The following is a 258,446-nucleotide window of genomic DNA, read 5'->3' as shown; positions in this document are numbered from 1 at the left end:
AATGAATGCAGCAAAACACAATATGACAAAAATACAAGACAAAAGCGAGGCAAAAAGGAAACGCAAAACGACAAAAACATGAGATACGTCAGACAAGAACAAGACAAAAGCGAGAAACAAAAATTAGACAAAAGGTTTCAAAACGACAAAAAATGGACAAATGACACAAACAAGACAAAAATTACCAAAGTGTGAAACAAAACGACAAAAACATGACAAAAAATAGACAAAAAACAACAAAAATACGACAAAATATTACAAAAATGAGACACAAAACGACAAAAGAACAATCCAGCATTTTACTTTATGATCCAAACAACTTGTCATGGTCTAGAAATGATTTTAAATTTATAGTTTTACTAATTTATAATCTGCAGTTAATGTCTTCTCTGTAATTTTTACACTCTGAGGGCCGGATTGGACCCTCTGGAGGACCACTTTTGGACCACGGGCCTCATGTTGGACACCTCTGGTCTGCAGTGTTCAGAAGCAGAAAAGTAGACACTCAGATTATTAAAGTTAACATTAAAATGATCAGTCTGACAAAGTTAGATTTAAGCATCTGTCTGCAGTCCTGATGGACTAATTAACGGTAGATAAATACTGTTCTGCTTTTAAATAAAGCTAATTGCTCAATTCTGAATCAGCAAACACGGTGAGAAAGGCTTAAAGTGCATTTTCCTCCTTTTATTCGCCTTTACTGGCTGAATTTTCTGTGCACCAAATTCACAGTAGAGTTTAGTCTGGATCAAGAATCAAAAAAAGAAATTCCTTTGAGATTATTCAGATTTTTATAAAAGCTTTTTTTTTTTAACATTATCTTTTCTTATAAAGTTGATTCAACTCTTCACTCAAGCCATGTAATATCAACAATCCAGGAATCAAATGTTGGTGACCTCTCCATCACTGGAGGTAATACTGATCTATTCTGCATCATGTGATGAAAATTTCCCTCCAAATTAGACTGATTTGGAGTCTGCTGATCTCCTCTACAATTTAAATGACAGTCTGAAGGTTGCAAAACATGGATTTGTCCTGAAGCTTCTGCCCTTGTAAAAATGAAAATATTTTTCAAAAACAGCCACAGATTAAAGCAGGTGTTACAGAAACGGTACACTTTTGTTTCTAACAGTAGAATAGAAAACACAGTGAGACAATCAGACATATTTAAAAGTACAACGAGAAATGTGCAAATATAAAATATAACATCCAGTAGAAAAAAAAACTCTGTGCAATCTATGAAAACAGTGGAATGAGTTATTTGTTTTAAGAAAGTTTGTTAGGTGCATCTGGAAACATAAAAACTGATGCTGCACTTCAAATATCTGAACTGGAATCAGAAAACAAATCCAGTGATGCTGCCAGTTTGGTTTGAAAAAATGATAGTTTTAGGGGTAACTAACCTGTAAATGATTCTTTACTAGAATCTACAGTGACATCTAGTGAACAAACACACTAAACACATTTATGTAAGAAGATCTGAAACGACCTCCATTCACTCACCCTTTAACCACCGCTAGTTATGTCCAGACTCATCCCCTTTATTCTGCTCTTTTCTTGTTCAAACTCTTCAAATGACCCCACAAATGATGTTCAGATCATAGCAGATAAAATTCTCCACAGACTAATGGGGTAGTTTGAACAGCAGTTAGGCTGTCTTCCAGTAAACTCAGCATCACTTCCTCAGTAGAACTCTGTGTGCCTCCTGAAGGACTGGACCACCCGGTTACTACAGCAGTGACCGATGGATGGCACAGCTCCTGGTTCAGAACGTCTGATCAGCATACACTGATGCTTTTCAAGGATTATGTCCAGAATTCAGCACAGCCAATGATGAGAAAACCTGATGACAGTCACACCTGAACACAAGTCTTATTAACCACGCCTGACGTATGTCAGCGGGGTTACCGCATTCGCTTCGGTATCTGGCTGGCTGGGTAAGTATGTTTGTATGTGTGTATGTCCGTTCCAATATTTCTGCAAGTGCTGAAGTCAGGATGATCAAACTTGGCACTGAAGATCAGTCTAAGGTCCTCTGCTCCGGTGTGGAGTTACAAGTCAGCAGATCAAGTAGGGAGGGATATACGTAGGATGATCCACATTGATACAGAGTCATATGCAAGTATTTAATGCCATCTACTGAAACTCGCCAGTAGATGGCGTGGTTCTGCCATCTACTGAGGGCTCGTCTAGTTTTTTAGTGTGTTTTTGACATTTCACCTGAAATGAGACAATAAGTGATCTCTGAAGGGCCTAAAAATGATACGGGGAAACTTCTTTAGCATGCATGCTAACAGAAAACCTGATTTAAGATAATATAGCATAGCATAGCATACAATAAGACAATCATAGCATAACATAAGAATAGCATAACATAGCATAATATGTGCATAGCATAAAATAAGAATAACATAACATACCATCACATAACATAGCATAAGCTAGCATAGCATACAATAAGATAACTATAGGAGAAGATAAGTATAGTATATGGCATGATATGAATAATATAACATAGAATAGCTTAGCATAGCATAAGATGACAATGACATGACATAGCGTAGCATAGCATAACAACACAACATAAATTCCATTTTATTAATCCCGAAGAAAATTCTTGTGCCATTTCTCAGAACAATAAATAAGTCAAATGACATTAAAAAACGAATGAACATGAGAAATTAATGTTCAAAGCGAGTCTGAGCTGTAAATATTTCTGAAATCTTGAGAAAATAGTGCATTACTGACGTCTGAATAACTATTGAACATTTCGATAATCCTAAAAGTTTCTTTTGATACATTTTTCTGTGACTTTAAAGATTTAAACTTCATTAAAATCTAGTTATTCTGACAGTAAATAAGTTGAAAAGTCTCACTGTGAGAATGCCCCCGACCAGCCAGGTTTATTTAACCGACTAAACAAACAGTAAATGGAAGCAACCATGAAAACTCCACTTTACCAGGAAATAAAAAGTAGATGAAACCTTTAAAGACATGCTTCATTACGTTTCAGTCTGCTGCCCTCATCCCAACCCTCCACCAGACTGAGATTTAAAAATATCCTCCATCAGAGCACCATTAGTGGAATGGAGATTATATCTGCAGAGGATGACTCAAGTTTCAGGTTTGTTGGAAGAAGACAGATTTAGAAAAGAGCAGACTGTTGAACGTCTGCTGCTGTTTGTTCTTATCGTCACAATCCAGTCTCAGCATCCTCTTCACAGCAGACATGTTGGCTTGGAAAAGCACGAGTGATGGCATTAAAATGATTCTTAATTTGAAAGTGCTACTTTCAGGATCCTGATGTTCTGTTTTCTGGCTCACTGGAACAATTAGTAGAGCTCAGACTGTTATAAATGCCAATAATGACGATTATTTTGCTACTTTATAACAGTTTACCTGAACAGATGCACTCTTTACAGATTTTTTTTTTGTTTAAGTCCGTTGAAGATTTGTTTAATTTATTCCTAAAAGGGTTACTTCGCCAATGCCTTTGGTAAGAAGCTCTAATACATCATAGTTTAGTCAAACCCTTGTTATTCATAGGACAAAATCTTTAGAATTAAAATTTACCCAAAAAGTTTAAATATTAAGAGCTCAGAAATTTACCCAACTAATATAAACACTGAGGTTCAGAAACAATATTATACACATAAATACTAATTTAGGTCATTAAATTCAATATTAAGGTTAAGAGCTCAGACATTTAGCAACTAATACAAATGTTGAGATTCAGAACCACCAATATTATATGAATAAATACAAATTCAGCTCAATAAAATAAATATTAAGGCTCAAACCGAACCTGACTACACATTTAAACCCCAACAAATCTAAATACTGCTGCATGTTACTGTATTTAAATCCTTAAATACTGAAGTATTTAAGGATTTTATTTCACTTAAAAGCAATACCAGGATTTTTTTTTATTCAGTTTCACTTGCTCACAAAGTACATTTAGGGTAGTAAAGCACATTTACTACAATTTGTAGGTACTCATACTTAAATATTTAGATTTTTTGCATTTTTTTAAAAGTTATTTTGTCGTGCATTTGAGGAAAAACGTCAACTTTCACTCTGAAACATTCATTTAATTGCAGCAATGCATGACAAATTGCAGTGCATTTCAAATTTTTAAAGGATTTAAAAAAAAATTAATTTAAAGCATCAAAAATTTGGCCACAGAAATGCATCAGATTTTGTAGATTTTAACCACTTTTTGAGAAAAATAACAGTTTGGTTGTATTTTTAGAGCAATTTACAGATTTGTACAGACAAAAGATGTCTATTAGATCAGAAAGTATGATTCTTTGTTGTAGGTTATTTAAACGAGGTGAACAGAGATCTGTTTTTGCTAGCTGAATCATTAACATACAGTTTATGTATTCATGCATCGGGAATGACCTTCACATATTATAATACATTCAGGACTCAGTCTGGACCACCATGAGGAGTTCTGATACTCTGTTTTTCTGACAATATTTAACACTTTTATTTGTAGTTTGGAAGCCAGCCACTGTTAACGTTTCTTTAACTCCTTCCACGATTAATACAGACTAATTTTCTCATAAAAGTGCCACAGAAACAGGTTTATTCTAATTATTAGCTCATGCAGCACCTGTCTTGGTTGGACCATGAGCCTTCTGGAGATCTCAGGAACCTCAGAGGGCTGTAACTCTCTGCCTGGAGACAGTTTTAGCTGCAGAGTGATGGGGGCAGGTCGGAGCAGATGGCCAGACAAGCAGCAGCTCCATCCATCCCTCCAGGGAGCCGTATCGTCTGTCCAGGAATGCTCTTCAGGCCACCTCCGACCTCCGAGGTGTGAGGCAGAATGCCGACAGTAACTCGGTAGTAACGGTCTGCACATTACACGCAGTAAAATCATCATCGCTGGAGGTTTTCCAAGAACACATTACCTCAGCGGTGCATTAAATGCGTCCATGTCTGCTGAGTGCATTACAGTTAATCCATTTATGAAGTGAGAGGTGCAAGACAAATATTTCTTACTGTCTGAAGGGGATTTTGGGGAACGAATATGCAGAGAAAATATAATTACACAAGGCGTACATCTTATGGAAATACTCTGCACTGAAGCAATAAAGACAGTTTTGCCTGAAATGTTATGTAAATGTGTTATGTAAATCAATTTGAGTATAATATTGCTGTCAAATTCCACGACTGAAGTGAAGCATTATGTAACAAGAAAAGCACTCAGAGAGCTCAGTCCTCCTCCAAGGCTGCTCAGTCTTTGGATCATTTCCAACGGATGAAATCTTTAATAAAAAAATGACCTTGCACTGAACACAGGCGTGTGATATGCATGTGTACGTTATGTACGGATACCAAGTCACGTGACCTAAATATGTGGCGGGCAGCAGGAATTGATGGGACTCTGAAACATCCATCCATCCATCCATCCAACCATCCATCCATCCATCCATCCATCATCTTCTTATCCGAGGTCGAGTCGTGGAGACAGCAGATGAAGCAGGTCATTCCAGACGTTCCTTCTCCCAGCAACACTTTCCAGCTCTTCCTGGAGGATCTGAACTAGATGTCCAAACCACCTCCACTGGTTCCTTCAGAGGTGAAGGATCAGCAGCTCTACTCTGAGCTCCCTCCAGATGTCTGATCTTCTCCTCCTATCTCTAAGGCTGAGCCCAGACACCCTACAGAGGAAGCTCATTTCAGACGCTTGTATCCATGATCTCATTCTTTGGGTCACTACCCAGAGCTCATGACCATAGCTGAGGGCTGGAACGTAGATGGATGGTAAACTGAGATCTTCTCCTTGAGGCTCAGCTCCCTCTTGACTCCCACATTACTGCTGATGCTTCACCAATCCTCCTGTCCATCTCTAGCTCCATTTTCCCATCACTGGTGAACATGATCGAGAGATACTTGAAGTCTTTCAGTTGGGGAAGCAACTCCCCCAACCCAGAGGGATCAGTCCACCAGTTTCCATCAGAGAACCACAACCTCAGACTTGGAGGTTCTGATCCACATCCCCACCGCTTCACACTCGGCTGCAAACCGCTCCAGTGCTGCTGAAGATCTGAGGAACCAACAGAATCACATCATCTGCAAACAGCAGAGATCCCGAGGTCCCCAAACCGGACACCCTCCTCATGCCACCTGATCCTTCAGATCCTGTCCATGAAGACCACAAACAGGATCGGAGACAAGAGGCAGCTCTGGAGGAGTCCAACACCCACTGGGTTAATAAAAAAATGACCTGTCGCTGAGCTCAGGCGTGTGTTCTGCATGTGTACGTTATGTACAGATACCAGATCACGTGACCTAAAAATGTAGCAGGCGGCGGAAATTGAAGAGACTCAGAAACAGCCCCACAGTTTAATCAGCTGTTCCTTGGATCATTTCTGATGGATAAGTCCTGATAAGTCCTCAGAGGTGGATTTGTAGTAGGATCACAATCAGCTGATGTAGTGTTCACTTGTCGTCATGGTTACAGTGACGTCGTGCTGCTTTCTCACCATGATACAGAAATCTTTAACCAATCCATGGATCCAGACTATAAGCTGCATCACTGCCAGAATCTGCCCAAAACTGCACTTCTATTGACTGTGAGATCAAAAATCAGTGCTATCTCTGTGGAAAAAAAACTCATACTAGAGGTGTATGATCATATTTCCATTGAGAAGGTATGACGTCATCCTGGACTACAGTTTAGAACATGCTGGGCTACTCCAGCGTTTCGATGGTGAAACGCTGATTAAACCATTCATTTATCTCCTGCCAGGCGACCTCAAAGGACCAGAATGCAACGCGGCCACAAGCTAAACTGTGTTTTGATTATCAGAGGTTAGCCGTGACCACAGACACGCCTCACATCACAGACAGTCTGACGGATATTTATACGTCTGTGTGCCTGGCGTTGACTGAGATCCTCCAGAGAGTCTGTACATAACGTAGTTTTTAATCTATGACAACATTTCAGCACAAAATAACTCCTGGAATGTGCAGAACATCAAACTGGAGGAATGTGACCTTAAAGGAATGGAACAGAATCTCTTGATGCTTTTCATTGTTTCACGTGTTGAACTGCTGCCTGAAAAACAACCGCGAAATTCTGAATGTTCTGAATGAATCTTCTCGGTCGTCTGCGTGAAAACTACCATGGGATTAGATGTAGCGTGTCCTTTCATTTTCCTCTTCGCTCTCATCTTTCCGTCTCTGTGTTAGCATCTGTGCCTCATCAGATCTCTGGATTCTTTCCTTTTCCTTGCAGCTAAAGCTAATTCAACCCAGCGAGTTCCTCTGAATGCAGGCTCTGTGAAGTTTCCAGAGACTTTGGTTACAAGTGTCTGCATGCTGTGTTTACCAAGAAAAGTCTGTGTTCATATTCACACGTTTTAGTTAGAGCCAGATAAAGACAGAATGACTTGTTGCCTCCAGTTTGTCAGAGTTCAGAGAGTTTGTTGGAAATGTGCAGGTTTTGTTTCTTGCAGAGACTCAGATGAAAAGATTGATACCAGTCTGCTGTTTGGAAAGTGAATGTAAAATAGGGTGACCGTATTTTAATTACTGAAAACCAGGACAGTTGGCCCGGCAATTAGATCCTCAAATGGTACTGAAGTTTAGTCAAAGATGCCTACTAATTTCAGTACATTTAAAATATGGGTCATTCCAGGTGAAATGACCAGATATTCCTTGGAGGTGTTGCTGCACCATTTTCAAATTAGTCCTAAATTTGCATGTCATTAGAGAGTCACAAAAGTACTTTCTATGCAAAATTGTAGGCCTGTAGCTCAAATAGTTTCTGAGTTGTGGGGGTCTGAAATTCTCAGAATTTGGGCTATAAAAAGCCTCGCCAGCGTTTTTTGCATCTTTAAGTGGTTATTTCTCAGCCTCTAGACATACCAGAGAGCTGTGAGTTGGTAAACAAGGCCTCTGCATGTAGCTAGTGCCCCACAAACATCCCCAGGTGTTTCCCTACACTCTGCAGGCCGTGGGGGCTTGCTAAAAATGCTAAAAATTAAGAGATACCTACTCACGAGTGGAGTTTGGGACCTTGAAAGTACTAGAAATACTGCACAGAAGTGTTCTAACACCCCTGGGTTCCATTCTACACAAACTTGTGTGATAACTTAGCAAACTGGAGCTTTCTAGGTACCTCAGTTTGGAAAATATGAGCTCCCAAAGTTGGACGAGATTTTAAATTGGCTATTTTTGGTGGCAAAAATCTCAGTGTGGGACAGGTACCAGAGACCCCAAATTTTTCTACAAGACAGTTCCATCTGTCTTCTATCACTGTACAAAAAAGCAGCAGGGTTATATTTGTAGTTACTGAGATATTCTTACTCAAAATAGCATGGGGAATGTCAAAATGGTTTTTTGCTTTTCAGTACTTTAAATTGGGATACAAGTATTAGTAGTCATTCCAATGGTAGTATTATGTATGTTTGGTTCTTTTTGCTATGGATGGATGGTAGGTTACTGGTTGATTCTAAATTTATTCTGTAAGCCTGAGTGGTTGATTTTTTTTGTTCCCGTTTGCCCTGGAATGGATTAGCTGGATGGGCGTATTCTACCTCATAAACCCAGGTTTCATTGGAATATTTGGTTGATTATACTAAGTGAGGTACTCCTACCTGAGGAAATATTGAGTGTCAAAGACCTCACATCCTGCATTGGTAGGCATCACGGAACAATTTAAAAAAAATAATGGAATAAATATGAGTGTAAGCATGTTTTCAACACTAGCACATACTTCATCTTTTGGGAGTAGAAAATACCGAGTGGTGAGGAAAAAAGACCTGCCTCTGTCTGAGGCAGTTCCCTCATCTATTCATGACAGAATTGCATCCTTTCAAAATAAAAGTCTTGTTCTTTCATGTTTATTATATCTACTAGGGGCGGACAAACAAAGAAAACTTTATTTTTATTTACACATTCCAGTAGCTAGATTCAAATGAGGCCTGGAAGAAGAAAGAAGAAATACAATAGTACAACTTGGCTAAAAAATAAAGATATAATAAACACCTTTCACATGTACAGATGATGATGTATGATGATTATACATATGAACAGGTACAGGTAGGACATGATAGATAAAATAACCAACTGAAGAGCACACAGTGTGTAGAATTATACTTGATTTACTCAGTGTAGTCGTGCTGCATTTCTGTTAATGCACTCATAAAGCTATGTAGGGGGGAAAAAATGATTTATTGCAGTTGTTGTAAATACTGGGGAGGCACATATCCTGTATCTAAAGGCTCCATCCTTCACCCAATTGGCTTCACACCACCTCTAAAGACTCACTACAGCCAAGATAAAGACACAACTCAGCTGCACCAAATCCACTAATCACTGCACACATTAGCACCATGTGCTAACTGTGGCTAAAGAACCACATTTACCAAGACAATTATCCAGTACAAAGCCCTAAAACACACCAAGAAACACATTAAAGAGGATTTTACTGCTGGAAGCTACAAGCCAACGCCTAAAGAACAAACTAAAGCAACAGAGCCAAACCCGGTTCAGTGAAGAGAAGCAGAGGAAATGTTTGACTGCAGACATAAAGCAGGAAGACACTGAGCTGCTCAGGTGTTCCTGATGACACCAAGCAGCCACCTGGACAGCCAATAGGAACACAGCTTACTGGAAGTCCAGAGGGCTGGCTTAGTGAAGGAAATTTAGTTTAAAGTTGAAGCAGAAAGTTAACAAAGAAAGTTGAAAACCACCTTCTGATCCCTGAAATCTCTGAGTTTTCACACAAAGAACACCTGAACATGTCAAACTGGTTCCATAGTAGAACCTTCACTGTAAAAACTTGTAGTATGATGTGTTGCTCAAAAAACATTACAACAGGCTGTCTTGGGTTGCCGACACAAAAACAGGACAAATGCTGGTTTCCAGGGGTTGAAAGAGTAAATTTACAACAACACAACGTGTGAGCAGAAAAATCACAAAGTCTGTCTTTAGTTCAGCTGAAAATATTAGTTTTTCTCTTTTTTATTGACCAAACTTTTCAGGAAGTAGATGAAGAATAACTAAAGCGCTCCTGTAGAAGTCCAACTTCTTTTGGATCCTTGTGGAGAGTTTAGTCTTAGAGTTTGTAAAGCTGTTGAGTTTTTAGAGTCACATGGATTGTTTTGACATTTAATAGAGAGTTTAGTGTCTGATTGTAATCCTGTTCAGTGAATGGATCATTTAAGTTATGAAGTCATGTTTTGTTTTTGCTTCAGCACTTTTTATTGTTTAGTTGCTGATGTGGTCAACTTGAAGCTGTTGAGTGCATTAAAATCCTCCAAGACAAATGTTACAAAGTGGTTGCTGGAGTTATTTCAGTTATGCAGATATTTATGGAAAATACTGAAATGTGTTGTGCTCATCCAGCCACAGAACTTTCATCCATATTTTACATGAAGAACCATTTTCAATACTGCCTGCACTTGCTCTGTTTTTTTTTCAGATTTTTTTAAGCTCGAGGGTTTTTTTAAATTATCCCTCAATGCTATCTCTATAATAAGATTTTAACAGGCAAAATGCTCTTAAATTACACCTGAATGCAGGAAATAGGATAAATAATTTTTAAAATTAGACCCCCTGTCAGCATCCCGCACAAACCAAATCTCACTCTAAGATCTGGTCACAAGTTGGCAGCCCTGTACAATTACCGACCTACATCTCAGCCACCATCTGATCCAGGAAACTGAGATGGTTGAGCTCGGCTGGAGCAGTTTAACACAATGCTGAGTCTTATCTCTGGGGAATCACACTGCAGCTTCGGTGGAGCTTCTAATCCTTTCATTTCTGATGCTGGGTTGTGATAGGGACGTGACCTACTTAGACCTCCTGAATGAGACGTGTTTCCATGCAGAGCACACCTGGATGTACCTCTGCTGCTTCAGGCCTGCCTGTAGGACGTTTAAATCAGACCTTGTTCTCACGCATGCTGCCGTTCATGGAGCTAAAATGATTCCAAGTTGCTGCAGATGTGTTGTGACAGGAAGTGATGTAATGAACATGAAGCAACACTCCAGGAACAGATTTTACTTGAAGAGGTCAGAGATAATTCAGAGCTGGCGTTATGGAGCTGCACGTGAGCAGATGAGGAAATAAGACGCAGCTGGAGATCCTGCACGAAACCTGAGCTGCAGCTGGAACGGTGCTGGTGGTGAGTTCACTGATAGAGCTCTGCATTTATTCATGTAAAGAAGGCTGTTCATAAATTAAAACCTTTTTTTTTAAAAAAAAAAAATAGCATTTCTTTAACCAGGTTAGTCCTTTGAGGTTGAAGATTCCCTTTACAGGGAGACCTGGTCGAGAGGGCAGCATCAATCAATCCAGGTCGATGCCATCCGGTGTCTGCGATCATTTCTCTCCATCTAATCCGATCTTTTTCTTTCTGTTTGTGGCTGTTGATGGTTCCATGTGTCTTTATGATGTCAGTCCGTCTATCATTATCAGAGACAAAAAAAATCTGGGATTTTACCAGATATGTAATTCAACAAACCTGTGAAATAACTGTTAAAGAAACGATTTATCATTTTGAATTTGTTAATATATACAGATTTGGCAAAAAAAAAATTCTTCTAAATATTTAAAAAAATGAGTAAAAATCTTCCTAAAAAATCTTTAAACTATTTAAAATGATTCCATATATATCAGTAAAACTTTTAATATTTTCTTTAGGGTCAAATTGAGCCATTTTAAAGTTTGAAAATGTGGAAAAAACTATTCACAGTGAAACTTCTGATGTCCACATTTTCAACATTTTTGGAAAATCTTTCAACATTTTTTTGGTGGAAAGTAATGTTAAAAATGTTTCTGAAGAACATTCACAAAAAAAAAAAAATCAACCCAAAACCAGCAAATTTCACTTTTTATGAATGTTCTTAAGAAAATAATATGTTAATATTAGTTTTACTGATGGAATCACTTTATATAGTCTTAGGATTTTTTGGGAAGATTTTTACTCATTTGTTGAAAATATTTACAAGAATTTTCTTGACAAATTTGGGGATTTTTTTAAAATAAAACTTTTCAGGGAAACTTTTAAGGAATTATTGGAATTTTCTTCTTGAAGGTTTTGTACATTTTCAGAAATTGGGGACATTTTTTGGCTGAATTTTTGGATTTTTTTAAGATGAGAAAACAATATTTTTGAGGTGCCCATAAATGAGGGACAACAGGAGGGTTAAAAAGTGACTCAAGAATTTTAAAATCAGTCTGAAAACTAACCCGAGTAAATCTGTAGTGCAACATGTGCTTTCTTTTTAATCCGTGCAACAGAATTTAGCATTATTTTATCTGATTTATTGTATTGAACATGGTGGGTTGCAGAGGTGGAGACTCAAACCTGCAGGTGAAGAATGACCTATTTTCTAATGAGGACACAGATTATCAATCAAGCCATTGAGGATTTACAGCAGAGCAGAACCACAAACACTAAGAAGCTTTGTTTTTTACCACAGAAAGAAAGCTGTGCATGATTTGCCAAAAAGAGCGTGGTACGGGATTTTACAGGATTTAAAGTTGATCCATCTCAGTTTAGGTTCCTGAGGACATAATGAGCTCCTATTGCTGCAGATTATGACACAAACAGTCGGTGTGCTGCTGCAGGTTGACGGATGACGGCACAGAAAGCTGAGCTCTGTTTCCCTGAACGGCAGCCTGGCTGGTAAACCGACCATTTAGAAGCAAATCTGTCTAAATGAATGCGCCTTTGCTTGGGCACTTTGTCTGGCTAATGCAGCGAGCTGCCAGGGTGGGGAATGCCCCGGCTTTGTGGCATTTTATGAGGACAATAGTGAACCCTGAAGGCTCGTCTGACTGGTTCCTCCGGGTGAAATATGCCCGAGGGATGCAGACGAGTGCAGGATGCCAGCGGAAGAAGCAGAACGTGGAAAGAGTCCAGACCGTGAGAATTTAAGAGAGAGCAGGGCAAGAAGCCAGAGCAGGAGAAGACGACTTTTATTCAGCAACAGTCACTGAGAATTTAAAAAATTTAAATGGGCTTGTTTGATCTGCAAGGTGCTACATGGACTCACCCCGCCCCCCATGTCTGACTTTCTTAGAAGGACTCAGGGCTCCTTCAGACCGGACTGTGAGGTCCCACACAGAAAAACAGCCTTCAGACAAAATGTTCCTGCTGTGGAGGCCAGTAAGATCTGGAACATTCTTGCACAAGGGAGTGCCCTATCCGTCCATCCATCCATCCATCCATCCATCCATCCATCTTCTTCTTATCCGAGGTCAGGTCGTGGAGGCAGCAGATGAAGCAGGTCATTGCAGACGTTCCTCCTCCCAGAGACGCCTTCCAGCTCTTCCTGGGGGATCCTGAGGCGTTCCCAGTCCAGATGAGATATATGGTAAATGGTAAATGGTCTGTATTTATATAGCGCTTTACTATACCTGCAAGGTACCCAAAGCGCTTTACATGATATGTCACATTCACCCATTCACACACACATTCACACACTGATGGCGGAAGCTGCCATGCAAGGCGCTAACCACGACCCCATCAGGAGCAATTCGGGGTTAGGTGTCTTGCTCAGGGACACCTCGAACACGACAGGGCGAGGATCGAACCGGCAACCCTTCGGTTGCAAGACGGCCACTCTACCCACTGAGCCATGCCGCCCCCATATATAATCATTCCAGAGGGTTCTGGGTCTCCTCCCAGGAGGACGTGTTCAGAAAACCTCCAAAGGAAGTCTCCCTGGAGGATCCGAATCAGATGTCCAAACCACCTCCACTGGTTCCTTCAGAGGTGAAGGATCAGCAGCTCTACTCTGAGCTCCCTCCAGATGTCTGATCTTCTCCTCCTATCTCTAAGGCTGAGCCCAGACACCCTACAGAGGAAGCTCATTTCAGACGCTTGTATCCATGATCTCATTCTTTGGGTCACTACCCAGAGCTCATGACCATAGGTGAGGGTTGGAACGTAGATGAATGGTAAAGTGAGATCTTCTCCTTGAGGCTCAGCTCTTTACTCCCACATTACTGCTGATTACTGCTGTTGATCCACATTGGAAACATGATATTTAAATATTAATTCAGGACCTTTTGACATTTATTATCTTCCAGATTGTGATTATTTTTACATTTTCGCTTGCTTTTGCTTCATGCATAATAATAGACAGCACAAAGCTCTTTTGTTCCCTCGTGCTAGATTTTTGTACAGCATATTTATTCTTCCCACCACATCTCTGCTACTTAAACCCTAAATCCTGCTCTGACTCATGCACAAAACTCCCCCATAAATATGTTGTCGAAGGCCCCAGTTGGACTGAACAGTGAGGCTGTAAATAAAGAATAGCTTTTCCTTCCTGCGTCCTTTCTTAAAGTAGAACGCTGGAAGACATTTTGTGCTGCGACCCTTCCATTCTACTGGAAACATTATTGTTGGATATTTTTGATGCTTTAGTAAGAATGAACGTTTGATAAACCCATGTAGAATTATTTACAACTTGTGACAGAATGTGTTTCAGTTGTTTGACTTTGAAAAGTAGTGAATGATTTGTTCCTAACTGTTGATTCAGAGACATCCTCTGTTCTGTTGTTTCTGGATCTAAGTTCTACTGTTGATACGGTATATCACTGGATTTTACTGGACAGACTGGAGAATTATTTTGCCTCCAGTGATTGAGGTCTCATCTGTCAGAGATCTCAAAGTGTTTCCTTTAACAACGTGTTCTCTGAGCCCTGTGCTGTTAGGCATGAGGTACCACAGGGCTTTGTACTGGGTCCTCTGTTGTTTTCTCTCAGGTCAAATTTTGCATTCTATTGGGATCTCTGTTTATTGTTCTGCAGACGATCTACAGTTTTACATGCCGTTGGTCCTTCAGAGTGGATCTGACACTGATAAACGCCAGGCCTGTCCCTCAGCTGTTAGGAGCTGGTTATCAACACATTTCCTGCTTCTGAACTCCTAATCTTAATCCTCTGTTTGACAGTTTTCCTTTTCCTTGGGTGACTGTTATTCATTGTAAAGACAGAGTCCAGAATCTTGGTGTGCTCTTGGATAAAACTCTTTGGTTGGAGTTCCATAATAAAGAGACCGGAGTGGCCTTTTTCCACCTCAGAAACTGATTCTGTCATTTCAGGATGCTGAGGTCCTAATTCATGCTTTTGTTCTGTCACGGTTAGATTACTGTAAGGTGCTTTAATCACCAAAGAAGAGCCTTGGTGGTCTGCAGATGGTCCAGAACCAGCACCTCTAGTAGATGTGAGCCTCTCTGCTCCCTGTTCAGGTTAGAGCAGACTTTAAGGTGCTGCTGCTAACGTAGAAAACTGGAAATGGAATTACCCCCTCGTACCTGTCCAATCTGGTGACCCTGTATGTTTCTGAATGTCCCAAATGTCTGTAGAAAGACGGTTTAGGAACGGGCTTTTTCTTTCTAGAACAGTCTAGCTGCTGAAATCAAAGCTGAAGGCCCACTGGTTTACTGCTATAGATGAGTCTGAACCTGTCCTTTTTAGTGTTTCAGTATGTTTGGATTTGTTTTTATCTCTATGTACAGCACTTTGACTGAAATGCTTTATAAATACATGTGTGATTATTATTTTTTTTCTTGCAGTTTGAACATGAGGTTTACATTTTGCTACTTTTGAGTTTCAGCTTTATCTGACCCTCTGATCCTGTGAGTAAAAACTGTTATTTTTTCTCAGTAGACTCAATTTTCATCAATTTCCAACCAATTTTCAGATAATTGCAAGAAAAATAAAAAACATTTGTACTCAGAAGCTCACTTAGGTGGTTTGTTAGATGTTAACACTCATTTTTAACACATTTAGCCAGATTTAGGTCAGAATTTTTTTCCTTTCTAAAAATATTTTAGGCAGTTTTGGAAACCCACTTGTACAGACAGAGATTTGAATAATATTTGTAGTATTTTATAATATTTTATTATTGGCCTTTTCAATTTTCTACAATTCTACAGTTTCATTTAGCAGACGCTTTTGTCCAAAGCGACGTACAACACAAGCAAGAATTCAGACATAAGGAAAAACCTGTAGTAAGTGCAAAAAGTGCAAAAAGTGCGATTGGTCAAAGGTGTTGCCATCAAGTTGCAGAAGAAGTGCCACCACCACCACCCCTCTCCCTTTTTTTAAACTTTGTCAGTCCTAAATAAGTGCTGGGTTTTGGACCACCTGACTTATTCTACCCCTAAGGTGGAGTCAGATTAAGTGCCTCGGTGTTCTCTGAACAATTGAGTCTTCAGTTGTCTCTTCAAAGTAGAAAGGGACTCGGCAGAACGTACAGTTTGGTAGTTTGTTCACCATTTGGGAACAACAGAGGAGAATTTTAAAATTGTCTTTACTAATTCTTTGTCAATTTTTAATGTTTAATTTTGCCTTTTACACATTTTATTGTTATGTTTACCTCTGGTTTAAATAGAAATAACAACGTAGACGTTAAAAACATGTCATGTATCCAAAAACTATTTAAAATAGCATCATACCGGGCTTTGCAAAAGTTCTGTTACACTTGCAAAATGAACACAAAGATTTTTTTGGTGCAATAATTTTTTATTTTCCAAAATATTTAAATATATGTCTTAATGATAATATTAATCAGAAATGTGGCCACCCAAAAGTTTTATCTTATCGCACCCAAAAATCTTTGTGTTCATTTTCATGAATGTCTCAACAAGTGTAACAGAACTTTTGCAAAGCCCGGTATTTTGGGATTAGATTTTATTATAATATTTAAAAATTACAAATGTGTCACTGTGGCAGTGGCTCTGATTGTTCCAGTCTAAAAGTGACAGTTTGTTTTAGGAGCTGACAGATATTTGTGTCTTCTCTCCTGCAAATGTTAACACAGAAGTTAAAAGAAAAAATCTGGAATAAATGTGCTCAGACTAGAATTCCTTCAGTGCTTTTAAGATAACACATAATTAACTTTTCATGATGAAAAGTGAACATATTTACCTGATTAAGACTCAGCTGGAAATTCAAATAAAACCCACAGACTATTGCCAACAAAACATTTATTAAACCAACAGACGATGAGTTTGATGCTTTTCATGAGAACATACATTCCACCGCTCAGTGTTGCTCACAGTTCAGCCTCAGACAGCCGGATTCTTTTGCTTCACAACCGACAGTAGTTCTGGACGCGACGCCGTTCAAACCGAGAAACAAAACGAATATGAGACATGAAGCAGGAGCCAGAGTTAATTCTGCACATTCTTATTGTCAATTCAGTTCATTTAAAATGACCCTGAGCAATAATCTGTGTAAACATTTCTACATTCGCTCCAAACTAATAAAATGGAGAAAAGAAAAGTCGCCTCTTCCACATGACGTTTCTCCATCCGGGCTGAATATTTACAGAGGAGCTTCTAGGCATGCTGGTGTTCTGGTTACATACGGTACATAGCTGTGCATATAATGACAGAAACATGACACCAACTGTTCTCTGAACCTGTACACATCCTGCTTTATGTTTTAACTCTATTCTGGAGTCTGTCAGGCTGTAATAGAAATATATTTCATATATTGTTATATAGTGTATTCAAGGAGTGCATTCAGGTTCTCCAGCAGTAGATATGTGGGCTGACGGCGTTCTGCATAAATGGAGCTAAGGGAAGGACAGCGAGCAGCAGAGGTCGTTCTGAGCTAAACTCTGGATCAGTCTGCACCACTCGGCCCTCTTCTGGGTGATGTAAGCCGGGGTGATGATTTGGACGGGAAGGCGAGGCGATCCCTCCACCCTGGCCTTCTCACACAGGGCCTCGGCGATGCAGATGACGTACATACCACAGTCATAGCTGTTCTGCTGGGCCGGGCAGGGCTCCTCCACGAACAGCGCTTTCCTCCCGGCGCCCAGGAACGGCTCCAGCTTGCTGGCGATGCGCCGGGCGTGCAGCGAGTTGCTGCCGTTCTGAGAGTCATAGTGAGCGAAGTGGTTGGAGGTGTGGTGGTACAGCAGCAGGCTCCAGTGGGATCCTCCGGCCGACTGGTTGGAGTTGTCGTTGACGGCAAGGAAGACCCAGCGGCGGGAAGCCAGATCCAGCGGCTCCAGGAACAGAGCCAGCTCGTCCTGACAGGAAGCACACTTGATGAACTGGGTGACCTCGGGGCTGATGAAGATCATGGCCTCTCCCAGGACTCTGAAGCGCTCAGCAGCAAAGTACTCGAAGGCGAAACCGATGACCTGGTCGTTGAGCCAGTAAGGTCCTTCCAGCAGGGAAACATCGGAGCGCCGCAGCAGGCTGTCCTGGTAGCTCAGAACCACAGGATCCATCCTCCAGAACAATCAGAGAACGTCAGGCTGGGAAACACAAGAACGTTTCAGTGTTTGAGTGATTCAGCATTTAATCAACAACTATCAGCATAAAAAACTAAACATTCTGTCCATCCTCTCAGCTTTGTGATCTGTGAATAGAAACTGGTTTTTGGGGGGAATTTCTGACGGTTGGTTTGTAGAAAATAGAGCTGCAGTGATTGTTTGATGAGCTGAAAACTAGGAACCTAATTGTCAACTAATTTGATTACCAATTATTTGATTTTATTAATTTTTTAAAGATAAAAAAAATTCTCTGCTTCCATCTTAACTTTGAAAATTTGCTGGTTTCTTTACTCCTGGAAAATCCCTAAAGTATCTATCTATCTATCCATCCAGTTATCTGCAGATTAAAGAAATGATTGCTGATCAACAGATCACCAGAAATCTTCTGGTAGAACACAGGCAGCACTATTCATTATTTTTAAGTTACTTCATACATTAAAGCTCAGTATCTCAGACACGGATTAAATCTAATCCTGGACTAAAAAACTGTTTTCAGTGGAGATCTTTACTCACTTCTTGTTTTAGTCTACTACTACATAAGTCCACGTCTGGAAAAACATTTAAACACAACAAAAATATGATCCCTGCATGCAAATGGTCTCGTTTTATGACTTCAAAATCTCATTTCGGAAAAAAGGGTTAAATTGAACCAGCTGTTCAACTGAGGACACATTCTAAACCATTAAATGAATCCACACCCTCATCAGGTGTGGCTTCAGAGGACAATGATTAGACGGTGTGACCACAGACACTCCTTTGAACGGTGATGATAAAATGCAGCTTCATTCAAATGACTCGATGCCACAGATGACAGGAAACAGACGAGAACTGACTGGTTGGATGCTGCATGTCTGGAATCAGGCACTGGAATGTCCACAACTCCAATATTTGTCATTTCAGAAATAGTTTCAGCCTGATCCCGTCCCCAAAATATCCACCAAGTTAGCTAAACCCTTTAGGAAGAGTCGGAGACAACGATCCACAACACCATCAACAACCTCATTAACTTCAGCTCATGCAGATGTTTGACTTCCTACTGACTGTGATTTCTGGTCTCTCTACGTGTCCGTTATCATATCCAGTGTCGTGAACACTTGTTTGTTTCATATGATCCATTTTTTTTGTAAATATGCCACTTATTCCCCTGATTATTCCACTGGCTGACCACCATCCGCTAAAACACCAACAGCTCCACAGTAGAAAGTCTACAGGACTAAATTCCTGGGGGTGAACATCACAGACAACCTCAGCTGGTCTCTCCACGGTGAAGAAAGCCCAACGACGCCTTCACGTCCTGAGGAGAGAGAAGAGAGCCAGCCTTCCGACTCCATCCTGACCACCTTCTCCAGGGCCACCGTGGAGAGCGTCCTGATTGGCTGTTTCACCACATGGTTTTGGAAACGAATCACAGATCTCTGCAACGTGTGGTCAAGACAGTGGAGAAGATTCTCAGTGCCTCCCTCCCAGCTCTCCAGGACATCTACAAGGAATGCTGAGGACCTCCTCCATCATTAGGACCCCTCCCACCCCTCACATGGACTGTTTGCTGCCCTCCCAACAAGAAAGACTGAGCAGCATCTGAGCCACATCAGTGTGAATGTTCTTAAAGAAAATATTGGAAGTGTTAGTCACTTTAGATATTTCTGGAAGATTTTTACTAATTAAAAAAAATATTTACAAGAACTTTCTCTCCAAATTTGGGGGGATTTTTGAAAATAAAATTTTTAAGGGAAACTTTTAAGGAATTATTGGAATTTTCTTCTTGAAGATTTTGCAGATTTTCAGAAATTTGGGGAATATTTTTGCTCAATTTTTTTTTCAGACAAGGAAACAATATTTTTTGGTGCCCGTAAATGAAGACAACAGGAGAATTAAACTGCACATAGATGTTTTAAGACTGCACACAGGGGGATTAAACTGCACATAGATTTGTTAAAACTGCATATAGATTGATTAAACTGTGTTCAAGTTTACCTGACTATCAAACTTTGCAGAAGCCAACACAGACTGATCGGTTTGGGGTCGACGTTGATTTGATTCGTCGTTACTTCATGAAACCTGTACCTGGATCTGTCCTACAACACTAACAGAGTTACGTACAGATGTGTCCAGTGGCTATAAATCCACTGCGGAGCATCACATCACTGCAATGCGATGAGTTCATCGTTTTTTCGTTAGCATGAGCTAGCTAGCCGCCACTTTGACCAGCACACGCAGCCAAAACAACTCAGCTAAACAGCGACAGCAGCCTGTATAACACGCACCACGGGCCGCTAAATGAAAATACATGCGTTTGACTTGATGTCCATACCTGTAAAAGACACATTCAGATAAAAAGTAACAGGTAAACTGCAGTGTTGTCCCTCATTGCAGTGACTAACGTAAAGCGCTTCGGGAACGCCGATAAACATTTCGCGACAGTTGGGTGGAGACGAGCTCGCTTCTGATTGGCTGCTTACATCCGGGTACTTGCGCAGCAGCTAAATTGGAAGGCTAACGGTTTGTTTCATAGCGAACAAGCACTGAAAAGTAGTCGGTGTTTATATTTTATGGCCAAAGAAGAGCAACGACAAACACATATGTTGAAATAAACTTAACTGCCAATCATTTCTATACTTAAAATAAAACCGAAGTTCGGTTTAAGACTCATATAAGAGAGGACGGTGTAGCGTTGTTACTTTGAAGTCGTGCTATTTGCTTCCCACTTCCGCCCGTTTCTCTCCGCCCTCCCCTCCGGATTCCTCTCTCCGCCCCTCCGAGCGGCGGCGTGAACGCGCAGCGTAGTGGCCGCACTGATTAGCAAAAGCAAAGAGGAGTTTTGAGCGAGGAGCTGCCTTTTAATTACATCCGAACTGCGAAGACGCTGGGATTAAAAAAAGAGAGAAAAATAATGTCTTCTGTGCCGCGGACTTGAATCTCGGAGGACTTAGTTCGGGAGTCGAGCGTCCGGAGAGAGAAGAAAAACAAATTAATTCAGTGGGAATGCAGGGAATTAAATAGAGACTTAGGCTTTTTTTGGTGCGTGACTACAAGTGTGCGCGGCTCTGCAGAAAGAAGCCTGACAGGAGACGAAGGAAACTTGAGTGAAACGTTGAGTTCAGCTCCAGTCTGGAGGTAAGAGGAGGGATGTTGGGCTGCAGGATCCATGAATCACTGGAGCTGTTTTGTAAGAAACTTGTTCCTCTGAGCTGCTGCTCATCTGCAACGTTGTTTTCAGTTGCTTTTAAGGTGTGTGTTCGTGTGTGTCGGTGCTTTTGTTAGTCATTGAGGTGTGTGTGTGTGATGTGTTAGCTTGTGAAAAGTTGCGGCTGTCTCGTATGTCAGTTCAGATTGCAGCTACAGAAACCCAAAGGTGCCAAAAATCCCACTATAAACTGATAAACAATCCCAATAGCAGCCTTTTGATACATGCAGGTTCCTTTCTGCACATATTCACACACATTAATTTGCATAAATGTTGTAGATTTTGGACAAAAAACGCGCAAAAAGCAGGATGATGCAGCATAAATGAAAGAAGACCTGCAGTACAGCTTCTAGAAACCAGGTGTTTATGTTTAGTCTCATTTAGAAATAAGATGGTTTGAGTGTGTGCTTTTCTTAGTCACTGAGGTGTGTGTTTGTGAGCTTGTGAAAAGTTGTGTTGCTTCATATGCTAGTTCAGATTGCAACTACAAAAACCCAAAGGTGCCAAAAATCCCATCATAAACTGATGAATAATCGCAACAGCAACCTCTTGATACATGCAGGTTACTTTCTGCACTTATTTACTCATAAAAAACATTAATTTGCATTGCTGTCATGTAATGTTGTAGATTTGGACAAAAAGCAGGATGATGCAGCATAAATGAGAGGAAACCTGCAGCACAGTGTTTATGAATGAGGTGTTTTGTCTTTAGTTTCATTTAGAAATGAGATGATGTGAGTGTGTGCGTGCGCGGCAGGGTGGGGTAAATGTTTACATGTATTATTTAGTGGAGGTCAGACGGTGCAGCTCGCCGTGCACTGAGGACCAATACGGCATGCACAGCAGCTGTAATTGCACAGGGAGGTCTAATGGGGTGAGGAAGCTGCTGAATCATGGGTCTGTTCATGGACACACTCAGACGTTTACTCCTTGGCAGTGTGAGTGCACCTGAATGGCTTTTATTTTTATCTTGAGCCATTTCAGTGTTCAGTCGGAGGCTGTGGCCTACATTATGCATGAGGGAGGTTATAGTTAGAGTGGGACATTTCTGCAGAAGTGAGGACGGTTCATTGAAAGCTCCTGTGTGCTCCTGACCATCTTTTATTTACGGGACTATTATATAACACCCACATTAGATTTTAGATCAGGATTACTGCGATTATCACGGCGGAACATGCTCAGTTTTTTGTGCAGCGTTTGAAACTGTCGTCTCCTTACATAACTGCACTAAAAGCAGAGGAGAAGGGCTTGAATTGAGGCTGGGAGCAGCACAGGTGATGAGAGCAAAGTGGGCCTGTCCTGCAGGAATGTGAGCTCTGAGGAGACGCAGCTGCTGCAGCGTTAGAGGAGGCGTCCTGGACCGAGTCTCCGGCAACTGGTCCCTGTTGACATCTGACACCTCACAGAGCCTCTGTCTGCTGTTTCTGAAGGACCGGCCTCAGTTTTGTATCACACCGGGCTGCGCTGAGCGATATCGCAGACGCCACCTGAACAATCGAAGCTCAGATTTGAGTATTTGCAGCGACTAATCCGCTCGGTTTCAGTCTGCTTCTCTGTTTCTACAACTTTAAGAAGGTGGCCGTGTTCTAAAATCACAACAGCAACGCAAAGTTTCAGCTGCTTCTCTTCTCACTGCTACATAATCTTCGACTTTTTGCAAAATTTGTGCAGTTTTAAAAAAAAATTGCACTAGTTTAAGGCTGAATAATAGAAGCGACTGACTTTTGAGGAGCTTTGATTGCTTTCCATCGACTCCAAACATGGTAAGAAGTTCTAAAATCTCCAGATATCCTGTGCTACATCTGCCCACTGTGCTAATTAGGAATAATGTCAGCCTCAGAGCGCATCCAAACCCTAACCCTGTAGTCTGAATTAACTTCATGTACCGTCTGTCTAATGTCCAATGCTGGGAAGAGGAGCAACAAAAACATTGCTGTGGACGCCTGATTATTTTACTGTTTTCCCGCTGCAGTAATCTGAATTGTTGTACTTTGATAATCGGTTAAAAATAACAAAAAACCTTACTAATAATTGGACAAATGCAAAATCTCAGACATTTTTCCAGTCGTGTGAGTTTAGTGTTCATTTTGGCAGAAACTATTTAGAAATGAAGCTCAATTTAAAAGAAAAAACCTAGAAAGAGGGGAAAGAACATCGTTTTGCAAAAAATTTGCATTTTTTTTGAGTTTTGGATTAATTTAAGGCTCAAAAATAGAAGTGATTTGCAGTAGTTGCTGCTCATGTCTTAGTCAGTTGATGACTTGATTTTTTGTCGGCTCTTACATCACGTCCTGCCGCCCAGTCACACCTGATCTGTGGCCTCACTGAGTCAAACGAGCTCCTGATGTGTTTGAAATGTAAACTTTTGCCACTGATTGAACAAAGTTTGAACATTTAATGAGTTTGTATCGATTGTTTTAGTTAATTTGTCCTCGTGCATCTTGAAGAGTAACAGCAGCTTCTGTTTATATCAGCAGAAAGCGATGAAACTAAGCTTATAAAATGCCATAAAGTGATGGAAAATGTCGAATGGTGCTTCTCAAAGTCCAAGATGACATCCTCAAATGTCTTGTTTTGTCCACAACCCACAGATATTCAGTTTACTGTCACAGAGGAAGAAAGAAACCAGAATATATTTACATTTAAGAAGCTTGAATCAGAGGATTTTGGTGTTTTTTTCTTCTTAAAATGTTACTCAAACCAATTAATTATACAGATCGTTTCTGAATAACTTAATAGTTGACAAATCGACTACTCAATTAATCGACTGCTAATTCTGCTCTTTCAAATGACAAGAACCTCCAGTGAAAGCTTCATTTAATTACAGATTTCTAACTGAACTGGAGGATAAAGGAAGAGATTCAAGGATTCAGAGGTTTTATAACAAGTCATCAGTGCAGTGAAGTTCTCTGTTCTCTGCGTCTGTACCTTTTTATGGAACACATTTAATCACAAACGCACATATAAATATAGCAGAACAGTGTGAGAAGTTCTGCACTGAAGTAAAAGGTGTAAAAAAAAAACACGTTCAGTATTTATGGTGCAGATAAAATGAAGATCTGCTCTCATAAATACAAAAATACAGGGTAAAATGTGATGTTTTTTTCTATATATGAGACGAAAATGCGCATAAATTATATATCTAGGGGCTGTAACTGTGTCCTTACCCCTAAAGCTCATGAAGGCGGTTTCTGTTGTTTGTTTCTCTTTGTTATTGTGGGATAAAACTCAGTGATGTTCCTAAGACTTTGCACATCTACTGCAGCCTCAAACACAGTAAAGCATGTGGACTAAGCCCAGGATCCGGGCCTGAAGGTGTTCCTGAACACATCCCGTGATGTGGGGATGTCCTGCACGGTGTTGTGTGATGGGGCTGTGCGGTGTGAGTGATTGGCATGCACATGAAGTCATTAAAGAGGAACCTGCTTGTGTTGCAGCAAACAAAGCCCCCCTTTCTTTAGAGGACCATTATACGAGGCGGGCTTCGGCCTCACGGGCTCAGCTTCCCCACGCTTTGCATTTCCCCTCATTAACTCAGTGCTGCTAACGGCAGCTGGAGCGAGGTGTGCAGAGGAAAGTGCATGTGTTGTTCTTTGCATTTCTGTTTATGTGAAGTGTGCCTAACTCGTCCTCTTTAATTAATCCCTCACAATGGAGGAAAGGCGGCGAAAAAACGACATGGATTTGGTTGGAAGCTCGCTTTCAGTCCCTTTAAATTAAAGTCTGTCCGTGTTGTTTTTCCTTCCCAAGTGTTTCAAACCTTTTTGTTGCTCTTGTGGACGCTCACTTGCAGCCTGATTTGTTATTCGGAGGCTTGGATGGACGTGTAGAAGCCGCTCCATGAATATATATGAAGATAACACGAGTCTCAAACTCCAGGTTTGGTTAAAATACTTGCTGAGTACATCTATTCTTTTCTAAAGTACAGATATATATGCCTCTTCAATGTGCCTCGTTCTTCTTGCTTGGTTTTTATTAATTTTCTCCGTTTCTTTTCTTCCAGCACATGCTAATTATGTCCATTTGTGGCTCTGAGTTGCATTTTTAGCTCATTTTTAAACTGACAATGTGCAGGAGGATTGCGTTTGGTTTTTAGCTATGAGTGGTAATACCTGCTAGGGATCGATGGATGTGGGTTTGTCAGTGATGATGCTGATTATTGGTCATCAAGAAAGGCCAGGAACCAATATTTGGAACATTAAATTAAAAGTTTTAACAACATTTGAGAACAGAACGAGGACTGTCATCACTGAAGATGTAAAATAGAAACGCAGTGATTAAATCAGGACGCTGTTTATGTGACTGTTTTTCTCCTACACTTCCGTCTGCTGTTCTTCTATGTTTACTTAATATTTCACTATTCTATCACTTAAAGTTCCCACTGCGGTCCACATCTTACAGCTTTATTAATACTTTTTCTGACTCTGTTTCAGACCTGAAGTAGGGCATTTAATTTAGCAATAACTGATCCATAAAAATACAAATAATTGAAAAAATGCCAAATACCGGCCGCAATAATCGGATATCTAATACCCGCAGTGTAAAAGTAAAGTAAAATAGAACAGCTTTATTGTCATCATACATGTGGGAATGACAGAAATATAAGTAGCTGACACAGGACGGTGCATTGAAACCAGCTAAATTAACAATAAATAGTAAAATCAAATGTCCATAAAAAACAAAACTATATTAAGAATTCCAACACATGCAAAAAGGTGAGATATCTCCAGTACTGTGAGGAGGTAATGAGATCAAACAATAACCAGTAAAGTAGAATAAATATGGGCAGGAGATTGCAGCATTTTCTCATTTTAACGTGATATTTTAGTTAAGGATCACCAGTAAATCCATGCATGATGCCATCCAGGATGAATATCAGACATCAGCGTCTGTGTTGCCCACTAGAAGCTAAAGTTGTGATTTATTGTGAGTATTTAGTGTGTTGTGACCCCGCTGACAAAAGTGTTCAAAGGTTCAGACAGAGCAGGGCCCACGGTTAATCCCCAGGCATGTGCTGTTGTGTAACGGTCCCGCGGTACGGTCCGCGGTACGGTCCACGGTACGGTCCACGGTACGCTCCACGGTACGCTCCACGGTACGGTCTACGGTACGCTCCACGGTACGGTCTACGGTACGGTCCACGGTCCGGTCTACGGTCTGGTCCACGGTACGGTCCACGGTACGGTCCGCGGTACGGTCCGCGGTCCGGTCCGGTCTGCGGTACGGTCCGCGGTCCGGTCCGGTCTGCGGTACGGTCCGCGGTCCGGTACGGTCCGCGGTACGGTCCGCGGTACGGTCCGCGGTACGGTCTGCGGTACGGTCCACGGTCCGGTCCACGGTCCGGTCCGCGGTACGGTCCGCGGTACGGTCCACGGTCCGGTACGGTCCGCGGTACGGTCCACGGTACGGTCCGCGGTACGGTCCGCGGTACGGTCCACGGTCCGGTACGGTCCGCGGTACGGTCCGCGGTACGGTCCACGGTACGGTCCACGGTACGGTCCGCGGTACGGTCCGCGGTACGGTCTACGGTACGGTCCACGGTACGGTCCACGGTCCGGTCCACGGTCCGGTCCGCATGCAGAGCAGATCGGCCCTGAAACTACTTGAACCAGGGGAGTCAAACTCATCTCAGTGCAGGTTCCACATTCAGTCCAGTTTAATATCCAGTGGACCAGACCAGTAAAATCACAACACAATAACCTATAAATAACCACAACTCCTGATGGTTCCTTTGGTTTAGTACAAAAATGAACTAAAAATGTGCACATTTAACTAATTATCTTTTTACAAAACATAATGAACAACCTGACATTTATTAAGAAAAATGAATTCAATTTCAACAACATTCAGCCTCAGTTCCTCATTTACATAAAATATATCACAAAAACGAGGCACAAAATGATGAAAAAAATGAGAAAAACGACCTTAAACAAAACGGACAAAAAATTAGACAAAAAAAAGTAGACGAACGACAAAAACGATATGCAATACAAGAAATAAAGCAAAACACAAAACGACAAAAACGTGACAAACAATAAAAGTCAGACAAAAAACAACCAAAACACAAAAAAATTTTACAAAAGTAAGACACAAAATGACAAAAGAAGAATGAACAATCTAGTATTTTACTTTCTGATCCAAACAACTTGTCATGGTCTAGAAATGATTTTAAATTTATAGTTTTACTAATTTACAATCTGCAGTTAATGTCTTCTCTGTAATTTTTCCACTTTGAGGACCGGATTGGACCCTCTGGAGGACCACTTTTGGACCACGGGCCTCATGTTGGACACCCCTGGTTTAAACTACCAGGCAAATAACCAGGAAACAGTCCAACATTCACTTTGGTTCAACAAATGTAGAAGTAAAGCGTGCAGGAGGTGATGCGATGTATCGTTTTTTTTATTTCTGGTTCAGGAAGACAGAAGAAGTTCAGAGCTTCATCTCTGCTGCTCTTATCTGAGGAACTCTGACGGTTTACAGTAGTCTGGTCTCTGTCAGGATGAGGCAACAGGGGAGGAAGAGTGGAGATAGCTGTGGCTAACTGACAACAAACAGGCCGTGATAAGACCGATTCACAGACGTGTTCTCTAATAGCCCACATTCTTCCCTCCCGGCTGATCTGAACTGCAGTTATCAGTAAATGAGCAGATGATGAAGCTGTGGAGTTACGGTTTACAAGAGGAGCGTCGTGTTTGTTTCTCATTCCAAATTATGACAGAAGGAGAAATTCATTAAAATTAATATGAGGATACCACCGTCAGGACCGAATATTCGGGTCCAGCCCTACAATTCTACAATTCTATAATTTCATGTAGCAGACGCTTTGGTCCAAAGCGACGTACAACACAAGCAAGAATTCAGACATAAGGAAAAACCTGTAGTAAGTGCAAAAAGTGCTTCAAGTCCGATTGGTCAAAGGTGTTGCCATCAAGTTGCAGAAGAATTGCCAACAGCCCCCCCCCCCCCCCTTTTTTTTTTTTGTCCAACTTTGTCAGCGCTCAATAAGTGCTGGGTTTTGGACCACCTGACTTATTCTACCCCTAAGGTGGAGTCAGATTAAGTGCCTTGGTGTTCTCTGAACAAGTGAGTCTTCAATTGTCTCTTAAAAGTAGAAAGGGACTCAGTAGAACGCACAGAGTTTGGTAGATTGTTCCACCATTTGGGAACAACAGAGGAGAAGAGTCTGGCTGGAGATATGGAGCCGTGCTGGGCTGGAAGCACCAGGCGTCTCTCACATGCAGAGCGAAGTGGGCGTGAAGGGGAGTAGACCTGGATCAGGGAATCCAGGTAGGCTGGGGCCGTTCTTGTAAATGTTTTGTAAGCCAGGAGGACAGTTTTGAATTTGATTCTGGCTGCAACTGGAAGTCAGCAAAGGGAGATGAACAGGGGAGTGACATGAGCTCTTTTGGGCTGGTTGAAGACCAGACGTGCTGCTGCATTCTGGATCATCTGCAGAGGTTTGACTGTACATGCAGGGAGACCTGCCAGCCCGAGAAAGAACGACACCTGCTCCTTCCTCTGGGTCTTGTCGTGCCTCAGAGCTCCGTTTATCCTGCCTGCCCGGTGCTTTGGCAGCGACCTGCATTCATCCTGATTAACCTCTGATGCCTTTCATTCACTGCCTCAGACACCTGGAGTCCATCAGAGGCTCCTTATCGTCCCACAAAGAGCCCCACTCACCGCTGAAGTCCTCTCAGCTCAGCTAAGATTTTCCCTCTGTTTGTCTCAACAGGTGAAGTATAGAAGTAGAATGAAACACCGGCTGCCCCAGTTCTGGAGCTGGAGAGCCAGAATGAGCTTACCGAGGTTCACATGGACCTTCTCAGCTCAGACAATCCGGTATTGTTCAGGCTGGATTAAGGAGTGTGTTCCTGATGCTAATGGTCTGTTTTGGTAGAATGAGTGCCTGAAAGTTCACAATGCAGCTTATTTATAGTGCAAAGTTCTTCAGAGTACTGTGGTACTACCGTATCACACAAACAACAGAGCTGCTTTACTGCATGATTCAAACCCTCTGCAGAACTTTACATTTTCAGAGTGGTAGCTACCAGTCTGGAGGTTGGTGTCGTTTAATGAATGTAGACAGCCGAAGGAGAAAAGATATCCACCTGAAATGAGCAGCAGCTGGAAGACTTATACCTTCATCCTTCATCTGTAGAGTCAGCCCTGTTCTAACCCAACAGAAATACAGACATTTATTCATGATATTACAAAGAAGCAAAGTCTGTAAACACACGATGATTCAGTAAACCGTTCAGTTGAAGGTCTGATTCCACATCTTCATGTAGTTTACAGATACTTTCCTTTTTATGCCTTCCTCTTGTCGTCCTCACAGCACTTCTTTGACCTTCGGCTCCCACCAGAACAAGTTATATTAACTGATATACTTAAAATTGATTGCCAGAAAAGCATTTATAAACTACCTTTTCTTCTAAAATACGTAAATGTGCTGTTGCCTTTTGTCGGCTGAATCCAGGTTTTTGGAGCATTAATTGGACAGGGGCTGCTGCTAATGGTCAGTTTGAATGTTGATTAGTCTGTTGGTTGTTTTCTTGTTTAACCAGTTAATTGTTTGGTCGATAAAATGGTGAATATTCTCAATCAGTGTTTCTCGATGGTATCTGGACACAAAGATGTTCAGTTTTCTGACACAGAGGAGGAAAGAAACCGGGAAATCCAGACTGAAGAATAGAATTTTGATGATTTTTATTAGAGGAGGTTAGGGGTACTCAAAGCAATTCATTAACATGGTAGATTGCAATCAATGTATTATTTGCCAACTAACCTGTGAAGCGTTGCAGCTCCTGTCCCAAATCCCCAGCTGGTTTCCTCAGATGATATTCAGTCTGCTGACACAGAGGAAAACAAACAAAAATGTAAGACTGGAAAGTTGGAATCATTCTTAAAAAAACTGCTCATATTTATTAATTGATTACAGAAACACCTGTGATTATTAATAGTATTTTCTGCAAAACAAGAATTTTGAAAGTTTTGCCTTGCAGCAAGTGGCACTGATGGATTTTGGATGAATTTTTAATTATTTTTGAATCAGTTAATAAGTAAAATGTAGTGAATTTGAAACACCGATGAAGCTGATGTCTTGTTGAGATACGTACAGTAGAGTTTGGACATTTTATTCAACCTTTAGAAAATGTTGAATATCAGCTTTTGTTGTTGCGGCGGAAGAATCTTTTCAGACTTATCCAGATGTTTGGTGATCATCATGAAAGACGCTTCTCGAGAAAATGAAGAAATGTTCTGGCTTCTTGTTTTCCCAGTCGGCCGACATAAACATAAAGTATTCTGCATTTTGGTTCAGACACTCCGTAGTTTTCCTTTGTTGCCCAGGAAACTTTCTTGGTCGTTTTTTATTGTTGTTTTACACCCTGGTGGAATAAACGAGACCATGCGTGTTTGTGGTGCTGCTGGGCTGCATTCTGGGAAATGAAGGAATTGTCAAACTGAAGATTAACAAAAGAATAGTTCTTTCAGTGCATGAAAATGTAATTTTAATAATGAGAAACAGCAAAAGGGCGTCTGAAGGTGGGATTTTCCTCAAACCTTGTTCAACTACAGTTTAGTAAATGGTCTGAAGCCATGAGGCCGTAGCGTTAAATGCTGCCTCTCCACCAACATCTTCCGTCATCTGCTGGAAGCTGGCGGCTAAACTCTGTGTTATCATCCGGTTGCAGCTCTTCTGTCTCTCCGTCAGCGGCGGCTCCGGCTCAGATTTCAAACGTTCTGCGGTCAGCTGCAGCAGAGAGACAGAAAGCAGTCGTCCCCCATCCTCCCAGCAGACAGACAGCCTCTGTAACACTGCCCTGTAATTACAGGTCATGTTTTTTCCTAATACGCTAAACAGATGTGCTTAGAATTGTGCTTAACATTCAGACCCACAGTTGGACTTGATGACCTATCATTACTATCAGCTGGAGAACGCTGTTTTCTGTTGAATCACTGGTTTGGATTAGAGATCCTCAAACTTGGATTGTTTCTGCGGGTTACTTTAATTCTCTGAGTGAGAGAAGATTTGCAGCTTTAACTGATTTAATGTGCAGGAAGAAAAGTCACGAATTGAGCTGTAGATTTAACAACTCAACATAAAATGAGATCTTCCAGACATAAAAATGACCATTAAAAAAGTTAAAAATCTAAATTTCTTTGAATTTAAAAATGCAAACGTTAACATTTGTTCCAACTTTTCAACAGTGCAATCTTTCAGGTGAGTTTAAATGACATGTTATCTTTAAAATATTGCCAAAATTCAAACATTTATCAGAGCCAGAAATGTTAAAAACGGGAAGAATTGGAAGATTGTCAACTTTTGGACAGTCCTTGAACAAATCGTGTGTATTTCATTTCACTTAACCAGACCTCCGCTTAAGATCCCCTTTATTGTAAGTCCCATTGGAGAAAAACCATCAAAAATAAATCATTTACACACATCAGATTCTGTTAAAAAAAAAACATGAGTAACTCGGCTCTAACAACCGGTCACATGACAAAAATTTAAGGAATTTTAGCTGAGCTGGGCTGAACTGCAGGCAGTGTTCACACAGAGGAGATAAAATCTAAGTAGAGAAATATCTCTAGTATGCAGACTTACTGCCTTATCACTATTGACTACATATTTCCGTCCCTCCAGGATTTTGTTTTTTTCCCCAGATTTTTGTCTCTAAAATGAATTCGCGGTGACTTTTCTAAAAAATTGCCATGTGAGTTGTGATTTTTTTTTTTAACGTATTTGCTGCGATGAAATTGCAGGAGACAGTGACAGTTGTTAACAAGTTTTTGAAACATGTTTCAACATTTTAATGGGCAATATTTCTTTCTAAACTAATTCTTTAATGCTCCAACTCATTTCCACAAACTGGAACACCACGGTGGGAAACTAGCAGCCAGATCCTGGTTTAACATGAAGTGGTTGGTAGATTTTAGGCACTAAATGATCATTTATGTTGAATGAATCATGTTTGGACATTTCTGTCTGATCTGGATCCACAGCTTCCATCACGGTGATCTGTCTGCTCTGTTTCCGCTCCTTTCAGACGTTCTCCTGACATGTTTGGAGGTAGAAAAGTGTTTGTCAGTCGATGGTTTTCGTTTGTATTCCACCACAATACTTCACAGATGGTGAAGGGTAGTCTTTCAGTAGATACCATTAGCCTTAGCCCCACCTTCACCTCCAGTGGTTAAATACCTGGGACTCTCCAAACTAGTTTTTAGAACTGAAGAAGCTGCTCGGATCAGAGGCGAAACGTCTTCAAGATCACAAGAATAAGTCCAGTTGCCTGAACTAAACCCTTCAGCTTAAGATGACCTGGACGACTGAGAACCTTCACAGACATTTCACGGGTGTAAAACAGTTTAGCTCCGCTTTGGTGAAGAACATCAGGGAATAGTTTTTCATGTCTTTAGCAGTAATTTTTGTTGGTAAATGAGAGACATTAGAATGTGACATGTCTGCATCTTCAGACCACTAACAGGAAGTGAATTCGGTGGCGTACGTGTGTTATGTTTGGGACTGCTGTGATTGGTGGAACTCATGGGAGGCGGGACAAAATTGCGTAAAAGTTGCAGTGATTGGACAAAACTTCAAGGTCTTGCAGAATTCATGGAGATTGGCTGAATTTACGTTAACTGGTTGTGAATCATGAATTCCTGGAGGGACTGGTATGTGGATGCATGAAAATATGTTGTACATGTTGATGTCAGGCATTTTCAAATTTAACTAATCAAAGAAATCCAGCTTTTGTGGCATTTTAACTGGGGCTGCAACTATCGATGAATCGTCTAAGCGCGTTACGTCATCAAAAGCAGAAGTGAGCGTGCTATGCAACAGAAATGAGCATCCAGGTGGAACATGGACGGACATCCCTGTTTACGATACAGCGCGGATGTCGGTCCGTGTTCAGAGCTCTGTTATTTCTGTTGACTTTTGATGCCGTAACGTGCTTAGATGATTAATCGATTAATCAATAGTTGCAGCCCTAATTCTAACTGCGTCTCCCTGCACAGAAGACATTTCTGAGTTCTCTGTACTTCTCGTCATGGTTGTGCTGCTTCCACAGAGGTGAAGGACTTTATATTGCAGGAAAAAATGAGCCCTAACCCTAAAAATGTGACAAGTAAACACTGCATAAGATTCAGAATGTTAAACGTGTGTTGAATCAGAATTTCCATCTGAAAGGACTGCTGATCTGTTGACTGCTTACACTGAGGGGATCTCATGAGGACATCAGGATGGACTGAGTTTGGAGTGGTGGGTTTAGGCTGCTCTGAGTATGACAGCTTATAGTTCACATGCCTACATGAGTCCACATGGACTTACATGCCCAGGAGTGTAGTTTTACATCTTTCTCTGTTTGATCGGCGGTGCCCACTCACGCATGCGGTGATTCACAGTGATGCCTTTGAAACGGCGCTCCATGTAGGTGTTGAACGCCCTGAAGGAAGAATCCTCCATCTGTATCATTATGCAACGCTTCACAAAAGAAACCTTTGGCAGCTGATTTGAGTTAATTGAGCATGAAGATGACGCATTCATGTCCTCAGGTTGGAAGCGAACCCTTTTTAGAATCTTCTAATGTCTTTTGTCTGCATGCTTGACTCGGTTTCAGGTATCCAGAATTGGAAACAGTGTTGATCTCTTGGTGTTCATCCCTGTGAGGTTTGGGGAGTCTTGGCAGCTCCAGTCGTTATTGCTCATCTCCGCTCAGCTGTGAAAGACGAGATGAGTCCTTTTGGCATCAGCAGCCTCTGGTTTGTGTTTGCAGACGGGATCCTGATCCTGCTGCCATGCGTTGGTGCTCTTCCTGTTGATGTTTAGGTTCTACATCTTCCAACAGCCTCCCTGCTGTTCGGTTTGTTGGCGTTCACATGCTGAACACTTCTGGAAGAAACGTGGCTGCTCCTTGGCGCTATCTTCCCCTGAGGCCTGGAGAGGCTCAGTGGGTCGGTTTGGTCCGACAGACTCTCTTTCTGAGGGGGAAATGGAGTGAATATAATCCAGCTCAGTGATACCTCCTGGTCCTGTTCTGTCTGATCACAGCTCGCCATCCACTGGACTACATTCTGACCAGCTTAGTTCATTGTTTCTTCACTTTTTAGAGATGTTTGTGGATGATACCAACATATTTATTAATGATACATCTCCCAATATTCATTTTCTGATGATAAAATTTTCATAATTTATTACATTTGTTTCAAACATTGCAGCCAAGAAATGTACTCTAGACATTTTACGAGTTCACACCTCCTTGGTAGACTAATGACACTGGTGAGCTAATATAGATGTCAGTGTGTTATGAGGTTTTTTCATTCAGGATGTACATGAAGCAGACAAAAGTCTCGGTCTTCGTATCTCTGTAAACATGACAAATGAAGCCCGAGCAAATCTGGATTTTGTGGAGTAAGAAAATCTGCTGTCTATATACTGGCTGATCATTTCTATTTGTACATATACAGTGTGTATTATATAGTTATTTTGGTGGTGTCTTTGTTTATTAACTTTCCAGCTGTGCATTTCAGAGACTAGTTTGTGTTTTACCAGCATGGTCTGCTCAGTGGTGATACATACTCTGCTACATGCGCTGCAGGAAACTGCTCAGCTGGACAAACGATGTGAAGACTCGGTTTCTAAATTAGCCCAAGCATCATTTTCTGTATTTAGCTCTGTTAGAGAAAGTTTTTAGATTGGGTTTAGATATGTCAGACTACATGTAAACCGATACCAATGATAAATACAGGAAGTCCTCAGTTTAACGTACGGCGTTTCATCGTTACGTCTGAACTGGTTACATGGAACTAGTTGATGAGTGGAGCAGATGAATACGTCGTCACGTGGCGCTATCAGATGGCTTTTTTTCCATTCTCCGGTTGTACTCCACCTTGGATTGTGCTACATTCATTAACTTTTTGCCCAAACACAAAAATAGGCAACTCCAGAAAACCCTTCATAGTCTTCGTAGACGGAGTCATTTACAGACGTTCTCCAGTTTCTAGAGACCAGTTGTGAGTCTCTTTTTCCCTTTAATGTTCGTGTCAGACTCACATGTGCCCCGTTGCCTCTTACATACATGTGTCATGCAGTTGTTTCAGTTGGCATTTCAGTGTGATCCTTTTTATAGCAGCCGCTCTGGGTGCCGATACGTTTGAATCTCAGTTCAGATCCGCTGAGGTTCTCTGAGGCCTCCCTACTCCTCACTCTGCTGTAAAAACCACCCAGACTGCTTTAATTAATTTCTGTGTTGTGTTTTAGAAGGTCAACATCTCTGGGTTTGATTTCCAGGCAACCTAAAAACTTTAAAACAACAGCTGTTGTTGATGTGCCTTTCGTTTGCTGGCCTGTTTTATTGCGGGGCGGTGTACTTTTCCTACTCTGGCGGCCAAATTGGACCGTGCAGCGTCATATCGATGTTTCCACAGCGAGAATGGAGTCTGAGAGGAAAAACATTTTCCACTGTGTCAAACAATAATACATGAACGTGAGGTCAAACCGAGAGCAAAGACTCCAAACTTCAGCCCGGTAGTCGACGTATAACGGACCAAATCTTCACCTTCAGCAGCTTAATCTGACCGTAATACAGAGCATTTAGTGAAGGTCAGAAAGTTCAGACAGAACTGGGCTCGTTGAGGAAAGGAAGTGCAGGAAACTGTGAATGGGTTTTTCTGTCAGTGGAAAGTTACTGCGTTTAATAGTGCGGTGGTTTTGTTAGGCACTGAGGCGTTTCATTGAAGCCGTTTCCTTGAAGAATCCTCCTGATAACAGAACCAACAAAGCATTACTCACACTTATTTACTTTTATGGCTTTGACTAACTCTGAGCTGCTCTCTGGTCCACTCTGATACCATCAGGCAGCACTTATCTGCATTTAAATTCCTTTCTTTGTTAATAAAACCAGAAAATTCACATGAATTACTAAACACAATACTCTTATCTGTGATATTTGGGCCACCATGGACAGGAGGAACTGAGAAATCATTGACGTGTATAAAAAGTATTCACGCGTCTTTCAATTTGAATCTTTTATTGCTTTTCAACACTGGATCATGGTCTGTTTCAATGTTTCCCCTGGGTTGAAATGGCTGTGAGGTGGTGGGGTCACTTTCAGCTGAAAGTTGTTGACGGGGGGAGAGGAAGGAATTATATATACTATCGGGCCGTCTCGACCGTCTCCGCTGCAGCCGCGGACGGTCTCGTTGGTCCGGCGGGTTTTGCACTGCACTTTTTTTTTTTTTTTTTTTTTTTTTTTTTTGCGCGGACCAGTGAGGCGGCAATGTTGGCAGAATTTTAATGAGGCGATGGCCTATACCAGCGAGGCGGCCCGCCTCGTCGGTTATATGGGAGGGGAAACACTGTGTTTAATTTGGCTTTTTACAGCTAAAATTTACAACAAAAGACTCTCTCATGTCAAAGTGAAAACATATTTCAATAAAATAATTCATTTAATTACAGATATGAAATGTAAAATAAGTTTAAGTCAGTATTTAGTACTTTTCTTGCACAGTCACTCAGTGTTTTAAGGACAACCTGCTCTAGGTTTGTTATTTATGCATGTACAATAATCTCCTGTTTCTTAATGATGGATTTAACTCTGAGAAACTTTGTAGGAAACTGTTTTCACTTTGGCATGAAAGAGTCTTTTCCCCCATAAATTCTTGTCAAAAAACAAATAAAGTTGCCTGTGATTCATGCTTTAATAGCAATAAAAAGGAGGGTGAACACTTTTTATGTTAACCGTGTAATCTAGAGCAGAAGTGTCAAATTCATCTTAGTTCAGGACGGGACCAGTAAAACTACAGCGTAGTAACCTATACATAACCACAACTCAACGTGTTTCCTTTGTTTTAGTGCAAAAATGTGCATTCTCACAAGAACCTGAAATTTATTAAGAAAAATAAATCCAGTTTCAGCAACATTCATCCTCAGTTTATCATTTCCACATTACAACTTCCAGATCACAGAGTGTCTACAAAGGAACACAACATTTAGTCACCTGGAACTGAACCACAGAGGATTTACTGGAGGATCAATATGACAAAAGTCAGACAAAAAAACAACAAAATACAAGACAAAATATTTCAAAAATGGGACACAGAACAACAAAAAATGAAACAAATGACAGGAAACAAAACAAAAAACGAAAAAAAGAGACAAAAGTTGCAAAGCTACAAAAAACGGACAGACGACACAAGCAAGACAAAAGAGGAAACTTGAAACGACAAAAACATGAATTGAGCGACAAGTGAGACAAAAAAACAACAAAAACAAGACAAAATATTACAAAAATGAGATGCAAAAGAACAAAGAACAATCTAGTGTTTTACTTTCTGATCCAAACAACTTGTCATGGTCTAGAAATGATTTTAAATTTATAGTTTTACTAATTTACAATCTACAGTTAATGTCTTCTCTGTAATTTTTACACTTTGAGGGCCGGATTGGACCCTCTGGAGGACCACTTTTGGACCACGGGCCTCATGTTGGACACCTCTGAGTTAGAGTGAAGACTGGTTAAATGGGAAGCAGCAGAAATGTTGAACTGAGACTCTGAGACCAGCGACAGGTTTAGAAGTTTCAGGATCAGCTGACCGTCTGGAATCGTGGAAACAGGAAAAAGTTGAAGCTCCAGCTGATGAATCCTCCTGGAGGCCAACAGCTGAAAGTGTTTTCATCTCCGGATTAGATTATTCCAACATTAGTGGTAAAAACAAGGTGTTGTGTTCCCTCTGGAGGTCTGCGGTCGTCTAAATCCTCACATGACCGGTGGAGCTCCATCTTTTAATGTGTGTTTTCTTGCTCTGCGTAATATAAAAACTGGCTGTGAGACTCTTCCCCCCCACCGCTGGTGTGAAGTGAACGTAAACAAGGCTGAAATAGAAGACGTAACCCGTTTGGAAGTGGCGCCACTGTCAGCTGTGGCTTCATTGTTTCCCTCAAAGTTGGTTGAATGCAAAAAATCTGAATGCCACTTTTTTCCATAGCTCCTTTGTGGTGGTTTGTGTATCAGATTTAGACTTTGTAAATCACACTACTGGTGTTTTTTTTTTTTTTGAGGAGGTGGAGAACAAACTTTTAGAAGCACGTTAGAGGCTCATATTTGCAGGAGGTGAAGTAGAAATGTCTAAACCAGTGGTTTTAGTTCCACTTTCAGCCCAATTCGATCTCAAGTGGACCTAAAAAGAAAATCACAGCAAAATAACCTATGAATAATGACAACTCCAAATTTTTCCCTTTGTTTTAGTACAAAAACATTTTTGTCAGAAAAAAAACAAAAAGAAGACAAAATATTACAAAAACGAGACGCAAAACGACAAATGAACAATCTAGTATTTTACTTTCTGATCCAAACAACTTGAAATGATTTTAAATAAACAAAACAGAAAAAGAAACAAAATTTGACAAAAAAAGTTGCAAAGTGACAAAAAACAGACAGACGACACAAGCAAGACAAGAGGAAACTTGAAAAGACAAAAGCATGAAATGAGCAACAAGTGAGACAAAAAACAACAAAAACAAGACAAAATATTACAAAAATGAGATGCAAAATGACAGAAGAACAATCTAGTATTTTAGTTTCTGATCCAAACAACTAGAAATGATTTTAAATGTATAGTGTTACTGATTTACAATCTGCAGTTAATGTCTTCTCTGTAATTTTTCCACTTTGATTGGACCCTCTGGAGGACCACTTTTGGACCACGGGCCTCATGTTGGACACCCCTGGTCTAAACAATGGTGTGATGGTGTTGTTCTGCTGAAGCCTCCATGTGCTGAACTTCCGGTTTCACCCAGAGCTGCTGTGGTTGTGCAGGGAGTGGACACAGGAAGACAACAGAGGAGTGGTGCTGTTTACTCTGCAGCCCCCAGCAGCAGTTCTTTAGCAGAAAAACTCCACAGCAGAGCTCAGTTTGATGGTTTCAGGGAATAACTGACATCTATTCACCCTCTGACTCATGAGGGAACCATCCAGCAGAGTGGAGCTGAGGTTTACTAGAAATGTAAAAGACCAGTTTGACCTGTGTGGAGGTGAACCGGGTTCCTGCTTCTTCAGCCTCTCTCTGCTTTTATGAGGGTCCATTAAAATAAATCCAGCCGTCATTTACAAGCTTTTGGCTTAACCTTGCACTTTGGAACTGTAGGTTTGTGTTTGAACCTGAAGTCGCTGTGAGGCTTTAGCTCCTCGGATTTAACAGTGTTTGCTCTGATGTTGAGTTTTTGTGAAGGTTTCTAAATGCAGAGTCAGTGAGTTTATGTTAACCCTTCTGTTGTCTTCAATTACAGCCATCAAAAAATATTGTTTCCTTATCTGAAAAAATCCAAACATTCAGCAAAGAAAATCCCACAAATTTCTGAAAATTTGCAAAAAAAAATTCAGGAGAAAACTCCAATAATTCCTTAAAAGTTTCTCTGAAAAAAATTATTTAAAAAAATCCCCCAAATTTGGCAAGAAAATTCTTCAAAAAATGAGTAAAAATCTTCCCAAAAAATCCTAAAAACATCTAAAGTGATTCCATATATATCAGTAAAATTTCTAATATTTTCTTTAAGGACATTCACATAAAAATCATAAACAAATTTTGGCAAGAAAATTCTTGTAAATATTTTCAAAAAATGAGTAAAAATCTTCTAAAAAAAATCCTAAAAATATCTAAAGTGACTAAAACTTCCAATATTTTCTTTAAGAACATTAAAAAAAATCAACCAAAATCCAGTGAAATTTGCTGGGTTTTGGTTGATTTTTTTTTTTGTGTGTGTGAATGTTCTTAAGAAACGTTTTTAACATTTCTTTTTTTCCACCAAAAAGTGTCCTGAAAATGTTGAAAATATGGACATCAGAAGTTTTACTGTGGAAACATTTTTTCTCCACATTTTCAGACTTTTAAACAGTACAGTTTGACCTGCAGGATGACATGAGGGTTAAAAACAGAAGGGAATGAGTTATCTGTAGATATCAGAGCCCTACAGAGCAGCCTGCAGTGTTTTTATTCTCTTTTTTGCTGTGTTGTCCTTGGGACTCCTGCTGCACTCTGGATTAATTTCCTTCCTCTGGTTTCTCCCCTTCAGTCAACAACAATAATAGGACCTGCTCAGCACGGCCAGGCTCTTAATTTAGTAAACACACATGCCACTTCCTCCAGTGTCATATTTTCGTGTCACCTGTTGGTCCTCGGCTGCAGGAATGTGGAGGGAGTTGGTGTTTCATTCAGACCGGCCGTCCACAGCGATCCTCTGCTGTGAGCTCAGACGGGCCTAAGAAGCCTTCAGTCATGTTTAATTACGGCGTGGACGGTGACTCCATCATGGACGTGTTCCAGCCCGTCTCAGGCCTCAGCGACACAGCTCAGAACCCAGAATACCTGCAGCATGTTGTAGCTTATTAATCGATTGGTTGTTGGTTCTCCAGTGTCCAGATAGTAACTGAGGTTCTTTTCTCTTCCGTATATCATGAGTAGATTCTTAAAACACGGGTAAAGAGGTTAATCACTTCAAGTATTGCATCTGTGTTGTATTTGACAGAGCATTATGAGACAATATAAGGCAGAAATTTAACTTATTGATCCAGTGTGTGCTTTATTCTTACGCCAAAAACAGAGTTATGTGGTGATCAGCGTACCTTCGTCCGTCTGTCTGTCAGCAACATTACTGCTAAACAGACAAACGGATTTGGATGAAATTTTCAGGGAAGGTCAAAAATGACACAAGGACCAAGTGATTATATTTTACCAGTGATGCGGCTAATAGTCTGGATCCACGGATTTGACTAAAAAGTGGTTCACAGTTACTTAAAATTGGTCCAAAATGGTTTGAAATTTGTCCAAAATGACTAAGAATTGGTTCAGAATTACTCAAAATTTGTCCAAAATAACAAAACCTGTCCAAATTGACTCAAAAATTACTTGAAACCTGTCCAGAATGACTTCAGAAATGGTTAAAAATGACTCAGAATTGGTGGGAAATGACTTAGTGGTACAGAAACGGTTCAGTCAGGCTAGACTTAGAACCATTAAGAACCTGCCTCTGTGTGTTTGTCTGCTCGTTTCTTCATTCTTTCACAGTAAATTGAATCTCTTTGTGTTAGGGAGAAAACCAGATATTTAAAGACGTTAACTTTGGGAAACACCGACCAACATTGTTCACCGTCTTTTTATAGAGCAAACAGCTAATCCATTTATAACGAAACTAATCAACAGGTCAGTCGACAGTTAACATATTTGTTAGTTGCAGTTTAAGTGCTGAGAGATTACCATGATGTGAAACAGGTTTGGAAGGAAATTTACATCCACCAGTTAGAAATAGAGCAGCATCGTCTGCAAAATGTGTTACTGCAGCATTATACTGTTACTGCACAAATAACTGAATATTCATCGCCTTCAAACTATTAAATTTACATGACTGACTGCAGTATTGATGTGTAAAATGCTCCGTTCAAAGAAAACAGGCAATGGAGGCAGAATTACATGGCTGACATTAAAACGTCTTATTTCTCCCTTTTCCGTCATTTTTCTGGTCACAGGCCTGCTTTAGATACTGAGTGGAGACTAGAGGCTTCTCTGTGCTGCTACGTTAGCTTCTACTGTAGCCTGGATGTGAGGCGTTTAAGGAGCGTTGGTAAATTTAGCGTCTATTGATGAGCAGATGTTCAGCTAGTGGGACATTTTGGAGGTAGTTTGTTTGTACTTTCCCTCTAAGAAGATGCTTGGAATCCAAAAGAAGTAGAACCTTAGTTTAAGTCGTATTTTGATTCCGAGATGATCGGAAATGGAGCACAGCATGGAAGTGAAGCATTGAAATAGTTGTCATTTTGGTTTTATCCTTGCAGATCGACCTGAATGTTGTGACTTTCCTTCGGTCTTTAAGCTCTGGAGAAGTCACATCTGTGCTAAAATGTGCTGCTTTGAGTTTTTGTTTGTTGGCTGCCTTCAGCTGCAGAGAAATGAAACTTTTAAGAAGGTATTCAGTGAAATCTATTGAGTCTGACCTGCAGTCTGATCAGAATGAAACGTCTGCTCTGTGTTTTTTTTTTATACTAGTGCGATTAAACTCTCAGTTTTTTGCTTCAGAGGTGGAGTAAATGGTTGAACTAAATACTGAGTACCTGCAGAGAAGCCGGGCCGGCTGTTGGTGTTTCTGTCTTTGGTTTCTCCCTCTCACTTTCCCACAGCTCAGGTTTCAGGAAACTGACGTCCTCTTCTGTCTGTCTGTGTCTCCTTCATGTTCTCAGTTCAGTCTCTGCCTCCTGTTTCCTCTCTTCGTGCTGCTTTTCTCCTCGATTCTCTGAATATTTGGTCCGAGCTCCTGTTCCACCTCTTTCTGGTCTTTAGTGAACTAACACGCTTTAGTAAAATCAGTCCCTCCAGGATTTCTTGGGCTTTTTTCACGGCGGCTTTTCTAAAAAATTGTGATGTTTTAAGTGTATTTGTTGCGATGAAATTGCAGGAGACAGTTGCTAATAAGTTTTTTTTTTTTTAGCTTTTAGAACACGTTTCAACATTTTAACGGACGATATTTCTTCCTCCAACCAGAGCTGATATGAGAACGTTCTTCCTACACCACCTTTTAGTTGTAGCAGCTTCAGGAGAATCCAGCCACACTTCAATTACAGCCATCAAAAAATGTTGTTTCCTTATCTGAAAAAATCCAAAAATTCAGCAAAGAAAATCCCACAAATTTCTGAAAATTTGCAAAAAATTCTGGAGAAAATTCCAATAATTCCTTAAAAGTTTCTCTGAAAAATTTTATTTAAAAAAAATCCCCCAAATTTGGCAAGAAAATTCTTCAAAAAATGAGTAAAAATCTTCCCAAAAATCCTAAAAATATCTAAAGTAATTCCGTATATATCAGTAAAATTTCTAATATTTTCTTTAAGAACATTCACTTAAAAATCATAAAAAGATTTTGGCAAGAAAATTTTTGTAAATATTTTCAAAAAATGAGTAAAAATCTTCTAAAAAAATCCTAAAAATATCTGCCGGACTTCTCTCGTAGATTTCTTAAAGGTCTTCTGGTTTATCTTTGACTGGACAGAACTGGTTCAGTTCTACTGAATGTGTCGTATCTCAGACTTTTCCTTCATCAGTCCACAGGTTCTTCATGGTTCTAAGTCCAGCCTGATTGAGCCATTTCTTTACCACTAACAGTAATTCCCAACCAATTTTGAGTCATTTTTAAATCAATTTTAACAGATTTCAAGCCACTTTGAGGAATCATTTGCATGAATTAACTGCAAGTTTAACAAAACCCCAAAACCAGAACGTTCCAGACGCTGACGGCAGAGTTTGCGTCCCGGGTTCCTTGTTTTCCATTTACTCACATTAGTGCCAAACGTGGCCGTTGTCCAGCCAGTTAAATACAGGGGGAGCTACAGCAGGCCGCGCTGCCATATCCTCATGTTACACTCCATTTACCCACAGTCTGCAAAATCCTAACCTCTGTCCACCGTTCACTCCTTCCAGCCTCACTGCTGTGGCCCACAGGCGGTCGGTACGCTTCTCTGAAGGAAATCATGTAAAACGACACATTGTCAGATATAAAGCTGCACTTTTATGTAATCTTTAACTGCAGTCAGAGATACAGAAAATAGCTCTACCTTACTGTCCTGCTGTTCTGATGCTCTGGAGCTTCATGTTTTCATTCATCCACAGCGACAGCCACAGATTCTGTCTTTAAACCGCCCAACTAACATAAACTCAACATACCTAGATATACACGGTTATAAAACCAGTCTGGTCTCAGCAGAAAGTTGAGATGAATCTGCTGAATCTGTTTCTAGAGGTTTGGAACTGAAGGATTTCTTCTCCTGTTAAAGAGTCACAATGGCTCACAGAGCTTCTTTCATTTTCCTCTGTGCTGTAATATTTATCCTCCCTGGATATTTAGTCAGGATGGCACATCATTTCATTCAGTAAAAAGTGTTAATGAAAAGGGAATAAAGCTCTGAAGCAGCCAGTTTGCTGTCAGCTGACTTAATAGATTGTATGCAAGTTTATTTTTGTAGATGATTAACATGCAGAGGACAACAGAAGGTACAGAAAAAAGCTGCAGTGCAAAATGCACTTTATTTCACCATCTTTACTCTCTTTCTATGTTTCTATTTCTTGTTTTTCTTTTGCTTGCATCCCGTTCATCTGTATATTTTCTTTCCTTTAACGACATTTTGGTGCTTTCATTATTCTGTTGGTATCAGTTGGTGTTTGTTGTTTGGATTCATTTCTATTGAAGTTCTTTACTTCTTTACAGCCACGCCGTAAAGCACACACTGCTTCATCTCCTATTTTACTCTAAACAGGACCAGACTTTACAAAATACACATCAGACTGGGCTGAAGGAGGCTTCAAATTAGGAACTGAGACCATAAACTCATTAGTAAAGTGTTTACTGAGGCAGTAATTCAAGTGAGAAGTCGGGTCGTTTATGCAGTTTATAGTTGGATTCTGAGTTACTGTCATTTGGCAAACCTACTCATTGATTCAGTTCAACTAATAAAGAATTTTTTACAACTTTTCACTCCAAGGAGCTGCAGTCTACACATAGTTGAACTTCAATCATGATTAGTTTTCTGTCAGTTAACCGATGAACCGTGCATTACGACCAGACTGCAGCTTTCTGTCTCTGCTGCTGTTTGTTCCTACCAGCTCCAGCAGTTGTAGCTCTTTCCCTGACAAGGTCGGATCGTCCCTCTGAAGCTAAGCTGTGGCCTCCAGGCTGAAGGTGAACTATTTCTGTTGAGTCCTGCTGCACATCGATGCGTTTGGGTACCAGGAATGGTGACCTGTAATTACCAGTTTGTTGAGCGTGTTGATACCCGTGTGGTGCGTTCACTGACACATCGGCCGTTCCTTTCAGCTACAGCTCCTGCAGATGTTCTGATGTTTGTGAGCATGCATTGGAGATCACCTGCAGAACAAGCTGCTTTCAAACAAGACTTTCAGGCAGCTTTAATAACTTCTCTGCAATAAATGCAATGAGGAAATCCATATTTCCTTTTTGAAATTGAGCATTTAAGCCAACAGCATTGAGGAACAGGAAAAACAGGCCTTTACTTTTATTTATAATCTCTGTTCACATTCTCAGCATCCTTCAGCATTGTAGAACACAGAAGTCGTTTCTCTCACTGGAATGCTTTTTAAAACTCGTTTTGATGTGAATCTCCACCAGGCTCAGACTGAAATCCTCACAGAACATGAAAACTGACCAGTTTGATCTCTATTCACATTAATTTATTAGAGAGCATTTAACTCTGTAGAACCCACTGCTGCAGAAATACATCAGTTTTTTATCTTTATTATTTATTTATATTTATATTTATATATGTAATTTTGCACATTTTTCCTATATTTGGGTTATACATTATTATTATGAAATTATATCTATCTGTCTGTCTAATTTTGCTAATTTTCTACTATTTTTCTGTAATTAGATTATAGAAATAGATTTTTTGCTATTCTTTTTCTATATTTGGCTCTTACAGGGTTAAATGAAACTTAGATTTTTTTCTTTGAACATCTTTTTTCCCCCTCGCAGCCACAAAACAACAGGAAACTTTAAACACAATGTTGTCAAAATTCCTGCCAAAAAATCTGAAACTCCAAATTTATCCGGTTTAGTGTGTAGTTTGAGCAGAAAAGCTTCTAAAAGGTTCACATTTTAACTCACTGCTGCACCGAAAGTCAGTCAGGTTCAGGTTAAGAACAGGTTTGTCTGAACTTTCCAGGGTTCAGACGGTTTACCAGATCAGACTTTTTCTTTTTTGCAAAGCCAGTGCTCTTAAGTCTTCAGTTCTATATAAACTTTGTGAGTTTTAGCTTCTGTCTGAACCACATAGACACTGTTTTTTTCCCTTATCTATAGTTTTGACTCTGAGCAGCTTGAACCTTTTATGGATCGATTATTCATCTCCAATTTGTTGCTCAAACTAAAAGTTGATCCTGAACCCCTGTGCTGTTTTTCAGTAACAGTTCTGATAAAGTTTATTCAAACCAGCAGACCAAGTTTGTAACAGAAGACGACAATTTTAACCACAAAAAAAGAAAAAATCACTACTCATTCAACCTGTTTATTTCAGCTGGGAATACTTTAAGATATGGAGGTTTAAATTATACAGAAGTATAAATAGAATGTATAATAGATCATTTGACAGCAGCAATGAGAGAAATCGGACTGTTCAGCTGCCAAAAACATTTAAATAACCAACTTATCAATCAACAATCAATGGACCCATATTTGATCAGACTCCTCATCAACAACCAGTTCTGACCATGAATCAGGCTTGATTTGTCCACTTTGTTGAGCTTTAAACCCATTCTCTCCTGGAAAAGCTGAAGGCATCATTTCTTCAGCGTTATTTTTCTCTTCCAGTATCTCTCGGCCGTCCTCTTTTCCTTACAGTTGCTTTTATGGCTGCTTCTACTGTTTGTGTTTTATGTGCAATTTCCTCTGGCGGTAGCCGTGAGGGGGCAGGGCCTGTGTTCTGAACGCTGTCTGTCCCTATTAAAAGCAGAGATATTAGTTTGTGGTATGTCTGCCTGGCTGGCTGTTATCTGCTCCTATCTGTGCTGTAAGGCGACGCTACACCTGTAATTAGCAGCTTCTGTGATGCAGGTAGACGCTAATAAACCCAGAGCTGTCTCATGTCAGCATGTCTAACTGTTACACAGCATTAAAATATGCTTTCCACATAAAACAGGCATTCGAAGAACTACAGACTCACTCTGCAATGAAAACTGAAGCTGTAAATTCCAGAACTAATGATTATTGTCGTGTCAAAACTGATGTGCAAATTATTTTCACACTTCATCTTTTACTGTCCAGATTTAACATCCACAGTTTTTACCATAACCTATAACATCTCCAGTTCATACCGCTGCATTAAAGTGTTGTCTGGGTAATAAAACCAGCATAAAGCCTGATTTTGAACCTTCACAGGAAGGACTGGGGCTGTAATTTGTGAGTTTTACATCTAAATGAAGCTGCGTAAAGGAAGAAGAAGATGCTTCACCCTGGTGTCGTCCTGATATCATCAAAATTGACCCGTTTTAGTCTGAACAGGTGCACAGCACAGCAGCCTGAGCTGCCATTGGCAGGGCGGCTCAAATGTAATTTCGTTGTATACGAAAGTGTGCAATGACAATAAAGTTGAAAAGTTGAAAATGTGCACAACAGCTAAATGTGGCTTCGTGAAGCTGTCAGATTCACAAATGAAGCCTCAGAAAACTTGCAGACGAAACGCGAGAGTTCACGTTGTGCTGCCGGCTCACACACCTCACTGTCACTGAAGCTGCAATAAAGAACCTGAAAACACGAGCTTAGCGTTGATGACAGCGACGCACGCACGCACACTTCTTAGAAAGATGACTTCACGTCGTAGAAAGCTGACCAAACTTGATCTTTGAGCAACAATAGCAGCCATTGAGGAGTGTGACTCATGTGGTTGGACTTCTCCTTGGTTTCCTGTCTGAGGGAACCTCCAGCTGAGCTTCTGCCGGACAGCGTTCAGATTACACCAAGAGTGGAATTCTCCTCGAATATCAATATCTGAGAGAGATCTGCGTGTTTGGAAGCATCCAGGGACCCTCAGATCTTCAGTAAATCAAACTTTTGGATGTTTAAAATCAGCAAACTTGGAGTTGATGTTGGTTAAATGACAGAACTCCTCCCAGATATGAGGAGTAAACACTCCACTAGAGGCTGTGATGTGAAGTCCTTCAGATTTCAGAAGCCAAGGCTATAAAACCAGCTGTTGTTTCTGTTTCCTCCTCATGCTGCACGTTGTATTAAAGCAGGAGAGTCAAATTCATTTTAGTTCAGGTTCTACTTTCAGCCCAGTTTTATCTCCAGTGGACCAGTTTTTACTTTATGATCGAAACGACAAAAGTCAGATTTAAAAAAGACTAAAAAAAAACAACCAAAACAAGACAAAGTATTACAAAAATTAGACAAAATGTAGCAAAAAAATGACATAAACGGCACAAATCAAACCAAAAGAACCAAAAAGTTACAAAGCGACAGAAAAATGGACAAACGACAAAAACGAGACAAAATACCCACAAAACAACAAAAACATGAGACAAAAGTCAAAAAGACAAAAAAAACAACAAAAATTCTACAAAAGTTGCAGTGACAAAAAGCAAGCCAAAAAAACAGAAAACGACAAGTAAAGCAAAATGAGCAAAATAACACAAAAACCACAAAGAAACAAAATGACAAAAACATGAGATGAAAGTCAGACAAAACAACAAAAACAAGACAAAATATTACAAAAATGAGACAAAATGACAGAAGAACAATAAACAATCTAATATTTACTGTCTGATTCAAACAACTTGTCATTGTTTAGAAATGATTTTAAATTTATACTTTTACTAATTTACAATCTGCAGTTAATGTCTTCTCTGTAATTTTAACACTCTGAGGACCGGATTGGACCCTCTGGAGGACCACTTTTGGACCACGGGCCTCATGTTGGACACCTCTGTATTAAAACCACTCATCCAAGTGAAAATAAATTCCAATGCTGCTCCCAGCTCTGGTAAACTCTGATAACCTCTGACCCGAGTTTAACTTCACTAAAACTCAAAGTGAGACCTCGACGTTGTTTCATTCCAGCTGTACGGCTTTTCACATCTGGGTTCAGATCAGATCTGCTCTGCTGCTCTTCAGTGATTTCAGCTCTGATTATTTGGCCGTCATTCTTGATCCTGCCTGTTCAGGTGACTCAGCCAGATGTGTTTCTGGTTCTGAGAGGCTTCATCCAGCTGTGCTCCAGCTGCTCGATCACTTCCTTCAGGGCACAGACCTCAGACTTGTCTCCATCAGACCTCTTTAAGTCAGACTGCAGAGGCTCAGGTGGACCGACGTCATGCCTCAAGCATTTCTTCTTCTTTCTTCTTTCCTTGGTTTGCTACTTTGAGTTGAATCTTGGCGACCAGAGGGAGTGATGGCGTCATGAAAGTTCATCTGAGCTGGAATCAGAGGAGTTTTAGCTGGAAAAAGTGCAACAATGGTGACTTTGTTCACTCTTTGAAAGTTTCCAGTTCCACAGATGACCTTTAACAAGCAGAGTTTTTAGTTTGTTGCCATCCAGAGCACAGTGTTGTCCTGCTCCTATCCATGAGGAGGAAATGTAGAAGTAGCTCTGCTGGCGTCATACAGGGTGATGTATAAAGGAAAGTAAAGACACTCCTCTCCTGTCAGTTAATGCAGCGACGCCATCGTGGTTCCATTCATGGCTCCTCGTCTCCAAAAGTCATCACAGCGTACTTAACCCTTGTGTCAAAATTGACCAATTTTAAAGCTTGAAAATATGGAAAAAATATATTTCCACAGTGAAACTTGTGATGTCCACATTTTTAACATTTTTGGGAGACCTTTGAATATTTTTGTTTGGAAAAAAACATAAAAAAATCAACCAAAATCCAGCGAATTTCTCTGGATTTTGGTTGATTTTTATGTGAATGTTCTTAAGAAACATTTTTAGCATTTCTTTTTTCCACCAAAAATTGTTCAGACATTTCCCAAAAATGTTGAAAATGTGGACATCAGAAGTTTCACTGCAAAACTATATATATTTTTCCTTTAAAACGGGTCAATTTGACCCGCAGGACAACACCAGGTTTAAACTTATTTTTAGTTTTCTTGTAAAATTCAACTCAAAACAAGATATTAAAGATTGCTTGACTTAACAAGATATTTAAGATTAATTGTCTTAAACCAAGTCTCTCCATCTGCTGAAATGCCACTTGTTAAGTGAATTCATCTTAAATTGAGCGGGATGAGACATTTTGACTAAAAATGAGACAAATAGACTTGGTAAGATTTTGAATTTTTGAAACGGAGCGGCAGAGAGCCACGGAGCTGTGCTGCCCAGAACGGCCACAACCCTAAATCCCTCCTCCCTATCCTTTAAGCAGCGAGCCGACCATCTGTTCGAGACGCCGGGACACAAACACACAAACAAACACACACGTGGTTCAGCCGCACAAACCGAGAAACACACCAACATTCCTGGCAGTCAGTGGATCCCTGTACCTGTGTGTGAATGCTGTGTTTGTTTTTCTGTGTTTATGGGCTGGTTTGGCACACGGTTTGTTAGAGTATCTGAGGTGACACATGGCAGGCTGGATGTGGGGCAGCAGGAAGTGACCAGACGTGGTGCAGCGTCCAGTCAGTTCCCTGCTGGAGTCCTGTGTGCAGCGGCTATGTGTGTCCCTGTTCCATTTCCTGTTTTTAATAAATCTCTGCTGTTTTCAACCTGCTGCTCAGGCAGAATGATGGTTGGTGAAGAGCTTCTTCCTCTTGTGTTCTGATGCTGGAGATGCATTTAAATTACAGCTCTGAGTCATTCAGTAAATACGTATGGCTGGACTAGCACTGTCAGTTTGCCAAGTAAAATACTGAAAAATGAAGGTTTAGATGTGCTCTCCTCACCTCATCCTCATCTGTGGTGCAGAAGAAGTTACACTGCTTTACACATTTATCTTCTATTCAATGACAGGACTGACCAGCTGCCTGTGTTTCATTTACAGAAAGAGATAAAGCAGAACAGACGGTTAAAACAAGTCTTTTACGGACAGGTGATGTCCATAGAAAACATCCTGTCATTTCTACTATTATTTTCATTAGAGCTGCAATAAGTCGTTGATATATCAATCAATTCATCAACGAAATGGATCACTAATCATCTGGATTATCATTTAGTCATTTTAAGCACAAACATCAGGCATTAGCTTGTTAAATGTCAGCATTTGATCCCCTTTTTTTGCCACATGTGATAGTAAACTGAACAGAACTGAGCTGTAGGAACAAGAAAAAAATCCTTTATGAGATAAAAAATATACAATAAGTTGAATTAATAATAAAAATACTCAATATGTTCAACCTTAATGTTGATTTTAGTCTGTTTTTCAGGTAGAATGATCAATTATAACCCCAGAAAAATGCTTCTTTAGCTGTATTCTATTTCTTCAGAGACCAGATCGACTGTCGGCCTCAACATGTTTGACTCACTAAAGGAAACTCTAAACACTAAAGGAATCCTTCTTCTCTCTACCTGCATGGAAAAACTACAACTGATAGCAACAAGTTGATTCTCATTCCTCTGTGCTTTGAAAGTCTGCATGTGAAGCGTGAGATGAACGCTGCAGGTAGAACGTAAGGACAGATTACAGCACATCCAGTAGAAACTCCTGGAAGGTTCTGAACGTTTTAGACGGTTTCAGTGCAGCCTTTATGTAAAATGCATGTAGAAAAGCAGAAAGGTGCCGTTTATATTTCATTGATCAGCGTTTGCAGCATCAGATGAAGCTTCATTCACTGGAATGAATCCTCTGCATCCACCAACTGACCCGCTGAAGGTTTTTATGCGCATCGTGGATCCAAACCATGTGGAGAAACTCTTATACTGACTATTGAGAAACACTTTGGATTTATTCAGAAAGCAAGCTTGTGTTACAGATTTGCCCAAAACCTGAAGATAGCCTCATACCTGACGTATTATTTTTTAAGTATGAATATTGATTGAGTCGACCATGAGCACCATCCGGGCTCACAGGGAACATCAGTTTGTGAGTTACTATTCTTATAGAAGGTGGGGTCATGTCAAATTCTGCATCGTTTTCTTCCCACCAATCAATGTCCAAGTGCCATAACTTAACAAATAATGCTGCTACAGTCTGTTCTGATATTCCACCGACTATGAAACCTGTTTTTCTCCCGAAGAGGCAGATCTTTTTCCCTCTGACCGGCACCATTGGTGCCGGTCAGAGGCATATTTAATATATCATTGTACATATTTAATTCAATTCAATCCAGTTTTATCTATATAGTGCCAATTACAGTCAAATTGTCTCTAGATGTCTTACAGAACTCATATGCCTGAACCCTAATTTCGCTGGATTTTGATTGATTTTTTTTGTCAATGTTCTTAAGAACATATTAGAAGTTTTAATGATATATGTGGAATCACTTTAGATATTTTTACTCATTTTTGGAAGATTTTTACAAATTTTTTGAGAATATTTACAAGAATTTTCTTCCAAAATTTGAGTGATTTTTTTTTAAATAAAACTTTTAAGGGAAACTTTTAAGGAATTATCAGAATTTTCTTCCTGAAGATTTTTACAATTTTTTTGAAAATATTTACAAGTATTTTCTTACAAAATTTGGAAGATTTTTAAAAATATAACTTTTAAGAGAAACTTTTAAGGAATTATTGGAATTTTCTTCCTGAAGGTTTTGCAAATTTTCAGAAATTTGCGGATTTTTTTTCTGAATTTTTAGATTTCAAACAGTATTTTTGGTGCCTGTAAATGAGGACAACAGCAGGGTTAATTAATATGACAAATATGAGATAGTGAGGCGTGAACTTATTATTATTTTTTATCAGTTTGGTAAATTGAGTGACCCAGTAAATAGAGCCCAGCAGCAGAGCTTTTCTGAGCAGCTCGTTTAATTCAGTTCCTCTGCTGTGTATTAAACAGAGAACTTGTGAATGGTGTGATTGTGTTTGAGGACGGCAGCTGCTGGACTCGGCGCTGGCCGGAGCTTCTGCGTGCGCTCGGCGGCGTGCACGTGTGTTAATGGTAATCCTGCAGATCCAGATGACTTATCCTTCAGCCTGCATGAGTGTGCATGTCGACCTCCAGCAAAATAATTTGGCCCCGCGGCCGATTACGTAACAGCACATGAGGTCCGTGTGTCACAATCTGACAGATTTCCTAATCTGGTGGGTTGACAGACAGCTGAGCTGAAACGCTGCTCTCACATCAGATTAGTGGCCGGTACGAGTTCTGTTTGCTCCTGACAGTTTCTGGTTAAAAATATTAATGATGAAATAATTAAATTATCCGTTTGTCAATGAGCTGGAAATTAGTCTACACCTGTTTATGCAATAGAATAGAATTTTAAATCAAATAAACATGAACTTATGTGACAATAAATCAAAGGTTTTTTTTTCAAGTTTTGGATTGTTTTTCTTTGGGTTTCTCTTAGTTCTTCATTTTGTCGACCACATCATTGATTTTAATAATCAATCATGAAAATTTCTGCACCACTAATAGGTATATAGTTTATTTCATTTTAATATCCTTTAATTAAATTAAATAACGTTTTAGTTAAATAATCAGTCAATGAACAGAAAATTAATCTGCAACTGTTTTGATGGTAGAATACCAATTTAAGTCCATTTTTAGCAAATATACATTGATTTATATGATAGTAAATAAAAAAAACATTTTTGGCTGTTGGTGGACAAAACAAGCGACGTGGAAACATTTTTTTTGCAAATCTTAACCATTTTTCTCTGCTTTGACATTTTCTAGACCACATCTTTAATTTATAAAACAGATTCATTGTTAACCACAAACAGGTTCATAGTTTATAGGGTTAAATGCAATTAAATAGCAATTAAACAATCAATTAGACAATGAGCAGAAGTTTAATCTGCAACTGGTTTGATGACAGAATCCTCATTTAGGAAAGTTTTCAAGCAAAAATGCTTTAACTTCTGTGATAGTAAATGAAAGCAGTTTATTTGTTTTTGGTTGTTTTTGGACACAACAAGCTGTGTGGAAACGTTATTTATGGTTTTAATCATTTGTTACTTTCTAGCATTTTATTGACCAAAAAATGATTTTGAAAAAGCAACATGTAGTTTACTTCCTGCTTTGATTTCTAAAAACGTCTTTAATGCTAGAGTTGCATGTTTCCGCTTGTACTTTATCTGAACCAAGTCATGTTTTAAGTTTTATTTTGAATGAATCCTTTTTATTTTTCTTCCTTGTTTCAGCGGTAATGTCTTGATGGTGGCCCCTCCAGCCCAGTAAAGGAGTGCCAGTGCCGGGCCGCTGCTAATGGGAACTCCTGCTCCGCCATGAGCTCTCGAGATGGCGTTGGCGGTGTCCGTGGAATGGGCACGCTGGGCCGACGGCAGCGCTTCGAGAACTCTGAGTTCACCGTGCGCATCTACCCCGGCGCCCTGGCCGAGGGCACCATCTACTGCCCCATCAGCGCCCGCAAGACCACCACGGCCGCCGAGGCCATCGAACGCGTCATCGAGCGGCTGCAGCTGGACCGCACCAGGTGCTACGTTCTGGCCGAGGTGAAGGAGTTCGGCGGCGAGGAATGGATCCTGAACCCCTGCGACTGTCCCGTGCAGAGGATGATGCTCTGGCCTCGAGTGGCGCTGGAGCACCGGCCGCTTTCCGGCGGCGAGGATTACCGCTTCCTCCTCAGGCAGAAGAACCTGGACGGCTCCATCCACTACGGCGGCAGCCTCCAGATGTGGCTGCAGGTGACGGAGGAGCGCCGGCGGATGGTGGAGCGTGGACTACTGCCTCAGCCGGAATCTCAGGGCGACCACGCCGACCTGTGCTGCCTGCCGGAGCTCAACGAGCGCTCGCTGCTGGACAACCTGCGCTCGCGTTTCCGCCAGGAGAAGATCTACACTTACGTGGGAAGCATCCTCATCGTCATTAACCCCTTCAAGTTCCTGCCCATCTACAACCCCAAGTATGTGAAGATGTATGATAATCATACGCTGGGAGATCTGGAGCCTCATATTTACGCCGTGGCGGACGTGGCCTACCACGCCATGCTGCAGAGACAGAGGAACCAGTGCATCGTGATATCTGGAGAGAGCGGCTCTGGGAAGACGCAGAGCACCAACTTCCTCATTCATCATCTGACCGCTCTCAGCCAGAAGGGCTTCGCCAGCGGAGTGGAGCAGATAATCCTGGGGGCTGGGCCAGTATTAGAGGTAAGAAAAGCCACAATCGCTCTGGTTTTAATTGGAAATGATGTCGTTATTTGTGAATGTGAGGCGAGGCTTTGAGTGAGATGGAAGTTATTAAAGCTACAACTTTAGACTCGACTCCTAGAAGACTTAAGACTTGGAAGCAAGAACACAAGTTCTGATTCTGTGAGTCTAGGAACAATAAAACAACTAGAAAAGCACTCAGAGAGCGCCATACTCTGCCAAGACTGTTCATTCCCTGACCTAGACCGAGTACAGGTGTGTGTTCTGCACGTCTACGTTATGTACGGATACCGAATCATGTGACCTAAATATGTAGCAGGAGGCAGGAATTGATGGGACTCAGAAACACCTCCACAATTTAATCAGTTGTTCCTTGGATCATTTCCGATAAGTTGATAGTGGTGGATTTGTAATAACGTCGCAATCATGTGATCGTCAGGAGACGGCTGATGTCATGTTGACTTGTTGTCATGGTTACAGTGACACCATGCCGGCCGCTATATTTCACAATGGAAAATCCGTAGCACATCCGTGGATCCAGACTATAAGCCGCATTACTGCCAAAATCTAATCACTTGGTCCTTGTGTCATTTCTGAGCTTCACTGGAAATTTCATGTAAATCCGTTTGAATAATGTTGCTAACGGACAGATGGACAGACAAACGTACACTGATTATCACATAACTCCACAATGTTCCTTTTACGGAGTTAAAATATGAATTTTAGAGGAGAGAAAACTCAAGGTTCTGTAAAGAAACAACAAGATTGTTCAACTGGACTTCTCTTGAAGGTTCTTGAAGTTGAATGAAATTTTCAAGGAAGGTCAGAAACGACACAAGGACCAGAAGAACGTCTTCATCCAAATCTGTTGGTCTGTTTTTGAGTAATGTTGCTGACAGACGGACGGACAAACGTACGCTTATCGTCACATAACCCCTCCGTTCCTTGGTGGAGTAAAAAAGGAACAACACCATGACTGGAAGGTCTTTTAGAACTCACATGTTCAGAGTTAGACTCGTCCTTTAGGACTCGATCTGGATTAATGAAATCTGGAGCACATGGTTGTTATTGATTTGATCAAAAGACGAGCTTTATTTTGAAATGCTAGCTGCTGTACCTTATTAAAGTGCTCCGATTGGATGAAAAACATCTGCTCCGGACCTCATCGCTCCAGTTGGCTTTGAGCTTTGAATGCACAGCGATCAACTTGCTCTGTTGCTTCTGATGGCGCCTGGTTTGCAGCTGCAGTTGTCCTGGTTGCACTCAGATATTTAATGTGGATCTGTTCATTCTGCCGTCCTAGTTTCTGTACTCGCCTGTATACTTGTTTTGATTCCTGCTACTCCACTGTACATGACTTTGTGACTTTCTGTGTGGCTCCAAACATCAGTTACACAACACCGCTTAGCCTCGACTGTCTCTGGTCAGCCTCGAGTTCTATCAGCGGTTCATAGCACTTCTAGTCCAGCTGTGTGGGGATTATCTGGTGCACAGAGGAGCTCTATCTGCCAGCAGCCAGCAGCCTATCAGTGGCACAGTGGTAGATTTCTGTGATTTTTTTTTTTCTTCTTTTTTCCTCCACAGTGGAAAGACTGTGTGAAGGTAGACGTTGTAGAGGCCCGGTGGAGGATTGTGAGGGTTGTTTTCATATTCCTCTCGTATTCCTTTTCCTTCTTCAGGGAGCTGTCGCTTTAATACACACCAGTCAGAAGTGTTTGACGAGCTCACAGCCGCACATTGTTTTCTCATTTGTCAACATCAAGTGAATTCCTGAAACTTGCGCAACAGCCTTCATGCACAATGCTGCGTACAGTCGTAGAGGCAGACACAGGTCGGATATGATCAGAGAGCTGCTGCTGCATTTTAATAACACTGTCACTTCACCTGACCACAGAAAGACACACAAGTCCTCTGGTTTTTACAGCAACAAGCCAGCAGGAAGGAACTCAAGACTGTACGAATGTGTTAAACCAGAGGTGTCCAACATGAGGCCCGTGGTCCAAAAGTGGTCCTCCAGAGGGTCCAATCCGGCCCTCAAAGTGTAAAAATTACAGAGAAGACATTAACTGCAGATTGTAAATTAGTAAAAGTATAAATTTTAAATCATTTCTAGACCATGACATGTTGTTTGGATCAGAAAGTAAAATACGAGATTGTTCTTTGTTCTTTTGTCGTTTTGTGTCTCATTTTTGTAATATTTTGTCTGTTTTTGTTGTTTTTTGTCTGACTTTGTCGTTTGTCTATTATTTTAGTCGTTTTGTGTTTCCTCTTTGTCTTGCTTGTGAGTTATTTGTCTACTTTTTGTCATTTTGTTTCTCATTGCTGTCATTTTTTTGTCTCATTTGTCCATTTTTTTTTGTAGTTTTCTGAATTTTTTTTGTCAAACTTTGTCTTTTTTTTGCTGTTTTGTGTATCTTATCTAATTTTTTTTGTTTTTCATTTTCTGTCTCGTGTTTGTAATATTTTTTTTTACTTTGTCTGACTGTGATCATTTTGAAAGTAAAACCCTCCATGGTTCAGCTCCAGGTGACTAAATGTTGTGTTCCTTTGTAGACACTCTGTGATCTGGAAGTTGTAATGTGGAAATGATAAACTGAGGAGGAATGTTGGTGAAACTGAACTGATTTTTCTTCAGAAATGTCAGGTTGTTCATGATGTTTTGTAGAAACATAATTCCTTAAATGTGAACATTTTTGACTAAAAAGAGGGAACCATTAGGAGTGGTGGTTATTTCTAGGTTATTCTGCTGTGGTTTTACTGATCCAGTCCAGAATGTGGAACCTGAATTAGAATCAGTTTGACTCCCCTGAGTTAAATCAAGCCAAAGAATTTAAAATATCTGGAGTTTACGACCACCCTGTAGGCAGCGGTGGTTTAAATGTCCCTCTCCTCATGCTAATTTCTTCCTCTCAGCTCCGTCCACGTAGGAAAATATGAAAGTTTTCTCTGCATCAGTGTCAAGTTGAAAATGGCTCCAAGTTCAAAGGTAGCACCAAGTAGCTCCACACTGCGCTTTATTGTCCTCGGTTTAGCAAACACGCTGTCAGGAATGCCATTCATGTGGGTGTCTCCGGGGTTAATGTGTGCCAACATCGAGTTAATCCTCCACACGGCAACACGAGTGAGTAGTTGTGAGTGCAGGGGAGCAGCCTTTAATTGTTTGCACAGTAAGATTGCATATCTGCCCGCCGCTGATTGATGCCAAAAGTGGAGCTGGTGGAGCTACTGCAGAGAGATAGAAGGGAGGAGGAGGAACAGCAGCCAGAATTACCTCACAGGACTCATCTGTCTTCATTTCTGCAAGGAGTTTCATTCAGTAAAAGTCAAGGAGAGAAAATCAGCAGTTTATTATGATGGGTGGATGTTTTTGTGTGCTCCTTTCGAGGATTTCATAAGAAGTGTGGTATCCATGTTCCAGTAAAGACCTCTGTTCCAGTTAATGTTCTACCAACTTAACGTAAAGAGCTTTGAGTTTAAACCTGACCTCTAACTGAAAACGGACCATTGATTTTAAGATCTTTAGAGTTCAAGGGTCTTTGTGAGTACGACTGCATCCAGTCTCCAGCTTCACAAAAACCGTGAATTTCTAAGAGTATCGGCAGCCGAGTTGCATTGTGGGTAGTTTTGGTACTACTGTTAGCGCAGGAGCAGAAATGTATTGAAGCTGATGTTTCAACAATTAGGGCACTATGGTTTAAGTAATTTACACTGATTAGGAGGATTAAAAGCAGTTTGTCTATATTAGTGGTGGGATGCCATTAAAATAATTTATGCAATTAATTACAGGTTTAGTAATTAATTGTAATTAATCACATTTTTGTCAAACAGCAATATTTGACACAAGAAGTAATTATTTTCAATTCAAATAAATTTTGGTTGAAAGTTGAATCTATGAATGGAAATGTCCATTTTTATAATTTTAAATTCATAAAATTAATACATTGTAAAATGGGGCATATAGAAAAAAAGTGACTTGGATGATTCAAAGCCTGGATTTAGTTTGTTTTTTGTTCATCGGTGCTACCGGTGTGCCGCAAATTAGGGAACTGAGGAAGGTGCGATTAAAAGCGTTAATTTATTTAACGCCTTATTTATTCTGAAATTAATTAATCGAAATTAACCCGTTAAAATCCCAGCCCTCGTATGTATCGATCTACTGGGATATAGATATATATGGATCCAGGATCACCTCACGTCTTTGGCTAATCAGAGTTTAGGGTCAAAATTTAAGAAGGAAAAAACATCAAGCAAGCACAGGAAACCTTTAGTTTTTTGATGGATTTTAATGAAATAACAAATCCAAAGATAACCAAAAGCTTCAAATGCTAACACTGGATAATTCAGCACAGGGTTGTGGTTTTTAGCGTTACATTTTCAGACTTTAGTGCTGGTTTTTCTAGACACCATGAGATAAAGCAAATGATTTAACCTGAACACCACGTGGCACTCAGTGGAAATCCATTAAGAATCCAGTATTTACATTCAGTCATACACAGTGAGAAAAGAACATCTTGTGTTTTCCACAGAGTGCCTTCTTCAGTGACACTGAGTTTATTTTACTTCAAGAGAGATAAAATAGATTCACTTTCCTTCTGCCTTCAATAGTTTCTGAGTCGGGTTGGTATCAACGAGCCGGGCAGCGTTGAAGCTTTGCCCTCCATACTTCAGTTCTGCAGCAAAGCAAACAGACATTTTCTACCGACTGTCAGTCGAAGGGCAAACACACCCCGAGGCCTCGAGTGCACAGAGACATTTTTTTAAGCTCACGATCCAGGATATCACTTACAAAGAGGGTTTGGTCTGGAAACCAGCCAACAGCTGCAGCTATGTGTTAAGATCCTGACAAGGCTCATCGCTCAAGTGTTTCAATTAATAAACCTCAGGAGGAGATGAAAACGTGTTAAAGCGTGTCCGACCGGTTAGATAAAGGTCCCAGCTCTTTGCTTGAACGTAGTTATGATTAAAATGAAGTAAATTAGAGATGTGAAAGGCTTCAGTTTGAACAGACTGATTTTACTTCATTTGGACTTGAGTTGACCCTGAAGATGAATACAAGCAAGCTTCACCTAGAGCTGCTTATCTGCCGTCTGTCATTCCTCACCGTGTTTACCTTCTTGTGCCAGATATGATTGAATTGACTGAAATTCCCGTGACCATGTGCTCACAGTGGAATTTACTGTGTGAAGTTATCTTCATCCTCTTCTGGCTCCATGCTGGTGCTATTTATGGTATGTAGGACGTTTTGACTCATTGTCACTACTGTGGTGACTTTAACCCTCCTGTTGTCCTCATTTACGGGCACCAAAAAAATATAGTTTCCTTGTCTGAAAAAAATTCAAAAATTCAGCAAAAAAATTCCCCAAAATTTCTGGAAATTTGCAAAATCTTCAGGAAGAAAATTTCAATGATTCCTTAAAAGTTTTTTTTATAAAAATCCCCCAAATTTGGCAAGAAAACGCTTGTAAATAATTTCAAAAAATGAGTAAAAATCTTCCAAAACATACTAAAAATATCTAAAGTGATTACATATATATCAGTAAAACTTGTAATATTTTCTTTAAGAACATTCACAAAAAAATCAACCTAAAAGATTTTGGTTGATTTTTTTTTTTTGTGAATGTTAACATTTTTAACATTTCTTTTTTCTACCAAAAAATCATGAAAGATTTCCCAAAATTGTTGAAAATGTGGGACATCAGAAGTTTCACTGTGAAAATATAGATAGTTTTCCACATTTTCAAACTTTAAAATGAGTCAATTTGAGCCGCAGGACGACACCAGGATTAAGGCCGTGTACATAGATCAGCCAGAACATTAAAACCACCTGCTCCGTGTTGCTTTGGTCCCATTCTTAGGCTTCATGTGGATTTTAATTGCTCTGATACTCGAACATATTGAGATTTGTGGATTTTGGATGTAGGGTGAGAAGCTCGGAGTCGAGCTGCTGATGTTGTTCACTTCTCCTGTCAGCACCTCAGATATTGTGGCTGATTTGTATTTAAAATGAGGCTTATTTCCACTTTACACTGCCACTTCTTCACAATCCAGTACATGTTCTGGTCACGTTTTAAGCATGTGAATGTATAAACGACAGATAACAGACGGCTCTGATTGAAAGCTCTGAGTGCAGCGCTGCTTTTAAACCACTTAGTGCTGCTTCTCTGCTCCATGTCCATTTGCTCTAAAGTGCTCATTAGTAATGATATGTTGGTGCAGACAACAGGGAGGTCACCAAGCGCTGCATAAACTGCATAATGGTTCACTTTCCTCTCTTCTCAGCTCTGTGGGTCTCTTCAAGACCGAACAACATTTGGGTTATATATTGGTAGCTTAAACATATTTCCTACACAGTTGGAAGATGGATCCTTGGTGCACTTGGTTGAAGTTTTCTTGTCATCGTTGAATGTTTAACCAGAAACCAGGCTGTAAAACCAGATGCCATCTTGTCAAGTCTTCAGGTTTTCAGGTGACTTCCTGACATTTAGGATTATTTTTGACTAATTTCTTGACAAAACTTAGAAAATAAAGATGAAATATCACAGTTTTAGGCATAGATTTGGTTGAGTGTTGATGGAAGGGTAAATCGGAGACGGCTGCTCCGAGGAGTGTTGGAAAAGTTGATAACCCAGCAAGTGTTTTTGCAGGGTCATGGTCTAATTTTGGTAAAAGATAACTTTTCTGTCAAAGCAACAGGTGAGTTTTTGGGTTCAGAGCATAAAAGGAAAGTCTACAGCAGATGGATTTAACCCTTCTGTTGTCTTCGTTTACGGCACCAAAAAATATTGTTTCTGTCTGAAAAATATCCCAAAAATTCTGAAAATTTGCAAAACCTTCAGGAAAAAAATTCCAATAATTCCTTAAAAGTTTCCCTTAAATGTTTTATTTTAAAAAAAAAATCCCCCAAATTTGGCAGGAAAATTCTTGTAAACATTTTCAAAAAACTTGTAAAAATCTTCAAAAAAATCCTAAAAATATATGAAATGATTACATATACATCAGTAAAACTTCTAATATTTTCTTTAACAACATTCTCAAAAAAAAGTATATTTTTTAGTGACTGTTCATAAGAAGCATTTTTATCATTTCTTTTTTAAACAAAAAAAAATGTTCAGAAAAGTCAGTTTGACCTGCAGTTTGACTGTTTCATGACACTGATGGACGGCATCGAAGCCGTTTCAGGACGCGACTCGTCTGGTCCGGATGAAAACAAAGACTTCTCACAGGAAGCACAGTCATTTGTTTTTCCATGTGAGCGAAGTGACAGCTTAATATGAGCTCAGCTGTCCTCTGTTCTCCCTCTGGGTCAGGAGTTAAAGTATGAAGTTACCTCGAGCTGCTCTTTTTGACAGAACATCATCAGGATTTGCTTTCCCAGACCAGGGAGGTGTCTCAGGGCATTAGTCGGAGCTCGGCTAACGGCGCGTACGTTTCTCTGTTGCTGTTTCTGCTGGACCTCGTCGGCCCGGCGAGCGGTGGAGTTCCCGTTGTGCTCTTCCATGTTCCCGGCCAACAGAAATACCCCCGTTGTGAGTCATCTCAGGTCAGAAGTTTCCCCGCTCAGCATCTCCTCTGCTGCTACCTCAACACACTCCCACATTTAATACAACCTCCCCAGAGCAGCCTCTAATACCGAGCAGATTAGTGTGCATTACAGGTTCTCCCCCGGCTGGGCGGGGTCAGGCCAGCTTTACTGGGCTCTCAGAGGGTTGTTTTCCCCAGACCGGGATGAGAGAGATGGGGAATGATTGAGCACCGTTCATGTGTCGTGTCCTTCAGTAGGGTGTAAAGTTACAGCGCTGTGTTTTATTGAGGTTAAAGGCGAGTAAAGAGTGGAATACTGGGGTCAGTGTATAATGAGGGGCTTCTGAAGTCCATGGGATAAATCTGCAGACATTTTTATTAAAAGTAGAAAAACTAATGTTTTTATGTTCATTATGATCAGGTCTTTATTTATCATGGAAACAATCACTTATTGATAAAAAATGACTGGATATCACTAAAATGTCCACTATGATAGAAAAAGTTAAAGCAATTCTACATTGACCCGTCCAGAATGACTTGAAAATGATCCATAATTACAGAAAATTGGTTCAGAATGACATGAAATTTGTCCTAAATACTCAAATTATCCCAAAGACACAAAAATGATCCAAAATGACAAGAAATGATCCAAGCTGACATAAAACTTGTTGAAAATGACAAGAAAATTGTCCAAAATGACTCAAACCTTTCACAGGTTAATATATCACTGAGGGACTTCTGAAGTCCATGGGATAGATCTGCATACATTTTTATTAAGTAAAAAACAAACAAATGTTTTTATGTTCATTATGACCATGGCTTCATAAATTCCATCATTATTATTTATTATGGAAACAGTCATTTATTAATAAAAATGATTGGATATCACTAAAATATCAACTAAATAAACTTCCCAATTTAATACCAACCACCTTCTAATGAGCTAAACAATAATAAAATGAGCTGATTCACAAATAGTTCTAAGCTCCCCGTTCCAAAAACGCCTCTCCAGGAAGTGTGTTAATTCCAGATCACATGACCTGCTCCACATGATGTCATTTCCTCCTGAAGAAAAGACTGGAAGACTCCAAGGCTTTCTGACTTATTTCACATAAAGTAGTCAACAGGTTTACTATGATATCTTTAGAAATAACTTTAATTTTTGCCCAATTGTATATATTATATTTAGAAGACTCTTTCTCTAAAATGCCATGTGGTGTTTGGTTGTAGGCGGCCATGTTGGTTTTAGGCCTGAAAACAGCAAAAATGATACAAAAAGTCAAGCAATTATATACTGACCCTCTGGTTGAAAGGTGCAGGTCTAAGGTGCTATCTTACCTGCATTCTGGTTCTTATAAACAGCCTCAGAAGGGAGTCAAAGTGGAAGATTTACCTCAAAGAAATGTAGATTTATTGGGAATACGGCCAACTGGGATAACAGGGTGATGAAATCTGCAGAGTTTGCTGTGAAATCACTGCTCTGATGTGATATGTGAGCTGTGGGGATGTTCAGTGTGCTGAATCAAAGTAAAAAGATGTCAGTGAGCATTTTATTGCCCTGAAGGAACAAATGATCAGCTGATGAGTCTCCACAGTCAGACGGTTTCTATGTGAGAGGCGACGCAACAGAAGGAATCAAAGTTATTGAATTAAAGTACAGCAACATGAGTTAACCCTCATGTTAAACTGGCCCGGTTTAAAGTTTGAAAATGTGGAAAAACAAAATATATTTTCACAGTGAAACTTCTGATGTCCACATTTGCAACATTTTTGAACATTTTTTGGTTTAAAAAAATGTTAAAAATGTTTCTTATGAACATTCACTAAAAAATCTACTTTTTTTGAGAATGTTGTTAAAGAAAATAGAAGCTTTACTGATATATATGTAATCACTTTAGATATTTTTAGGATTTTTTAAAAAGATTTTTATTCGTTTTTTGAAAACATTTACAAGAATTTTCTTGCCAAATTTGGGGGATTTTTTTCAAAAAAAATTTAAGGAAAACTTTTAAGGAATTATTGGAATTTTCTTCCTGAAGGTTTTTGAGAAATTTGTGGATTTTATTTGCAGAATTTTTAGATTTTGTTTTCAGACAAGGAACCAATATTTTTGGTGCCCGTAAATGAGGACAACAGGAGGGTTAAACAGCAGAAATTTCAGGTTTGAAGACCGCTTTTGGCCTGCGGGCCGCATGTTGGACACCCCTGGCTAAAAGGATCTGACGTCTTCAGATCTCTGTGGAATCAGCTGGCTTCAGTGTTGTGACTAATCAGTCTGTACTGTGTTGAAATATGATTACAGAAACGTTTCCTGTTGTCCGTTTGGACAAATAGTGTTTTTCCTTCTGCTGAGATCATCCATCTGAGTTCACTGACTCTGAAGTATGAGCGTATAAAATAATGAACGGTAGACGGATTACCTGAAGTCCTCCTTATCTCATCCTCATCACATCCTTCCTCATGATCAGCATTAGTCAGAGTTATGAGAACACTGAGTGGAAATGAGTCGGCTTCCTCAGTGGAAGTACAAACTAGAACAAACTTTAGGTAATCTGGGGGCTTTTTTTAAGATAAAATGTTTGATACTGACAGAAAATCTGCATTTTTACACTTTATTTTAAAGATATATGGTTATGTGATCTGAAATGAGAGGTTACAGAATCAAAAGTAAAAAAAAGAAGTAAAACTGTTTTCTGTCCTCAAATCACACAGATATCTGATCATCAAGGAAAACAAATTACCAATAAATGTGATTTATTAAGAGACGGATGCAATGAATCAGCTTCACACATTTCCAGCTGTTTTTTCACACGTTCACACAGGAAATATTAACCCTCTGTGATCAGTGGGAAAATTAGATTTTAATGATTTTTAACGGCACTAAAATGCTGCTTGAAATGACAAATTGGTATACCATGTGTGTTTTTATTGCATATTATGTTAAATTAACCCGTTAAACTGCGAAAAAAATGCTTTTAACAATGTCCTACAGCCCATTACGATGTGGTTTAAAATCTGCTTTTTTTGTTTTTACTTTTTATTGCTATAATGTAAGACTAAAAATGCAGCAAATTTCCACATTTGAGAACTTGAAGCATCAAAATTTGGTATTTTTGGTTGAAGAATGATCAAATAACGATGAATTGTTGATCAAAATTGCTGCCGTTGGACTTTCTAATGTTCAGATAATTGATTTAAGGACTAACTGTACAAGAATGCATCTTCTTTAATGGAACAAAAAATGTAAGTTCCATTTTATTTCAGAATCCATCTAAGCTCCAACAGCTTTGAATAATTATGTCAATGTTCTTTCTCGTCTTTCAGTCTGTTGTAGAAAAATGTTCCTTCAGCTGGTTTTATCCAGTAAAATTCTAACATCTGAGCTCAGGAGCAGAACCTGCAGACTTTAGCGGCGACAGTTTTCCAAACAGAACAAAGAACACCAACAGCTACTTTTGTCTCTGTGTTTATCTCCCCTCGCTGGTGCCAAGTTCGTATTTTCCTTGAAACTGTATACATGAGGAGGACTGGCAGCGAGGAGGACTCACTGTTCCTGCTCCGTCAACTCATCCAGACAAAAAGAAACAGATTCTGTCTGTGAGGTTACAGAGAGGTTTGGAGACGCCGCTTCAGGCGGTTCGTTTGGTTTCTGGAAAAAAACGCGACTTCAGTTAACTTTCAATTTTCATCCATTTACATCTTAGTAAAAATGTTGCATATTCAGAGCTCCTGAACTGCATGATTTACTTTGAAGCATTTCTGTCATTTTGTTGAGTAAAGAAAAGACAAATAAACGTTCAGTCATCACAGCTCCGGTGCAGCCCATACGTCTTAATTAGACAAATAACAAACTCATTTAATCACTTTCCAGTGACAAATTGTGAAAAAAAATGCCAGAAATAGTGGCTCCAGCCTCTCACATAAGATTTCCTGCTTAATACTGAAGATCTAATCTTTACCTCTGGGGAGTTTTAATTGATCATTTTCTACATTTTCCTCACTTTGTTTGGAATTCTCAAACACAAACAGTGAATCATTCATGGAAAAACCAATCTGCGGCTCAATCAGCGATGAAAGGAGTCACTCAGCGCTACGCCTTTAATCATCAAATTATTTTTCCGGCCTCAAATTGTGACAAAAATGCCAGAAAAATGTGGATCCATCTTCGTATGTGAGAAGATTCTTCCTATTAAAAGATCTTTATCTCTGGCAATCTGTCATCCAACTTTTTTAATTTTTTAATGTTTCCTCTGAAAAACAATGAATCTTTTACTCCAACAAACAATCTGAAGCCCAGTTAATGATGAAAACAGTCGCTCAGTGCAGCATTTTTTTTTCTCGGTCACAAATTGTGGAGAAAAAAAAATGTCTCCAGTTTCTCACATGAGAAGATTTTCTGCTATTTTTCACATTAAACATGTCATTTTTACCTCTAGGAAGTTGAAATTAAACATTTTTCACATTTTTTTGACTGTTCAAGTACAAAAAACAGTGAATTGATTAATTTAAAAAAATAATCTGAAGCCCAATGAAAACTGAAAACTGAGATTTTGGGCAGATTTGCTTTTTGTTTCCAGTCACAAATTGTGAAAAAATGCTAAAAGAATTGGGATTTTAGATTCTCGGATTAAAAGATGTTCCTGTTAAACATGCAGTCTTTATCTCTAGCAAGTTGTCATTTGTAATTAAAATTTCTGAACTACAAAACCAAGAATAGATTAATTGAAAAGCCTAATCGATAATAAAAACCATCGCTCAGCCTTACATGTGAGCGGATATATTTCATCAGCAGATTATTTTTCCAGTTGGAACTTGTCAAATTTTTTGAAACTGTTTTCTGATGTTTTCAGATTAAAAATATGACTCAATTAATTAGCCCTCTGTTGTCGTCATTTACCGGCACCAAAAATATAGTTTCCTTGTCTGAAAAAAATAAAAAAATTCAGAAAAAAAAACTTCAGGAAGAAAATTCCAATAATTCCTTAAAAATTTTCCTTAAAAATTTTAGTTTAGAAAAATCCCCCAAATTTGACAAGAAAATTCTTGTAAATATTTTCAAAAAATGAGTAAAAATCTTCCAAAAAAAAATCCTAAAAATATCTAAAGTGATTACATATATAACAGTAATATTTCTAATATTTTCTTTAACAACATTCACATAAAAATCGACGATTTTTATTTCAATGTTCTTGAGAAACATTTTTTTAACGTTTCTTTTTTTTCCACCAAAAAATGTTCAAAGATTTCACAAAAATGTTGAAAAAGTGGACATCAGAAGTTTCACTGTGAAAATATGTTTTTTTTCCCACATTTTCAAACTTTAAAACGGGTCAGTGTGACCTGCAGGACGACATGAAGGTTCAAAAATGATTCTGCAGCCTAATCAATACAGAAACCAATCGCTCAGCACCACGTGTGTCCTTGTATCCTTCATCATTTTACTGGTGATAGAGCAGCGTTTCTCAGAGGATGTGTGGTCTGCTGTGTCTTCTGCCTCTCGCCTCTAACAGCTGTCAGCAGCAGCAGCTCCACAAAGCGTCCGTTTGTCCCTCAGCCTCTTTATTTCTGCTGCCGGTTGCCAGAGTTTGCAGGTGCTTGGTCAGCATCAGTCGGTCCAGTCAGTCAGCACCTGTCAGCCTCAGCAGCTGTCCGGCTAACTCCGCCTGCAGCAGCGACTCAGAACAACCTTTATTCTGTGTGACGTAGAAAACACGCTGCCCAACACGATCACACCCTTTAATCTGTGTTTTTACTAAATTACCCACTGTTACGTCTGTGCTGTGAATGCCTCTAAATGCTGTGTTCAGTTTGTGCTTTCACATGAAAACTCACTGTTTTTATAGAGTTCTGCAGAGCTGAAGCAGATGATCAGATGCTCTACAGCAGGGGTGTCCAACATGAGGCCCGTGGGCCAAAAGAGGCCCGCGACAGGGTCCAATCTGGCCCTCAAAGTGGAAAAATTACAGAGAAGACATTAACTGCAGATTGTAAATTTGTGAAACTGCACATTTAAAGTAAGTTCTAGATCCCTTGATCCCTGGTTCTGACATGTCTAATATTTGCTCATTTCTGACAGTAAACTGCCTTCTTAATGGGTTTTAGACGGCTGTTTGGACAGATGAAGCTCATTTGTCACCATTTCTCCCATTTAGTCCATCAGATGATTGATCACGTCTCTGTTTGGTGTCTGCAGGTTCACACAGACATCAGACAGACTTCATATGTATCAGAGGTGTCAGACTCATTTTAGTTCAGGTTTAGTTCCACATTCAGCCTGATCTGATCTCCAGTTAAACCACAGATTATCAACAGAGGTACAAACTTTGTCACAGCTATCAGGAACTGAATGTAGTATTTTACTTTGAAAAGAGCAAGCGCTAGACAAAATGTTACAAAAATGAGACATAAAACGACAAAAGCAAGAAACAAAATGACAAAAAATGAGACGAATGACAAAACAAAACAAGGAGACAGAAAATTAGATGTAATGGTTTTAAATCGACAAAAAAAAACACAAAATGACAAAAGGATACACAAAACAAAGGCCTAAGCAAAACACAAAACAACAAATGATACAAAAATCACAAACAAGACAAATAAGAAACACAAAATGACAAAAACAAGAAAAAACACAACAAAAATGTGAGACAAACAATAAAAATCAGACAAAAAACATAAACAACCAAAACAGGACAAAATATTACAAAAATGAGACACAAAATGACAACAGAACAATCCAGTATTTTACTTTCTGATCCAAACAACTTGTCATGGTCTAGAAATTATTCTTAATTTATTGTTTTACTAATTTACAATCTGCAGTTAATGTCTTCTCTGTAATTTTTCCACTCTGAGGGCCGGATTGGACCCTCTGGAGGACCACTTTTGGACCACGGGCCTCATGTTGGACACCCCTGCTGAGCGGGCTGCATGATGTTTCTCCACCTCCTTAGATATAAATATTCAGGACTTGTTATGGATCCCTTTGTGATGCTCAGTCATGTCCTCCTTCCTCCCTTCAGGACAGGCAGGAACAGAAACAGTCCAGAGTCTTATTTTTATTAGGGATATTTTACGTCAACCGTCTTTCATTCAGAGACAATACAGGCGTTAAAGTCTTCCAGAGCAGCCTGTGGATTGGATCTACGAGGTGTTTGGTTGTTCTGCCTCCCTCTGAATGCTCAGTCCTCTTCTCCATCCTCATGGTTAGTCTGTTACGTAAAGCTGAACTCACAGCCTCCGCTTACATAAACCCTCACAGGTGACCTCTCTCCGGTCCTCCTGTGGTCTGTCTGTGTGTGGTTTGTGGTCATTTCCCACATTGTCCAGATGTGGTGTAATAAAACTTTACACATCTGGAACGGAGCAGGAAACATGAGGGACGTCACCTCCCAGCGTCCGGGCCGCATGCTGCACTGGATGTTTCCGGTAGTTTATCTTGGATTGGAGGCTGAGGAAAGCTGGATTTCACTTTTTAAATCATCTCTGATGTCTCGTACAGGAATGGACACGAAGCAGAGATGAGATTCTGCTTTTATACTCCGGGATAAGTTAACATTGGAGGAAATGCAGAGTAATTATGGAGCTTCTTTATCATCTCAGTTGCTCCTTGCATCTCCTCCGGCCCATCCCAGCTGACAGATATGTGTCAGGGCTATTCTAAGAACATATTGTTGTGCTCTGGGAAAGCTGCCTGTGGTTTAGTGAATGACTCATTAACCGTCCCAAACAATGGCTGTGAAGAGTGCTTATGATATGTTTAGTCATGAGGAGATAAGGTTTCCCTCCATCATAAAGCCTTTAAACAGAGACGACGGTTTCTGCTCAACAAACACCGAGCTCAGGTTTAAATCAGCACATCAGTTTAAACCGTTAAATCAGGTTTCTGTACGACTAAAGTGCATTCACAGCTACGCTCTGAGGGGAATGTGATGTCGTTTGGAAATAAATGTAATCTGTGAGCTGGAATGTGGTGGGGAAGGCGCCCAGATTGGACTCAGAAATTTAGAGGTGTGTCTGAAATCCCTCGCTGTACCTTCTACAGCAGTGTCCAACATGCGGCCCGCGGGCCTAAAGCGGTCCTCCAGAGGGTCCAATCCAGCAGAAAAGTGTTTGTCAGTCGATGGTTTTCGTTTGTTTTCCACCACAGTATTTCACGGGTGTAAAACAGTTTAGCTCTGCTTTGGTGAAGAACATCAGGAATTGTTTTTCACGTCTTCAGCAGTAATTTTTGTTGGTAAATGAGAGACATCAGAATGGGACATGTCTGCATCTTCAGACCACTAACAGGAAGTGAATCCGGTGACGTACGTGCGTTATGTTTGGGACTGCTGTGATTGGTGGAACTCATGGGAGGCGGAAAAGTTGTGGTGATTGGATAAAACGACATGGTAGCACAGGATTCATGGAGATTGGTTGAATTTGCGTTCACTGTTTTCTAAAGGGGCTGATTATGGTCACATTTACAGTAAAAGAGATCAATCAATCAATCAATCAATCAATCAAACTTTATTTATATAGCACTTTTCATACAAACAGAGTTGCAACACAAAGTGCTTCACAGATTAAAAACAAGCCCGCTCCACCCACTCCACCCGCTAACCCGTCTTCCCCAAACCCAAAGATATAACACAAAAACACAGTCACACTATAACCAGACCCATCCCACCCAACCATACACTAATGCAATGAATATTAAAATATAATACAAGGCTGGGCACAGAGACGAGAAAGCTGGTCTGAATGAGGGCACTAGGTCACTGCTATCTGGGTGTAATGTCAGCCAAATTTTATTCTGAACTTGATGCATCATTAACATTAGATTGACTTTTCTGTACAGTTTATAGATGATCAAAACATTTGCCATTTGGTAGTTATTTCTACAAAATGTTTAACTGATTGCAGGTTGTTGGCAGTAATGCACCAGCAAATGGAAAGACAGAAGAAACCAATGTAAACCAAGACTAAATATTCATGAAATGGGCTTTGGAACATTTTTATAAGTAAGGGAATACATCCAGACACCGTTCTGATGAATCCCGTGCAGTCCTCTGCTCACAGCTCAGCGGCACACTGAAGTGCACCGAGGGCAAACAACGAGGCAGTCCAGCTTTCTGGATTAGATTGTTAAACACTTAATTCCACCTAAAGTATGGCATCGCTTCTCTCTGTTTGTCTTGTTTTTATGACTGTGTGAAGACTAATTTTGATTTGTTTATGAGCAGTTTAACACATCTGTGGGTAATGGAAGGCAGAAGAGCTGAACATGATGTTTGTGTCTCGGATCTGACTAATTGGATTGACCTCCTTTCTGCTCGGCTTTAGCGTAGTGATTGTGCTAAGTCACTCCCCTCACCTGGCTGCACTGTGTGGCCGTTAGCGTAGCTCGCTGTTAGCCTGACATTTGGGCGTGTTGCCGATGAGACCACCTGTTCCGACTTTGCTCCGACGTGGCCGGAGCTTTGCTGCCGTGACCTGGGTGTTGGCTAATGACTGAGAGGTCACAGGAGACGTGCTGGAGGCCACAACGCCCAGCCGGAGAGATTCATCTGTCAGCTGAAGTTACAGATTAGCTGCAGCTTATATACCTCAGTGCTATCGCCAGAAGATACGAGCTATTACAGCAGCAGCAGTTCTAGTGGAAGTGTAGCTTAAAGATGTCTATTATACTTATGCATACTATAGGGATGATAGAAAATGTGCATGTTAAGACGGTTAAAATAACTCATTAAACCTTAGGTGTCCAACATGAGGCCCGTGGTCCAAAAGCGGTCCTCCAGAGGGTCCAATCCGGCCCTCAAAGTGGAAAAATTACAGAGAAGACATTAACTGCAGATTGTAAATTAGTAAAACTATAAATTTAAAATCATTTCTAGACCATGACAAGTTGTTTGGATCAGAAAGTAAAATACTAGATTGTTCTGTTGTCATTTTGTTTCATTTTTGTAATATTTTGTCTGTTTTTGTTGTTTTTTGTGTTTTTCTGTCTGACTTTTTTCATTTGTTGCATGTTTGTGTCATTTTTTTGTCAAATTTTTTGTTGTTTCATCCATAATTTTTACTTTCTAACTTTTAAAAACAATTTTTCTCTCTTTTTTTGTTTTGTTTTGCTCTTAAAAAACTGCTGTACACTTTACTTTTGCACTGAATGGCTGATAGAAAATGGAGCTTTTAGCAGCTGAAGAACCAAAAACAGCTGAAAGAGAACAAGATGCTAAAAACACAACTTCATGTAAACGACAGAGTAACTTTACGTTTAAATAACAAAAATGATGCTTCCTCCATCCTCAGATTCCCCCAAAGTTACCTTACTGAGGATTATTTTGACGTCTTCAGAGAACAAATTGACCTAGCATGAGTATATTTTATTCTGCGGTCAGATCACATAGAAGATAACGGATCTGGAATGCTGCAGGACCTGATTCTTTCATCTGTCAGGTCTGCTCTTGATTCCTAACTCGATAACCCGCCGTAACGTTTCACTTCTGTGAAACACCCAGATACTTTTCACATAAACTACTGACTCATTTAAATGTTCACAAGTTTTACTTTTGTCTCTAACTTCTCACCAGACTTCAGCGGAACCAGTTCTGCTGCGATAATCGATCCTCCTCGTCTTTCACTCGATGTGTTAACTTGAGAAACTGGGAAAGCTGAAGCCCAGCCCCGACTGATCTGAAATAACAATTAGCAGCAGCTTTGCACTGTTAGTGTAAAGAGACTGCTGAGATTATAAATAGTGGAGGAGAGGTTTATATTCCTGTGGCTGAGTAATCCTCTGTTCTGCTCTGTGATGCATGCTGACGGTTTTCCCACTGAGTTCATGTGAAGAGCTGAGAATTCAGCGTTCCTGATCCTGAAAAGCTTCTTTACCACATTATTTTCTACATTTTATCATTTGTCTTAGTGCTGAATGTCTGGTTTCTGCATTCTAAGGGACACGATGATTATTTTACAACCAGAATATATTCTATACAGGGGGTCCTCGACTTATGTCAGAGTTGCGTTCTGACGGCGTGACAGAAGTCGATTTTCGCTGTAAGTCGAAACTCCAGCGAAAATGTAAACAAAGCCATTATGTACATCACGATATCAATCAGTTTACATGTTTGTACAACAACATTAATGACAAACAGTCATTAGCTCACACTGAAACACAACTCGGTAGGAAAACAGAGTATAAAGCATCAGAAGAGTCTGACTGACGCTGGGAGCCTTAATGAAGAGAGAGAACGTAGAATCATCCAATGTGGCTTCAAATGTAAATAAAGCCGTCTAATAGTGCCACATGATGACTGTACAGACAGCATTCATCTGCTCCGCTCGCCAACTAGATCCACTGAACCACTTCCGACGTAACGATGTAACGCTGTAAGTCGAGGACGTCGTAAACTGAGGACCTCTTGTGTGGTAATAAGTGTGTGAATATACTGTAAAGCTACGTGTCCATTAAATCCGGCAGTTTCCTTCCAGTTGTCTGTGTGAAACGCACCGTGCTGCATGCTGGTCTGGTTCTGTTTCCAGCTGCGATCCGGTGCGTCTCCCTGCAGCTCATTTGCATAAAGTAGACTTCTACTTTATGCAAATTCAGTGCGGCGTGTGGAGATCTGACGCATCATGAAACTTTGATCAAACGTCTAAACTCGCCGTCGATGAACTGAAACAGGACAGATTCAGCTGCTGCTGCACAGATTATTTCTCTCCTCAAATGCTTTCAGAAATACTTTTAACTGAAGTGTTTTCGTAATAAAAGAGAAAGTTTGTCACCGAGCCGACATGTTGGTCCGGCTTGAAATCCAGGAGCAGACAGCTTCCGAGTCGTTTGTCCAATCAGGGACAGGATAGTTTTAGAAGAAGGAAGCAGGAGTTGAACACCGACTACAAACCTCAAGTGAACGTCCACCAAGAGGGCGATTTTCAGATGTGGCTCGTTGAAATCGGGAAAAACGCATCTGGTGGACACGTAGCTTTACATATAACGGTATATTTAACACAGTGCATCAGTGTTTGTTCTGAAGCTCGTCTGCTCTGTGGACGTTGAACAACAGTGACCTGTGACCTGCAGGTCTGCTGGAGGTGGCGGCCAAACAGGAAACACATGTCAGAATTAGTCTGTCATTGGGGCTTCAGTAGAAATGAATGCGAGATGGAGTGGATGTTTGTGGGCTGGAGAGTGAACATTAAGGCAGAGAAAGGAGTGGAGCTGGAGAATGTCTGCTATTTCTGCTGGAAATATTACAATTCATTCATGTTTATCGACTTTTTGCGAGTCTTTACAGCCTCATGTCAGAAACTGTCGCATAAATCTGTTGGGGTTGTTCTGCTGGGAGAGTTTAAAGCAGGAGAGTCAAACTGATTTTAGTCCAGGTTCCACATTTAGGCTGATCTCCAGTGGAAAAAAAACCACAGCATAATAATCTATAAATAACCACAACTCCACATGTTTCCTTTGTTTTAGTGCAAAAATGTTCAAATTTAGAGGACTATCTTTCTACAAAACATCATGAACAAGCTGACATTTCTGAAGAAACATAAATTCCATTTCAACAATTAAAATAATGAGACAAAAAAACAACAAACGCAAGAAACAAAATGACAAAAAATATGTGACAAATGACAGGAAACAAAACAAAAAAAAGACAAAAAAATTAGACAAAAGTTTCAAAGTGACAGATATATGCACAAACCAGACAAAAAATGACAAAAGCAATTCATAAAACAATGAATGAAGCGAAACAAAATGACAAAAAAAAACCACGAGCGAGACATAAAGGAAACACAAAACGACAAAAATGAGAAACAAAATGACAAAAACGTGAGACAAATGATAAAAGTCAGACAAGAATGTCAAAAAACGACAAAATATTCCAAAAATGAAACACAAAATGACAAAAGCAAGAAACAAAATGACAAATGAGACAAGTGACACAAAACAAACAAAAAAGAGACAAAAAGTTACAAAGCGACAAAAACTGGACAAATGACAAAAACGAGACGAAAAATTGCACAAGTGATACAAACAAGACCAAAAATGACAAAAGCAAGAAACAAAACAACAAAAAATTAGACATAAAACACAAATGAGACAAAAAGGAAAACAAAACAACAAAAACATGAGACAATAGATACAAAATGACAAAAGTGAGAAAAAAATGACAAAAGTAGACAAATAACACAAAACAAAACAAAACAGACAAAAAAGGGACAAAAAAGTTAACAAGCGACAAAAAATGGACAAATGACAAAAATTAGACAAAAAAAACAGCAAAAAAAGATAAAATATGACAAAAATGAGACACAAAACAACAAAAGAACAATCTAGTATTTTTGCTTTCTGATCCAAACAACTTGTCATGGTCTAGAAATGATTTTAAATTTATAGTTTTACTAATTTACAATCTGCAGTTAATGTCTTCTCTGTAATTTTTCCACTTTGAGGGCCGGATTGGACCCTCTGGAGGACCGCTTTTGGACCACGGGCCTCATGTTGGACACCCCTGGTTTAGACATTTCACTTCAGAGCTCTTTTCTAGTGGCTGTTTCCTGGTTTTTCCTGCGGCTGAACGCTGTAAAACTGGGATGTGACTCCATGTTTTCCAGGCCTCCCACTCCCCCTCACTACTGCATTCCTCTTCACTGTATGGAGTCCAGATTTGGGAAGCTTCTCTCTTCGCCTCGTGCATTTCCTCTCTTTCTGCTGATGTCTGGACTGTGAGCGTCTCTGGTCTTTTTTTCTGACCCGAGTGTTGAGAGGAAACTTTCTCTGCGGCTGTATTTAAGTTCGAGCTAAAACAGCAGCCCTGCATGTCGGAAATGATGAGAATAAATGTGGTCTTAGTGAGTGTTTTCCGTACGGTTTCAGAGGCGTCGACGCTCTCAGACTGACACTAAACGCTCCTGTTTGGCTGTGAACGCGGGTCTACCTGCACCCACACAATGTAAAGAGTTGGATTAACGTCTCTCTGCTAGCTCAGAAATCTGTCACCACCCCATAAATCCACCCTCAGCGAGAGGCGGCGAACAGAACAAAGCCGAGCAGGTTTTATATGGGAAATGCCTTCGCTCTGCAACCTGTTATCTCCTCAGCCCATCCTTTCTGATCTGAATGCCGTGCGATATTCTCTGTATGTTTCACTTTTCCTGTTTCCTGAAAAACTTCATTCAGACATAGAGCTGCACAATTGATCAAAATTAATCACGATAAATAATTAAACATGCTAAATGGAGTTATTTCTGTTTAGCATGTAGAAAACTGTAAATGAAGTCACATGGTTCCAGCTTGGCATTAGAAGTCCTTATTTCCCCCTTTGAAGAATTATTTCTGGTTCCTGTCTGCTGCAATAAGTGATCAGGGAGACTGGAGGCTTGTCTGTGATGCATTTAAGGAACATCTGTAGATTGCCCTACTTATCACGAAGCAGATTTTAAACAAGTGAGGCATTTTATGTATGATTTTATTTCTGTTTTGCTCACGAGATGCACTGAATTCAAATGAAGAAGTTTATTTTTAGTCTTATTTTGACAAAGACTCTGCATAATTACAATAAATATCAGTTTACAGGAGATTTTTTTTACAGTTTTATGGTAACTCTAGTTTAAAAGTGGTTAACATTACATATGTGACATTTTCTGATTTTTTTTCACATTTCTTTATATTGAATTACATCAATTTATGAATTAAAACAGCGCTATACTTTATGGGAGGTAATACAGGAGTCTTTTAACGTACTGTTTGCAGATTCACCAGAAAGTGATCGCTGTTTTAAATCTCAAAGGTTTCTAGCCAACAACTCTTTTAAACTTGGTCTGATAAACGACGTGTTTCTTCTTATTCCTCGTGCAGTTAATCATTTGTTTTCTTTATATTAGTGTGTTCTACAGCCCAACAAATACTTGATTTAACAGTTTGATATTAATATTGTGGAGTAAAAAAAAATCCAAAAAAGCTCAGTCAGTTGTTATTTATTTGATCCCATAAACTTTTTTTTTGCAGAGTACCCCTTAAAATCGAACACAATTTGGAGCATTTTTGTATTTTGCAGGTGAAAAATCAACTTAACCTCCACTTTTTTTTTGTATTTCCAGTCTCTACAGAATGATGTGTAGATAATCAGACAGCATCAGCCGGGATGCTGGGCTGCTTTATTTCAGTTTTGATGGCGCTGTCTGTACTTATCCACCATTTTACCGTGGTAGCTTTCGATCATAGAGGTCGTTCATGAAGCAGCAGATTCTACAACCAAACACACAAATCTATCTTCTGCTAATATCAGCTTCCATTCAGGCGTTCCAGTTGCCGGTTCAGCTGCAGTGATCGAGTTTCTCCCCATTATCACAGGTTGATTTGATGACTAGCTCCTGAACCAACTGTGAAACGCTGATAATGCCACTCTTCATTTTTTATCCAGCTGCTGATGGTGTTTTCATATTTCTATTCCACGCCTCCTTCAGTGCAGGATTCAGTGATTCTTCCTCCACTTGAGCTGCCTTTAAAAGCCTCTCTGACGGTACCAGCGCTGAGGTTTTCCTGCTATCAAAGCCGCTCTCCTGGCACTGAGAAACGGCGTATTGACTCAGGCCCGTGGAGTGAGTGGGATTAGTGTTTGCTCTAAAAGATAGGCCTGTTTTGCTAATGACTGAGCACATTTACTTAGCGCTTGTCAAACACGTCTCATACGGCCGGCAGATTGACTCAGGTCACTCAACCCTTTGTCATCATCAGAGCTGTAGACCCACAGATGTGCTTCAACACGAACAATATGAGGTTATTTTCTCCTTTTAACGAGCACTGGAGTGTTTCTGTTCTCTGAGTGTTTAATTATATCGTATTTATGGAGAGTATAGTCGGTAAATAATAGTAATAATAATAATAATGATAGAGTCAGACACTTCCTGTTTGAGATTTAAATTCTGAATAACGGCGCAACAACAGCAACAAAAAAAACTAGTTATTCCAAATCTGAATTTTTACTGTTGATATGCAGGTGTGTGTTGTAGTTTTAATTGTAAAAAGGAGCTTTTTTTTTTTTTTAATCTTCACAGAATATTTTTTAAATTGATTTAATTGCCTTTAGGGAATATTTGGACGTCTCTGTGACTAATATTTGTAAGCCAGAAAATGCTTGTTTTGCAGAAAAGCAGTCAAAAAACCCATTTGTCAGGAGATAAAATCCTCATGTGCATAATCTAGAACCAGGAAAATGCAGTGTTTGACATTTTGCATGATAAAATATTCATTTAACTCGTCTTTTTTTTAAAAATAATAAATGATTTAACTGATTATCATGATCTGTTTTGGTTGTTTCTGTCAGAATGGTGGGTTTTTTGAAGGCTGTGATCCTTTTGGAGGCTGTAGTTTATGGAGTAGGTGTACTGAAATCACATTGTAAATTCAATGTAAACTTACTTATCTTTGTCTTGGATTGATGAATAACAATAAGAAGTATCAGCAGCGTTGGACTGGAGGTGAAACATCTCATCCTGCAGCTTCTCACACTTTGAAACGCCTCCTCCAGAACCATCAGTTCCTCTGAGAACACGTCAGATCTGGGTTCTATTCCTGGATTCATCTGTAAATCAAATGTGTTGACCCATAAAAAGCTTCAGACTGAGTCACTCCTCTGCTCTGTGAAGTCAGACCTTAAAGTGAGAGAAGCTGTGACATCATGAAGGAGTGAAGCTTGTAAATGTTGGTACAAACCAATAAAACATGTTTAATAGCAGATAGACTCTTTCTGTCTCCTCCCTGCTTATTCACTGCTGCCAGTGTGAAATAATTAACCAGATTATTAGATTTTATGAGACAGCAGGGCTTTGTTTTCTTTATAGTATTAATGAATGTTCTACAGCCCAACAAATGCCTGATTTAACAGTTTTTTATCTTTTATATTTTGGAGTAAAAACATTCAAAAAGCTCAGTCAGTTGTTATTTATTTAATCCCATAAACATTTTTTTTGCCTTAAAATCAAACATAATTTGGACCATTTTTGCATTTTGCAAAATTAACTCAGCTACCACTTTTTTTTGTATTTATTTTTGTATATATTCTGTATTTCCAGCATGTGCAGAATGATGTGTTTGCAGGATGTCCAAAAAAGTCTGACATCGTTTCGCAGCCCAATAATTTTGGCAATTCTTGTTGAAATAACCTCAAATTTTCACAGAATGTACAGAAACGGATCAAGATTTCATATTCACTCCCAAAGAGAATATGGAATCTGCTCACACAGCATGCCTTCAATGCAGAATTTGGAAAAACTTCACCAACTGACAAACCAGTTTGGACCTGGTACCAAAAGTGTAGAGAGGAAGGCTGCTTGTGCAGGGCTGAAGGATCTGGTAGAGCATCATCCACATCAGTGAACGGCACGGCTCAACCAGAAAACAGAACAAAAATAAAACATTAAATATAAACTCTTGCTCCGTTTCTATACATTCTGTGAAAATTTGAGGTCTTTTCAACAAGAATTGCCAAAATTATTGGGCTGTGAAATGATGTCAGATTTCTTTTGGGAGACTGTGTTTAATAAGCTAACATCAGCCAGGATATGGAGCTGCTTTATTTCACTTTGGATCGAGCTTTCTGCACCTTCTGATGGCAGAGGTCATTCATGATGCAGCAGATTGTCCAACCGAACACACACACGTGTTTTCTGCTAATATCAGCTTTATTCAGGCGTTCTAGTTGTTCTCGTTTAGCTGCAATGACCGAGTTCCTCACATTCAGACGTATCGATGGAAAGGCCTCTGAGTGAAACCACACCCAGCTCTGCAGTGCTGCAATGTGCTGGCAGCAGTTCAGTGTGTGTGTGTGTGTGTGTGTGTGTGTGTGTGTGTGTGTGTGTGTGTGTGTGTGTGTGTGTGTGTGTGTGTGTGTGTGTGTGTGTGTGTGTGTGTGTCTGTGTCTGTGTCTGTGTCTGTGTCTGTGTCTGTGTCTGTGTCTGTGTGTGTGTGTGTGTGTGTGTGTGTGTGTGTGTGTGTGTGTGTGTGTGTGTGTGTGTGTGTGTGTGTGTGTGTGTGTGTGTGTGTGTGTGTGTGTTCTTGTACTTGCACTTGCTACATTGTGAGAACCATTTTCTGCATTTAACTATCAAAGTGAGGACATTTTTACAAAGTGAGGACATTCTGGCCGGTCCTCACTTTGAAACAGCCATGTTTGAGGGTGAAGACTTGTTTTTAGAGAACAGGTATGAATTGAGGTTTGGTTAGGGTAAGGATTAAGTTTAGGCAATCAGTTGTGATGGTTAAGGTTAGGGTAAGGCTCTAGGAAATGCATTACGCCTATGGATGTCCTCACTAAGATAGAAGTACAAACATGTGTGTGTGCGCATCGATATGATGCTGGTCCAGTTGACCCTGTCTGTCTGTTTCTGGTTGATCTGTGCAGCAGGTTCAGGTTTAGATCAGGGAAATTCCACTAAAATTCAAAGAGGTCCAGTCAGAGAAACTTTATTCAAGCAAAGCTCCAGAACATCATCATGTCTCAGTTTTGTGCACATTTTGAACTCACATTAAACTGATAAAGATAAACCTTTATTAATCATACAGTGGGGGAATTTATAGTGTGAACATGTGACCTAAAAACAAACCATCCATAAGGACTGTTGATGCTGCACTGATTCTTCCAGATGTGGAATTTCTGATATTGCACAAACTCGTAAAAAAAACCCAACGTATTGCACAAATCTGTGGAGTGAAAAACACTGAGATTGCACAGATTTCTTTGCATATATTCCCGATGATTGATCCTAAAAATTCCAATCTATTCCTCTGCTGTGTGAAACCTGCAAACATGCACACTGAGGAGCTTGCAGTTGTCATTTGGGGATTCCAGACTGATCATTTTCAGCTCTACTTGTTAGTTCTTTTCCAGATTTGTCTCCACTGAGGCTCTTTCCGTGCTTCATTACCGTGGTTTGTTCCGCTGCTCGGTCTGATGTTTGACTGAACAATCGGGTTTTGTTCGTTGATGTGATTCTGGAGCAGCTCCAGCGCTGAACTGTGGGCCGAGTGGAAGGAACGACCAAACATCAGCTCCTCCTGCTGATCCTGCAGAAGATCTGAGGATCTAACGAAGGCTGGAGGAGACGTGTTCAGATCTGAGCCGTCTGTCTGCAGCTTTTTAGCGCTCGTGTTCCTCATAACGTTGTTTTATTTTTGCAGAGAAGTTACCGTTGTCGCTTTGGTCTACCTACGTCTGCCTTCAGTATATTACACAGAAAAATCATGAGAGCTGAGTCGTGATGCAGTGCTGGTAGCCGTTAATCCATGTCTTCCTCTGTGGTATTTTCACTCGTGAGTTCATGTATTTGTGTTTATATTTTTGCGTATCGGGTTCTCTCACTTTTCCTCATTCGATCTCTCTCCTCTGTTCCTCTTCTTGTGGGAATCCCCCTTTTTCATTGATTCTGCTGCCGGCGTCATGATCGCATCCACAGATGAAAGTAGAGAGATGAAACCTGAAGCCGGTCGCTGCCTTTTCTACCATCAAACATTCACAGATAATGAAAGCAGGAAGTTCAGCTCTGGACCTCATTATGAGACAGAATCATCACAGCAGCTGTTCACCATCCATCATCTGCATCTTCTAAAAGACAAAAAACAGTTTGACAGCTTTTAATAAGATCAAGTTCAACCAATAAACTATGCAGAGGAATTAGCTTTCTCTCTGCAGTTAAAGGTGTTTTTAACCATTTAAAACTGGAAACGGAAGAAAAATTAACCTATAACTCTTAAAGTGAACCTTAAACTGAATTTCCACGATTAAACTGCTTTCATAAAGCATGAATGAATTACTTTCATCTAAATTAACAAACTTGAGTTGAGATAAGTTAAATCACTTAATGCACTTATTTTCTTCATTTGGAGCCAACATAGTTTAATAAATTGAGTTAACTTAATTTGTTCAGGTTTATTCAACTCATTTCCTAAGAGTTGATCCAATGTTTTTCAGTATAGTTGGTCCAACTTAATTCAGATTGGTCAAATAAAGTTAAATAAATCAGGTTTCATTCATTGGAACTGAAATGCGTAGAGAAAGACATTTAATTATGTGGAAATTCATCACATGATTTTTTTAAGGTTTATTCAAAGCACGTTCATTTTAAGAACAGAATTGAAGTAATGTAACCCTCAGTACCAAATAAAGCAACCAGCTTGGTATCAAGGATGGAAGAAACACAGTTCAAAAGCAAAGAGTTGACAACAAATTAAATTACCCAGAACACAGTAGGAAGCTGTTAACAACACAAAATAGTTCCAGAATAAACAATAAAAAAGCACAACAATAAAATCAATCTAAGGGCGTAGTCCTTCACTTTTTATTGTTTTCAAAGCTGTGAAATCATTTCTGTAAACTACAGGGTCTCATAGTGCTGCTTCCCAGAATATCAAACCACTTTCATTAAAATACATCCACTTGAATTTTTGTGTTGAACCGGCTAAAGCAGAAGTTTGAGTTTAAATTAAACACGTTATGTTGATACAGCATTATTATATAAAGGTACTGCATCAAACACGTATAAATCTGTAGAAATTAGATTCTCCTTCTTTCCACCGTGCGTTTAATGAGGCGATGGGAGCAGGTCTACTTCTGCTTATTGTTAAACATGTTGAAAATGAAAAAGAATGCAAGTTATCCATTTATTCACCAGCTCTGTTAAGTTAGACGTTTCTTCCTGCTGTTACTGATATTTTTTTATTCCTGTAGATAAAATCAATGCTGGGAATTATCAGTATACTTCCTTAGTTTTGCTTCTCTAACAAAGTTCTTGATTTTAAAGTAACTTTTTCTACATGAACTAAGGAAATCACCAGTTTGCCTCCTGAACATCCTGATGCAGCCACTCTGAAGGCTACAGCTGATCTTTCTTTCAGTCTTTCTGCCTCCTGCTCGGTGTTTCCTCCCTCTCAGAGCCTCTCATTTAGCTCATCTCATTACCACCACCAAACACTGCTCCATTGTTTACCCCGAGCGTCCCAGTAAAGCTGAAACTAGAATCTCTGCGGTCCCGTCTGTGGTTCAGCCGCTCTTTGTGCCCCTTTAGCTTTGAGGAAATTAGTTTCTGCTGCTCGTTGGTGCACGTTAACCCTTTTCTCACACTTAAGGAAGCCGAGCGCTCTGACATAACGCCGGGTCAAGAGTTCAGTTCAGGAAAAGTTTTTTTCTTTGAACTTGTCGCATGGCAGAAAGAACAGGGATAATGAGGCGAACGACTGGAGAACAGAGCCGACACTGTGCTCCAGTGTGAGAAATGACATTGCGTCAAAGGCATCTTGACAATGTTTGAAATAAATCCTGTAAGGCAGCTGTGCTTCACTGAAAAGGAAGGGGCCTCTGCTCCAAACAGTCACCCACACCGACCGAACAAGAATGTGGTCCGGCTTCTTTTTGGTGGAATGCAGAACGGCAGACCTGGACTCAGAACGTCCCCGTTTCAGGGTTTGACCTGAAGTAGTTGAACCATAATCTGGAGGAAGTTCTCCCAAACAGGCTGCAGAAGCTGTTTCCTCAGATCAGATTTACCTCTAAGAAACTCTTTTAGTGTTGTCTCACCTGTTTAAGTCTTCTATCAGCTGCACCAGGAGAAAACAACAGATTAAATGTAAAAGGAAATGAGACGTTAATGCTGTAATTTAAAAAAAATATGAGAAGAAACATTAGAAACCAGACAAACATGAAGCAAACATGGATGGAATTTTAAATGAAGCGGTTACCTGAGGTGTTTTAAAACTCCTTGTTTTATCACAACAGTGGATGATCTGCTGCAGGGAGAATCCTGGCCCACAGAGTTTAGATATTAAGATAAGATATGAATGAAATGCCATTAATATAGATTAAAAATGGATGATATTTAATCGAGATCATTCCACAGCAACTCTGTGATTAATCCAATTAACCATTTTAATCATTTGACAGCACTATTTTTAACTTTTGAACCAAAAATGAATCCTATCAGAGCTGCAGAATCAGTTTTTCCATCATGCATGAAGCAGCTGCTTTCTAACACGTTTTCTGCTTGATTTTAAAATGTTCTAATGTCTCCGTAGGCTGTATACCAGCACATTAACTTTTATTCCAGAGCTCGGCGTCTTGTGATCCTGAACTTGTGGGACTGTGTGTGTTGGTTTCCAGGCGTGTTGGGATGTCGCCTCCCTGCTTGTGGCCACATGTGGAGCTCAGCCCCGCCATCAGCAGCTCTAATTTTAGCCGTAAACGTGCCGTACGTGAACACGTGACGGATGCTTCTCCCTCGGTCCGCAGGAGTAGATTCGGTTTGTCTTATCAGCATCTTGTGTGGGTGTGTTTGTGTTGATGGAGCGGATGAGCAACCTTCAGTTTACCTTCAGAGCTCCCCTCTGCTCCTGCTGACTGATAAGACAGACGCTCAGGTTTTATGCTCCACAGCTAGTTTCACTTTGAGTCCGTCTTTATCTGGTCTGCATTCATGAAAGCAGTTTTTATCTTGATGGTAAAGGTGGGTCGTGCAGTTTGAGTATTTTTACATGTTCAGATAACTCGTGAAGCTTTTCTATCATCACACGGCTGTAAATCTGTAAATCTTCACCTGATGAGCAAATGATGTCAGTCTGAGCCTATAAACAGAGACTGTATGGTTCAGGTTAGCAGTAATTAGCTAAAACTGGGTATTGATGAGAAACAGCAGGTTTAAATCTCTGCTGCCTTCTATGATTGTTTTTATCACTTCAAATTACATTTTAAAGTTTTGTTGTGACTTTTTTCTTTGCCAGGATTTGCTCTTATTTATGTTTCCTCTTTCTTTGGTTCCCTTTTGAAATGTAGGAGTATCGGTGTAACTGATTTTTAGAGCACACGAGACAGAAAACGTCTTTTATTTATAGATTTATTAGAAGTATAGAAGGATCCTGTAGAGCTAAGGATCTTCTGTCAAAGTCTCTCCTGATAGATTTCCTCCAGACGTTGGAGATCTTCTCCAGTGATCCTGGATTCAGTTTACTTCCATGTTGAGGATGCTCTCCACTTCTTCTCCTCTTTAAAACCACAGTTCTCTGCCTGCTCTTCTGTTTTCTGTCTCACTGTGTTTTCTGGACCTTTTCATTCTGTTTTCCTTCCGCCTCTTCTGTTCTGTGTCTGTGTTGTCGAGTTATTCCGGTCTGAAAGTGTGTTTCTGAAGCGTGTTAACCCTCAGACTGCAGGTGAAACGGAACAGCTGATATCTGCTCGTGTTTGTTTTTTGTTCGCTGGTATCTGAGAGAAAGTGAGAGTGAAGTCAGTAGAAACACAAATACATCCAGGATCAGATGCCAGAGGGAATTAGTCGGAGGAAGCTGACCACACACGTCTTCATGGCAGATAAGGAATGACTGAACACCAGCAAACATGCTGCCGCCCACAGAAGGAGAACAAACCGGCGTTTCCTCACAGAAACCATGGATCTGGCTAGAGGATCTGGAAATGATGACCAGAGTTTAGCTTTGAAGCTGTAAAACAAATGTGTAAAATGTGGCAGAGAAGAAGCTGGATAATAGATGTTAAATACCTGAATACTGTAAAACCTGTTAAAAGTGACAATAAGGACAAAAAGGTGCAGTAAAGCAGCAATTTTATGGTCGCAAATTTCTGTTAACATTAGGTGTTTTTGTTGAATATGTTTTACACAGTTTTGTCCGGTTTACATTTAGATTTTACTTTTTTATTTTTATTTTGCAGGCACCATATAAATTCATCCGTTCTTTTCTGTTAATTTACGAGATATTATCTGTAATTTACCAAAACACATTTTTTAAATAAGGGAAATATCTGTAAAATATCGTGTAAAACGGTGTAAACCTTGATAGTCAAAACGTTGTCAAAGAATGAATTACCATTTTTAGTACAAGTGGGTTTTTTATGTCGACATAATTTTTTTTGTGTGATTTTTCTAGATATTACTTTTAATTTACCAAAAGAGAGAAATCTGTACATAACAGTTTAAAAAGATTTTCTCTTTACTTTGCGTTTTTCAATCCCTAAAATATATTAAAGCATACTTAAACATAATATCTTCTTTTTTTCTCAAATAATGCCAAATATCTGTAAAATAATATCAAATGCTGTAAAAATGTTAATCTTTTTAACATTTTCAGCACAGACCTTTAATATGGACGTTATTTATAGTTAGTTTTACACCATTTACATGTAAATTAATTCTTTTTTCTGTGATTTTATCAGTTAACAAAACACGGAAATCTGTAAATTACCACTAAATATGTTTTTGAATCCATTTTTTAGAGTGTAGTTGTTGCTCTTTAAACTTCACATTTAATAATTCAGGTTCTTGCTTTCAGATCCTCTTTGACGTTGAAGGTTCTCAGTGTTTGTTGAGAACTTTTTCCTCTCCTCAGGGTTTCTGAATATTTTGCTGAAGCTGTCGTTTAAAACGAGCAACAAAAACACAGACGGAGCTTTAATCTTTGTGGATGAACCTGATTCTCTGTGCTTCTCATCGTCACTCTGATGTTAAAGTTACAGCGAACATTAACGTCTCCTCCGTTGGTTAACATGGATCAGATCATCTAAAGGTGTTCTTTACCTTTCAGATGTTTATCAGTGAAGTCCACATATACGTGTTCTGCTGTATTTGGTTTGTTGTCTTTACTGCATCCCATAATTTCCTGGATAAAACGGTCTCCCTTTTCCGTCCAGTCAGAGCTCAGCCTGAGGACAAACCGTCTTCTTCTGGGGTTCATGTCTACAGTTCAGGGACCAGCCTGGGAATGAGTTTCTAATTTGGAGTTGTGGTGAAGTTTGTGATTTGCTTCAGTCTGAGGGGTCTTTTCTCATTTATGAACGCAGCTTTTTCCCACTCATCGTCTCTGATTTGAGGAGATTTATGTTCTATGAGATGTCTCTGATGGCCGACGAGTCCTGGAGATTATTTTTCTATTACGGCCGGCTTTCATCTCCGTCGCTGTGACTCATGTCCGCTTCCTCCTGACTAACAGGAGGCTTTCTGATCAAAAGGCCGCTGCTTTTTCTAATCGGGTTCTTCTTGCTTTCTTTCTCCATGTTCATCTCTCTCATACACATACATGTAAGGCAGCCTGCAGAGGACTGTTGGGAAGGAAGCTTTGGCCTTCTAGAGCAGAGCTGGATGCCAGATTGGTTGAATTTGTGTGAATTGTTGTGATGGCAACATGGCATATTCCTGGAGACACTGATTGATTTGATTAAACAATTTGACCAAAAGCAAAACTAAACCTCATTTCTTCTGGGTCGTTTTGTCTCATCACTTCAGTCGCTGCTAATACATTTATTATACTGTCAGCTGGTGTGTTTTTATTGTAAATTATGTCATTTTTGACATCTAATTCTAAATGCAGCTCTGATAAAAGGTTTTGTCAAGATGAGAAATGTCAGACAACCAGTGGAAACTTCACACAAACATCCAGAAGGTCTGATGGTTTTCACCTGGAGGCTGTAGTATGAGTAAAGTTAGCCCTGATTAAAAACTAGCAGCATGGGTGTATTGATTAGACCCTCCAGAAAAACGCGATTATGCGATCGCATGAATTCCCGCATTAATCACCAAAATGCCGCTGATTATGCAGGGGTCAATTATTTCCCAAAAGGCCGCATAATCCCCGCAAGAATCTCACATTTCCACGAAAAACAGAGAAATATGCGAGTCCCGCTTGATTTCACAATTTCCGCATAAAATGAGAAAACTATAACCGATATAAATGGAGTTGTGAGTTTTTATGTGACGCCCGGCCTGACGTCATCAGTTCATTCACACACACACTAGAAGCACGAGCTGATGCAGAGCGGCGCCAGTGTTGCCAACTTAGCGACTTTCTCGCGAAATCTAGCGACTTTCCAAAGCGTTCTAGCGACTTTTTTTGTCAAAAGCGACGAGCCACAACTCTAACGACTTTTTCTGCCGTTTTGGAGACTCTGATAGGAAACCTCAGATCATTCTGCAGTTACTGTCCTCAACAAGCAGCAGGTGCTGCTGTGAGCTCCTCCCAAAGCACAGGCTGTCAGTCCAGTAACCCCACAGCAGACCCAGTGTCTGATTAGAGGAAATATCCCTCCGCGGCCAGACGGCAGGTGAATCGCGCATATTTTTTCATATTTCCCAACTATTCGCATTCTTTGCAACTTTCCGCAATTTCCCCGCATAAAATGGCATAAAAACCCGCATATTTATTCACATAATCAAGGATTTGGAGGGTCTAATTGATGAGCACACAGAGGGAGTCAGGATGAACCGATATGGTGACTGCAGCTGAAATAGTTGCCAAACAAATGTGCTGAGGTTTCTGTGAGTTCCTTGAAGCCAGACTTACATCCTGACGTCTTTACAGCTGATTTCACTGGACCATCAGATCTGCTCCCAGAGGACTTTAGGGGGAGTGACGGTGGACTTGTGTGGAATCATGGAGGACAGAAGGACTGTTTACACAAAGCTTTCAACGCCTGAATCAATCAGTCACAGAACATAACACATGCATTTAATGTTCAATGTGAAATAACAGGAAGTGGGATAAAAAGGACAAAACCGTGCAGAATGTCGTGTTCGAGTTCTTCCACAATGTGTGACAGTAAAATTACCCCCTGACACAGTTTTGCTGCATCTAAACCAGTTAAGATATAGTTATTTTATAAATATTTGCTATTATTCTCAGTGTTTACAGTCAGAGTTCCGTCTATGTCAGAACTCTGGTGAAAACATAAACAAATCCGTTCCGTCCATCACGATATCCATCAGTTCTTCATAAAGTCATGAATACCAACGACTTTCACGCATGTATGAATCATTTTACTAGAAGATAACAGAATATGTCGCTCAGTTTTTACAACATGAGTGTTTTATTCTGTCTAATTTCACTTCCATGGAGACGGCTTTCCTTTTCTTAAAGCATCAGAAGAGTCTGACTTACACTGGGAGCCATAATGAAGGTAAAAAGTGAGTGAATGTAGCACAATCCAAGATGGAGAACAACCAGAGAATGGAAACAAAGACGTCTGATAGCGCCTCTATCACACTTTCACACTTTTTTTATGAGTGTAATCTATTTTTATGTATTTATCTTTGACAGTGTAGCTTAAAGGGTACACTGAAGGCAACATTTTAAAAGATTAAAAGTCACACCAGATCCATCTTTTCACTAATTTCCCCTAAAACCTTGAGAAAGTGCTGCTGATCGGGCCTCCTACACCTTCTGTTGGGAAGATTTCAGGTTTACATTTAAAGATTTTACCACTCTGATGATCCTCTGGTTTTTGAGTAAATCTATCGGATGGTTGCCATGACACAAATACGCACGACGAGGAAGAAGTTTAACAGCTGGTCAAACCTTTAACTTGTCTGCTAATTTCCTTTCTGGCTAAATATTTGCAGAGTGATCATCACTGCAGCCTCAGCTGTTGGTTTTGTTTGTTAATGTTTGCGTTCTGAGGCGGTAAGGTGATGAAAATGACGATCATTGTAGCGTTGCTGCTGTAAGCATCTAACCATGAGGAGTATGTTTGCATACAGAGCAGTTAGAGCCAGAAGGTCAAACTCATCTTAGCTCAGGTTCCACATTCAGGACCGGACCAGCATGATAACCTGTAAATAACCACAACTCCTCATGGTTCCTTTGTCTTAGTGCTGAAATGTTCACATTAAAAGAATTATCTTTTTACTGAACATCTTGAAAAATATGTTTAGTTTCATCAGCATTCATCCTCAGTTTATCATTTCCACAGTACAACTTCCAGATCACAGTGTCTACAAAGGAACACAACATTTAGTCACCTGGACCTGAACCAGAGAGGATTTTACTTTATAAAAGACAACAAAAACCAGACAAAATATGACAAAAATGAGACACAAAACAAAACAAAAAAATATACGAATGACACAAAACAAAACAAAAAACAAATAATTAGACAAAGAAGTTATAAAGCAACAAAAAAGGACAAAAGCGTACAAAAAACACACAAATGACACAAACAACACAAAAAAAGACAAAAAAGGAACAGAATGACAAAAAACAGAACACAAGCAAGTGAGGCAAAAAAGCCACAAACAATAAATAAAGAAAAACACAAAATGACAACAATAAGCCAAAAAACCCCACAAATGAGACAAAAACGACAAACAAAACAACGAACAATAAAAATAGGACAAGAAAACATCAAAAACGAGAGAAATATTGAAGAATGAGACACAAAATGACAAAAGAACAATGAATTCAGTCCAACGTTATCCAGCGAGTTTCACTGGATTTTGGTTGGGTTTTATTTCGTGAATGTTCTTAAGAAACATTTTTTAACATTTCCTTTTTTTTCCACCAAAAATGTTCAAAGATTTCACAGAAATGTTGAAAATGTGGACATCAGAAGTTTCACTGTGAAAATAAATATTTTTTCCACATTTTCAAACCTTAAATTGAGTCAGTTTTGACCAGCAGGACAACAGAAGGGTTAGAGAACCACAGCGACCACCGTCCAGTCCGACCACAGCAGCCTGAGGTGTGATTAAGGAGTCCTGGTTCTGAAGGAGCCTCTGGAGGACGTTTTCTGCCCACTCTGGACTGAACCATGACACACGCTGGTTGTTGCTGACTTCCTGTCCGAGGCTGCGGTGGATGAGTCGTCTCTGAGGAGGATATGATCCACGGACCTTCTCTGAGTCACACACAACAATTTGTCCGAGTAATTTTCTCTGTCGGAGGAGGAATGCAGAACATTCGGGGACACTTTCCTAAATCAGTTTGCCGTCAGAAGAATGCTGTTTTCTATCTCTGAAATCCACACAAAGCGTTTCTCTGTGCGGTCACATGACCTCCAAACACAACCGCGGCGTGGAAATTCATCTGCAGCCCCTGAGCGGTTGATGACTTGCTGAAAGATAATCCCTTTGTGGGTTAAATCAAGCGCTCTTTTGTCTCTGCTCTCCATCTGAGGGCCGAGCGTGACCCCTCCATTCATCTGAAGCCACACTCTGTTTTCCTGTTTTCTCTCCTCTGACATCGTCCTGGAGAGGAGCTGTTATGAAGTCACCCTCACATCATTAAAGAACGTTTGTCTCTGCGCTGCATGAGTCAGATCGTACAGAGGCTCAGAACCTGATTACTGCACCTCACATAGAAACATTTCAGCTTCTGTGCTCCAAAGTCTAAATTATTTCCTAGAAATGAGCAACTGCCAGCTTCAGTTTTTTAGTATCATTTTGTCTTTTCATTATATGCTGCTCATCTAAACCTTTATTTTTTGGTAAACTGTATTCAGCATTAATTTAATATATCAGGAGACACATTTAATTATTAAGTATCATCCATCTCAGTTTCATCAACATTCATCCTCAGTTTATCAGTTCCACATTACAACTTCTACAAAGGAACACAACATTTAGTCATCTGGAACTGAACCAGAGAGGATTTAACTTTATAAAAGACAAAAGACCTCAAAAACCAGACAAAATATTACAAAAATGATACGCAATATGACAAAAAATGAGACACACAGCGCGAAACAAAAGAAAAAGTTGGACAAAAAAGTTAGAAAACGACAAAAAATGGACAAACAAAACAAAAAATGACAAAAGCATGAAACAAAATGCCAAAAACATGAGACAGACCACAAAAGTTAGTCAAAAAACAACAAAAACAAGACAAGGTATTACAAAAAGGAGACACAAAATGATCAAAACAAGTTTCGCTGGATTTTTTGTTTTTTCTTGATTTTCTTGTGAATGTTCTTCAGAAACATTTTTTTCCAACAAAAAATGTTCAGAAGTTTCCAAAAATGTTGAAAATGTGGACATCAGACGTTTCACTGTGATAATACATTTTTTAATCACATTTTCAAACTTTAAAACGGGTCAGTTTAACACCAGGGTTCACTAAAGCGAATGTTTTACTCCTGAAAGCATCCCATCATCCTCGTGGCATCCGTCTGTCTGGACGACTTTGACCGAGTTCTTTACACCCAGAACAGCCTGGCAGCGTCTCCAGTCTGTCACTGGTTCAGCCTGTGGTCTGAAGCCAACAATAATGTAGTTAACCTCGTGGAAGGACCGGAGTGGTGAACGTCACGTCCGTACAAACACGACTAACGCTGTCCCTTTGTGAGCGTTCAGGGTAAGACATCCTCCCTCAGACACTCGTGAGCTACAGATCTGTTTATTATTCGCTTCACCCCAACCTCTGCTGCCTCAGAATAACTCCTGACAGAGAACACATTTGCATTGTTGTGGGTGGTTTGTGTCGGCGGAAGGAGCAGAAAGTGCCGTTAAATAATTTGAGAACCAGTTGAGATGATAGCTGGACTAAGAAGCGCTCTGCTTTAAACCTTCTGCAGCAGATCAGGTAGAAGTTGATGTTTTTGTGAGTTACTTCAAGTCGTTCTGTTCCTCATTAGAAAGTCTCTCAGATGATCTAAACCAGGGGTGTCAAACATGCGGCCGGTACTTTTTTCCACTAAAACAGAAACAGAAACTTCAACTCTGGGTTAACAACTGGTTTTCTGAAGGAGTTAGTTCTGTTTTCAAAACTGTTCCCTTTTTGAACAAAGAATTAACTTCTTTAGAATACCAGTTGTTAACCTGGAGTTAGAATCCATAATTTTGCACTGTGATATGTGTCAGGCAGCTGAATTAAAGACTTTAAGTAAACATTCTTGAAAACACAAACACCAAATGTGAACACATGTTCTTTATTACATGAGGCAAATCAAATATAAGTGAGGATTAATGTTGATCAGTCTCAGCTTTCCATGGGTGTATAGTGTTTCTATAATCGCGCTGGCAGTGTCGTTCTATTTTGAAAAATGCTTATGCAGATATCAAAACGGCCAGAAAGTGCAGTTAAATAATTTGAGAACCAGTTGAGATGAGAGCTGGACTAAGAAGCGCTCTGCTTTAAACCTTCTGCAGCAGATCAGGTAGAAGTTGATGTTTTTGTGAGTTACTTCAAGTCGCTCTGTTCGTCATTAGAAAGTCTCTCAGATGATCTAAACCAGGGGTGTCAAACATGCGGCCGGTACTTTTTTCCACTAAAACAGAGGAACCATGAGGACTTGTGGTTATTTATAGGTTCTTATTCTGTGGTTTTTCTGGTTCTGAATGTGGCCCCTGGTCTAAATGAGTTTGACCCCTGATCTAAGGCCGCTCTGACTCTTTATATTCCTAGAAGTGATAATCTAATCACAGCTGGCTCTAACAAGTACTCTTTTCATTTTATTTTTTTGCATTTTTTAACTTGTATTAGAAGGAATGTCGGTTGGAACTGTCGTCTTCTGTTGAGTTTTATGGCTGTTGATATGGAGTTAGCCAAGTTTAGAAAGCGCCGGCTGTAAAAACGTCCGTTTAAACGATGCATCTTCCTTACACAGACCAGGTGGACGAATGCTCGGTGCTCCGACATAAATCAGCTCTCTGTGTTTGAGTCCTTCCACATCCTGCTTCCTGCCGGCCCAACGCAAAATGTTGAATGTTAGCAAAAAGCTGACATATCTGATATCTGGCTGCTCTGACCCGGGTTCCTCTCGCTGAAGGCTGCTCGGTTTTTATTGGCCGTCCGTTCAGGAAGTTCTTACTGGTGTCGGTCCGTCCTCGTCTGACCTGCAGCTCCTGAACCTTCAGGTTAGTCGGTTCAGCGGCGGATGGAGACTTGAACAGAGAAGCAGCTCTTGTGGGAATCTCAAACACATCAGGTCTCATATTTTACATCCCACATCACCATTCCTCAGTGTGACCCGGTGTGCCCTTCCTTTGTTCGGACAGCAGCGTTGAATCGGTTTTTCCACAGTGGCTGCTGCCTATTTAATGATTTGTTCAGCTCCGTGAGTCATAAATGAAGGGTGACTTCATAGCAGTGATCCGGTGGTTTAAAGAGACCAAAGTGACTCCAGCAAGATGATTCCCAAAAACATCTCCATGGTATAAAACACTTTCACATTAACCTTCACATTAGAGCAGAAAAACGTTGGAAAAACTTTCATATTGCAACCAAAAAACACAAACTGTCACCAGATCACTTGAAAACTAAAAGACTCGATCCTGCTCGAACAATCAGAGTGATTTTTAGGGAAGAACATCTGCATCAGAAATAAAATATAGTTTCCAAACGGTCATCTTTATCATCTGGTATCCGACAGAAACAGGATTTTATTGTGGATGATGTTCTGATCTGGATTTGTGCCTCTCATTAACCCTCCTGCTGTCCTCATTTACAGCCACCAAAAATATTGTTTCCTTGTCTGAATAAAATCCCAAAATTCAGCAAAAAAATCCCCAAATTTCTGAAAATTTGCAAAACCTTCAGGAAGAAAATTACAATAATTCCTTAAATGTTTCATTTTTTAAAAAATCCCCAAAATTTGGCAAGAAAATTCTTGTAAATATTTTCAAAAAATGAGCAAAAATCTTCAAAAAATCCTGAAAATATCTAAAGTGATTACATATATCAGTTAAACTTCTATTTTCTTTAAGAACATTCACAAAAAAAATCAACCAAAATCCAGTGAATTGAACATAAAAAAAACATTAGTTTTTTTCCTTTAACAAAAATGTCTGCAGATACATCCCGTGGACTCCAGAAGTTTCTCATAGATTGACTCATTAGCTAATCACGGCCCACCCTGCAACAAATGGTGCATTTGAATTTGAATTGAATTTCTTCATCTATGGATGAACTTCTCGACTGTCCAGTTCCAAATCTGTGCTTCAGGATCAACCTGGAGCTCCACGGCAATGCGTACTGACTCGGCGTTGCGTACTGACTCGGCGTTGGGTACTGATTCGATGTTGCGTACTGACTCGGCGTTGGGTACTGACTCGATGTTGCATAGTGACTCGATGTTGCATAGTGACTCGGCGTTGGGTACTGACTCGGCGTTGGGTACTGACTCGGCGTTGGGTACTGACTCGGCGTTGCGTACTGACTCGGCGTTGCGTACTGACTCGGCGTTGCGTACTGACTCGGTGTTGCGTACTGACTCGGCATTGTGTACTGACTTGGCATTGCGTACTGACTTGGGTACTGACTCGGCGTTGCGTACTGACTCGGCGTTGCGTACTGACTCGGCGTTGGGTACTGACTCGGCGTTGGGTACTGACTCGGCGTTGGGTACTGACTCGGCGTTGCGTACTGACTTGATGTTGCGTACTGACATGGAGCGTTGCGTACTGACTCGGCGTTGGGTACTGACTCGATGTTGCGTACTGACATGGAGCGTTGCGTACTGACTCGGAGCATTGCGTACTGACTCGGCGTTGCGTTTTGACTCGGCGTTGCGTTTTGACTCGGCGTTGCGTTTTGACTCGGCGTTGCGTTTTGACTCGGCGTTGCGTACTGACTCGGCGTTGCGTACTGACTCGGCGTTGCGTACTGACTCGGCGTTGGGTACTGACTCGGCGTTGGGTACTGACTCGGCGTTGCGTACTGACTCGGCGTTGCGTACTGACTCGGCGTTGCGTACTGACTCGACGTTGCGCACTGACTCGACGTTGCGCACTGACTCGGCGTTGGGTACTGACTCGGCGTTGCGTACTGACTCGGGGCGTTGGGTACTGACTTGGCGTTGGGTACTGACTCGGCGTTGGGTACTGACTCGATGTTGCGTACTGACATGGAGCGTTGCGTACTGACTCGGCGTTGGGTACTGACTCGATGTTGCGTACTGACATGGAGCGTTGCGTACTGACTCGGAGCATTGCGTACTGACTCGGCGTTGCGTTTTGACTCGGCGTTGCGTTTTGACTCGGCGTTGCGTACTGACTCGGCGTTGCGTACTGACTCGGCGTTGCGTACTGACTCGGCGTTGCGTACTGACTCGACGTTGCGCACTGACTCGGCGTTGGGTACTGACTCGGCGTTGGGTACTGACTCGGCGTTGCGTACTGACTCGACGTTGCGCACTGACTCGACGTTGCGCACTGACTCGACGTTGCGCACTGACTCGGCGTTGGGCACTGACTCGGCGTTGCGTACTGACTCGGCGTTGCGTACTGACTTGGCGTTGCGTACTGACTTGGCGTTGCGTACTGACTTGGCGTTGCGTACTGATTTGGCGTTGGATACTGACTCGACGTTGGGTACTGAGTCGACTTGGCGTTGCGTACTGACTCGGCGTTGCGCACTGACTCGACGTTGGGTACTGACTCGACTTGGCGTTGCATACTGACTTGGCGTTGCGTACTGACTTGACTTGGCGTTGCGTACTGACTTGACTTGGCGTTGCGTACTGACTTGACTTGGCGTTGCGTACTGACTCGGCGTCGCGTACTGACTCGGCGTCGTGTACTGACTCGGCGTCGTGTACTGACTCGGTGTTGTGTACTGACTCGGTGTTGTGTACTGACTTGGCGTCGCGTACTGACTTGGCGTCGCGTACTGACTCGGCGTCGCGTACTGACTCGGCGTCGCGTACTGACTCGGCGTTGCGTACTGACTCGGCGTTGCGTACTGACTTGACTTGGCGTTGCGTACTGACTTGACTTGGCGTCGCGTACTGACTCGGCGTCGCGTACTGACTCGGCGTCGCGTACTGACTCGGCGTCGTGTACTGACTCGGTGTTGTGTACTGACTTGGCGTCGCGTACTGACTCGGCGTTGCGTACTGACTCGGCGTTGCGTACTGATTCGGCGTTGCGTACTGACTCGGCGTTGCGTACTGACTCGGCGTTGCGTACTGATTCGGCGTTGCGTACTGACTCGGCGTTGCGTACTGATTCGGCGTTGCGTACTGACTCGGCGTTGCGTACTGACTCAGCGTTGCGTACTGACTTGACTTGGCGTTGCGTACTGACTTCACTTGGCGTTGCGTACTGACTCGGCGTCGCGTACTGACTCGGCGTCGCGTACTGACTCGGCGTCGCGTACTGACTTGACTCGGCGTCGCGTACTGACTTGACTCGGCGTCGCGTACTGACTTGACTTGGCGTCGCGTACTGACTTGACTTGGCGTCGCGTACTGACTTGACTTGGCGTTGCGTACTGACTTGACTTGGCGTTGTGTACTGACTTGGCGTTGCGTACTGACTCGGTGTTGTGTACTGACTTGGCGTTGCGTACTGACTTGACTTGGCGTTGCGTACTGACTTGACTTGGCGTTGTGTACTGACTTGGCGTTGCGTACTGACTCGGTGTTGTGTACTGACTTGGCGTTGCGTACTGACTTGACTTGGCGTTGCGTACTGACTTGACTTGGCGTTGTGTACTGACTTGGCGTTGCGTACTGACTCGGTGTTGTGTACTGACTTGGCGTTGCGTACTGACTTGACTTGGCGTCGCGTACTGACTCGGCGTTGCGTACTGACTCGGCGTTGCGTACTGATTCGGCGTTGGGTACTGACTCGGCGTTGCGTACTGACTCGGCGTTGCGTACTGACTCGACGTTGCGCACTGACTCGACGTTGCGCACTGACTCGGCGTTGGGTACTGACTCGGCGTTGCGTACTGACTCGGGGCGTTGGGTACTGACTTGGCGTTGGGTACTGACTCGGCGTTGCGTACTGACTCGGCGTTGCGTACTGACTCGACGTTGCGCACTGACTCGACGTTGCGCACTGACTCGACGTTGCGCACTGACTCGGCGTTGGGTACTGACTCGGCGTTGCGTACTGACTCGGGGCGTTGGGTACTGACTTGGCGTTGGGTACTGACTCGGCGTTGGGTACTGACTCGATGTTGCGTACTGACATGGAGCGTTGCGTACTGACTCGGCGTTGGGTACTGACTCGATGTTGCGTACTGACATGGAGCGTTGCGTACTGACTCGGAGCATTGCGTACTGACTCGGCGTTGCGTTTTGACTCGGCGTTGCGTTTTGACTCGGCGTTGCGTACTGACTCGGCGTTGCGTACTGACTCGGCGTTGCGTACTGACTCGACGTTGCGCACTGACTCGGCGTTGGGTACTGACTCGGCGTTGGGTACTGACTCGGCGTTGCGTACTGACTCGACGTTGCGCACTGACTCGACGTTGCGCACTGACTCGACGTTGCGCACTGACTCGGCGTTGGGTACTGACTCGGCGTTGCGTACTGACTTGGCGTTGCGTACTGACTTGGCGTTGCGTACTGACTTGGCGTTGCGTACTGATTTGGCGTTGGATACTGACTCGACGTTGGGTACTGAGTCGACTTGGCGTTGCGTACTGACTCGGCGTTGCGCACTGACTCGACGTTGGGTACTGACTCGACTTGGCGTTGCGTACTGACTTGACTTGGCGTCGCGTACTGACTCGGCGTCGCGTACTGACTCGGCGTCGCGTACTGACTCGGCGTCGTGTACTGACTCGGTGTTGTGTACTGACTTGGCGTCGCGTACTGACTCGGCGTTGCGTACTGACTCGGCGTTGCGTACTGATTCGGCGTTGCGTACTGACTCGGCGTTGCGTACTGACTCGGCGTTGCGTACTGATTCGGCGTTGCGTACTGACTCGGCGTTGCGTACTGACTCAGCGTTGCGTACTGACTTGACTTGGCGTTGCGTACTGACTTCACTTGGCGTTGCGTACTGACTCGGCGTCGCGTACTGACTCGGCGTCGCGTACTGACTTGACTCGGCGTCGCGTACTGACTTGACTCGGCGTCGCGTACTGACTTGACTTGGCGTTGCGTACCGACTTGACTTGGCGTTGTGTACTGACTTGGCGTTGCGTACTGACTCGGTGTTGTTTACTGACTTGGCGTTGCGTACTGACTTGACTTGGCGTTGCGTACTGACTTGACTTGGCGTTGTGTACTGACTCGGCGTTGCGTACTGACTCGGTGTTGTGTACTGACTTGGTGTTGCGTACTGACTTGACTTGGCGTTGCGTACTGACTTGACTTGGCGTTGTGTACTGACTTGGCGTTGCGTACTGACTCGGTGTTGTGTACTGACTTGGCGTTGCGTACTGACTCGGTGTTGTGTACTGACTTGGCGTTGCGTACTGACTTGACTTGGCGTCGCGTACTGACTCGGCGTTGCGTACTGACTCGGCGTTGCGTACTGACTCGGCGTTGCGTACTGACTCGGCGTTGCGTACTGATTCGGCGTTGCGTACTGATTCGGCGTTGCGTACTGATTCGGCGTTGCGTACTGATTCGGCGTTGCGTACTGACTCGGCGTTGCATACTGACTCAGCGTTGCGTACTGACTTGACTTGGCGTTGCGTACTGACTTGACTTGGCGTTGCGTACTGACTCGGCGTCGCGTACTGACTCGGCGTCGCGTACTGACTCGGCGTCGCGTACTGACTTGACTCGGCGTCGCGTACTGACTTGACTTGGCGTCGCGTACTGACTTGACTTGGCGTCGCGTACTGACTTGACTTGGCGTCGCGTACTGACTTGACTTGGCGTCGCGTACTGACTTGACTTGGCATTGCGTACTGACTCGGTGTTGTGTACTGACTTGGCGTTGCGTACTGACTCGGTGTTGTGTACTGACTTGGCGTCGCGTACTGACTCGGTGTCGCGTACTGACTTGACTTGGCGTTGCGTACTGACTCGGCGTCGCGTACTGACTCGGCGTCGCGTACTGCCTCGGTGTCGCGTACTGACTCGGCGTCGCGTACTGACTCGGCGTCGCGTACTGACTCGGCGTCGCGTACTGACTCGGCGTCGCGTACTGACTTGGCGGTAGTTTGGGTGTTGGTGCAGGGCGGGTCAGGGAGGGCTGTTCCCCCGTCGCAGGACTCGGACGGCTCGGAGTGATTCACTGAGGAATTTGTTTACTTGTGGTGGAGCTACAAATAACTGCAGGGTTTATATTGGGTGAAAAACTGCTTCCCCTCCAGGCAGCCGTACAGCATAAACAGAGCAGCGAGGGGAAATACTGGAGCGTCTTATTAAAGCACAACCACTACACATGTTCCACACGGCCACATGGATCCCATTACTCACCCAGCCGGAGCTTTTTCCATCAGGCCTGCTTCATCCTCACTCTGGCAATTTGACTTTAATAGATCCTATGAACATGTTATAAATCTGTCTCAGACTGACGCTGTTTGAAACTTTGTAAGAGGAAAAGCTTTCAGGATAATGTTTGGATGGATGCCGACGTCTCCGTTTGTCTGACCCGTTGACTCGTTATCCACACCTACAGTCACTTCTAGCACTGACCTGTGTGTGTGAGATGTGCAGCATGTTTCCAGTGTGTATTTGTTCTAATCCAACCACGTCTTCCTCTTTTTCCTCTCAGGCGTTTGGGAATGCGAAGACGGCACACAACAACAACTCCAGTCGCTTTGGGAAGTTCATCCAGGTGAACTACCAGGAGAGCGGCACCGTCAGAGGGTGAGGAAGCTCAGAGACATGCTCTTTTTATTTGATTTTATTAAAAAAAGGTATTTTTGAAGTTACTCATTTGTGCTGCACTCTTTGCAGAGCTTATGTGGAGAAATACCTCCTGGAGAAGTCGAGACTCGTCTATCAAGAGCACAATGAGCGGTGAGCAGAAAATAAACAGAATGCATCCGTTAGAGAGCAGGAAACTCCTACACTGCTGGGAAATGCATTTAATGATGAACTTATGGATCAAATTAGCATGATAAATACACAGGTAGCTGTGAAAAGCAGTACAGCCAGTAACATTTAACAGATCATGTTTGGAAACCGGATGATGTTTCAGGCACCGAGTCTGCACAAAATGTCACCAAAGAGTCCATCTGTTGTTGGTACTTTTAGCTCAGTCTTCTCTGCACTTTTCTCCAAACTTTATACTTGCTGTTGAGTCACTGAATAAAATAAGTGGAGTTTGAATTTTGCCAGAATGTACATGTGTGTGGGTTGAACTGGGAGAGCTGGGTGTTTTCCAGACTGAGTCATGGAGTGGATTCGGCTCTAAGTGGGTCTGACTCTAATGTGTCGGTGTGGGAAGGGTCGACCTGGCTGTGGGGGGGCTCACGGTGGAGTGGAGCTCTTATAGAGATGGATTGCTGACTAAAGGCCAGTAGAAGCTGGTGTGTGCATTCGAAGAAGACAGCTGCTGCCCTCAGCCTTTCGCCTGCAGCTCCACGCCGTCAGAGAAACCGTGAACGACACGAACAGACGGAGACACCTGAGCTGGCACAGCTCTGTGACTGGAACAAGTAGTGGACTGTTGGTGACAGAAAGTACTGGACTTTTACACTCTGCTGATCCAGACTTCAGTCATAAACTAACAGTTAATTTAGTGCATTTCCGTTTCTCGAACACATCAGTTAACCGTCATGCTATGTGTCCACTGGATGCGTTTTTCCTGCATATAGACGCGTTGCATCTGAAAGTCTCCTGCTTGGTGGGCGTGTACTTCTTCTCCAACTATCCTGGCCCTGATTGGACAAACGCATCGATTCGGGATCTGTCTGCTCCTGGATTTCAAGCCGGACCAACATGGCGGCTCAGTCGCAAAGTTTGTCTTTTATTACGAAAACAGTTCAGCGAAAAGAAATTCTGAAAGCATTTGAGGAGAGAAATAATCTGTGCAGTATCGATCTATCTGAATCTGGATCGGTCCTGGTTTTAGTTCACCGACGGCTAGTTGAGACATTTGATGAAAGTTTCGCGATGCGTAGGACCTCCGCAGAGTCTACCTTATGCAAATGAGCTCCGGGGAGACGCACTGGATCGCAGCTGGAAACACACTGCAACCGGACCAGCATGCAACGCTGTGCGTTTCACATAGACAATGAATGGGATGCAGGAAATTTGTGGATCTAGTGGACACGTACCTTCAGAATCTGGTGGCTGGACTTTGCATTCCAAGTTTATGTTTTAGGGAGGTGTTGCACAAATCAAATGAAACTTCACGTATTAATTGTGGAATGATTTGGACTGTTTTGTTAGCGAGTGCTAGCCTAGCTGCGCTAGACCCATGCTCTGAAGACACAAGGGTCTAGGAACGCTCGACAGGGAGGGAAGCGGGCTAAAAGGTCTATGAAATCACTCTGCAGCAATTGGGTAGGTATACAACCAATCAACGCAACGAATAGGCTGACGTAGTTCCTAGAGCGCCGGCGGATTGTGGCTAAGTCCCATTAGCTTCCCAACCAGCGGAGCCAACTGGTATATTAAGGATTTGCCATATCCCGTCGGCATAAGTCCAAATACGTCTTTCTTCTCAATGAAACACTTCAGTGCCGTCCTTTGTTTATCTTTCAAGTTGAATTTTAGCTTCAAATCTTTAAGGGCTGTGGCCAAAGCCGAGTCCAAAGATAACTGTTTATTGTGCGCCGGTTGTTTCTGTCAGAATCGTCACGCCTCTGTCGTCACTTAGTTACGCCCGCCTTCTGACTCTACACTTCATGGTGATTGGTCCGGCCAGTTTTAGGAGAATCCAGCCTCGAGCCTTATGGAGGGTAACTAGACCCACCCTGGAAGAGAATTAAATTCGTTGCCGTGGGTTGTCTAGGCTAAGCGAGTGCATCTGAGTCAAAAATAAAAATGAATTTTGAAAAATTGCAGCATCTTTCATACAGTGCAACGACGACAAAGACGTCTAAAATAGTGTTCAGTTTTGTTTTGGACGTCATTTAGCTCTGACTGCATGTTGTTAAAACTCTGTGCTGCTGATTTGTGTCTGTACTGCTCTCTGCTCTTGACTTTACGTCGGCTGTGACTCCAGTTTCAGCTCTGCTTTCATCTCCACATACATTCCTCTGGTTTGAAACCGTCATGAACTCGTCGTTGCGTCGTGATGTTAAAATCTACATATGTTAGTATTTATGCAATGAAGTCACTGAATATCGCAGGAAAGAGCAGAACCAGAGCTGCTTTGTAATTCTGTTTATTGTACAGACTGAAGTGATTATGAAACTTCTTCAGAGTTTTATCTTTGCTAATTTCTAATAGTTGATACTGGTTGTTTCTGTGTTTGCTGACGAGTACCGTAGTCTGGTTGAGAAGTTGCATAAATTTATTCATTACTTGTAACATGTACTATGAGTGAAAATGTGCTAAAGTGAAAAATGCACCAAAAAGTGCTCAAATATACTGTAGTAGAAATATACAGTCGTAGATAACTGCAAAAGAAATTCTGCATAATTCTTATTAAAATGAGCAAAAAATAATCAGAATTTGCTTCTAATTCCAGCGTTTTTCCATTTCTAATCATCAGCTTTGATTGTCTGCTCGATCAAATGATTTCTTTCTTTCTTTCTTTTTCCAGAAACTACCACGTGTTTTACTACCTGCTGGCAGGAGCGAGTGAAGAAGAGAGGATCGCCTTTCACCTCAAGAAGCCTGAAGAATATCATTACCTCAGTCAGGTATCGATAAGCGTCTTATTTTAAAACAGAAATGAGATGGGCACATTATCCCGTCTGGTTTTGTCTTACACTAGCCGTGCTGTTTGTTTTCTGTGGTTTGTGGTGATTGGTAGAGCTGTGAATGTGTGTTTTGGTGTCTTCTGCGTGTCATAGTCCACAAACAGGAAGTCGGGACTCAAAGGATTCAGTGCTTTTTTATGAGACAACTGATGTGTTTTAATTTGTGTATGTTTGTTCGTTTGACTTTCCGTGGGCACAGCTGCATGTTTGTGGGTTTTCCTCACACTTTAGTCATCAGATGCTGTTTTTAGTCGTGCACTTTCTCATCCTCACCTCTAACAAACACACACAAGATGGAAAAAACGGTTCTGTGTGTGTCGGCCAAAAGGAAAACGGGCTTCACGTGAAAAAAATGTCCACAGACGTCAACAACACGACGCCTGTGGAATGTGGACGTTGTGTGAAGCTCGTCGTGTCTCCGTCTCCATGGCAACCAGCGACCCTCCTCCAAAATGCTTCCGCCTACGCAGCAGAGAGAGAGAGCAGGGAATTCCTTCCATTCCTCCCAGCCACTGATGTGCACATGCAAACACACGAGCACACATCCACATGCATTCACCCACAGCCTGCTCTTCTCTTTCTGTTCTCTGGAGTTTGAATAAATGAAAACATCGAGTCTCTCCTGCAGCAGCTGCAGCTCCTGCATGGATTTCACAACCTCAGAGTGGACTTGTTTACGAGCTCCGTAAACACGATGAACACGACTGAATTCATGTTTCACACCTTCCTCCTTAATCATTTTAGATTCTGCTTTGAGAACCACACCTGTGGTTTAGCATTTCTAACATGGCTCAGTGTTTCATTTAATTAACTGGCTGTGATTCAAAGCAAACCACAAGTTTTCAGGCTTTGCAGAGACTTAAAACTTTCTTTAGATACAGGAAAAAATGACATCCTTGACCCTCCGATTTCCAACAGTTTCTAGACGTTTTTTTGTGCCTGTGGCATTTTTATTAATCGTGGGCTCATTTTCCACACAGTATAAAGTCCTGCAGCTCTCAGCAAACAGCACAAGCAGAACTAGAAGCAGAGAGAAGTCAGGATCACACCTGATCACAAAAGAAGAAAAAGCCAAAGTTGAATTTCTTTGGTTTTTAAAATGTGAAAAATCTGGAATCAAATGACTGTCCTTTGTCCAGATACTTGGATAGATTTTTAATTTAGCTTCCATTTGTCTCCTCTCTGCTCTGTGGAAACACAGCCTGCAGTTCAACTGAAACATCTCAGTATTTCTGTCCCCTGACTGTCGGTCGAAGCTTTGTGGTTTTACCAATGAGTGCCGAGTTTTTAGTTTTTTACAGAATTCTGTTAGACCAAAGGATTTATTTTCAGCTGAGACGTGTAGAATAAAGTGATTCTAATGAAATCACATCACAGATGAGAAGTTCAATGACCGTCAAAAAACTGAGCTGAGGTGGTGCGTTTAAGGACACCTTGGCTGAGTCTAGTTTTTTGAAGAAACATCCAGCAGACACAAACATGAACAGACAGAGCATTAAAAGAATCACATGAATCTTGTACTTCATTTTTAGCTGCAGATTATGAAATCTCAGATTCTGCCTCCTGGCATTTTACAGTGGATCTTGCTAACGAACTGGAACACTATGCACTGCAGTAACTAAGTTATAAATCGTGGTTTTGGTTTTACTGTCTTTTCTGAATGGATGGAAATCAATGGTTTCCTGAGAGATGGAAAATAAATCCTAAAAATTCCTGGTTTGCTGTAATAAAAAGTAAAACTAATCCGTCATCTGTGGAGCTTTAATTTGCACGTCTGCTTCATGTCTTCAGCTTCATTCCACCTGGATGTGTTCAGTCATAACCGAGTGTCTGTGAATGCTTCATCTGTCATCAGTGTCTACGAGCTTTTAAATGCCGTCTGACTTGATATCTGTCTGCGTCTAACAGCTCGTCCTTCCATCGCTGTCCATAAATCCATGCTGATGTTTGACTGTCTAGTTTTTGGAATGCTGCTGTCTAACCCTGATCCTCGCCTCCTGTAAACTCTGCCTTAACGTTTCCAGATGACAAAGACAAGCCGCCAACAGCACTGGGACAGTTACTGTGACAGTGAACCGGTCAGTATCTGTGCTTCTGTGTGTCCGTGTCCTCCTCCACACGTCACCTGAGGTTTTCTGTGCTCGGCTGCACACTCCCTCCGCCTCCTTCCCCTCGCCGCTCGCTCTGCTGCTTTTGGGATGTTTCCTGGTTTGGTTTTTGTAGTGTTTGTTTTATCTGTGTTTGTTTTTGCTTTCCCCTGTTGTGCTGCTCCTCTGAGTTCTGGTGGTATGTCTAGTCATGTCCTGTAGCTGCTCTCATCCTTTCTGATCAGTGACCGGTGCAGCGTTTCTGCATCCTCCATCCTGAAGTCCAGAAAAACACGGGTCATTGTGTGTTAAATCCATTTATAGCATGAATTATGTTTACATTATCATCTAATAAAGACCCCCTCAGCGGATGTGATTCTGATCAGGTTCTGCAGCAGAAACTCTGGAGGAGGTCAGTGATCATAAAGGGTTCTTTTGTTGTGGTTTGTGTTGGGATTTTTTGCTGTGTGTGGTTATTATGGAACAATGCATTTTTGATTAATCTGGTAATTTCCCCCTACTCTCTAGGTAAGTATTTTTGAATAATATTACTGTAAGATGCACATTGGAGTTGAAATATGCTCCGGTTGTAGTCAACCATCAGATGGAAAAAATCAGGATTTTCTCTTCAGATTAATTCAGTTTTCTCTGCCTGCTCACCTTGTTAGCTTAAATGAATTATAAACCAACATAGCAACCTTCTGTTTGCACCACATTAGGTCATGTTAACCTTCTTATTTTATACAGACCAACCATAGACTGTATATAAAGATGGACGTAGCATCTGGCTCCAAAAATGAAGCCCACCCGGAAGTGTCAAAAACTTGCAATATCACGCCGTCCGCTAGGGTTGGCTCCAAAAAGCTTTTTCTCCATAGACCCCAATTCATTTTTGGAAAAAATAAAATTTGATAGACTGATGTTCTACAGCTCAGGATTTTTTTCCCGTTAGTTTTCATGGTCAAAATGAGAGATCAGGTGGCCGATCTTAAAATAAATCAATACTGAATTTTAAATAAATCGTTAAAGTTGGCGGAGCCAGGGGGCGTGGCTATACTTGATTGACAGCAACAGAAGCCTCTGCGGTAAAATGTGGGCGGGATAAGAGAGTCCTCAGCCAATCCTGCCCCTAGTTGCTCTCCGGTCCAGCCTGTTTGATGACGCTTTTTACGTCACTGGCTCCAAAAAATCCAAAACGGCGACCAGGAAGTATCAAAATCCGGGCTTCATTTTCTCGGCGTTGAAACCAACGGGTGACGTCACGGTTAGTTTACGCCTGAGACCAACATGTACCGACACATCTTCATATGATTTCTAAACAGTGAACTATATCAGCTGGTAATCTCAGCACCAGAGCAGGAACAGAACTAAATAAATGTTCTAGATTGAGCTGAGATGTGCTAGTTGCTGTCGCTTAAGTCTTTGGCCACAAAATGCAGCCAAACTGAAGATTTCTTTGACATTTTGTTAATTAGTTTAGATTGAATATTGAATAAATATTAAATAAGTTGGAGCCAGCAGTCAGAATGAGGATGGACCACTTCAAAACTGTCAAAAAACGGGGGTGCTCTCAGGTAGTCTGTTCCTCCTACAGCCAGAAATGACAGATTAATCCTTAATGACTGTTGATGTAGCGCATTTTTACTAATAAAAGTACCACTGAGATTATTCAAACAGTAAGAATTTGGTCAGATGAGAGCTCATCAGCCAGTCAGTGTGATGATACACCCCTAAAATGATCTGCTCAGTACAGCCCCTGTAGGAGAACCTGCTAGTTTATTATATGAATATATTATGATGATTTTTTAATGTCATTTAGTGTAATTTCTAAAACATTTGCAACATCTGGCCTCCTTTTCACTACGCTGACAGTTTTCACTAGAAAAAGGTCTGAGCTTGAATAAGCAATGCAAGTTTTTTAGAAAATAACTGCGTCTCTTCCCGCTGTGGCAGTGCGACACCAGAGTCACCAGCAGGTCAGCAAGAGTTCCTGCCATGAGAAGGAGGCACGTTGGTGGAAGTGTGAGCCTCATGTTTGGAGTGTTTGTGTTTCTGAGGCCTCGCTATGTGATAATTATGGCAGCCGTAGTGGAATGGGCCCATAAAGCCGACAGCAGAGCTCACATTACGGAGTGAAAAACTGTGGAGTTACATCAAAGCATGAGCTGCTCGTCTGGGAAAAGCGTCTCCTGTCGTAAACAACCCATCCAGATCCGGATTCATCCAGATTTTTGCTCCTTATTATTTGTGCATTTGGTTGATATGTAATATTTCTCGTATTAAATGTGCAGAATTGTAATGCTTTATTTAGTTTTTGCAGATCTGCAGCTGTTATGTGCTCAGATAACTGTAAACTCCTCCTGTGTCTCCTCTCTGCTAGCTTATCCCATCATTCATAAATCGCTGCTCTCCTCGGCTTGCCAGGTTTCTGTGGATCAGTTTGGAGTCCAGATTTTCCACTTCTGCTGCAGCAGCTACTGTTGGTTCTGCTCATCAGGCTGCAGTGTTGTTGTTTAGCTGGAGCTCCTTAATGATAGCTTATTTTGGAATGACTCATTCATTTTGTCTACTTCAGGCAACTCCGCTGTTTGTTTCAGCTGCAGAGTAAACTGAAAAACTATTTTAAGCGTTTTTGCGAGACGGTCTGTAAACATTAAGAACATGAAGGCTCTGTATATGTCAACAGTAAGTCCTTTAAAACCTCATCCTAACTTGTCATTAGCTCTTTCTGGCTTCCAGGCCGCTGTGTTGTAACGGCTGCTGCAGGCCTGATAACACCAGCGCTGCTTTTTATTCCAGGACTGCTTCACTGTGGAAGGAGAGGACCTGAAGCATGACTTTGAGAGGCTTCAGCTGGCCATGGAGATGGTGGGATTCCTCCCTGCCACACGGAAACAGTAAGTTGTAGACAAATGAGGTGAAGGAAACACTCTGAGCCCCAAAACTGGCTTTGGTGGAGAGTTTAGTTTCTTTCAACTGTAGGACCACACAATGCTAACAGAAGAAATGATCAACAGCACTCACCCCTAGAACCCACCGGCAGGTTAGAAAGACACATTATCATAAGATATACTTATGTCTATATAAAACTACATCGTCTGCAAAGAAGTTTACTTTTCAAGAGTTTTAATACTCTGCCAGACAACTTTGGATTAAAACCGATTAAACAATATATTTACACATATAAATATATAAGTTCCACCATTTGTCAGAGTTAGAATCTGTACAAACAGAAAAGATCATCAGATTTTGTCCTCTGACAGTCCTGCAGCTACCCGTTTGTTGTTTCATCAAAAAGCCAGAACCAAATGTAAGCTTAACTTCAAGCATTAAAAAATTCACCAAGAATAAACTTTGTAGTATCTAGACTATGTTAAAACAAAAAGATCTGCTTTTCTTGCTGTAACTATAAAGCTATAATCGACCACAGAAATTCAGGAACTCTTCAGGTTAAGTGGACTGATTGGCAGAAAAGTGACATGTTTGGAGGCAAATTAAAAATAGATAAGTCGTATAAAACTGTAGGATGTGGAGTGGCTATTTTTTCCCAATATTGGTACCTTCTTTAGGCACTTTATAGGTTGATTTTTAATATTTCTTTTCAATCCTTGTAACATATAATTGAAGAAACTGATGATTTGTTACATTATAACTTTGTTCTGTTGCACATGAGACATTTTTGAGTTCTCTCTACTGTGGTTGTGCTGTTTCCATAGAGGTGCAGGACTTTATATTTCACTGAAAAATTAGCAAAGAAAACACCCAGAAAGTGGTTGGTGTTCAGAGAGTAAAATCCTCCCCACTGGTGTGTTTACTTTAGAAAATAAGAAAGTGTTGCTCACAGTGCAGAGCTAGCTTCATAAATATCCATAAATACATTACGTCATTAGCTTGTGCTCATCACTGGTTCACAGAGAAAGTTCACGTCCTGTGCACGCTGACCCTGTTGGCCTCTGTAGCTTCCAGCCATCATCTCTGCCAGTCCTCTAATGTGATTATTCCAATCAAATCTTCACTAATAACATCAGAGGATTCCACTGATTGGTAGTAACTGGAGCTCAGACGGTTCAGACGGCGTCTTTCAAATGTTCCTTGAACGTTCTTTAGGATCTTCTCTCTGCTGTCGGCCATCCTCCACCTGGGCAACATCCGCTACAAGAAGAAGACATACAGGGACGACTCCATAGACATCTGTAACCCGGAGGAGCTGCCCGTCGTCTCAGAGCTACTGGAGGTAATGAAAAGTGATGCTGCTGACAGTTTATAGCCACATATCTTCTTCATTTTTGTTTCTATTGAGTCATGATCATGATCCCCCTGCTTAGTGTTCTGCTGTTCAGAATCCACCCAGAACGAAATCATTTAAAAACAGTTTAAAAACAAAGCTTCTTGTTTCTGTAGAATAAGTCTGAAATCGTGTCGTCACAGGTCAAAGAAGAGATGCTGTTTGAAGCTCTGACCACGAGGAAGACGGTTACTGTGGGAGAGAAGCTGATTGTTCCCTACAAACTGGCCGAGGTGAGACTGCAACTACATCCCAGCTTTACAAATTAAAGTACAGTCATCCCTCGCCATGTCACGGTTCACTTTTCACCGTCTCACTGTATCGCGGATCTTTTGCTATATCACAGAATTTTGCGGTATTTAGATGTTCTTATATGTTTATTACTGTGAGGAGATGCATTGAAGAACAACTGGAGAAAGGAAATCTTCCTTTTATGCACTCTGCAACTGCCAGATGCTTTTATTTTGACACACAGGGAGCAGCAGGAAGTGATGAAACGCACGTCACATCACGGTCCTGACAACAGAACACTGAACCAAACTAACCAGGCTGACTGAACCACAAAAACACAATAAAACACAAACACCACTAACACTGGAACACGAACATGAACCACAATAATGACTTTAAACCCCAACACCCCCAACTCCCATGATGCATTGCAGCACAACAGTTCAGTCACAGACCGGCTCTGACATCGCTGCATTATTTTAATTAGCTTTGTGGTAAAATTAGTATTTTCTAGCCTAAAAAAATTCACAACAATATCAAAAATATATATAAATAATAACAATTAAAGCATATTTAGAGAATATTTAAATATGTTTAAATATGTAGCATCTAGCGCTGGGCCCTGATTGGGCCTCCTCTGTCTCCTGTTCAGCAGCATTCTGCATCTGGGCTCCGTTTCACAGACGTCTGATCGCTGCATAGTGCTGCTCTGAGGTGTGAGGAGGGTTTATAAAGCCTTTAAATCTATAGAAATAATAAAATAAATATGGTCACTACTTCACGTATTTTCGTCTGGATCGTAACCCCGCCACCATAACAGCTTCATTGTGCCTTAATGTTGATCCTCTAAGCCTCTGCAGCTCTACTAGAGGGATGATCACCATTTTTCAGGATATATTCTCTCGTTTGGTGCTTTGATTTTGACGTCGGTCCAGAAACTCCTCCATGTGCTCAGTGAGGCTGAAGTCTGGTGAGTCATAGTTTTAATCACAGCTTCCAGGGACCCCTCAGGTCTTATGAAGAGACAAACTGTCATTTTTGAAGAGATCGTTCCCATGAAGATCGAAATATTGACTCAGAACAACTTTGATTCACAAACTCTTCCCTCCCACTGGATTCCCTCACTTTAGAAGTCAAGCCACTTTTTTCCTTCATTTAGTCACTCTACTGTTGCTTTAAATGCAGCAAAGCCACAAAATAGAAGTAAAGTTATCTGAATCTGAAAATACAGTTCCTATTCGAGTCCCTGAAAATCTGCTTTCTCCATTTAGTTCTTCCCGGGTCTGATACAAACAGAGATTTTTTTTTTTTAATGACAGATTTCTGTGATGATGACGTTTGTGTTTGTGCATCATTCAGGGTTAAGGAATTGTTTTAGTTTAGCAGAGTGTGTTCAAAATAAGTACACAGTGATAACTCCATGTATTTTAGTCCCTCTCTAGTTGTTGATTAAAACCCTAAAAACTCGTCTCTGTGGATCAGAATCACACATTTAGACAGGAACAGATTCCTGCCTTAGATGGTTTAGATGTGAGCTTACACTGCTGCTTTCTCTCCTCCTACCTTTCATCATTTTCAAACACTGTGATGTTGGAGTAATTCAGCCGCACATGTTCGAACCAGGGCTGCACAGTGGTCTAGTGGTTAGCACTTTGGCCTTGCAGCAAGAAGATCCCCGGTTCAAATCCCGGTCTGGGCCTGGGATCTTTCTGCATGGAGTTTGCATGTTCTCCCTGTGCATGCGTGGGTTTTCTCCGGGTACTCCGGCTTCCTCCCACAGTCCAAAAACATGCTGAGGTTAACTGGTTGCTCTAAATTGTCCGTAGGTGTGAATGTGAGTGTGATTGTGTGTCTGTATATGTAGCCCTGTGACAGACTGGTGACCTGTCCAGGGTGTCCCCTGCCTTCACCAGAGTCAGCTGGGATAGACTCCAGCACCCCCCATGACCCTAGTGAGGATGAAGCGGTGGATAGAGAATGGATGGATGGATGGATGGATGGATGTTGGAACCAGAGATGGATTCTAAATAAACATGATGATCCAGAAAGTCCTACTCTGTGAGCTGATTGGATTAGTTTGTTTAGTGTTTGTTATTTATGAAACCCTGGAAGCTTGAATCTGTGTTTTTGATATTGTTGTCGACTTCAAGGTGGAATTCCTTAACCATGGTGTTGACTACTTAGTTTGTGTCCTCTGGCATTCTAACCCACCAAATATATGCGTTAGCAAGGCAAAAAACTGGATTTTCACCCTTGATTTGTTGCAAACTCACTGCTGAACCAGGAAGCTTTGAACTTTAATCGGTGGTCCACATGTTTAGTTGTTTGGCAGACTTTCAGATGCTTGGATATGTTCATGTTTGAGACTCTCCTCATGTGAGTAAAGACACTTTGTGAGTTCGGTAATCGCACTCCAGTCGCTGCTCTTCAGTCTGTTTACGGGTCAGTTTGCAGCAGTGCCGGATCCTTTTCTCTGCAGCTTCTGGCCACACATGAACACATCTACAAACACAGCGAGTCCTCCAGCCTGTTTAGAGAGCAGCGGAGGTATTTCAGGCCCCTCTCCAGCTTTCATTGGGACCTCTGCTCTGAAAACAAACAGACGTCACGCTCTGCAGACGAGTTTTCTGAAAGACCAGAAGAAACAACACAGAAACACAGTTAAATGTCAATCTGGATCACGTTTGCGCTGCACACAGGTTTTATTAACTCTACTGTGAACTGGGTTGCATAATTTTCTTGCTTTTTACTGCACAAATGTTAGAGATGATCTGAGCAGTGCTTTACGGCGGTCCCTCCCAGTGGAAGGCGACACGTTCCACATTCCCACCACAACAGGCTCACGGTGTCCTGCTGGATATTTAGGAGTCTCTTCATATGAACAAACAGTGATTGTTTTGGGAGCACACTGGGTGGTCTCTGGGTAAATATTGGTCCAACAGTCTCAACAATCTCATTGCCTGCTAACTGAAATCATACACTCCAAAACCTCCAAGAAATCACATCATTCTCTCAGGAGTTTCCTCCAGATAGTAAAAAGCTCCCAGTATGTCCAGAATAATATCAGTTCTGATGTGTAGAAGACGCGTTCGGTCCTAAGATGCTAAAAATATCCTGTTCATTAGTTAGAAAGAAGAGAATTTTAACTTTGGCTTTGTTTTCTTTCTGAAGTCTGTCCTCACCTTTTCTGCAGCGAGGTCGGATCTTTCCAGCGGATGCAGGAATTAGAGCGTTTTTCCTTCAATAATGTGACGAGGAAGCTTTTGTCAAATCTGTGTGTTTATGAAAGAAAACACAGCACTCATCCAGGACAGAACGGAGCTCTTCTTTCTCAGATACTGTGCAATATAAAGTTTATAATCATGATTCTAATGGAGACGTATGAAGTTAGCTTCTAAAGCCTCCAAATATTTAATGCTGCATAAATATCATCTGTGTCTTCCTGGCAGCTGAGCCTCATACAGGCTGTAGGTTCTCTATATACGGTCCCAGAGCTGATGTTTTCGTTAGAACTTCTCCAGCCTCATCCATCAGAACTTAGTTGTGTTGAGTTCTTTGTGGCGACTGTCAGATAAATTTAACCACAACAGAAAATGTTTCACATTTAGTCTAAAATGTTCCAAAACAACATCACTGACGGTCTAGACAGCAGAATGTTGAATGTCTAAATGTACACCTACAGCAACATTAATAATACTTCTCAGAATGTGGTAATAATAGTCCTGGTGTTACTGTCATACACATTTAGACACATTGCAGAACATTAGTTTTTGAAACAGTTTTATGCCCGTTTCAAAAACCAGAACTCCGTTGTAACTTCTCAGAAGGTAACTGGTCTAATTTAACAATAACAAATCCAAATTGTACGTCATAGTTTTAGTTTTCACTAAACATGGATAGTTGTTATTTATGAGCATATAATGCACCACAGATACGTAGCTATGAGCCTACCAGGCCTCAAAAGGACCAAAACCTGACAAAGATGAAGAGAAACCAAGACGAGACATTGATTTCCAGTTTTCAGAGAGCACTACACAGACTACCAGAAAGTTTGCTATCATGAATGAGGATATAAAACGACCAGTCGTGGCTTTTAAACACTGGAGCTTTCCCCTAATAGAAACTGGTGCACATGGATCAGCAGCTGTCAGTCGTGTCTCAGTGTTTTAGGCTGCTAAAGAAGGAGAGAAGGGAAAGAGTTTGCTTATGGAGAAGTTTACAGACATAAAGAACTGTTTGTTCACAGAGCTGAATCTCTGATGGATTTGTGACCGAAAGCTGCTGCTGATGGTGAAACTGAAGCAGATATCGATTTCACACAGTCCAGACTTAGACGTCCCGACCAGAACTCCAGCACGACTTCTTGAATATAATCCTGTCGTCTAAAATGAACCCAGGCACCAAAGCAGACTGTGTAGTAGGAAAAGGTGTGGACCCAGAGCCCTGACAGGCCCAAATACAGTCATTCTGTAAAACACTGGAAGGTTCTCTGTCATCCAGGTCCAGATCATCTGTACAAAGCAACTGAACTAGACAAACGTAGTCTCCTGGGATGTAAAATGCAAAATAATTGATAAAAAACACAGTAAATCACAGACAGACTCACTGAAGCAGAGATGACTCCCATAATGTTCATGAAAGCATTTATAACAGCAGTGCTGGGTTTTTCCATTTAAACTTTGGCCTTTTTTTCTCATAAAACATTCATTAACTTTGCACACAGTCAAATACAAACTTGAAAACTTGGATTTACTAAAGACAGAGCGTGATTTGCAGTCATGTGGATGATGTTAACAGTCATATTGACTTTGTTTAAATGAACTACAGAGTGAAAAAGATACGATGCACAAGAACCTGTGTGTCTGTCGAAGCTTGGAGTTTAAATCTTCTGCTGTAAGTGACGTCTGAGTTCAAATCTTTAGTGCAGTCACTGCCACTAGCTTCTTCTTGGTGTTGTCTCCTTACTTTTTTGGTGTTATTTACTCTAGTGTCTCACTAATTAACATCTACAGTACTGAGCTTCATCCTTCATAATCAACCATTAATTACACTGTCATTAGCAAATGTAACACTAAAAGTCACTTTATTCTACATTTCTCATTTGAAAAATCACTAGAAATAAGCCATTTGCTGTAATGAGATTCTGTTAGAAAATAAAAATTCTGCTCTCCCAGACGCAGACGTGAAGCCATTTGTAACACAGCTACAAGCAACAGGAACAATTAAAAAATTCTACAACTTTTCAGTTAAATTGCAGAATAAAATGTTGATTTTTGTTTTGTTCAGTATTTTTTTGAAGAGAAGTAATCAAAGAAATGTAGCCTTTTTTTGTGTTATTACAGTGTTATACAGCCATAAAGAAGACATTTACTCCCTTCTCATCGTGGTTTTTGTCGTTGCCACAGGAGTACAGGCCTTTCTATTGCTGTGAATAATGAGCTGACATCACCCAGCTCATCCACAGCTACAGTACTCTGTTTTAGACCGTTAATCACTGAATCATCAGCGAAAACAACAGATGAGTTCATCCTACACCTATTTGGACGGATGACGCTGATCTGCCTCTGCATCTCATTGGCAGATCTGCTGCAGCTTCACTGCTTTTATTCCAGCTAATGGCATTGATAAAAGGACGTCCTGCTGCGACTCCCTGCAGCCTGCCAGCTCCTCTGGGATGCTGCCAAAGTTTCACTGGAGAATATCAGCGTCAGAGAGAACAACTGACTCTTTTCTCCTTCATATCTGCTTTTTACATTCTAGGATATCCTATTTTATACTTTCTGTCCAGAGTCCTGGGCTCCTGATGGGACTGTGGGGACGAGATTTACGCTCAGGTCCAAGAATTAACGGATGATTTTCAAGTAGAAATACAACTGTCTGCACATGCTGGCTGGTTTTTGAAGAATGGAGCTCAGATGGGACCGGTGTTGTCTGAGTTTCACATTCTGACCCTGATATAAATCTGTTTTATGTTCTACGTTTCAATGCGTCCATTCAGTGTTTCTCATGCTGGACGTGCACAGAAGCGCTCTGTTACAGGGGATGGCATCCGAGGCCACGCTCTGATGGGGAATACAGATGTGTGTGACGCTGAGTTTGTGGTGGTTTTCCAGGAATAACGTCTAAAGAGGTGCTGAGCATCAGCTGGCACCTGGACGGACCGAACAGACAGACATCGTAAACCGAACACAGAAAACACACCAGAAAACACAGCTAGGACTCTACAAAAACTAGGATAAAGAAGCAATGTCAAAGAGCCGATGTTATGCACATTTATATTATTATTTTTGGGTGCACTACCAGCTGCTTTGGCTTCAAATAAAAGAAAGCAAGAAGTTTTTTTTTTCTTTTTAATTGAATATGCCTTTTGTATTTTTGTGCATAATAAGTTACTCCACAGGCTTTAAACGGAGCAGGTTTAGAACAAAGGTTAGGGGCTGGATCTGGTCCAGATCTGGAATGAAGATGGGGTTGTAAACGCTCACAGGTTCTAAGGATCAGACTAATTCCTGGGGAGGTTTTCTGTGGGGCAAGAGGAAGAATCTGTGGTTCTGATGAAATCCCAGTGTGACGATAACCTCCTTAACCAGTGTTCATTTTAGACAGTTTGGTCAATATTTATAAGATGCATTTTATGTTGAATGTTTTGCATAAAGTTACGTTTTTAATGTTGAATACAATCTTCTTTTTTTTAAATTTTTCTCCTCATAATTTTAGTCTTTGCATGCCTGAATGTTCTAAAAACACCTTAGTTTTCTCCTCCTGAGTCTCTTCTCACCCTTATTGTTTGTTTGAGAGCAAAATCAGCCACTAGACGGGTTTTATGCAAATGTCTGACATGATGATGTCACAGAAGAAAAGCCTGAAGTTCAGACGAGGTGTTTTCTGTGAAAGAGAATGACTCCTTATGCTGTGGACTTTGTGAACCTTTAAATGCACAAAATAGTCGTTTAGGCACTGAAGGAAGTTGAACAATCTAAAAAGCATAATATGAGCTCTTAAAACTGTGAAGGAAGGTTTAAAAGGCAGGTTATCTTTAAAGAATTACTTATTGTGACCCAAAACAAAAAGAATCGTCCATTTCTCAGCTTTCCAACAGTCTTTGAAGTCCTTCTGTCGTTAAACCAGAAAACCTGACATAATCTAAGCTTCAATAGGTGGTATTCAATCAGAAATATTTTATTTTACATGTTTTAATTGATAATTTGCCAAAAAATAAACTGGATTCTGTTAAAAACATCAAATTCTGCACTCCTTGGCACAAACCATGAAGCCATACGGAACAAATTAAAGACCTGACCTGACCTGCAGTAAATAATAAGTAAAATAATTAGTAAATAATCAAATAAATTTAACATTTGTTTTTTCTTTTTCACGGCTTCTGACATTATTGATGTTATTCTGCACAGAGTTTCCATAGAGGTGCAGGACTTCAGACTGAAAAATGAACCCACAGTGAGGAAAAAGCACCAAAACTGTGTTAAAATAAAAAGGGTTAAATAAGGATAAAAAGGGTTAAAATAAAACTAAGAAGAATAAACAGCTTGTCAAGCAAAATGACATTACTTTTATTACACCATGCTCCATTATTAACACATTACTGCATGTGTTTTCTTTTTAAAACTTAGACTACTAGGAGAAAATCCAGTCAGTCAGTTTGTGTTCTTTAACCAAACCCCATAGCAGGTAAAACATCGATGTAATGCTGTCTAGTGTCAGTCATACGTCTCACTTCTTAAAGTTGTTAGCTGACGTATTTCTGATAATGTTCCTGTCTGTGTGAATCCAGGCTAACACGGTGAGAGACTCCATGTCCAAGTCTCTGTACTCGGCTCTGTTTGACTGGATCGTCTTCAGGATCAACCACGCTCTGCTCAACATCAAGGACCTGGAGGAGACCACCAAGGTGAGACCACTGCCCAGATATCAGACCAGAGGGGAGTCAGAAGTTATCACTTCCATCGTCGGAACTAACCAATGAAAAAGTTTTATTACGGCACACAAACGCCTACATACTGGTAACAGGGCTCTGTTGTTGATGTAATAACAGCCTGGCTGAGCTTTGGATCATCGTCACATAACTCCATTGCGTTCCTTGGCGAAGTTATGTGACGATCAGCATCCGTCCGTCTGTCCGTCCGTCCGTAACATTACTCAAAAACAGACTAATGGATTTGGATGAAACTTTCAGGGAAGGTCAGAAATGACACAAGGACCAAGTGATTAGATTCAGGCAGTGATGCAGCTTTTAGTCTAGATCCACAGATTTGACTAAAAAGTGATTCAAGATTATTTAAATTGGTCCACAATGGTTCAAATTTGTCCAAAATGACCAAACCTGTCCAAGATGACTCAACACCTGTCCAGAATTACTTTAAAAATGACTCAAAATTGATCTGAAATGACTCAGATAGTGGTAAAGAAATGGCTCCATCAGGCTGGACTTAGAACCATCAAGAACCCGTGGACTGATGAAGAAACAAGTCTGAGTGAGAGAGACGACACATTTAGTGAAACTGCACATGGATAAAAGTGAGAGATTATCTGGATGAGCCCAAACTGTTGAACGTTGGAGTAGATAAACGCATTTCAATGTACTTTTGAGTTTGTGTTGTTATAAATGTTGACACCAAGATTTCTAACTTCACTACAAATGTTTTGCATAGTGTTTTCTAAAAATCTGGTACCTGTCTTCTTGATTACTAATAATCAGTATCACAAACCATATCAGTCAACTTCTGGATTAACTTTGAAGACGTTTGGTTTCTTCTTTTTTGACTTTACTCAGACAGACAGGTTAAGTTGCAGGATGAACTTGAACTTTTTGCCTGTTTTCTGGGATGTCTTCCTCAGATCTTGTCCATCGGGGTGCTCGACATTTTTGGTTTTGAGGATTACGAGAACAACAGCTTCGAGCAGTTCTGCATCAACTTTGCCAACGAGCGTCTGCAGCACTACTTCAACCAGCACATCTTCAAACTGGAACAGGTGAGACGTTTGTTCAATCTAAGGAACCGGTTTCCTGTTCAACTGAACTGCAGCTATTATCTTACCAGACTGTAAATCTGTCAACCTACTTTCCAAGGAAGCCCCACATCCTTCCAACACCACACAGTGCAAATACATCACACCGGCTCAGAGACAACAGAGGAGTTCTTCATCTTATACGTTATGCAACATGTGGAGGAGCTGATGACTCACCTCAGCCCTCCCCGACCACCTGACTGAGGATGTATGTTCTCCTAAGTGAGCTGATTAACTTCAAAGGGCTTTTTACGGTCATGATCTGCCAGATTTGCCTCTGAGTTAAATATTGTGTTTACCTGAAGATTGGCTGCGTGTCCCGACACGTTGGAGAGGCTGCCTGAAAGCCTCCATGAGTTACACCGAGACCTGAAGCTCTGAGCCGTCACTCAGTCGTTCTTGTCGTCATAAATATCCCAGCAGTCGTCCTGCAGATGTGTCCAGAACAGAGACTTCAAAGTCCTCTGTGTTTTTGGAGGTTGGGGGTCAATTGAACGGCGGTTTGTTCCTCATATGATCTTCAAGTAATGACCCTGAGAGCTGCTGTTTCAATGACTTACAGGGCGAACATGTTATTAAACCTGGGTGTTTTAATGCCACCAATGCAGAGAAACAAGTCTTCCTCTCTTGTTTGCAGAACTTTAATTGCTGGTAACAGTCGTGCTTTAAATCACGTCTGAGATCAGCTGGAATCTTTCAGCGATGGATCCGTTAGCAGCTTTAATCTGGAGTGTCTTCACATAGATTTATTTTGCTGTTTGTTGACACACGGTTCCTCCTGTTTCTGGTTGCTGCACAGAGTCGTAACTGATTCAGCCTCCAGCCAAACAGTCGGCATTGAACGCTGCATACTGAAAATGTAGTGTTTTGTGGTGAGAGCTCGTATGTGGTTCTTCTTGTTTTGCATGGCTGTTTTTCTTTTCTGGAGCGCCCCGATTGGGTTTCCTTTGTCGTCTTGACATCATCCCGTTCCCCATTACTTCCTTTATTTAAAAGGGCAACTTAACACCCTGTTTGGCTTCAAAATGCAGCCAGCACAAATTTGAAAAATGTTCTCGAACCCAGAGGGGTAAAAGAGGATCGGTGTTTGTCAGAGGAGGATAGAATTACTGGATTTTCTTTGGAGAGAAGAAAAACTATTGAAGAGAAACTATAGAGAGAACCAGGAAAAAATCATAAGATATAATAAGATGCACCTTTTTGCTCCAAAGTCTTGGGCAGTAGTTACAGTACAGCTGCAACATGGAAAAAATATTTATCTGAAGTTTTATTATCAGCTTTTCTCACCTTTGCAGAGATGCATCCACATATAAAAACACATCAGTTTACAATATATCGACCTTTACAACACCCGGTTCCTCTGCATGTGAGATTTTCAGTAAATTATCCATTGATTTCTGATGTTTTCCACTCATCAAACTGCCAATAACAGTTTTTAAATCTGATCTTTGTCACACATCCTCCCAGCCTGGAGTTCATCAAACAATCAGTGGAATAAAATCCATACTTTTGTTCATCTTTCAACTTGTTCTGTTTGTAAAATTAACCCAGTTTGACACTAGAACTGTGCCAAACATTGGATCAGAGGAAGCTAAAGAGCTTCATGATGGGTTGGTTATAGGATAGGATGAGCTGTGAGTTCAGCCTGAAAACCTCTGAAAAGGATTCAGCCCGGATCGGCTGACCAGGAGCTGGCGTGTTTCATGTTTCTGCTGAGGTCCGCTTCACACCCTCGTACAGTTCCAGAAGGTTTCCGTTGGTCTGATGAGTCAGTCTGCTGGAGCCGATAGGGGCTGAGCGGTTCGCTTCAGGGCACGCCGATGGTCATTTCTGACGGGGAATAGTGCTTATTTCTGTCTTTTTGATCTGTTTTTCCAACTCCTTCAAACCACCGCTCTGTCAGTAGCCACGCCGACAGACATGAAGCGGAATAAAGGAAAAATAAATCATATAATACTATATAATTAAGAATCCACTCGATCAGATGAAGCTACACAGCAGCTCTCATCTGTCAGCAGCCATTACTGAACCTTTAAACCTGTTAGCCTGCTGGTGAAAGACAAAAAGGTGGAAGGAAGAAGGATGTTGACGGTGACTGATTGTCATCTGTGGCTGCAGAAGATAAACTGTGGATTCCTGGAATTTCAAAACACTACGAACATACATTTACATTAAGACAGATTAGATGACGGTCAGGTCCAGACGCTCATGGATAGTGGAAGTTTTCTGTTCGTTTTGCCTCCGTGAAAATGGGACTAAGCTGAGACAGTTCATGCAGTATTTTTCAGCTTCAACTTTCTTATTTGTCTCTTGAAGGGCGATTCGTTCTGCAGCCGCTACACAGACATTCACCATGAAACAAACAATAAAATCAATAAAACTAGGGATGTACGGTATCGATTTTTTGCCGATAACCGATATGCCGATATTATCCGACTCTCAATGCCTGATATCAACAGATGCCGATACATGTGGGCTTGGAAGTAATTCCAAACGACAGACGTGTTATTAGTCAGGCCCAGCTAGCGTGTTCCTGCAGCCACACTTGTTTACACACTTCATGACGCAGTTCGATGATGTCATCATTTGCGCGCCGGTAAATGCGGGCAAAATCCAGGCATTATTTTAGTGGTTTTCATGATTGGCAAAAAGCGATAACGATATTAACCTATATTACATTTTTATGACCGTATGGGGCCATCCCTAAATAAAACAGTAAAAAAAAAAAAAAAAAAGGAAATATTTTAAAAATGTCAAATAAATGAAAAATAAAAAATAAAACCATAAAAAAACAAAAGGAAATATTTTTTTAAAAATTAAAATAAATAATAAATAAATAAATAAAAAGGAAAAAAGGAAATATTTTAAAAACGTAAAATAAATAAATAAATAAATAAATAAAACAGTAAAAAACAAAGGAAATATTTAAATAAAATAAAGAAATAAAACCGTAAAAGACAACAAAAACCATAAAATATCCCAGAAAACATAAGATAGACGTGGATTTTAGCAGCAGTCTAGGTCATTTAGTCAGATGTAATTCAGTGCAAACAGTCGCTTATTAAGCAGCAGCAAGACAGGATAAAGTAGAAAACAGAATGAAGTAAAAACAGGATAAAATACAGCAGATAAAACACAGTTTATTACCTCCTCCTCTTGTCAGCATTTAGAGCTCAGATGGAGGCACAAAGGAGAACTTGTACCTGTTTCTTGTGGTCTGGTGTCAGAGGATAGAAACTTCTACTGATGAGCAGCATCCATTAGAACAGACTGAGCTTTCCTTTTAACTTGTGCATTACAAATGTCTTCAGGACTGTTAAAACACACCCAGCTACTTTAGAGGCTACTTTCACTGTCCTTTATACTGCATGAATGAATACATGAATATCCAGCTGTGCTTCTATACAAAGAGGACCGGAGAGAATCAGAAGTTCAGATTCATGATGAGAGACTCGATGGGTTAAAATCCATCAGTGAACAGAAACGGTCTCCTTCTTTGCTTTCAACATTTTTGCTTTGGTTTCTCTGCAGGTCTTTAAATTTGCACAGAATCAGGCGAATCATTTTCTCATTTCTGTACATCATGAATACTTGTAACGCTGCTCATTTGACTTCAACATTTATTTCCTCTTTAAATCTTTTTCTCAACATTTACTTTTATGCAGAGAATCATCCCGTATGTATTTCTGATGCTACCAGGTCCATTTATTCAGAGAAATCCCCAAAATCATCAGACAGAAGCTGTGCAGCAGCAGTAGGAGGGAAACTCTTCTCCAATCCAGTTATTGGACTAAATCAACCAAACAATGTTAAAACAAGCTGTGAAAAGTGACAGAAAACGCAGCAGAGAAGCTGATTGAGCGCATTTTAAGGACATTTTCCAGGTTACTATTGGTTCAGTGAAGACAGAAGTGAATCACAGCGTTTCTAGGAGGTGATTTGGAGGAATGAGGAGGCGGTTCCAGCATCCTGCAGTAGAATCCAGTCCACTCCCACTAACCACAGCTCAGCGTTCACCAAAGAGTCCACTCAGCTCACGTCTGACTCACTCATTCAGTATTATAAGCTTCATGTACGTTTATTCAGGGTCACACAGGTGTTCGCTTCACAGCTTCCACCCTGTTAAAGGTCTTATTAAGGCCTCAAGTGAAAACATGTCTTTAGTTTAGTCAGACGGAGGGATGCAGCTTTAAAGCCGTCATCGTCCTGTTCAGCTCTGAAAAACCCTCTTCTGCTTTAGATTTGCTAAGAGACAAGTTGAGTTGTTTGTTTTCAGAAAGCTCCATGGAAACAGACGTATTCCTGAGTTTTTAGTAGCAATAATGAAATGACACTCATTCTTTAATCAGAACATTTATCCTTTGGTTTTATTTTTCGAGGTCAAATATTCGTCGTCTTCTTCGTCTTCAGCTGGTAAACATCTGTAATTAACTGGATTCTTTTCAGCCTCCTGGGTAACGAGAGGAGATCCAGGAGAAAAAAGGAGATTCCAGTGATTTTTTTTATTAAACCTCAGCTGGATTAAGCCCTTTATTGGTTAAATCTCTTTCCCAGGATCACAGGAAAGCAACATGTATGAGGGCGAGCGCTGATAAATGCTCTGAATGCTCGTCTCATTATTGAACCGGCGACGTCTGTGGAGCACGCATGCAGACAGAATTGTTGCTTTGATTGTGAAATCTAAAACAGCCACACAGGACCGTCTGTTCCTGATGGGATGTTGATGATTAATATTCTAATGACAGCCTGGAGACGCCGGCTTTGATGTCATGAGAGCTGGACGCCTTCTGGCCTCTTTTTCTTCATGTGTCTCTGTTGTCCAGCTGCTAAAGATCATAAAAACTCAGATTCATTTTAATGTTACTCACATATTCATGTTCTAAAGTTCATATTCTGTCATAAAGTCCCGCTGACGCTGAGCTCTGTGACCCTGCAGGAGGAATATCGGGCTGAAGGCATCAGCTGGAGGAACATCGACTACATCGACAACACGGGATGCATCAACCTGATCAGTAAGAAGCCCACGGCGCTGTTCCACCTGCTGGATGAAGAGTGCAAGTGAGTCTGTGGTCTGACTGCTTCATGTGTTCACACGGTTTGTAGCAGATCATGGAGGGCAGGTTAAAGGTGTTCTGATGTATCAGTGAAGTCCCTGGTTTGGTTCCAGCTGGGGGAGTTTGTTGCATGTGGTACCTCTGGGTTTGTGTCTGTTTTTGTCCCATGAGCTGCTGGATAAAGCAGCTTAGACACTAAAATCTGAGATACAGAACATAAAACGTTTGGGACAGGACCCGCTATGCCAGATCCACCCCCGGATACACTGCAGCCTAGGCCCTTCACATGACCACCACCAGATTCTGAACCCTCTGATGTGGAAGATGATGATGATGATGATGATGATGATGATGATGACTACATGGCTGGAGCCAGGGAAGCTTCAGAAACTGAAGACCATAAGTTTGATTAGATATGGATGATTAGGATGATATTGGGGCTCTGCCTGATCAGCAGAATCTGGATGTTAAAGCTGGAAGAACAGAACAGGACATAGAGCAGGATGCAGCAGAAAGACAAATGATGGAGAAGAAAGAGAAGAAGATAATGCAGAGGATAGAGCAGGTAGAAGAAGGGTTAGACGGAGAGGAAGAGGAAGGAGAATAGACCAAGCTGGTGACCAAGAAGCAGATCAGCTTCAGCTTCAGTGTTGGGTGACAGGAATGGCATGGAACAGAAATCTACCAGCAGTCCATAGGAGAGGTCCTCAGGATGTCATCAGACACCATGCTGGTGTAGCAGCTGAAGGCAGAACCGATAACATGGAAAACGCCTGCAGAATCCACGTGCACTGCAGAAGGGTGTGAAGTCAGCATTTGTGGATCTTGGAATACTTGACATTCTCCAGCTGAGCGAGCATGAGCTCCTAAAAGCTCTGCCCAAAGGAGACCAGAAGATCCAGCAGTCCTGCACCAAAATGTCTGCTAGGACTGATTTAAACTGCTTTGGATAACCATGACCTGGATGAATGAGAACCTACACAGACATCTGCTAGGACCATTCCACCCACAGCGCTGTGTGCCATCAGTGCAGATAACTGTGCAGAGGAATCAAAGTGTCACATCCATGAAGGTCAAACGTTGTGTGTTTTTAAGTGTTTTCTGTTGGACCCATGTTTCCATCATAGACCTGCTATCATGGACCCCAGTGCCAAAGAAGTTTGAATCACAAGGACCATAGATATGCTATCCTACCACATATTTTAATTTGCTTCCATTATTTCTGCTCTGTGTAAACACTGCCTGCAGTTCAGCTGAAAACTCCATGAATTTTCATCCTGTGACCGTCGTGTCGTCTTCAAACTGCCGAGGAGTTCCAGAATTTTGAGTTTTCACAGAACCGAATTTGGGAAAATTGCTCGGTTTTGGTGAATTTTTAAACACAGCATGTAGAATCTCATTAATTTCATGAAATATTCTGATTTAGAGACATTTTCTAATGAAACATGTTACAGATGACAATACACAGGATCATTGAAAAGTTTAAATCAGATGATTCTCTCTGTGATAAATGGTGTATTTTTCATGATTTTTTTAAAGATGACACATTTTCCAACCTGCTGTGGCCTCAGAGAGTTAAAGTTGTGTTGGTGTTGTGTGAAAGAAACTAAACTCTCCAGTAGTTTTAATGAAATATCACGATTTTACTCGTAGATTTGGTTTTCTGACAGAACGGCTCGTCACGCACGATTAGTTCAAGGACCGTAGAAAATCTGACACTTCTTCTGTTTTCTTTCTGAAGATTTTTATGTCTTTCAAATCCGCTGTCAGGTTCAAAGGGTTCATACATGTGAAGTCTATGTGTTTCTTTTAAATGTGATCAGCTCACCTCCAATCTAAACCCTCTAATCTGCAGAGAAACTCTGATCCTTTCATGGCTGCACTGTGACTATTTCACCAACAATATTTCCTCCTTTAATCCCCTCTTCTCTATGTTGGACTCTGAATCAGATTCCTCCCACTCCCAGAGTGTTCAGCTGTTTTTGTAGCTCAGGTTTCATTCTGCTGAAAAACCTCCAGTGTCTCGTTCCTCCCGCTGCTCTTCCTGTAAGCTGCTGATGCTTTTTATTTCTGGCTCTCGATTTTAAAGGACTCAAAAGTAAATCGAACGGAAATGATAATCCTCAACCTGTGGCTCAACAGCGTAAAACATCAGAGCTGGTTAAAACCAGGGGTGTCCAACATGAGGCCCGTGGTCCAAAAGTGGTCCTCCAGAGGGTCCAATCCGGCCCTCAAAGTGGAAAAATTCCAGAGAAGACATTAACTGCAGATTGTAAATTAGTAAAACTATAAATTTAAAATCATTTCTAGACCATGACAAGTTGTTTGGATCAGAAAGTAAAATACTGGATTGTTCTTTGTTCTTTTGTGTCTCATTTTTGGAACATTGTTGTCTTGTTGTCTGTCTCATGTTTTTGTCATTTTGTGTTTCATTTTTGTCCCCCTTGTGTTTTTTTGACTTTGTCATTTTGTGTTTTGCTTTATTCATTATTGTTTTTGTCCTTTTTTTTTTAACTCGGTTGTGTTTTGTTGTCTTTTTTTGCCATTTTGTTTCTTATTATCATTTTTTGTACATTTTTTTGTCGCTGTGTAACTTTTTTTGTCTAATTTTTTACTCTTTTTTGTTTTGTTTCGTATTGTTACTCTCATTTTTTTTGACATTTTGTGTCTCGTTTATGAAATATTTTGTCTTGATTTTGTTGTTCTTTGCTTTTTTGTTAAGTAAAATCCTCTGGTTCAGTTCCAGGTGACTAAATGTTGTGTTCCTTTGTCGGCACTCTGATCTGGAAGTTGTAATGTGGAAATGATAAACTGAGGCTGAATGTTGATGAAACTGAACTTATTTTTCTTAATAAATTCCATTTTGTTGATGATATTTTGTAAAATGAACTTTTTGCACTAAACCAAAGGAACCATGAGGAGTTGTGGTTATTTATAGGTTATTATGCTGTGGTTTTACTGGTTTTACTGGTCTGGTCCACTGGAGATCAGACTGAATGTGGAACCTGGACTAAGATGAGTTTGACTCTCCAGGTTTAGATGATGCTGGTGTTTCACTAGAAATAGCGACTGGATTAGAAACTGGTGGAAACATGACGTCTGTGATGCGTCGTCTTGGTGCACGAACAAATCAGAAATGCGTTGACTTTAAACCGCAGCATCCATGAACAGGTGCATCATCGACACTCTGGATGTGACGTTCAGAGCAGATGTAGCAGCTCACTCTTCTCTCCTTTTCTTTATTCTCAGTTTCCCTCAAGCCACCAACCAGACTCTGCTGGATAAGTTCAAGCGGCAGCATGAAGGGAACAGCTACATCGAGTTCCCCGCCGTCATGGAGCCGGCCTTCATCATCCGACACTACGCCGGCAAGGTCAAGTACGGCGTCAAGGTCGGTGGAATCAGGAATGAGTCGGAGAGGGAGGATGGAGGGCAGCCGGGTTCACTTTGTTTGGTGCTTTTTGAGCTTTGGATGTTGGAGGGAAACGGTGTTTATTTTGTCTCGTTGTCGCTAAAGGATGCAAAACTTCTCTATTATTGATCACTTTTGTTCATCATTTCTCTGCTATCAGCTTTGGTTTAACATCTTCCAGTTCATTCAGTGGTTTTTATTCAAATATTCAGCAGAAACTGAATTATTTACATTTGAATCTCTCAACTTGAACAATTGGATTTGAGTTTTATAATCTGAAATTGTATTTGATCCTCTGAAGATCCAACCCTCTGTTTGCTTTCATATTAAGTTTTTAAAGCTGAAGTTCAGTTCCTAGAGACACATCCTTCTGCCCGTATTAAAACATCTGGATCCTCGTAAATTAAAGCTCTGAATCACAGCAGTTAAAATGAAAAATCACTTCAACTTAAACTGACCTCTAATTAAATGTACTTTTAAATAAATTACATATTAAATAACTGGTAATAGAGATTGTCATAAAATATGTCTGAATAAACGTACTGGTATTATAATAAGGTAATTGAATATCAGCTACATAAAAAAGAATGAACATCATTTATTTTCTCTGTTCCAGAATCGCTTATTTCTGCCGTTTCACCTTCAGTTAACCAGGAAAAATCCAACTCAGTCCAAGTCTTTCTGCTAAACTTAGAAGAAACACTGCTGATATTTTTTTCTTCATAATTAATAAATGATGAGTTTTAAGATGTAGAACTGAAACTATGAACAGATTTTATTCTAGTCTGCTGGTTTTGATCATAGACTGTATATAAAGATGGACGTAGCATCTGGCTCCAAAAATGAAGCCAACCCGGAAGTGTCAAAAACTTGCAATATCACGCCGTCCGCTAGGGTTGGCTCCAAAAAGCTTTTTCTCCATAGACCCCAATTCATTTATGGAAAAAATAAAATGTGATAGACTGATGTTCTACAGCTCAGGATTTTTTTCCCGTTAGTTTTCATGGTCAAAATGAGAGATCAGGTGGCCGATCTTAATATAAATCAATACTGAATTTTAAATAAATCGTTAAAGTTGGCGGAGCCAGGGGGCGTGGCTATACTTGATAGACAGCAACAGAAGCCTCTGAGGTAAAATGTGGGCGGGATAAGAGAGTCCTCAGCCAATCCTGCCCCTAGTTGCTCTCCGGTCCAGCCTGTTTGATGACGCTTTTTACATCACTGGCTCCAAAAAATCCAAAACGGCGACCAGGAAGTAGCAAAATCCGGGCTTCATTTTCTCGGCGTTGAAACCAACGGGTGACGTCACGGTTAGTTTACGCCTGGTTTTGATGAGCAAACATGTTTTTAGGTGCATCTGAATGTTTCTCAGCTCTGTTGGACTTCTCTGGTGGTAAAATAAAAATCAAGAGTGTTTTGAATCAATAAAACATTACAGATGAAGAGTACAGTCAGAGGCAATCAAGAGCATTAAAACACATAAGTCAACCACATGAACAGGATAGAAAAGGTCAAATATACTGAAAATAAAACAAAACGACAGCTGACAGTAGAAGGTTTTGTGCAGCTGAGTGAAGCTGTGATTAACCGGTCTGTCTGCTGAACACGCAGGACTTCAGGGAGAAGAACACGGACCACATGCGTCCGGACATCGTGGCGTTACTGAAGAGCAGCAAGAACGCCTTCATCTGCAGCCTGATTGGTATCGACCCGTCAGCCACGTTCCGCTGGGCGGTTCTCCGAGCCTACTTCAGGGCCCTGGTGGCCTTCAGGGAGGCCGGGAAGAGACATACGCAGAAGAAGACCGGTGAGAACACACACCGACACAAAGTCTGAAAGAATTTACAGCAGCCAGGAGGACGGAGATGGAGTTTAGAAAGTCAGACAGCTTAGGGGGCGTTCATCTCCAATCACCATTTCTGCTCCACCATGTCTGGTTTTTTTGCTCATTGGCATCAATTCAGACATTTAAATTTGAAGCAATGTTTGAATCACAGTATATCAAGAACTATTCATGCTCTGTTGGGAATAAATTCAGCCTTCAAGACCACAGAAACCAGCTGGACTCAGGTATACATGTGTTATGTAGGTCTGTTTTCAGTAACTAAGTACAATAGAAACAGCTTACCCTGTTTCTTCAGCCAACAAAGTGGGGTCCAAACATGCAAAAACATACCCGTATTTCTTAGTTTTATTTCAAAAATCACTTTGAAACTCCATAACTCTGCTGGACTGAGATCAGATCATCCAGACAGCTGATCATACCTGCACAATCAGCTGTAAAAAGTTCAATGAAAATAACTTTTCATATATATATATATTTACTTTTGTGACCAAATATTTCATTTGTAAAAGTGTTTAGCTGTTTGTTTTGTTTTGTTGTGACTTGAAGCTACGCTGGATTCAGAAAATATCACAAGCTGACTTTTACAGTCTGACTTTTTCCCGTTAATGTGTGCTCAAAGATGGGCTTTTTTCATATTTTAAATCATCCCTAATCAGAGACTATTGCATGTACTTTTCCAGTATTGTAGATTCTAAATCAGTTCTATGTTGAGTATTAGCTGTGAACATTTCAGACTTTTATCTTTAGTAGTTCTTGAGATATTGTTGCTCAAACACAACAACAAAACCCTGCTGAAAACAGGTCAAGTTTTCTCGGAAATTATTTTATAGATGAAGCTAAAATCTTACAGATACTATTTTAAATATCCGTAGTTTAATATGAAGTCAATCAGAGACAGTTTAGCTGAAGGTCCCTGATGATTTAAGGTGGAATAAAAACACAGTATGTGTCAGACTGATGTTTAGGGGCTTTTTAAGGGTTCGAGCAGCTACTGATGTTTCATTTATGTGTTTATTGTTAATTTACAGCTGAAACATTCTCAGATTACATTAAAGTCAACATTCAAAATGAGAAACTTTGTGGTTTTAGTAGTTTGGGTAAAGCTGGAGCGAATCCAGAAAGAGGAAGATGACTTTACTGAATGACATGTTAGCATAGCAGCTAAAATAGCAGGAAACTGGTAAATTTACTTTAAATCCAGAGAACACAACAGTCATTTGACTCTTCACTGTTTGTATGAAATGAACAGAAACCAAATGAGCTTCATTCTTCTTCGAAATCACACGTTTATCTTCTCAGTTTTCCTGCTATCTTCAGTCTGATTTGCTTATGAGCCACACAGTCACAGTTTAGCCGTTTTCCTCTGTTATAGCTTTACCTCCATGGTGTCGTGTGTTTCAGTAGTTGTGTAGTATTTGCGTAGTGCTGCCGTGTATTTACCGTAGCTCCTGCTCTTTGTCTCTCAGCTTCGCCCTCCTATGAATGCCTCCTTCTCCGTTAGAACTCCCTGTAGGTCCTCTTCAGTAGATTTTAGCAGCAGATGTTCTTCCAGCTGCCGACGTGTAAATCAGACCTCTGCTCTGCATCCTCTTCAAGTGTAGATGTCACGTGGAAACAGATTTTTTCTCTGCTTAGATATCTTTTAGAAATCCTCCAACTAAACTCTAAAGATATCGCAGTCACCAAAGGGAATCTCATGCATCTTCTTCTGGAACATTTCTGTGCTGAGTTTTTTCACATTAAGATATTTTTTTGTCATTTTTATAATTTATAATGAAGCAAATTCTTACCAGAAGTGCATCGGATCACAGACACGTTTGTAGAAGACGATGTATGAAGGTGCCTTTGGGCGGCGAACACCTCCACACAGAACTACAAACGACAAACCTCCTCCTGCTGCCTTCAGAGTCGGTTTGAATGTCCATCATCTTCTCTTGCACAGGTTTCTCTCCAGTAGACGACTGCATCTCTTGATCTCTTCTTCTGCGCTGTCTAATCTGTCGTTTCTCTCTCTTTTTTCCCCTTCTCCTTTGTTTTTCTTGTGTATTTTTTCTCTTTTTTCTTTTGTTTTGCTTCTCCAAGGGCATGATGACGCTGCTCCCTGTGCAGTATTGAAAAGTGTGGATAGTTTTAGCTTTCTGCAGCACCCTGTGCATCAGAGAAGCTTAGAGATCCTGCAGAGATGCAAAGAGGAGAAGTACAGTAAGGCTGCCAACACCTTCATGTTAGACCATGACGTGGTAAAGTGTAGGGCTGAGACCGACCAGCATCACCGACGCTTTTACAGCCAAAGTCAAGAAAAAGAGATCAGGAAGAATATTCCAAAGTAACCCTCTGAACCCCAAACAGTTTCTGGGTGTTTTTTACTCATTTTGGGCTCATTTTTCACAACAACATAAAATCCCTGCACCTCTGTGGAAACACCACAACCCCGGCTAGAAGTAGGGAGAGCTGGATGTGAAATGGTTTTAATGCCATAAATGACAAAAAAACAACTTGGATTTCTTTTATAACTTCTTGTGCACACATTGAAAAACCTGGACTGTATTTGAACATAATTTTCCTCAAACATGTAGTCTGTGAGGTTCTGATGTCATAAATCATTAAAACAATATAAATCGGATAGCTTTTATTTCACAAAAAGTGCTAGTGGTGCAACGGATCACTAAACTCACGGATCGAATCGGTCCTCGGATCAAGAGTCACTGATCGGATCATTTTTCGGATCAGCAAAAAGCAAAAAAACAAAAAACAAAACATAAATACATTTGTCTGTTTATTAGATGTCACTTCAAATGTGTGGATGTGTTTCCACCGTCACATGGCTTTCTGATGCCACAGTGCCCACACACCGTCGCGGTTTTGTCCACTGACCTCTTTCCTTCGTCGTCATATTTGACGGGGAAACCAAAATGTTCCCATAAAGGAGATTTAAGTGTCGCGGGGCGTTCAAGCTCCTCCTTTCTTCCGCTCGCCACAAGCTGCGTGCGGACGGAGCACAACTTTTTTTTTTTTTTCAGAAATCGATCCGCGGGTCACGTGTGTGCCGAACCGATGACGTCGATCCAAACAGATCACGGATCAGTGATGATCTGTTGCACCATTAAAAAGTGCTAAAAACTCAGAATCATCATTTTTACAAAGACCCAATTGGTGTTATGACTGGAATAAATGGTCACTCTACAACCAGACATTTTTTTTCATTCTGCTTTGTGAAAACACTGCCTGCAGTTCAACCCAGTTCAGCCAAAAGGTTCCTGACTTTTTGTGATATGACTGTTGGCCACAGCTGAGTGAACAGCGGCTTCTCCGTTGAAACCTGGATTGTTTTTCAGTTTTTACAGACTCTGGTTAGAACAAACTGTTTATTTTTTAAAATGACACACATAAGATAAAATGATTCAGGTGAAATTTGAGCTCATATCTGGTTCGTTTCTGTGACGTTTGTCTGTTTTGCAGTCTATAGATCTGATAAATGGTGTAATTTAGGCATTTTTGTAAAGACTAAAGTTGTTTTTCAGACCTGCTGGCAGGTTTTGGAGTCCAGAGGGTTAAAGACTCAGCTTCCTGCTCTGTGATTTTATTTAGGACTCTTATTTGACAGTAGATGCTCGTCGGTCTCTGCTCCTCCGTCCCTCTTCCCCCTCTCTTATGCACCTGCATGCATTCGTTCTCAGTCTTGTCTTGTTTGTCGTTCACTTGCATGCTTCGGCTTTCTGTCACTGACACGGTGCTGCTGAACGGCTTACAGAGAAATGCATGGTTGTACCGCTCTATCGGCTAACTGCGGTGTGGGGAAGCAGCGCCTCTAGGCGTCCGTTACCTTCTTGTCCTGTCAGTAACATCACGCTGCTGTGCTTCATGTCCAGTCCTGTCCACTGGGCAGTGGGTGTAGCTGCTTGTCCACCAACACGTGTCTAAAACCAGCCGACACTAATGGCACACAGACTGGTGACGGTGGTAGAAGACTGAGGGATAGCTGGGTGACTCTATCATCACTAACCTGCTCACAGACAGCTTTATATGTGGTGCAGGACATTCCTCACACAGCAGGTCACGTTCATTCCACTGAAATGTGTTTGTGTCTCTGTGTTCTGTGCCACCCTGCAGCTCCAGATGAGAGTGAAAATGTTGTGCAAAGTGATGAAACTGGAAACGGTACACTGTTCAGCCACAGATTGCTCTATGAGTAGGCTAACACACCGTAGAGTCCTCTGAGTGATTGGAAGGCTGGGGTTTGAATATTTAAATTAGAGGCTGATCGATGCTTCGACCCAGCCGTCTCACTGCAGTAATGTAGCAGAGAAACCTTACAGTAGTTCACCCCACTCCACTCAGATTTTTACTCTTCTTAGATAATTGATGATTGTTTTTTAAACAACTAATCAACTTAAATAACTGCTCACTACAGGAGGTCCTCGACTTACGTCAGAGTTCAGTTCCTACGGTGTGATGTAAGTCGATTTAAGTTGGAAATCCGGTGAAAATGCAAACAAAGAATCGTGATGACGATCAGTTTATAGATTAGTACAACTACGGTAACAAAAACAGTCATTAGCTCACACTGAAACACAACTAGGTAGGAAAATACCGCTGAAAATGTAAACCAAGCCGTTTCCGGGTTACGCCAAAGCAGTAATAATCTTTCCATCTCAATAATGAGACCACAACGCTGCTCAGTATTCAGTTACTTCATCGGTACAGATCCTTTCACACGTTCAAGGATCCGCTTTTTATGGCAGATGATCGTCCAGACAGTCATGCAGCCGTGTGTCCACTAAATGCGTTTTTCCCGGATGTAAACGTGCCATATCTGAAAATCACCTGCATGGTGGGCGGTCACTAGCGGACCGCTACGTGGTCACATGATGGCGCTAGATACGTTTCGTAATAAAACTTCCTCTTTGATTACAAAAACACTTCAGCGAAAAGTATTTCTGAAAGCATCTGAGGTGAGAAATAATCTGTGCAGCAGCTGAATCTGTCCTGGTTTTAGTTCACCGACGGCTCGTTTAGACATTTAAAGTTTCGCGATGCGTCAAACCTCCACAAGCGGCATCAAATTTGCATAAAATAGTAGTTGAGTCTATTTTTTTGCATCAGATCGCAGCTGGAAATGCTCTGGACCAGCATGCAACATGCGGTGTGTTTACATGCTGGAAAAACGCATGTAGTTTACACACAACTTTAGTCCAATCAACCGACCGACGTCCGTCTGTGTTTCGCCCTGTTCCGAGCGTTTTATTACATCCAGTTTCACTTCCATGGAGACGGCTTTCCTTTTCTTCCAAGCCTCAGAAGAGTCTGACTTATGAAGTTATAAAGCATAAACCAATATGGCAGCAAATGTAAACAAAACCGTCTCATAGCGCCGCATCACGACTGTACACACTGTATTCATCCGCTCCGCTCACCAACTAGTTCCACTGAAGCACTTCTGATGTAAAGATGAAACGCCGTAAGTCGAGGACCTCCTCATGATCTTCCATAATTTAGCACTAACAAAAAGCACCTCGCTGTTAATAACCTCACAAATCTTTGTCTCGATATTAAATCACCTGCAGTAGGTTTCATGTCCAAACAGAAGGCGCATAACACTGGAGCCTCACATGGGGACAGAAGTGTGTGTGTGTGTGTGTGTGTGGGAAGGGTTTTGTGATTGTTTGTGTGTTCAGTGTCTTGTGTGTGAGTTTGTGTTCTTTCACATGATGCCAACCCGTCTGTCCGTGATCAGGTGTGAGCAGAAAGAGTCCACGTACGCCGCTGTCAGACCTGCAGGGAAGCAACACCATCAATGAGAAATCACCGCGGTAAGTGTTTCTGTTGGTCAGTGGACTCCTCTGTAGAGATAAATCAGTTCTTTATCATCACCTGTATGTGGAAACAGACGTGCAATTAGAATCCAAGTTCTCCAAATCACTGCATCCATACGATACCACTGACATGCAGGGTCTGGGACCAACGGATGCCCTTTTTACATGTGTCACTTACACACATAATCCAGCAGCATTACACCGTCTAACACACCGTCATAACTGTAGCAGGTAGTTCCTGTTACCCCCCGTGGATGTTTTTTATTGGTTTTAAGCATTGAATTATGGTCAATTTAAAAAAAAAAAGGACAATCAGAGGGAAAACAGATTACTAAAAATCAATGTCAATCAATTAAAAGTATAGAACAGAAAATTAATGAACACAGGTGCAGTCGAAAGGTGCTAGAAGTCACACAGTTGGTGAAACGGAGGTAATCTGAGGGCAGTAAATGTGTCTCAGTGATTGGAGTATAAAGACATCTGGAAGGTGTAGTCACTGGTGGATCGATGCTCCTGGATAGAACTCCACCATGAAGACAGCAGAACGCTCCAAGAACCTTCAGGAAAAGGTTATTAGAAAGCAGCAATCAGGGGATCAAAACCTTCATTAAGATAATTACAATAATTCCTTAAAAGTTTTATGTTAAAAAGAATCCCTCAAATTTGGCAAGAAAATTCTTGTAAATATTTTGAAAAAATGAGTAAAAATCTTCAAAAAAAATCCTAAAAATATCTAAAGTGATTCCATATGTATCAGTGAAAGTTCTAATATATTTTTAAGAACATTCACGTAAAAATCAACCAAAATTCAGTGAATTTTGCTGGATTTTGTTTGATTTTTTGATGTGATTGTTCTTAAAGAAACAATAGCATTTTTTTCCAACAAAAATGTTCAAAGATTTCCCAAAAATGTTGAAAATGAAAAATCAGAAGTTTCATTGTGAAAATATACATATTTTTTTCACATTTTAAATTTTAAAGCGGGTCAGTTTTGACCCACAGGACGACAGGAGGGTTCAAACCCCTGAAGGAGTGATTCCTGTGACCCCACACATCCCCACCCAGACCTCATCCAGTTCTTCCTCTAATTAGCCGTGGCCCTCCATCACAGCTGGTAGCACCGAGGGCTTCGTACAAGACGGCTTTTGTTACACAGGAGCTCGGTCTGGAGTTGTTAAAACCCCCCTTAATGTGATTTGTAACCCGTGCCTCTCATCACACTCATCCTCCTCCTCACACTAGCAGAGCACTAAAGCCTGCAGCTGCTTCCTCTGTGATGTGAAGTCACAGCTATGCCTCAGAGAGGAGCGTCCGGGGAGCCATAAATACTCGGTCCCTGCAGGGTGCTTGTCGAGCAGACAGTGTGGTGCTTTATGGGGCTCTCAGACAGACTGCAGAGATAAACAGTCACTACAATCGGCATATTGTGCTATCACCTTTTACTGAGATCCACCATCGACTGGGGAGAGATTCTCCTTTATGTGGCGGGAAGACGCAAACAGAAGATTTGTGCTTTATGGCGTGTTGTGATGTCAGAATGTATTTTCTGATGTAAACCCTCCAAGACTGGAGGGGAAACATTATGTGAGGATGGACGACAAACAGACAGGACGTACTGTGATTTAGATGAACACACTGGAGGTTTGTGGGTCTCCTGCCGTAATTTCTACGATTGTAATGCAGTGCAGGTTGTGTCTGCACTGCTGTCCTGGGACTGGAGATGGAACCCTGAAGAGGATCCTTCAGACTTCTTCTGTGGCCTCCAGAATGAGTAAGAGTAACGGAGAGACTGCCCTTGTTTTATTCACTCGTAGTTTCAATGTGGAGCTTCTCTTCCATGATTTAGTTCAAATTTAGTTCATGGTTGACCAGAAAATCACATTATGGCAGCATTAAGTCAACGGTAAACGTCTTTTTTATTCATCAGTGTCACTATTTTCAAATCAAATCCGCTTTACTGATCAGGTGTTGAGGTAATAAAAGTCAATTTAATCAATTTATTGGACAAGACTGCAGCGCAGTGAGGTTGTTTTTGAGCTAAACGCTAACACTGACATGCTAATTCTCACAATCACTGTCATACTTTACTCCAGGAGAGTCAAGCTCATCTTAGTCCAGGTTCCACATTCAGCCCAGTCTGATCTCCAGTGGATCAGACCAGTAAAACCACAGCATAATAACCTATAAATCACCACAGCTCCTTTATTTTAGTGCAAAAAGTCCATTCTGAAAATGTTCACAGTTTAAGGGACCATCTTTTTACTAAACATCATGAACAACCTGAAATTTATAAAGAAAAATAAGTTCAGTTTCATCAACATTCATCCTCAGTTCATCATTTCCACATTACAACTTCCAGATCAGAGTGTCTACAAAGGAACACAACATTTAGTCACCTGGACCTGAACCATGGAGGATTTTACTTTACAAAAGACAAAAAGCAACAAAAACAAGACCAAAAATTACAAAATGAGACACAAAACAACAAAAGCGAGAAACAAAATGACAAAAGATTAGACAAACGACATGAAACAATAAAAAAAGAGACAAAAAAGTTACAAAACGGCAAAAAAATGGACACAAACAAAACAAAATGACAAAAGATTAGACAAACGACAATATAAATAATAAAACAATATAAAAAAAGACAATGACAAAAGCAAGAAACAAAACAAACAAAAACAATGAATAAAGAACATCAGAAGTTTCACTGGGTATTTTATTTTTTCCACATTTTCAACCTTTCAAACGGGTCAGCTTTGACCCACAGGACGACACCAGGGTTGAAGCTACAGCACCCAAACCCCCCCTCTCCTGCTGCTGTCGCGTCTGTATTGACTTTCATTTTCATCAGCCGTTACAAACTTCTCCACAAGCTCTCTAGGAATGATTCATCCTGCTGATAATAACACGGTAGGACTCAGCAAACACATCCTGCTGCTGTTGTCGGTGTGTAATAGTGTGAGGCCTGTGACTGGTGGACAGGAATTCTTGTAAAACTATAAATGATTATAGTGGAAAAACCAAACAAAGCCTGCAGTGGATGTGGAGCAAGGAGTAATGATCGCCTTTTATTTCCTGCTTTCTATGGAGGGCATTTGGTCGTTTTTTCTTCTTCTCCTCTGGGTTAAAAAAAAGAAGCCGGCTAATGGTTTAAACCGTGACCTGACCGCTGGTGTTTGTGTTCTGGGCAGGTGGTTGGTTCCACCTTGAGGCCTGAGGTTTAAATCCTCACAGCTAATTCTGTCTGACACGAAGGAGGAAACGTGGAAACATCTGCCCCTGCTGGTGGAGGTTCTCCCTGGAAAATGACTGCTTTATTAACCCTCCTGTTGTCCTCATTTAAGGCACCAAAAAATGAACTATTGTTCCCTTGTCTGAAAAAAATCCAAAAAATCTGCAAAAAAATCCCCAAATTTATAAAAATGTGCAAAATCTAAAGGAAGAAAATGCCTTAAAAGTTTCTCTTAAAAGTTTTATTTAAAAAAAGAAATTAAAAAAATGTAAATATTTTCAAAAAATGAATAAAAATCTTCCTCAAATATCCTTAAAATCTCTAAAGTGATTACATATATATCAGTAAAAGTTCTAATATTTTCTTTAAAGACATTTGGGAAAAAAATCAACCAAAATCCAGCGAATTTTTCTGAATGTTCTTCAAGAAACATTTTTTAACATTTCTTTTTTCCCGCCAAAAAATATTCAAAAATTACAGTTGAAAACTTTCATGTTTTTAAAAGCGTTTTCTTAATCTGCTGTATTTCATTGTTGATGTTTTTATCTGTAGCACTTAGAGATTTAGTTTTCAAATGTAAAGTGCCTTATAAATTAAACTTATTATTATTATTATTATTATTATTATTATTATTATTATTAAAAATGTATCAAAAATGTTGAAAATGTGAAAGTTTTTACTGTGAAAATATTTTATTTTTTTCCACATTTTCAAACTTTAAAATGGGTCAATTTGACCCGCCGGACGAAACGAGGGTAAAACAGAATACTAAACCAGCTCAAAGTTATACATAGAGCTCAGATTTATTTAAGTGTCAGAAGCTCAAAGCGCTGCTCTCACAGCTCTGTGGTCGGAGGAATTCCATGTTATGTCTGAGACTCTGCATGCAGAATAAAAGCCGACTGTCAGTTATTGTTCATACAGTGGGATCCAAAAATCTGACACGACAATGAAATTCTTTTTTTTTTAGATAAACCTGGAAATAATGAGAAAGACACAAGCAGGAATTAGTAGCATTTACTGTGAGAACTCATCTCCATCCTTCCATTAAAGAAGGATTTAATCGACTCATCAGAGGTTTGTTAAAGTAAATCAGCCACCTGTTAAAAATAGCAGCATTATGATGGTAGGAAACATGGCATCAGAACTCAGAGAAAGGGTGAGAAGCGCAAAGAGAATCTTTCTAAGCATAGAATCGTAGCTGTGTTGAAGTTTATGTAGCTCACTGCATTTGTGCACTTTACTTAAAAACAATCAAACTGATCACAAGTGAAGATATTTTCCCCAGATAGCGTGGAAGTCATGGGTTGAGTCTCTATCTGCTGTTCGTTTAGCACAGGGGTCCAACATGCAGCCTGAATTAATGAGCTTGAGATGCTCATCAGTCAGCTTGGGTTTTCATCTCTCTCTCTGTTCTGTTGTGTCCGTAGAAGTTCTCCGGGCCTCGGCTGGAACGGTCGCCTGGGTCGACAGAGCCGCTTGTCTTCCACCAGCTCCACCACAGAAGAAGATGGCATCTTCGTCAACTCCGCCAGCAGCAAACTCCTGGAGAGAGCCCACGACATCCTCATGTGAGTAAAACACCACGGATACAGCCACATGCAGAATGATTCAACCCCCTGATGTTTTAGACATTCATTTTACAAAAAAACAGGATGCAAAGTGATTCAAACCCCTATAAACAATGCTAGGTAGATACAGATAACTGCAGCACAACTCCAATGCTGGACACCTGTATGTAGACATTTGGAGGTGAATTCAGCGATGACACATGATGCAGATGTCCCTCAAGTTTAGAGAGGAGATAGTTGCTTTCCCCAAGAAAGGAAATGGGTCAAAGAAGATCTCCAAGCTCTAGAATGTTCCCAGAGACTCTGCTGGAAGCATCATTCACCGGTACTGTGGCTACACTACACTAAAAAGAAGCTGTCGGTGAGAACATCAAGATTCCTGGAGACAGATGGACCAGAACCCTCGGCTTACTGTCAAGGACCTGCAGGAAGATCTGACTGGAAGAGGAACTGATGTTTCTGTAGACACACTCCATGCTGAAGGTCTTAATGCCAGATCTTCTAGACGGACACCATTTTTGAAGACGCACCACAATAACAATGGTCTCCAGTCTGCTAGAACCAACCTGTCAGAGCCACAGAAGTTCTGGGAGACGGTTCTATGGACTGATGAGACCAAAGTAGAGCTCCTTAGTCCTGTGAATCAGAGGAACGTCTGGGAGGAAGAACGAACCTGAAGATACATCCTCATAGAGCTGAAGATACAGCCTCGTAGAGCTGAATATACGGCCTCACAGGGCTGAAGATACGGCCTCATAGAGCTGAAGATACGGCCTCGTAGAGCTGAAGATACGGCCTCATAGAGCTGAAGATACGGCCTCGTAGAGCTGAAGATACGGCCTCGTAGAGCTGAAGATACGGCCTCACAGAGCTGAAGATACGGCCTCACAGAGCTGAAGATACGGCCTCACAGAGCTGAAGATACGGCCTCATAGAGCTGAAGATACGGCCTCATAGAGCTGAAGATACGGCCTCGTAGAGCTGAAGATACGGCCTCGTAGAGCTGAAGATACGGCCTCACAGAGCTGAAGATACGGCCTCACAGAGCTGAAGATACGGCCTCACAGAGCTGAAGATACGGCCTCATAGAGCTGAAGATACATCCTCACAGAGCTGAAGATACGGCCTCACAGAGCTGAAGATACGGCCTCACAGAGCTGAAGATACGGCCTCGTAGAGCTGAAGATACGGCCTCGTAGAGCTGAAGATACGGCCTCATAGAGCTGAAGATACGGCCTCATAGAGCTAAAGATACGGCCTCGTAGAGCTGAAGATACGGCCTCATAGAGCTGAAGATACATCCTCATAGAGCTGAAGATACGGCCTCGTAGAGCTGAAGATACGGCCTCATAGAGCTGAAGATACGGCCTCATAGAGCTGAAGATACGGCCTCATAGAGCTGAAGATACGGCCTCATAGAGCTGAAGATACGGCCTCATAGAGCTGAAGATACGGCCTCATAGAGCTGAAGATACGGCCTCACAGAGCTGAAGATACGGCCTCATAGAGCTGAAGATACGGCCTCACAGAGCTGAAGATACGGCCTCATAGAGCTGAAGATACGGCCTCACAGAGCTGAAGATACGGCCTCATAGAGCTGAAGATACGGCCTCACAGAGCTGAAGATACGGCCTCATAGAGCTGAAGATACGGCCTCATAGAGCTGAAGATACGGCCTCATAGAGCTGAAGATACGGCCTCACAGAGCTGAAGATACGGCCTCATAGAGCTGAAGATACGGCCTCACAGAGCTGAAGATACGGCCTCACAGGGCTGAAGATACGGCCTCACAGGGCTGAAGATACGGCCTCATAGAGCTGAAGATACGGCCTCACAGAGCTGAAGATACGGCCTCATAGAGCTGAAGATACGGCCTCATAGAGCTGAAGATACGGCCTCACAGAGCTGAAGATACGGCCTCACAGAGCTGAAGATACGGCCTCACAGAGCTGAAGATACGGCCTCATAGAGCTGAAGATACGGCCTCATAGAGCTGAAGATACGGCCTCATAGAGCTGAAGATACGGCCTCATTGGGTGTTGAATCATTTTGCATGTAACTGTGCTTCCTAAACAGACCTTCATTCTTGGTTTTCAGATATTTTTTCTCCTTACACCAGTATTAAATGGGTTTTCCAGTGCTTTCTTTGTGGTTGTAGAGTGTTTTCAGCGTTATTTTCTCCTCCAGTTGTTTGTTGTTGTGGTCTACACATCTGTAAACCTGCTGCTTTGACCGTCACCACATTCCTCCAGCTCAGACACTCGGTTGTTCTGTGGCCGACCTCCGACTTCTGAACTCTCCACTGAGGGGAGAATTTCCTCCCCACGGGGACGAATAAAGTCCCGCTTTATTATCGGGGATGTGACCCTCTCAGGGAGAATTTCTGGAATTAACTGAATGTTGTTGTCGTTGTGCTTTACAGTGAAAAAGTTGAAGCACCGCTGGGCTAACCTTACCGTGTTTCTGTCTTTTATAAACAGGAGGAACAAAAACTACAAATCTAAGCCAGTTCTTCCAAAGGTACAGTATAGCATACCTAAAGATTATTCACATTTGTTTGGAATAGATAAGTTGTTTGGTCTATTAAAGATGTTCATCATTGTTTCCCAAAGCCCAGAAATAACATCTTCAAATGTCTTCTTCTGTCCTCAACTCATAGATATTCAGTTTACTGTCATAGAGGAGGAATTAAAGCAGTAATTATTCACTTTTAGGAAGCTGGAATCAGAGACTTTAGACTTATTTATTCTTAAAAGCATTGCTCAAACACGTTAATGATCAAAATAGTCGGCTAATTGGTTCATGTATTAACTGTTGCAGCTCTGCTTTAATTGATCTCTGACTCCACATCTGCAGCATCTGTTGAACGTGAAGTCTCTGAAGTACCTGAGCAACCTGACGCTTCACGACCGCATCACCAAGTCGCTGCTTCACCTCCACAAGAAGAAGAAACCCCCCAGCATCAGCGCACAGTTCCAGGTCAGACACGGTGACAGAGCTCAGTAAAAATGATACGATTAGCCCGAACCGGAGCAGGAATCCTCCTCCAGCTGTGAATCCAATAAAAACAAGGCGTGTCTGCCTCCACTGGCCGCTATGAGTCCAGAATGTGTGGGCCGACCGTCACCCCAAAGCCATGACATCACGTCTGGTAATAAAAGATGACATTTGATTTGATGAGAAAGGAGAAAATCAGGCTTTACTCATTCACTGGCACAGCCTCCTGAAGCTCTCTGTGATGCTGACTCAGTGATGAGATGAAGAGCCAAAGATCAGCTGATCCTTCCCATTTAACCCTCTGAACCTCAACCAGCTTCTGGATATTTTATACCGTTGTCACATTTTTCCTCACTGTGTTCTCATTTTTCACTACATTATGAAATCCTTCATCTCCATGGAAACAATAAAACCATGAATAGATATAGAGAGAACTCAGAAATGTGTTTTGTTCAGAATAGGAAAGATGTTATCCCACAAGTCAGAAAAATCAGGAAACTAAAGTTTAAGAAAGCATTTTTTCTAGCGCTGACAGGTGCTACCAGTGTTGGAGAATGTGGGCTCTGCATAGTGTACATATTTGATAGTTCCATTTTTAATCTGCTCTCTGTGAACACTGCCTGCAGTTCAGCCTAAAAGTCCTCGGATTTTTGTCACGTCCCTGTTTGTTTCCAGGTTTTACAGCCAAACATGCTTTATTGTAGATCTCTTTTTTTAAGGTAGTCACCACAGCTACAAGTGTCCTCAGTCATGTCTTTTGTGCAGTAAAAACATACAAAACAGTTAAAATGACATAATAGTTAAAAAAAATAAAAATAAGCCAAAGTTTTTCAGAGCTGCAGGACCGCTAGGAAGCCGAGTATCTGCCGGTTCTTTCTCTTTTCACAGTTTCTGGCTCTGATAAATGGTGTCATTTTGCAGAATATGGTAAAACATAACATGCTGTTGAATTCTGACAGCTGGTTTTGGGGCTCAGAGGCTCAATCAGGAGAAATGCTTTTTATTAGGAGGATTTTTCCTTCAATAGAAACCGTTTGGAACATGAGAGAAACAAACCTAACAGCTGCTACAACCAGTCAGAGCAGTTTGGCTCTCTGTAGGTCAAACATGCATGAATGAAGCTCTCAGAAGGAGAACTCTGAGCATCCAAACATGCTGTTTTATCTGGACTGTAGCTCTGAGGCCCTCTGGCAGCCGGCCCTGGCCCTGTGTGAGGATGACTTCACTTTCCACATCCTGTGCTGCTGATTGCTTTAATCTCCCGTGGAGGGGGAGGAGACTGAATTATCACACACAAAGCATGTGTTTCTGCACATGGAGACACGGCACACACATGGCCCCGCAACACGCTACATCGACATATTACCAGTAATCATGATTTACCTTTTATTCACAGCTGATAGAAGCACCTGACTGACTGTCAGACAGCTGTTAAATGTGCAGCAGCTCATTGTGTTGACTTTAACATCTTGTTTCTTGACTTCAATGTCTTCTATCTTGACTTTAACATTGTTTTTCTAGACTTTAAGTTATTTTTCTTGACTTTAACATCTTGTTTCTTGACTTTCATGTCATGTTTCTTGACTTTAACATCTTGTTTCTTGACTTTCATGTCATGTTTTTTGACTTTAACGTCTTGTTTCTAGACTTTCATGTCATGTTTCTTGACTTTAACGTCTTGTTTCTAGACTTTCATGTCATGTTTCTTGACTTTAACGTCTTGTTTCTAGACTTTCATGTCATGTTTCTTGACTTTAACGTCTTGTTTCTTGACTTTCATGTCATGTTTCTTGACTTTAACGTCTTGTTTCTAGACTTTCATGTCATGTTTCTTGACTTTAACGTCTTGTTTCTAGACTTTCATGTCATGTTTCTTGACTTTAACGTCTTGTTTCTAGACTTTCATGTCATGTTTCTTGACTTTAACGTCTTGTTTCTTGACTTTCATGTCATGTTTCTTGACTTTAACGTCTTGTTTCTTGACTTTCATGTCATGTTTTTTGACTTTAACGTCTTGTTTCTTGACTTTCATGTCATGTTTCTTGACTTTAACGTCTTGTTTCTAGACTTTCATGTCATGTTTCTTGACTTTAACGTCTTGTTTCTAGACTTTCATGTCATGTTTCTTGACTTTAACGTCTTGTTTCTAGACTTTCATGTCATGTTTCTTGACTTTAACGTCTTGTTTCTTGACTTTCATGTCATGTTTCTTGACTTTAACGTCTTGTTTCTAGACTTTCATGTCATGTTTCTTGACTTTAACGTCTTGTTTCTAGACTTTCATGTCATGTTTCTTGACTTTAACGTCTTGTTTCTAGACTTTCATGTCATGTTTCTTGACTTTAACGTCTTGTTTCTAGACTTTCATGTCATGTTTCTTGACTTTAACGTCTTGTTTCTAGACTTTCATGTCATGTTTCTTGACTTTAACGTCTTGTTTCTAGACTTTCATGTCATGTTTCTTGACTTTAACGTCTTGTTTCTAGACTTTCATGTCATGTTTCTTGACTTTAACGTCTTGTTTCTCGTGCTGCAGGCCTCCCTCAATAAGCTGATGGAGACTCTGGGTCAGTCTGAGCCTTATTTTGTCAAGTGCATCCGTTCCAATGCTGAGAAGGTACAGTTTGCTCTCTGCTTTCCCTGTTTGGTTCAGTTTTCAAAGCATTTTTCATTTCCTTTGAAGGTTTTTTTCTTTTTTTTAAGCTGTTTATCATTTCCCCCTCTTCCTCTTTCTTTAATTTTGCCTCCTCTCCTCTCAGCTGCCCCTCCGGTTTAATGATAACCTGGTGCTCAGGCAGCTGCGCTACACCGGCATGCTGGAGACGGTCCGCATCCGCCAGTCGGGTTACAACGTCAAGTACAGCTTCAAGGTAACACCCATGTCTGCACCCTGTGGAGTCCATGTTTAATTCAACCAAAATTTACTACGATCAATGAGCAAAGAAGAAGCTGTAACTGGAGATAAAGTACTCAGGCATTCAGGCAGTTCTGTCTTTTGGTTTGCATTAATAGGATAGAAGTAAACTAATGTAAACGTGGAACTTTCTGACAGTTTAGACTCTATTCCTGGTAGGTTCTCCATTTTCTGTTGCTTCTTACTTTGCAGGAACTTCTACACTTAAATCCTGTGTTTACTTGGAGTTGTAGGGCTTTTTTTGTCCCCCGCCGCGCGAACGCGGACCTCGTATTCACCTCCGTCCGTACGTACGTCCCGTATCCTTGTCTGCGCGATATCTCATGAAGGAATTGTCGGATCTTCGTCAAATTTGATGTCAACGTGTATTAGGATGATTCCCCGACGCCAGTCAATTTGGGTGACCTTCGCATAATTTTTAAGGTCACACCGAGTGTTTGTTGACTTTGACTTTGCGGCGGGGGACATAGACACGTTAGTGTCAAACACTTTTTGTTGATGGTTTGTTTTTCAGGTTGTGTTCTTACTTTTCACATCCGTTAGTCGACGAAAACTGATAAAATAGTAGATTTACTTTGTGAACAGTTCAGCATGTTGCAACTCATTCGTTTACTGAAGAGTTAAAGGGTTTGATTCTTCCAAAGGATCCTAAAGGATTCTGTCTAAATCTTTTCAATATCTGATCAGATAAATGCAAACAAACTGGACTAAAGTGTTAAAAATTGTAAATAAAACCCAACTTTGGACCCCAGCACTAATGAACCCTAACAGTACTAGTAGTGAGTGAAATAAATTAAGTTATTTTATTGTTAATTTATTTTTATTAGAATAGTGTAAACACCAAAAAGCTATTTAATCAAATGTGACAAAGTCCTCCAGAGATGCAGAAAACATGACACATCACTTTCACAGGGAGAGTCCTCTTTAATACGACTAAAAAATAATAATAATACGACTAGTAAAGTGACCTTTATGGGCAACGTTGGTGGATTTTTAAACACCCTACATTTCCTGTGAGTTCACTTCTATTTTTCCATCTTTGTCTCGATGTGCCAGAAATCCTGTTTTCCAGACAGCGAACGTTGAAGCAGCAGATCACATTAACGCTTCTCCTCTGTGTGAAATCAATCTGACAACACCAAACCTAAACAGAACTCAGGTTTCCACCAGTCCAGGTCCAGTTCTGAGTCCATCAGAGGGAACCTGTCGCTGATGTTGCTCGTCTTTAAGCCACCGGCTCCGTCCAGGATGACGTCAACCCTGAGAGAAAAGCACGGCGTCTAATAAAGCAGATCATGTTAGAAGCAGATTGGGAGTGAGCTGCTGGACTGAAAGCGTTTGGGAGCGGCTCTTCTAGCTCCAGCCTCTTACATTAGTTTCCATTTTGTGGTCTTGATTGTTCATTCGTGCCGGTCGCTTCCTGCCAAGGTCTGAGGCAGAGATTAAGTCATTTTGTTAGCTTATTAGGGAGTCGCTTAACCAGGTCACAAACTCATTTTCCCATGTAACCATTGTGGTGTCTGCTGTAGCTTTTATTTGCTGTTCAGACTCATGGGACTTCATTTAAAAGCAGCAAAAACTGTGACTCTGCTTTAACCCGTTAGAGCCCAGTGTCACGCGGTGTCACACTGCAAAAACTCTAAATCTCACCAAGCCTGGTTGTCTTATTTTTAGTCTAAATGTCTCATCCCACTTGACTTAAGATAAATTCACTTAATAGGTGACACTTCAGCAAGATGGAGGGACTTGTTTTAAGACAGTGCATCTTAAATATCTCGTTAAGTCAAACGATCTTGAAATGATCTTGTTTTAACCCTCCTGTCGTCCTGCTGGTCAGGTTGACCCATTTTAAAGTTTAAAAATGTGGGGAAAATATTTTCACAGTGAAGACTTCCACATTTTCTAAAATCTTTGGGGAAATTTTTGAACATTTTTTGGTGGAAATATAGAAATATTTTTTAAAAAATGTTTCTTTAAGAACATTCGGAAAAAAATCAACCAAAATCCAGCGAATTTCGCTGGATTTTGGTTGATTTTTCCTGAATGTTCTTAAAGAAAATATTAGAAATATTACTGATATATATGTAATCACTTTAGATACTTTTCAGGCTATTTTTTGGAAGTTTTTTGGAAATATTTACAATTTTTATGTTTTTTAAAAAAATTTTATTTCTTGTCAAATTTGGGGATTTTTAACAAAAACTTTCAGGGGAAACTTCTTACTGAAGATTTTGCAATTTTTATGAATTTGGGGGATTTTTTTTCTGAATTTTTAAAAAAATTTTCAGACAAGGAAGCAATATTTTTTGGTGCCGTAAATGAGGACAACTGGAGGGACAAGACACCTAAGCTTGACAATCCTGATAAAAATACAGCTCAAAATAAGTTTTCCCAGCGAATTTTAAGATCTCAAGATCACATCTTATTTCAAGAAATCTTACCAAACCATTTTTCACTTGTTCTATTGGCAGATTTTTTTCACTTATTTCAAGGGAAAAGTTCCTTGAATTAAGTTCTTTTTTTCTTGTTTTGAGAGGGGCATTTTGTTCATGTTTGATTAAACCAGGTCAGATAGATCCATCGTTCTTTTTGTGTGTAAAATCTGGGGGTCAGACGAACGTTTCACACATTCACCAGATCTCAGAGCTGTTTGGTTCAGTGATGGTTTGGAAAAATACACAATAAAGACGCATTACAAATTTCATCTAAAAGTGATCATCTGTGTGTTGTTTTATGTGAGGATTGACCTTTCTGAGAGGAGATTTACCAAACAGAGCACAGAAAGACACGTAACCGCAAGTATCTGGATGAGCTCACTCAGGTCATCTCAGCATCCGACGTCTTCATTTAGCAGAAATTCCTCCAAACATATTTAGCACTAATGAGAAATATCTTCAGCGTGGAATCACTTGGAAGCACTGTGCTGCTCAGAACAGAGTCTCTCCATTGTCCTCGGCTCTCCCAAACACTCCCCATGCTTGTAATTGTGTAAACACGCCGTCTGTTTCCCCGTCCACCCCCTGCGGTCCAGATTGGATTGAATTCAGACAATGAGCCTCAGTTTGAAGAGTGGGAGTTCAGCATATTTACGCCGTGATGTTTGAACCCCAGCTTGGGCTTCTACCTGAAACCACATGTTCCTTGGCAGCTTTTTTTTTTTCTTCTTCTTTCGACTGTACCAGAGACGCTACAGATGTTTGCTCCAGTTTCTGCTGCTTGTCAAAAGTTGTATTTCAAGTTAATCTCCGACCAGTTAATCCTGCACGGCTACAAAACCTGCACTGGGAAAAATACCCCTCTAAAAACAAGGAAAAAGAACTTATTTCAAAGAACTTTTCCCTTGAAATAAGTGAAACAATCTGCCAGTAGAACAAGTGAAAATGCCTTGGTGAGATTTCTTGAAATAAGATCTGAAATAAGATCCTAAAATTAGCTGGGAAAACTTATTTTAAGCTTTATTTTGCTGGGATTGTCAAGCTTAGGTGTCTTAGCCATCCTGTTATCTTCATTTAAGGCACCAAAAAATACTGTTTCCTTGTCTGACAAAAATCCAAAAATTCAGCAAAAAAATTCTCCAAATTTATTTTTAAAAAATCTACAGTAAGAAAATTCCTTAAAAGTTTTCCTTAAAATTTAATTCAAAAAGAAAATTCTCAAATTTGGCAAGAAATAACATTTTTAAAATTAATCTAAAAACTGTAAATATTTTCCAAAAATGAATAAGAGTCTTCCAGAAAAAATAAATCCTGAAACTATCTAAAATGATAACATATATGTCAGTGAAAGTTCTAATATTTTCTTTAGGAAAATTCAGAATTCGCTGGATTTTGGTTGATATTTTTTCCCAAACGTTTTTTTTTTTTACATTTCTTTTTTCCCCAAAAAAATGTTCAAAAATTTCCCAAAGAATTTTGAAAATGTGGAAGTTTTCACTGTTAAAAAAAAATAGATTTTGTCCACATTTTAAACTTTAAAATTTGACCCGCAGAACGACACGAGGGCTAAAACTAGATAATTTCCAGATTGTTTGACTTAACAAGATATTTAAGATGTATTGTCTTAAAACACGTCCCTCCATCTGCTGAAATGTCATTTGTTCAGTGAATTTATCTCAAACCAAGTGGGATGAGACATTTAGACTAAAAATAAGACAAACAGACTTGGTAAGATTTAGAGTTTTTGCAGTGTGGAGGCCTTCACACGGAAAGCTTCTGTTCGACACGTTACCGGACACAAATGTTGTGCACGTGACACAAACAGAGCTGTTAAATAAGAAGCACATCTTTTCTTGCTTTCTCCACAGGATTTTGTGCATCACTTCTGTGTGCTGCTCCCAGAAGGCACCAGGGCCACCAGAGAGGGAATCCAGCAGAGTCTGGACCAGCTGGACCTGCAGCCCGACGGCTTCCAAGTGGGGAAGACGATGGTATTTATCTCCTCTGTTCTCCTCTTATAAATCCGTTTTAGATTCAGTGAAACACGGAGTGACATCTGCTTTTAATCCGACTCTTTATCCGTGAAAATATGAGACGTGGAATCAGGAAAACGTTTCACTTCAGTAAGAAGAACATCAGAGTTCATTAACCCTCACAACCCCAAAACCTGCTGGTGGAAATGAAAGGCATGTTCTTTTTTCCACTTTTAAGCAATTTATTGTAGTAGTGAAGACTTAAGTCAATATATACTATGAAAACTTGGGATCTAAGGGTTATATTGATGTAAAGCAAATAAAATAAAAATTTAAAAATTATAAATTGTAAATATTTTCAAAAAATGAATAAAAAAGCTTCCTAAAAAACCTTAAAAATATCCAAAGTGATTCTATATATATATCAGTAAAATTTTGAATTTTTTCTTTAAGAACATTCACAAAAAATCAACCAAAATCCAGCAAAATTTGCTGTATTTTGGTTGATTTCTCTGTGAATGTTCTTAAAGAAACATTTTTTTAACATTTCTTTTTTCCTTTAAAAATTGTTGACAGATTTCCCAAAAATGTTGAAAATGTGGAAGTTTTCACTGTGAAAATATTCTTTTTCCACATTTTCAAACTTTAAAACGGCTCAATTTGACTCGCAGGACCACCCGAGGGTTCAACTTATTTTGAATTTTTTTGTAAAATTCAACTCAAAACAAGATAATTTCCAGATTGTTTGATTTAACAAGATATTTAAGACGCTTTGTCTTAAAACAAGTCCCTCCATCTGCTGAAATGTCTCTTGTTAAGTGAATTTATCTTAAATCCAGCAGGATGAGACATTTAGACTAAAAATAAGACAAACAGACTTGGTAAGATTTTGAGTTTTTACAGTGAGCAGTCAGTTAAAATAAATGAATAATTAGCTAAATTAGCACTCATAACAACAAAGGAACGAGGCAGTTTTAAAAATTAAAGAATAAGTTTGAGGGTTAAAGTTAGACTTAAAAATCAAAAAGTCAGAGAATTAAAGAATTAGAGAGATGACATCACACCACAGAACCAGGCAGCTAAAATTAAAATAAAACCAGAGAGGACGTCTAAAATAAACAGGACAGAATACAGAATAAAACACTGAAACTAAAAAAACGTAAAGCTGACATAAAAGCACGTCTGTAAAAGTGGGTTTTAAGAAGGGATTTATTCTTTTTTTTTATTATTTCTTTAAGACAAATCCAATAAATGTAACTTTAATTTTGCTTTTATTAGAACTGTTGCCATTATAACTTTGCTGTGCGGCACAAAACAGGATTTTGAATTGTCTCCACTTCCAGCCACAGTTGTTGTGTTTCTGTAGAGGTGCAGGACTTTAGATTACACAGAAAAATGAAGAAAAAAACCCACAAACGGCGTAGTGTTCAGAGAATATTAGGGACAGAAATGTAAACACAGATCTAACACAAAAGTGTAGGATGAGGGAATTCTTTCTATTAAAAAGAAAACATGGAGGCTGATTATACAGGATGCTGTTTATTGTTGATGGATCCAAAACCTCAGAGTGAGTTACTCAGAAGAATGGAGAGTTTTAAGGTGAGTTTATTAAACCGTTAAATGCCAGCAGCTATAAATAACACAGAGGAAGGATAACCTCATATTAGCTAAAGTACAAAGCGTGTAATGCAGACGCTGTCCTGTATGTCCACCGTCTGATGGAGGGTCCAGGCTGTCTGTAATTAGAACATCATACCTGACATTCCTGTGTCCACATGTCAGGCCAGAGGTTCCTGTGTTCTCCTCTGAGTCACTTCTTCTTTTTTTAACAATGTGAGCGTATGTCTCTGTAAGCGTGACTTCAGGCCGGTGCCTCCCCTCAGGTGTTTCTACGGGAGGCCGAGCGTCAGCGGCTGCAGGCGTTGCTCCACAGGGAAGTCCTCCGACTCATCGTCACGCTGCAGCGCCGCTTCAGAGCTCGACTGGAGAGGAAGCAGTTTGTGCGGATGAGGGAGGCGGCGACCTGCATCCAGGTACAGATCTGTGCTGTTTATCATCGCTGCTTTTACCTACAGCTAATTCCTTTTCCTTATGTGGGAATTTTACTTTGGAATCTTCTCTAACTTCCAGTATTCACAGTCCTGACTGCCGCGATATCACAAAATAATTTAACTTAATAATAATAATAACGCTGTCAGTCAAAGTCATGGTTGTTTATTGCATGTTTTGTCCCTTTTTATGGCAAATGAATGATAGTTACAATAAAAATCTAAGTGGAGAGAGGGTCTGTGGTTCTGGCTGTACTTTATGGTGTTCCTCTGTTGGAGTGTCAACCACATGTGTATTATTAACATGATATCAATATTTTATTTACTAAATATATTGTGGTTATTGTTGATGACATCCCTAAATAACTATATGATGATATCAGATGCTTGTTTTGCACAATTCTGTTGTTTAAATCATTGAATCCAAACAAGTTTTACTTAAGAAGAGTTCTGTGGTTTACGATTTATGATGAAACTGGTGTTATTGCATTTTATTGTCTTACATATGCGATATTACTCAGATATAGGTGATAATATTGTTTTGTTGGTTTAATGCATCCAGCCCAGTTCCAGAACAGTTTAGTTCTAAATCTGCAAAATGAAATGATTGAAATTCATCCATTTGTATCCAGAATATTTGATTCTCAGTTTTAGTTCCTAAATGTAGTTTATCCTGATTCCTCTACAGTTAAAGCCAATTTGTTGTTCACTTGGTGGACGTGCTCAGTCTAACTGGGGTTTAATTTATCTCCCATTCCCGTCTAAAAACACCGGAACTGTCCTTTGAGTTAAACTGTTCAGCAGAGTTTCTGAACATGGATAGAAGTAGTGATTTAACCGTGATGCTGTGTTCTTGTCCTCTCCACAGAAATGGTGGCGTTCCTACCAGTCCATAGAGGAGGACGATGAGGACGATGACTCCGGCGTCCAGGAGGGGGCGGCGTTGTGTCTGCAGAGCCACTGGAGGGGCTTCAGGGAGCGTCAGAGGTTCAGGCTGTGGAGGGAAGCTGCTGTGGTGCTGCAGAGGGCCTGGAGGCTGTGGATCTGCCGCCGCTGTACGGCAGCTCTGCTCATCCAGACGGCCTGGCGCTGTCACCGAGCCAGAGAGCAATACCTGCATCTGTACGGCGCCGTGGTACGACTGCAGGCCCTGAGCAGAGGCTACCTCACCAGGAGCAGGTAAAGCACACTGACACACACCTGGACACTGGAGCACACTGGAAAACATGCTCCTCTCAAAACAAAACAAAATAAACTGGTTTCAAGGAACTTTTACCTTGAAATAAGTGAAAATATCTGCCAATAGAAGAAGTGAAAAATGACTTGGTAAGATTTCTTGAAATAAGATGTGATATTTAAAATATTGAAATCTCAAAATTAGCTGGAAAACTTATTTTAAGCTTTTTTTTTTTTTACCAGGATTGTCAAGCTGAGGTGTCTTAAAATAAGCCAGACATGCTGAAAACAAAAAACTTTTCACTCAAAAATAGAGTTTTGCTTTCATGTAACCTCCTAATTTGAGATGCTTTAACCCTCCTGTTGTCCTCATTTACAAGCACCAAAAAATATTGTTTCCTTGTCTGAAAAAATCCAAAAAATCAGCAAAAAATTCCCCAAATTTCTGAAAATTTGCAAAACCTTCGAATTTTCTTGTAAATATTTTCAAAAAATCCTAAAAATATCTAACGAGATTCCACATATATCAGTCAAACTTCTGATATTTTCTTTAAGAACATTCACATAAAAAAATCAACCAAAATCCAGTGAATTTTGCTGGATTCTGGTTGATTTTTATGTGAAAGTTCTTTAAGAAATATTTTTAACATTTCTTTTTTTTCACCAAAAAATGTTCAAAGATTTTTCTCCACATTTTCAAACTTTAAAACGGGTCAGTTTGACCTGCAGGACGACACAAGGGTTCAACTTATTTTGAGTTTTCTTGTAAAATTCAACTCAAAACAAGATGATTTCAGATTGTTTGACTTAACAAGATATTTAAGATGCACTGTCCCTCCATCTGCTGAAATGTCTCTTAAGTGAATTTACCTTAAATCAAGTGGGATGAGACATTTAGACTAAACATAAAACAAATAGACTTGGTAAGATTTTGAGTTTTTGCAGTGTTTAAATGATTTTAAAAAGAAAGAACAGGTATTTGAACTTGCTTATTAGGGCTCACTGCTCTGGAAATAGCTTCTAAGGGTAGTTGACTGCACGGTTTTCCTAAAGCTGGTGAAAAACCCGATTAATCTTTGCACACAGCTCCTGCAGTGTACTCGGGCATTGTTCAGTGTGCAAACAGACTGTGGTTGGTAGGAGCATACCATTACGCAAACAATCCAACCCAAAGCAGCTCTACGATCAGCTGAGCGGCTGAGAGCAAGAGTCTGACTCTGGTGAACACTTCAGGTGGTTAAAGTTAGTCAGGAGTAACTTTTACTGAGTCGTGTGTGTAGAAGGAAGCTTCAGCTAACAATCTGTTTGATTTGCAGCTTCAAGAACCTGAGAGAACAAAGACTGAGGGAGAAACAGGAGCAGGAGGAGAAGCTGCTTCAGCTGCAGAATGGCCAGGTGAAGCTGTCCCCAGAGGAGGACTCGCCTGAGAAGATCATGGGGCTGGACCTCAGTACTTGGGAAGATCGTTCGTACGAGCAGCGAGAAAGAAACTTCCAGAACCTCAGCAGCCAGAAGGACGAAGTCAAGGAGGACGGAGAAGCAGAAGATGCCAGAACCAAAGCGCCGCCTGAAGCACAGTCAGTCCCAGCTTCCTCTGTGGTGGTCCGAGACAGATCCAGAACCGTGGACGAGCCGAGCCAGAAAACCACCCGGGCCAAGAGGGAGAGCCGGCGAATGAGAGAGCTGGAGCAGGCCAAGTTCAGCCTGGAGCTCCTCAAGGTTCGGGCCAACAGCGGCGGAGCTTCTTCCCCCTCTGAGGAACACCGGCGCTGGTCCGTTGAGCTGGTTCCCCCCGCGAGCCCACCTGTTCGTTCTCCACAAGGAACCCCCGACAGCCAGAGCTCCAAAGGCAGCTTCGAGCTTCTCATGATGGACGAGGAGCCGCCCAAGGCTACAGAGGAGGTCACAGACAGCGAGGACCCCTGCTCCCCCGTTCCCCCGGTCACTCCGGTACCTGAGCCCGGCGTGGAGGTGGTTTCAGCGAGCCCGAAGCCAGCAGAACCACAGAAGACAGAGGTTTGTGATGGTCCGAGCAGAACGGAGCCAACAGCCTCCACACATCCGCCCAAGATCGAGAACTACCTCCCAACCTTCTACGTCCCTGCTAGTGAGGGCAGCGCCGTGGTTTCCCATCCTCCTGCTGAAGCTCCACAGAACAAAGAGGCCGCCACATCTACCACCATCACCAAGCCTGTCAAAGAGAGACGGGAGTCTGCACGGCGGCCGGTGGTGGTGGTCATCAGCATGCAGAAGGAAACACCACTAAGCGAAGAGCTGAGCGGCGCCATCCGTCCCCCAGTGGAGGTTCGAGATTCTGCAGCCCAGACGGGGGATTCGACGCCTTCAAAACAAAAACCAGAAGCAGCTGCTGCTCCGGCCCCCGTCCCTCCGGGTGACCAGACCGTCATAGAGAAACTGGTCCGACTGAACGAGGAGAAGGAGGAGAGGCAGCGGAACCAGCGTCAGCAGAACGAGAAGGAGATGATGGAGCAGATCCGACAGCAGAAGGAGGTTCTGGAGCGGCAGCGGCTTTTCTTCGCTCAGTACGAGAGGGAGATGTTTGAGAAGCAGAAAGGAGAGGCGCTGCACAGGATCCAGCAGAGTCGGCAGAGCGGCCGGGACCTCGGTGGGACCTCCAGCAGACCCATCAGACCCAGCTCCCTGCTGATTGAGAGAGCAGGAGGTTTGGTTCCTCACACCAGAACCCAGTCAGAGTCGGGTTCAGACGCCCCCCGTCCCCAGCTGCCTCCTCCACCTGCTTCTGCTCCCAGAGAAAGACGTAAAGACATGAGGCCTGCTGCTGAAGGATGGGCGCCCAAACTCACCCTGGAGTCCAGAGACGGAACCAGAGCGAGAGCAGCTGCCAAGAAACCACCGAGTACCCAAGGAACCGCCGTGAGTCTGACGGACAAACCAGCAAACATCTTCTTCTCTCCAAAGGACAAAGTGACGTTTACAAAGTGAGTGTTGAATAAATATGCTGCATTTGTTTGCTTTTCCTGCATGTAGACGGTTTTCTATTGCAGGAACTTGGGGAGCGTGGAATGAAGTGGAAGGGACGTTTGCAGGAACAAGCCCCTCATTGGCCCGTTCAGCCGTTCTGTTTCCATCTAGGATCCAACATTTTCATCTGCAGTGTTACCAAGTGGGACCAAAACATTCACAAATACTAGTCAGTGGATGTGACTCCTGCTCTGTCAGCACAGAGACAGTAGAACAGTGGAGGTCCTACTCAACCAGGGCATCTACAGGGCAGAAAACATGGGGCTTGTTGTCCTCCCTGAGTTCAGCCAATCAGCATGTTCTGAGCCCCACACAGTAGCTCTGCCGCTACCTACCCTGGATTAGGTTCTGTCTTCTTCTCTGAAAACGGTCCTGAGTGAAATATTTGGGGCAGCATTGTTTCAGTCCCTCAGCTTTCTCCATCATCATCATCATCATCCTCTGCAAAGCATCAGTTTATGACCAAATCCCTGCTGATTTAATGACATTTAGAAGCACCTCCACATGCTTTTCACAGTGTTGGTCAGATGGGAACTAAACTGAGGACCTGCTGTGTTTGAATTCATTCCTTTCCATGAGCAGCAGTGGCTCCTTATGTTCATGTTTTCCTCTTTTTCTCCATCAGGTTTGACAACGAAGCGGCGCCTAAAGACAAAACCGCTGCAGCTGCTCCCAGAGAAGGACCAGCACCGGTCCACAAGCCTTCTAAAGGGCTGAAAGGACGGGATGTAAGCAATCTCTTTGTTTTTCTCTGGATTTTTTTCATTCAGCATGTGTTTGCACATTTGCAGGAGTGTTGTTTTGTGTTGTGAGTGAATTAATGAGCCCTGACAGGAGATCTCTCAGCACATCACCGACACGAGGAGCAAAATGCACTGAAGCTCTCCTGCAGGTCATTGAAGGCTCCTTTTAAACTGCTGTTATCACTTCTGGTGAACTCCAGGTTGGCAGAGTTGGCCAAAAAAAGAAAGCCAGAATGGCACGGACCCGCTCCGACTTCCTCACCCGCCCCCCCGTCCTCTCGGTGGGCGGCGATTCAGACGAGGATGACGGCGATGGCCCGGTCAGCCCCCGGCATTACACCCTGCCCCTGTCCAAGCAGAGCTCCACGGAGGCGGGCTTAAGAGAGTCCTGTTTCAGTGACTCAGACATGGTAACGGCGCCATCCAGCCCCCAGTGGCCTCTCCTTGTAGCGTCGCTTCTCTTTTCTAACCCACTGGGCAGAGCAGCGTAGGCCTGCAGCACCGCTTCAACAGACTTCTGTTTCCTCACAGAGTTCAGTAGCTTTTCCTAAAGAGCGGGAGACGTTTCAAAGGAGTTTACAGGCAGATATTTTAAAGGCATTTTGAAACAGCTGCCAGAATGTTGTTGTGTGATAATCTACAAACTGTCTGTCTGAATATGCAGCGACTTTATGAGTAAGATCAGCTTTTAACCCTCCTGTTGCCCTCATTTATGGGCACTAAAAAAATAGTTTCTTTTTCTGAAAAAAATCAAAAAATTCTGCAAAGAAATTCCTCAAATTTCTGAAAATTTACAAAACCTTCAGGAAGAGAATTCCAATAATTGCTTAAAAATTTTGTTTCTGAAAAATCCCTCAAATTTGGCAAGAAAATTCTTGTAAATATTTTCAAGAAATGAGTAAAAACTTCAAGAAAGATCCTAAAAATATCTAAAGTGATTACATACATGTCAGTACAACTTCTAATATTTTCTTTAAGAACATTCACACAAAAATCAACCAAAATCCAGCAAAGTTCACTGGATTTTGGTTGATTTTTTATGTGAATGTTCTTAAGAAACATTCTTCACATTTCTTTTCCACTGAAAAATTTCTCATAGATTGAAATGTTGAAAATGTGACATCAGAGGTTTCACTGTGAAAATGAATTTTGTTTTCTACATTTTCAAACTTTAAAACGGGTCAGTTTGGACCCACAGGACGACATGAGGGTTAAAAACAAGAATTCAAGGCTGTCACAAACACAAATCCAGGAACCAGCAGTAAAAGTAAATCTGAATTTCTACCACAGCGTGTGTGTGTTTTCCCCTGAAACGTGGAGCTTTTTAACATAGTTGCTTTTCTAACAGAATTTTTCTTCTCTTCCTCTAACAGTGATTTTTCTTCTCAGCTTGTTCCTGGTCCTTCAGTGTTTGCATGTCACTCGGTTTATTTCCTCTCTTAGCGTAGCGCTCGTCACTCATCAGAGCTTGGGAATCCTTGAAAAAGGATGATTCGCTTTTGACTTTCTTCTTCACCTAACAAACTCTCTCTGTCTTTTCCTCATTTGTGTCACATGTTGTATGCTCATTTTAAAGTATTATTTGTTGTGTTTTTGCTTTTTAATGCCACAAGTTAAGACCTTTAGTGCTGCTTGGAGGAGCTCTGGTAAATGTAGACTGTAGTGATTCAGCACCACTGATGTGATGGCGCCATCTACTGGCTTGAAGCGGTACTCAGCTCATGGAAGTAGCAGAGAGGTTTGCTGAATCTTTAACATGTTGACGGATATGATGTTGTTTCAGCCTGGAAGCTCTGAGGAGCAGAAGAAGATCCACAAAGCCATGTCTTCTGGAGATCTGGGCAAAGTGGACTCGCTGCGCAAGAACTCCCAAGATGGAAGGTTTGTCTGCAAGCATCCTTTTCTTCTTGTCTTGTTGTTTTGGCAATTTTTTTTAGAAGTTAAAGCTGTTAACATTCTGAATGCTGATCAACCAGGGTTCGTGGAAAGATGCGTTTCTGGGGAAAGACCAAGTACGGAGATAAGAAGACGTCCAGAGAGAAGCTGATCTGCGGAGCTGATTCCCTGGATGGAGACTATGGAGACACCGGGCCTCTGCTGGGAGACGGTGAGGTTCATCAGCACAAACATCATTCCCAAATACTTCTACTATCAGTCCCTCCAAAGCTTCACTGATGGGAATTCTCCTCCAGGTCAGGAAAACATGTCGCCGCCCTGCAGTCCTGATCTGACCCTGGATCGAGGGTTCAGAGACCTGAAGGAACCGTCTCCCAAAGTGAAGCGACGGCGGAGCGTTAAGATCAGCAGCGTGGCTCTGGAACCGGCTCAGTGGCAGAACGACGCTCTGCAGATCCTCACCTGCACCAACGACTACCGGAGCATGAACGACTTCCTCATGAAGAAGGTGCAGTCAGACGGGATCACATGAGTAGATCAGTTAGCCTGCAGGGAAAGTTCTGCTCAGATATTCTAAAAGCTGCATGTTGTTCACACTCATGCTGTGGTGTCATACTTCAGATCAACGACTTGGACACGGAGGACAGCAAGAAGGACACCATGGTGGACGTCGTGTTTAAAAAGGCTCTGAAAGAATTCCGTCTAAACATCTTTAACTCGTACTCCACAGCGCTTGCAGTGAGTCAATACGGATCATTCTGACATTCTGTGAAGGTCCCACATGCTGAAGATCCACATTTATGCTGTTTTGTAAAATAAAACCTGTGAAGATTCTTATGAGATGCTCCAAGCTTTACAAACCAGTAGCCATCTAGCTAAAGATTTGCCCCCCCCCCCCACTGCTTTCAATGTAGGCCATTCAGATTTAGCAGCTGGTTTTATTTACTTTCTAGAGCTGCTTCTGTAAACTCTAAACCAGGAGACTCAAACTCATCTTAGTCCAGGTTCCACTTTCAGCCCAGTCTGATCTCCAGTGAACCGGACCAGTAAAACCACAGCATGATAACCGATAAATAACCACAACTCCTAATGGTTCCTTTGTTTTATGCAAAAAAAGTTCATTCTGAAAATGTTCACATTAAAGGAATTATCTTTCGAGAAAACATCATGAACAACCTGATATTTATAAAGAAAATGAAGTTCATCAGCATTCATCCTCAGTTTATCATTTCCTCATTACAACTTCCAGATCACAGAGTGTCTACAAAGGAACACAACATTTAGTCACCTGGAACTGAACCAGAGAGGATTTTACTGCATGATCAACAAAGAAGACAAAACAACAAAAAGCAGATCAAATATTACAAAAATGAGACGCAATAACGACAAAAAATGAGACAAATGACGCAAAACAAAACAAAAAAAATTCCTTTTTAAACTATTATTTTATACATGTTTATATTTTGTTTTTGTTTTTTTGCTCGTTGTTTCTATATTTGGGGTTAACATCATCAGACATGATCGCTCAGAAAGAAGCTTTTCTCAGCTGCCATGTGGTAAATAACAGCTGCAGAGAGAGTCTTCTTCCTGAAGCAGTGGCTGCATTTAAACCTCCAGTCACTGAAACAGCGTTTAGAAGACGGCTAACTATCAGGAGTTATAGAATCATGGTGAAATGAATCTTCTCTGCACTATGTTGAGCTGAAAAAAATGAAGACACACTGTTGGGACTAATAAGGACTGAATTAATGTTCTGGAAAATGGCACAATATAGAACCTTAAAAATTAAAGCCACCGTTTATAAACGTCACTTATATTAGAACCATGAAACTGGAACCATTTTACAGGACTTTATGTACCAGCAGATGAGTTCACAGTTTCTGCGTGTCTGCTGTTCATTCAGATGGTCTCTTATGCTGAAGTATTACTCTCATGACACCGTGGTCTTCCTCCTCAGATGGACGACGGGAAGAGCATCCGCTACAAAGACCTCTACGCTCTGTTTGAACACATCCTGGAGAAAACCATGCGACAGGAGCAGAGGGACTGGAGGGAGTCTCCGGTCAAAGTGTGGGTCAACACCTTCAAAGTCTTCCTGGATGAGTTCATGACGGAGTACAAACCTCTGGACAGCGCAGTCACCAAGGTAGAGACGGGGAACAGGAGTTCTGGATGATGCTAAAGCTGCAGACAGACTTTGAATTAGTTCAGTTTTGTGGTTCCATTAAAGGAATACATGTTCATTGATGTGGATCATTTACAGAAAGTATTTACAGACTCGTCACATCAGTACGCAGGTGTTCCCGGTTGTTAGTTTTTGAAAGTTTGGAGATTTTGTCAGCATTATAATTCCTATTTATCGATAAATCTTGAAACATCTGTTGTTCTGAATTGTGTTTTTTTTCCTGCAGCCGGTACCCAAACCTGAACGCAAAAAACGAAGGAAGAAGGACACAGACATCGTGAGTTTGATTCATGATGTTGGTCATATCAGAGGAAACTCAGCCGGTCTTCTCCACCTGTTTGCTCTTTAAAATGGATAGAAATAAAAGAAAGAATAGACAGCACTGTAAAAAGGGCTTTATGCATATAAATCTGTGGTTTATTTGTTTATTCTGTGTTCCTGAATGATGGTTAATTGTGTTCATGCCGGACATGTTATTATTTGTGCATGAGAATAATGAAAGGAATGGACCAAACATGCAGATGAACTGAACTCTGCTGCCCTCTGCAGGTGGAGGAACACAACGGCCACATCTTCAAGTCCACCCAGTACAGCATCCCCACGTACTGCGAGTTCTGCTCCTCGCTCATCTGGATGATGGACCGAGCCTGCGTCTGCAAACGTACGTCAAACATCACGCCGTCACTGCAGAACGCTGAGAGAATCCTCAGATTAAATACAGCCTAAAAACTGTCTTTACATCTGCAGTTCTGAGGCCACAGATTGGACTGAAAGTTGCTTTTTTTCTCACTGAAATCAGATGCAGAAATAATTAATGGATCATTGAGCTGAGAGAAAATTAATAATTTTAATAATCAAATAATCAGTTTAAGCAAAGCAAGTTTCTTTATTATTCGTGCACTAGACAATTCAAAGTGTTTTACATAAATAACAAAGATGATTTAAAAGGTAGACATTAAAATCATAGAAATAAAACATAATTTAAGCATTAAAATCAACATGAGATTTTATGATTAGAAGAAAGAAATGAAAACTCAGATAAAAAAGAGATAAAATAAAATCACTTTAAAGGTTCCAGTGCAGAGCTGGCATTAAGAAAGCACCAGTAAATAAATGAATCTTTAACCTTGATTTAAAGGAGTTTCAGCAGACCTGCAGACCTCAATTTTTCCTTTTGTAAAGCAGAAATATTGCTGCCAGCTGTCTGGATCTGCTGCTTTTCTCTGTTAAACCGTGTGAATGGGATGTCTTTGATGGAATTTCTGCAGATATGTCTCAGACTTTCAGCCGATCAGATTACAAAACAACTGACTATATTTTACTTTTTTTGGATACTGATGTGGTGACACCAGTAATGAGTACGAACCTTTTAACTTCCTCAGAATCGCTGCTTTATTTTTATATATAACATAAATATGTTCCATGAATCTAAGCAGACACAAACAACTGCAAAGCACTCATTTTAGTGTGTCGTGTAAACTAGACTTTGGGAGATTTATCGACCAAATGAAACCGTTAAATGACAACATAATCAACAGATTAATTAATAATGACATTAATAATGCAAATGGGACGTTGGAATCTTCTCATCATCTCACATAAAGATAAAAAAGCAGTGATGGATGTTTATAGTTTAAACAGAAATATTTTCCTGCAGTCTCTCTGCTTGACATGAAGAAAAGAAACCACATTTACTCCTGAAACTTTTTCTGCACTGCAAAAAAATCTTACCAAATCTATTTGTCTCATTTTAGTCTAAATGTCTCATCCCACTTGATTTAAGATAAATTCACTTAACAGGTGACATTTCAGCAGATGGAGGGACTTGTTTTAAGACGATCTTAAATATCTTGTCAAGTCAAACAATCATGAAATTATCTTGTTTTGAGTTGAATTTTACAAGAAAACTCAAAAAGTTTAACACATCTCAAATTAGAAGGCCATATGAAAGCAAAAATCGATTTTTGAGTGAAAAACTATTATTTTTTTTAGCATGTCTGGCTTATTTTAGGACAGCTAAGCTTGACAATCCTGGTAAAATAAAGCTTAAAATAAGTTTTCCTGGCTAATTTTAAGATCTCAATATTCTAAATATCACATATTATTTCAAAAAATCTCACAAAGCCATTTTTCACTTGTTCTATTGGCAGATTTTTTTCACTTATTTCAAAGTAATAGTTCCTTGAAATAAGTTTTCCTTTCTTGTATTGAGAAGGGCGTTTTTCCAGTGTGGTGGAAGTCATTTTTAGTTCTGAAATTTGACCAAAAAATTATGGGTTACAGAAAGTCCAAATTATTGAAATTTCAGTAAACTCGTGCTGTACCAACAGTAAGTCATGTTCGCCTTAAACCGAGTGTCCAGCCTCAAACTGTGAAAGATCTTATTTGTCTGTAGAAGGACGTTGGGACACAATAAACAGATTTTCACAACATGTGAACTCAGGAGAACCCACTGCGTGCTTCAGTTCATTTACTTTTAGACAATATCTCATCAAGAAGCCAAATGTTTGCGGCCAAATGTTCACACAGAAACACTAAATCCAGTCTGAGTCCCGCCCTCGGCTCTAATCAGATTGTCTTCAACTGGACTCATGGGGTCTGCGGCTCCGTGTCTGCTCAGACTGTCCACACAGTTTGTCCTTTATTCATACAGGATGTTTTCTTCATGCCAGCCAGCAGCGCTCTGGTCTCTCCAGCAGTAACAGCTGTTTGTTTTTTTCCCCTTTGGTTGAACTTTGAGCTGAATAATGAGGAGACACTGCCTTTCTGTGGATAATGGAAATGACCTGTTTGATGTGTGTGGCTGCGTTCATCCAGTGTGCCGCTACGCCTGCCACAGAAAGTGCTGCCAGAAGACGACCACCAAATGCAGCAAGAAGGTGAGCATCCTCACAATAACATCCCGTGACAGTAATTGTGTTACGGCGGGTTTATGTACAGTAGCTGCTGCTGTTTCTGCTGCTGTGTTAGCTAGCAGCTGGAAGTGTGTTTCTGGGAGCTTTATTGTTGTTTGCATGCATTTTAAAACGTCTAATGATGTCTGTGTGTGGACAGTTTGATCCGGAGCTCTCCTCCAGGCAGTTCGGAGTGGAAGTTTCTCGTCTGACTAACGATGAGAGGACGGTGCCGCTGGTGGTGGAGAAGCTCATCAACTACATCGAGATGCACGGCCTCTACACCGAAGGAATCTACAGAAAATCCGGTTCCACCAACAAAATCAAGGAGCTGAAGCAGGGCCTGGACACAGGTGATTATGTGCAGGTCGGCCAGCAGGTGAACCACGTCTGCTGGCTTCTACAGCCCACTGATGAGGAAATGTGATGACTGAGTGGTGTGGTCTGTCTGCGTTCTCCTACAGATGTGGACAGCATGAACCTGGACGACTACAACATCCACGTCATTGCGAGTGTTTTCAAGCAGTGGCTGAGAGATCTGCCGAACCCTCTGATGACGTTTGAGCTCTACGAGGAGTTCATACGAGTCATGGGTAAGGGAGTCCAACAGTAACGATGTTCTACTGCAAACAGCAGAAGACACACCTGCACGCTGTGACAGTAAATGTCCTGTGGGTCCTCAGGTTTGCAGGATAAAAAGGAAATGATCAGAGGGGTTTATTCAATCATCGACCAGCTCAGCAGAACTCACCTGAACACTCTGGAACGCCTCGTATTTCACCTGGTCAGGTAAGGAGACAAACTGTCATTATGGATGGATGGATGGATGGATGGACAATAGATAGATTTGTTATGGTAATTGCAGTGGGAATAAAGGATTTTTTAACAGTATCAACACATGAAACTGCCCCATTTCCATCCTGATAGATGATTCTAATACTGACTTTGTGCTTTCAGGATCGCCTTGCAGGAGGAGACCAACCGTATGTCGGCTAACGCCCTGGCGATAGTCTTTGCTCCCTGCATCCTCCGCTGCCCCGACACCATCGATCCTCTGCAGAGCGTCCAGGACATCAGCAAGACGACAGCGTAAGAGTTTCGTCAACGTCTGTCAGATAAGTTCTGTGGCCTAAAAACAGTGGAAAGTGTGAGGCAGTGCTGGAACGGGGACACATGACACACAAGAGGAAAAATTAAAAGCCGGTCTTCAGTTAAATGAATCTGTTTCATGTGAAAACAATAAAGCAACTCCAGCCAGATTTATCCAGACAGAACAACAATCTAATGGAGGAAAGAAAAGGAGAAAATGTGATGCTTATTAATCCAAACTGAACCAATCTAGTCCATAACTGTCATGTTTTTGTGTCTGAAAGTGTCAGTGTGTATTATTTTACCCACTCATTCTGGATAAACGCCTTTAGAGCATGAAATGGTTTTTTTTGACCGGAACAATTTATGAATGAGGTTCCTTGTAGAAAATACAAGCCTCACTGTGTAGCGTGTAGATCAAACTGATTAGTCTGTTAAATGCAGACTGACAGCTTTCACACAAAATGAAGCTCATTAACCATTTAAACAGAACCACACAGATTAGATGTAAAATCACAAACATGCACTGTAGATGTGGAATATGTTTGTCCATTTGTGGCCTAACGGTGGTGTAAGACGTGTTGGAGTTTTCTCTACTTGTAGTCGCGGTTGTGCCGTTTCCATAGAAGTGCAGGACTTTATATTGCAGTGAAAAATGAGCCCACAGTGACACAGAAACTGCCTTATCTCCGGCCTTACCAGATACGTGTCCAGTGATTATTTTCTGACATGCATAACATGTTTAAAAAGCAAAGAATTTAAAAACGACCTCATGGTTCTGCTGTGGTGTTTCCAGTGGTTCTGACGTGGTTTCGTCTCCTCCACAGGTGTGTAGAACTGATCATCTGTGAGCAGATGAATAAGTACAGAGTGCGGCTAAAGGACATCAACACGCTGGAGTTTGCTGAGAATAAAGCGAAGTGTAAACTGACCCTCATCCGACGGTCGATGGTGAGTTAACGCCACAACCAGTCACTGCTGATCCTTAGAACTCCTCCTCTGAACAGCTCTTCTCCTCTCCAGAATCTCCTCCCTAACTTGTCTTTTCCTTCACCCAGAGACCAGTACTAATAGCTGTTAGATTTATGAGCATAGCGCACATTATGGTATGTATACACGCACCGTGGATCACATCCCGATCCGTCATCCAGTGGTGATGTCGTTGTGTTTCTGATCACTGCATCTCATCTAATATTAACTTTCATTTTCTCCATCCCCAAAGCATGAGTCATACGTTCACAAAAGGTTTTTTTTTTTTTCTGTTTCCGTCTCGTGTGGTTGAAAGGAAGCTTATTATGCAGTTACTTTTAAATAGTTATGTGAAGTTTGGAACATACAAAGTAAACATTTCCAGCATATTGTCTGACGTAATATGAAGAAAAATGTTCATATTTTAGAGAGTTTAGACCACTGCCTCCCTTATAGCGAGTGTGATTCATTGTTTTTGTTGCTTTCTCTGGATAAATTAAGAAGAAACATCATCACTGGCCTTTTACGGCTTCTCATTAATCCGCTCCTTGTACATTTCCCCAGCAACATTACACAACAGCTGCTGGAGTCACTTTTAGCTAGAAGAAGCTGTTTTAAAAATTAGTGGCTCCTGTTGGCAGATTGTTTCTGTTTATTAAAACTGACCGTTATAAATCAGGCTGTGCTGATTCTTGTATTGTTTCTCTTGTCGTTTTCGCTCAAAGCAGCCAAATGCAGCTAAAAAGGTAAAGTGTGTGTGTTGGGTTGTATCTATCTTTGGGTTTCATCAGTTGAACTGTTTTAAACTTGGCTGCTTGTTTTCTGTGGTTCGGTCTCTGCATGTGTGAGGGAGTAGCTGCTTGCTAGAAGTGGTGTTTTGGGTTTTTTTATGAAGCACAAATGTAATATTATCGAGAAGACATCGTCTGTTGTCGTTTTGCTCCTGCAGGGAAAAGGCCACGTACAGCGACTGAGCTACCACACCCCCTCACCTCCGGTCAGTCCTCGGCTGCCGTCTGTGGCCGACGCTGTTATCGAAGAAAGCGGCGGTGAAGAAGGAGCGGAATCCTTCAGCGAAATCTCCGAGCACCAACAGGCCGCCATGCAGCAGGAGGAGAGGGTGCTGACGGAACAAATAGAAAACCTACAGAAAGAGAAGTAACTAAAATATGATCAGCAAATGACTGAAAATGAAGAGCCATGCAGCAGTAACTGATTAAGTTGCGTTTTATTGATGCCAGCTGTGTATCATTTTGTTAATCTGGGTAATGTTTGCCTTTGCAGAGAGGAGCTGACCTTTGAGATGTTGACTCTGGAGCCTCGAGCGTCAGATGATGAGACCCTGGAGTCGGAGGCCTCTATCGGTACAGCTGACAGCTCTGAAAACCTCAACGTGGACTCTGAGGAAACCATTTCTGACTTCTCTGGTATGTCATTATACAGAGAGTTTTTGTGTAGTTGAGATGAAAAGCTGAGGAAAAACAGACTATTTAAAAGATAGCTGTTGTTTCCAGGTCTAAAAAGTAAAGTGGATGCAGAAATGCTTTAAACCTGCATTCTTTCTAACGGCCAGCAGAGGGCAACTCCTCCGGTCTGATTCTGTAGAAGTCGATGAGAAAATGAGCACATTTCTCACTTGTTTGTTATTTCAGTGAACGTTTTCCTAATGAATTTATGGCCGTATTGACTAGTTTCAGTTCTCCTTCAGCACAACATAGTGTTTATTTTGTAAAATATGGTCCCATTTAGAGTAGAAGAGACTATATAAAGTAGGATAAGTTTTAGGCCGGGGCTAACTTGTGACTGGCAGGTTGCAACACAAGTTATCAAGCAGATCCCCCACCCCACTATCCCGATGCTAGTTTTCTGATTTTCATGAACTATAAGACATGATCAGAAAAATTTAGTGTGCAGTAAATTTAGATTCCAGGAGTTACGAGGGTTTACGACGTCCTCGACTCGCCGTTACATCGGAACTGATTAGCGGCCGGTACTCGGTTTAATGTACACCATTTCATCGTTACGTCAGAACTGGTTAAGTGGAACTAGTTGGCGAGCGGAGCAGATGAATACTGTATGTAGTCGTCACACGGAGCTATAAGACGCTTTGTTTACATTTGCCACCACCTTGGATTATGCTACATTCACTAACTTTTTGGCCTTCATTATGGCTCCCAGCGTAAGTCAGACTTTTCTGATGCTTCGAAGAAAAGGAAAGCCATCTCCATGGAAGTGAAAAGTGATAAGCGGAACAGCTTGGTTTCCATTTCCGCTGTTATTTTCCTACTGAGTTGTGTTTCAGTGTGAACTAATGACTGTTTCAGTTACTGTCATCATACAAATATGTAAACTGATCAATATCATGATGCACATAACAGCTTTGTCCACATTTTCACCGGAGTTCAGACTTCCAGTAAAAATCCACTTCTGTCACACCGTAGGGACGGAGCTCTGACATAAGTCGAGGGCTACCTGTATTTAAAATGTTAAATAAATTACCAAATAATGAACTTTCTTCATGATATTCTAATATTTTTAAGATGCAACTGTACAGTCTATGTGGTAAAACAAGAGGAAAACACTTGGCATGTCTTGGTTTCTCGTTTCAGAGAGAGGTCCAGCATTGACGTCCCCCTGGCCTTGGAGATCTGACGGTAAAAGCCCTCGACGCCGAGCTCTCCGCCGGCAGCCCGAATCCCTGGACTCTGTCGACTCTTGCTCCAGTGTTTCCTCCTATTCTTCATCGTCACACTACCACCCTTCGTCTGCTTCCGCTTCGTCTACCGCCACTAGCCGGCGGTTTCGTTTCCACTCCAAGTCTCCCACCGTGGGCTCGGGTCCGGCCCAGGCACAGGCTCTGAATGCGTCCTATGCCTCTCGATCCGACAGCTTAGACAGCAGCCCGACGGGAGATCAGGAAGGCACATACAACGAAAGGCCTCAGTTCACCAGCAGAGGCACCTTCAATCCAGAGAAGGGTAAGCAGAAACTTAAAGGGGCCCGCCATTCAACCCTGAGGCACTCCAGAGAAGAAGGCGGCCACGGTAGGGACCCTCCAGACATCGCTCCTCATGTGGTGTTGTACGGCAGCAATGAATTCATGGTATGAAGGACACTGGGACACCAAAGCACTCCCTATCCAACCCCCTGGCAGGCGTTTATGTTCTCAACGGGAGGTTATGGCAACTGATCTCCTCTCCTCAAAGCACTCTTGCTTAGCCTTTCTTTGTTGAAATCTGCAAAGAAGCGTCCCCAAGTGCCGTGTACAGTGTTTCCACCTCCAGAGGGAGGCGGGGGGACTAGAAAGCAGTGGAAGGGCTCCTCTTCTGTGGACTGAACTGCCAGCGATGCTCTCACAGTGCCTTGGCAGCTCTTTACTCAGCGCCGACACTGAACAAGAGGACAGGGAAAAGGGAACGTTGGAATATGCGGAAGAAAACTCAGCATCAGGGAATGTTACAGAGCTGGAAAAGCTGAAGAAGAAATCAGGCTCCATCACGGATATCACAGTGAACTTGAAGCTCCGATTTATTAGCTGCTTTATGAGTTTACAGTTTAATCAGTGGAAGCAGTGGATGCTCTGTTATGATGAAATAATTTTTCCCTTATTTAATAAATTTTAATGTCACAGAAATTCTTTATAGCTTATAATATACAGGTATAAATACTGTACAAAGCCGGAACACCAGCGTCTGCTGGGTAGTTGAAGTCAAGTATTTATCTTTTTTTTTTTGAGTATCTTGGAGAGATGATTTGGGCAGTGAATGCTACATCTGTGTGTGTGCATGTTGCCGAGCACTCATGCGTGACTGTATGTATGTGTGAGAAAGAGAAAAACCACTTCATGTGTTTAAAGTTTGTGCTGCTTTTTCATTTTCCCTTCCAAAGGGGGAAAGACCGCCATCAAAGGGACCAAGTCAGCTGGTGTGTTTTCCAGCCAAGGGGATCCCAGCTCTTTAAAGAATGTCGGATGTCTCTAAAAACGCCTGCATTCACTGCTTAACAGCCATACAACAATTGTAATGTACAGTACAGTTCATATGTACAGTATAGTGGACAAATGGCATTCTATTCTTGAAATCTCTTGTTACCCACCCACTCCCAAACCCATCCCCTCCTGTCTTTAAAGTGTTTGCTCAATAGCAACCAAACAAGAACATAAAATCACCACGTCTTCTGTCGTCATTCAGCATGTTTGAGTGTATTGTTCTATGTTGTTTACTTTGAGCCATATTGGTTGTTGATTTAACCCCTAAAATCTCATCTCTTCATAGCAAAGTTACATAGTTATAAGTATTTTTTACCATGAAAATAATCCCGTCCTGCCTTGAAATGGCTAAAATGTAACTCTACACTGTTGTTTTCTTCACATGCAGATCTATAGTCAGTCCTTCTTTCCCAGCCACCCTTCCTTACTCACTGCAGCCCAGCACACCAGCTCACCTACAGCTCCATTCAAACACAAAAAACACATTCCATTGTACAGTGACGAGTTGTAAAATTGCAGTAATTCAGCCCAGAAAGCCTCAAACTGCAAGTTGACAGGATTGAGTTCTTTATATTTGTTAATTACTGTCAAAACTGCAGTTTCAAGGTAGAAATACTCACCCACGGCATTCACTGCCTATTTTCTGCTTATGTGGTTAAGCTAATTATATTATGCTCTATTAGCTTGCTGTAGCAGTATCTAACTAGCTGACTTTAAATTATCTTAATGTTATACTATATCAGCTTTCAGTAGCTCAAGCTAACTGGTTAACTTTAGAATAAGTTAGTAATGTTATGCTACATTAGCTTGCTGTAACTCAAGCTAACTAGCTGGCTTTATGTTAATCTACTCATATTGTGCTATATTAGCTTGCTGTCCCTCAATCTCATGAACTGACTTTATGTTAAGCTTGTAATGTTATGCTATATTTACTTGCTGTTGCTCAAGCTAACAAGCTGAATTTATGTTGAACTAGGAATGTTATGCTACTTTAGCTTGGTGTAGCTCAAGCTAACTAGCTGTAATGTTGTGCTATATTCAGGGCAGCCAACTCTCACGCTTTGGCTGTAAGACACACGCAACTCAGTCCCTTCACACGCTCTCATGCCACACTCCAAATATCACACGAGTAAAAAAACAAAAATAAAAATTTACTCCAGAGAACACCAGGTTTGTGAAAATACGGTCCACATTATCCGTCCTACACGCTCCCCAGTTCATTGTGCAGCTGTCAGGCTGGCTGCCTCTAAGTGACCACCTGTGTTTGAAAGCCTGTGTGTAGCGCTGCCCAAGCAGTGGCAGATCTTCCGTGGGGCCACTGCTTGCCCGTGATCTCAAAAATTTTATATTATTAATTTCCAAAATTGTCATTGGAAATTTACATTACTGATACTCAGATTTCCTGCACTCCTGAATGCAACTTCGTTGTCCGACTGCAACTGAATGCACCAATGACATAAGTTTGATATTTTCATTGTGTTTCGTTTGGATTTGAAGAAGCTTTGAAGACGTTTCCTGATGCCAGAGGAGAAGACGAGCAGCTTTGTACCTTTGAGGTAAGAAGACTATGGCCGTTTCTCAGTACGTAACTGTCTGTACCTGGTTCTCACTCCTGAAACGTCATCATGGAGACTGCATCAGACCCAGGCGTAAACTAACCGTGACGTTACCCGTTGGTTTCAACGCCGAGAAAATGAAGCCCGGATTTTGCTACTTCCTGGTCGCCATTTTGGATTTTTTGGAGCCAGTGACATAAATAGCGTCATCAAACGGACTGGACCGGAGAGCAACTAGGGGCAGGATTGGCTGAGGACTCTCTTATCCCGCCCACATTTTACCGTAGAGGCTTCTGTTGCTGTCTATCAAGTATAGCCACGCCGCCAACTTTAACGATTTATTTAAAATTCAGTATTGATTTATTTTAAGATCAGCCACCTGATCTCTCATTTTGACCATGAAAACTAACGGGAAAAAAATCCTGAGCTGTAGAACATCAGTCTATCAAATCTTATTTTTTCCAAAAATGAATTGGGGTCTATGGAGAAAAAGCTTTTTGGAGCCAACCCTAGCGGACGGCGTGATATTGCAAGTTTTTGGCACTTCCGGGTTGGCTTCAATTCTGGAGCCAGATGCTACGTCCACTATATATACATTCTATGATCAGACCAGACTAGTGAGCATAGATATGAATCAGTAGATAGGACCATATATTTGAATGAGTAGATAGGACCACAGATGTGAATCAGTAGATGAGATGGGATTTTGGTGACACAACAGTGTATCAGAGTGAAGTTATTGAATATTTGTGTCTCTCTTCGCTGATGCAGCAGTTTTGCAATTTGCAGACAGTCCCCATGCACTCAATAGACACCAATGATAGACCATAAACCATAAACCACAGATTATGTGGTTCAAAAAGCGCAGAATGATAGGATGTTGCCTAAAATTGTCACATGGTTGAAAAAATGTCATAGTGCGATATATTGTCAAAATAGTATGTTATTCAAGAAAACAGTATAATATGTGGTCTAAAAAATGCCATAGAATAATAGCTCATTGCACAAGTAAAAGTATAGTCATTTTGAAAACTGTTCAAATTCTTATATGTTGCTAAAAAACTAAAACAAAAAAGTCATACTAATATGTCAATTAAAAAAGCCTATTATACAGCCTGTCGCCCAACAAATGCCATAGTATGGCTATTTGAGAAATTTTAATTCATGATCAGAAATTGAAATGGCTTTGCAGTTCAACCCTGGGATAAAAGAGAGCAGGCCACACTGAACAAAGATATAAACACTTCATGTGCCATTTTATGAAATATTATTAAATGTGAATACAGCTGCCTTTTCAGATGACCTTTTATAGTCAATGGTCAAAGGAATGCATGTGTTGAGGTCACATGACCTGATCATTGAGTATCAAGGCCACACCTGACAAGCCTGTGGATTAACTGAACAGTCAAGAATTTGACAGTTTGCTAAATTTAGTCTTCAAACAAAAGATAAGAGATTTTAAACTTTTTCTAAGTCAGAAAAGAACACTGTTGCAAGCTGCGTTTATATTGTTGTTTGGTGCATCTTTGGACACTGCAGTCAAGAAGTAACATTATAAAAAAAGATTACATTTCAGAAAGTTAAAACAAAGCTGACTTTAAGCTAAATGTAGTTTTCATGGAGAAGATGAAAGATGAGATATTCTGAGTGATTTCTTATCCCCGAATGTAATGCCTTTTTGACTTTGTTTTCACCATTAGTCTTATGCACCATGTCTTTGTCATGATTACTAGAAGTATTAGAAGGTGGTGGCTAATAGTCACAACAATGGTTTATTTATAGACTACTTTTCCAGCAACAGGCGGTTTGAGATAAGATGATGTAATATTCTGACAGTAAAAAACCAGCCTCTGAGGTCTTGTTTGTTTTTTTAAGGATATGCATAGACAAACTTTTCCTTACCTTCAACACGAGAACCATGTGGGAGGTTATCCATTAATGTGTACAAAATCCCTTTCTGTAATATGTGCAATGTAAGAATAGAACTGATTTCTGACAAATTATGTACACAATTGTCTAATATAGTCATATAATTGCAAACCAGCAGTAAAAAGTGTGTTTTCTGTCAAAAAGGCTAACTAGCTGACTTTAGGCTAAGCTAATAATGTTATGTATATGAGCTTGCTAAATAGCTGACTTTAAGTTAAACGAGTAGTGTTGTCCTGCATTAGCTTGCTGTAGCACTAGCTAGTGGACTGAGTTTACGTTAATCTAATAATGTTATGCTATATTAGCTTGTTGGAGTTCCAGCTAACTAGCTAAGCTTAGGTTAAACTAATAACATTATGCTACATGAGTTTGCTATAGTTAGCATTACCTAGCTGACTTTAGATTGAGCTAGTCATGGTATTCTATATTAGCTTGCTGGAGCTCTGTGTAACTAGCGGACTTAAGATTGAGCTAATCATGGTATGCTATATTAGCTTGCTGGAGCTCTAGCTGCCAAGCTGACTTTATGTTAGGCTAATAATGTTGTGCTATATTAGCTTTTTGTACATTTAGCTAACTAACTGACTTTAGGTTAGCTTGCAATGTAGAGGTATATTACCTTGCTGTACCAAGCTAATATATTGGAGAAAAATAAAGGATTATCGTATATAGCTCTAGCTAACTAGCTGGCTTTATGTAAAGCTAATAATGTAACAATATATTAGTTTGTTGTAGCTGTAGCTAACTAGTGGACTTTATGTAAAGCTAATAATGTAACAGTATATTAGCTTGTTGTAGCTGTAGCTACCTACATCTTTAAGAAACAGATTTGTGTCTCAAGATTTCACATTCAGATGTATAATTATTTATTTAACCACCAGATTTGTTCACTGTGCATACTTCTAGTGCACTTATTTTATTGATAGTCAAAAAATATATGTCTGAAAAGAATAACAGACATTTCTCTTGAGGGGGCGTTTTTTTCCCCAGTTTTCCCCTGTTTTCTTGTCTAAGTCAGCTTTGCGCAGATGTTTGCAATTATTCCGACAGCACCTGAAGGCACCTTTAAGCCCTTAAAAACCAGAATAAATGCTTTAAAACGAGATCCACTTTGTGCGTTTACCGCAGCAGACTGCATCTCATTCCAGCAGACATGTGTGGGCCGAGCAGACTGTCACGAGAACCGCATGTTTGGCTCCAGTTCCCATTATTTCTAAAAATACAGTCGAACTAATTGATTAGAAATGACTCGGGACAGGCGGCCTCCCGAAACATGACGCGGCCCACCAAGGGAGCCACGCATGCGCAGAGGCCCAGCGTCGCAGAGGGAGCAGCACCATCGGCAGCAGCAGTAGCAGCTCCGGGGAGACTCAGGAGTTGGTCGGTGTGTTTGTTTCACCAGGATAAACTTCTCTACACCATGTCGGGATTTGACGCCAACCCCTTCGCCGACCCGGTGGACGTGAACCCCTTCCAGGTGAGCGAGCTGCTCGGTTTTCTGTCCGTTGGAGCATTTTTGGAGGCTGGTTTGGTGAAAGGTGAACGCTGAAAGAGATATGCTGCAACTAAAACCTGTTTGGTCGGTTGCTGGGTTTGGCCTCGGCGTTTCCTGGCTAAAAATCGTCACTGATATGAAGTAGGACATGTCTCATGTTAAATATAGTCTGGCTTTGTTTTTTATTAGTGGTACAGCGGTGTATTTAGGCTGTGAACTCACCTGCGCAGGTGAACAGAGCCAGCAACAGGTGAGTGCTGATATTTCGCTAGCACCTGGGGCTATCTCTTCTAACCCAGCACTGATACAAACAGAAACATAGATCTTCAAGTCGGGTTTTCCAGCTTTATGAGGTGTTTAGTTGGTTCTCGGTGCGGTTATCACACCTCAGGGTTTCACAGCTTCTAATGCTCATAGAGGAACGTATGTCTGTGTGGTTTGTTTACTTACAGATAAATTTGCTTGTTCACACATAAGGAGTTGTTTTTTTAACTGAAGAAAATGTGGTCCAGGGCCAGAGGTGTATTAATAGTTAATGTGGTGTGAGATCTCTTCCTGGACCGTCAGACACTATCCACACCAACAGGAGTTTCAATCAGGACCCGACCGATGTGGAGATTCCAATATTTGGCAAAAAAAAAATCCAGATAACTGATTAATCGGCGGATTAATTAAAAAAATATAATAACAGAGCTCCTTTTTGGTGCCTTAACCATTACAACAACAAAGTTATGAATTACAGGCAACACATTTGACTGTTTTACAATGCTTGACTATCGATACTGATATCCTTTAGTATTTGTTTAACTTTACAACAGAGAGGAATTTTCAAGAACAACAACATGAAACGAAGCATTAAATCTCTGGGAAATTATATAACCTTAAAGAGTCAATCTATAAATGAAAATGCATTTGGTCTGGTACTTCTTGTTGCTGCAGATTAGAGGTAGATTATATATGCTGTATATCAGCAGCATAATGAGTGAGTTCCTGTAAAACATTATTTCTGCAGCCCTCTGATGCTCTTTAACGTTAAATCACTTTTTCTGTCTCATTATTTTCTTTGCCATGAAGTCAAATAAAAACCAGAGATCCTTCCTCTGATGTAAAACACGTCATCTTTGACAGCATTTTAAATCTATAATGGTCACAGATAGTCAGACACTAATGTTCCTCCGTAACGACACAGTGAGTTTCTGTTCCAGCCTGGGTCACGTTGTAGGATTTAAGACAAAGTAGAACTAAGAGTGACATCATGACAGACAGCGATGTTCATCGTTTTACTGAGTAAACCTCCTCCTCTCTGTGTTCACATCCTCCTCCTTAAATGATCCTCAGCAGCAGCTGATGGAGTGGTATGGAGTGATGAACACTTGTCCTGGACTGTCAAACATTCAAAGAACAACCACTCAGCTGTTTGTGTTGTCGTTGATGGCTCTGTGTGTCCTCATGTGGACCTCCTGCTGTACGGTTGTCATAGCGACTGACAGCTCGTTGATCACCTCCTCCACTTAGTTTTGGTGGGCTTCAGGTGCCTCTCCAACATTGATCATGAACATGGCCATCTTGGGTGTCATGGCTGACATCTTGTTGCTGCTCTGTGGCTAACATAAACAGACAGGGAGCAGCTTAAGCTAGGTTAGCACAACTTTAGCAACATGAATGAAAAGCATGAACACATGGCAAAGAGTTAAACTGAAACGGGAGACATATTGGGTCATTGTTAATTTCACAACATGGTTTTAAACTTACCTGTTGGCTCCGCCCACTCCTGTAAATTTCCTGGCTGTAGCTTCCTCCTGGACGTTACTGAGAAGACAGCAGCAAGGACCGTATGGAGTCAGAGCTCCATGGATCGGACAAATGGCGCTAGGACATCATTCATTCATTTACTGTTTTATGAGGAATTAAGAATATATCTGCGTTTAATCGGCAAAACTCCGGCCAATGATGATTATTTTGAAAAGGGCTATAATTGGCTGATTTAATGACCGGCTGATAAATCAGTCAGGCCCTCGTTACACTGGGTTTAATCTGAGTAATGATGAGGAGGTACATGAGGCAAAGGGGTCTTGATTCTTGTCCAGCAGACGATGAGCATGAAATACTTTATTTGCTTTAATCTGGTTCATTTTAATGCACTATTTTGTCTGGTTTTTTTGTTTGTTTTAATTTATATTGAAAATGTCTTTATTTGTGTGAAGGAAACACAGAATTCAGGCACCAGGTGAGAATTTAAAATATAGCAGCATATATATGAATTTATTGCTTTTTTAATCTCCTTTTTTAAGAATAGATTCTTAAGTTCGAAGAGCAATAAGAGTTTTTGTTGTGTCTGTTATTGATGTTATATTGTTATAGCAGGTAAAAGTGTCATTTCTGTCATATTTCTATTTTTGAATACGCATATTGTAACTATTAAGGGTGTATTATGGGTAATTGGTTGCTTAAGTATTAAAATAATCATCAACTGCACCAATACATAAAAAAAATCTAAATCCAGCTGCTTAAGTTTGAACATTTTCTGGTTTTGTTTGTTTGTTTTTAACTTTAAACTGAAAATCTTTAGGTTCAGATACGTGAAGATGTCATCAGGGTTTCAGAGGATCCATTTTTCACGTGCTCATAAGTGACGAGGACGTGCAAACACAGGACATGGTAGAAAACATTCCTTTATAAATTAAAGTACAAAACTCTCAGGAGTGAAGAGATCGTGACAATAAATTGCAGGAGTTGCAGTTGTGTGTGGGAGGATATTATGTGTGAATGCATCTGTCTGCTTTGTGCTGTTTGAGATCATTTAGATCAGAGGTTTTAGCTCAGGTTCCACATTTAGTCCAGATTCATCTCAAGTAGACCACACCAGTTTTTACTAGATGATCAAAACGACAGACGTCAGATTAAAAAAAGAGAAAAAAAACAACAAAAACAAGACAAAGTATTATAAAAATGAGACACAAATGAACAATCTAGTATTTTACTTTCTGATCCAAACAACTTGTCATGGTCTACAAATGATTTTAAATTTATAGTTTTACTAATTTACAATCTGCAGTTAATGTCTTTTCTGTAATTTTTACACTTTGAGGGCCGGATTGGACCCTCTGGAGGACCACTTTTGGACCACGGGCCTCATGTTGGACACCCCTGCTGTAGATTCAGTCCTGAGATCACAGATCTGCTGTGTAACTTCCAACATGTTTGATCTCTTTTCAGGATGTGTCGGTCAAACAAGCCACCGGCAGAGTCTCTGAAAACGTCGGAGAGTTCAACCCGTTCTCTGCTCCTGACATGGTCAGCTCTGTTTGTTTGTTTTTAATCCAGCTACTGATGTGATGTGAAGATGTTCCACCACAGAGAGGTCCTTTAGCTCCACTACCAATCTAAAGTCTAAACACAAACTTTCTCTTTCATTTGCATGAGAAAGTTTTTCTGGTGATTTTCATTAGCAGCTGGATAAACCCTCTGTTGGGCACCAAAATGGTGAAATAATCTGATAATTTATGTATAAAATGGTCTTTACACTAGATTATATTACAGTTTATTTGTGTTTATGTGACTTGTCTGCAAATTACATGAGTTTACGCTGTCAAATATTATGATATTAAGAGAAAAATGTGCAGGAATTTTCCATTAAACACATATAAAGTGAAAACTATCATCATTATATTGGTGATTTTCATTTGGAACTGCATAAACCCTCTTTGTTGGGCACCAACACATCCTCTGTGCAGGAAAATGGTGAAATAATTAAAATAATCTGGTAACTTATATTGATATTTCTTATATCTGATATTTATATGTCTTTTCTTTATTCTATTTTCTTTTATACATCCAAATGTTTGACTGGTCGTGTGTTTATAAAGATTTAACACTTCAATCGTCTCTCAGGTGAATAACTCGGCCACCACCATCCCCATCTCCGCTGCCTCGTCTCAACCCGCCGTGCTGCAGACGTCTGTGGAGCAAAGCGCTCAAGTGAGTCAGAAAAAGAGAATGTAATAAACTGTTATGGATCACGTTTCCACTGTTTTCTACAGAACATCAGTTGGCTTTAATCAACCGAAGCGCATCAGGCTTTAAGAGATTTACAGAGGCTACCTAATCATTTATTTTTGAAGCTAATGTTGCTGTTTTTTTTCTTTAAATCTCCCAAAAACATATTGGTTCATGTCGTTTTCTGACACAGAAGGAACGTTTTGTTTCTATGACTTTAACCCTCCTGTTGTCTTCATTTACGGGCTCCAAAAAATATTGCTCCTTGTCTGAAAAATAAATCCAAAAATTCAGCAAAAAATCTCAAAATTTATAAAAAAAATTGCAAAATCTTCAGAAAGAAAATTCCAAAAATTCCTTAAATTTTCCCTGAAAAGTTTTATTTAATAAAAAATCCTCAAATTTGGCCAGAAATAAAAATTTAAAAAATTAATAAAAATTGTAATTATTTTCAAAAAATGAATAAAAATCTTCAAAGTTCTGCTGTTTTCTTTAAGAACATTCAGAAAAAAATTACTGAATTTGGAAAAAAAAAAAATTCTTCCTGAAGGTTTTGCAAATTCTCAGGAATTTAGAAAAATTTTTGCTGAATTTTGGATTTTTTTTCAGACAAGGAAATAATAGTTTTCGGTGCCCATAAATGAGGACAACAGGAGGGCTAAACAGCTGAATTAGCTGTGGGTGAAAGTACTGCTCTTTGTAGTCCAGTTTGTAGATTTTCCATCACAGGGAGGAAAAATGCAGCAGGAAGTTCTAGTGATTGAACAAAATGTGGATCTTTGGCTTCATTAAACGCCTCGACTCGTCCACCTGAGGGACTAACATAAGATGAGAGAAACCGAGGATGTATGAAATAAAAAGCGGCGGTGATGAGAGGACGTTTGTTTGTTCACCCTCCAGGCGACTGCAGCTGCTGGCCAGGCCAACCTGATCAAACAGCAGGAGGAGCTGGAGAGGAAAGCAGCCGAGCTGGAGAGGAAGGAGCAGGAGCTGCAGAACAGGAGCACGAGTGGAGGAACCAGCTCTGGGAGTGAGTCACTTTACGGAGGGGTCGAGTGATTATCAGAGCTCATAATCAGCTTGTTCTTCTTTTATTTATGTCCAGTTCCTAAATAAATGTGCTACTGTGAGTCTTGTTGAGCAGTGAGGAGCACTGTGTGGTTAGTTCCAGATCAGGAATAGCAGCTTCTCAACACTGAAGGAAAATTATAGAAAAGATGTCTTTTCATCAAACATAATGTAAAGCATAAATGAACAAACATCTCCACATACACCACCGTTCAGAAGTTTGGGCTCATTCAGACACTTCCATGTTCTCCATTAAACTTCCACTTTTATCCATGTGCTAACACAACTACAAGGGTTTTCTAATCATCAATGAGCCTTTCAGCACCATTAGCTAACACAATGCAGCATTAGAACACAGGAGATGTTCCTCTGTACCCCTATGGAGATATTCCATTAAAAATCAGCCGTTTACAGCTACTATAGTCATTTACCACATTAACTATGTGTATACTGGATTTATCATTCATTTAATGTGATCTTCATTGGATAAAAACTGCTTTTCTTTCAAAAATGAGGACATTTCTAAGTGACTCCAGAGTTTTGAACGGTAGTTTAGGTTTGTGTTGGAATTCATGATATTCTAAACGTTAAATAAGTACATTTTTTAGTTTTAATGCAAATTTTGCAGTAAAAATTGACTCCAAATATTGGTTATCATACTTTTTTAAGACTAATAATTGGTGAACCTCTGGTCTGAAGCAGCTGTGTGTGAGGAACATTGTGTAAATATCTGGATGATGAGGATTAAAACAGAAGTCTAAATGATGGTCTGGTTGTGAAATGTCTGTCTTCCAGCTAAAGAGAACAACTGGCCTCCTCTGCCAAAGTTCTCCCCGGTGAATCCCTGCTTCTATCAGGACTTTGAGGAGGAAATCCCAGAGGACTACCGCAGAATCTGCAAGAGGATGTACTACCTCTGGATGTGTACGTAGCCCGTCCTCACACCAAAACCTGGTTGTTAAAGAAGTTATTTATGGGTTTATTTATTAACCCTCCTAACTCAAAGCGGTTTCTGGGCCCTGTCCAGGCATAAACTAACCGTGACATCACCCGTTGGTTTCAACGCCGAGAAAATGAAGCCCGGATTTTGATACTTCCTGGTCGCCGTTTTGGATTTTTTGGAGCCAGTGACGTAAAAAGCGTCAAACAGACTGGACCGGAGAGAAACTAGGGGCAGGATTGGCTGAGAACTCTCTTATCCCACCCACATTTTACCACAGAGGTTTCTGTTGCTGTCTATCAAGTATAGCCACGCCCCCTGGCTCCGCCAACTTTAACGATTTATTTAAAATTCAGAATTGATTTATTTTAAGATCGGCCACCTGATCTCTCATTTTGACCATGAAAACTAACAGGAAAAAATCCTGAGCTGTAGAACATCAGTCTATCATATTTTATTTTTTCCAAAAATGAATTGGGGTCTATGGAGAAAAAGCTTTTTGGAGCCAACCCTAGCGGACGGCGTGATATTGCAAGTTTTTGACACTTCCGGGTTGGCTTCAATTCTGGAGCCAGATGCTACGTCCATCTTCATATACAGTCTATGGCCCTGTCACATTTTTTTTTTTTTTTTTTTACTGTAATATGAAGTCCTGCAGTAGAAATAACTCAAAAATGATCTTTTGTGCAGAATGAAACAGTTAGAATGTTATATATATAATAAAAAAGTTTAATTTATTTGATCATTCATATAGAGAAAATGAAAAGTGCCCACTGGTGCTGCCAATAGTGGAACAAAGATTGTAAATCTGACTTCTATTCTCTACTCGTCTCCTCTCTGTAGCCTGCAGTTCATCCAAACATCACAGAATTGTTTTCACCTGATTCTTGGTCATAACTGACTCTGATGGTTTCATGTTTGCACCAAGATGCACACAATGTTCAGTTTTTTACTGAGTTTGGTTTGAGCAAATGATTTATTGTTGACACATTTTTAAATGGGATTTTTGGAAGTAGAATGAAGGGATTTTGATGAAATGTGACAATTTTAAGCTTCAGTTTGGTTAAATTATTCGACTGAAAGGCAAATGGGCAGTTCAAAGACAGTAGGAAATGTGACTGTCTGATAAATGGTGTAATTTTAGCTATAAAAATGTCTTACAAATCTACTGGTGGGTTTTAGGTTTAGAGGATTACAGGAGATCCTCGGTTTACGACATCTTCGACCTACGGTGTTTCATCATTACGTCAGAACTGGTTACGGCCAGTCCTCGATTTAACGTGTTTCATTGTTGGGTTGATACGGATGAATACGTCATCACACGGTGCTATCAGACGGCTTTGTTTCCATCCTCTGTCTGTTCTCCACCTTGGATTGTGCTACATTCACTGACTTTTTACCTTCATTATGGCTCCCAGCGTAAGTCAGACTCTTCTGATGCTTTAAGAAAAGGAAAGCCGTCTCCATGGAAGTGAAATTAGACAGAATAAAACTCAGGGAGCAGAAACACCGACCAACATGGGTTAGGTTGTAAAAACAGGTCAACATGTTGTAGTGACCCTCTGTGATGAATGAGTGAGACTTTATCTGGTTCTCTGCTGGTTTACTATTGTTTGTGCTGCAGATTGATACCTTTCATCATCCAGCTCATTGGTTTGTCTCTTCAGTCCACAGCGCCACTCTGTTCCTCAACGTGTTGGCCTGTCTGGCTTACTTCACTGCAGACACCGCTGCTGGTGTGGACTTTGGTTTGTCCATCCTCTGGTTCATCCTCTTCACTCCTGTGGCCTTCATCTGCTGGTACAGACCCGTCTACAAAGCCTTCAGGTACACCGCTGTAGCAGCCCTGTGCTGCTGCTTAGATGTGTTTTGTTGTACAGTCATTATAAAAGGGTAGTGATGCAGATTAAACAGTTTTCATTCTGCTTTAACAGAACTCTTATCTTCTGATTCCCTACATTAAAGGAGAAGCAACTTTATACTCGATGTAGTATTCTTCCTCACAATTCAGTGTTTTAGTCCATTTTTTTCTGCAAAAGTTGTTCTCTCTGAGACTTAAGCAATGCCTGAAACAACATTTAATTCCTCACTGGACTCCAAAAACATGTTTACAGAATATTTAGAGGCAGTTGTTTGGTTTTCACACCGACAGACTTCCACAGTATTTGCTTTTCTTTTTCACTCCTGTATGTCAGTTTAGTAGAAGCTTCAGTGTCAATTTGTTTTTAAAATACTTCATTTTTCAGGTTCATTATAAAGCATGTAGTATAATAGCATAGTGATCTTCCCTCAGTGGCTTCTTACTTTCTATTCTATCACCTTATTTTAGCTTTTTTTAAACTTTTTTTCTACAGGGCTCTCTTGTTTCCTCGTGTTAAATTGTTTTGTTTTATAAGGAATAACCGGTAAAATAATTCTCTTTACGATACATGAAGTTTTAGATCATCTCCAGCTTTTAATTTTAGATCTTTTCCTCACTCATTTATGCTTAAATCTGTTGCCTAATATTCAGTCAAAACGTGCCTCCTAAATACAGAATGACATTAAAAACGTCCTTTGTTTTGTCTTTTTTCCTCTTCTTAGGTCCGACAGCTCCTTCAGCTTCTTTTTCTTCTTTTTCGTCTTCTTCTTCCAAGTGGCCGTGTACATTATCCAAACTGTGGGGATTCCCAGATGGGGAAACAGGTCAGTTTTAGCTCAGCAGCTACCTGGAAGTCTGGTGTGCTGCTGTAAGGGCCAGCAGCTTTCATCAGTGTGAGTCTGCATGGGCCGGTGTGTTTGAGTGTTCCTTCCTCTGCATCTTCTCTCTTGCATTTCTTTGACAGATTCCTGCTGACCTAACTTATGTGGGTTGCTGCTTTGTAAGTGTGTGGATCTTTTCTCTTTGGGTTTCTTTTCCATTTCATATAATCCATAAAGTTTGTCTTCCATCTTTCTGATGCTTTTCCATTGGTCACTAGGATGATGATTCATATCTCTCTGATCCAGTTCTTAAATCACTGGATCCTTAAATTAATTGTAAAATGACCTGTGGTTGTTCTGTTTCTGTGCCTCTGACAGCGGATGGATCGCATCGATCAGCATGATCCGCTCTAACCTGGCCGTTGCCGTGGTGATGATGGTAGTGGCCGGATTTTTCACCGTAAACGCCGCCCTGGCTGTCGTCCTGCTCAAAATCGTACGCTTCATATTAGTTTTTTTATTTAGATCCCCATCAGTTACTGTATTTCAACATCTAGTAATATAATAGCAGTACTTGAAGTTAAACCTACAACCACTGAAACCCTGTCCAATAAATAGAATAGCTCTGTATGGTAAGCTAATCTCTGAGATAACTCAGAAATCAATTAATTCTTCTGTTAAATTAAAACTGTAAGTGGGATTCTTGGCTCATTAAATCCCAGCAGCATCTTTTTGTGTAGAAAAAAAAATCCTCATAATGTTAAATGTCCAACAGTGTGCCTGTTTTCTGCAAATAATGGTTTATTTTACCGTAACTGTTTAACCTCTGCTTGTAGCTCTTTTATAAATAAGCTTTTTTAGTGTGAAGTGTAGCTTTAAATGCAGCTGAGCTTCAGGAAGAAAACTCTCTCTGACACACAGCAGCTCACACTGACAGGAAGGACTGAGACGAGGAGTTTCTGTCATTTTCTGTCTCTTTTCCTCTGATGGATGCCTTAACGTGTGAATATAATAACTCCTGTGTGGCGAGTTCATCAGATGTTACAGTAATCAGTAGTTTAAAAAGTCAAAGAACTTTTCAGAAATACTCTCATATCTTGGGATGTTGTTAGATAATTTTTTTTAAATGCACACCAGAAATAACAATTAGTTCCTTTTTGCATAACTTTCCACCAGACATTTATTTTTAACTGAACTGAAAACAAAAATCCTACAGGAACCAGTTAACACCATTTTTAGATTAGACTCAGTCTGGTCCTGCTTTGAAAAGTCTGAGAGATGTGTGCATAAAAATGAGATGGGTCAGTCTATAACTGAGGGACTTCTGAAGTCCATGGATAAATCTGCACACATTTTTATTAAAAGTAAAACAAAAAAAATCATGTTTTTATGTTCATTATGATCATGTCTTTTCAAATTCCATAATTATTTATTAATGAAACAATCACTTATTAATAAAAAAATGACTGGATATCACTAAAATATCAGCTAAATAACGTCTGAATTTAACACCAACCACCTTCTAATGAGCTAAACAATAATAAAATGAGCTGATTCACAAATAGTTTGGATTGTGTTCTTTTATTAAGCTGAGATAATCATGACAGGTATTTCTTTTTTGGCAATATATCAAATTTTACATGGAAAATGACAAATTAAATCCCTTTCCACTAAGTTCCCCGTTCCAAAAACTCCTCTCCAGGAAGTGTGTTAATTCCAGATCACATGACCTGCTCCACATGATGTCATTTCCTCCTGAAGGAAAGACTGGAAGACTCCAAGGCTTTCTGACTTATTTAATGTAAAGTAGTCAACATGTTTACCGTGATATTTTTATAAGTAACTTTCTATTTTCCAGTCCCACAGCTTACATTGATCCAGATGTGGCTAAAATCGAGGCTGCTGCATCATGTGATCAGGTGTACCATCCAGCCCTAACTGTGTCCATCTCCTCGTTGTCCCAGGTCCACTCTAAGTACAGGAGGACCGGTGCCAGCTTCTCCAAGGCCCAGCAGGAGTTCTCCCAGGGAGTTCTGACCAACCGGTCCTTCCAGAACGCTGCTTCCAGCGCCGCTACCTCCGCTGCCCAGGGAGCGTTCAGCAGAGGTCAGGGGAATTAGACGGTTTCCCACAAGGCGTGTCTCCTCTCTGATCAGCAGCCTCCAGCATTATTCAAGGGGTTTAGGAGGGTTTGATTATTTAAAGAAATAAAGACTACAAGAAACTTATGATGACGTCAGCCTAGTGAGGCGTCGCTATTCACCACTCCTGCTATGAAACCAGATGTACTCTGTGATCAGATCTGGAGGTCTTCTGGATGTAATGCACCTGGTGCATGTTAATGATCATCAGTTAACGTGTTTGAAGTCTGTTATGGGAAATGTACTGTAGAAACTGAAAACAAGTGAAGTTAAACAGGAGGCAGAGTGGCTGTAAATAAAAATAAAAAAATGATCAGAACTAACTCCTGAAATGCATTTAACACGACGTCATAGAGGCCAGCGTGAGCTTATCTGCAGGGAAAAGGTGCGTTTGATTAATTCCCATCATTCTTAATGATGAAATAACTCTGTGGGGCCTTAAGAAGTAAACAGTTTGGATTACATTAGAAGCATATCTGACATGAGAATGTTTGACCATCAGTGAATGATGGATCCATGTAATGTGTGTAGACTTATTTAATCACAGCATCAGCATGTCGAGCCTTCATTCTGACCCTCATATTGTAATAATATCTATAAAACACTTTACATTTTCTGATTGCTTTGCTCTGAGACACACTGGATGATGATCCTGTTCCACTGCTGACTCTGATGATTTCCTGACTGTGTGATGATTAATGAAGGTTGTTTTCTTTGTACTGTTTTAATCGGGTTTTTGATGAAGTGAGGCGAATGAAGCTGAGTTTTAAAGTGGGTGTTACATTCCTGTTTTCTGTCGTAGTTCTGAGCCTTACTGTGGTTAAAATGAGAGGCGGGGTTTGTTCATGTAACGTCACTGACATCGAGTTTAGATGATTTACTTTTCTAAGAAGTGCATTAATGAGCAGAAAGAACACTATTTGTCTGTCAGTTATTTATTCTTTCACCTTTGTACCAATAGTAAATACACTGCAGACTAAAGGCACATGTTTCTGACACATAGATTGTATTTTCTAACTACTTTTTAGGTATTTTCATGTCTTTACGTGTGTGTGTGTATAAACGCTGTCTGATCCCATGTTAGTGCGACGCTGAATCACTTCGTTTAGGATTAACCTCGGTGCCTTTAAACAGACGTAACCTACCAGGGGATTTAAGCACAGGGTTCTTGATTATTAGTCTGATTTTTAGGGGAGTTTGTATCACGGTGAAGTTTCCCTGTCATGATCTGAATGTGTGTTGAGACGTCGTGTACATATCGGTGACTTATTTAAGGGTGTTTGTTGAACTTTCTCGGTCTTAACATTAAATAAACTGTTAAATTGTTTCTCTGTTAAAATGTTTGGAGATTCACTGACAAACTATACAGATGTTGTAGTGACATGATGTAAAATGCATCTGGCTAGATCAGGGTGAACTGAACAAAAGTGACGCGTAGTAAAGGTCAGACTGAAGGTTTATGTGGTACATTACTGAAACATCTGGCCATCAGATCACCTCTGGAAGCTACAAACTGCAATTCTCATTCACTGTGGAAGTTTTCTTTCTGTTTTATTGGTATTTAAATGACCAAACTAGCTCTTTTTATGTCAGAAAATGGAGATTACTACCCGTAAATGGAGCTAAGTGTCTCAGTGAACACCTAATTAAAATATTACATACAGTCATGTAAAAAATGATCACACCACCCTCACCCTTGTTTTCTTTAATTTCTTGTTCATTCTAATGCCTGGTACCACTAAAGGTATTTTACCTGAAGAACACAATGAACACAACAACAAATGCAGCTGATTCCATCATAGTTTATGTCCTATCTGACCTGCTTCAGCTTCATTGTATTCCATTGTACATAAGAGGACCTTTCAAAGGTCTAGAGTGGTTTCCTGCTGACATTCAAGCTGTAGAAGAACTCAGAAGCTGTCAGCTCTCACATAATGTCTAAAACTAAAGAATTATGTGAAACCACAAAGACAGCCATCATGAGTGAGAGACAGATAGAGAAAAAACTGAAGATCTCCAAGATAGACGTTCATTACAGCAACAAAAAACAAACCCAGCATGGTTCCACCAAACTGCTGGCTGGTCAGGAAACGTCTTTCTACCACCAGATGACCGTCACTCGTCTGTTCCTGTCAGGAATTATCCTCAGACCTCCAGGGATCTTAAAAATTAGTGAACACTGTGGAGAAATAGGACTTGTTGGACAAGGACAGTTGGAAAGCAACTTGTTGAAGCTGGTCTGAAGTCCCACAGGGCAGGAAGAAGCTCTTCATCAAGGAAAGGCAAAGGAAAGCCCGGGTACTCTCTGCTGGGATCACAAGGATTGGACTGTTGATGATTGGACTAAGGTTCTCTTCAGGGATGGATCCAGTTTTCAGCTGATGTCCACTCCAGACAACTTGCAGGTTAGGAGGAAGCCTGGAGAAGCTCCAAACCAGATGTCTGCCCCTACAGTAAAACATGGGGGTGGATCAGTGACCATCTGGGGAAGTTTCAGTCTGTGTGGAACAGGGTCAATGAACCAGGTCATGTTTGGGGCTACTCTAGAAAACAGTCTTCTTCCATCAGCTGGAACACTCTTTCCTGCCTCCAATGACTGGATTTTCCAACAGGTCAGTTAAAGCCTGGATGGAGAACCAGAACATTGAACCATGCCTTGGCTGCTCAATCACCAGATCTAAATCCAACTGAAAACCTGTGGAAAATCATTAAACGCTAAATGGAGAACCACAAGCCCAGAAACAAAGTAGCTTAGTTTGAATGAGTGCAACAGGAATGAACTGCTGTGATCAGAATCCAGTGGAGAGCATGAAGAGACATCAGAAACAATGGTTCTGGATCAGTACTAACTCCTGGTGGATCATGGGACTGAAATGGACAGAAAAGAAAACATGGAATCCTAAAGCTGTTTTTGGCAGAACAATGTCATAGCTACTGATGGAAGAACTGAAGGGATTTTGGTTATTAAGAAAACCATTAAAATGTCTGATATCAGCTCTTAGATTAAATTATTCTGAGTTATTTTTGTTGTTATATTTGTCCAGACAAATGTACCTTTAGTGGTACCAGGCATTAAAATGAACAAGAAATTGAAGAAAACAAGAGTGTTTTTTTTTATCCATGACCATGTAAGTGTTGTGTTATTGATTACTGATAGTTCCCTCCCTGTATCAGAGCCGCACATATATTATATTTATCTCTATTAATTCAGTTCCGGCGGTATGTTGTGAATGAGGTCGTTGTATAACCGCCATGTGACCAAGCTGAAGTCAGGTTGTAGGTGGAGGCTCACCTTAGAAACACAACCAGCTGCACGTCCGCGTTCCTCTGACGTCTCCATGGCAACGGCTTCTAGTGTTGATCATCCCAAGATGGCGGACGAGGAGAAAAGCACGTCGGTGAGTTCAGAGCCAAAGATTCTTCTTCTTTTAGTCCAGTCAACACAAACAGGCCGCTAAATGAAGAAACAGGGTGAGACGGGGGGCGAACGTAACGTCGGGCTGGAGCTCAGTTTTTATGTGACGCTTATTGTGACCGTTAGTTAGCCGCTATGCTAACCCAGTCTAAGTCGGAGCTAAGTTGATTAAAGCTACAGCTAACTAATACGACTGCTAACTAATACTACTGCTAACTGGGACTAATCTCAGTCATTCCAAGGACAAACAGAGAGCTAACGGCTGAAGCTACAGTCAGAAATACACTGTTCTACTTCACATACCGTCAGCCCACGCTTTATTCTGTAAGGCAGACAGCGTTATTAATATTCAGCTCTGCAGGAACAAACCACAGCTGTGCTATTAGCTTTGATTATGCTAAGAAATATATGCGATATTTATAAGACGGTGTATTTAAAAAAAACGCCACGGTTTGAACTAGAGGTGATCCACAAGTGATAGAAATATGGGGAATAAACATTGGAGACGGAAGGGATTGCGCATGCGCAGGTAGCCTAATATGAAGCAGCTGCTGTAAAAACAGTAGAACATGCATGTAATCGGTGCACAATCCTGGGTTTTAATTCTCTTTCCATTCAATCTGGGCCACAGAATTAAATTCTGACACCGTTTATAAAAGTGATAATTAGGGACACATTTCATTATATTTATTTATTGCTTTCTAAGTCTTACAAAGCTACCTGACACGTTAATATTAAAGAAAACTGCCATATTGTTTATCACATACATTTACCAGACTAATTTAAATGTTAATTCTAAAGCCGTGACGTTTCAAAGCTCTGGTCAAAGATGTGTAAATCAAGATTGCAATCATTACCCATAGACTGGATTTTAATTTGTGTCTTCATCCCTGGTTGTTCAAATGTGTTTCACTTTTGTCCGCTGTGATTTTACAACATTAGTAACTTTATAATGCTATACCTTCTTGCACAGGTCTCCCTCAAACAAAGTTTTTATTCTTAAGGACCCTCCTGGTTAAATAGAAGTAATGACTAACGTAAATATTAAGGTTAAACCACTACAGTACAGCTTGGGCATAGACTTCATTTGAACTTTGGGGGTGCACATTCATCTTTGCGCATCAAACCCTAAATTTTCTGCACCAGTTTATGGTATAAATGTCTTTTTATGTATGAAGGCAAAACAGAAATTCCAGGCACCAGGTTTCAAATCAGAATATAAAGAAATATAATGAGAATAATGTAGATTATCGCTGCTGTCAGCAAACATACAGGCATGATTTACTGTTCTGTCCTCATTGTTTTGGGACGTAACCTCCTATTTAAATGGTGCCTCTTCACATAGAACAGAACAGAACAGAATATTCTTTATTGTCATTATACAGTACAGTGTATAATGACATTGCAGAGTTTCTCCTTTTCAGTGTCAGGAATCACTGATAAACTCATTTATTTTCATTAATTCATAAGCCTCTGGACTTTCATAGTTTTTATGCGTTTCTGCTCACGTTTAGTACGTTTTGCATGTTGCCAACGTAACGCACACGCCTTTGTTTAACGTGATGAGGAAATAAAGCCAGGTCAGTGAGCAAAAACTTCGTCTACATAATAGACATTTACCTGACTAATTTAAACTTTACAATGTTCATTATTGTACAAGTTTGTCTGATTGACTTAAATATTAATGTTATATACTTTACTAAATATCCTGACTAATTTAAATTCAAGTTTGGAATCTACAAAATTAAACAAACAGCCCAAAAAAATTGGAATTAAAGAATCAGAATGGCACAGTGGTTGTCTTTTTAGAGATAACCTTAATCCATCGGGGCCTGTAGTGGCTTATTAACATTTACAACCTGCTGACTTGATGGATTGTACAGCACATGATTTATTTCCACCCAGGTGAGTGAAGAGCTTCTGCTAATAGTTCATTAAAAGCACTTTTCCTTTACTGGCATTACTCCTAAATAGAAGCGCACAATCACGTTGGTGCACTTTAAAAGTAATTTGAAAAAGGCACATGATTAAAGAGAATCTTTATTACGCTGCATATCGGTTCCTTACCAACTTAAAATCGTACCATGGACACTCCCAGCTGCACATTTTTTCTGCTACCTTTAAATGAACCATTTTTAAAAAGTATTTTACCAGAAACTGTTTTTTAAAGATAAGTTTAACACTGTTGTCTTTTTTTAAAAGCAGCACTGAATACTGTGATGTTATGAGGTTTCTGATTAATTAAATTAACATATTTGTCTCACAGCTTCTAGAACTCATTAATTTCCTCAACTTTCTTGAATGTAGAAATGAATTCATCGAAATGAGCACGGAGCTGAATCACCACGTCCCTGACAGCCAACCAAAAGTCTGCATCCCCTGATCAGAATCAAAAGCTTCTGGAGTGTCGTCCTTTTCTTCATTTGATTCCCTATTCAGAGCAGATAGAAGGAGAACTGAGCCTGTCTGCTGAAGACAAGCAGAAAAACATCAGCAGCCCACTCAGCAGCTTACAGTCCTACCTCTGATGAATGCCACCTTTTAAATGGAATCTTTATCCACAGTAAAAGCATCGGCAGACGCTTCGGGTCAGAGATGTTTGGTCCTTTTTGTCAGTAAATAAATATTGCACATATTGGAGAGGGCAAATGAACGTCTTCTTATTATACGGACATCAGATCAGACGGCTCCAAGAAGTCTTTATCGAGATCAGGGGCTTCAAATTCATCTTAGTTCAGGTTCCACATTCAGCCCAGTTTGATCTCCAGTGGACCGGACCAGTTTTTACTTCATGATCAAAACGACAAAAGTCATATAAAAAAAGACAAAAAAACAAGACGAAATATTGTGAAAATGAGACACAAAGAGAAAAACAATTAGACAAAAAAAATTACAAAGCGACAAAAAAATTGACCAGACAAAAAAAACACAAAATGACAGAAACAGCACCCAAAACAACGAATAAACAAAACACAAAATGACTACAACGAGAGAAAAAGACAAAAACGAGAAAGAAAACGACAAAAACATGAGAGAAACGATGAAAATCAGACAAAAAAGGCAAAAAAAAACTAAAAAAACGAGAAAATATGACAAAAATGAGACACAAAATGAAAAAAGAACAATCTAGTATTTTACTTTCTGATCCAAACAACTTTTCATGGTCTAGAAATGATTTTAAATTTATAGTTTTACTAATTTACAATCTGCAGTTAATGTCTTCTCTGGAGTTTTTCCACTTTGAGGGCCGGATTGGACCCTCTGGAGGACCACTTTTGGACCACGGGCCTCATGTTGGACAGCCTGCTGTAGATCTTTATATTGAGCTTAATGATGCAGATAAGATAAGAACATCTGACTGCTCTGTAGAACATTCCAGTCTGTGGGGCGAGGCTGGTCTGCTCATGATTCATGGAAACACTGACCGATAGATCGGCTACGTAACAACTCCAGCGTGTCGTTAAATATTTATCTGATTGTTTCTCCTGTGTTTCAGCTTCTCACTCCTGCTGAGGCCAAGAAACGCCGTGCACCCAAAGGTACGGTCAGACCGCTGCAGAGCATGTAACAGAGTGAATGAATGAATGTTTTCCCTCAGACATGAGAAAAAAAAACAAAGTAAGATATTCAAAACAAAACACAATAAAACAATAATAGCCCAACATATCCCAGAAGGAGCAGGACATCAGTCACTCAGTACTCCCACAGTTATTTATGGACATAAACAACATAGAAATGAATGACATAAATAAACATTGAATAATCAGTGTGTGTAAACCATATCTTTGTGCTGCTGTTAAACCGTGTGGTCCTCACTCCACATATTAAAAACAAAATGGCTTTAATGTTGGACCAAATCTGCCGTGTTATAATTTTAACCTTCCAGTTGTCTTCATCTACGGGCACAAAGAAATCTGAAAAAATCCAAAAAGTCAGCAAAAAAATTCCCTAAATTTCTGAAAATTTGCAAAACCTTCAGGAAGAAAATTTCAATAATTCCTTAAAAATTTCCCTTAAAAGATTTATTTTTAAAAAATCCCCCAAATTTGGCAAGAAAATTCTTGTAAATATTTTCAAAAAATGAGTAAAAATCTTCCAAAAAATCCTAAAAATATCTAAGGTGACTCCATGTATATCCATAGAACTTCTAATATTTTCTTTAAGAACATTCACATAAAAAATACCAAAATCCAGCGGAATTCACTGGATTTTGGTTGATTTTTATTTGAATGTTCTCAAAAACATTTTTTTAACATTTGTTTCTTTTTCACCAAAAAATGTTGAAAATATGGACATCAGAAGTTTCACTGTGAAAATATATTTTTTTCCACATTTTCAAACTTTGAAATGGGTCAGTTTGACCTGCAGGACGACACGAGGGTTAAAAGTAATCACCAGTATGATTTTGACTTGTGATTTTATATGTGTGAAAGGTGCTATAGAAATAGATTTTGCTTACTAAATGCTCTTTTCTAGTTCTGATAGTGACTGCAGTGAACATTTCTGTGTGTTGCTCAGATCTGGTAAAAGCAGTGAAGAGGACAGAATCTGGAGTGGTTTGTGGTCCAGGATGTGTTTTACTTTGAGTACTGAAATGCTTCAGATATTTAGTTTTGAACGTGTTTTACTTGAGATTTCCAGTTTATTTTATCATCTATTGTAACAACAAGAAACTTACTTCCATGAACTCTGTTTCCACCCCGTCTACCTGTATCTGTGCATGCATTTCCCTTTTACCAAACAGCATGAATTTAGCTTTACTAAAGTTTAATGATCATTTATTTATGTTAAGCCACTTTTTTCACTTTGAACATTTCACAGCTGATAATTCCCAGTAGCTTCTGTAAATCAGAAAGCCTTTCATTCTGCATATTCCCTTTCCAACACCCACAGTTCTGTCATTGATTAGTCTGACTGGAGAACAATAGTTTAGAGCTAATCGGCCTGCAGAGGGCGCTCTCACTCTTCTGTCTGTCGTCTGAAAGGAAGAAGCTCACACTGAGGCGTGTTCCACATATTTCTGAGTGGAAAATGTTTGTTGCTCATTAAGGATCTTTTGTCATCATAATTGTGGCCTAATGCCCCATTAACCAGCTCATGCTGAAGCCTGTAGATTAGGCCTTTTTGCTTTCCTTTTAGTGCTTTGTAATAATCATCAGCAGGCCCTCTGGAAGCAATTAAAGACATGCTATGGTGCGGCGTGACGTCGCGTTTCCCTGCAACGATCCTTCACGTGACACCAAACCCTGACTGCGACGTTCTGAAATCAGATGAAAAGTTAGTGTTAATGTTAGAGAAGATGTCTGAGGAACGAAGCAAGACAAGCAGAAGGTCAGGATTGGATTTTAACTGCTTCATGTGGTGGAGGTGAAACACTCACAGCTCCCTAAATAAGTCACATTTCAGGAACACGTCATCCTGGCAAAAACCTGAAAAAACACTCAAGCACTGAGGGTGTATGGAAAGGTGTAGATCATAGATTTGGCCCTCCTGTTGTCTTCATTTACGGGCACCAAAAATATAGTTTCTTTGTCTGAAAAAAAAAATCCAAAAATTCAGAAAAAAATCCTCAAATTTTTGAAAATTTGCAAAACCTTCAGGAAGAAAATTCCAATAATTCCTTAGAAGTTTTATTTTTAAAAAATCCCCCAAATTTGGCAAGAAAATTCTTGTAAATATTTTTTAAAAATCCTTAAAATATCTAAAGTGATTTCAGTAAAACTTCTGATATTTTCTGAACATTCACATAAAAATCAACCAAAATCCAGCGAAATTCGCTGGATTTTGGTTGATTTTTATGTGAATGTTCTTAAGAAACATTTTAACATTTCTCTTTTTTTCCACCGAAAAGTGTTCAAAAATTTCCCAAAAATGTTGAAAATGTGACACCAGAAGTTTCACTGTAAAAATATATTTTATTTCCACATTTTCAACATTTGAAACGGGTCAATTTTGACCCACAGGACGACACCAGGGTTAAAAGACATTAACGTAAAACACACCGAGGTAAAAATAAGGTGGATGTCAGGTGCATGTGCTTCATAGATTAATCTGCAGGGAATTGTGACTTTATTGTGCCGCACACATAAAATATTCATAAAACAAGTTCTCTCAGTATAAATTATGTGGCAGTTTGTTGCTGAGGATTCAAACTGTGACTGGGTGAAGAAATGTGGTCCAAAGTCACATAAATGCTACCAGCTTGTTACTCAGAAGTCCAAACATTTGTAATATCACATAAAAAGCAGCAAACCGCAGTTTAATTGTGCCCGTAAGCTACCAAAGTCCCACTTATTCTGGAATTACCATCATGAAATGTAATTAGGGTCATTTAATGCAAACTCAGTTGTGTTATGCACAACAAGTACATTATGTTATTTATTACATTTTTCCCTCATTCTTTGTGGTTAACACCCAGAAATCTGTGCCTGTCCACTGGAAAGACCTAAAAAAGCTTTAAAGCTGCAAATCAAACTGCCATAAGGTCCTGTCACCAATTTAACACAATCAAGTGTTACTTTCTTGACACTAATGTAGAAATCTGTCTTTTTTCCAGACACTGACACTCTTTTTTTCTGGCACATTTCTAAAAAAAACAGAGTTTCAGCAGCTCCATGTGAGACTAAATGACTTGACAAGATGAAGGCTTTTTGAAGTTTTTCTTTTTCTGGTGGTAGAACTTCCAAAATAATTTTCATCATAAATTTCATTACGTTCTCCCCATGTGTCTTTTGATCTCAGCAGGCGTCTCCTCTGCTCTTATCCCCTTTTAGCAGATGGTTGAGAGGCAGGGAAGGCAAAGCTGTCTTAGCTTTAGCCAGATCAAATATAACAATGAGAATATTCCTCCATGTTTGGGATGAACTTTTCCACAGGAGCACATTTAGGAGGCCTCCCGCTGGGCTCTTCTTCTCCTTTCTAACCGTCTTTCTGCAGTAGTTGTAGGAGTAGATGTCGCATCCCACCTCTCCTCTCCAAATCTGCTCTGGCTTTTTGAATGTGGACAGTGGAGCACCACAGGACCACAGCTGAAACCCGGAGACAAGAATATTATTGCTGTCTCAGCAGGAAGAAAGCGGATTAGGTCTCTACAAATAGGACCGTTCCGAATCTCGCCGCCGCCGACGTGTGAAGCAGCTCCACGCTCTGCGATGGAGAGGATTTCTGTGAAGTATCTGGAATAGGCTCCAGTTCTAGCAGCAAATCAGCAGAGCAGCGCTTGAAGTGCTGACAGATAAAAACAGAAGGAGCTTTGGTGTAATTCACACTGTATTTTTAACAGAGGCTCTTGGTTAATGATATCCCCCTCCTCCTCCATGTCAGCGGCATTCTGAGCCCGGCGCTTTATTTCACGTCGCTTCAATCTTATTTTTAGCCTCAGAGGAAGGTAGTAGGTGCAAGATAACAGGATTACCAGAATCAAACTTGCTTGAATTGGAATTACGTTTGCCTCCTTGTGAAATGAAATGTTGTACTCCACTGGGAAGGAGACCGGGAGCATTGTGGCTCTGTTCTCCAGGTTACCTAACCCTTCCTTAAGCTGGCTCTGCATTGTGCTGCTCTTTCCTCCAGCCTCCGTCTGAGAACGTCTCTATACCCTCTCTGTCTGTCACAAGCACCTGGCTTACCAGAGACATTGTTGCCCTGGCAACCAGAAGAATATCTCAACCTCCAGAGACGTAAAAAAAAAGAGACGGAAAGAAAACGCCGTGTTTGTAACATAAAACTTGCTTACAAGGTGACATTTGGAGCGGCTGGTGAATTGATTTAGTTTAGCCTGAGATTTGTGGTTGAAGTGTTAACATCCGTGTTCACCGTCACATCAAAGGCCCGCTGGTGATGCTTTCAGGGCGTCACATTAAAAAAGCCTGCATGCATTAGAAAACAGTAGTCTGAGCCGTCTGTTCATAAATGAAAACTCACTAACAAGCTGAGATTCACAGCCTGTCTGGTGACTTAAGTTTAGCCTCTGGATCTGTGTTCGCTGTCAGATGAGAGGCTCACTAATGGCTGCAAAAGGAGGGCACATTCAGGATTAATCATTCAGCTATCAGCTAAATAAGACATCGTTTACACAGTGAAGCATAATAAGATTAAAAATGAATGTTCATTTTATTCTGTTTGTCCGTCCAGCTCCAGAGCTTCCCATTGTGGAGAGGAGAAACTGGCTCATCCACCAGCACTACATCCGCAAGGATTATGAAACCTGCAAGGTAAAGCAGCTGCGTTCTCCCTGTGGTTAGTCTGACTCACTGTGGAAATAAATAGAATTCTACAGGTTCATTTAGCAGCTTTTATCCAAAGCAATCTGATAATGAGGGTAATTAAGTTACTATTCCACTAGCAGCTACTCAACTCGGTTTGGGTGGTTTTCCATTCCAGCAGAGTACCAAAAACATTTCACAGATTTCTGAAAATTTGCAAAACCTTCAGGAAGAAAATTCCAATAATTCCTTAAAAATTCTCTTAAAAGTTTTATCTAAAAAAAAACCCTTAAATTTGGCACGAAAATTCTTGTAAATATTTTCAAAAAATGAGTAAAAATGTTCCAAAAAAATCCTAAAACTATCTAAAGTGATTTCATACATATCAGTAAAACTTCTGTTTTCTTCAAGAACATTCACATAAAAATCAACCAAATCCAGTAAAATTTGCTGGATTTTGGTTGATTTTTATATTTACTGGTAGAAGATAAATAAATCTACATTAGTAAAAGGTATTGCTTCGGTGCTGTAAATTAGAAGGTTTAATTTACGTAAGGCGATGATGAGATGCTGGTGAAGACGTAGAGAACAGACTGTACTGTTCCTCTGTAAGCTGTAAGTCTCATCCAGGACTGCAGCCTGTTGAGGAGCTCATTCACCCTGCTGGTATTCAGCAGCCTCAGAATAATAGCTTTTCATTCTCCACATGTTGGAGAAAACGTTCAGCTCAGTTGTAGAAACCGTCTTCCATTCTGTGTCCTTGTAGGTGATCATCAAAGAGCAGCTGCAGGAGACTAATGGCATGTGTGAATACGCCATATATGTTCAAGGTGAGCCTTCACTGCCTCTCCCATTGTGTTTGCTCTTAATTAACAGCTCCAGGAAGCGATGCCAAAGCCCCCCCCCCCACTACATCATGTGGTTTTCCAAAATCTGCTTCATGGACCCCACGCTGTGCCTTTGATTCTTAATGTTTTTTTTCATCTCCTCTAGTAGATGAAGATCCTTTTTTGTGTGTGTTTTTATATCTTGCCACAGCATTAATCTTGCGTCTTGAGGGTAAGATCCAGCAGTCCCTGGAGCTGTTTCAGAGCTGTGCCATCCTTAATCCCAGCAGCACCGACAACCTCAAGCAAGTGGCCCGATCCCTGTGAGTGTGCAGCCTCCTCTTTAGCAAACTGTACGGACCTGTAAGAGACCCGGTCAGAGCTTTTACTGCCGATGCTGTGTGAAAAATGAACCCCCCCCCCCCCCCAGTGAGTGGAGGTGGGAGGAAGAGTTATTCAACATGCTGTGATTAAAATGGGTCAATTTCTGACATGGATTATTTTGTTTCTTCTTTCCGTAGGTTTCTTCTGGGGAAGCACAAAGCAGCTATTGAGTTCTATCACGAAGCTGCAAGGCTCAACGAGAAAGACTGGGTAAAAGAAGAGTTTCTGCTTTGTCTTTAAGTTTCTAAGGGAAAGTGTTTAGCAGCCCTGGAATTTTTTACTCTAAAAACACAGCATGAAGTTCTCAGAACAGATTCTCCCCACATTCAGGTTGGAAAAGCCCCGACTGAACCTCTTTTTCTCACTCGTACAACAATTTATCAGAAACAGCTTCATGGTTGCACTTCCACACTGACCCAGGGCTGTTTTACTGTGGAGACTCTGAACGTTGTGTTAAACTGGTGTGGCAGGACCATTAATCACTCTCACTGCTGGAAATGTAAACCATCCTCTCAGCCAGTGATACCGCTGAATTTGTATTCCACACAACTGTTATATTTGGAAATGACTTTGAACTCAGCCTGTTCAATTAGCGAGCGACAGCCATCCATGTCAAATGTGACGTCTTCTCACCCTAGGAGATCAGTCATAATCTGGGCATGTGCTACTTCTTCATCAAAGACTTCAAGAACGTAAGCGTGTTCATTTTAAAAGCAGTATTCAGTTTAAGCCGGAGTCACACAGAGAGGATTTAATCATTCTGATCTTCTGTCTGTCAGGCTGAGGAGCACCTGAACATCGCTCTCCAGATTAATAAACACGACAAGACGTTCATGATGCTGGGGAAGGTCCACCTGCTGGCCGGAGAAACCGACAAGGCCATCGAAGTCTACAAAAGAGCAGTGGAGTGAGTGAAGTTTATGTCTGCCTGTCTGTCTGCCTTCCTTCTTTCCTTCCCTCCTTCCTTCCTTCCTTCGTTCCTTCCTTCCTTCCTTCCTTCCTTCCTTCCTGCTTTCCTTCCTTCCTTCCTTCCTTCCTTCCTTCCTTCCTCCTTCCTTCCTTCTGCCTTCCTTCCTTCCTTCCTTCCTTCCTGCCTTCCTTCATTCCTGCCTTCCTTCCTTCCTGCCTTCCTTCCTGCCTTCCTTTCTGCCTGCCTGCCTGCCTTCCTTCCTGCCTGCCTGCCTTCCTTCCTTCCTTCCTTCCTTCCTTCCTTCCTTCCTTCCTGCTTTCCTTCCTTCCTTCCTTCCTTCCTTCCTTCCTTCCTGCCTGCCTTCCTTCCTTCCTGCCTTCCTGCCTGCCTGCCTTCCTTCCTTCCTTCCTTCCTTCCTTCCTTCCTTCCTTCCTTCCTTCCTGCCTTCCTGCCTTCCTGCCTGCCTGCCTTCCTTCCTTCCTTCCTTCCTTCCTGCCTTCCTTCCTTCCTGCCTTCCTTCCTTCCTTCCTGCCTTCCTGCCTTCCTTCCTTCCTGCCTTCCTGCCTTCCTTCCTTCCTTCCTTCCTTCCTTCCTTCCTGCCTGCCTGCCTTCCTTCCTTCCTTCCTTCCTGCTTCCTTCCTTCCTTCCTTCCTTCCTTCCTGCCTTCCTGCCTTCCTTCCTTCCTTCCTTCCTTCCTTCCTTCCTTCCTTCCTGCCTGCCTGCCTTCCTTCCTTCCTTCCTGCCTTCCTGCCTTCCTTCCTTCCTTCCTTCCTTCCTGCCTTCCTTCCTTCCTGCCTTCCTTCCTTCCTGCCTTCCTGCCTTCCTGCCTGCCTGCCTTCCTTCCTTCCTTCCTGCCTTCCTGCCTTCCTTCCTTCCTTCCTTCCTGCCTTCCTGCCTTCCTTCGTTCCTTCCTGCCTTCCTTCCTTCCTTCCTTCCTTCCTTCCTTCCTTCCTTCCTGCCTGCCTTCCTTCCTTCCTGCCTTCCTGCCTTCCTTCCTTCCTGCCTTCCTGCCTTCCTTCCTTCCTTCCTTCCTTCCTGCCTTCCTTCCTTCCTGCCTTCCTTCCTTCCTGCCTTCCTGCCTTCCTGCCTGCCTGCCTTCCTTCCTGCCTTCCTGCCTTCCTTCCTTCCTTCCTTCCTGCCTTCCTGCCTTCCTTCGTTCCTTCCTGCCTTCCTTCCTTCCTTCCTTCCTTCCTTCCTTCCTTCCTTCCTTCCTGCCTGCCTTCCTTCCTTCCTGCCTTCCTGCCTTCCTTCCTTCCTTCCTTCCTTCCTTCCTTCCTGCCTTCCTGCCTTCCTGCCTTCCTTCCTTCCTTCCTGCCTTCCTGCCTTCCTTCCTTCCTTCCTTCCTTCCTTCCTTCCTTCCTTCCTGCCTGCCTTCCTTCCTTCCTGCCTTCCTGCCTTCCTTCCTTCCTGCCTTCCTGCCTTCCTTCCTTCCTTCCTTCCTTCCTTCCTTCCTGCCTTCCTTCCTTCCTGCCTTCCTTCCTTCCTGCCTTCCTGCCTTCCTGCCTGCCTGCCTTCCTTCCTGCCTTCCTGCCTTCCTTCCTTCCTTCCTTCCTGCCTTCCTGCCTTCCTTCGTTCCTTCCTGCCTTCCTTCCTTCCTTCCTTCCTTCCTGCCTTCCTGCCTTCCTTCCTTCCTTCCTTCCTTCCTTCCTGCCTTCCTTCCTTCCTGCCTTCCTGCCTTCCTGCCTGCCTGCCTTCCTTCCTTCCTTCCTGCCTTCCTGCCTTCCTTCCTTCCTTCCTTCCTTCCTGCCTTCCTGCCTTCCTTCGTTCCTTCCTGCCTTCCTTCCTTCCTTCCTTCCTTCCTTCCTTCCTTCCTTCCTTCCTTCCTGCCTTCCTGCCTTCCTTCCTTCCTGCCTTCCTGCCTTCCTTCCTTCCTTCCTTCCTTCCTGCCTTCCTTCCTTCCTGCCTTCCTTCCTTCCTGCCTTCCTGCCTTCCTGCCTGCCTGCCTTCCTTCCTGCCTTCCTGCCTTCCTTCCTTCCTTCCTTCCTGCCTTCCTGCCTTCCTTCGTTCCTTCCTGCCTTCCTTCCTTCCTTCCTTCCTTCCTTCCTTCCTTCCTTCCTGCCTGCCTTCCTTCCTTCCTGCCTTCCTTCCTTCCTTCCTTCCTTCCTTCCTTCCTGCCTTCCTGCCTTCCTGCCTTCCTTCCTTCCTTCCTGCCTTCCTGCCTTCCTTCCTTCCTTCCTTCCTTCCTTCCTTCCTTCCTTCCTTCCTTCCTGCCTGCCTTCCTTCCTTCCTGCCTTCCTGCCTTCCTTCCTTCCTGCCTTCCTGCCTCCTTCCTTCCTTCCTTCCTTCCTGCCTTCCTTCCTTCCTGCCTTCCTTCCTTCCTGCCTTCCTGCCTTCCTGCCTGCCTGCCTTCCTTCCTGCCTTCCTGCCTTCCTTCCTTCCTTCCTTCCTGCCTTCCTGCCTTCCTTCGTTCCTTCCTGCCTTCCTTCCTTCCTTCCTTCCTTCCTGCCTTCCTGCCTTCCTTCCTTCCTTCCTTCCTTCCTTCCTGCCTTCCTGCCTTCCTGCCTTCCTTCCTTCCTTCCTGCCTTCCTTCCTTCCTTCCTTCCTTCCTTCCTTCCTTCCTTCCTGCTTTCCTTCCTTCCTTCCTTCCTTCCTTCCTTCCTGCCTGCCTTCCTTCCTTCCTTCAGACTTGGTTTCATATGTAGGAATCAGTCCAGTCGGGCTGCAGGGCTGAGCTCAGTCTCTTGCTGTTCTTCTTCAGAATCGCTCTCTGGTTCTGACATTTGTGGCTGTGTCACTAAAACTTGCTGTTGTGTTGTAAGGAGTAGTTTTAGCAGAGTTGTAGGTGAGCTGGTGTTGAAGCTGTAGCAGATGTTGTGAGTGGAGAGAGGCGAGACTTCATAGAGTCATATTTTAATTAGTAGAGGCACATCGAAGGATTATTTTCATGGAAAAAAACCCCATATAATTATGCTATTTTTGTAGTGATTTTAATAGAAGGAGGTGACTTTTAGGGGTGAAATCGATGACTGGTGAGTCTGTAATCAGTACGTTGTATGACTGACTACCACTGTGGTTCTGTGTGTGTTTTTAAATATTCTCCACCTACATATGCATCAATCTGTTTTAATTAATGTGTTTCAAGCTCAGCACAACATTTTCTTCATGATAGAATTCTGTCAATACATCCAAGCCGCCCCAGACTGCCATCACACATGCTCTTTCAGAGGCGGCTGGTTGCTTTTAACTTGTTCCATCTTCATTTATCTGATGATTTTCTGTCTCTGGAGCTCACTTCACTAAGTGGTCGTCCTTCGATCCCGCTCTCAGCTCCAGCTCCGGCACATTTTAATCCTTCTCTTCACGTCTGTATGAGTTCTGCTCCTTTCCCTCTTTATTCACATGTTGAATATTTAAACATTAGGCCACGGCACAAGTAAGGAAATGACAGCAGAGTCTGTAATAGAGCTCATTATGGCTGCCTCCTGTTGGGGGTAAATGAATTAATCAAGTTCTCCTATACTGGTGTCTCTTTTAATGAGCCGTACCACTGCGAGTCTTATTTTAGTGCCGATCCGAATCTTCTCCAGCGTTTTTGTTGGAGCCTCGTCCCCCCCCACAGGTCATAATTAATACTCCACAATTATGCTGTATCAAAGCCTGATTGAATAATCAGCAGATTCCCTGAATATCAGCGATGTTTGCTCAAGAGTAAGTGCTGGAATTAAATGTAATTACAGGCAGAGATAGAGTGACATTCTTCATTCACCTCAACCCACTATCTGTTTAGATAGACAGATAATAGATAGATTATAGACAGACAGACAGACAGACAGATGATAGATAAACAAACTTCTATTTGTGTCCCAAACGGTGACAGAAATTGTCCTTTGACAGGCTCCAACAATAAAAGTACAACATAAAAACACACTTAAGACACAACTTCACAAAGTAAAAACGTTGAAGAAATGTTGTATGTAGTGTTCAGTGTCTTTTCATTTTGTTAAGGGCGGTTACTGCAGTGGGGATAAAGGATTTTTACAGATGTTTGTTTATTTTTAAAATAGGACGGTTCGTATTCGTGAACATTTGTATGTAAATACAAGAGATCGTAGCCATGAGGATAGTTTCCATCTCCAGTCCCATTAGCAGGCTAGAAATAAAAAAAAATACAAATAACATAAAACCATAATGGAAGAAAGACATTAATAAAGCAAAGACAAGCAACAAACGATAACAGATTGCACTAGGCAGACTATTCCAGGTTTGATATGCAGGAAAATAGTAAATATCCCAGAAGCTCTTTTCCGAGAAGGTTCTGTGCGGTTACCTGTAGAGATGCTCTACGGAGCTTGACCGTGAGGAATTTAGCAAACCAGAACAGAATGTGTGTATTGTAAGATGGTATCCAGGTTTAATCGCTCATATTTGTTGCTTAGATTCTCTCCAGAGAACACGGATCTCCTGACTACTCTCGGGCTGCTGTTTCTGCAGGTCGGTGTCATCTTTTATCACCTTTTCAGTGATAGCATTGAGCACTGAAACATAAGAGTGACAGCAGTGTTTAACTGTTTTTGTCAGCTCGGGAAATACCAAAAAGCATTTGAGCACCTCGGGAACGCCCTCACTTTTGACCCCAACAATTATAAGGTATGTGGGCTCTGGAACAAACATCACACTCAGGCATAAATTCAGTTTGTTATTCAGCTACTGGAGCACAGTGAGAGGGACTTTTTAAAGCAGCTCATATCGGGTTAGTCACTGTCAGATGTTGCAGTCGTACTTTCATCTTTCATCAAGGTTCCATCTTGCTTTAATACCTCTCTAATCATTGTTTTTCTTCCCAGGCCATCCTGGCTGCAGGCAGCATGATGCAGACCCACGGTGACTTTGATGTGGCCATGAACAAGTACAGAGTTGCAGCTTGTGCCGTGCCCGAGAGCCCTCCTCTCTGGAACAACATCGGCATGTGCTTCTTTGGCAAAAAGAAATACGTCGCTGTGAGTAATGCTGTTTTCCAGTTGAGGACTAGAAAACTGCTGAGACAAACGCACAAATCAGGGCAGCTCGCTATAATTTGTGCACCAACCTTGGACTGGACCTTTAATCTTTATAGAAAACACGGTTCAGGCACTTTATACTGCAGTACTATAAACAGGCCTGTGTGGTTTCAGTACAGTATTCAACAGAAAAGCTTTCCTCAGACCAGCAGATCAATTACCCCAAAGTTATTCATCAAAGAAGATATTAAAGCTACTAATCAGTGTGAGAGCAGAGATACAGCAGGTACAGTTAAAGTTATTCATATCCACGCCAAATATCGATTAAAGGTGGAAAATGGCATAAACAAGTGAGAAAGAGGGTAGGACGCTGTGTTACACCTGTTACTGAGTCATTTTTACAACTTTTCAAGGTTTTTCTTTACACAGTTACATGGCTGAAACGATTCCTCCAGTTATTCGATTACTAAAATTCTCTGAATGACACACCCAGGTCACTAACTGGCAGACGGCAGTCCAGACCCAGACTTCATCTGACTTTACATTTGATGGGACGTTCCCGTTTTAACCGGTGCAGCTTTCCTAGTGTTTACGGTGTTTAGCAGCTCAGAGGCAGTTTAGCATAACCAGACTTTCTTTGTGGAATTGGGCTCGATAAAAACTAAACCCTCAGTCAGAATTAACGGGTATGAAGGAGATTTTCAACTTTCTTTGTTAACTCAGACTTTCTGTTTCAAACTTGTCACACAAACTGGAGCATTTAACGATCATTTGACCCGTTTCCTGCGCCAAATAAACCAATCGCTAACAGGCTGTTTTAATAGAGAACAATGAGGAAAATATAAATGTGTGACAGTAAAAAACGCTGCGACTGGAAATTATGTTAGACAGGAATGCTGACCGAACATTAAAACATATTTATGGGATTTCTGAATCGCCAGCTACACACGTGGACAAAATTGTTGGTACCCCTCAGTTAAAGAAGGAAAAACCCACAATTCTCACTGAAATCACTTGAAACTCACAAAAGTAACAATAAATAAAAATTTATTGAAAATTAAATAATCAAAAACAGCCATTACTTTTGAATTGTTGATTAACATAATTATTTAAAAAACAAACTAATGAAACAGGCCTGGACAAAAATGATGGTATCTCTATAAAAGATTGAAAACTATTTGACCAGAGTGACATGATTAACTCAGGTGTGTCATTTAATTGACATCACAGGTGTTTCCAAACTCATAATCAGTCAGTCTGCCTATTTAAAGGGAGACAAGTAGTCACCCTGCTGTTTGGTGAAAAGGTGTGTACCACACTGAACATGGACAACAGAAAGCGAAGGAGAGAATTGTCCCAGGACATCCGAAAAAAAATGATAGACAAACATCTTAAAGGTAAAGGCTATAAGACCATCTCTAAACAGCTTGAAGTTCCTGTGACAACAGTGGCTCATATTATTCAGAAGTTCAAGACCCACGGGACAGTAGCCAACCTCCCTGGACGTGGCCGCAAGAGGAAAATTGATGACAAATTGAAGAGACGGATCGTTGGAATTGTATCCAAAGAGCCCAGAGCAACCTCCAAAGAAATTAAAGGTGAACTCCAAGGCCAAGGTACATCAGTGTCAGATCGCACCATTCGTCGTTGTTTGAGCCAAAGTGGACTTCATGGGAGACGACCAAGGAGGACACCACTGCTGAAAAAAACTCATAAAAAGCCAGACTGGAATTTGCTAAAATCCATGTTGACAAGCCACAAAGCTTCTGGGAGAATGTCCTTTGGACAGATGAGACCAAACTGGAGCTTTTTGGTAAGGCACATCAACTCTATGTTCATAGACTCAAAAACCAAGCATACGAAGAAAAGAACACTGTCCCTACGGTGAAACATGGAGGAGGCTCAGTAATGTTTTGGGGCTGCTTTGCTGCATCTGGCACAGGGTGTCTTGAAAGTGTGCAAGGTACGATGAAATCTGAAGACTATCAAGGCATTCTGGAGAGAAATGTGCTGCCTAGTGTCAGAAAGCTTGGTCTCAGTCGCAGGTCATGGGTCTTCCAACAGGACAACGATCCAAAACACACAGCCAAAAACACCCAAGAATGGCTGAGAGAAAAGCGTTGGACTATTCTAAAGTGGCCTTCTATGAGCCCAGATCTGAATCCCATTGAACATATGTGGAAGGAGCTGAAACATGCCATTTGGAGAAGACACCCATCGAACCTGAGACAACTGGAGCTGTTTGCTCATGAGGAGTGGGCCAAAATACCTGTTGACAGCTGCAGAACGCTCATTGACAAATACAGAAATCGTTTAATTGCAGTGATTGCCTCAAAAGGTTGTGCAACAAAATATTAAGTTATGGGTACCATCATTTTTGTCCAGCCCTATTTCATTAGTTTGTTTTTTTAAATAATTATGTTAATCAACAATTCAAAAGTAATGGCTGATTTTGATTATTTAATTTTCAATAATTTTTTATTTATTGTTACTTTTGTGAGTTTCAAGTGATTTCAGTGAGAATTGTGGGTTTTTCCTTCTTTAACTGAGGGGTACCAACAATTTTGTCCACGTGTGTAAATACGTGTGGGTTCCAGCGGTTTGGAGCTTCAGCGGAACACTAAAATACACAGCAGGGGGCCTTCCACCACAACACAGAGCACTCATTTCCACATTTCATGCTGTAATGCACGTGTCAAGCACGGAATCCGACTACTCGATTAATCACCAGAATAATCTACAGAATACTCGATTACTAAAATAGTTGATAACTGCAGCCTCACATTGTTATAAAAATAATTGATAGTATATACAGCGTTCTAATGCACGACCAACATAGAACAGCTGATGCAGTGGTTCTCTACTCAGACATGGCTGCAATCAAAGAGCTGAGTGAGCCTGATAATGGAGCCCATCAGTTGGAGAGTGTAGCTGCTCACAGGACGGGAAGGCCATGAGGACACAGCCAAGTGTTTTCAAGAGCCAGTTTCAAAAGTTCAACGAGGTCCAAACTGTGAGAAATGTCACAAGTTGTGCTAGGAAGCAAAAAGTAACTCCTCAGTTTGTAAGAATGATGATGCAAGAGGCCAAGAAGGATCAGCACCAAGACCTCCATGATGAATCTGAGACATTCTGGTTCCAACATCTCAATGAAACACTTAACATGTCTCGTCTCCATGGATGCCGGCCACAGAGGACTCCACTTCTCCAAGACAGACAGACAGAAGCTCATCTGGACAAAGAAGAAAGCTTCAGATTCAGTTCTGTGGTTGGATAACATCAATATTTAGATGTTTGGATATGTGGCTTTCATTTGGTGAAACAAACCCCAACAGCACCATGTCCATCCACAGTCAGGCACGGTGGTGGAAATGGAATATTCTGGGATGGTTCTCAGCCAATAGGCTATGCAACATTTTCAGAGTAAACAGCATCATGAGAAAAGGAAGACGACATTCAGATTCTGAAGGAAACATCAGGCAGTCTGCAGAAAAACACGGCTTTAGGCAGCATTGGACCAACATAGTGATCTGAAACATCCAGTCAAAGCGGTCTAGAAATGGTTGACAGAAGACAGTCTGAACATTCTGGAGTCTGGACCTGAATCCATGGAGGATCTGAGGAGGAACTGAGGACCAGAGAGACGGCAGAGAAACCTTCAGCCTGGAGAGCATCAGAATAAGAGTGGAACCAAATAAGACAGAAAGCATCTACCAGAAGTGTTTGGTGGAACATAGAGGTTTTACAGACAAATGGCATGAATGACTGTTTACATGACACATTTATGAAAAAGGTAAAAACACAGAAACATGAACATGTGTGGCACAATATCCAATAACTTTAGTCAGAAGAAACCTATTGATCAATTAAAAATTGTAACTTTATGACCAGTATGAATACTTTACAGCTCATATGTACAGTAAATAATAATAAGTGTATATATTTCTACTTAATGTGGTCTTTGTTTCCCTGAAGTGTTATGAATCCACTCTTTCTCAGAATCTGCTGTTCCTGAGGTTGTTTTCCTTCATACATTATGAACATATTTGTGTAGCGGTACTGAGACTTCCCTCTTCCTTTCTTCCTGCAGGCCATCAGCTGCCTGAAGCGAGCCCACTACTTGTCTCCTTTTGACTGGAAAGTGTTGTACAACCTGGGACTGGTCCACCTGACCATGCAGCAGTACGCCTCCGCCTTCCACTTCCTCAGCGCAGCCATCAATCTGAACCCACGGATGGGGGAGCTCTACATGCTGCTGGCAGGTACTGAAGAGAAAACAATGAGTCAGTCATGATGAGCAAATCTGTGGCAGCGGTTTGATTTGTACTTTATCCAAACATTCTGCTGCTGATGTCTCTTTGATTTTAGCATTTTCAAGAAGCTCAACATGTTGACGCCGTTTGCTTGTTCTACGTTTCTGGTAACTGACAGTACTTCTCTCAAATATGTGTGACTCTCAGTGGCTCTGACCAACCTGGAGGACGTGGAGAACGCCACCAGAGCGTATGAACAAGCTGTGACTCTGGACGAGTAAGCCGCCTGACGTCTTACCTCAGATATTCTATTAAACTTTAGTTGAAAAGGTATCAGTTCATTGATTTTTTTTTCTCTTTCTCTCTTCCTTGGTGATCAATTTCCTACAGATCGAACCCTCTGGTAAACCTGAACTTTGCAATCTTCCTCTATAATCACGGCGACAAGAAGGGAGCTCTGGATCAATATCAGGAGATGGAGAGGAAAGTCAACCTGCTTCGAGACGGCAGCAGCAACTTTGAATTTGATTCTGAGGTAAAATAGATCCTGTTGTTCATTTCTGTAAAGCAGGGGAGTCAAACTCATCTTAGTCCAGGTTCCACATTCAGCCCAGTCTGATCTCCAGTGGACCGGACCAGTGAAACCACCTCTAAATAACCACAACTCCTATTGGTTCCTTTGTTTTAGTGCAAAAATGTTCACATTTAAGGAATTACCTTTCTACAAAACATTATGAACAAACTGAATAAAATACATTCTATTTCAACAACATGCTTTTGGCCCGCGGGCTTCATGTTGGACACCCCTGCTATAAAGCAGAGGCTGTATATAAAACACTGTGACACCATCCAGTGGTTTGTGCACTACGGTTCTGGAGCCTCAAGTTTGGAATTTCCTTGTTGCTGTTTCCTTTTTTTTTAATACATGAGGACAGATTGCTTGCCTGTATTGTAGCAATAAAGCATACCCACCTTTATCATCTATTTTACACTCAATGGCTTCATAATTTACTGAATTAGCATCGTGTTGCTTTAAAGGAGACTTTAAACTGGTAGCAGAGACCACGACCTCATTACGAAAATGTTTAGTGAAGTAACAAATCAAAGAAGAAGTTGGGTGATTTCCTAATAGACTGAGGCTTGTTTTTTAGCCAGAGGAGGTGCCCTCTGCTGGCCATTAGCATGAATGCAGCTTTAGCACACTTTCACACTGGCTTCACTTCTTTGACTTCAAACTCCGTCCATCTTTGATCTACAGTCTCTGGAGGCAGCTGTCCTTACTTTTTTTCTTTTACCCACTACCAGCTGATGGACATGGCTCAGAAGATGGGAGCTGCCCTGCAGGTAACAGAAAGTCTGGTGTGGACCAAACCAGGCAAAGACTCTAAATCCAAACCAAGTTCAGCAGCGTCCACCAAAACCCCTGGAGCTCCTCTGGGTATGAACCAGGCCCTGGGTCAGGCCATGTCCTCAGCAGCAAGCTACAGCAAGAACATCCAGCTGCCAACAGGTAGGCTGTGGTCTGGATAAAATGTCTGATAATAATCATCAAAACCCGAGAAATCCAACCAGAAATTCAAAATGAGGATAAAAATATTCCTCCCTGAAGTCCAGTGTAGCCTCACACATTTCACAGCCTCCGCCTCCTTCCACTTTTTCATTTGAGATGAGAACATAAAAATACCTCTTCCATGTGTATTCTCAGTCCCTCAGCGCTGGAGCAGATTGAATACATGGGTTCAGGCAGAATGGAAAATGTGAAAAAGAAGCTCACCTCTCGTCTGTGTACTGTATTTTTTTGCCACAAAAGAAGCTCAATAGTGTGGAGAAATGGCACGGCGGTAAGCTTCTAAATTCATGTTACAGTGAAGTGATTGCAGCGGCTTCCAGCTCTCAGAGGTGAGTGGACACGAGGGCTTTTCTTCTCCAGAGCTTCATACGGGCTGCTATTCCACCACTTAGTGAATAACACCAGAACAATGCATCCATGCTCGGTAACAACAGTGTTTTACATAATTACACATCTCTGACAGGCTTTCTAACACTCAGCAGCAAATGTTTAACTACCAGATAGTTTGAATATAGACATGTAGAATGTAAATATTCTGGATTTACAGTCGGTTCATGTGAAGCTCTATGAAAACTCCTGTTTATGGAAACCAGATTAACGCTAAACTTGTCTTGGGTTTATACAGAAGTTAGACTACAATGTGTGTCCACAGTTAAATGCTGTTAACCCTCCTGTTGTCTTCATTTACGGGCACCAAAAAATACTTTCCTCGTCTCAAAAAAATTCAAAAATTCAGCAAAAAAAATCCACAATTTTTTGAAAATTTACAAAAAATTCAGGAAGAAAATTCCAATAATTCCTTAAAAGTTTCCCTTAAAAATTTTATTTTAAAAAATCCCCCAAATGTGGCAAGAAAATTCTTGTAAATATTTTCAAAAAATGGGTAAAAATCCTAAAAATATCTAAAGTGATTACATGTATATCAGTAAAACTTCTGATATTTTATTTAGGAACATTCACAAAAAAACTGAATGAAACATTTTTAGCATTTCTTTTTTTCCACCCAAAAATGTTCAAAGATTTCCCAAAAATGTTGAAAATGTGGACATCGGTTTGACCTACATGACGACATGAGGGTTCAGAAACCAGTTTAAATGAATGAAAACAAAGATGAGTTGTGATGGTTCTGCAGGTAATCAGCAGCTTTCTGCAGCACATCACCCAGGGAGCTGCTATAAAAGCTGAGAACAGTTTAGCCGATGGGCAGATTGAGTTGCTACAGATGTCACAGATCATCAGAATGATTCTGCTTGAAGCTCCAACAACTTTTTAATGAGATGGAATGACACTATTTAACCAGGATGGTTTAAATCACACATCTGTGGAAGTCACAGCAGGAAAATGTGAACCTGGATCTCTTACGTTGGCATTTCTGGGGCAGATTTCACCTGAAAAAGAAGCAGCGTATCTCTGGAGACTCTAATTAAATAGAGGTTAAATCCACTTTACATCCATGTATGTTAATGGCTTCAGTCTGTCATTTTATTTGTGTTGCCATCACATTATGCATGGGGCAATTTGTACGTATTAACTGATGCTATTCCAGAAAAATGTCTCCCAAAGTGTAGACACACAGAATGGTGTTTATTTGTGCGTATTTATTAGATTTAAGGCTATTTAAATATTGAACCGCTGCTGTTTGCTTTCTAAAGGTGTGGCTGCATCAGACAGACAAGAACAAATACACATTACGGTTTTTTTGTTTGTTGTTTACAAGAAAAACTAACGGAGCTAAATTCTATCAAAATGTCTTATTTTTATGGAACCAATCAGCTTTATGTTTTTAATGACTTTTTTAGGATGTGTTTAGTTTTATGGCTGTGATTGGACTCAAAGAAATTACATCTGAAGTCCTAAAAGTGATTCTAAAGGAAATATTTTACAAACGTGTGGAGCGTCCCTAAACTTTTTTCCACCGCTGGACATGTCATGACACCAAAACATATTTCTCACTTTTTGTTGGGTTTGGGGCTTTTTATTTTACATTTTTAGGTTTTTACTTCCTGGACAGCCGAGGCGCTTCGTGAGTGCTTCATAAAGTTCTCATTCTAACCTGGAAACAAGGACAGAACTCCCATTTTCTACATAGAAGGCTTTATAGGATACAGTTATGCCCCATAATGGGAGTTCTGCTTTGTTTCACACCTGACTGTAACACACTTCAGGGTCTGGCACTCTGAAGTGTGGACATCTTCCCAGTGTGTAGGAGAGCTAGCCTAGCTGCTCTAGACCCAGCTCTTAAGACACAAGGGTCTAGGAACCCTCGACAGGGAGGGAGGCGGGCTAAAAGGTTGTCTATCAAATCCTTCTGCAGCAATTGGGTAGGTATACAACCAATCAGCGCAACGAATAGGCTGACGTAGTTCCTAGAGCACCAGTGGATTGTGGCTAAGTCCCATTAGCTTCCCAACCAGCGGAGCTAACTGGTATATTAAGGATTTGCCATATCCCGTCGGCATAAGTCCAAATACGTCTTTCTTCTCAATGAAACACTTCAGTGCCGTCCTTTGTTTATCTTTCAAGTTGAATTTTAGCTTCAAATCTTTAAGGGCTGTGGCCAAAGCCGAGTCCAAAGATAACTGTTTATTGTGCGCCGGTTGTTTCTGTCAGAATCGTGGCGCCTCTGTCGTCACTTAGTTACGCCGCCTTCTGACTCTACACTTCATGGTGATTGGTCCGGCCAGTTTTAGGAGCATCCAGCCTCGAGCCTTATGGAGGGTAACTAGACCCACCCTGGCAGAGAATTAAATTCGTTGCCGTGGGTTGTCTAGCGCGGCTAGGCTATAGGAGAGCCTAATTTGGCCACTAAAATCACTAATATTGTGAAACGGTGAAAAACATTTGACTTTTTGTGGACAGATAGTATACAGTTATGCTCCATAGTGGAAATTACGCCCCTTTGTTTGAGGCCACTCTTGTATATTTAGAGTTTAATTTAGACAAACAGCTACAAGCAGTTTGCACTCAGATGTAAACTTCTTCTCTCCCATGCATCAAGGCCTGTTGTTTGTTCACTTCCTGGCTTCCTCTTGTTTAACGTCAGGATGCTTACCTGTGGATAATTCGGTCAAAGTCTGCAGAAACTCACAGAATGTCTCAGAGAGTCCTCATGTTTAAGCCTCAGCTCACTTGACTGTAACACGCTTCAAGGTCTGTAAATGTGGATGTTAGGATTTAACCTCTTTCAAGTGTGTGGGAGAACGTCAGCCGGCCACTAAACACAAACAATGAGGAAGGCCCTCTGTAGAGACATTACAGGGCAAAGCTTCAGTTTAAGGCAGCAGAAGCACAAGGAGTCTTATTTTCAGCTCATTTCACACAAAGAAAAGCAGAAATATGTGTATTCTATTTTGATGAAGCAAATATCACACACCTTCTACTACAGAGACCTTCTAGTGTCACTCCTTCATTCCATGTCCCACGGTTCTCCACAGTTCTTTAATCTTCTGTCGGACCTCCTCTTACCTTTTGTTGCCACACCTTTGCTGTTTGCATCTGTCCACCAGACCTCCTGATTCAGCCACCTTTTGTTGTATTACCCTCTGTTACTGACTGCCAACCAAACTAACCACTATCCATCCTTATATTTACATACGCCCCCCTCCCTACCGATAAAGTGTGGACTCTCTAAGTGTTCTTGGTCGGTTTCCCTTCACAGACTCACACTTTGTGCTGGTCAGCCCACCGTATGCTGGAGGACCAATAATCACCTCATCACAGCAAACTGTGAAGGGCAGAGAGCGACATTTCTGCAACAGTTTCAACCAAGAAATGCCCCAAAATTTGTCCCACTGAACCTTTAATTTAGAGTCTGATTCAGGTTCGATCCCGCTTTATATTCTATAATTTAGTTTATCAGACGCTTTTATCCAAAGTAACGTACATCTGAGAGGAGATACAACACAAACAAGGAACTAGTCAGGAGAAAACTCCCTGGATTAGAGCCATGGAACAAGTTAAAGTATAATAATAGGACCGTGGTGTCTGCATAACAGGCAGACAGAACGATAGAATGCAAAGGTGTGGATGCTCATAATTCAGTCCAGTTACAGGACAATTAAAGACCTTTTCCTTTCCGCTCTTACTGGAACAAATTATCTTCAGCTCTCCTGTTCTTTCCAGGTGTTTCCAAAAACCCCTCCACAGCCCCGGACCTGGAGCCCGATGTGGAAGACGCCCCCAGTCCACCCAGCGACCCCCCAGGATCCCCAGAACCTGTAGAACCAGACGAGTCCAAACCCAGAAGCTCCAAGAGGAGATCTAAGGTGGAGGAATGAGTTTAAAGAGCGGCTCCACGTGTTCATCTCATCACTCTCATGTTTTAGAGGGAAATCCTTTACCAAGCTGCTGTGTTTGTGCTTTTCTAGCTCATTGTAGTTTACATGAAGCTCTGGGTTGTAGAAACAGAAACTTCATCTACTTTCCACTGAAAAGGGCAAGGTTCCATCTGTCATGTTTATCTGCATCACTTCCTGTCACTTTGAACCAAACCTCTGAGGTAACAGAGGGATTTTTGTACTTGTCTGCAGATGTGGCAGGTTGGAAAAGAACGTCTCTTTTCAACAAAAACCGTAGGTGGAGTCGTTAATATCTAGATGAGCAATAAAGTTCTGGTGTTGGCATTCCTAAACGCTCCAGAAGGAAGCGCTGAGACAATCACTGCTGGAACGAGAAGCTCTGAATGTTTGTACGATAGGACCCGAGTGTAAATAGAGAAACAGGTTTTTATATGTTGATGAATGTTACGTTTATAGAGAGTTCTGTATTTAAGATTAAAAAAGAGACTTTAAATGAAAGCTGCTGTCCTGCTTCTGTTCTCTTTTGTTTCCTGCTTTGTTCTGCTTTTTCTCCTGTGGAGGTCATCGGGTTCATCAGACTCCACCAACAGGGGGCAGTGTTGCTTAACCTGGACAACTTCACTTTGATTTCTTTTATTATTGTCCACATTTTGACTGGCCGTGTATATATAATTTTTTCCTTTTTTAAGTTTTGTTTATTTTGTTATATTTTTTGGTTTTTTCTCTTTTTTCTGTATTTGGGTCTCACAGGGGTTTTTTTTCAAATAGTTTTATTGCTTTTCAACTTTTATACAAAACAAGATAAATGATAATATACATAAAGAACATAAAGAACATATATCAAGACACAGATACCCATTCAAACCTGTTAGTCCTGCACCAACTGACACCTATATGCACATACATGTGCACATACACATCCAAGTTGCATGTACTTCACAGTAATAATTATAGAAAGTAAAACAGTAATAATTTGAATGCCATGTTCCTATTTTCCAGACACTATAAAGCTCACATACGGTTCCCATAGTTGGACAAATTCTTCCAGTTTTCCTTTAGTAATGTGAGTCAGTCTTTCCAATCCAATGCATTCTGATAGTTCTTTTATCCATTGTTTTATAGAGGGAGCCTCCATCCTCTTCCACTTCAAGGCGATGGCAACAGTCCAAAGTCCAACACTTTAATTTGTTTCTTAGTGTATGCAAAATCTTTGGGATATATTCCCAGTATACAAAGTTTGGCACAATAAGGAATCTTGACTTTAAATACCTCAGACATACAGTTGATTACCTCATTCCAAAATACCGGGCTTTGCAAAAGTTCTGTTACACGATTTCATGATCTTTAGAGGAGTTTACATGTCGGAGTGAAAAATTCCATTAAATAAACTGAAAGTTCTACCTTATAGGCAGGTGTCCTTAATACAATTTTTTTCTCCGGTGAAGTTGTATCAAGATGGAAGTCAAAAGAGTTGAGATATCTGCTCTCCTTCATGCTGGCCACAACAAGTCTGACAGAGCCAAGCAGCTGAACATCAGCCGGATGACCGTCCACAGAGTCGCGGAGAAGCTGAAGAATGGTGAAGACCTGAAAGATCTTCACCATTCTTCAACCTCTCCGCGACTCTGTGGACGGTCATCCGACTGATGTTCAGCACAAAGGAGAGCAGATATCTCAACTCTTTTGACTTCCATCTTGATACAACTTCACCAGAGAAAAAAAATGTATTAAGGACACCTGCCTATAAGGTAGAACTTTCAGTTTATTTAATGGAATTTTTCACTCCGACATGTAAACGTCTCTAAAGATCATGAAACCGAGTGTAACAGAACTTTTGCAAAGCCCGGTATTTTTATCTTTGAACATTCCCATAAACAGTGAAAAAGGGTCTCACAGGGTTAACAGCTTTATCAAACACACAATCCATGATGTGAACAGGAGGAATCATTCACAGATTAATCCGTTTTCCAGCGTGTTCTGTCACAGCTGCAGTTTTTAAACATGCTATCATTATGGATTGATAATATTTGCGTGTTGCTTCCTCTCCGTGTAGATTCTGAGCTCCTTAACAAGCCAAAGATTTCCTTCAGTGGTGGTTTCTTTCTAACTTTTGAGGGCTGAGTGGGGGTGAAAACCTATGAATAAGGAATGAAACTGCTCCGGTTTAAGATGGAAGCTCATAAATTATCTGCGCTGAAGGTCGAATACAAACTGAAATTATTCATGTGTGTGAATTACAATATGCATGGGGCAATTTGTACGTATTAAGCGACGATGCTCCTGAAATATGTCGCCCTGACAAAGTGTAGACACACAGAATGGTGTTTATTAGTGCATATTTATCAGATCTGAGGCTATTTAAATATTGAACCGCTGTTTGCTTTAGTAGTTATAGATTAACAACTAAAGAAAAGTCAAAGTTCTGTCTGCGTCTTCACTCTGCTCCTACAGACTGATGTCTAAGTGTGGCCAGTATCAACTTTAATCAGCATTTAGAAGCTTTTTAAATCCCAGAATGACCTCCCTGCTCTCAATCCATGTTTCAGGACTCTGCTGGGACATGAACTAAGATCTGCAACGAGAAAATGGGAGGAAATGTGAAGGTAGTTTTGCCTACAAAAACCAAATCTTGGAGCGTTTTTTAAGCATATTTTACATGATTATTACAGTTTAGTTTCAGAAGTTTCAGTGTAAAACTCAAAGGCCAGTTTCAGTGCAAAAGTTTTTGGATAGTTTTGCTTTAAATGGTGAAAACTGTGACTGCTGCAGCGTAATATTGGATTAAAAACTGGTCACGTTGGAATATGGCGGCAAATAAGAATCAAAGACTTGTTTGTGAGTTTGGAAATAATGATGTCTGGGAGGTTTGAATACAGACGGAATCGAAGCATTTTAAGACCCTTAAAAGTGTTTTTTTCTTATTTATCACTCAACCTCACAGATGCTTCTAAGAACTGGATGTCTTGAGGACGGAGCTTTGATAGAAATCCTGACTCCTTCTTGTTCTTTTTTCAACCTTTTTTTGTGTAACTCTCTTTTCCTGCTCATGTTGGGTGTAAATTTCCTGCTCTGGCTCAGGACAGTGTCAGCTCAACATGGCTGCAGTTTGTCCTTTGTGTTTCCTCGTTGTGTTGTTTAGTCGACCTGACCCAGAGGTTGAGTGTAGAAGAGCGATGGTGTTCTTGAGCTGCAAAAAACTCTCAACAATGAATCTCATGTAGAGGAACGGGCGTTTGGTTGGAATAAAGCAGGAGTTGATTGAATATTATGCAGAGTATTCAGCCTCAGTAACCTTCAGTCATGAGCGGCTTTTCTCGTCTGCGTTTATCCTTCAGAGGAACCGGTATGAAGGTCCACTCCATGATTGAAACCTGAAGTGTCTTTTTGGCGTATTTGCGTGAACCTGTGTTGACCTGGCAGCTCTGCATGTTTCTACCTCCAAACCTTCCTCTGAATTTCAAAGTAGGAGCCCATCAGAAAGCTGAGCTATATTTAGAATTAACGTCTTTACCCTTTCATCACTATTTCTTTTTGATAAAATTTTCCCCAAAGGATGACAAAAAGAACCATAAAATTTCCACTCAGACGCTCTGATTTGACCCGATGACAGTTTGAGGACGAGGGATGTGAGACGTTTTTGATTATTTCCATAAATCTGATGCATCAGTAGACTGTCTGGAGGGCAGTAATTGTTAAATTGATGCATAAGACACATGAATGAGTCTGTTTTTGTTAGAAATTTCCCATGTGGGCCAGCAAAGATGGAACTGAACAATTCCAACATGGATTTATTTCAACTATTTATCTCCTAAAACTCAGTCTCACCTTTTAAACAAACAGAAATCCACTTTGCCAAAGACTGAAGACCCTCTGGAGATGTATGTCTGTTTGTTTTTTACCTTGGTAGCATTTCCATCCCTCCATCCATATTATGTTATTTTGTGCTTTAAGAAATCATGATAGGAATGATCAGTCATGGTTGAGGATTTTTGCCTTGAGACTAAAATAAACTGATGAAATTCCAAATAATATAGAGTCAAACTGGGGTTTTAAATGTGATAAACATCTATCCATCATCCGTCCATCCATCCATCCATCCATCTATCCATCCGTCCTCCATCCGTCTGTCCGTCCGTCTGTCCATCCATCCATCCATCCATCCATCCATCCATCCATCCATCCATCCATCTTCTTCTTATCCGGGGTCGGGTCATGGAGGCAGCAGATGCAGCAGGTCATTCTAGATGTTCCTCCTCCCAGAAACACTTTCCAGCTCTTCCTGGTGGATCCTGAGGTGTTCCCAGGCCAGATGAGATATATAATCCTTCCAGAGGGTTCTGGATCTACCCCGTGATCTCCTCCCAGGAGGACGTGTTCAGAAAACCTCCAAAGGAAGTCTCCCTGGAGGATCTGAACTAGATGTCCAAACCACCCCCACTGGTTCCTTCAGAGGTGAAGGATCAGCAGCTCTACTCTGAGCTCCCTCCAGATGTCTGATCTTCTCCTCCTATCTCTAAGGCTGAGCCCAGACACCCTACAGAGGAAGCTCATTTCAGACGCTTGTATCCATGATCTCATTCTTTGGGTCTCTACCCAGAGCTCATGACCATAGGTGAGGGTTGGAATGTAGATGGATGGTAAACTGAGATCTTCTCCTTGAGGCTCAGCTCCCTCTTGACTCCCACATTACTGCTGATGCTTCACCAATCCTCCTGTCCATCTCTAGCTCCATTTTCCCATCACTGGTGAACAAGATCCAGAGATACTTGAAGTCCTTCAGTTGGGGAAGCAACTCCCCCAACCCAGAGGGATCAGTCCACCAGTTTCCATCAGAGAACCACGGCCTCAGACTTGGAGGTTCTGATCCACATCCCCACCGCTTCACACTCGGCTGCAAACCGCTCCAGTGCTGCTGAAGATCTGAGGAACCAACAGAACCACATCATAAATGTCTCCAAACTGGACACCCTCCTCATCCCACCTGATCCTTAAGATCCATGAAGACCACAAACAGGATCGGAGACAAGAGGCAGCTCTGGAGGAGTCCAACACCCACTGGACTTGAAAAACTGAAGGAACTCCTGTCAGCTCACAGGGTTTGGCTTTCTTTATCATGTTTCTTCTCATAAGGCTGAATTACTTCAGTATCACAACTTGCAATACAAGATTAGTTTTTACTGGTTTAAACAAGCGCCAGAAGTCTTCATGTTTTACATCAAAAATTAAGAAGAGTGAAGCTGTTTTTATTTAGTTCTCCTGAAGGATGCAAACTAAATGTCCAAAAAGAGGTAGCAGAAAATGAGAAATGCTGATATTGATTTCTTTGAAGCATTTACCTCCTAAAACTGTTTTAGACTCATTATCTGCTAAAGATTAAAGTTGTTGTTTTTTTTACCTTGTTAACATGTCAATGTTGGATTTTTTATTTGCTTTCAGACATCTTGACAGAAACATAGATTCACTTTGGGATTTTCTGGATCATTACTGCTCTCTGTTGAAGCATAAATGTCTGAATTACTCCAATATTAAAACTTACAACACAGCTAGAGTAGTTTGGCAGTTTGAATCCATTTTATGGCAGAAATGGTTCATTTTCATATCAAAAAACTTTTCAAATGTGTAGTTTTGATGAGTGTTTGCTGGTTTAATCAGCCACCAGAGAGACTGGAAATTTTATCAAAACTTTCATCAAAAGTTAAAAAGAGAAAGAAAATGTCTGTTTTTCAACTTTTTAAATGTAGTTTTAATTTTTTCATGCACCTGTAAGAACAAAGAAGACTCTCTGGAATCAAAACTAATTGTTAAACTCAACGAGTCGCTTTTTCCGGGTCTGATTTTCCTTTAAAACCAAATTTCCCAGGAGAGACAGCAGAGATGGCGAAGAGGCTTTCTGCCTTCAAACTGACAACAATTCCTTAAAATATGGATCCAGACTTTTGGGGTTTTAAGCAGAACAAACACACGGAAACAACCCCATCATCTGGCTCGGTGGGATTTTCTGCATCGTTATTGTTCTAAAGAATCGTTTCCGTTTCAACATCTGGCTGAATTACTCCAATATTACAACTTAGAACTGTGAAGTGTGAACTAGTTTGGCTGTTTTTATCCATTTAAAGGCAGAAACGGTTTATTTTAAAAGAAAAAACTATTCCTAATATGTGACTTTGATACTCTGAGATGAGTTTTTGTGGTTTAATCAAACACCAGAGACGGACTGCAGGTTTTTATGCACCTGTAAACTCAGAAACGACTCTCTGGAGGACAGAACTTGGTGCTAATTGTTAAAGAGGAATAAATCAGTTTTTATGTGTCTTCTGTTTTCGCTTGAAAACCAAATTTCCCAGGAGAGACAGCAGAGATTGAAGCGAACACCTCTAAATCTCATTTATCGCTCCCATTTATCTCCCAGAACTCAACATTACAAGTTTTAGACTCAAAGAATTCCATTAATCATTTACGGAGACAAATTAAACTTCGTGGAAAATGAAAAAGTCTGAAATCAAATGAAGAAATTCTGAGAAATTACATGTTTCTTGGTCACATTTATGAATGTTTTTCATTTTGATTTGATGTTTTTGAAGCATAAAGTTCAAACTTTGACCTTCTTTTTGAAGCTCAGCTGTTGCTTTCCTCTGATCAGCTGATGTCCAAAGCTTCAGGTTAAAGCTCCTCACCTGAAATCCAACCACAGCAGCGTTTGACCCTGAAGATGTTCTCAGCAGCTCTCATTGATCTGCGTTCCTTTTCCTCGTTGTATTTTTATGATGGAGAACGTCTCCATGCTCTGCTGTTGCTGCCCACAGACTGTCGTTTTTTCATTAGCTGCTTGTTAAACTGTGCATGCTCGACTCGCCTGTGCTCGTAACTTTTACAAGCCGGCTGATGGCCTGGAAGTTAGAGCTCCTGCTGCAGTTATATTTCAGCGCCGCTGTGCGAGATTGCTTTTCCATTTCTCATCTTTCTACAATTCAAATCGCCTCTGGAAGCGTCGCAGTGCCGAGTGCAAGTTCCACACAAACCTCTGTGGCTCTGGGGGAAAGTAAAATGTGCTGGGGTTTTTTTCATTGCGGGGTTTTTGTTCAGCTCTTGCATCCTATTAAAGACATGTTAACATTCCTGAATAGGTGCAGTGTCTTCATATGGATGCTAAGCTGTGGCTGTGAGCATTCACTCACTTTATTCCCACCTGGAGTTTCTTTTTCACTGCAGCTGTTGCTGACAGACTTGTTTGCTGAGATGCTCTCAGCTGTCAGCTCGAATTTTTGTTTGTCTGTCACAGCGCAGAATACCCGGACACAGAAGACGAAGAGATGTTGGACTGCTCGTGTCCACCTGGTATTACTCATCTGAAGAGCGTTGCAGGTTGATGTTTGAGGATTCCAGCTGTCTGGACGTCAGATTAAAGCTCTACCGTTAACCTTCACCTCCTTCCTCCTCCTCGGCGGCTCTGTGAGCTCAGCCTTTAACATTAATGGTTTCTAAAACTATTATAATTCTCTCTGCAGCTCCGGCTTCTCGTCTGGCTCTTTTAAATAGATCCCCAGATCATCATCAGGTCTCCAGAATCAGTCAGAAGTGTTCAGAGGGGAGGAAAAGTGGTCCTCTTCTCTTTTCTCCTCAGTTACACATCATCTGTTGTAGGTTTAGCTCAGCGCTGTCCTGAGACACGCTGGCCCACTTCCTGGATTTATAGGACCTGCATTAAGTAGACTCGGTTAAAACAGGCCTCCCTGCGCTGGTTTCCTGTTAAATACAGAACTGCTTCTAAGTTTTGCTCTCATTTGTTTGCATGGGATGGCACCTCGGTACATTTAGCGTCCAGCATCTGTTCCTCCACAGAGACTCCAGCACACAGATTACATTTCTGCAGCAGCAGCTCCATAGCTTTGGAAACAACTCCCTCTTTTAATCAAATGTTCCTTCTCTGCTGACAGGAAGGACGATCACCAGACATACATGTTCTCAGAGACTTTTAGTCTCTGAGAACATACTTTAGCATTTTACATTTATTTAGTTTTTGATGTTGTCATCCTGCTTTGTCTTCTTTATTAGTGTTTTATTCTGTTGTACAAATTGGTTTTCTGAAGTTTTCATCCTGTTTTGTTTGCTGCTCTTTTGCACTTTGGTCGGCTGAAGCTGTTCTCTTCCTCGCTTTCCTCACTGTGAGATGAACATCGGATCTGTGTGACCTCGTGTAGTGAGACCTACCGGGGCGTTTGGGGTTCCATCATGGACCTAAAGACTGTCTGTGGTCTATATGATGGTCCTCAGAGTGGAGCAAAGAACAGACATCAGGTCATCAGCCTGAGATGATCCCAGTTCCATGATGAGGATCTACAGCTGCAGTCAGTGGAGGTTTTATCCTTCACTGCATCATGACCTCTAAAGTAAGATGGTCAGTGAAGAGCTTCACATGGTTACAGATGAAAAACATTCTACATGTTGATTCCAGTTCCTTTTTTTATGATTTATGGTGGGGCTGCACAGTGGATCAGTGATTAGCTCTGTGGCCTCACAGCGAGAAGATCCCCGGTTCGTGTCCCGGCCTTCCTGGATCTTTCTGCATGGAGTCTCCATGTTCTCCTGTACATGTGTGGCTTTTCTCCAGGTTCTCCAGCTTCCTCCCATGGTCCAGAAACATGCTGAGGTTAATTAATGATTCTAAACTGTCTGTAGGTGTGAATGTTTGTCTCTGTGTGCAGCCCTGTGATAGACTGTTACCTGTCCAGGTGAACTTTCACCCTCAGTCAGCTGGGACAGACTCTGCCCCCATGACCCTGATGAGGAGTAAACGGTGTGTAGATGATGATGGATTTTAGGAGAAATAAGTCACCACCTTAACTGAAGTAAGTTACAGTAACTTAGAACAGATTTTGTGATTTAAGGGAATGAAACTCCTGAATCCCTCAGGAGAACCTGGTTCTGGTTCTTAGACCCAGTCTGTTTGTTGTGAACAGTATTTTTATTTTTGCAGCAGAATGACACTGCTACATGGTAAATTTGACCTTTTTTAATAGAAATCCCTAAAATGTAATATCTGCCAGATAATCTATGTTTATAATAATATTACATAGAGAATAAAGATGGTTGATGTTAAAAAAAAATGGTGGAAAAAATAAAATTTCTCTTTATTTGGGACACATTTTTTTGTCATTTTGGGCAAATTTTGACTTTTTTTTTTTAACAATTCTTAGTAAATTAGGACAAATATCCAGTTATTTTTTATTTTTTTGTAATTTTAGACATGTTTAAACCCTAATGAGGATTAAACAGAGTATTGATCAAGGGCGTCAGTTTGTTTTTAAAAGTGGGGGGGATGGAGACCACAGCACTTTGAGAAAATGTCGAAGAACGGTGGCAAAATGCCACAAGCTGGGCTCGAACTCACAACCACCGCACCAAAGGCGGAGACTCAACCTGTCGAGCTCTCGGAACATGCAGGTAGAGGGTTCTGTGGGCCGCTATAGTACTAATTCTCCCGGGCCGAAATTTTGCCCCTGCACGCCTCTGGTCGGAGCTTCCACTTGGCACGGGCGCAAATTTAGCATCTGCACGTTTGTTTTTTTTTAACCTCACGAAGGTGTGTTGCGTGTCTGTGCAACTCTCGGCCGAGTGCGGATGGTGCGTTCAGGAGCGTCGGAATTTTCTATACTGCTGAAAATAACTGGGTTTACAACGGCTTACATGTGAAGAATTTGAATGTGTTGGAGACAAAATAACCCCTGACAAAAAGTGGGGGGGACACATCCCCACCTAAACTGACGCCTATGTTATTGATAATAGATGGATGATTTCTGTTTCATGTTTTCTCTGCTTCTAGTCATGGCTGTTCTGTTTCCTCAGAGGTGCAGGAATTTATACTGGGGTGAAAAATGAGCCCACAGTGAGTAGAAATGTATTAAATCTGTATTTTACCAGGTAAAATTTCTCATGAACAGTGATGACCTGGAAGAGGCCCCAGCAGGAAGAAAGGTAACAGATAACAAACAGGTATAGAAAAAAGGACACACGTGTGCTTAAACACAGATTAAAAACAGCCTAAACTAGAAAATGTTTCATCCAGAGACTGTTTTAAGTTCAGAGGGTTTAGACTTTTCTGAAAAACCTCTTTGAGGTCGTCCTGCAGCTGCTTCACCACCAAACATCTAATCAGCTTCATTTCCTTCACCTGTGAGCAGATCCTCCATCTCCTCAGCTCTGCAGAAGGACAAGGACACGTTAGAGCTTCAGTGGGTCAGATTCTTGACTTTTCCGGTGATTTGAGATGAATGTGGGATGCAGCACAGATCTCAGTAAGCAGCATCTGAAGGTTAATGTGACATTTTTCTGGAAGAAGGTTGAATAAAGATGCAGCAGGTTGGTAGTAAAGTTTTATTTTGTTCTCATCCACAGTTTGCTGGGTGATGCAGAAAATCAACACGCTCCAACAAAGTAAGCATTTCTGACAGTTTTACATCCCTCATTAGTGGAACTGTTTGACTGGATATCAGATGATGTAGTTTCTCAATCAGAACTCCAGTCTTATACTCTGTGTTCAGAAAGCTGATGGGATGTGCAGAAATTGCCCGATCCATCATTTATTATAAAAGAGACACTCTAATGAATGTTTAATGGAATCCTAAGATCATTTTTCACTCCGCCCGTGAGTTTGATTTACGAGTTTAAACCGATGGAGCTGATTCTGCCTATTTAGAAAACACGTTGTGCACCTGTCTAATAGAAACCACTTTGGGAATTTGCAATAAATCTTACACTCCTCTCAGATCAATTTACACATTTTCACGCGGCACTGTTGGCATCTTAATGTAACGTTGCACAAGCTGAGAGTTCAATCATGAGCCCATCAATTTTCTTTGAAGTTTAAACTTGTTTTGAAGAGTAATAACCAGCAGCGTTACAATCTGAGGGCGCTTTGAGTCGGGATGGTCATGCAGCCGGCGTGCGGATCTCCGTGGGGGTTCGGATGGGAAGTAATGTGCTGCTGCAGATAGAAACCCGCTTCAGCCTCGATGCATGATGACGCTTCACAGAGAGCGAGCGGTGAGAGCAAATGGGATTCTGAGGCTTTCCTGCCAATCGAAGCGTAGTTTGGGAAACGTGTTGTCTGACCTTGTCAAAAATAAAGTGTTTGAAGTTGTTCCAAAGGTTGAAGGATGCAGGAGAGGTGTGGTTTTGTTTAAATATGGAGAGAACTGTGAACATTCTGCTGGAGAAAGAAATAGAAGTTCTGGTTTATTTCTGACCTCTGCTCAGCTGGAGAATCTGGCATGAAGCCGGTGTGAACGTCAGATTGTTGATATGGATTTTAAAGCTGTTTCAACATTAGTGGGGACTAAACTAAGAAAATAGAATCTTGTGTTTTCTTGTTGGTTTCAAACAGCTGTATGTTTCTATGTGTACTTTGCAGTTGCTATATTTAAATATAAAATAGACTTTTGTGACTGCGAAACCTCCACGTTCTCTGCAGAGACTGTGGGCAGCAGCCAGACATCAGTTTTATCTCATCATCTGTATTTCCAGTATTTTAACCTTTACTCAGCGACTGGCAGCGTTTTTCTTGGTGACGATCATTAACCACAGCAGATTCAACTCAAACTGTCCCAGATGTCGTTGTCGTGATGGATAGGATCAGAGCTTCATTCCTGTATTTATTCATAATTAAATGTGTTCTGACTTAGCTCCTCACTGAGGGAAAAGAGCGACTTCTAAACTAGCAGACGTCCCGGATGAACCTGGATGTATTGTAATGAATGGAGGCTTTTATGGAGGCAGCACAGGTCCTAAAGCAGGAATACAGGCTGGTAAATATGAACAAAGGTGGGATCGATAACTGGAAGTTCTGACAACAAAAAATCCAAAATGAAACCATGAGATACACTTAGTGTCCAAAAGAAGAACTGCAGGAAGCAGCAGCACCTCTAGACCTGGAGTAGTGAGACGTTTCCTGAACCTACAGAGCAGCAGAAACAGAACCTTCTGATACGGACCGAGCTTCAGGGACAACCTGAAGCATACGAGCCAAATGGCAGAAAACACACCAGTAAGAAGCACAGCTGCTCTGAGCTGAACTTTCAGCAGCTATGGGGTGGTATGGCTCAGTGGGTAGAGTGGCCGTCTTGCAACCGGAGGGTTGTGGTTCGATCCTCGGCCCGTCGTGCTCATGTCGAGGTGTCACTGAGTAAGGCACCTAACCCCTAATTGCTCCTGGTGGGTCGTGGTTAGCGCCTTGCATGGCAGCTTCATCAGTGTGTGAATGTGACGTATCATGTAAAGCACTTTGGATAAAAGCGTTATATAAATACAACCATTTAGCTGCAGTGATGACAGCAGCAGCTTTATTGGAGGTTCTGGTCCAGTTCAGTCCATCAGAACAGCAGCAGGACCGAAGAGAAGCGGGCCAAACCACAGGCTGAGTGTAGGAACCAGTCCAGGACTACGGAGGGCAACAGTTCACGCTTAGTTTCCACTATAGACTGCAGTTTCCTCATAGTTTTGCTTCATGTCTGTAAATCCACCACGGTGAAGTCAGTTTCTTTACATACGGATGGAAACTCACCACAGAGAGGTCAGCCAGAGGCCAGCAGTGTTTACCGTCCAGTTTCCTGGAACATCACTGCTACTAAACAGACCTGATCATCCAAACTGAGACATCAGGAAGGAGGTTGTTCTGCCTCATGTGGAGCAGGTTTAGTGACATATTTGGTCACAGGATTTAAGAGTTATTACAGTGTGTGTTTTTGCCATATGTAGCTCTAAAAACACCCACTTAACCTCCTATCGCAGCGTGTTTCTCAGACAGGGAAAAGATCTGCTCCTTTATTCTCTCTCTCCTTCTGCTGACCATGTCGAGGTTCAGAAGTGAAAGTCTTCAGCGTGTCTTCAGCGTTATTAATTCATGACCACTCGCTGTAACCTTCAGTCGTGTTTCTCAGTAACTGGGTGGAGACTTCAAAGCAGCCAGGGATATGAATCCGTTTCATCACACAGACACATAAAGGGCTGTAATCAAACCTTATTAGCAGGGCGCAGGAGATCAGGACTTAATTTGTTCCACTCTGGCTCTGCTCTGCAAATCTGTGATCAATCGATGATTAAACCCACTGAATGTTAGGACTCATCTGTTCTGTTGACTTCATGAACAGCTGCTGGTCTCATGTAGGAGGCTGCTGGTCCTTCCAGTAGACGTGTTGAGTTGGTTTGCCTCGTGTTTGTGATCTGAGACAACAAACAGAAAAAAAGAATTTCCCAGCAGAGTCCGTCGTCTTCTCGATCCAGCGGCACAGAAAAAGAATAAACAAGTGAAATAAGACGTCACTGCTGACACTTTACAAACGTATATATAGTTTACAGCAGACACAATATTTCTGTCTCAGTGAAACACTGTGCTGGAGGAGTCTGGAGATCTGACCTGATTTTACTGTTCTATCAGCTTCAAAGGAAGCTTCAGCCCAAACAGTAAATAGGTCTACGGCTGCTCGTATCACCGTGAAGAGCAGAACCTCCACAGCAGCATCGTTTCACTGTATGTGGGGCTGTTTGGAGTGATGCTGCAGTTTTTCATTTGTTGAATCTGCCTGTAAATCTTTTTAAAGGGTCTTTATAGAAGAAAGTGAGATTGGGGAAATATGTGTTTCCTTTCTTTGAGGTTTAGATGAGAAGGTACAACTGTTAGTGAGTGAAGTTATTCTACGTCAACCATAGGCGTCAGTTTAGGGGGGGCGGTGGGGACGTGTCCCCCCCACTTTTTGTCAGGGGTCATTTTGTCTCCAACACATTCAAATTCTTCACATGTAAGCCGTTGTAAGCCCAGTTATTTTCAGCAGTATAGAAAATTCCGACGCTCCTGAACGCACCATCCGCACTCGGCCGAGAGTTGCACAGACATGCAGCACACCTTCAACCCGGTCTCACGGGGATTCGTGAAACTGTCACGTAAGTTTTAGTTTCGGTTTCGTGCGCACCAACACGATTTCGTCATGTTTTTCGTGCCGCTCACCACGAAATGTTTTTCACTGTGGTAATCACAGCTGAAAGTGGTTTATACCGGCGGATTCATGACGATCTAAGCTGTCCATCGGCGTATACTGCTTGTGTGATCGCGTTTGCGGCCGCCGGACATTCTTGAAATTCCTATGCAAATTGGTAAGTGTACCACCGGCTTATGGTTAGGTTATGGTTAGGGTTATGGTTAGGGTTATGTTTAGGGACGATGTCATGCAAAATATAGCGTTGGATTCGCCACGGTTTTACATTAAAAATATAATATACACATTCTTTTGAAATACGTTCTGAGTGGCACGAAAAGTCCGCCGTTTAAAATACATTGGTGCGCATTTTGTGGTGAGCGGCACGAAAAACATGACGAAATCGTGTTGGTGCGCACGAAACCGAAACTAAAACTTACGTGACAGTTTCACGAATCCCCGTGAGATCGGGCTGACACCTTCGTGAGGTTAAAAAAAACGCGCAGATGCAAAATTTGCGCCCGTGCCAAGTGGAAGCTCCGACAGGAGGCGTGCAGAGGCAAAACTTCGGCCCGGGAGAATTAGTACTATAGCGGCCCACAGACCCCTCTACTTGTATATATTGATGGCACAATAGGATGAGCCTCCACCTTTGGTGTGGTGGTTGTGAGTTCGAATCCAGCTTGTAGCATTTTGCCGCCGTTCTTCGACATTTTCTCAAAGTGCTGTGGTCTCCGTCCCCCCCACTTTTATAAACAAACTGACGCCCTTGACATCAACCAAGTCTGACTCTTAAAAGTGGGTCGACTCGCCCATGTCCAGGTCTGTGGGTCAGCTGGGTTACAATGAGCTTATATTTTTGCTGTCTTCCATGCTAAAACACAACGGCAGGACAGTTTTCAGCAGCTTTTCATTCGTAGCTCGGTCCGACTCTCCCACGGTGCCTCGATTAAAAGGGCTGGAATGCAAAACAACAGAAAGTCAGAACCAACATCTGCCACACCGAGCAGGGCAAGAAACAAACAAAACAGCAAAATATCTGACCAAATAATCAATGAAATAATATCCAAGGTACAACATAAATTAACACCAAAATCAAGGAAATGAACACAATCACACACAAATCCAATGCTACGGCAGCTTCACTGAGATTAACCCCAGATAAATGTCTTAATTTCACCATAAGCAGTTTCTTTAGGACCATTTTTTATTGGTGTATCATGTTTATTATTACAGGCGCCTGTTGTATTTTCCTTGAATACAGTCCTGTGTAACCGGGTTGTTGTATTTTGACACTTAACTTCAGATTCATTCAACAAGTTGTTTCATCCAAATGACCAAAACATCCACAAAGTTTAGACGTTAAAATCAACCAAACATGTTCTACCTCCTCCTCAGTGGAATGTGTCTGTTTGGTCACCTAGCATAGATTTAATGTGAGATCTGCCACTAAAACAGTGGAGCTGAGAGGAATTTAGTTTTGTTTTAAGAAGTCTTTGTTCACCCACGTCTAATGTTTATAGTTTTTACTGGAACTACTTTCTACTGTCGACTCTCTTCTGCATGATCTGGGGCTTAGGACAGAGTTTTCCCTCCTCATAAATCCCAAATTAGCTTCGTAGCACTTTTATAGTAAGAGCTATGCTTTATCCATGAGGGTTTTTTCTACAACATTAACTGCATCTTTAAAAAATGCCAGGATTCAGAGTGAGGTTGTTTGACGTCGTGTGTGGATGGGACCATGTCGACTCAAATGTCTGACTCCACGGTGTTCTTTTTCACAATCAAAATGACTTTATTATCGTAGCACGGTTCTGCTGAACATGAAAGACTCAAACATCGAGCGCCGTTTGAGTTCCACCCAAAAGAATCTTCCACTTGAAAATGAGGTTGTGGCGTATAAACAAGGATTAAGTCTCTAAGAACTCCAGTAGACGACGTCTTTTTGGCACACGGTAGTTTTCTGAATTTAATTAAAGAGCAGCATGTAGATTACTCTGAGTGCAGTTCCCAAAATATTCTGATGTTTCTTGAATAAATGGTATTTTGTTGGGTTTGCTGAGCGGCCAGGATTTAATCTGAGGCTGACTTTGTCCTTGAAATGGTTAATTGGGGTGCTCTGCGGGTGCTTTCTATTACTTTAAAGGTTTAAAAGTAAATCCCAGAATCATTTGACTCGACATCATCCCACTGCCCTTTTCTAATTCCGCTTGGCTTAACACAAACCAGTGTTTGGGATTTGTGGAGGCAATACATGGATTAGAACGTACAGAGAGAGAAAGTGGTGCCTTAAAGATGCTGTTTCACGTAATTAATCTGCCGGCTTCACTAGATTCCTGCCATATTTCACCATGACACTAATGACGCCTAATTATATGATGTTGTAAAATCTTAGTTGGTGTTTAAACATGTAATTTAGGTAGAGTAATGGTGCATATAATGTGTTTTACTTTTAATCACTGCGGGTTTTTGGTGAGGAACTGAAGGAGCGAGGCTTTGCATTTCAATAAAGCCACTTGATTAGGGAGCGCCGTTGTTGCTGTTGTTGTTTTTCGGCAGATACTGTTTACTCCTCGCTCTGCCTCCCCAGCATTCCCCCCCTTCTCCGCTGCTTTCCTGGAGACAACTCAAAGACCCCCCGCCAGCAGCTCAGCAGAGCAGCTTTATCTGGGTTCTTCGCTCTCCCGTCTTTCCACAAGCCTCCTCTCATTGTGTCACCCCAATGTGTCATCCACAAGCTGCAAGTCACCGCCACAGACTGCATCTCAGGGATGAGAGAGCCATTCATTAGAGCATCACCACGAGCTCCGGCAACAAAGCTTCGCTGTTTCATTCCCCATCACTCCGTATGCATGTAAATTAATAGGAATAAAGAGGCAGGAAAGTGGATGTTCTGCTGGCAACAGTTAAGGGAATTTATGTGCAGCAGCAACAGAAATAATTTTCAAAGTTATCTCTTCAAAGGGAGAGAAAATGCTGCTTCCATGCAGAGCTGAGAGTAAAACATGTCCCATAGCTGTGTGAGATATATACGACGTGTACACTAACACCGAGGAAGTCGTGTTTTCAATGTCACCTTAGCGTTCACATTTTTAGATGAATGCTGTTTAAATGTTTGTATCCTGGATGAATACAGATTCCAGCGGCTCTGTTGGGGAGTTTGTTCCCTTTGGTTATTTTAGAAGATGCATGGAAGCAGCTCTTTGATTAGTTTTGGATTACGGTGCTCAACCAAAGGCTGGAGTCCAGGGAGCCTGATAACAAGCACATTTAGAGGGAGTTTTACATTTTTATTGGAACCCTTCTGAACTGCTAATGTGCAGTTTAGTCGTGATTTTGCTTTACCTGCTTGTAAAGAGAATATTGGGCATTTTTCATTTCATGCTGTAATTATGAATGCACGCTTATTTTAATGAGGATTGATTCCTTTTCTTGGCTTTCATCCAGAGGCTTAAACTTAACTTACATTTGAGCAAACTCTTGATGCATATCTTCAGAACACTCTCTGAATAGTGTCTTTAAAATAAACCAGCTCTGCATCGACTCAGTGAGATTTCAAAGTACTTCAGACATCTTCAGGAATTTTGCTTCAGTGGATGATTTCTGAGCAAAGACAAGCCAAAAGTGATAATTCAAAATAGGTGAGGAAACTTTTGTTTTTTTAAGAAATGTGGGTTTGTATTAGGGATGTCTGATATTGGCTTTTATCCAGATATTGTCCAACTCTCAATTTCTGATTCCAGTATCAACCGATACCTACATCTGTGGGCTGTTTAACTAATTTTAGGTCACATCTCATATCTCTGTGGTGGAATAAACACATCATGCCTCATTTTATCATGATGCCTCATTAGATGCATTCTCAGATGTAAACATTGTCTGTAAAATAAGAAAACTACTTCAACTGAAGTTATGGAAAAATGACTTTTCTACTGTCCCAAACAGTTCACGCTCTCCCTCCCTCTGAGTCTATTACATAAATTCAGGCATTATTTTATCAGTTTTCACGATAGCAAAAAATGATAACGATATTGAGCGATATTACATTTTTATGCCAATATCGGTGGGCCGATATTATCGGACATCCATAGATCATATTTCATATTTTTCAATAGTTTTTAATAAGTATCTTCATGTCACAACAGCCTCTTACCTGATTTTCCCGTTGCCAAAGCAGACATTCAGGCGTTGTGTTAAATTACGAGTCCGCTGGCTGAAGCCGATCACCTGAATCATGTTTACTGCCCAAGAAAGCAACGTCTTCCTCTCATAAGCGGGCGACAGGATAAAATACCGTCCTCCGACTGAATGAAGCTGGTTTGCTGAGTCATATAAAAGGAATTGGATATATATCAGCGCCTCTCCTGTCCCTCATCTATCCATGTTTGCCCAGATTTTAATGGGATGTCGGCCTACAGGAGTCCACTCTCGCTCCTCCACTTTACTGTTTTTACATCTCTGTTCCCAGAAACACGGCAGAATGAGTTTTACTCATGTAAGCAAAACACTGTCACTGCAGTGGTGGGGTAAGAGGCTATTTATTGCTCTGTGGTGGTATTGATCTGTGCAGCTGTCTGAGGCCTGTGGAGAGCTTGTATTCCAGCCGGCAGGTAGCAGGACTGCTGCAGAGGAAACCCACGTCAGCCATCCTGTCATCAGCAAACCCCCCGCTCTGTAAGCACATTCAAAACAGATTTTAACCCAGCATCTCCTGTCCCCAAAGATTTACTGTGTATTTGACAGCTTAAGACTTTAAACCTTGTTTTCTCACCATGTTGGATTGATGGAGAGAACGTTAACTGTTGGCTGGTTTAGTTTTTATTAACGGGGTATGGAGGGATTATGGTGGTGGATCGGTGAAACAGATATTCTATAAATGTGGTGGTAAAGACTGGGCTCTCTGAGACTGTCTGTTGGCATACTAGAGCTGACCGTTAGCATTCCAACATGCTAATGTTTTACTGGTTTTACTGGGTGTAGGGATCAACCATGCCGATTATTGGTGATCAAGAAACGCCAGCAGCTGGTGTCTGGAGCCAATATTCACTAAATGTAATGTTTTAACAGCATGCGATAGCAGAGAACCTGTCAATGATGACTAGACTCCTTCATTAATAATAGTGACTATAACTGAATATATAAATTACAAATCCAATGAGTGATTAAATCAGAACGCTCCCCTCTATGTCGGATTAACTGTTGCTGTTCTTCTATATTTTCTTAATCTTTCAAAGTTTTATCACTTTCATTGTCCACTAAAGTCCAGATCAGTATTAATTGTTGTTTTCTATATTTTGTTTCAGGGTAATCTCTGGCTGCTTTCTAACTTAGCCGTTAGCATAGCCTTAGTCACTGTGGGAGGAGCTAGTTTTCTGGTGTGTGTTGTCTTTGCCTGACAGACGTTTCTGAGAGAAACAGAACTGGTACAGAGTGAGGATCTGGAAGCAGCTCAGAGGAGTGTTTCATCCATCAACAACTGATCTGTAATTTACTGATAACCTAATAAACACCAAATATTGTTCACAATAATGAATCTATTTCTGATTGAGTGCTTTCAGATATACATACTTCTAGACTATGTCAGATGTAGAATGCCAGAAATGTGCAGATATTCTACTGTATCCAGTCAGATTTTGCAGTATAAAAGCCAGAAGGCTTTTCTGGTCATTCTGACCAGTGGACTAAATGCCCCAAATGTCACAGCGCCTCAAATAAGTAGAAACAAGCTAGAGTCTCCAGGAGTCAGATGACGGCTCATTTTACTACAGACTGCGACGGTCAAAGTTTCAGGAACATTATTATGACAAAGTATTAAATCCCAGTTGTATGCAAACTACCCAAACCTGTCTGTAGTTTATGGGGCGGCTGCAGTTTGTACTGAAAATAGAATAGTGTTGCTTTTTAACTGACAGCTAAGTGAGGAAAAAGTGTTTTTTTGCCTTGCTGACATGTGGTCTTCCTCAGAGCATCATCAGATGTGTGGTGACGTGTCTTTTTTTTATTAAGTGGCCAATCTGACAGGTCTGTGAGAATCTGTGGTGTTCAGGGGTGAAAGCAGCATTAGATGCACAAGACAGTTTGTAAGAATTGAGTACACAGAGGTGCTCAAACGGACCTCTTCAAAATCAGACAACACCTTTCTTGTTTCAGTTTTGCTCCACAGTTTAACATCTACTGCAAACTGAAATGTCTGTAAAAAGAAACTTTACTGCAGTTATGCTGTTTATTTTGTTGTTTCCAGCTGTTTGTAGCAGTCTTTCCTCTAAGTTAATGAAAAACCTGCAGCATCAGACAGCAGGATTCATATGAACATAATTTTAATTACTTTAAATTATAACTTACCTCCAGTGTGTAGACAGGAACATTTAGGCTCTAATGCTAAATGACAGCGTGCACTTTCCTTCACCTCCGACAGGTGAGTTGTCACAGTTTGTCAGCTGTAGTTAAATCGTTTGTCACAGCTGAATCCTGAACTCATCACAGTTGGGTGTTACTTTATTGTAAAAGTCTGATCCGTGTTCTAAAGGCAGAATATTTTTCTGTCATATCACGTCAGGAGACGTTTCCATTTAACAGCAGGGTATTGGACTATACTGTGCATATGGATGTGTTAAAGACTGTAATCTTTTTAACCATTAAATGAACTAAAATATGGCAACAGGAAGCCATGTAACCATGACAACACATTTTATTGAATCATTAACTGTAGTTAGACAGATAAGCGTCACACATGGACTGGATCCCCTCAGTGTAGGGGTCTGTCATCCAGGTGTTTCACTTGAACAGAAGTGTTTGTTGTGCTGGAGGAATGTCACACATTTTGCTGTTTTTCTTGGAAGAACAGTCCCATTTTTGCAGCTTTATAAGAGTGGAGCTGAGACAGGAAATGCAAATATCTGTGGGCCATGGGATTATTTATGACTACATCAATCTGTTACTCGAAGCAGCCACAATGTTTTAATTATTCATAACTTTAAGCCTTAATATGATTTAGATGAGTGAGGTGTAAATATAAATCTATACCTGTACAGTTGTGGTGAAGAAAAAAGTAGCTGTAGAGACTAAAATGTTTGATTCCTGACAGTAAACGAGTTTATTCTTGATGTAAAGTTGAATATTTTACCACTACGGTCTGAGGATTGACTCGCTTTTGGAGTCGGCCTCAAGTGGACATTTGAGGAACTGCAGTTTCTGGCTTTATTCTCCACCACAGGTTGCAGTTATTATGGTATGTTTGGACATATTCTGGTGACATAAAAAACCCTGAACAATGTGCATTGCAGTTTTTGCAGTCTTTCTTTGAGACAATCATTTGAGGTTCAAACTGTGACACAAACAACAGAAATAATCAGAGCATGAATTTTTATATTTTTTCTTGCACATCATCACCGTTCTGTACATCATGATAACAAATCTGTTCAAAGTTAGACCTGAAGTTGTGCAAAATAGGACCTGGATGTTAGGGGGGCCAATCATCCAGGTCCTTCCTTTAGTTTAGTTTTGTCGTATTTTTAATGTTTGCCAGGAAAATGATAACTCTAGATTGAATGAAAATATTATCAGACTTGCAGGGCAAGTCTCCATGGTATCACACATGAGGCTATAAATGTGTTTCTAAAAGGACAGGGACGATGGTTTATCATTATTAATACTTAACTTTCAGCCTAATGTGAGGAAATAATTGGAATAGATCTAAAATAACTGAAAACAACTCAGTGAAATAGTGATCCATGTTGTCAATGATGACTGAAAAGAATGTTTTCCAGAAATCACACCACTCTCATATCTGCCCATTAAAGAAAAACTGCAGGTTTGATGTAGTCCAGAGGTTAATAACGGGTAACAAAGACTCATATCAAATGTGTTTTCAGACTTTTTGGGGTGAGGTTTACAGTTAGTCATGAGAAACGTCCTTTTTATGCTTGAACGTTCCTGTAAATTAAAGGAACGATGTGTCATACATCTGTCTTTCCCATCATTTCTGGTCTTTCTGCTAAACTGTGGAGACCATCTCAGGCTCCAGCTCCGTGCTGAAATGACAGATTTGAAGGTGAAATCAAGATTCTTATCTAAGTCTTCTAAGCCTTTTATGGTGATAAAAAAAGTACAGAAATCAGGCCTCTTTTGAAGATTTACAGTATTTCTGGTAATTATAGTTCTGCTGCAAGAATCCCAACACACTGAAATGATGCAAAGAAAGCAGAATGTGTAAAGTTAGTTCTATAAAGTTAGTTAACTGATGTTGGAGGGACGGATCAAAGTCGCGGCTGTTCAAAGGCCGACCACTTGTCATCTTAAAGGCCTCCGAGATGTGAACCGGTGATCAGAGACAACGTGTCCTCGACTGTAAGAGACATGAGATGTTAGCTTAGAGTGAAAGCAGAATCAAAGGCTGGAGCTGTGATTTTAGATTCACAATTTAAACATTAAGACTCTGTGATATTCACACACTCAGCGGCAGCGTGGATGAAAGTTAAAAGGACTCGTAATAAGAGCTTTGTTGCAGCAGGAGATAACATCTAGAAGGGCTGGGCTGGAGCGGACAGCTTTCTGTAGCTCACAGATTGTAAACCTGAACGTATCAAAGTTGGATAAATCAACACCAGCAGCAGGGCAACATTTAAATATTTTTGAAGCCAACAGCGAGGCTTCCTTCATGGCCATCGGACTTAAGGAAAGCTGATAGTTTGTAATCAGGAGAAGAAAGAGCATGTTCAGTCATAGAGAGAAACGACTGAAACGGAGAAACAGGAAGCATCGGGGGGTTCTTTCTAGATAAGATGAGAAGATTATATTACAGTACGAACAAATAAAGTACCTATAACACTAACATACTACTGCAGCAGCTGTTCTGCTACACTGACTGGATTTAAATAGTCATCATTATTATTACTGATTCTCTCAGTTGCTCAGAAGTGCAACAGCATCTGTGATCGTTGAACCCCTCCTTCCAAACTGAAGGCAGCTTGTAGAGCAGCAGGGGTTTGCTCCCATTCAGCTGAAGGACACCATGAGGTCCAGCATGATGCTGGCTGATAAGGTCTGGCTGGTTGTCAGAGTTCCTGCTCCTCCCAGAGGTGTTGTCTGGTGGTTGTAGTAATGAACTGGTGGTTGAAGTCAGGGGACGTCCTTAAAAGCAGTGCATGTGGAAAAAGCATGAATATCATGCTAAAGTCTGACAGTTTTCTATCTACTCTGACGTCCCCTCTGTGTGAATGTCAGTCGTAGCTCAGTGGGTAGAGCGGCCGTCTTGCAACTGGAGGGTTGCCAGTTCAATCCTCGGCCCGTCGTGCTCATGTCGAGGTGTCCCTGAGCAAGACACCTCACCCCTAATTGCTCCTGATGGGTCGTGGTGAGCGCCTTGCATGGCAGCTTCCTCCATCAGTGTGTGAATGTGACGTATCATGTAAAGCGCTTTGGATAAAAGTGCTATATAAATACAATCACTTACAATTTAGCTTATTTCTGGTTGAACAGAAACATTTGTTGTGCTTGAGGGGGGGGGGTTTGCTATCGTCACACATTTTGTTGTTTTCTTAGAACAGTCCAATTTTTGCAACTTCGTATGAGTGGAGCTGAGGAAGGAAATGCAGATACCTGTGGACCGTGGGATTATTTATGACAGCATTAACCTGCAGCCACATTAATTATTCATAACTTTAAGCCTTAATATGATTGAAAAACGTAAGGTATAAGTCTACACCTGTACAGTTGTGGTGAAGGAAAAAGTAGCTGTAGAGACTAAAACGGTTTGATTCCAGACTGTAAACATGTTTGTTCTTGATGTAAAGTTGAATATTTTAGCACTAAGGTCTATGAGGATTGACTCGCTTTTGGAGTCGGCCTCAAGTGGACATTTGAGGAACTGCAGTTTCTGGCTTTATTTTCCGCCACAGGTTGCAGTTATTATGGTATGTTTAGACATATTCTGGTGACATAAAAAACCCTGAACAGTGTGCATTGCTGCCTGCCAGTGTCTGCTTATGAGACAATCATTTGAGGTTCAAATTGTGACACAAAAAAAACAACAGAAATAAACAGATAGCATGAAAGCTTCTTATATTTTTTTATGGCACATCATCACCATTCTGTACATCATAATAACAAATGTGTTTGTTCAGAGTTCCACCTGAAGTCGTGCATAATCTGCAGCCATCTACCTTCATCACATCCCTCAGTGGGAGCTCCGTGACGACTTCAGCTCCACAGAGCGGCTCAGGGGAACTTTTACATTCCGTGACATGAATTCTGATGACTGTAGATCACACTGAGACTTCCTCCCAGCTTTTGTTTTTCATGAATTCAGCAGCTACGAGGAATGGAGACAGCAACAGTCAAAGAGTTGAACCGCCTCAGGCCAAGGGCGAGGGCCGGTGAATAATTGAAAAGTCCTGGCAGGCATGAGTCAGACGGTTTCCTCCACTGGGATCGGTCTCTGGCCGATGGTGCGTTCAGGTGACGTGACTCTGGTCGTCCTTGTGGGATGCAGATTGTCACAGGTGTGTTCACTTTCTGCATTAAAGGATAGGTTCGTTTTTTCCCCAAAAATCTCTTTAAAAACAATATTCCCCTGCCTGTATGAACAGCTTTTGGTCGCTGTAATAATTTATCTTTTCCTTTCTGGTTGTAAAGAAAACTTTCTTCATGCAGGTGTTTAGTCAGTGATGGGAGACTAAACGGATGCTCTTTGTTGAATGTGGTATAGAATCTGCAATGACGTTCAACTGAAGCTAATATTTAAGCCCAAACAAACCATCCAGTTGCACTGATAAAATCTCTCACCTTCTCGTAACTGAAGCATTCCAGCCTTAAACTGCATTAAATCCTCCCTCCAGTGTTGCTGGGATTGTGCAGCCTGCATGGTGACTGACATGTTTTCCCCTCTGGGCTTACTGTAGCTAAACACACTCTCATGTACTTGACTTGACCCAGCTGCTGCTGATTCCAGCTCTCGTACTTGCTGCCTCGGACTCTTTCCATCCACGCCAACCTGCTGCATCCAGGAATCCTGAAGAGACACTGGAGGCCTTTAGGACTCGTTACATTCATTCATGGCAGTAGACTCTCTGCTCGTTAGCCGCTAGTGAAGCCTCTTCCTGGCTGCCTGTTGACCAAATACTGGAGTCTGGTTTACACTTCAGATTTGGACCTAATAATTGTTTTTCACATTGATTTATTCACTACTGACTGTATCTGAAATCATTCGCAGCGAATGTGTTTTCTTTCAAGCATACCTTGATGCAGGATAGGGTAGTAATAACAATAAATGGGTAAAATGAATAAGTAAATAAATGACAAAGAGCCTAAGAGAATAGAGTAGGGATTAAAATGGGGACATCGCATATAAGCAAGTCTACAACATGAGTTTTAAGAAGCAATTATAAAGAATTCTGCTCAACATTTCTCCTCAGGTACGGTCTATATTAGTCTTTACTGCATAATTTCATATTTATGATTTTCATTTCACATCAAATAATTGTTCGAAAGTCCGACAGCGCACCTCTTATTCTAGGTCCCATTATCAATGATCATTCAAATATCTGTGGCTAATTTCATGAGGAAAACCCAAAGTAACAGAATCATTGTCTGTGTATAGAGACTGTCTTGAAATGAGCATTAATATCTCCATAATATAGTTTTCCTGTGATTGTAGGGTTCATGTTTGGCTAGTTTCCCTGTGATTGTAGGGCTCATGTTTGGCTAGATTCCCTGTGATTGTAGGGCTCATGTTTGGCTAGTTTCCCTGTGATTGTAGGGTTCATGTTTGGCTAGTTTCCCTGTGATTGTAGGGCTCATGTTTGGCTAGATTCCCTGTGATTGTAGGGCTCATGTTTGGCTAGTTTCCCTGTGATTGTAGGGCTCATGTTTGGCTAGATTCCCTGTGATTGTAGGGCTCATGTTTGGCTAGTTTCCCTGTGATTGTAGGGTTAATGTTTGGCTAGTTTCCCTGTGATTGTAGGGCTCATGTTTGGCTAGATTCCCTGTGATTGTAGGGCTCATGTTTGGCTAGATTCCCTGTGATTGTAGGGCTCATGTTTGGCTAGTTTCCCTGTGATTGTAGGGTTCATGTTTGGCTAGATTCCCTGTGAATGCAGGGCTCATGTTTGGCTAGATTCCCTGTGATTGTAGGGCTCATGTTTGGCTAGATTCCCTGTGATTGTGGGGCTCATGTTTGGCTAGTTTCTCTGTGAATGTAGGGCTCATGTTTGGCTAGATTCCCTGTGATTGTGGGGCTCATGTTTGGCGAGTTTCTCTGTGAATGTAGGGCTCATGTTTGGCTCGATTCCCTGTGATTGTAGGGTTCATGTTTGGCTAGTTTCTCTGTGAATGTAGGGCTCATGTTTGGCTAGATTCCCTGTGATTGTGGGGCTCATGTTTGGCTAGTTTCTCTGTGAATGTAGGGCTCATGTTTGGCTCAATTCCCTGTGATTGTAGGGCTCATGTTTGGCTAGATTCCCTGTGAATGTAGGGTTCATGTTTGGCTAGTTTCTCTGTGAATGTAGGGCTCATGTTTGGCTAGTTTCCCTGTGATTGTAGGGCTCATGTTTGGCTAGTTTCCCTGTGATTGTAGGGTTCATGTTTGGCTAGTTTCTCTGTGAATGTAGGGCTCATGTTTGGCTAGATTCCCTGTGAATGTAGGGTTCATGTTTGGCTAGTTTCTCTGTGATTGTAGGGTTCATGTTTGGCTAGTTTCCCTGTGATTGTAGGGCTCATGTTTGGCTAGTTTCCCTGTGATTGTAGGGTTCATGTTTGGCTAGTTTCTCTGTGAATGTAGGGCTCATGTTTGGCTAGATTCCCTGTGAATGTAGGGCTCATGTTTGGCTAGATTCCCTGTGAATGTAGGGTTCATGTTTGGCTAGTTTCTCTGTGAATGTAGGGTTCATGTTTGGCGAGTTTCTCTGTGATTGTAGGGTTCATGTTTGGCGAGTTTCCCTGTGATTGTAGGGGTCTGTTTATGCTTCGGTTGTTTATTTTCATGGATGGATGGCGATCGCTGAGGATGTTTTACTCTTGTGCATTCATTTCCACTCATGTACATCGTAGGCTGAGATTCAGTCGCGTTCTCATCGTCAATCTGCAGAGAGCAAACTTCAGGTCATGTCCAAAGATTATTAGATTCAAGCTGTGAGCTTATAGGATAGTTAAAATCACACAGTGTTTAGAGGCCCTAACATGCGTTCTGCACATATCAAAGACACCAGGTTTTGTCCCTCGTTGCTGAAATGTCTGTCAGAGGGGATCGCTGGACGAGTCAGGGTTGACAGGAAACACAATTACCGCTCCATGCGGGCATGCACATGTTTTGCATTAAGATCAGCAACACAAACCCATCCGTTAACCATAAATGCCTCCAGCAGTCAGTGTTTACCTTCAGCTGCTCTCCTGCAAGAATAAATGACCTCGGAAAACACCATGTAAATGAAAACCTGCGTGCATGTGCATGCAGACGTACACACATCCACCCATGTTTGCCATGTTATTCAAATGGGTAATAAATCAACCCTGACCTGGGTTTAATTGCCCCCTGAGCTGCCGTTTCATTGTTTTAAATGCCTCTCCACCCCGGTGTGGCAGCACAATAACTTCTTGCAGCGAAGCTTTTTAAGACAAGCCGGTAACAAATGCTGCAGCCGGTGCTAGAATTGCTTTCTGGAGACGAGCTGAACAACCAAGCATCGCATTATGCTCCTTCACGGAATCGATCCCTGCAAAGGATGTTCCTCGAATTAGGCGTCTTGCTCAGAGTGTGTTTCTAAGCACTAAAATGCTCCAATGTTTATTCATCGAACTGTTTATCTGGGGGATAGGAATCAATGGGTGAAAGAGAATGGGTGCATTTGAAAGAATACACTTAATTTTCTTAATTTACTTATCTAGTCAGGCAAATTCAAAGGAATCAGAAAATCCTTTAAACTATTATTCCGTCCCCACACCTCATTTACTCCTTATTAGAGCTCAGTAAATATTGGCCCACCGGCGACTTCTCACACATTCATCATCAAAATTAAACCAGACCTGAATAAATTTTTTTTAATTACATTTCCCTTTTTTTTCCTCAGTGCAAAGATCATTATTTTATTACAGCTATTTTTCCTTTATTAAAATAATATCTTAAGTGGTAAATGCATTAAAAACAATTACATTCAGTGGCACTAATTACTAAGAAAATGTTTAAAATGAAATAAGAATTGTTATAGCACTCATAAAGTAGAAATAATGCTAATTTTAGAAGATGATTTGGGGTTTTATGTGCAGTTGAATATAAAAATCATGTAAGATAATAAAAGCACATTAATTTAAAGCTGCTTTGCAATTTCTTCTAATGCCTAATGATGAATATTTTTCACCTGATTCCACAGTTTCAGCTCCTTTATTCCATCTTTTTACTTCACTTTTGTGCTGCTGCTGCTCACACATTTTGTCTTCATCCTGGCCATAAATACGGACACTTTTTATTTAGTTTTACTCTGAATTTTATTTATGTGTGGTTTAGTTCACCCTCAGTCTGAGAAAGAGAGATAAAGAGCACAGCAGAGAAACCCTGACCTTCACCGGCTGTTCTGTCCTCATAATTATGTCCTACACTGGGTTCCTGCTAGGACCATATGGTGAACATGGAGCCTCTTCTGTCTCTTTTAATAACTTGTCGTTACTTAAATGGTAATAAAGAAAAGCCCTGTTTACATTTTTACCCGTATATTTTACTGATATAATCACTGAACCTGCAGAGAGAAGTGTCAACATGACGATTAGCAGATCATTGTTTGTCTGTGACGGGGATTAAAAAGTTCTGAGACTAAACAATAAATCAAAAACTGTCATTTAAATTTGGTTGCTGTCTCTAAGTCGCCTCCTTGTCCAATGATGCGTGACTCCAAGTGCTTCTGAAACACTCCCTAAAAGTAGGTTTGGCTTTATTACTCTGTCAATACTACATCAATTGGTGTATGTCTGTCTGTTAGTCCGTTTTTGAGTAGTGTTGCTCACAGATTTGGACGAAATTTCCTGGGAAGGTCAGAAATGACTCAAGGACCAAGTGATTAGATTCTGGCAGTGATGCAGCTTATAGTCTGGATCCATGGATTGTTAAAGATTTCTGTTTCCTTGCAAGATGAATGGATGGATGGATTTATAGATGGATGGATAGGTTTATAGATGGATGGATGGATAGATGGATGGATGGATGGATGGATTTATAGATGGATGGATAGATTTATAGATGGATGGATGGATTTATAGATTTATGGATGGATAGATGGATGGATGGATGGATTTATAGATGGATGGATGGATGGATTTATAGATGGATTTATAGATTTATGGATGATAGATGGATGGATGGATGGATTTATAGATGGATGGATGGATTTATAGATGGATTTATAGATTTATGGATGATAGATGGATGGATGGATGGATTTATAGATGGATGGATTTATAGATGGATTTATAGATGGATGGATAGATTTATAGATGGATGGATAGATTTATAGATTTATGGATGGATGGATTTGTAGATGGATGGATGGATTTATTTATGGATGGATGGATAGATTTATAGATGGATGGATGGATAGATTTATAGATTTATGGATGGATAGATTTGTAGATGGATGGATGGATGGATCAATCATCCCTTTGGGGAAATTCAAGGTATCCAGTAAAGTATTTAAGAAAATAAGGGCGCTAATGTGAAAAAGAACATGCAAGCCATTCTCGTCTGGAATAAGGTGCAATATTTTCCTTGTATTTATAATAAAAAATGATATTAAAAAGTACAGTATAAAAACAAATAAAGATAATTTCTGATCATATAGGAGTGGTGCTTCTGTCCTGGTGGACCCAGGATTAGTGGGTTTTATTGCACAGCCTGTAACGATCAATGATGCTGTGTAACTTTGTTCACCTCACACAGGTGAACTGTCAAACAAGAGTCAGCAGCTGTAGTTAAATCAGTCGTTCCAGCTGGATATTACTTTACTGTTAAAGTGCTATCTGTTTACTCAAGTCAAAATACTTTCCTGTCACATCATTTTTTTTTTTTTTTTACTAACACCTCTCTAATCATTCTAGCAACTAAAATATGGCAGCAGGAAGCTAAGGACAATAGATGCACGTTTTATTGAACGGTTACGTACACACGTGGACAAAATTGTTGGTACCCCTCAGTTAAAGAAGGAAAAACCCACAATTCTCACTGAAATCACTTGAAACTCACAAAAGTAACAATAAATAAAAATTTATTGAAAATTAAATAATCAAAATCAGCCATTACTTTTGAATTGTTGATTAACATAATTATTTAAAAAAAACAAACTAATGAAACAGGCCTGGACAAAAATGATGGTACCTCTATAAAAGATTGAAAACTATTTGACCAGAGTGACATGATTAACTCAGGTGTGTCATTTAATTGACATCACAGGTGTTTCCAAACTCATAATCAGTCAGTCTGCCTATTTAAAGGGAGACAAGTAGTCACCCTGCTGTTTGGTGAAAAGGTGTGTACCACACTGAACATGGACAACAGAAAGCGAAGGAGAGAATTGTCCCAGGACATCCGAAAAAAAATGATAGACAAACATCTTAAAGGTAAAGGCTATAAGACCATCTCTAAACAGCTTGAAGTTCCTGTGACAACAGTGGCTCATATTATTCAGAAGTTCAAGACCCACGGGACAGTAGCCAACCTCCCTGGACGTGGCCGCAAGAGGAAAATTGATGACAAATTGAAGAGACGGATCGTTGGAATTGTATCCAAAGAGCCCAGAGCAACCTCCAAAGAAATTAAAGGTGAACTCCAAGGCCAAGGTACATCGGTGTCAGATCGCACCATTCGTCGTTGTTTGAGCCAAAGTGGACTTCATGGGAGACGACCAAGGAGGACACCACTGCTGAAAAAAACTCATAAAAAAGCCAGACTGGAATTTGCAAAAATGCATGTTGACAAGCCACAAAGCTTCTGGGAGAATGTCCTTTGGACAGATGAGACCAAACTGGAGCTTTTTGGTAAGGCACATCAACTCTATGTTCATAGACTCAAAAACCAAGCATACGAAGAAAAGAACACTGTCCCTACGGTGAAACATGGAGGAGGCTCAGTAATGTTTTGGGGCTGCTTTGCTGCATTTGGCACAGGGTGTCTTGAAAGTGTGCAAGGTACGATGAAATCTGAAGACTATCAAGGCATTCTGGAGAGAAATGTGCTGCCCAGTGTCAGAAAGCTTGGTCTCAGTCGCAGGTCATGGGTCTTCCAACAGGACAACGATCCAAAACACACAGCCAAAAACACCCAAGAATGGCTGAGAGAAAAGCGTTGGACTATTCTAAAGTGGCCTTCTATGAGCCCAGATCTGAATCCCATTGAACATATGTGGAAGGAGCTGAAACATGCCATTTGGAGAAGACACCCATCAAACCTGAGACAACTGGAGCTGTTTGCTCATGAGGAGTGGGCCAAAATACCTGTTGACAGCTGCAGAACGCTCATTGACAAATACAGAAATCGTTTAATTGCAGTGATTGCCTCAAAAGGTTGTGCAACAAAATATTAAGTTATGGGTACCATCATTTTTGTCCAGGCCTGTTTCATTAGTTTGTTTTTTTAAATAATTATGTTAATCAACAATTCAAAAGTGATGGCTGATTTTGATTATTTAATTTTCAATAAATTTTTATTTATTGTTACTTTTGTGAGTTTCAAGTGATTTCAGTGAGAATTGTGGGTTTTTCCTTCTTTAACTGAGGGGTACCAACAATTTTGTCCACGTGTGTATGTGGGATCGACTGTCTCCTGCAGTTCTGGTTTCTGTTCTTCTCTACTTTCTTAATCTTTCACTGTTTTATCATTTTTATTGTCCACTAAGTTTCATATCTTAAAGCTTTATTAATTATTGTCTCCCATATTCTGTCTCAGGTTAATCTGCATTCTAATTTAGCTGCTAGCTGCTATCCATTAGCATAGCCTTAGCCACTGTGAGAGAAGCTAATTTTCAGTTTGTGGCAGCAGCTTGTGTTTTTGGTTTTTCAGTTTCTAGCTCAAAGATATCGGTCATGATAATCGGTCTATCACTCCTCAAAACGGTGAAAGCGACAAAGAAAGCCGAGAAACCGTTCCATTTGACGAGCTGTGAATTTGTCACAGTGACTTCCTTTCCCAGGCAAATACTATAATTGTGGGACTTTTTGTGTCATAGTCGACATTTTTGCTGTTTTCAGGCTTAAAACCAACATGGCCCCCTAAAACCAAACACCACATGGCATTTTAGAGAAATATTCTTCTACATATTAATATATAGAATTGAGTAAAACTGGAAATTATTTCTAAAGGTATTGTAGTAAACCTGTTGACTACTTTATATTAAATAAGTCAGAAAGCCTTGGAGTCTGGCCAGTCTTTTCTTCAGGAGGAAATGACATCATGTGGAGCAGGTCATGTGATCTGGAATTAACACACTTCCTGGAGAGGAGTTTTTGGAACGGGGAACTTAGTGGAAAGGGATTTAATTTATTTTCCATATAAAATATGATATATTGCCAATAAAGAAATATCTGTCCTGATTATTTCAACTTAATAAAAAGAACACAATCCAAACTATTTCTGAATCAGCTCATTTTATTATTGTTTAGCTCATTAGAAGGTGGTTGGTGTTAAATTCAGACGTTATTTAGTTCATATTTTAGTGATATCCAGTCATTTTTATTAATAAGTGATTGTTTTCAGAATAAATAATTATGGAATTTGAAAAGACGCGATCATAATGAACATAAAAACATTAGTTTTTGTACTTTTAATAAAAATGAATGCAGATGTATCCCACAGACTTCAGAAGTCCCTCAGTTATAGATTGACCGTAGTAAGAATTGTAGAAATTATATTGGAATATGATTTATCTTATCTACGTAGTTTTCAGCCAGCCTCTATCTGATATCAGCATCAGTGAATTCCTGACAGCAGTCTGTGGTTTTTGTGTTGAATCACGAGGTTTCCGTCGCCATGAGTCAGCTGCTATGAAACATTTCTAGAGGTGAGACTGAACCACAGAGCTTTAGCCGCTAAACCAAACCACAAAAGAAGCAGCTTTCAGTCGAACATAATCCTTCCAGAAACCGACTGAAGACATTAGAAGTATAGAAACAGGACTAATAGGAGATAAGGGTTGAAGTAGGTCAGTGTTGCTCCGCTGGTTTCCAAACGATGCAGGCTGATGTTGTTGCTTTTCTTTCCAGCTGCTCACAGATACGATGTGAATGACAATCCACGTCGTCAGAGCCGTGATTTTAATGAGGTCGCATGTTTTCTTTACTCTGAGTGTCTGCAGCCCAAAACGAACTCGGCAGCGAGGTCAGAGATGGAGAGGAAGCGCTGCAGCAGCTTTCTGAAGCCAGACCCCCCGCTGAGCATTTTCTCTCTGCCAGCCTCCAGCAGCTCTCAGAGATGAGCTGTCTGGAAGAGAGAAGGCGATGCAGCCCTCCTCCTCCTCTCATCTCCCCTAAACCCAGCAGCCCTCCTCCACCTCCTCCTCCACCCGCTCAGCGACACTTAGCCCGGACAGTCCTTCCAATATATTCCACTTCCCATTTCACCTCCCACTAATTGGAAACCTGGAGTCTCTCTGTGTTTCTGTCTCTTTTTTCTTTCTTTAATATCTTCTTTGTTCTTTTCCCCCTCAGCTTTGTTCTCGATCTTCTGAATATGAGAGACAGATGGTAAACCAAAGCCTCAGATGTGGAGAAATGAGTGTAACCTGTGAAACCAGCCCTTATATTGGTTCATCTGCATGCAGTAGGAGCTGAGAGACCGGAGGCTTTAGTGGAACGGATGACCTCGGCTTTATGTTTCATACATCATTATCACAGAGACAGTTTGGCTTTTAAATGCATCCAGCACACAAACACACTTTATCTCCATCTTCATTCCTCTTTTTCCCCCCCACAAACAGAGCGGAGGAAGGACAACGTGCCGGGTTTTTAGTCGGGGGGCTGCTGGTCTGCACTTAAACTAACAGCAATTACCTGATGTGCAGCAGAGAGCGTGTGGAGAGTCCCGGGGAAATCCATCAAAATGCAGTCCACCCGGTGGGCCTGTAATGAACTGAAGCTTCCCCAGCTCCAGCGCTGCAGATCACATCAGTGTCTGGAACACTGTATTAGTCATGGCCAATAAAGGCCTAATCCAGGCTGGTGTGTATATTTAGGAACTGGTTGTGGAGAAGAAAGTCCATTCTGATCTGCTAATGGTTTCTTTTTTTTGCAGTGTTTAGTTTAGTCTTTGCTCGGCTGCGTCTTTGAATTTAAACTAAAGACATGCCTGCAGTTTGTTAAAGAGCTGCTGGAGTTCTTTGTGCTCTTATCTGCAGATGTGAAATAAAACAAACACAGAACTGTACGACCCATCATTCAGACATGGAGCACAAAGAGGCACAAAGGAGTAAAAACGGTACAATCTTTAACTGTACTCAGAGCTTCATATTGTTTTTCTAACTTCATGCTTAATTATTATAAATCTTAAAATTAGGTGTCAGGAGGCTTTTGTTGTTCAGAGAGAGTGATTCATAGCAATATATTATAGTTATTATTTAACTGCATTAATAGTTTTAGTTTTGAATATTCTACATGAAGTTTGTGAAAATGAACATTTAAGTAGCTACTCAGAAATTTAAGAAACGTCTTTCCACATTTACGCATAGCATTTTAAAATATATACACATATATTCTACTTTTTTACAAAAAAAAAAAATCAATCCCAGCTCAGTCCCACAACATGATATGCAGCAGCTACATCATATTCACAAAAAAGGCTGGAAAACTGTAAGATGCATCGCCGTCAGTAACCTGGAAAACAGTCAGAGCTGCAGGCTAAAACATGATCCAAGCAGTTCTGTAGGATAAACCAAAGCAAACAGCGGCTGAATGTGGCTGAAAACGGTGATGAAAAGGGCCTCAAAGATCTCTGATGGGGGGGTGACGGTTCTAGATTTGGTTTCATAGGGTCAACGGAAAAACCATTTCGCTGTCCTCAAGAGTTCATACCGACCAGCAGAACGGGATGTCATGTGTGTTAAGAACAGAAGTTGTCAGTGTCTTCTGATCTGCTGCCTGTAATCTGTGGTTATAATCTGTCAGATCTGAAAACTAAAACCTCAAATCAGCTCTGACCGCTCAGCGAAAGCTAAACGTTGTCCTGCTACAGCCAAACGCCGTCATGTTCCTGAAACACGTTTAACGCAGCAGAAAAATATCTTTGAAGGAACTTCACATATTTTGCTCAAAAAGACTTTATTCTTCGACATTAATACACATTTTGGATTTTAGAAACACCTTGTGGAGATAATTTTTTGACTTCTATCATTAAACTCACATCACTGACCTCCTGTTCTTATTTTTTTTCATTTTCTTTGCCTCCAGACGGCATGAAATGTCGAAACCAACTGACATAAATCAATAATTACTACTATTCATCTGTGTCCTCGTACTGGACATTTGCTGTGACTGATTGGAGCTGCCCTGCTAAACAGAGGACATCCTGGCCTTTCTGATGATGTCCATGTGCTGGGAAGTTTAGTGTCTTAAAGTTTCATTAGAAAATGGACTGACATTCTTGTTTTTTGTCAGCCTATATTGATTTTAGTGTCACTGTAAAATGTGGACATTCTATAAAATTTAAATTAAAAATATTTTATGAAATTTACCGTAATCACCGAAAAAAGTGAAACTGAAAGATCTTTTTTTTTTCTGGGCTCTCAGGAGGACATATGGCCAAAGTTTAGTTTCTTCTTCTTGAGGTTTTTTTGTTGCTTTGATGCAAACAACCAGTTTTTATCTCCGGCTTCTTCTCCTGTTTAGCACAGCCATGTAGCCTTTAGCGCCACCTTCTGACAGCAATACAGCCTATATGTTCACTCTAAGCATTTAAAGAGAGGGAAATAAAGCCTAATATGCCTAAATTTTGTTTAGACTCTTCAGATTCACTTAAAATCGGTACAGAAACACTTGGAGAATGTTCTGAGCGTTTAAACAAACTCCTGATCTCCAGTTTTTCCATTTTCCTGCTGAGAATATTCTGCAACAACGGTACAAAAATCCTGGTTTATATTTCTTTTTGTATTAGAAAACAGACATAAAACATCTTAGAATGCACATCTCAAGCGCCTATCGGCCCCAGGACGCTGTACGCTTGTTAGTCTCGACTGTTTTTGTCTCGTCTGTTGTTTCTGAATGTAATTAATTTGAGATTTGTATTGAGGACGACGTATATGCCCTTCAGCTCCTCCATGTCTCCGCTTGTTTTTCTGGATAAAGGCCTCTTACAGGTTGTTTTTTATGCAGTTTGTGTTCTTTTGGTACTTCTGTGGATAAAATCGACAAAAGAATCTAAAAAGCAGCTTTCTTTAAAACAGTATTTGATCTGAAGGCGCTCCAGAGGTGCTGTTCGGTGTTAGCACGGTGTCACCTCTAAACCACAGCACCTCTTTGACAGTCAGTTCTGGTTCAGCAGGAAGTTTCACGGTTTCATTTTCTCCTCATGACATCTCATTTTGGGATTACCTGGGGGAGTATTGTGTTGCCATGGACAAGTAACCCCCTTTACTAATCTGTCAGTGGGTTTCTATTTGGGACATAATTATTCGGTTAAGCTGTCAGTCAAAGTTTCGTCAGACATCAGAGTGCCTCTGAGGTAAGAAAAACCCAATATTCTCCCGGCAAAGCAGCAGAAAAACATCACAAATGAAATTAAACCTGTATGAAGCTGCTTTAAAAAATTAAAATGAGGGAAAAACTGAGCTGTAGATGAAACTTTTTAAAATATTTTTATGTACTTGGGGGCAGAAGTTGAAACATTATGTATATAAAATAGTCTTCTTTGCTTTAAATGCAGAAAACAAACAAGCCTGTCATGATTATCCTCAAACAGAATTAAAATAATGGATTTAGAATCATCACTTCTGTGTTGGAAATGATAATGTCAGAGTAGAAAGGACCATATTGAAGCGCAGCCATTAAAACAATGCTAATGCTCCTGTCTGTGTTTTTATGTGGTTGCCTGGAATGTTTTTTTAATGATCCGGGATCATTAAAACATTGTAATGTCTGTTTTGCATATTCAGTTTCCTCACATGTTTGATAGAGTTGCTTTTATTAGAAGTGCAGTGATGTGTTGCTCTCATTCTGAATTTAAACACGCACCAAAAGAAACGAAGGCAGCGGCTCCTCCAAAAGTCTTTATTGTCCCCGAAAGGCCACTCCAATCAACAACTACAGTTCCCATAATGTACAGGGATTAAACAGAAGGTGTACTGTTGGCAGGGAGTTCAGTAAGCCTTTATGTCTTTATATTTGGGAAATCGGTGCAATTAAAATGCACTAAGTGGAGTTTCCAAACAATCTCTGCTTCAGAGAGTGTTTCTGTTTTCCTTTAAAGACTTAATAAAAATAAAATAAAATAAAACTGATGTAGTTTAGCAACAGTGAGTGAATCCAAAAATATGAGTTTCATGTCCTTGTGCTCAGATTTATGTCTCTAGTGGATCATTCTCCACTAAAATATCGACTCCTCACTTCTCTTTCAGGTCTAATTGGCGTCTAGTGGGTTCAAACTGACACAGAAAACAGAACGATTACTGGTTAGAGAGCTTCATGGACATGTGGCCTGAGAACCAGCTCCAAATGAGGAGAACGGAGACGGGAAGAGTGCAGCTGAGGTAAAAAGAAATGTCATTTTAGCAGATATTTGCTCATCAACTAAAGTCCTGGCACACATGTAAACCCCCTCTGGATGCCCACCTGCATCAGCCAAAGGAAAAATATTAAAGAGAGCTGATGGTACCGGCAAAAAATCAGCAGCGTCTGATGTAGATGATGCAAAGAAGCGTTTTAAATGTGAACCGCAGCCGAGGAAAATCCATCAGAGGGACAATCAGCCACAGATGATGTTTGAGCGTCTTAAATCCGTCGCTGTGTCTAATGTGGAGAAAGTGAAGCTTCATAGTAGAACACAATCTGCACTGAACCCTTAAGACGCATGTTGATTTCTTTCAAATCTGTGTGCTCTCATACACATCTGGAGTGTTTTAAATCGGGAAAAAGATCTATAGTTAATAGACATTCTCTCTGAGATACTGGATGGTGGAAATTCTGTTGGTTATTATTTAGGGAAATATAAATACGTAACCGGTTTACTTTATAATCCATCAAAGAGTTCTTCTTGTAACTCTGCTTGCTTTTTTCTAGATTTGTTGAATTTTCACTGTTTAATTTTGTATGATCTTTAATTTTTAAACAATTTATTGTTGGTGTAAATGGTTTTTTTTTTGGTCAGGTAAATCTTGTACGTATTTTTTGTGTACATTCACATAATGGAAAATACTGTAGGGTCCATGTAAACGCACCTTTTCATTAGTCAGGTACAGCTCCATAGTAATATTGTGGAGTCTTACCTTTACTCTGTAGTTTAGCCAGGTAAGGTAGTATTTGGTATAATTTTGTAGGATTTAACCACAATATTTAAACTACTTTGGGAAATTCACATAATAAACAATATTACAGGGTCTTAATATTTAAACTTATGTGGTACTTTTACAATCTTATTCTTATAAAAACAACAGTGACCTCACATGAAATACAGTTAATGTATAAAATGCTGCTGGTTGAACAAAAACCCTCCTTTTGGGACGGTTTGTAGAAAAGTGCATGGACATAAATAGTGGAGTGAACACCTATCACCAGTCCAGTAATATTCCAATTACACCAGCAAGTGAGAGAAATGCAGATAATAAACTAAATCTCACATTTTGTGTGCAACAGGCGCAGAGCGTTAATAAGCCATCATGAAAGTGAAGCGCATCAGAGGAGTCAGACGTAACAGCGTTGCTTTAATTTCATCATTTCTCCCTCGCAGTGATTCACGCTCTGCAAACTGGCAGAAATATCATTTAAATTTCACCCAGACGTATAATGATCGGCTGAAGGCTGCGATGGCTGCCGGCCAGAGCAGACACCGAGGCGTGATAATTCATTGTTAAATGGACACATGGCCGAATCCACATGTGTCCAGGATGCCCGGGGACCCGCGGAGAGCCGGGCTGAGGCTGGACGGGGAGGCGCTGACTCTTGGCTGCTGCCCACACATTTCCATGAACACACAGACTCACAGCGGCCTGTTTTTAGAGGCATTATGGGATGGAGACGGGGGAATCTGCAGGGACATCTGCCTCACACCTGTTACACATCATGTCCGCTAGAAAACACACCGCCTCTCTGGTGAACCCCAGCAGGCTCCGAGAATGAAAAACCCGACCAGCTACTGCAGGGTGTCCAACCTGAGGCCCGTGGGCCAAAAGTGGTCCTCCAGAGGGTCCAACATGAGGCCCGTGGTCCTCCAGAGGGTCCAACATGAGGCCCGTGGTCCAAAAGTGGTCCTCCAGAGGGTCCAACCTGAGGCCCGTGGGCCAAAAGTGGTCCTCCAGAGGGTCCAACATGAGGCCCGTGGGCCAAAAGTGGTCCTCCAGAGGGTCCAACATGAGGCCCGTGGTCCTCCAGAGGGTCCAACATGAGGCCCGTGGGCCAAAAGTGGTCCTCCAGAGGGTCCAATCCGGCCCTCAAAGTGTAAAAATTACAGAGAAGATATTAACTGCAGATTGTAAATTAGTAAAACTATAAATTTAAAATCATTTCTAGACCATGACAAGTTGTTTGGATCAGAAAGTAAAACACTAGATTGTTCATAGTTCTTTTGTCGCTTTGTGTCTCGTTTTTGTTGTTTTTTTGTCTGACTTTCCTTGTCTGTCCCATATTTTTGTTGTTTTACGTTTCCTTTTTGTCTTGCTTGTGTTGTCAGTCTGCTTTTTGTTGTTTTGTTTCTCCCTTTTGTCATTTTTAGTCTTGTTTGTGTAATTGTTTGTCTCATATTTCTCAATTGTCCATTTTTTTGTGACTTTGCAACTTTTTTGTCTAATTTTTTGTCTGTTTTGTGTCATGTCTCGTTTTTGTAAGTTTGCATCTGATTTCTGTAATATTTTCTCGGGTTTTTTTGTCATTTTTGTCTTGTTTTATTTCACCATTTTTTTGTAGCTTTTTGTCTAATTTTTTGTCTTTTTGTTTGTTTTGTGCCTGAACTAACATGAGTTTGACATTCCTGAGCTAGAATATCTTGAACTACACCCAATGATTCACGCGTTTGTTTTTATTTCTCAGAAGCCGTTGTTGAAGCTTTAAATAAATTCCTAGCATGCCATTTGCTGCTGTGCAGAGGGTGAATAATGGCTGCTGGAACATTATCAGGTCATTAATTAAAGGCACAGAATGATTATAAATCCCCCTGAATTGAGAAATTCAGTTCATTGCCTGTGCTGTTCATCCAGAAAGCCTTTATCTCTGTGTGAATTCACCATTGAATTATTTAATTTTCTGTGTTCCACTAGTCCCCTTTTAGGAGAAAAACACCTCCGTCCAATATTTCATATCTGGGAATGCCTTTAAAATTAATCATGAAAGAGAAATGGGAATGACAGTCATGTTTTGGTCTCATTATAAACGGCCCACAGTTTCATTAGCAGGCAACAAAGAAGTCTCAGTAAATCATGAGAACAGACAATCTCTCTTGGATTTCTGGTGTTCCCATGTAGGAACTAGAAAAGCACTCGGAGAGTGCAGACCTCCTCCAAGGACAGAGAGGAAAACAGGAAACCCATGCAGTAAAGGATCATGAGCTGGAATCAAACCTGCGTCTCTGACACAGTTCTGTTTATGAATCACCTTCTTAACCAGTTGAGCTATCTGGACACCTTGCTCCAATTTGTTGGACGACATACTAACCTATGATGTTTTTATCATATTTTGGACCACATACTAAAACATACTAAAAAATTCAAAGTGATCCAGAATCCAGGATCCTTTCCGGATTGCCACCAAAATTAAATCAGCTCTTCCTCTTACCATAGCCTACATTCCCTTAAAATTTCATGTCATTCTGCCCAGGCGTTTTTGAGTTATCTTGCTAACAGACAGACAGACAAACGCCGGGTGTCACATAACCTGCTTGGCGGAGGTAATAATTCAACATTATGAGAAGCTCGGCGCATTGCAAAGCATTAGATGAGAAGATTGAAACCTGTCTCATGTCTGTGCACCGACATGCTTCCAGAAAAGTTCAGGCTGTTCCAGCATGCATACCATAATACTATACAGGAAAACTGTTAGCATCCAGTACAGAGTCTGTCCGTTACAGGAGGTCCTCATCTTACGTCAGAGTTCCGTTCCTACAGATCGATGTAAGTCGATTTTGGTAAGTCAGAGCTCTGGTGAAAATGTAAACAAATCCATTCCACCATCACGATATCCATCAGTTCTTCATAAAGTCATGACGACTTTCATGCGTGTATGAATCATTTTACTAGAAGATAACAGAATATTGTAACAGACTGATGTTGATGCTGAGGTTTCAGTGTTTATTGTTCAGTTCCAGATTTTGCTGTTGTAAGGATATACACGTTAACATGGGGCTCTATGGGGATTTACTCACTTCTGACACCAGCCTCAAGTGGCCATTTGAGGAAGTGCAGTTTTTAGCACTTCGACGTCGGCTTCATTTTTCAGCCTTTTGGTTTGAAGATTTCTGTAAATAGAAGCTACAGCCAGCAACCAACAAACTATTACTGTGGCTTCACGATGTTAAATAATTCATCAGACGCTCCAAAAGTCACTCATTAAAACATTACACATGATATAATGGAATACATATCTATTTGCTGACAGTCTATTTTGTGTCTTTAAGGCCACCGTTTACCCAGCCATGCTCATTTAGAGTCACCATACACACAGCAGGATCAACAAACGTTCATTAAATTGTACAATATCACAATTTAAACATGTCAGAATACAATTGCTTTCCTAAAATCAGTAGATTACATGAAGGAATCACCTTTTTAAATGATTATTTTCGTAGACCCCAGCCAGGAAGGTTCCAACATCCATGATATGTTTTATGTTTTTGGCAAATTATTTCTGTCCAATAAATGCCTGTAATCCTTTAAGAAACCATTTGACAGCTCTGACCTCTTGGTACGCCTGCTAGCTCTACACAACACTGCAGGTTTACTTTATTTATTTCTATTTCAATCATTTCATGCTGTGAGAAAACAGAAAAGGTAAAAACTGCATTTTGTGGTGCTGCTTTAATTTTAAGAGGATTAGCCACAATGTGAAAACACAACGTTCTCTCTCTGACTGTAGATTTACATAGTTTTATTCCTTGTTTACTGTTTTTTCACTCTAACTTGATGTTGTGGAAAATAACATGTCAAGGAAACATCTGCAGTGGAGTGTCTCCTGGGTTCTCTCAGCAGTTTATCCTCAGCGGTACACGCAGTGATAATGTGTTTTATGACAACACTGACGTAATCCAAGGTGTTTAGAAAATATTTCACATTATATTTAAGGACGTATTCTGTAGTAAAATGAATTTAACTCTCCCAAAACTGTGAATAGTTCAGTGATAAGTGATTAAACTCGACTAAAGTCTTCCTAAATAATTATAAATGGAGGATTATAAAACAGAAACTGATCTGGAGATGATATTTTAACGAGTCATCAGGTGATTAATAGTTCAGAGATGTATGCACATTTGCATTTCTTTCATGAATTACATTTCTTTCCTGATTAAGTCTGAATCTGCCTCTGAGCAGCACAAAACTATTAGCTCCTCATTAATTACTCATTACTTAAACATTAATATTTTTTGCCCCCTCAAGTTGAGTTAAAATTCATGTTCAGGACTCAGAAATGCGTTTAATAGCAAATTAGATGTCAAGAATTAAAAAATAAAAAAGCGTTGGCTGCCATATTCAGAGCACAAACCGATAGGAGACCTTTCTGCATTTCACTTTTAGTTTAGGACGATTTGCTTCATTGCAGATGTTCAAATCACCCTGATCGTTTCATAGACAAGAGGAATCTGTGAAAAACGTAGATGAGTTTTTGAGTATCTTCAGTGCAAAGTCAAAACAGCAGCACACCCAAATATT

The 258,446-nt window shown here is 41.0% G+C and overlaps 4 protein-coding genes across 14 annotated transcripts; 3 read left to right on the top strand and 1 right to left on the bottom strand.

The window, feature by feature from the left end:
* Positions 1 to 16,953: 16,953 nt before the first annotated feature.
* senp8 (SUMO peptidase family member, NEDD8 specific) lies at positions 16,954 to 20,710 on the bottom strand. Of its 2 annotated transcripts, none has more exons than XM_022187284.2 (2): positions 20,586 to 20,710; positions 16,954 to 18,256 (listed from the first exon to the last, which is right to left on the bottom strand). In XM_022187284.2, exon 2 carries the CDS (start codon positions 18,227 to 18,229, stop codon positions 17,564 to 17,566), a length of 666 nt encoding a protein of 221 aa, XP_022042976.1. In that variant the 5' UTR covers positions 18,230 to 18,256; positions 20,586 to 20,710; the 3' UTR covers positions 16,954 to 17,563. The 2 variants fall into 2 exon arrangements, with proteins under 2 accessions (XP_022042976.1, XP_022042977.1); XM_022187285.2 differs by lacking the exon at positions 20,586 to 20,710 and adding an exon at positions 20,249 to 20,568.
* Positions 20,711 to 21,034: 324 nt separating this feature from the next.
* myo9aa (myosin IXAa) lies at positions 21,035 to 171,035 on the top strand. Of its 9 annotated transcripts, none has more exons than XM_051961038.1 (46): positions 21,035 to 21,388; positions 54,248 to 55,216; positions 100,883 to 100,977; positions 101,068 to 101,130; positions 103,829 to 103,928; positions 106,013 to 106,066; positions 108,875 to 108,972; positions 110,183 to 110,309; positions 110,504 to 110,593; positions 118,381 to 118,497; positions 119,445 to 119,579; positions 124,552 to 124,673; positions 127,919 to 128,060; positions 129,693 to 129,888; positions 132,010 to 132,129; positions 134,038 to 134,085; positions 135,662 to 135,737; positions 140,406 to 140,546; positions 143,027 to 143,066; positions 143,403 to 143,525; positions 146,080 to 146,160; positions 146,303 to 146,413; positions 150,761 to 150,883; positions 152,749 to 152,898; positions 153,782 to 154,092; positions 155,406 to 157,049; positions 157,718 to 157,820; positions 158,036 to 158,245; positions 159,619 to 159,716; positions 159,812 to 159,942; positions 160,028 to 160,239; positions 160,353 to 160,469; positions 161,689 to 161,877; positions 162,143 to 162,193; positions 162,466 to 162,577; positions 164,734 to 164,795; positions 164,971 to 165,163; positions 165,275 to 165,403; positions 165,494 to 165,599; positions 165,768 to 165,899; positions 166,727 to 166,850; positions 166,958 to 167,005; positions 167,597 to 167,614; positions 167,818 to 168,026; positions 168,153 to 168,295; positions 169,478 to 171,035. In XM_051961038.1, exons 2-46 carry the CDS (start codon positions 54,332 to 54,334, stop codon positions 169,975 to 169,977), a joined length of 8,079 nt encoding a protein of 2,692 aa, XP_051816998.1. In that variant the 5' UTR covers positions 21,035 to 21,388; positions 54,248 to 54,331; the 3' UTR covers positions 169,978 to 171,035. The 9 variants fall into 9 exon arrangements, with proteins under 9 accessions (XP_051816998.1, XP_051816987.1, XP_051792525.1 ...); XM_051961027.1 differs by having other exon boundaries at positions 167,594 to 167,614; XM_051936565.1 differs by lacking the exon at positions 106,013 to 106,066 and having other exon boundaries at positions 167,594 to 167,614.
* Positions 171,036 to 175,326: 4,291 nt separating this feature from the next.
* scamp2l (secretory carrier membrane protein 2, like) lies at positions 175,327 to 187,990 on the top strand. Its single transcript, XM_051936902.1, has 9 exons — positions 175,327 to 175,818; positions 179,053 to 179,130; positions 179,728 to 179,814; positions 180,733 to 180,862; positions 181,696 to 181,824; positions 183,508 to 183,667; positions 184,424 to 184,525; positions 184,901 to 185,018; positions 186,487 to 187,990. The coding sequence occupies exons 1-9, from the start codon at positions 175,615 to 175,617 to the stop codon at positions 186,640 to 186,642; spliced, it is 1,164 nt and encodes a 387-aa protein (XP_051792862.1). The 5' UTR covers positions 175,327 to 175,614; the 3' UTR covers positions 186,643 to 187,990.
* Positions 187,991 to 189,986: 1,996 nt separating this feature from the next.
* bbs4 (Bardet-Biedl syndrome 4) lies at positions 189,987 to 215,959 on the top strand. 2 transcript variants are annotated; one of them, XM_022210460.2, is made up of 16 exons: positions 189,987 to 190,061; positions 193,575 to 193,617; positions 198,212 to 198,291; positions 199,049 to 199,112; positions 199,321 to 199,432; positions 199,631 to 199,703; positions 200,132 to 200,185; positions 200,273 to 200,400; positions 204,780 to 204,834; positions 204,922 to 204,990; positions 205,188 to 205,340; positions 209,431 to 209,602; positions 209,801 to 209,870; positions 209,984 to 210,128; positions 210,899 to 211,103; positions 215,286 to 215,959. In XM_022210460.2, exons 1-16 carry the CDS (start codon positions 190,002 to 190,004, stop codon positions 215,438 to 215,440), a joined length of 1,638 nt encoding a protein of 545 aa, XP_022066152.2. In that variant the 5' UTR covers positions 189,987 to 190,001; the 3' UTR covers positions 215,441 to 215,959. The 2 variants fall into 2 exon arrangements, with proteins under 2 accessions (XP_022066152.2, XP_051792676.1); XM_051936716.1 differs by lacking the exons at positions 189,987 to 190,061; positions 193,575 to 193,617 and adding an exon at positions 194,526 to 194,634.
* Positions 215,960 to 258,446: the final 42,487 nt, after the last annotated feature.

The sequence above is a fragment of the Acanthochromis polyacanthus genome, chromosome 2, assembly GCF_021347895.1.
Source record: "Acanthochromis polyacanthus isolate Apoly-LR-REF ecotype Palm Island chromosome 2, KAUST_Apoly_ChrSc, whole genome shotgun sequence".
NCBI lineage: Eukaryota > Metazoa > Chordata > Actinopteri > Pomacentridae > Acanthochromis > Acanthochromis polyacanthus.
Note: the sequence above shows the minus strand (reverse complement) of the source record. Positions and strands in the feature narration are given on the sequence as shown.

Coding starts and splice junctions, on each gene's coding strand:
- senp8 (XM_022187284.2), bottom strand. CDS start 18,229: ATGGATCCTGTGGTTCTGAGCTACCAGGACAGCCTGCTGCGGCGCTCC.
- scamp2l (XM_051936902.1), top strand. CDS start 175,615: ATGACGCGGCCCACCAAGGGAGCCACGCATGCGCAGAGGCCCAGCGTC. Junction 179,131..179,727: donor CGTTCTCTGCTCCTGACATG/GTCAGCTCTGTT, acceptor ATCGTCTCTCAG/GTGAATAACTCGGCCACCAC. Junction 179,815..180,732: donor CTGTGGAGCAAAGCGCTCAA/GTGAGTCAGAAA, acceptor TTCACCCTCCAG/GCGACTGCAGCTGCTGGCCA.
- bbs4 (XM_022210460.2), top strand. CDS start 190,002: ATGGCAACGGCTTCTAGTGTTGATCATCCCAAGATGGCGGACGAGGAG. Junction 190,062..193,574: donor ACGAGGAGAAAAGCACGTCG/GTGAGTTCAGAG, acceptor CCTGTGTTTCAG/CTTCTCACTCCTGCTGAGGC. Junction 209,871..209,983: donor CAAGCTGTGACTCTGGACGA/GTAAGCCGCCTG, acceptor AATTTCCTACAG/ATCGAACCCTCTGGTAAACC.
- myo9aa (XM_051961027.1), top strand. CDS start 54,332: ATGAGCTCTCGAGATGGCGTTGGCGGTGTCCGTGGAATGGGCACGCTG. Junction 103,929..106,012: donor AATATCATTACCTCAGTCAG/GTATCGATAAGC, acceptor TAACGTTTCCAG/ATGACAAAGACAAGCCGCCA. Junction 160,240..160,352: donor ACGACTTCCTCATGAAGAAG/GTGCAGTCAGAC, acceptor GTCATACTTCAG/ATCAACGACTTGGACACGGA.